Source organism: Paramisgurnus dabryanus, chromosome 14, assembly GCF_030506205.2.
Source record: "Paramisgurnus dabryanus chromosome 14, PD_genome_1.1, whole genome shotgun sequence".
NCBI classification, from domain to species: Eukaryota; Metazoa; Chordata; class Actinopteri; order Cypriniformes; family Cobitidae; genus Paramisgurnus; species Paramisgurnus dabryanus.
In genome coordinates, this window is record NC_133350.1 from 1,758,119 (window position 1) to 2,046,476 (window position 288,358).

General features: G+C 38.8%; 3 protein-coding genes and 2 long non-coding RNA genes across 7 annotated transcripts in view; 2 read left to right on the forward strand and 3 right to left on the reverse strand.

Annotated features, from left to right (window-relative positions):
- Positions 1–10,500: 10,500 nt before the first annotated feature.
- On the reverse strand, positions 10,501–21,553 carry LOC135740823 (uncharacterized). Its single transcript, XR_010529262.1, has 3 exons — positions 21,418–21,553; positions 19,495–19,630; positions 10,501–10,935 (listed from the first exon to the last, which is right to left on the reverse strand). It is a non-coding gene; the product is annotated as an uncharacterized lncRNA (long non-coding RNA).
- A 3,692-nt stretch (positions 21,554–25,245) lies between these two features.
- Positions 25,246–198,170, reverse strand: il1rapl1b (interleukin 1 receptor accessory protein-like 1b). Of its 3 annotated transcripts, none has more exons than XM_065259326.2 (12): positions 197,822–198,170; positions 189,434–189,524; positions 124,639–124,918; positions 123,050–123,236; positions 118,917–119,070; positions 95,789–95,863; positions 54,567–54,699; positions 46,174–46,319; positions 38,241–38,387; positions 30,853–30,984; positions 30,428–30,472; positions 25,246–29,258 (listed from the first exon to the last, which is right to left on the reverse strand). In XM_065259326.2, the coding sequence occupies exons 2-12, from the start codon at positions 189,513–189,515 to the stop codon at positions 28,528–28,530; spliced, it is 2,112 nt and encodes a 703-aa protein (XP_065115398.1). In that variant the 5' UTR covers positions 189,516–189,524; positions 197,822–198,170; the 3' UTR covers positions 25,246–28,527. The 3 variants fall into 3 exon arrangements, with proteins under 3 accessions (XP_065115398.1, XP_065115397.1, XP_065115396.1); XM_065259325.2 differs by having other exon boundaries at positions 30,853–31,023; positions 38,241–38,384; positions 197,822–198,169; XM_065259324.2 differs by having other exon boundaries at positions 30,853–31,023; positions 197,822–198,169.
- Positions 198,171–219,077: 20,907 nt separating this feature from the next.
- Positions 219,078–222,229, forward strand: LOC135740793 (uncharacterized). The gene is made up of 5 exons (XR_010529255.2): positions 219,078–219,387; positions 220,957–221,013; positions 221,156–221,219; positions 221,508–221,569; positions 221,729–222,229. It is a non-coding gene; the product is annotated as an uncharacterized lncRNA (long non-coding RNA).
- A 4,927-nt stretch (positions 222,230–227,156) lies between these two features.
- LOC141280739 (uncharacterized) lies at positions 227,157–231,943 on the forward strand. The gene is made up of 4 exons (XM_073811845.1): positions 227,157–228,127; positions 228,224–228,644; positions 228,816–229,038; positions 231,658–231,943. Exons 1-4 carry the CDS (start codon positions 227,636–227,638, stop codon positions 231,941–231,943), a joined length of 1,422 nt encoding a protein of 473 aa, XP_073667946.1. The 5' UTR covers positions 227,157–227,635.
- Positions 231,944–264,599: 32,656 nt separating this feature from the next.
- Positions 264,600–288,358, reverse strand: part of filip1l (filamin A interacting protein 1-like) — a 37,055-nt gene continuing 13,296 nt past the window's right edge. The window contains exons 3-7 of the mRNA XM_065259323.2: positions 286,379–286,664; positions 285,818–285,991; positions 285,556–285,734; positions 268,660–271,471; positions 264,600–265,532 (exon numbers count right to left, since the gene is read on the reverse strand). Coding sequence (XP_065115395.1) covers positions 265,356–265,532; positions 268,660–271,471; positions 285,556–285,734; positions 285,818–285,991; positions 286,379–286,654 — 3,618 coding nt within the window. The 5' untranslated portion in view covers positions 286,655–286,664 and the 3' untranslated portion in view covers positions 264,600–265,355. The remainder of the gene's footprint in view (positions 265,533–268,659; positions 271,472–285,555; positions 285,735–285,817; positions 285,992–286,378; positions 286,665–288,358) is intronic.

Below are 288,358 nucleotides of genomic sequence, written 5' to 3' on the forward strand. Positions count from 1 at the left end.
GAGTGATATGACTCTTCCTCATTTACATAAACAAAGTGATAGCGATTGGTTAGATATGACCTAAACCAGGCTAGCGCCTGACCACTGATACCAACATAGTTTTCTAGTCTATTGAGTAAGATTCTGTGATCTATTGTGTCAAAGGCTGCACTTAGGTCTAGTAATATAAGAATTGAGATTTCACCATGATCGGATGTTAATAGGAGGTCATTTGTAACTCTAAGCAACGCTGTCTCTGTGCTATGGTGGGGCCTGAATCCTGATTGGAACTTTTCATATGTACTATTATTTGTCAAGAATGTGCGTAACTGGCTTGCCACTACCTTTTCTAATATTTTCGAAAGAAAAGGGAGATTTGAGATTGGTCTAAAGTTATTAAGTTCTCCTTGGTCAAGCTGTGGTTTTTTAATCAGCGGTTTAATAACTGCTAGTTTGAAAGCTGTTGGAACGTATCCTATTTCTAGCGATGAGTTAAAGATATTTAGAACCGGGGTTGACACTACAGGGAATACTTCTTTAAGTAGTTTTGTGGGAACGGGGTCCAATATACAGGACGATGATTTGGATGATGTGACTAGTTTAGAGAGCTCATCTATTGTAGTAGGTTTAAATGAATCAAGATGTTCGTATGGTAGTCTAGTGTTAAGTGAATTAATGGGTAGAGTGGTGGCTGCCTGGGTAGCTACGATGTTTTCCCTAATAGCCGAAATTTTGTTAGAAAAGAAGTTCATGAAGTCGTTACTATTGTGTTGAAGTTTACTTTTGGTTTCTGTTTGTTCTTTGTTTCTAGTCAGTTTCGCAACTGTGCTAAAGAAGAAACGAGGGTTATTATGATTCTCATTTATAAGCTTGCTAAGATATGTAGATCTGGCGGTTTTAATAGCATGTCTGTAGTGTTTAACACTCTTTTCCATGCTGCGCGCCATACTTCTAACTTTGTGCTTCTATAATTTCTTTCCATTTTTCTAGCTGCCTTTTTAAGGGCTGCGGTGTGATGGTCATACCATGGAGCTGGCGGTTTTTCTTTGAATCTCTTTTTTCGAATGGGAGCAACGGCATCCAATGTGTTAGAACAGACATTGATTAGGTTTTCTATTTCAATATCTAGATCGTCACAGTTATCTGCTACATGTTTCATTTGGGACAGGTCTGGAAGAGTGCTAATAAAGCTATCTTTAGTGGTGGAAATTATTGTTCTGGCTAGTCGGTAGCATGTTGTGGATTGAGTGATCCTATCTAGAAGTACAGTGTATGACACAAGGTAATGGTCAGAAACTGCATCACTCTGAGGTGATATTTCGACGTCATTAATATTGAGTCCGAGTGACAGAATTAAGTCTAATGTGTGCTTACGAGTATGCGTTGGCCCTGTCACGTATTGTCTAATATTGAGAGAATTTAGAACATCTATAAACGCACGTCCTAATGCGTCTTTTGGGTTATCCACATGGACATTAAAATCACCAACAATAAGAGCTTTATCTACAGTGACTACAAGCTCAGATAGGAAATCTGCTATCTCATTAAGGAAATCTGCATGGTGGCCCGGTGGTCTATAGATTGTCGCTAAAGCAAAAGAAAGCTGTTTGTGGTTACGATCAGTTATTTCCATATTTAACAACATTACTTCAAATGATTTAAATTTTAGCTCAGATTTTTGGTTTACTTTAAAAATTGTGTTGTATATTGTAGCTACACCACCCCCTCTCCCCTTTAATCGAGGTTCGTGTTTATAATAATAGTCTTGTGGGGTGGATTCATTTAAACTAATGTAGTCGTCTGCTTTAAGCCAGGTTTCTGTTAAACAGAGTACATCTAAGTTTTGGTCTGTAATTATTTCATTGACAATAGGTTCTTTATTGGTAAGCGATCTAATGTTAAGAAGGCCGAATTTTAACATTCGAGATTCATCTGTTAATGTATTGTTTTCTAATTTTATTTTAATCAGATTTGTACCAGATGTAACAAGCGGTGCCCTGTATTTATTTGTTCGGGGAACAGATACAGTTAAAATGTGCTGATATTTCGGTAAGATTGATTCGAAGTGCTGGGATATAAGTGGTCTTGACATATCACGGCAGCTAACTGACGGACGGTTAAGCCGATCCGTCTGTTTCCTGACCTGGGCCCTGGATAGTCAGACTATATCAGAATTAAGACTATTGATCAGATTTCTAGTGAGTATAGCACTTCCTTCCGATGACGGATGAAGGCCATCTCGGGTTAGGAGGAATGGTCTTCCCCAGAAATGCTTCCAATTGTCTATAAACCCTACGTTATGCTGAGGGCACCACTTTGACATCCATCCATTGAGAGACACTAATCTACTATGTGTTTCATCTCCCCGGTAGGCGGGAAGGGGACCAGAGCATATTACATTGTCTGACATTGTTTTTGCAATTTCACACATCTCCTTAATATTATCTTTGGTGATTTCCGACTGGCGGAGCCTGGTGTCATTCGTGCCGGCGTGAATAACAATCTTAGAAAACTTCCGCTTAGCATTAGCCAGCACTTTAAGTTTGGATCTAATGTCAGACGTTCTGGCTCCTGGTATACAGTCGACTATGGTGTTTGGTTCAATGTTAGTGTTCCTGAGTATAGAATCTCCAATGACCAGGGCACTTTTAAAAGGTGTTTCAGCTGGTATACTCCTTAGGGGATCGAATCTGTTAGAAATTACCGTAACGTTATGGGTCTTAGAAGGACGCCTTATATGACTATGCCGCCTAACAGTCACCCAGTTTGACCGCCGACTTGACTCTGATGACGGAACCGAGCCATGTGTATTTTGATAAACACTATGCGCGCTCGATACAGTATTTGTAATATTTACATTAGCATCTGATGTCGGAACCGAGCCATTAGTCTTTTCGCTCGATAGATTATTTGCGACAGTAACATTAGCGGTTTTGCTATCCTCAACTAGCGTTCGGATGCGCGATTCTAGTTCAGCAACCTTCTCAGTTAACCTTAAAACTTCAATACACTTAGTGCATGTAAACCCCTCTATGCTAACAGCAGAAGCTAAACTATACATGTGGCAAGTAGTACATGTTACAATAACAAGCGGAGTCTTACCGCTTTCATGCTGGGCGATGGCGTCTTCGTTTACCCGAACGCGGTCCCCGGAGCTGCATCGCGTGGGGTGTTCGGTTGTGACACGCCTCGGTCGCCTGCGAACGTCTGGGGCCAGGGTGATGTTTGGCTTGCTGAATCTGCGAAGGCCGGGCAGCGGTTCCTCCACAGCTTCCCGATCGCTTTCATGTCGTTCACGGTCCGTGAAGCTGCATCGCGTGGAATGCTCGTTTGTAGCGCGCCTCGATCGCTTGTGGACGTCGGAAGGCAGGGTGAAGTGGGCGCTGTACTTCGCCTTGGATCTGCTAAAACCGGGAAACAACTCCTCCACAGCTTCCCGCTCAGGTGAGGACAGGTCAGAAAAGCATATATCAGATGAATCCGCCATTAGATCGGAAAATGCTAGCTTCAGCCTCCACCGTGTGGATGCTAGCGGGCTATATGCTAACACTGGGTGTTTATTAGTGATAAATAGTTTCACGTGGTAGTACTGCTCAATAATCGTCACGGTAAAGTATTCCTACGTAAAACTAATAAGTTATATTATATAAATAGGAATAAGATGGTAAAAAAAAGCTTTTAGATGATGAACTCGACGGAGCTACGATGCAAGATCTGTTCAGCGTGACGTCACAAACCGGATCAAGTGTTCTGCACTTTGTAACCCAAGCTCATTGTTGTATGTTACTCACAGCTCGAGGGAACAGGGGTCAAATCAGCCTTGTTGAGGTCTAGGGGTGACCCCGAATAGTCGAAGATTCGATGCATCGATAGGAGAAGCCTGATTCGACTACCAATCTCACAGTCGAATCGTCGCAGATGTGTTATGAAATGAGGATCCTTTAATTTTGGCCTTATATGGGTGCACAAATCTGATTTCACATATAACAGCTTTCTCCCAATATTAATATACAGCATATTATTATAATTCTGCAAATAATATGTGAAGTAGCAGCTTTCAATAAATATTTTTAAAATGCGTTAATAAATCCAGCAACCCCTGTGACCGGGCTACACGTCCATAAGAGGTTTCTATGTTAATAAACCATTGCCTCTTTGTTTCTACATTTAAAAGAAAAATCTGGCAATTCTGGCTATAATTTCATTCTTTTAATAATTTCTTTATTTTATTTTATTTATAAATCACTCAGGGTTATCTGATGTATCTATTTGGCTTGTGTTTTGTTTTCGTGCACTTGAGGCATTTTGCACATTATTTTATAAAAAAAAAATGTATTTATTACAAACGTAAATTCTGATCTAATTTAAGTCTGTACATTTTGGATTGCTTTTCGTTGTATAGTTTTGGACTATTGCGTGCTGGCTGGCTGACCATGCTTGCGCAAGCAATTTAGCCGAACGTGCTAGGTGCTCTTCGTCTCATATTTAGAAGTTCATCAAACTAAACATTAAAAAACGGATGTTTTCGACGGGTATAAGTTTTTAAAATGTATTTAAAACATATGGTTATCTTGTCAAAAGTTAAACTACAAAACAGGTAAGCCGTTTCTTAAAATTTCGGTGATGAAACGGAAAATATCTGCACCGAACCTATTTTATGCCTGACACGACTGTCTTGTGATTTAATATGGTCGGTGTTCACTTTCAAATGATAGAAAAGAGATTCCTGAAATAAATAATATCATCCGTTCTTTCTGTATCTAAAGTTAATACAGAGATGATCAAATTCAAAGCAAGCAAGCAGGTATTTCTGTGCTAAATAATAACGCGTAGTGTCTATAAAATCATTAATTTCAATGTTTTTCTTGTTATAAATTAACGTTTAATGAATCATATATAAAGATTAGTTTTTATCATTTGCAGTAACAATCACAAATTATTTGTCATTTCTTATTTGTCGTTTTTTTTGGTCATGACTGCTTTGACGCGCTCAATCTCCAAATTAAATAAAACCACTGAATTAGCCGAGGTTTCCAAGGCAGGATCACCTTTGTTATATTTTTAGGTTTAGTTATCAAAATGTTTTTTGTGTGATGTTCTGTAGATTGTGGCTTTAAAATGTTATGAGGAATAATGTTGCCTTACATTTTACCTTAAAAATATATATATAAATGCATCGTCAGTTTTGTCTTCGTTTATTACTTGAAAGACAGTTTTGGTCACTTTATCAGAAAGTTGTTTATGTGTGCTGCTTGTGAAAGAAAATAAAAGTTATCAATTTGTACGTGGTCTGACCCCCTCCCAACCCATGCACACACACACATAGATGATTTGACTATCGGTCGACTATGAAAAGATTCGACAATTCTGATTCGAATATGTAAATCCTTAGTCGAGGACAGCCCTACTGTGTTGATTGAATATTGCCCAAAATTGCCAGAGATTAATATTTTTTTATCAATTTTTTAATTTTGGTTTCAGTTTTATAAATAAGCTTAAAATGGCTAAGCTACGCAAAAACCGACTAATGTGATCCTTGTGGACAAAACATTCCCCATTGAAAACCATTATAACTAAAATTTTTGACCCCCCCATTTATCTTAACATAAACTAATGCATACCTTTATGTCAGTATATCCTTTTGAAATACTGGCCTTTCGTTTTGATTTTTATTCTTGTCCACCAGGTGACGCTATATATAATATAATGTATATAATAATATTAATAATAATGTAGATCATATTTTAGAAGTATCTTGATAAATGATGAAGAAAATTTTAAAAAAAATTATAATTAGCACACAGTTTATTGTATATCTTCTTTATATGTGTAGAAAAATAAGTATGCTATTATAATATTTTTTCTATTTTTATAATTTATAGCAACTTTTAACTTGTGACAAAAGTTAATTGACTCATTAATCTGCGTTGTTAAACTCAAACATTTTATGCAGCAAATAATTTTACCGGCATTACTGGGCGCCCTCTCAAAGTCTAGGTCCCTGGGTTTAAGCCCAAGTAGGCCCATGCTTTAATGCGAACCTGGTTGTGGTATGGGCTGGTATGGGCCGGGGTTCTTAATTATCAATTAAGTGATTTTTCCTACTCCCTCATATTTGTCCAAGTGAAATTTAAATACACATCATTAGTAGTAGACCACGAGTTCATCAGAAATGTTGGCATAAATTTATTTGAAAGCTTTCATCGTGGTGGTCTATCATAGGGGGTCACTCCTAGGCTTGTGTCTCCTAGCCAAGCAGTTATTTTGGCCCCCATTTTCAGATTTTGAGGTCAACATGTAAGGACCTATCACTCTGGTATTGTTTGCTATGACTTAGGCCTAGTCTTCTACTTAGTCCAACTCTTGCGTACCTTGATTTCCTGGTCCTATATTTCTAACCATTCATGCTACAGCTGTTGAGTACAAGCTTTTGAGGTCTGGTTAGGTTTTAGGTTTTTTTATGTATTTCATTATATACCTCACCCTCTCATAACACAGAGTTTATAAAGAAGTGAACTTGTCATGAACTCAATCATTTTACGTCTGTTAAAATCATGTTTATAGTAACAACCATTTTGACAGGTACAGTTTGATATACATAGATTAAATATAAGGGTGTGCAGGGCCAAACTAACACAGGGTTAATTGTAACACGGACTGTTTACATTGTTGCACAGGGTTGAACAATTTTTTTTAAGTATTTTTAACACACTACCAAAAGACAGTCTCCAAATTGATGGAAAGGTTTAATGTTTTTCCATAGAGTTATTGATAAAAGAGTGTTTTGGTGTTGAAGGAAAAATCCCCAAAAAATCCAATTGTCTCTTGAAACTCAGCAGCAATTAAATCCACACTTATTTCAACAAGGAGACACAAATATTCTAGAAAAAGGATTTCAAAACTCAGAAAATCCACCAGAATTACATTTGTAGCGTTGAACAGCATGCACCCTCTCTAACCATTGGCTGAATCCGAAACCGCATACCGCCATTCTATATAGTAGGCAAAAAGCAAACGAATAGTATGTCCGAAATCTCAGTATACGTAAAAGGGTAGGCAAGATATTACCAGGATTTTGGACTATTTCTCGCGAGATTCAGAGACACGTGTACTTAAGTATCATCAGAAACCACCTACTTACTAAAAATGTAGTAGGGGAAACAGTACATAAACAGAGTAGTATGTCCGAATCCTCAGTATCAATAAAATCAGTAGGCGAGAAATCTCTGAAACACAAATAAAATCATATATATGCATTAACAAAACTATGCCTTTTTAACATCAGAAAAGCAAAAGTATATGCATAATATTTTTTGTGTGCCTTAATAATGTAGCAAGGCTACAACCTTGTCTGGATGATGATTTTGTTTTTTTATAGTTTTCCCAGACTAAATGTTTTTAAGTATACCTTGGTCTCTTGGACTTTTCTCCGTCATCTTTGATTTTCCTTTTTCCCTAAATGCACCAATTAGTCTAATTCTGGTTCTCAACTCCAGTCCTTGGGCCCCAGAATGTTTTAGATGTCTCAATATATAAAACACCTGATTCAGTTCATCTGCTTGTTAGTGTGTTAATTAAGGAAACATTTCAAACATTCTGGAAGGAGCCTGATGAGTGGAATTAGGTGTTTCATATCAGGAGACATCTAAAACATTCTGGGGGGGGGAGAACTGGGGTTGAGAACCGCTGGTCTAATTAACTCACACTTTGGACAAATGTTCAAAATTGGTAACAATTCCAGTTGATGGCACTGATCGAATTTAACATTTAAGCTGAGAAAATAATTTAGCCTTAGCTTTGAATATTGCCAACTGTTCTGGCCGCCATCTTGACACGCCCCCTGCTTTGAGTTAATGCAAGACAGTAGTCAGGGGATGTGACAGGTTGAGGGGAGAAGTGCATTGTTTTAAATGTCTTTAAAAATGCCCCAACCTGTAACCTAGCAAACTGGGTTAAGCCCGGTATACATTGCACGATTATTGGCTATTCCAGACAAAAGATTGCCATCATGAAACAATCGTCGTGGTTTTTGTGATCGTTGCTGTTCATCAGTGGTACTATGTTGTACAATGAGAGAGGTTCAAAGATGGACTTTTTCTAGGTCTTGCGTCCAAAGATAGCCTAGAAAAGTTTTTTGACAGTGTCAGAAATTTGTCTGCTGCTACAACATGCGCGCTGGTATTTGTTTACCACGTGCGCATGCTGGTGATGTTGCGCTAACGTGTTATGCAGCCGCCAAGGCTTCCATGTCATCATCGCACAGTCTACATGCCTGTCGTACCCGAGTTTAAACGGTCCATGTTGCACTGTGTGATAAGATAATGTTCTGTTAGGAGGGCAAAATCCTGCAGTGTATTCCGGGCTTCAGACAAAATGACCCAAAATTGGAACAAATGAATCAACTGGCTTAACCAGGCAAGGGATAGAAAAAAAACACATTTTTGAATAAATGTACAATGCTCACGCACTGCATCAGTCTAACTTAAGGTTCGTGTTTTGTGGCTTCAGAGAAGAAAATGTTAGTTCACAATGGAGTATTTAAGGAGAACTGGCTTAACAAGCTTACGTTCCAGATTCTAGAAAATAATGTCTCATTTCAACTTTATCCCATTTCTTTAGTCAAGTATGGACTCAGTGACTTGTTCTTGTTCAACCAGGGAAAGTGGCCCTGAATCATAATCATTCTTTCATGTATTATCCTTAAAAACACATGCTGTTTTATTTAGAACTCAATACAACATTTTGAGTATAAAAGCAACAGTATTACTGGACAATTTTTTTGATCAGTTCAGACTGTCAGAAAGACAGAAATCCAAATCCATTTCTGTTTGACAGTCGTGTGTAATTTGTATTGCGATACATTTTCATTTAAATTTGAAAAAAACAATCTACTGCACTGCATTATTTTGAAAATTGGTTTGACCTAATAGGAGACTTCTTTGAACATTGGCATAACCTGACCCATTAACCTGGATTCTTTCAAACAGTAATACAATACTGATGAAATTACAATAACATGAGAAATGATAATTAAATCTGTATTTTTATTTTTTTAAATAATATCTCTTTAACATTGCAGGTACAGATTAAAAAGAGAGGGGAAAATAAAAGTAAAAAACAGAAGACAAATAGAACCGTAATCTTTAGTGTAAGTGTGTTATATATTGTTTTTATTTTGATCAGCAATGTAAGAACACATTGGTTTGTTTATGAATGTGGCTAGATTGTCTTCATCTTATTACATCAGTTTATATTTACACAACGTTTAAGCACCACCATATTTCAAGCAGCTCTGAACTTTAAACACTGGACAAGAAGTGTCTAAAGGATAAAATGCTTGTCTGATGAGAAGTGCATGACTCTGTTTTTGTCTTTTCCTCAAGTTAAACATTGTTGCACATTGCCTGTTATTTGGAGCAAAATAATAAAATGAAACACTGTGAAAATCCCATGACAGTATGAACGTGAGATTGGGATGTGATACTGAATTATGCGATTTGGTTTCCCTTTAAAAATCAAGAACAGATATTTTAGTTAGACCAGTTGCTACTTCTGTTACACCTGACATTTCACCAGTGTGTCTTATGTGCACATCAACAATTATTAACTGTCAGCTTTGATTTCATTTGAACATTGTTATTGATGTGGAACATTCACTGCATTAAAAGTGAGCCTTTGGCATGGTGTTGATTTCTAGACTGATGGAGAGCATAAAATGAAGAGGAGCTTGACACAACCCACGCTGACATGACTGGAAGCTTTTACTGCCCCCTTTAATAGATTATCAACATGGGACCAGGCCTTGAGAAAATTTTTTCACAGGGGCTGGTGTCAAACTAGTGCTCAATCTGGAACCAAGCTGCGCTTTTCCACACAAATAACCTAGATTTGTGTCCAGATCCTGGTTTCAAATTTTCCTTGAAACATTCTTGTTCTCAAACAAGGAGAACCTACAACATAAGCAGGTGGAGCTTACACTAATGATCACAGTATGAAAGGTTGCATTTTTAAAGCTGTCGGGAAAATGACATGAACACTTAAAAGTCATTACACTCAATTGTACAACTTATAGACATTGTCTACATATGTTGGCATAAATGATGAGGTACTTACTTCCCAGCAAACACACCCATTTGGGGCCCAAATGGGTTGCACCTGGGCTGATATCTGGGGCCCACCTGGGCTACCCAACTGGGACCCAGCTAATTTTGTCCTCAGTTTCCATGGAGCCCCCACATGGGTTTGCCCAGATGGGTTCATGATGGGTTCTTGGTGGGCACCTTATCGGGCCCATATGGGTAGACCAGGTAAATCCCATTTGGGACCCACATGGGTTAATGATGGGGCCCAGATAGGACTTATATAGGGCACTTATGGGTCACAACTGGTATATTTATGGGCTACACTATATTGTTTTGGGTTACCTTATTTTACAATAAACCCCTAAATACAAAAATTCCATGTAATACACTACAATAAAATCTTAAAGTTATTCAATGAACAGAAAACAGTAGTTCATGCTTTACTTTTACAATTTATTAACAATTTGATCTTGATTACATTTAAAACTTTATAAAACACAACATTAAAAATGAAAAAAAGAAAGGTTAAACTTGCAGGGTTCATCCTAAAATTATTATTTTTGTCATTAATTACTCACCCTCATGTCGTTTCAAACCCATAAGAGATTCAATCATCTTCAAAACACAAATTAAGCTCAATGATCTCATAAAAAATATCTTAATTTGTGTTTTGAAGATGAACAAAGGTCTTGCAGGTGTGGAACGACATGAGGAAAAGTAATTTATGACAATTTTTTCTTTTTTTGTGGAGCAACCCTTTAATTAACTCTTTAAAAAGTTTAATTAACTTCAACTAATTAACTGCATAGAACAATACAAACAAAACAACATTAGGGCAGCTCCTCACTCCTCTGTTGTCACTGTACCAACGGCCCTTTGAACAGAAAAAGAAAATAAATTAACCGTTGTGCCACTTTTCTTCATAAATTCCACTTTTCACAGTTCAAACAGATGTGTCAGGTTACCCTTCATGACATATCATGATTTAAAAGGGTTAGTTCACCCAAAAATGAAAATAATGTAGTTTTTTACTCCCCCTCATGTCGTTCCACACCCGTAAGACCCTCGTTAATCTTTAGAACACAAATTAAGATATGCATAGTCAGCAATGACATTTCATCTCTCAGGATCCATTAATGTACTAAACATATATTTAAAACAGTTCATGTGAGTACAGTGGTTAAATAATAATATTATAAAGCAACCAGAATATTTTTGGTGGGAAAACAAATAAAAAAACCTTATATAATGATGGCTAATTTCAAAACACTGCTTTAGGAAAAGCTTTGGAGCGTTTATGAATCAGCATGTCGAATCATAATTAAGATCGCGTGTCAAACCGCCAAACTGCTGAAATCACGCTGATTCAACACACTGATTCATAAACGCTCCTGAAACCGTGTTTTGAAATCAGCCATCAGTATACAAGTTGTTATTGTCAGGAATAATGGATGAACCCAAGTGCAAGCGATGTCGGGGGTAAACAGAGAACACTTTATAACAAACTTGAAAACAAAAGCCCACTAGGGAGCAAAACACATGAACAGGACACAATTACGAGAGACTAAACACTTAACTTGACTTAAGACTGTAGACATGAAACTAGACTGACTGGATTATACTTGACTTAATTTAAACAGCATACACAAGAACCATGCAAAACGAACGTGCAACTTGACAATAGACACGGGGGTAGGGCTGTAGTCAAACAATGAAAAGCTTAGTCGACCAAAGTCCTGTCCTGCGCAACGATTAGTCGACTAAAAAAAAGACGTGATGTTTTGCATATTTTGATTGAATAATTATTAAACAACTGTCATAGAGCATTAATAAAACGACAACGAAAAACATCAATAATACATAAAACTATAATAATAATACAATTTCTTTGAAAATTAAGTGATTTTTTAACTGCAAAGTGAGGATCTCTGTCCTAGGTCTATAGTGACAGTCACAATCGCGCACCTGACCACACCACACGCTACAAAAAAAAAAAAACCTGCTAAAATAGCCAAATAATCCTAACAAAAGCTCTCCTTTATACAGGCTGTATATTCTTCTTTACTTTCGAAGCTATGGGTTAACTTTTGTCCAGCCGATCTGGACGTTTTAAACACACACACACACACACACACACACACACACACACACACACACACACACACACACACACACACACACACACACACACACACACACACACAAAATCCCAAATAGCCTAAAAACAATCCTATTAATAATAGGCTGTATAGTAGGAAAGCCTATAGGTTTATTTTCGTTTTTTGTTACATTATTTAGGCTATTTTCAAACGTGTCAAGTGTACAAATTAAAAACATAAGATAACACATACTTTTTTTAAACCCTTACAGCGCAAACATATCACGCAAACGCAGCACCGAATCGGATGACAAATGGTTCCTTAGTTTTGAAATGGTTTGGGTAAAAGGTGATCGCGTTGAAAATAAAGGCGTTTGTCTAGCGTTAGAAGCTCATGTGAAACATTGCCGCGGCTCATTTAAGAAAATGACAGCTCCGAAGAGACGCCGCTTTAGTTTGATTTAGTTTCGCTTTAGTTTATGCTAGCAATAATAAAGAAAGAGGATGATCATCATCACCTTATCTGTTACCACTGAAATGTAGATGTAATGTATTTCCAAATCTAAGCCCATCTTATGCGGAATGTTGCCTAATAGACTGCAACAATATAAAACCAATGGATAAAACAGGCACCTTCAGAATGCATAAAAGACGCACCGGCCACGGCAAATCTAACTCACTGTGAACGAATGCAGCAAAGATGTTTAATGCTAATGTATGAGGCATATATGCCTACGCTGAGTTTTAATCATTTATGATGAGGTGTGTTCTAGTTAACAATGCAGAGCAAGTTAACGCGCCGCGCCGGCGCCTCCATGTCACGGTTATTATATTGTCTGCTATATTTGCTTTTTATTTATTAAATACATACAATTGGTTGATAAAACGTTTATTAAGATTAAGATACAATTTATACAAAACGAAATTCACTTTAAAGAAAAGCTTTCTACAAAGCAAAACTTAATTAAGTGGTAAAAGTCATTTCTGAGGATTTACAAAAACAAAACTTAATCTGCACTTTACTGTTAGCCTAAAAGACGTAAATGTTAATAATTTGGAATACAATCAGTAGAGACTTTCATTTTAATTATTTTATTGCTGTATTTTATTTACTATTCAAATGAAGGAATTTACAAAAAAAATAGGCTGTAGCGTTTACTTTTTGAAAACCTTGCGAGCGTGCAAACCGAAACGCCGTGACCTCGCGCCAAATGTTTTTATTTGTTTATTAAGTACAAACAGGTAAGTTATGAAAAATTGAGTGTGAGGGATCTGTTCACTTCACACAAAAAGATCTTGGAATGAGATGACTAACTGGTGGTTGAGGAGAATCCCCCTTTCATATGTAAAGCGCTTTGAGTGCTGCAGAAAAGCGCTATATATATATATATATATATATATATATATATATATATATATATATATATATATATATATATATATATATATATATATATATATATATATATGTAACGAATTATTATAATAATTATTATTATAACTGTAGTAGCATTTAGTCCACTGTCTATAATAGCCTAATTTAGAGATCACTTTTTTTAACCTAAAACCGACAGCTTTCACCCGTTAAGGTTTGTAAAATGCTGCCAGACAAAAGATTTAGATTTCTTGGACATTTTGCCGACTAAAGCAAAAACAAGTAGCATTCTTACTGAATGAATACAGCAAAACTACTTATATTCCTAACTGAGCGCGAAGCAGCAGTGCAGCCATGCAGCCACAGGTGCGGTTCCAGAGTGTTCTACGTGGTGCGCTAAACTGTGGAGCTGTTACAAAACAGCCTAAATTAAAGCGTTTAAAGTTGGGAATAAATATAGGCTAATTATATTTAGAATACAGTAACATATAACTGCTTATAAAGGAATAAATATCAAGGAGTAAATCAATGAAAATTTCTTTATTGGTAAAAAAAATAAATTATGCAACTGGTCGACCAATGAAAATGTCAGTCGACAAAGATGGCTTCGACCGATTAGTCGACTAAACGACTAAAGTTGACAGCCCTACACGGGGGCATTAAATAAAGTAGCAAATCAAGAGGGAAACAGGTGCTAAGGATCAAACAATAAAAACCAATGAGGATGACAAGGGAGCGGGGTAAAAGAGACGAGACAAGGAAAACACGTGGCCTGATATCAACACACCATGGCCAGGTGTTCCCACACAAAACATGGTACTGTCAGAACCCTGTCAAATTGAACTAGACATTAAAACAAGACAAGATTCTGACAGGATCCTGACAGTTATTTTGTGTTTTAGGTGCATCAAAAATGTAATTATTAATATTGAACCACTGTACACGCATGAACTGGTTTAAATGTTTTTACTACAATAATTGAACTTGACAAAGGACATGTCATTGATGTCCCTCCAGAAAAACGTGATTATGCGATTGCATGATTCAATGCCTAATCAGCCAAAGTCTGCATATTTATGTGGGGGCCGCATTTTTTTCAAATACGCCGCACTTTCTGTGTGATTGAAATTGAATTGAAAAATGTTGCACTTACTTCACACAAGCGCAGCCATGTCCCCTGTTGATATGGGAACATTATGAAGTGACGTGATTATGTGATGTGAACATCATTGAAAAGCTGCAAAAGCTGCAGTTTTTGCAAGTTCCCGCAAATTTTGCAAGTTCCCGGAATTTCATCGCATAAAATTACATAAATATCCCGCATATTCCATCGCATTTTTTAAGAAAACGTGCCGCAAGATCAAGGATTTTTGCCCGCAACAATCACAAAAAAACTGAATTTTTCTGGAAGGACTGGTCAATACAGGCCTCAGTGAGCCACTGTATTTAATCAAAAATATCTTAATTTGTGTTCTGATGATGAATGAAGGTTGGGTGTAGAATGACACGAGGGTGAGTAATTAATGACATTATTTATTATTCATTTTAGGGTGAACTAACCCTTTTAATTCACAGACAGGTCAAAATATTTAGCATGCCAAATATTACACCATTTTCTTGACAATCTTTGATAATTCACACAGTGATTGTCACTCGCAATGAGCAGCAATTTACCTATGATTTCGGGCATTTGCGACTTTGCAAAACCTGTCGGTGGGTGACAATAAGGCCTAAAATTGTCCAGTAAGAACTCGCCATTAGTGTGTAAACACTGCCTGATATGTTTGTGCCTGAGTACAAATTGCAAGACCAGAAGAAGTAGGTGTGCAGTTCTGTGGGTTCCCAGGACATGTTTGAAAAGCCATGATTCAATATCTTTTGGCTATGATAATATTAGGATCACATGTTCCCACAAGTTAAAATTAGCAAGACAAAACTAAGCTAACAGAGCATGTCTATGGAGCGAATTTTGTGCCAAAATTTTACAAACAAATTTGGCATTTTGCAAACAAACTCAATCTGCTTTGCAAAGGGAAAACTTGACTCGCAAACTAACAGAAAAAACTTTGCAAATAATAAAGGCAATTTGAGAGAAAATGCAGAGGTGTTACAAATATGTACTGTGTTTTGTAAATATGACCATGATTTTTTCACAAATGTGACCATGATTTTTTCACAAATGTGACCATGATTTTCTCACAAATGGGACCATGATTTTCTCACAAATGGGACCATGATTTTCTCACAAATGGGACCATGATTTTCTCACAAATGGGACCATGATTTTCTCACAAATGGGACCATGCAATCCAGAACAGCAGATGGCGCTGTTTCAACTTTTTCAGGCATTGGAAAAAAGCCCAGGGGAAAAGCCCTGAATTTTAACATACATATCACCCCTGACAGTGGCAGCAACTGAATAAAGACATTTCATTTGTCGGGCTTCATTCTGTTAATCTCACTGATTTTATTGTAAGTGTTAATAATAATAAATGTTTGTTAATAGTAAACAAATTCTGTGTGTCAAGACAATGAATTCAACTTACAATGCTTATCAAAAGATGCAGGATAATAAATGAAACTCTTTGGAGAAAGAGTGTGGTAGGGACATAATAAACCCAACATCGGCTGTCTGGACAGAGTGGCCAGTTCAAGCAACAGTAACCAACCAACCAGGATCATAGTCATTTGAGCACTCTGAACAAGATAAACTTCTACAAAATGTTAATCCTTTTAAAGTTGGTCTTATCTTGTCAGGCTAGGATGACCAGTTTAAACCAGCTTCTTTCACAATAGCCAAGCTGGCAAAGCTTCCAGCCTAGTCAAGCTGGTTTGGGCTGGTGTGATCAGCCTGACCAGCTACAGTATAAAAGCAAAAATCCTTCTAATACTAGCTTAAGCTAAAACCAGGCTGGAACACCATCTTAACACTCTGGGGTCGGCTGCGGCGCGGGCGCCGCAAACTCTTTATTCTTCAATCACTCCCCAAAGAGACTAAGATAACTCTGCTGATTTTGGACATACAGATATGATTTATACATCATTTAAAACGTTAAAGTGTCCAGTTTTTTTCTGTCCACTCCCAATAAAAACAGAATGTTGTGCTTTTCGCAAAATTAAGAAAATAAACATGAGTCGCGTTTTGTTCTCTCTCCCTAAGTGAAGTCCTTTCAGAAACACGTCAGAAAAATGAACTGTAACTTAACGAATACTTGTCATACAAACAAAAGATAAATGTCTACATAATGCTTCGAATGTCTGCTTTTAAATGATGTAAGTGAAATCGAAAACAAATATTGTAATTCGTTGTTAACTGTATTAGAAGAGAGAGATGTACCGTCTTTCTTCTGTTGCTTCATTATCTATAATGAGCCACGCCCCGCTCCATTGAAGAGAAGAGCAGAGATCATCCATATTCATTAGTCAACCCCACAGTCAATGGACATTCCGTCTCTGCAGCCATTCACTGCTGTGTTGAGTTTTAATCCGAGTGCTGGAAACATGACATCTACTTGTTTACTAGTGACTGTAACTAAAGTTATCTCCAGACGCGAGTGTGACTCGATCGACGTCCAAACGCACACACAAACACACAATGCCTCATATTTGAAGCGCTTTGTGGTATCATTATAAAAGATGCGATTGCACACACCACATAACTGTTTACTCGCGCCTAAATCTCCAGACAGACGCGAGTGTGTGTGCTTCGTCAGTGTGATGGGATCGATGTTCAAACTCACACACACACGATGCCTCATTTTTGACGCGCTTTGTGGTATTCTTAAGATGCAAGTGTGTGTGCTTCGTCTGTGTGACGCGATGTCCAAATGCACACACAAACACACGATGCTTCATATTTGACGCACTTTGTGGTGTTCTTATAAAAGATGCAAGTGTGTGTGCTTCGTCTGTGTGACGCGATGTCCAAACTCACACACAAACATACGATGCCTCATATTTGACGCACTTTGTGGTGTTCTTATAAAAGATGCAAGTGTGTGTGCTTCGACGGTGTGACGCGATGTACAAATGCACACACAAAGACACGATGCCTCATTTGACGCGCTTTTTGGTATTCTTATAAAAGACGATTGCAAACATCACATCTACTTGGTTACTCTCGCCTAGTAAATAAAAGTTATCTCCATGCGCTTATGTTTTCTTTGTGCTTCCGTCAGACGTGATCAACGGCCAAACGCATACACAAACACACAATCATATTCGACGCACTTTGTATTAAGAAGCATCTAAACACATCTAAAACCCAGTTTATTCGCGTATATCTCTGCACAGTAAGTTTATTTAATGCAGGATCATGCATGTGAAGGCATTTCTTTTGTCTTGCTTTCACAAACAAACACTTAACAATAATGGCATCTTCACATTCCTGCCTAAAGGCTCATTATGCAGCTCATTATGCAAGTGTATTGTTCTTCAGCAGTGTATTGTCAATCACAGATTATTCCAGAGCTTCCAGCCTCCTTGCATATTGCCTTCCTAACCAAAAAGTGACTTTGAAATTGTAAATCAATATATTGTGTTATGTGAAGGAGTAAGCAGAATGATTTTCACATCTTTTTAAAGAAAAAACTCTAGACTACTAGATCCTGATTTGAAAAGTTTTAGGAAAACATGTTTAGAATGAGTTTTGTGGACTTATATCAGTCACTTAAATTTTTTTCTTTTTCAAAAACCACGCATAAACATTTTTCTCTCAAAAATACAAACATGTACATACATGTTAATCATATAATATAGTAGCCCAGTTTGTGCTGAATGCAGTGTTATAAGACTTTTGCCATTATTATGTTTTTAAGCAACTGAAAAAAGCACAAATGTCAGTGCAGGTCAAAACTTCTCCAGGGCCCTAAAAACCCCTTAGACCCCAGAGGGTTAAACCAGTCAACCAGCATAGGCTGGTATTAGCTGTTATTTTTCTGCAGGGGATATAATACATTTTATTTATAATGCACTTTCTAAAACTCAAAGCACCATAATATATGAGATTCTCAGGAACATACACATAGAAAAGTAAACAAGTTAGTAATAATCATTTTGCAATAGTAAGCTATTTTAAAAGGATAAGTCTTTAAGGATCACTTAAAACAGTCCAGTGATGGTGAGTTTCTTATCACCAAAAGAAGAGAATTTAGAGAATCAGACGGGGTATAGGGATTGACAATTGCAAATGTATAGAATTCAGATGGAATTCAATGTCTTTACACACAGAATGTGTTTACTATTAACAGACATTAATTATTATCAACACTTTCAATAAATCCAGAGATTAACAACATGAACCACGAAAAATTAATTTAGTCTTCATTCAGTTGCTGGCACTGTCCGGGGTGATATGTAAGTTAAAATTCAGGGCTTTTCAGGGAGACTAGTTGAAAATGCCTAATAAGGTTGAAACAGCGCCATCTGCTGTTTTGGATTGCATGGTCACATTTGTGAGAAAATCATGGTCCCGTTTGTGAGAAAATCATGGTCCCGTTTGTGAGAAAATCATGGTCCCATTTGTGAGAAAATCATGGTCCCATTTGTGAGAAAATCATGGTCACATTTGTGAGAAAATCATGGTCACATTTGTGAGAAAATCATGGTCCCATTTGTGAGAAAATCATGGTCACATTTGTGAAAAAATCATGGTCATATTTACAAAACACAGTACATATTTGTAACACCTCTGCATTTTCTCTCAAATTGCCTTTATTATTTGCAAAGTTTTTTCTGTTAGTTTGCGAGTCAAGTTTTCCCTTTGCAAAGCAGATTGAGTTTGTTTGCAAAATGCCAAATTTGTTTGTAAAATTATGGCACAAAATTCGCTCCATACATGTCCCCTCCCGATCACTGTATGTAATAGCACACAAATGGTAAAACATTTTTGAATTTGCATTGATTATTCGTCTTTTTAAAGTTTGTATTTCCATTTAAAATGTAAATCTTAAGACATTTACCCATCTTGTTGTCCAACTCGTGCCCTGGCAGTGAGATAACCTCCCCTGTCCCTGGCACCGATTAGCCACTTGGACACTGCCTTCTCTGCCTCTCTTCTTGTTGTTGTATTTGTTAGGGCATTTTTTTTCAAACTTCCTGTAAAATACATAAAAAAGCATTAAAGTGAGATTAAATTTACTCTGAGCTCTTGCAAGAAAGAAACAGTTATCTCCGCGGAAACTGACTGAGATCACCTCAGATCAATATTTTGTGTTATATATTTATTTATTTATTTACGTGTCTAATTATTTACAAGTAGCCATGTAATAAGCGGGATAACATAGATCTATTCGGTTATTATCTCTGAATAAACCCCTTCAGGCATATACAAGACCCTTTCTGGGTTTATTCTGAGATAAAAACTGAATGGATGTACATAACATTTCAGGAACTACTATTAAATAACAAGAACCGATTAAAGGAATAGTCTACCCTTTTGCCATATTAAACGATGTTATTACCTCAACCTAGATGAATTAATACATACCTATCTTTTTTAAATGCGTGCACTGTACAGTGCGTCGTGAATGTGTTAGCATTTAGCCTAGCCCCATTCATTCCTACGGTACCAAAAAAAGTTTTATTTTGTGGTACCATACTTACTGGTAACAGTCTTTAAATAGAGAAAACACGGAAGTGTTTGGTGGCTTCCCTGTTTGGTATCATAGGAATGAATGGGTCTAGGCTAAATGCAAACACATTTGCGACGCACTGTACAGTGCACGCATTTAAAAAAGATAGGTATGTATTAATTCGTCTAAGTTGAGGTAATAACATAGTTTAATATGGCAAAAGGGTAGACAATTCCTTTTAACGAATTTGTAGATGTTACGAATGAAACCGCCTCTCCACGTCCTCCCAGCCGCCAGAGGGCGCCTTCACCAGAGTATTAGTCTTTTCCCCATTTCACTACATTTCCCATAATGCCTCTTACCTGGGACTGATTACGTCGCCACCTGCAACCTATCATGAACTGCCTATTTAAACCCCTGTGAGACTCTGAACTGTGCAAAGTCTTGATTTGCCCTGTGTAGTCATTTCCGAGCGGTTATCCTGTGATTGTATTTCTTGTTGTGACCTGGACTGTTATTTGGATTATTCGAGTGTTATCTGCCTGCCTTTGATTACTGCCTGTCTTTGGATTATTGATTGTTATCTGCCTGTCTCGACCCTGCCTGTCCACTGTTTATGATTCTGGTTTGCCCCTTACCTGTGATTATTAATAAAACTGCAAATGGATCCTCTGTCTCACGGCTCCTCGTTACAGTAGAAGTATAGCACTAAGTTGAATGCAGTAGTTAACTGTTAACCAATCAATGTAACCATTTTTTATTTCTCATAGAGAACTACTAAGACTTATTATATACAGGTTCACAATTTATATAATGCATGTATAATTCATTCTAAAATGAAGACCATGCTTACCTAGTGAGCATGAAAGTAATGAAAGTGTTACCAAATCAGTCAGAAGAAAATAACATTACTAATTATTATCAATATTCTAAAGTTTTAGTATTTTGAGTATCTTTTGTGCATTTGCTATTTGAATTAGCACTAAATAAGGGGATTCTTTTGAGAGGAAATAGACATTTTATAAAGATTAATGTTAAATTAAACTTCTAAGAATGCATATATTGAACTAAATGACTAAAAGTGGTCGCTGCAAGCACTGTTCTGTGATCACAAAACAAACGGGAGCAGACACAATTAAACAGTTTCGTCTCGTAATTACATTAGAAATGGCACGATCTAGGGAACTGGGATGTCAATTCTAACTTGACAAGAACACATGTTTTGTTAAACATTATGCTTTGAAAACAATTTATTCTGATTAAAATTAAAATTTTTCATTTTATCATTGTATGCAATTACTAGGTTCTTACCTTGAACACACTGACAGTGAATTGCAGCAGAATGGCAGAGTGATGGCGCACTGTGAGATTCAAGGAGGTGTGGGGGATAAGTATAGCTGAATTCAACTAAATTAATGGGGGAAAAGAGCACAGGAATACAAAGGGTTTTGTGATTCAATATATGATAAATAATATATATATATATATATATATATATATATATATATATATATATATATATATATAGAGATAGATAGATAGATAGATAGATAGATAGATAGATAGATAGATAGATAGATAGATAGATAGATAGATAGATAGATAGATGAACGCACACACGCACAGCATATACAGTGCCCTTCATCAGGAGTAGTATCAGGACAGTAAAAACCAAAAAATTCTGTTTGCTGTGGACACCAGAAATTAAAAAGATTAATATCACTATGTCACTTTTTAGTAACCTTTGTTTGTGTTTCAACAACACATGCATGCTTTATCAACAAAGAACAACAACCTTAAATGGTGACTTATATGTGTTTTACCCAAATTCAAGATTTAGGAAAAACTGATCTTACACATTGTCTGGTTTTCATGTGTGAACAATTAATGCATGAGGACACAGTTCAACACTTCTGAGCCAATGGTCTCAATATGCCCACATTAGATAAGAGTAAAATACAAATGTGTTGTTGTTCCATTGAGTTGGTATATTGTTTATGTTAATAAGTAAAAAATAAATAAATGTGACATTCTGTACGTTTCTCACGTTCATATTTTAATGTTTAGACATTTCTTGACTCCACAGCAAACAGATAAATTTTGTCTGTATTGTCCCAATACTTATGAAATGCACTATTACAGTTTGTGTGACACTTCAACATAAACAAACAATACATATTAAAGAATACTTTAGACAAACACATAATAGACAAGCATTTCTATGAAATTAACTTTAGTCTCAATGTTAATGTTTACAGCTTATAGCTGGAATATTAGACAAATAAACCTGCCGAGTTTTGCATTTACTATGGAATGCATATCAAGTAAACTCAGAGAATCTCCTAAGCTGGTCTAAGTACATTGAGGGTTTACAGTAACATGAAATTCAAACTGATTTTAGATGCTGTGAATCTCATGTCACGTGTGAGAAGCACTTACGTAAAGTATGCAGCGAATCAGACGTCAATCATTGGTGGATTTTCGTCATTCTGTGCTACAGTCAGGTGGAGGTTGCGAACGTGTGTATGACGGCAAACAGCACGCGCATATGGCGAGTACACGTGTGAAGTTTTCGCTTTTAATAGTAGATTGATATTCACGTCATCCAAAGTTCTGCGAGTTTCTTGATGAAACCGCATCAGACGATTTAGTTTCTGAAGCGATCTGAACAAATCAAACTGATTCGCGAACCAATTCAAACCATTTTTTGGCCCATTTGCTTCGTAAAGAATCGATTCAAAAGACTCATTTATTTGCAATACTTTGTAAGGAATCCACTTAAACGAGTCATTAATTCGCAAATACCCTACACGAGACTGCAATTTTAAAATAAAATACACATTTCGTCATGAACTAAAAACATTAACGAAGGAACGCCGCACAGTGTAACGTGTAACAATTTCCATTAAAAATATGCTCAATAAGGGTAAAAGTAAAAAAATATTTACTTTTCAGACCATATTTTAAAGATTTTTACAGTGATGGCGTACAGTAATTTTTATCGTTTTTAAGGCGGAAAATGGCGCGATCTTGGGAACTAGATGTCTAACTGAAATTCTCACTTGACAAGAACACATGTTTGTTAAACATTATGCTTTGAAAACAATGTATTTTAATTCAAATTAAAAAAAATATATATATTGTATGCAATTATTGGGTTCTTACCTTGAATACACTGACAGCGAAGTCTCCTCATGAAAACTTTAGCAGAATGGCAAGTAATTGAGCGCGCCCGCGAAAATCAGGGAACGGTGGGGGATGGGTATTGCTGAATAAAATCTCGCGAGATCCATCATGCAGTTTTGAAAACTCTCAAATAATTTTTTTTTTTTTCGTGTTTACGGTTTACAGTTACATGAAATTCAAACGGAGTTTGATATTTTAAATTGCACAAAATTGGGTAAAATAGCAATTGTGTATTGTGTTGACAAAACTTTGATTAGATTGTGTTAAAGTGGCAAAATAACATTTAAAGCATTTTCAAGGACCATATTTGTGTACTATCTACTTATGTAATTAAACTTTGGGATTTACAGTGTTTGCACTTGTTGTCTTGTTAAACTGAATTAGTAGCCCATTTTCAGCCCATGTACTCATTTCCCATGACTAAACCAAGTAGGTCCCACATGGTGAGCCCACCTGGGTTTGCCCATGTGGGACCCACTTAGTTGACCCCAGATGGGCCCCAGATAAGATGCCCATTTTGAGCCCATGCCCACTCTGTACCCATCTAGCCCATTTGTAACCCATATGGGCCCCACATACAAGTGTTTGCTGGGTTGAAAGACAACAAGCGATTGCAGTCACATTGTTGATGACATAGTGATTTCTGCTTCTTTTTCAGTAACATTGCAAGCTAGTTTAAGCTCTAATGCTAGCTTAAATGGAAAAGGGATGTGTAAAACAAAGTAAAAATTGACCCAGGTCTGTTTTTCCCCTAGACCAGTTGTCACCAACCTTGTTACTGGAGATCCCACCGTGCTTCATCACACTTGCCTCTAATGTTAGGGTTAGTTCAAGCAGTGCTGCAGGTTGGTGCAGCAGAAAACTGCTATATAAATGTAACGAATTATCAAATTTTCGAGTAGCCATGAAAAGTTTGATTGGCAGGTTCAGGTTTGTTTGTTTAGGGTTGGATGTTAACTCTGCAGAAAAGTAGATCTCCAGGAACAGGGTTGGTAACGCCCAAAGATGTATAGTAACGAAGTAGAACTACTTCACTACTGTACTTAAGTACTAAAACGCCGTATCTGTACTCTACTGAAGTATTATTTTTTTCTCCTACTTCCACTTTTACTTCAGTACATATTTTCGATGAGTTTAATACTTTTACTCCAATACATTTTTTATGTGCTGCATCGTTACTCATTACACTCAAATGTTACGAATCATTCCAAACCCACATTATCACTGCCGGAGCGGAAACACCCACACATCGGGGTCTTAACCAATCAGAGATAGTGAAGGGCGGTCCCCTCCCTCCCTCTCACTCATAAATATGAGCCGCGGTTGTGGACAAATGTGAAGCGAAGAGAGAGACAAAGTGAGCGAGAGAGACCGAAAGAGAGAGAGAATGTGCGAGAAAGGGCGAGTTTGTGCGAAAGAAGGAAACCTAAATACATTGAAATACCTTGTAACTTTACCTATTACCATTATATCAACTAATATTTCATTAATTCTGAATTCTCTATCGCCATATCAGTTAAATTAATCTGAACATTCCTGTCCTTGTACTCCTGGCTGCCAGCATACACAGGGCTGTTCCTCAGCAGCCTGTAATCATGCACAAACCTAGAACATCCAACAAAGTGGTCAGCTAAGTCATCAAAAGAAAACTGCAGATTTGACTTAGCTGTGTTGAGATGGCAGTAAATCTTCTGCTATACCTTTAATATAGTGTCAGATGACAGCTGTGCTAAAATACAAACTAGACAAATGCAGGTGATTTGAATACATTCATTCTCAGTTAAGCCATAATTAATGCATGAGTTAATGCAAGTTGCTTTAATTTACTGAAAACAACACGAAGCATGAATAAAAATAAATTAATTAATGAATAAAACCATCACAATAAATGAAACCGTATAGAAGTCCAGATCAAATGAAACAACTTTATTCAAATGTTGAAATGGAAAAATTATTTGGAGATACTCTCGCGGTATTGTGTTGTCATCCTCCTGTCAGTTTTTGCAGCGCAGCGCTGCATGAGCTCAAACAAACCTAATATGTCATAGGTCACATGATAACATCAACATGGAGGATGATGTCCATACTTAATGTGATCAGGCGATAATGTACATACTCGTTAAGTTGGTACTCCTTGTAATTAACTGCCTACTCAGAGACTATGCGGTTTTGGACACAGCCAATATTAGTGTGAAACATATTTTGCCAATAAGGCAGAGAGAGAGGAAGTGATGTCATGGCAGTGCCATTCAAAAATAAATGATGTGTTTGAATGCATGCAGTGCTGCACAGATCGAAAGGCATATGACATCAAAGTGCAGCAAGAGCAATTCAAAACCATACGGAGCAGTCTACTCTTGAATCTCGCATGGCACTTTGATGTCATATGTCTGTCGGACTGCGCAGCACTGCATGACGTCAAACACACCTAAACTGAGATAATTTAATTCCAATGCAGCAGCACTCTAAATCTGTAGGTGGTGTCTTGTTTTGGAGTAGCAGTAGGCACTAAAGTAGAGGTTTACAGTTTTCAATGCGCAGTAAAGACAAAATATATCATTATTTAGAGGCATGGACATGAATCGTAAGCACTTTCTTAGTTGTGAAATGCCTCTGTAAATATATTTATATTATAAATTGAACACCTATCTTGCTGCTATAGATACACTTCTTAAATATACTTCTTATTGTAATGGGGAAGATAAAAACACACCTGATTACCCATGATATGACAAAACACAAAAAAATATTTTCACTTTGTTTTAAAGGACATTATTCAAGGAGCTCAAAATGTCTCAGTCTTCAGTCTTTTAATAAGTAGCATCAATGACATGTGACTGATGCATGTCTTGCCAAGCAAATTTCTTTGTAACAAAAATATATTTTTCTTTTAAAATATGATACAGCATTATTTTCTTTATCTATCTTACTAACAGCAAAGCTGTTTATCTAGAACATCTCAAAAACTTATAAGAGAGATAAACATCTGCTTACTCATTTAATCAGGAAGAATTAGAACGTTAGGCCTCGGTAGCATTTGCATAATGACATTTTTTCTTTGTAGTGGAAAAATTTTTGATAGCAAAAAAATCATTTGTTAAACAAAATGTTGCTGTTTTAAGAAAACAATCACAAATCCTATACTGGTTTAGGAAATAAGTCTCAAGAGTGAAGTCATGGACAAACTACAATAGGTCAGTTATTAATGAGTCTTTGTTTAAATGACTCTGTCTCAGTCATTTTATAAGGGAAAAATAAATTTGATATTAACATTTGAAATTGTAAAAAAAGTATAACAATAAAGGAACAAAGTGCAATGCTACAAAGAAATTTTACATATATGTACAAGACCCTGTATTCCTGAAGTATATAAGTGCATTATGGAAACAAAACAGAATGGTCTCTCTGAGTTTTCCTATTCTTTCATTTTATCTTCCTCAAGATAAACGTATCAAGCTTATGTAGGGTGACCAGATGAGATTGGCTGAAATATGGGATGGGGCAAACATTACAGGGGGGGGGTAATCCAATAATAGTTGAATTTATTCATTTTATTTTGTAATAAAAGCTAATGAATTTTTAAACGGAACCAATCATATTAATATGTGACCCGTCACGGAAACCAGTGACACAAGTCGGCAGCACAACTTTCGAGAAAATGGGAAAGAAAGGTTATTTTCAAAATTTGTGATTTTCATTTTATTGCAGAATCTGTTAGTTGAGATCACAAAGAAGCCTCTCCATGTTTTAGATAGCAGTTTTAAGATCAAAGTTTAAGATGTTTTTACGTTAGATTTAGTCCGAGAGCTTTTGTCCCAACCATTGAACATCTATGTACGGTTTCCATGTCCAGAAAGGTAATAAAACATCATCAAAGTAGTCCATGTGACATCAGTGGGTCAGCTTGAATGTGTTGAAGCATCGAAAATACATTTTGGTCCAAAAATAGCAAGAATTATGACTTTATTCAGCATGGTCTTCTCTTTCGGTTCTATTGTGAACCATGTGAAGTCACGTGACTGTAGTGACGCTGCTGACCTGTCCCTCAGACATATTTGCTAAGTTTTTTTTTCAAACTTACAGTGTGCGTCTCCCCAGACTGTAAATGAACTCGGGCGCACAAAACAAAAGAAAAAAAAAGAATCTAGGGCGAACAAATAACAGTCAGCCGCGTCCTACGTCAGCTGCGTCACTGGCTTGCTCGACTTTATGCGGCGCTGCAGTTGGATGACGTCAAATTACCGCGAGAGCTCTTCAAGAAATACTAAGGAATAGTTTAATTTCGACTCGCTCTCCCGGTACTTTGACGTCATCTGTATGTCAGTTCTTGCAGCTCAGCATGAAGTCAAACTTAGTTACACAGAGATCATTGAATTCTTTATATAATTGGCTACATGTTTGTCTATCAATATTTTCCATGAACTCATTGGCTGATGGAGGAACGACCGAGCGATTGGTTACATCCCTAAAGGACGTCACGTTTTCGACGGCACTGTTTGGATTATCTATTATACTTCCTACCTATTTTAAATACAAGCTTTGAAGGCGGGTTCATGTGTTTAACGAAACGTAAATTACCGGAATGTAATCACATATACCCTTACATGTTACGATGTGAAATCTGATGTAAACAATAGACTATATATCTATATTTCACGGATTATACGCATTTGTTGACAAAAATGGTCATTGGATGATTCACACATCTGAAACAGACTTGATTCGACTTGTAATCAACACAAAGGTAAAAAGTCATGTTTATCTTTGCATTTTGTCATCCGGCCTCTTGTCATAAAATACTACATATGATGCTAGAACATCTTTAACTCCAAAACGGCTTTACAGGGGGTATGGCTTAGCTAAATGAGATGCAAATGAGCCCTTTTGTCTCTTCAGGCAGGGAAAAGTGCTAACTCTTCTTTCTCAATTTTCTCAGCATTCTCTTTCTTGAATGGGTTATATTCAAATGGCCACAACTTCTCCAAATCTTATCAGATTTGCATGCGTTGGAAAGCTTAGAAACTGCACTTTCAGAATATGTGATTAACTCAAAATGCCCGACTTGTGTCCCTACTTTCCGTGACTGGTCACATATAAGGACATATGCATATAAATAAATTGATATTTTATGCGATGTCTGGTCACCCTAAACTTATGCCTTCTTGTTTGAAATCAACACAAGTAGGTGTTGTGGATCATATGTTGTTTGGAATAAGTGCCTTTAACAATCTGATGTCACCAAATGACACTGGAAATGCTGGTTTCCCGGGGCAACAATGGCAACATAGCATTGTTAATATGCTGCTCCTTTATCCCCTGCTGCTGATCGTGGTGCAATTTTCCCTGCGGCCGCTGGCCGTTGAGTAGTGTCATGGGAATGTTACAGTAGGTGTGCTGGTTGCCCAGTGATGAAAGGGGTAAAAGGGTACCAGAAGAAGGAACGTCATATTCGTAAGTCCTGTAGTAATGCTTCTGCCGCAGCTGCGTGTGATACGTGCTGCTAAAAGTAGAACGCAGCTCCGGGTGTGCGGTTGCCATGGCGGTGGATGTCGCTGCAGCCATGGAGATGGCAGAGATGGTCTGCAGCTCACCGAATGGTCCTTGCTCGCTCACATCCAGCACCTGCTCATGTGACAGCCTGGGTTCGGGGCGCTTAAAGGGCATTTCATACTGAAGCTGTTTCCAGAACCTGGAGTTGAGTTTACTGCCCTTGGGTCCCGGCCACTTGATGACCGTCAGAAGTTTGATGGTATGTTTAAGAGCTTCTACTTCCTGGTAATTCATGATTCCTCGCACCTCAGCACATTCGATGAGGATGACTTTGATCTCTCCACTAACCAACATGTTGCGTAGTCGCGTCTCCAACTCAAAGATGCTCCAGCCTCGTCTGGCCACATAGTTTGCTGTCATGACTATAATGAGGCGTTTGCTCTGGTCTACACAGCGAGCCACATCTTCTATGTAGGCTGAGAGAAAAAGAGAGAGAGAGAGAGAGAGAGAGAGAGAGAGATGGACGAGAGGCAGAAAGTGAAAAAAATATTCAAGTCTTTATCTTTATATCTACAATGGTTTCTTTTTTATTTTAACTCTTAACATTTTAATAATAACACACAAATACAACAAAAAGAACAAAAAATATTGTGCTTACTTATTACTGTAGTTAAATCTTTCTCCGCCAGCATTTTTTTAAAAAGTTGCCAGCCAGCACCAGCATTTTTCATTATTTTCACAAAAGTTTAATGCCTTCCAGAAAATGTTCTTAAAATATATAAACATACGATATTTTAAATGAAAGAACAAACCCTCTGCTTTAAAAAAAAAGTTTCATCCTACCTTAATTAGTTCTTTTTTATCACCTATAAAATATGGGTAGGTTTCTTCAAAAACACAAAATTTTAAGAAAAAAGCTGAGATAATTCTATTTTTGTGAAGGACTTTTGATAGAGATCAGATTCAGAGCGATCCTCAAAACTTACACGGACTTACAGCTGTTTGCCCTTGGGAGATAGTTCCAGGTTTTGTTTAAGTTGGGGAAGAGTGCCACTTGGTGGATAATAGCGGTCTAGCAGAAAGCCGGAAATACTCGTCAATGGCAGGGAAGCGTTTTCTATTAATTGACGAGTTAACTTGTCAATGGCAGGGAAAGAGTTAAAGTACAGTCTTGTATGAAAAGGTAAACTCAAAACAACTTTATAAAGAATCACATTTTATAAAAATATCAGAATGACACAGAGAATCATGAAACACGACAAACAAAACATCAAACAGAAATTCTGCTCCTCTGAACAAAAGCCTGAGGTATTCACTTAAACTAGCAACAAAGAGACATATTAAACAGCATATTCTGGCCAAAAATGGACAAATGGCACTCTTAACTGCTGTCATTTTATTAATTCACCTGACACTATTCCAGCTCCAATACAGTATTAATATGTATAGGTATATCGTGTGTGTGAGTGAATGTGTGTATCTGCATTTCTTCCACTCTAATTACACACAGTGAAGAAATAATAAACACATCCAACCATTCATCTACCTCTTCTTTAGTTTTGAGCTCCCACTTAGTCTATGAGCTAAAGTCTATAAAGTGATGTCTGTTAAAGTTTGTACATCAAATCTGTCCAGTGCAAAATACCTCTAAGAAGTCCTGTGTCATCCTGGAAATGATCATTGCTGAAACCTAAACATAAATATTTCAATATTGAAAGTCTGTTCAGAAAATACAGGAGAAACTCATTCAGAGAACACGAGCAATGAATTTCACAAGAGAAACTGGTATATCTGTTACTTTTTGTCTTTAGATTTTCGGTTACAATCTCCAATTCATCAATCTTCATATGGAACAAAAAATGCTCATTATAGTTTTAAAAACATCACTTTGGATTTGAAAATGTGAGTAACAATGCAAGACAATTGAAAAACTTGATAGAAATATTATATGAAAATGGACTGGATGACAGATGGTGAGATACAGCATTGCAAAAACAAGAGCATGTGAAATGAGACAAACAGGTCACATTCACAAACAATCACTCACACACTACAACTAATGCAACTTACTTCCAGTTGGTATCAAGTCCCTGTCAGGAATGAAGAGTTTGTATCCATAATGCTTTTCCAAAACATCTGGCAAAATTTCCAAAGCAAAACGCTCCTCCTCTCTGGATTCCTGACACCACTGGTCTGGATCCACTTTAGTGTAGGAAACATATGCATCATAGTCTTTATTTTCTAAACACACACACACAAACACACACACACGAGACTTTTATTAAAGTTTGCATGAAAGGATCACAGTAAGACATTAATAATTCAGCCTAAACATATTCTCACATTCAAAAAACATTAAGAACTCCCACTAAAGCAGTGTTTATGATCAAGATAAAAATGTACATTATGTTATGGTAAAATATAACACAAAATATAGACAGTAAGGTGAAAAGAAGTTTACAACCACCTTAAACTTTCTGTATTTACATTTTAACTCTTTCCCCACCAGTGTTTTTAAAAATTAAGCTGCCAGCCAGTGCCAGCATTTTGTATGATTTTCACAAAAGTTTTTTCCCTTTCAAAAAATTTCTTCTTTAAATATATAAACATACAATTTATCAAATGGAAGAACAGACCCTGTGCTGTATCATCCTACCTTCATTTGTTCTCTTTTTATCACCTTTCAAACAGGGGCGAAAATTTCATTTAAATGTTGAGGGGGACATTAAACATAACATTTTTCAAGAACAATTTTTGAAGGGGACACCAATAATACAGGCAAAATTGTACTTGCAAGAAAATGTGTACAGATAGAAAACTTTCTCTTTCTCTATGAACGGACGCAAATTTAATTTTAATACACATGAATGCAGAGGTGGAAAGATAATAAAATATTCTACTTAAAGGGATACTTCACCGATTTAGCATTCAGCTTTGTATCTGTAGAAACCCGGCAGTATTACTGAATGACCATGTTTCCCTCCATCGTTTCCCCCTGAGAGGAGAGATATCTGCATTTTGGTTCTGCAAAAAAGTCCTCCGATGATGTAATATGACGATTTTTGCATCATCGGAGGACTTTTTTGCAGAACCAAAATGCAGATATCTCTCCTCTCAGAGGGAAATGATGGAGGGAAACATGGTCATTCAGTAATACTGCCGGGTTTCTACAGATACAAAGCTGAATGCTAAATCGGTGAAGTATCCCTTTAAGTAAAAGTAAAGTTACTGGTCTAAAAATCTACTCAAGTAAAAGTAAGTCATTTTAATTTTACTCAGAGTAAAAGTTACTTTTTTACAGCGGGGAGAGGTTTCAAGTATAGTTCAAAAAGGACAAGGGAATATAAATCTCAAACTAGTTGTTTTTTATTGTAGGAACATCTTAACAATTAAAGTGCAATAACAAAAAGTTAATAAAACAAAAAGCTTTTTTATAACTAAGAAACATTTATGGAATTGTTTAATGATTTTTACTGGTGAGTTATGCACTTGAAGCAAAAATAATATGAGGTCAGCAGCTAGTAAATAAAATCACTATAGTAAGGTTGTAATTGATGTACTGCTGGTAACATACATTATTTATTAAATTATATACCTAGTTTAAATGAGCATATAATGAGATGAGTGCCATATACTTTTATCCTTTACACGTTTATTGTATTCTAGCTTCCCTGACCTGTGTACCTGATGTCTTTCAATCTCTCTCTATCTCTCGCTCTCTCCCTCTCAGCAATGTCTAATGACATGCACATTCTCGAGGGCGTTCTTAAGTTGTTTGACTTGACGCGAAGCTGATAGACCTCAAAGGATAATGCACATGTATTAAAAACGCGTCGTGCAAATTAGCGGTAAAAGCCTGGCTCAATGAAACAATCGCTTCGCGTCAATGGCCAGGGGTTTCTTTCATAAGAATTGAATTGAGGGTCTGCATTAGCCCTCGCCTGTCTCGTCCCTCTCCATGGCTCTTTTTGCACGTTCCCCCGCCCATCAATCAATCATCCGTGGTGCTTCTTTATCACCTCGCTATTTTATTTTTTTACTCAGTAACGGATATGATTTAAAATGTAGCGAAGTAGCCTACAATACTTTAAACAAAACATACTCAAGTAAAAGTGAAAGTACAGATTTTAAACCTACTCAAAAAAATAAAAGTACACAAAAAAACCCTCAATTACAGCAACGTGAGTAAACGTAATTTGTTACTTTCAGCTCTGCCTCACCTCTGCATGAATGCATATAAATGTTTTCTTGTTCGTTTATCTGCTTCTGTTCTCATAAAACGAAATATGTTCATGTTTATATGTCCAAATAGTCCAGTTTTAAAACATATGAGGTTAAACTGATATGTGATGGGAAACGTTGGTAGGTATACAGCTGATTAACGCGTCGGCTCCGTACACTTCTGTAAGATTAAAAATAAATATAGGAATTTATTACTTGGTCACAACTTGTCACAGCCCCCTATGCTGATAGTGATCAAAGACTATTGTCACAACTGTTTATCCAATACAGTGGGGGTTTTAGGTGGTTTTCTGATTGGTCAGTTTGAATGTATTATGTTGGGTTTGGTCAAGTACATTGGGGGTTAAAGGTGATCTTCTGATTGGTCAATTTGAATGTTTCAAGTTAGGTTTAGTCACATGGTCAAGAGATAGAGGATAAAGGTCAATGTTTTTATGAGCTCTGGGCTTTTTGCTTTGGCTTTTTGGCTTTTGCATTGGCCTTTCCCCTTTCCTTTCTTCTTCACTGGGGTTCAGGCCATTAGGCCTAGGTTCCAGTTCCCTTACTTCTAAACTTTCTTTCTTTCTCTGTTCTCTATCTTATCAGGTAATATCTCACATACATTGGAAACAGTCAATTGTTTGTATTATGTACCATTTCATGCATTTATAGTGTAACCATTTCAACTGTAACTTTAAGTCAGTACTGTAATTAAACCTTTTCATTTACAAATCTGTTGTTTAGTTTTGATTTAGTGTTAATACTTAAACGCTCCATATTGCAATTCAATATATTCATACTCTAGCAACGCTCTCAGACATATTGTGTCCGAAACCGGGGAACGATTGCAGTTTTTATTCTCCTTCCGAAACCTGAGATCCCTTACAGTTTGGTGGCCCGTACGGGGATCCCTTGCGGTGAGTTTTCTGAGTTTTACTTTGATTGATCAACTAAATGAGGACTTTATCACAGTTAATCCTGTGAATGGGTTAAAGGCCTTCTGAACACACAGTGGGTAAGTCTGTTTTCATTGTTTCATGGCATGGTTAGTTAAATCTCCATTTGCATGAATTGTATGAAACGGAAATTAAAAGGACCTTAAATAGTCCTAACATTGTTGTACAGTTAGAGATTATTTCAGATTATCTCCTCGGGGATGGAAGGGAGTAACTCCAGTAATGATATATTGTTTGATTTATGGAGCGAGAAAGTTGAATCTACACTTTCTAAATTATATAGAAAGGGTCTGGATTACTACGCTACCACTGATGATATTCTCACATGGTGGCGCATGGTTGGTGTTGAACAAAGAAAATCCAAACATGCTGACACCATTGAGGCTTTGAATTTCATGACGTGCAAGCAGCTACGTAAAAATACTGGAATTATTAAGTCAATCCTGAATGCTAAAAGTGATGAATTGGGAACCAAAAATGCTGAATTACAAAAGTCAGAGGCAAAGATCCAAAATCTTCAAACTCAGATAGATCAACTATCATCTGAGCAGTTAGCCCTGGCTAAACAGTGTGAGAAGTATAAAGACATTATTGCAGATGTAAGGGCTAAACTAATTGTGCGAGACACTAGGTCTCCCCAAACGCTTAACAGCAATGGGACTAAAAAAGATGCTACTTGTACTAAAGAGAATGTATTTTCCAGAACCCAGAAAAGTGTTCCTATTTCAGCAATTGGGGTGATGCATCAACATGCTGGAACAGAACCGCATGATGTGAATGAAGCATTAGAGAGTCACAGACCTCCTGAAGCTCCAGTAGAACCAAGCTACAGACCCGGTGGCAAAATGAACAGGCTTTGTAGTTCCTGTCACAAAATAGGCCATACAGAGGAGAAATGCTGGTCACTGGGCAGGGGCAGACCTCCACCTTATTATTTAAAATGTAGGAAATCACTTTCTAAGGACAGATGTAAACAATCTGGTTTTGCAGGTAAAACCATTACTGAGTTAACTGCATTGTTCATGCAAGGACTCCAGCTGCTAACCTCACTTGCTAGTGGCTTAGCAGCCAGTTAGCATGTGTTTAACATTCTCATTACAACGATCCTGTTTGCATTTCCTGATTTGTAATTGTTCGTAATGCATTGTTGTTTCTATAGAACACAAATTCTAGTTGTTTGTTGTACTATATGTACACATAGGCTAATGAAGTTAATTTCTTATAACACTTGACTGTTTCCATTGTAAGTGTTGGACGAAACATTTAAGTGAGAGGTTGTTGAAGCTACATGTATTCTAGACCAGTCGTCTTGTGTTAATGGAATAACTTTTGCTCTTGAAATTGTCTATTAGTTTCAAGTTGTATGTGTTTCTATGTTGAATGATTTGTCTCCTAAGTGGTAAACTCTGCTATTCCCTGTATAGCTGCAGTCAGACCCTAAAGAGGAGCACAAAAATGCCATGTGGCTACATTGTGTTATATAATTACATTAATGAAAATGTTTTACCTCACAACAGGATCCAGTAGCACTTTTACCATGCTTAACTAAAAACATGGGTGTGAGAAGATTTACAGAGCCAGATTACAATCTCATACTTATAATATCAAAATGGCTCCCTGTTTTCAACAACAGGACTAAATTTGCATCACAATTTTATCTTCCTCACCTTTGTTGCAGCATGGTATTCACACATAGCCTTAGTTAAATTCACACATAGCAAACACAATTCGCCTCACATCAGTCATTATGTTAAAATGTCTGATGTCAAGCATCTGTTTTGGTTTCTTTTCATAAAGTTTGATAAGTTTTATGTCTCAAATACTGAAATCTTGATAAAGAGTTATTTTCTATGTGTAATAATTTCATTAATTTTGCTATTATGTTTTACATTTAATTTGCTCTTTATCCAAGACATTTAAAACTGTCATGTTCTTTGTTCTCATTTTGTTCATTTTATTTATATTGGTTATACTGGAAAATTAAGATCTTTAATATCATGTATTTGGTTACACTAAATATATTGTTGTTGTTGTTGCTCCTACTGACAAAGTGGGTTGTTAAAACTAACATTTGCTAAGTTTAAAAAGAACCATTTCATTTACATGTTTCCAAAAACAATGTAAGAGCTTTTATTATTTTTTCTTTTATTCTCACCTTGACCATGTTTTAATGTATTTGACAGGGATTTAAGGTTGAAGACCAATCTGACCATTTAAAACTTGAGTAACAAATGCCATATGCTTTGCTGTATGTTGTGCCATTTGCTTAAATCACAGGATTCCTGCTGTTTCACATTTTGGGTGTTGCCTAAAAGAGAAGGACAAAAGTGAAACCCCCTTCAGGGCCTGTTCTTGTGAAGGTGTGAAGTATCGATGGAAATCTGCATAACTATGAAAGGTGCAATTCCATTCGATGAAGCCTTTCATGCAGGGCTGTAAGGAGAAGGATGTCTTCAAGTCTCATCAACCAGCAACCAGTTTGGACAATAAGTCTGAAGATGACCACTGCACACAACTGAAAGCATAATCTTATGAACTGTGTCATCATGGATCTTTCTACGAATGGCCCATGTTGCCAAAGGGCGGATTGTAAGATTAAAAATAAATATAGGAATTTATTACTTGGTCACAACTTGTCACAGCCCCCTATGCTGATAGTGATCAAAGACTATTGTCACAACTGTTTATCCAATACAGTGGGGGTTTTAGGTGGTTTTCTGATTGGTCAGTTTGAATGTATTATGTTGGGTTTGGTCAAGTACATTGGGGGTTAAAGGTGATCTTCTGATTGGTCAATTTGAATGTTTCAAGTTAGGTTTAGTCACATGGTCAAGAGATAGAGGATAAAGGTCAATGTTTTTATGAGCTCTGGGCTTTTTGCTTTGGCTTTTTGGCTTTTGCATTGGCCTTTCCCCTTTCCTTTCTTCTTCACTGGGGTTCAGGCCATTAGGCCTAGGTTCCAGTTCCCTTACTTCTAAACTTTCTTTCTTTCTCTGTTCTCTATCTTATCAGGTAATATCTCACATACATTGGAAACAGTCAATTGTTTGTATTATGTACCATTTCATGCATTTATAGTGTAACCATTTCAACTGTAACTTTAAGTCAGTACTGTAATTAAACCTTTTCATTTACAAATCTGTTGTTTAGTTTTGATTTAGTGTTAATACTTAAACGCTCCATATTGCAATTCAATATATTCATACTCTAGCAACGCTCTCAGACATATTGTGTCCGAAACCGGGGAACGATTGCAGTTTTTATTCTCCTTCCGAAACCTGAGATCCCTTACACTTCTCAACCACCCGACTGTGTGGCGCTGGCAGTGGACCAAACCACTGTGAGGCAAGGGAGGGGGGAATCAAAATGTTTACAACGTTTTTTGTTGTTGCTCCGTTTGCATTAGTATTGTTTTACTTCTTACACAACTTTTAAGTATTATAAATCATTAAATTATTTTCATATTTTAATGATATTTTAGGGGGGGTTAACCCTCAGATGGGGGGGTCCTGTCCCCCCGACCCCCCCGGGATTTGCGCCTATGCTTTCAAATATGGGTAGGATTCTTAAAAAATAACACATTTTAAGCAAAAAGCTGAGATAACTCGATTTTTGTGAAGGACTTTTGATAGAGATCAGATTCAGAGTGATAATCAAAACATACATGGAGTTTGAACTATTTGCCCTAAGGGAATACTTTCAGTTTTTATAAGTTGGGGAAGAACACCACCTGGTGGATAATATGAGAAATACTGATTGCCAGAAAAACTCGTCATTGTCAGAGAAGCATTTTCTCTATACCAGGTGGAGAAAGAGTTAACATATTCCAAAAACTGTAGACCCTACAAAGTCAAAATAAAAAGTACACAATAAAAACCGTGGATCTCTCTGGGGTTTTTTTTTCAATATATTGACTGTCGGTTCATTGTTCATAAACAATTGTTTGCATTTGTTATAAAATGTCACATGTCATTCCAACACAGCCACTCAAAGTAATTTAACTTCCTGGGGTCCAAAAACGTGGTGATGTGTTTTGTCGTTTTTTCTCGCAACTGACAAAATAGCAAATGTAAGAGCATGTCAAAACCTCTGCCAGTGTCCCAAAACCCTCAGACCCCAGGTGGTTAAAGAAATATGAAAAAGACAGAAACAATGCTGTTTTTGTGAGTTTTAGTGAACAAACCATAACCCTTTTTTCAGGACTCCTTTAAGTGTTAATTAGTAAAATGTTAAGTGGTATAAAATATTACAGCTGTATTAAATGTTTAAAATATTGCATACCTCCATCTATATCCTCGCTTCCGAAGTGATGTCTGTAGAACAGCATCAGTTCGATTCTGTAGCACTTATATATAGACAACAGAAATATCAACATCAGCAGAATAGCTCCCAAACCCCCGGCCAACTCCACTGTATACATGAGCTCTGCTGAGAGAGAGAGAGAGAGAGAGAGAGAGAGAGAGAGAGAGAGAGAGAGAGAGAGAGAGACACACACAAAGAGAGAGAGAGATTGAGACTTGACTTTTAAAAACCCTTTTATTATACAGAAATAACAGAAAACATTAAACACGTTGTATGATGCAAGTTTTAATATTTTCCTTTGTCTTTGGCATGTTAAAAGACATGAGGGGCCATGCGGCTAGAAAATCATACTTCACTTATGAATACATATATAAAAGCATGCAAACACACAGGCTGTTTCTCAATATGCGTTCTTCAGCGATCTTGCATGCTCGTGTTCTCGCTCTACATCATCATTAACAGTCGAAGTTCATTCCAATTCTCAAGAACGCAGGTACAGAGGACGCATGAAAATACCCAGATGTGTTCTTAATATTGAGGATGCATCGAGTGCAGACTTGCGCGCTGAAATCGCGTTACGCCCCAAAAGTCATTGCGGCATTGCAGATGTTTCAGTAAATACCTGTGAAATATGTGTGCATACTTATGTGAAATTCATACCAATACATCTTAAGTTAGTAATGCATACATATACACTTGTGAATAACTTGCATAAACATGTAAACTTAATGCACACATACACCTATAAACACTTGCATATACATATAAACTTAATACACGCATACACATATAAACACTCGCATAAACATACCGTATAAACTTTTTGCACACAAACATATATAAACACTTGCACATACATTTTAACTCTGTACATGCATATACACCAGTTAAATACATGCATATACATATAAACTTGATGCATGCATCCACATAAAGAACTCGCACATACTTATAAATTAGATGCACGCATATACCTATTAACTCTTTCGCCGCCATTGACGAGATGGCTCGTCAATCAAGAGAAAACGCTTTTCATGCCAATGACGAGTATTTCCGGCTTTCCGCAATACCGCTATTATCCACCAGGTATCCATCAGGTATCCGCAACTTTTTAAACCTGGAAGTATTGCCCTATGGCAAGCAGCTGCATGTCCGTGTCTGTTTTAAAGATCGCTCTGAATGGGATCTCTATGATAAGTCCGTCACAAAAATGGAATTATCTCTGCTTTTTTTGGTGTTTTTGCAGAAACCTACCCATATTCAAAAATTGCTTACAAAAGAACTACTGAAGGTAGGATGAAACGGGTTTTATTTGTTTGAAAACAGAGGGTCTGTTCTTTCATTTGGTATATTGTAAGTTTATATATTTAAAGAAGAAGGATGGCATTAAACTTTTGTGAAAATCATGAAAAACGCTGGTGCTGGCTGGCAACTTTTTAAACACTTAAACACTCGCATATACAGCCTTGTTCAAAATAATAGCAGTACAATGTGACTAACCAGAATAATCAAGGTTTTTAGTATATTTTTTATTGCTACGTGGCAAACAAGTTACCAGTAGGTTCAGTAGATTCTCAGAAAACAAATGAGACCCAGCATTCATGATATGCACGCTCTTAAGGCTGTGCAATTGAAAACCTATAAAGAGGTGCAAAAAATGATAGGCTGTTCAGCTAAAATTATCTCCAATGCCTTAAAATGTAGAGCAAAACCAGAGAGATGTGGAAGAAAATGGAAGACAACCATCAAAATGGATAGAAGAATAACCAGAATGGCAAAGGCTCAGCCAATGATCACCTCCAGGATGGTCAAAGACAGTCTGGAGTTACCTGTAAGTACTGTGACAGTTAGAAGACGTCTGTGTGAAGCTTATCTATTTTCAAGAATCCCCCGCAAAGTCCCTCTGTTAAAAAAAGGCATGTGCAGAAGAGGTTACAATTTGCCAAAGAACACATCAACTGGCATAAAGAGAAATGGAGGAACATTTTGTGGACTGATGAGAGTAAAATTGTTCTTTTTGGGTTTAAGGGCCACAGGCAGTTTGTGAGACGACCCCCAAACTCTGAATTCAAGCCACAGTACACAGTGAAGACAGTGAAGCATGGAGGTGCAAGCATCATGATATAGGCATGTTTCTCCTACTATGGTGTTGGGCCTATTTATCGCATACCAGGGATCATGGATCAGTTTGCATATGTTAAAATACTTGAAGAGGTCATGTTGCCCTATGCTGAAGAGGACATGCCCTTGAAATGGTTGTTTCAACAAGACAATGACCCAAAACACACTAGTAAACGGGCAAAGTCTTGGTTCCAAACCAACAAAATTAATGTTATGGAGTGGCCAGCCCAATCTCCAGACCTTAATCCAATTGAGAGCTTGTGGGGTGATATCAAAAATGCTGTTTCTGAAGCAAAACCAAGAAATGTGAATGAATTGTGGAATGTTGTTAAAGAATCATGGAGTGGAATAACAGATGAGAGGTGCCACAAGTTGGTTGACTCCATGTCACACAGATGTCAAGCAGTTTTAAAAAACTGTGGTCATACAACTAAATATTAGTTTAGTGATTCACAGGATTGCTAAATCCCAGAAAAAAAATGTTTGTACAAAATAGTTTTGAGTTTGTACAGTCAAAGGTAGACACTGCTATTTTTTTGAACACACCCCTTTCAACTAATTGCCCAATTGCACAGCCTTAAGAGCGTGCATATCATGAATGCTGGGTATTGTTTGTTTTCTGAGAATCTACTGAACCTACTGGTAACTTGTTTGCCACGTAGCAATAAAAAATATACTAAAAACCTTGATTATTCTGGTTAGTCACATTGTACTGCTATTATTTTGAACAAGACTGTACATACAAACTTTCAGTTTAAAGTCATTTCAGTATAAAAGGAAGTCATTTCAGAATAAAAGGAAGTCATTTCAGAATTAAAGTCTCGATGGAGGGGAGGAGCTAAGGTGACTGCAGCTACCATGAAGCAAGCGGGTGCATCGCTAATATTTGATGTAACTTGCAGTAATAAAAAACAGCCTTCTTTGACAGCATCACTAATTGAACTATTTGCATTTGATATACAGACTGTGACAGAAATGCACTCACAAATCGCACTGTTTTTAAAAACCTTAAACTGTTTCCAGACTGAGCATGTACACAAACAAGCAGAAGACTGTTTATAAAAGCAGCTGCCTATAAGCGTGTGCGGAATCAAGTCAAAACGGTCTTGGCTTTTAGACCAGCAGTATGCTTGTGCCATTCCCCCTAACCCGCACTGCAAATGACATGTTAATATTATTCTACCTGTTACAATATATATTAACAGGTCACTCGCTGGATAGCCGTATCCACCCGCCCGCATGCAGGACTCTGCCATGGAGTATGCTGAAATAAAAAAGTCCCTGCCACCCATATGGCCAACTCTTGTAATTGCACAAAATAACAACTATTTTGTGAATCTAGAAAGACCTCGATCATGGTCTATCACATTCCATCATGTAGGTTTATTTGGAATGTGTCTGGCACACAGCTCCAGTCAGGACAGATCAGCCACCAGCAAGATAAAAAGGTGGGCTTTGTTTAAAAAAATTATGTAATGCATTTCTTTATATTACAATAAATATGAAGAACAAGTCACCCATTTATCATGCATTGATTAATTATTTCCTTTTTGATTTTTACAAAAAGTAGAATAGGCATGCATATTCTGCATTTAAACAAAATGATGGCTATGGCGTTGAAGGAACTTTCCTGTTTTAGTAAAAAATAAATATGTTCTATTGGTATTATTATGTAGCCTATATTGGTGATTTTTTAATAACAAATATGAAAGTTTTAAAGAAACTAAGTAGCCTATTTATTTTTTTTTTTGGCAAATGCAGAACAACAAGGAACAAGTAGAACAAAAGGTAGGCGACATGCCTTTCTACCTTGCAAAAAAGGATTACTCCTAGACAACTTAGGCTAAATGTAATTTTAAAATTTCGTTAATTTAAAAAAATTAAACTGAAAGAGCAGTGTTTATGCTTGTCAAATTTATGCTGACTCGGTCACAAAATTCGACAAGCATTAACAATGCGCTCTCTGTCATGGTTCTGCCATCTTGTCCTTTGTTTAATCTAGTCTTGTGGCAGAATCATGACAGACCCATGTTTTGTGTGGGTTCACGTGGTCTTAGTATTGGTTTACTGGACCACGTGTTCCCTGTGTCTTGTCCCTTTTACCCCGCTCCCTTGTCATCCTCCTCATTATTGTTTGATTCTTATCACCTGCTCCCCTCTTGATTTGTTACCCTATTTAATCCTCTTGTATTCTTTGTCCTGTGCTTGTGCATTGTTCCAAATACCTGTGAGTACGCTGTCATCGAAGTCTTGTCTAGTAGTGTTATATATATTAAGTGTTTTGTCAAGTTTATTGTTAAGTGTACCCTGTTAAGTGTAGTTATAGTCTAGTCTTGTTTAGTGTTCACTTCCTGTGGTAGTATCTTGTTTATATTGTTTTGCCCCCTCGTGGGTTTTGTTTTCTGTTTTGTTTATAATAAAAGTCTTCAGTGTTCATCCCTCTGTCTGCACTTGGGTTCGTCACACACCATCATAACACTCTCGTTTTAAAAATGATATTTAATCCTTTAATCATATAAGGGAGAAAGGCGTATAGCCTACCTTTACTTTCTCCTAATTGTTCTGCATTTGCTAATGAATAAATCAATACTTAGTTTGTTTATGTAATCTTTGTTATAAAAAATCAATGTATGCTACATAATAATAGCAATAGAACTATTTTTGCATCCACTAGTTTTCAGGAAGTTTTAAGCAATTGCATATATTGATAAAAATGGATGCAAAAATGCACTATATTTTTAAGTAAATCCAACCTTTATTTTTTTCAGTGTACACTGAAATTTTTTTTATGCTGGGTTTAATAAAAATATAAAATATAGGCCTAGTGCATAATTTTTTCATTCACTTTTTAAGTAAGTTTTACATGGAATTTTAAGCTATTAAAGCTTACATTTGTTTTAAAGCAATTACTTAAAATTCCATGTAAAATTTACTTTAAAAAGTTGATGAAAAAATGATGCACTATATTTTTAAGTAAATCCAGCTAATAATTTTCTACAGTATACAAGTCCAGTATACAAGTATACTCAAATAATTCAAGTAGTTTCAACATAAAATTATTAATTTAATTTCCTTCTTACATTTTTTACATAATAAATATTTAGTAGAATTTACTAAATAATGTGTTAATTTAGAATTACTCCCCTTTTTATGTTATTTTTACTCAAATCTGGGCTGGGTTTTCCAAAAGCATTGTAAGGCTAAGTAGATTGTAAAAACAATCGTACAAATCATCTTAGAATTACGGGCCGTTTCCCAAAAGCTTCGTAACTTAAGTAGCACTTGAAAATCATCGTAGATCTACGAGTGCTCTGGAGTATTCGTTAATTCATAAGTGCATCGTACAACAACAGAGTTACAAGGTCACCTGCAGGACAACCATCAAATTGCACTCCTGCAATTACGATAATGTAATGTTTTAAATGCATATTTATTGGTTTCTTCTTTGCTTATTTATTTAAATTACTTTAATATAATATATTTAAAATTCAAATGAGAAATCAAATTTAAATGACTAAACATTAAATAAATTAAAAAAAGAAGGAAAACATATTTGGTACAATTTTGGTAAAAGTTGGTACTAGCAAATTGATAAATGGTTCCTACCAATTACTTTTATAATTCATCTACAGAAAAAAAATAGTTTTGAAGGTAAATGGCATGTGATTAAATAAGCCAAATAAATATTTACACTACAATGCAATAATCCCTAATAATAAATAAACATAAATAATAAAAAGCAAATTATAATAATCTAAACTATAATATAAAATGCAGAAGGCATTTTGCAGTGGGATGAGTCCTGACTAAATATGGAAAAGAATATTTAATTATGCACAAATTGTTAAAACATTTTAAAAAGTCATTGAACAATAATGAAAAATATTATAAAAAATATTAGTGCACATTGGCAGAAGATCGATCATTAGTATAAGCTTTTGCTACAAATTTGAGTCATTCTATTGGTGACATTTCAGCACTTGACAAACGGATAGCGACTAGTAAGTAGCACCTAAAACCCAGCTGCGAGCAATTGTTATACGTGCATCTTTGGGAAACGCACGTAAAAGAACAACGACGGTTTCGTTAAGTAGCTCGTAGAAAGCGCTCTTAAGTGCTAAGTTTAATCGTTATCGGGAAACCCAGCCCTGGTTAAAAAAAACAGAATTTTCATAGAATTTACTAATTTAATTTAGTTAAATTTACTAAGTCACAAATGTTTTTTACAGTGTAAAATAAAAAAATGAAGTCGGTAAAACTGCTCATCCAGCTAGACACTCAAATTGAGTTTAGACCCGCAGTCTGCAATCCACCCTAACCCAGACTGCAGGTGACATCTTAATATTATTCCACCTGTTACATAAAATCAGAAGCAGTTCAAGCCTGTGTGGGTTTAGGGTTAGGGTTAACCCTAACCCTAACCCTAAACACTAAAGTCTAAACCACCATAAACCCTGAATTTTCTTACAGGGTTAATTCCTAGTCCTCCGCGCGAGTTGTTATTGATTTAGGGCCTGTAAATGTCCACTCAAAATATAGTTTAATGTATTTCATAAAATAAATTTTTTGTTGAATTATCCTTTTTTCCAAATACATATGTCATTATGAACTTTGAAAGTGAACAAAATCAATAACTTAAAAGTTTTTCTAAAAGTTTCCAGTAGTTATGAATGGCATAACTGCATATACTGTACGTTGTATATTTTGCATGTTTGTCATCCTCTTTTTTATCCTGCTCAACTGAAGGCTTGCGCTGGACCATTTCTTGTCTATAAGGTTTTTGTATACATTGGTTAGGGTAAGGCTACTGCGTTGGATGCGTTGTCCGCATATCCCAGAGAAAAAGGAGCATTGTTCTCAATTTGCTCTCGTTGTATTAGATGCAATACTGTCTGCACGCTGCATGAACTTGAATGCATCGTTTAAAGTTGAGGTGGCAGGGCGCAGACTTCTAGTTCTAAACAGGTTAACTGAAAGCACAATGACTTTGAGCGGTCGCTTATTTCGTTTTTTTTTTTCCGTTGACGCCCCCTGCCTATGCATTAAATATTAACGGTTCACTCGCTGGATACCCGCAAGTACCCGCCCGCGTGCAGGACTAAATATAAAAATCATTGCCACCTATCTAGCCAACTCGCTTGTATTGCAAAAAACCCAACAATTTATTAGATTTCTGCGTCTCTTGGAGGTCCTCTGTCAAGATCTATCACATTTCGTCCTGTACGCAGATTCGTTTGGAATGTGTCTGGCGCACAGTCAGCACATAGCTTAGCACAATCCATTAAATATGATTAGACCATTTGCATCGTGATAAAAAATAACCAAAGTTTCAATATTTTTCCTATTTAAAACTTGACTCTTTTTTGTTACATTGTGTACTAAGACCGACAGAAAACTAAAAGTTGCGATATTTTAGGCATATATGGTTAGGACTATTCTCTCATTTTGGCGTAATAATCAAGGACTTTGCTGATGTAACATGGCTGCAGCAGGTGTAGTGATATTACGCACTGCCTGAAATATAATCCCCTGCCATTGAAAGTAACGAAGGGGCAGTTGGTTGCAGTTCTGTTTAAATGTTGTTGTTTTTCCGGGTTCTTCTTATACAATGAAAATCTTGATGTATCTCTAAAACAAACTTAAGTCCCAAAATAATGAAATGAAGTAATAGCAAATGTTATATTAATTAACTTTAAAATATGCAATGCATGTGCTATCTAAATATGTGTCTTATCTGTGCTTTAGAGTGATACTGTAGTCTTTTATAGAGTAAGTTTTAGGTAAGTTTTACCCCTTTTACTGAGCTGAATGTTGGCCTGGCGTCTGCCGTGGCTGTTTTCCACAAAACAGGAATAATTCGCCAGGTCACTGTCTTCCACAGCATCTATTGTCAGTGAGATAGACACCTCCTGCTCACCCAAATGCTCCCGAACAGTCCTGGAAAAATTAAATTCAGTCAAAGAATTTGAATCAAATACTTTCTTAACTCACAGGTAAATTATCAGGTTTAACAACTAAACAGAGCTGTTCTGTGCTAACAGAGTCACTTATATTCTATGCTAACAAAGTCACTTATATTTAATAAAGATATGTAAAAACAAATGCTCTTTTGCTTCCACCATCATCCTGTCAATCACTGTGCTGTTTAACATCATCTTATCCTGACTTTAACTGTGCAGCTCGTTCTGTTGTCATGGGGCAAGTGAAGTCACAGGCCGAATTAAGTAATGATAACATTAGTTGAACACATTTTTAATTATCAATTATTATTGATTATTCGATAAGTTGTTGCAGCCATGGGTGAAAGAAAGTAGAAAGTTTGTGCAGACGTACGTACAGAGATGTATACAAATATAAACAAAGGACTACAGAGCTTAGACAATGGGAAAGGCAATGAAAGAGTAAATGTTTATTTTCTTGCCATTATGTCAGTCTGCACAAAGATAAGAATAATGATCATTCAATTCCATTGAAACTACACTATTATGCAAAAAGAGAAAGCTGACCATCTGTAAATAGATCGAATCAAACTGATCTTTCCATCATTAGATTTTTCATTTTACTGCAGTTAGACATTTAAGATGCACTGTATAATGTATCAGTCTTAGTGAGTTTTTGCTCTGTTTGTATTTTGTGATACCAAAAGAAGTGGGACAGGTAAGATGTTGCACGACTTCCATTGTACCACACTTAGGTAGCTTGATGTTAAATACATTAGGTAAGAGGTCTACACCACCCCCTCTATGTTTTGTTTTTGTAATAGCTTAGAATAGGAAAGTATACGGCGCTTGGAGCCGAAGACTTTTGTAACATCCTGACTGTATGTCCTCAAAGGGACACCGTATCCCTCAGGCAATATTCCCGGTACTCTCGTGAGACTGGGATCATGTCAAGATGGCGGATTAAACAACCAGTTCAGAATGTCTCGTGTGCGCTCCAGTTATTGAATATAAGCTAGATTAGCCAGTGTGCAAATAAATAAACACTACAACTTTCATTTCTTGTTTATTTTCTTTAGTTAGGTTAGAGGTTTAAATAGTTAGTATTGGTTTTGTTATAGGGCTGTATTGATTAATTCCGCGTCCCATTAAAAATGCCTGTCTGAAATCAATTCAGTGTGTACTACAGTGTTTTGGTCAGTAGGAAGTCCTTATCAATCTAAAATCATTATGAGTCTGAGTCGTTTATAACGTGAATTTAAAAAAGCAATACTCGTTAAACAAAAATATTCTTTATTATCATGAAAATGCCTGAAACAATTTGAAGAACAGAAATATAAATATCCTTATAGACATTTCCTGGAATAGCGTTTGTAATGCTACTTCTTTTGTTGCAAAAAGGGAGTTTCTGCACGAGAGTGCCCCCTGGCTTTGGGATGTGCCGAGATTTCACCGTTATATAGTTAAAATTCATTCATTGAGAAAATGCGCATTTGCACGATTAATCGTTACAGCCCTATTTTGTTATTTTTCTTTATTTACTTTGGCGTCACTAAAGTCTAATTTTCTCTTGTGTTTATATTTTTATATTTGATTTGTTAATTTATCTATTTTCACATCAGTACATAATAAATCTCACATTTCATAGTTTTTTGTGTCTCTGCATTCTTCTTTTTGCTCACTAGACCTACAAAAATTAGCACAGCCATAAGTGTTACTGCTGCGATGGCGTAGCTTCCGCGTCGGTTTTCATTTATACTTTTGCATCATCTTCCGCTCCGACATGCAAACATACGCGCAGACCGCTGGTAGGCAGTATCCACGGATTAAGACAAGTGCTGACAAATTGTATCCCACATGCTGTTTGAGTGACACAAGTGATTAGGTTAGATACTGGATAGTTCCCCTTCTGTCACTTAATCGACGTTGTGCGTTGAACTTGAGAGCGTTGACTGTATATCACCTTTAAGCGTTTATTGTGTCTTTCAGCACAGTTACATATGTGACCCATTCTGTCTAAATGAGTGGGAGATTTTTTCTGAAAAAATAAGAAGACATTAATCCCTCGTCTAGCGATTCAAATACTTTAGTTATGAAACATCTAAAAAGATCTTTATTTTTTACGTTTTCTGAGAGGGAAATGATTAACCTAATATAAGATGCCTGTCATGTCTGACATCTTGGTTTCGGTTTAAAAACATGCAGGTATTTTAAAATAAAATGCAGGACTTGCTTGATGTTTAAAGAGTTATTAAGATATATAAAGTTTGGGACTGATTTATGTTAAAAAGTTATTAAGATTGACAAGACTCGCGCTGACTGACAGATCCGAAACGCAACGCAAAGACATGCAAGTATGTGCACTGACAGAATAGTTAAAAAACATCTGTTTTGACAAGAATTTACGAAAGCATAATTACAACAAACTTGCTGAGCTCATTATTATCTATGTCCATATAGCGTTTGCGCAAACAGAACGAATTGTTTATCTAAATTAATAAATAATCAGATATTCGTTTAAAATTTCAAATAACAGTATGCTCTATTATTTAAAAAACAGTTTTGACTTAGTTTAAAACAAGCAAAATGATTTTAAACAATAAGGTAATTAGAAAGATTTAATTAAAATGTTTCAGTTGTTATTTACTAGGGGTTGAACCAACTAGTCGACTAGTCGACCTTAATGCAATGTCGTGACGCTTTAAGCCTGAGGTCGACTAGTCGCATTGATCACACGGACAGTGGACTAAACGCTATAGCTAGTCATCTCTTTCTTTCCAAGATCTTTTTGTGTGAAGTGAAAAAATCCCTCACACTCAGTTTTTCATAACTGGCCTGTTTGTACTTAATAAACCAATAAAAAAAAAACATTTGGCGTGAGGTCACTGTATTTGGTTTTCCACGCTCACAAGGTTTGCGAAAAGTAAATGCTACAGGCTATTTTTAAAAATAAATTAATAATAGATAAATTCCTTTATTCGAATAGTAAATAAAATACAGCAATAAAATAATTAAAATTAAAGTCTCTCCTGGTTGTGTTCCAAATTATTAACATTTATGTCTTTTAGGCTAACAGTAAAGTGCAGAGTAAGATTTGTTTCTGTAAATCCTCAGACATTATTTTTACCACTTAATTAAGTTTTGCTTTGTAGAAAGCATTTCTTTTAAGTGAATTTCGTTTTGTATAAATTGTATCTTAATTTTAATAAATGTTTCATCAACCAATTGCATGTATTTAATAAATAAAAAGCAAATATAGCAGAGAATATAATAACCGATCCGTGCATGAAGGCGCCGGCACGGCGCGTTCACTTGCATTGCATTGTTATCTAGAACGCACCTCATCATAAATGAATAAAACGTAGGCATATATGTCTCATACATTAGCATTAAATATCTTTGCTGTATTTCTAGAGCAGACAAGTGCTTTCAGACCTGCCTTAGCCGGTGCGTCTTTTACGCATTCTGAAGGTGCCCGTTTAATCGTGTTGCAGTCTATTAGGCAACTTTTCGCATAAGATGGGTTTAGATTTGGAAATACATGACATCTACATTTCAGTGGTAACAGATAAGGTGATGATGATCATCATCTGTCTTTATTATTGTTAGCAGCACTACTAAAGCACAGTCTCTTCGGAGCTGTCATTTTCTTAAATGAACCGCGGCAATTTTCAAATGAGCTTCACAAACGACCTTGTACCTAAACTATTTCGAAACTAAGCAGCCTTTTGTCCTCCGATTCGGCGCCGCGTTTGTGGGACTCATGTTCCGCGCTGTAGGGGATTTAAAAAAGTGTGTGTGTGTGAGCCGGAGGCAGAGCGCAGAGAGATGCGACAGAGTTGCGAAATGCAGGCGCGGCTCGAAATGGCTGTTGTTTCAAACAGCGTAGCATATTTTAAACCAGCTAATGAGGCTCGGTGGCCGGTCAAGAAAATTTTTAGTTTTCGCCATCCCTAGTTAACATTAAGTTGCAACATAGGAGCTGTATAATTTTAGCATTGTTATGCTGACATGCATCGATTAAAAAATGCTCTAAAACGATGATATTTTCCATTTGTGAACTGGTATTTACCAGCGTGTTGTGTTCAAGTGCATTTTCCATTTGTGAACTAGAATTTACCAGTTTGCTGCGTTCAAGTGTATTTTCCATTTGTGAACTGGTATTTTGACTGCTAGCTAGCATTTGCTCTGGGTAGGTAAAACCAAACCATAACGGTATTTTTAAAACTGACACTGAGTGTTAACCTATTATATTACAATTGTCAATGACACAACATTGTATAGGCTACAAAAAACTATCCGCTAACAGTAGCAAAAAGCGTTTAAAAGTGTACAATGCTTATCATTCACGACATTGCTGCTGGTCTCCGCCATTTTGAAAAGGTCAAAGGTAATCTCATCTCGGCAACTCGGGCATCAAAATATTTTACGAGTTGCCCAGTGGAAAATACCACATGAGGGGTGTTCATGTGCATTTTCCAAGTGGGATTTTGGTATTTACCATAATTACGATAGCACATGAAGGCAGCAAGTTGCATTGTTACGTTAAGTTGCAACATATGAGCTGTATATTTTTTTTAATTTAAGTTGCAACATAAGCTGTATAATTAGCATCTGTATTAATGTTCTGCTAATAAATTGTGGCATGTTGCAAAGCAGTCCCATCTCTTGTGTTTTGTATGATTGACATCAACGACTAGTCGACGTTGACTCGACTTTGATGTCATAACAGTCGACTTTAAATAATTTGAAGTCGTTCAACCCCTATTATTTACTTACTATATTTTTATGTTAATTGCAATTCATGTCATAGTAATCTTCAGTTTAAATTTTGCTTTTAAAATGTTACATTTTCATGTTTTTATCTATTTACTTATTTATATTTATTTATATTCACCTAGATTGACAATGAAGCTTGCTTTAACTTGAAGTAATTAAAAGATCATCTGTGACCGAAGTCACACGCAGTTATTAACGAATATTTTATTATCAGAGTGCAGCATTTTAGGTTTTCTGGTCTTGTGTTACTAAATGAAATAAAAAAACTAACAAGGGTAATTTTTACAGTTAAGTTAAAAAAGTTTGATATAAGCAGCATTTTTAAAATAATTCCAAAACAGCTTGCGTTTCTAAATAAGGGAGGGAAGTGTCATTTTATAGATTGCACTTATTCACTTCACACACATATTATACGTGCTTTAAGGGGTTTATAATTTAGCGCTGTTCCAGTAAACACGTGTTTATGTCTGGCCGAATATTTTTTTCTGTTATTCTGATGAATTCGTTATTCGTTTTAAAGCCATTATCCTATTAAAACAAATGCACTCTTTAAATTCCCCCTCCCCTCAGAGGTCTCCTGATTTTTTGAATCCAATTGTTGACAAGAATTTTTCCTGGTGATTCTCATAGTGAGTGGACACTGTCATAAAGTTAGTGGTAACAGAGCCCACCTATTTAGAGGGACAGTATAATTTGACAGTTTTCTGTCACTTGTCTCACTATTGTTTTACCAACCCAGTCTCACCCCATTTCGTCAATATTTGACGACACTTGACCATTCGTCATATGTTGACGTGAAGGGTATACCTTTCGCGTCATTTTTTGACGAACTGGGGACTTCAATACTATTACGTCCGTTGCATTCTCTTTCCTATTTTATTACCATTTGCGCGTCGGTTTAGGGTTAGATTTACATAATGACATCCCTACCCAAACCTAACTCTAACCCCAACGCCAGGTGACAACTGTTTCTAACCCCAACGCCAGGTGACAACTGTTTAATTTCGCGTACACTGTTTAATTTCGCGTACACTGTTTAATTTTGCGTAATCTAACCCTAAACCGACGCGCAAATGGTAATAAAATAGGAAAGAGAATGCAACGGACGTAATAGTATTGAAGTCCCCAGTTCGTCAAAAAATGACACGAAAGGTATACCCTTCACGTCAACATATGACGAATGGTCAAGTGTCGTCAAATATTGACGAAATGGGGTGAGACTGTGTTAGTTTTACCATTGCCTGGAACTTTGTAATTGCATAGCTGGACTAACACTCACAAAGTGCATTGGACTTCATGTGAAACTGCACAGACCAATCAGCAGGCAAGTAACGCAAGATGAAACTGCTCTGTATGCTTTAAAATTGCTCTTGCAGAACTTTGATTATTTGGCCGATCAATCTGTGCTGGGATTCTAATTAGGGAAACTGGGCATTTATTAAAAATAATATTCAAAGGTTGGTAGGTTATCTCAGAAAGCCTAGAGGACCCCACCAGATGTATCTATTTGCCATGTTTTTCAACTTTTTCAGTGGTAGAATTTCAACTTTTTTATGGTAGAATTATGTCATCACTTCCCTGTTGAGGGAGCTTCACACTGCGTCAGAGAGCTGACGCTATGGTGAATGCCTGCAGTGTGACGGCATCTGAGTATGTATATAAAATTCAACCACTGGTGTGATGTCAAGACCTGCATCCGCTGAGGTGTTTTAGTGAACTTTGAAAGTGAAGGTTTGGAATCACACATTGTGGTTACTTCCACCCCGAACGGGAGCCATATGCAATGTTCTACCTCTGAGGACTTGTTGTAAGCACAGGTAAACCATGGTTTCTTTCTGAAAAAGGTCAATATTGGGGGCATACATCTTAGACCATAGGGTTAAAATCCATATAAATCCACATGGAGCAGATGTTCTGCTGAGGCAGGCATTGAGTTCGGGGGAATGGAGACTCCACCCACACATGGTGAGGCAAATCTGGCTCAGGCCAAGCAAAAGCTGACCTGTTTGCAACTCAAGAGAACTCACATTGTCCTCTTTGGGTTTCTCTTACTTACTCAATCCCATTTGGGCTGGATGTCAGGGCCTGAGGGCCTCCATTGTGTTTTACCCCAATCGCTCAGCTCTGGGAGTTCTAGAGAGGATACGGCAGCACAGGAGCAGCTGTTGCTTGTAGGCTGGCTTGAGTATGGTTTTCAAACCTGGTCTCCCTTCTAGACGGCTTCCCATTTCAGGTGCCGATCTAGAGGGATCTGCAGGCTTAGGCAAGGCACTATGTTTCACCCCTGCCTACAGTGAATGAGTTTGTGGTTCTGGCCTCTTAGAAGGACATACTCATAAAAACAGGTCTCTCAAACGAGGTTGTGCAGACATTTTACATTCCAGAGCTCCCTCCACCAGGAAATTATAAATATTTAAATAAAAACTTTTATTACATGGTGCCAAGGTCACTTATATGACCCAGTTAACTGCCCACTAGGTTCAGCTCTGGAGTTTTTATAGGATCAGTTCGAACAGGGCTGTCTCCTTTGACAATTAAGGTTTATGTGGCAGCTATATTTGTCTTCCATACCTTAGTGGTCGGTCCCTCATTAGATAGAAACCAGCTATTCATGCATTACCTGAGTGGCACTCGAAGGCTACGGCTGTGTGTGTCCTAGAGGGCTTATCAGGGGCACCATTTGAGCCATTGGATACCAGTTCAGAAAGTTTCTTACTCTGATAATACTCTGATAGTCAACGGGCAAATACACATGCAGACTGCTGGTAGGCAGTATCCACGCAAATTTCAACCCGGGGAGGCAGCCTTCTTGGGCTTTACTTAGCACCCTCTTCTTTACGTTACATTAGCAATACGCACGCTTATAATGTTGATTCATAGCCGCAGCAAATTTAGCTGCTATCGTGTATTATGTTGTGCTATCTGTCGTTTTTCTATGCTTTCCACTGCTTCTATTATTGTAAAGCTGCTTTGAAACAATCACAAATTGTGAAAAGCGCTATATAAATAAAATTGAATTGAATTGAATTGAATGTTACCACTATAAGAATGAAGAAATAGAGCAAACCTTTGTGTGCACCCGAAAGCAGCTAACACTGAATGCATATTGAAAACTGTCAGGCATTATATATATACATATACATATACATATATATATATTATACAGAGCTCTCTGTCACACCCAAACAGTGGTCGAATTTGATATACATACTCAGACGCCGTCTCACTGTAGACAATCCCCATAGCGTCAGCTCTCTGATGCAGCGTCTTGTTCCCTTCTCAGGGAACAAGGGTTACATATGTAACCTGAGACGTTTGCATTTTATTGGTTCACTTTTAATAATGTCCCTGCAAGTGTATTTAATAGATATAAAGAAAAATTGAAAATATGTGGTCTCTCATTTTTGCTGCTATAAAAATGGGGATTTACAGATTAAAAACTGAATCATTAGATTAAGTGACTTACTTAATTTCACTTTCTCTGATCCTATTTTCATCCAGGTCCTCAATAAACTTCTCTCCCTTCATCCAGTAAATGAGAGGACTTGCATCCCCGCTGTAGCCAAAGAAAGCTCTGCAGGTCAAGTTGACAGGACTTCCTGTAAAAAAACACATTACAGAACACTAGTGTTCAAAATATTCCTCTAAAGATTAATACCATAAAAAACACCATATTTTAACACACAGAATAACTATTAAAAAAATCTGTTTATCATAGAATATATACCCGTTTCACGAGTTTACATGTGAATCAATAAACCGACTATGCAAAAAAAAATGCTTTTACACAAGATTTGGATACATAGCTGCCAACTCTCACGCATTCACCGTGAGACCCACGCAATTGACCCCATTCTCACACTCTCACACTACACATACATTTTCTCACGCAGGCTCGTGCCCACCATTGAGATTCCCATTAAGTTTAATAAAAGTCATGAAATAATTGACTATACACCCAACTGTAAATACTGTTAAACGCCTATCTCTATCTGGCGTGCCTCAATCAGCATATGCCAAATTCAAAATTATGCGAAGGCCAATCAAATCAAAGAAGGTGGAGTTATTGGTGGAGCGCCAGCTTCAAACTACAGCGCGAGTTTGCGGCTGCGCGATTGTGAAAGAGCAACGCACGATGTAAGTAGCTAAACCAGTGCTCGCAGTACTGACACTTTATATTTTAGCGTACCTTCACTCTCTTTTGCGTGCCACCACTTCTCATGTTGGTGATACTTTGCTGCAAAGAGTAAAAGAGCATTTCACTTTATGTGGCGCTGTGCATAAAGTTCCACAGCGAGGACATCAGAGTACCGCGAGAGCAATTCGAAATATTACAAAAGGGTCCTTTACATTTGCTCTCGCGTTACTCTGATGTCATATGCCAATCAGTCAGCTCCGCACCAGTCGAACACACAAAGCGTCAAGTTCTGGATGACAAGCAGAGACCTGCCCGGATTACACACACAGATACCCTCAGAAAACAGCAATTTTAATCAACCCTCACCCGCGTGTGCATGTTTGTAAGCAGTACAAGTCTGCGTGATGTTCGCTGTGACAGTTTTTAATAAAAGAGAAAAAAGTAAATTGATATTATATACGAAATATAATTATATGGTCTTGACATGCACATTATATGTTGCTTTAGTTTAATATAAAGTGCTCATTTGGTTTATTTGATTGTGACAGTCCCTCTATCACCAATCAATCACAAATCATTACTTCATGCTTCTCTTTCTTAGTGGATTAACTGAATCAAAGCTGCTGTTATCTGCAGTTATACATTTTACAGATACCAGTAGCCTATTTATTAGATTGTAAGAACATTTTTGGCACTTTTATCAGAAGGAAAGCATAATAGAAGTGTATAAAATAATAATAAAGACTCTTATCTCAGGCATTTAAACTACAACCCCAAATCAGAAAAAGTTGAACACTGTTGAAAATGTGAGTAAAAAAGTAATGGAATAATTTACAAATCTCATAAACGTATATTTTATTCACAGTAGAATATAAATAACAAATCAAATGCTGAAAGTAAGACATTTTGAAATGTCATGCCAAATATTGGCTCATTTTGGATTTCATGAGAGCTACACATTAAAAAAAAGTTGGGACAGGTAGCAATAAGAGGCCAGAAAATTTAAATGTACATATAAGGAACAGTTGAAGGACCAATTTGCAACTTATTAGGTCAATTGGCAACATGATTGGGTATAAAAAAGCCTGTCAGAGTGGCAGTGTCTCTCAGAGGTCAAGATGGGCAGAGAATCACCAATTCCCCCAATGCTGCAGCGAAAAATAGTTTTCTGAGTTTCTCAGAGAAAAATTGCAAAGAGTTTGAAGTTATCATCATCTACAGTGCATAATATCATCAAAAGATTCAGAGAATCTGGAACAATCTCTGTGCGTAAGGGTCAAGGCTGGAAAACCACACTGGATGCCTGTGATCTTCAGGCCTTTTGACGGCACTGCATCACATACAGGAATGCTACTGTAATGGACATCATAACATGGGCTCAGGAATACTTCCAGAAAACATTGTGGGTGAACACAAACCACCGTGCCATTCACAGTTGCCAGCTAAAACTCTATAGGTCAAAAAAGAAGCCATATCGAAACATGATCCAGAAGCGCAGGCGTTTTCCCTGGGCAAGGCTCATTTAAAATGGACTTTGGCAAAGTGAAAAACTGTTCTGTGGTCCAACGAATCAAAATTTAAAGTTCTTTTTGGAAAACTTGGACGCCATTTCATCTGGACTTAAGAGGACAATGACCACCCAAGTTGTTATTAGCGCTCAGTTCAAAAGCCTGCATGTCTGATGGTGTGGGGTTGCATGAGTGCATGTGGCATGGGGAGCTTACACATCTGGAAAGGCACCATCAATGCTGAAAGGTTTATCCATGTTCTAGATACATATGATCCCATTCAGGCGTCGTCTCCCATCATAAAGAGGAAGATGCCACAAAGAAGACCTAAGACAATTGAGCAACTAGAAGCCTGTTTTAGACAAAAATGGTACAACATTCCTATTCCTAAACATTGGTCCTCCTCCAGCTGTTCCTTAAATGTAAATTTAGCTTTTCTGGCCTCTTATTGCTACCTGTCCCAACTTTTTTTGGAATGTGTAGCTCTCATGAAATCCAAAATGAGCCAATATTTGGCATGACATTTCAAAATGTATCACTTTCAACATTTGATATGTTATCTATATACTATTGTGAATAAAATAAAAGTTTATGAGATTTGTAAATTATTCCATTCCTTTTTTACTCACAATTTCTACAGTGTCCCAACTTTTTCTGTTTTGGGGTTGTAAGTTAAAGCTTTTATTCCAATTTAATTTCTAAAATATGATTAAGATTTGTATTGTAAACCATTTTTATGCAGTCTTTTTCAAATATTTAACACAGAAATAGCTAAAACCCACCCTATTATCAATTGGCAAATTGTTAGGACTTACATAAAAAAATTAGGGTTAGGGTTAGGGTTAGGGTTAGCCCCCCCCCCAAAAAAAAGAAATCTCACTCAAAGCTGAACTCAGAAGTTGGCAGCTCTGGGATATGTCAGGTTTCTTACAGGCAGTGATGTCACCGTCTATATTACATTTAGTCATGAACTGCAGACACACACACTAGGGTTGCCAACAGTCCCGTATAAGCTGCATCCCATTTTTTGACGACTACGCTGATCTAACCAGTGACTGATACAACAGGCTTGTTCATCAACATCAAAATCCCGTGCCACAAGCAGCAACAGCAGCAGTGCTGATCACGACACTTGAGAATGATCTCTGACACGTTTCCTTCAATCACAGACCCCCTCAAGCACAATCAGTAAACATTTAAGAGGGTCAAATAATACGATTTCATGATTTCTTTTTAAATTATTTAGCTGTTTGTGCATGTATAGACGGTTTCATCGGACGTACGAGATACACAGCTGGATCCGAACTTTACTTCCGGTTTCGTTTTTTTAATGGTCTGACTAGTTGCTAAACTGATCTATTGAACAAATGCCTCGTCGAAAATAACAAATGTTTTGGTTTCCAATGTAATCTATGTGTTGTTTTTTTGCTTGTTATATAAATAAACTACGTTTAAAGAACTTTGATGTTATTTATTCTTAGCGGAGTTTACCGGAAGTTACGTGCGGACCGCAACAGCCGCTTGTTTATGTTGTTACTGCTGAAACAGTCTATAATATCTGCATAGTTACAAAGTTCTCAATTCTGAAGAGTTCGCCAGTCCTGACCTGATTAAAACGCCCCAAGGCATTTCCAACTTTACCAGGAAATTCTTGCGCTTTTAATTTACAGACTGTAAGTGTGTTTTAATTAAAGTATTAAATGTTGACTCTAAAAAAACTACAGCTCACATAATCTATGTTAGTTTTAGTTTGTCACACGTAAGATTAACATGAAGATGATAACAGTTTTAACCTTAGTGCATGAGTCACTAAGTGTTTTGTTTTACACAGACAGTAAAGGTAATGGTTCAATTAAAGGACTGTGTTAAAAGTACCTAGTGTAAATTAACAAACTATTAATAAACCTGTTGCCAAGGCATAAGAGTTATAAATTAATATTTCATTAGGAGATAGCTTTAATTTTGACAAATGGCTTAAATAAAGTGTGTACACAAAAACAAATCAGACTCATATCTCAGTGACATGGAAGAATAATGTAATTTCAACTCCCGGCCACTGGAGGTCACAACAGTACCATCATCACTCACATGTTAACGTCAGGTCAGAAATAACATAACATGAAAAAATGACACTGCATGTGATACACAACAGGTCATCAACCAAAGAGAGACAGTGACTTTTCCTAGCACATTACTTATAATTGAGAGAGAGAGACTCACAGAGAGAGAGAGAGAGAGAAAGAGAGAGAGAGAGAGAAAGAAAGAGAGAGAGAGAGAGAAAGAGAGAGAGAGCGAGAGAGAGAGAGAAAGAGAGAGAGAGACCCACAACGCTGGACCATTTATTAGGAGAGTATGTGTGAGTTAGTCTTTGTTTGTTCACTGTATTTTGGCTTCTTCATTTTTGGCAGAGCGAATAATGCACAGGCCTCACTGTGGCTCTGCTCATTAAAACACTGTTGGTAGTAAACGGAATGTTCTAGGTTTAAATGCTTTTTTATCTTTTTATCAAAATAACAAACAGTATATGGAATGTGAAAATGTTATTAGGATTGAGGATATCTAGTATCTATAGCCATGACCCTGATACATTTTATTCCATTACACATTCAAGAATTTTAATTGTACAACTTTATGCAAATGATGAGCGAGGAGTTCATGTCATCCAGCAGGCGTCACATAGCAAGAAAGTCGTTGGCAGTGTGAACGAGAGGTAAAACCAAGCTGAAAACGCGACCACACCACTTTCCTCTGTCTGTTCAAAGTGCTTGGGCACTTCCATAGCATCTGCCGTCATTTAGTCTTGCGTAGTCAGACCTTACTGAAGGTCTGGGAACCATGGCAGCTTTGAATGGCCAAGGACCGCCCAAGAGTGAAATGTAAAGCAACCAATTACGTTTCGCTTTGTGCTGCATCATGATAAGCGGCTTGGAGATGTCACCACAATAACAGTTAACCAGTAACAGTTAATAATAATAACCAGTGTGCAACCATCATTCACAAACATCTCAAAAGTTTATAACAACAATAGCAAACATGTTCAAATACATTGCATACTTTCAAACATGCACCATTTATTCAATCTTGATTAAATATATTGTCACAGATGTAAACACACAAGCTTTCTTCTTCAATCAGACAGCTTTGTGTTGTTTCCGGGGGGACAGTTATTTTTATATAAAGTTGTAACATGTATAAGGTCTACATTAAATTGTCCATCTTACTGTGGTTTTTTGGTTAGCTAGCTTATTGACGTATTGAAGGTTTCCTAAAGAGAAATATACAAGGAAGCATTAAGAGGTTTCTGAAAGAAGAGAAGGGTTTTTCTCAAATAAATCTTCAAATTATCTTTATGTTGTTAAACATTGTTTTATAGCTAGCTAGCAAGATTGTCACTATTTGATTTGGATTTTCTGATTTTGCTGAAAACACAAGAAAACTAAAAAGTTCTATATTCACAATGGAAAAGAATATAATCTCGTGTACATTAAGTTATATTACACTAGGGATGCCTCTGCAAGCCAAATTAATACAAGCATATGCCATAATGATTCCTTTAAAAAATAGGTCTTTACAATCAAGTTTCTAAGCAACTGTGGACTACACAGTGATGTACTCTACACAGATCAAACATCATTTAAATTGGTTGAGAAATGTAAAAGTTATTGTGTTTATATCTAAAAAAGTCACAGGTCACCCATTTACTCGCATTTGCAGGGTACTTTTACCACTGCTGATATGGCAGCACTACTGACCTATCGCAACAGCAGAATAAAACATTGGTAACACTTTACAATAAGGTTCATTAGTTAACATTAGTTGATGTATTAACTAACATGAACAAACCATGAGCAATACATCTGTTACAGTATTTATTAATCTTTGTTAATGTTAGTTAATAGAAATAAAGCTTTTAATTGTTTGTTCATGTTAGTTCACAGTGCATTAACTAACGTTAACAAGATTTTAATAAAGTATTAGTAATTGTTGAAATTAACATTAACAAAGATTAATAAATGCTGTGTAAGTGCAGTTCATTATTAGTTCATGTTAACTAATGTAGTTAACTAATGAACCTTATTGTAAAGTGTTACCAAAACATTCAACACACAATCTAGTTATTTCTTTATGTTTAAGTCCTATAATTGGGTCCCCATTGCATCTATCAAACTAGGAAATGTGAAAAAGATCAACCCAATAACCTAGTTTTGGTAAACCATTATCTGCAAGCATGTGAAAAAGTAGGTAACTGAAATTTGGTTCCCCTTGTGATGTTAGAAGGGGATAATACCACCCCTTAATCTGCACTATCCAACCACAGCACTGCCATTTAGTACAGAGATCAGCTAATTTGCATTAAAAAACAGACCCAAAAACTGAAAAAAATTCTCACGCTCACAAAGTGGCAATGTTAACATCCTACAATAAATTATCTATATGATATTTTAAGACAAAACTTCACATACGTACTCTGGGGACACTAAAGATTTATTTCACATCTCAAAAAAGTCTTGTGAAATGTCCCCTTTAATGTATATGCATCAGATGTTCAGCCAACAGTCCATAGGCGTGATATCAGAGGCTGGGACTAACCATCATTAAGCAATCTAAGTGTTATGTGAAGTTGTGCAAAGCACATACTGGTGGAAAAATAAATAAATGCCTGTAACAATGGAATTCAACAGTGTTGATGTGTGTTGATTATTTTTTTTTGCTGTCACTACAGCTAAAACATCCATCTGTACCACCAAGGCAACTAATGCACCCAACACAAGACAGCTGTTCAAAACTTTCAAATCTTTCCTCTGTCCCCCCCACCCACCTCTGCTTTGTCAGCTGATTATTTGCAAACTTTTTCACCAACAAAACTTCATCCATCAGTAATCAATTCTCTTCAACACATACCTCAGAATACACTACACTTACATCTGACTTCCATTTCTCCTTTTTCTCTCCACTGACTGACACAGAAGTAATTAAACTTTTCTCCACCAACCCCACCACATGCCCCCTTGACCCAATCCCCTCCCATTTATTACAGGCCATTTCATATACGCTCACACCAGCACTCACACATATAATTAAGGCTGCACAATTAATTGCATGCGATTGTCACGCGTATCTCGTCAGTAGAGTTGGTTCCTTGATTAGTAATAAATCGCCATCAGCTGATTTCAGATGGAGCAGCATTTACTACACAGAGCTGTACTGTAGGTCACTGACAAGAGGGGAAATATCGCATTCATAATCGCAGGCGATTCATCCGCAATTATGAATGCGATTTTTCCCCTCTTGTCAGTGAACTACATCTTTATGTGGTAAATGCTGCTTCATCTGAAAGAAGCTGATGGCAATTTATTACTAATCAAGGAACTGGCTTTAATGACAAGATGTGCATGAGAATAACATGCAATGTATTGTGCAGCCCTATTATCAACACCTCCCTTCTCAATGGCACATTTCCATCCACTTTCAAGCAGGCACTGGTCACGCCACTCCTTAAAAAGCCACGCTGAACCCCTCTCTCACCGACAGTTACAGACCATTCTCTTTTTTTCCATTCATTGCGAAAACACTTGAGAGATCTGTTTTAACCAGGTATCCTCCTTTCTATCTCAGAACAATCACTAGATGACAAGCAGTCAGGCTTCAAATGCAACCACTCCAGCGAAACAGCACTCTTAGTGGTCAGGGAAGCATAACGGCTAGCTAAGGCAGAAACCAAATCCTCAGTTCTGATTTTATTAGACCTATTGACAGCCTTTGACACAGTCAATCTTCAAATTTTATTTGCCACTCTATCATCGTTTGGGACACAAACATGAACTCCCTTTAAATGGTTCAAATTTTATCTCTCAGAAGGATCCTTTAGGGTGTTGTGGAAGGGTGTGCAGTCCACAGGATCCCACCCTCAGGGATTAGTGCTTGGTCCACAGCTTTTCTCCATCTTCAGTTGGTTCAGAACATAGCAGCGTATAAGGTACAATTCGCTACTACTCACTTACAGAACTTTCACTTGGACCGCACCAGCATACTTCACACCCTTATGGCGCTTTTCCATTGCATAGTACCCCACGGTTTAGTTTAGTTTGGGTCGGGTCAGCTCTCCTCTCCTCACTTTGGCGTGGTTAGCTTTTCCTTTGAGTTTAATATCACTTCACAGTGGGAGGGATTGTAGGCGTGTCGTTATATTTGCGCTGCCTACAGGTGTGACATCATACAAGTGAGGTTAGGGTTAGGTTGTATATTCCCATACGTTTATTTATTTCTCAGTCTGCTACAAAATTAAAATTGGCCACCACAAATAGATGTTTGCACATCGCGTTTATCAATACATCTGTATCACACAACAGTTTCTGTTGTTAAAACACCCCAGGCGTCAGCCGACGGCGCTCCGATGAGCCTCACTGAAGTTGCATTTAAGCATATAATGCTGACGTGCTCGTCGCGAATGTTCCGCCACAAACTGCAAGTCTGGAAAAAACTGTTATGGTGTTCCTGATTCTCAACATGTGAATGTTTTTCATCGCTAAAAGGGAGTTTGGGAACTTATAGCAGAGCACAGATGACAACATGTTTGCTCGAGCACAGGTAAAGCTAATCTACATTTTAGCGATGACGCTGTTAGTGACGTTTCTTTCAGACCAATCAATGATCTACTGTGTTTTTGCGTCATGTTTGGTATCAGCTCAGGTCGCTTGGAACCTCAACCAAGGTGGTACGAAAAAAAGTATTGGGTACCTCGTACTGCACCTAATGGAAAAGCTCCCAAAAGTAAGCTGACCCGACCCAAACTAAACTAAACCGTGGGGTACTATGCAATGGAAAAGCTCCCAAAAGTAAGCTGACCTGACCCAAACTAAACCAAACCGTGGGGTACTATGCAATGGAAAAGCGCCATTATACATTCCACAGTGCTTCATGTCTGTTATAGGCAGAAGTTTAGAAATTTGTACTTTTAAAAAAAAATAGTTTGCCTTAAAAACATGTGCACTCAGGCTCAGCTCAATCCATTTAATTAAAACAATACTATAAATTACAAGCAAAGAAGGTAATCAGAGGAGAAGTTAAATTTGATGTGCTTTAGGAACAGTCTTAACCCTTCTACATAAATCCCTGACAGAAAACCCTGACACATCCATTAATGTCTGGATGTCCATTCCCCAGAATGCCGGACACAGAGATGTTCCATGGTTGAGAGTATTGCCTAAAATGTTTAATGACTTACACATCCCATGAACAGCTCAAGCTAAGTGGCCATTCATTTGAATCAGACAGACAAAGGTCACATTACTCAGTCCCCATAACCTGCTTAAAAATCACACAACTGCTTCATTCTTTTTACTCACACATAGATTTAAGTTATCTGAATGGGTACATATTATAGAATATATTACTTTAAATATACAGCCTATTATAATAACTATAGACCAACCTAAACAGAAAACATTTAGCAATTTAACATAAGAACAATAAGAAGATTCCATATGTCCCTAAATGATTGTCATATTTCATTCAAAAATTCCTAAGAGAGGAGAGGTTGATCTTATCTGAAAGGCGCAGCACTGAAAGCCCAAAGAAAGATCAGTTCTATCTGAAGGCCGCAGTACTAACCATCTGAAGAGAGATCTGTCACATCTGACCAGTCTAATACTGAAGGAATGTAGAGACCAGAATAAATATTCCTGCCACAACAACTTAGGATTCTAGACATGACTGCCTTCCACTCTGACAAATGGAAAACCTTCTTGTAAGCTTGTAAAATGGGATCCTGGCACCACTTTGGCATAAATTGTGCTAATTAAGAATAGCAAAATGTTATAGCCCATTTTTGCTGGAGACATTGACAAGTGAGATAAAAAAAAAATTGTCCGTCTGTACTTTCCACCGGCAGAAATTTTGGAAGTAGTGCACACACAGATAGATATTAAAGACCCTTTTCGCGTGAATTCGCGTCCCTCCGAAGAGAAGTCACCGGCCGCCACTGATAGTGACACATAGTACTAAAGTGTTTTACACACACACACACACACACACACACACACACACACACACACACACACACACACACACACACACACACACACACACACACACGTCTTTTATATAAACCCTTTTGACCCTTTTCGCGTGTATTCGTATGTATTACCTGCTAAAACACATAAAAAAATTTTAAAAACACTTCAAATGCGTGTTAGGACTATACTGCCCTCCAAAGCCTAAGTGCAGTATCTACGCAAACACTGAAACTGAGAAAAATGGCTTTAAAGTTTTTACACTAGCCAGCCAAACATGTTGTAGGTAGATTCGTGGTAATGCATTCATGTAATGCCTTGTTAGGAAGAAATTTTTTAAAGATAAAAACCATAACCACCGATGTGACCTTTGACTCCCAAAATGCAGATACTGCACTCTGCCTTTGAAAGACCTTACACAACTAAAACGCTATTGCAAAAGCAAAGTGCAGTATCTACGAACTAAATGTGTTCATTCAACTTTTTCTCATGCTTCTTAATACATTTTGATTGTTTTTAATAACTGTAATAGTTTTATTTATGTTTTTGAATGCTAAAAATGCTCCTTTTACCACAAAGAGAGTATTTAACTCACTTTATTAATTTTTATTTATTAAAAAAATTACATTAGACGAGGTTTACTTTAAAACAGTAGTTAAAAATTAACATAATTTAAAAATAGAAGAACATGTTTGTCCCGAAGACATTATTGTTTCAAATGTACTATAAGTGGTAACTAACAGTATGTACATTTTAGTTAATTTTCATCTCAAAGTAGCACAGTTATGTAAACTTAGATATTTTTAAGATTAGCTTTAGAAGTACTAAACTAAATGTTTTAATATTAAGTAGCCTACAAAATTAGTTCGTGGAGAAAGAGCACTTATTATGGAAGTGTACTTTTTCACATAGTGTGCTTTCTGCTGGCCCGGCTGCGCTCGTCAGTTTGACTGGGCTCCGCTATCTTTGCCTAACAATAAAACTTTACCAGACTCTTATCAAACTTTTGAAGGAGTAACCCCTGTCAATACAATTTGATTAGCTGCCTAAAAAGTGGAGAGATTTTCGAATCAACAAACACCAATGCGCTTGAATCGAATTATATCATTATTGTCAGAGGATATTGCCTTCAATGGACGAGCACAGGTAGGTCAAAACTTGCTAGCAGCTGGCTAGTCAATGTTAACTACTTATAAAGCTGTAATTTGCCTTAGCATGAGTTATTATTTAGCTATCTTCCTTACCAGTATTTGTTTTTTTGCGTTTTAACGCGAGTTCAACCATCATTTGGCCGCGGGATTGTGCCATGGTTTGTTGTTTCTGTGTGTTACGATCGGGGGAAACCGCAGTATCTGCTGTATCAAAGCCGGAAAAACAAAGCCAGAACGCAGTAACATCACTTACTGCGGTTTGCCTTGGTATTAGCATGGATTTTGTAGTTACTGCAATTTTGACACCCTCATTTCTCTGAAACGGAACAAAATTGAACCAGGAGACTTTGTCACAAGACAGAATAGATGTCATAAAGCTCATTTCAAGCCTTAACTCAATTTCGACCAAGTGTGTAGTTACTGCGCTTTCGCTTTGGACGGCAGTATACTGCTTTCTACATTGAATTTAGGGCTGCCACCATTACTCAAATTTTTTGAGTACTTAACTCTTTTCCCATCACCTCTTCAATTAAGAAAAAAAACTTTCCCTGCCAATGACACGTTTTTACGGTAATCAATAATTTTGCTATTCTCCACTGGCTGGTGCTCTAACCTAACTTATAAAAATTTGAAGCATCAAAACTAATGAAAAACATACAAAACTCTGTGCATGTTTTGATCAAGTGTCAACTTTGGTAAGTGCCAGTAGTAGCAGGACACATTATAATATAAAACACAATCTAAAAATAAATAAAACTTGTGTGAAAATTAACGTAATGCAGAAATACTGTTAGAGAGATACACGCAAACACACACACACGCAAACACACACACAGTTTTAAAGCAATAAATATTTATCCAACCCCATTTAAAAACAGTCTGTGGGTGTCATCTTTTTGGACATCCATCGTATTGCATTGGTTTTAATTTCTTTCATTGACTTGTTGTATATGACAAGTTGTAGTGAGCTCACATTTTCTGCTAGAATGAAGACTAAGGCATTGAATTAAACGGGAAAATTTCAGGCATGCATTGCTACTACTCTAAAGCGAGGGGCGAATGGCCGGATGATGGGCTTATTTGGGAGAAAGTCCAGGGCTGTTTTTTAGCCCCAGTCCGTCCCTGATTGTGTGTGTTATGATATCCATTGTGTCTCCCTTTGTTGGTATTCAGTGTCTCCGCTGCCCTCAGAACTTCAATTCCCATCATCCACAACTCATTGTCACACCTGTTTCCAGTTCACTCATTATCTAACCAATTTATACCCTGTTAATTCATTCACTCACTGCGAAGTCTTGTTATTCTGTAAGTTTGCATTTCTGAGCATTATTTCTATTTTCTACATTGTCTGGTCTTGATCATCCCTGTATCTTGTTTGTTCAGTCACCATTGTTGGATTGCTCACCTGTGTATGACCATGCCTGTCTCTGGATTAATGTTTATAAAAGTTCCCTATAATAAACTGCAAATGTAAAAATGACCTGGTAAATACACAGAACAAGGGGGTAACAAAGCACCACTTTAATTTAAAGCCCGCAAACATAAGAGTCACCTGGTAACTCCTACATATACCTAAATTTTCAGATCAAAGAGATACAAGTTGCTATTTTTATTGTACTTGCCTTAAAACACAGATAATTAAATTAAATTAGCTGCACTTTTGCAGTCTATATTAAAATAAAAGTGATATGTTTGTTATATTTTATATGCCGACGTGGCTCGTAGACATCGACTATACACTTTCATCAGGTAAGTAGCGAATATGAAAAAAAAAATCAATAGCCCATATTGCCCATAGACACAAGTCATACATACCACATAATATTTCAACAGGTACCCTGTAGTTATAAAATACTTGGAGTATAAATATTTTTTTCATTTTCCATATTCTACCCCAAACCTAACATATTGTTCCTTTATACCTACAAGTACGTATATATACTCTGTTGTTACAAATAGGTATGCTGTAAATTCTGGTTAATTACGTAGTACATTGTGGGTCGTAATCTAAAGAGTTATTTCACAAGCATAAAGATAAATTATTTTATGCAGAACAACAGACACATGAATCAACACTGAATGTCCATATTGGAACTAGTCGTGGCCTAATGGTTAATGGTCTTGTGACCCGAAGGTCCCCGGTTTGATTGTCGCGGCTGGCAGGTTGCAACTGAGGTGCCCTTGAGCCAAGTGATTACTGGGTGCTGCAGTGTGTGTGTGTTAGTGTGTGCGTGCACGCGTGCGTATTCACAACTCACTGGGTTAAATGCAGAGGTCCCATTTCGAGTATGGGCTACCATACTTGACTTGACAATCATATCACTTTCACTTCATTTCAAGATGTCAAATAGACGTTTTGCTCTTCACCTCTCTATCATTAAATATTAGGGTTTTTACAGACTTTAGGTTGCTGAGCACTAAAATTCAAATTCAGTCCACCTTTACTGAATGTGTAACTATCAAAGTCAATAATAGGAATAGAACTGTATACTGTATGTTCCATGTCAGGAAAAAAGAGCAGGCACAAACATAAGGCACCTCTATCACCCCATGCACTGTTCGTTAACACTGTTCAAGACACAGGCTGTTTATCAAATGGAAAGCTGCATCCTCTGGAGGTCACATATGCAGGCTGCATACATCATCAAGCCTGGTTCATTTCAGTTCACTGAGCATTACACAGCAAGTCATAAGCATATTACAACAATTTATGATTATCTACTGTAAGTAACAGTAAACTTTTTAGTTGTTAATATTCTAAAATAAGACGGTCCTTATGAGGTATGCAGCCTTCAAATGCATCCTCCGAAGGATCGCATTTGAGCCCAGAGTACCACAATAGGAGCAATCACAAATTTATTTGTTGTCATTTATGGCAAAAACATTTGATGTGGTACTTACATGCTTGTTTGGGTTTGTTCCATTGTCTTACAATCTGTCTTTCCTGTAAAGCCCAGAATATAGTCTGTTTTTTACGTGTACATGACATACATGCATGGCCTTGCAAAGTATAGGTTATTTGACTTGTACAGACAGACATCTAACGCATGCGCATTGCGACAAAATGCTAAATGCAATGCATCTGCTGGGCTACATACTACATTCTCATGAAGGCGCATGCGCAACCTACGCGTACGATGTACACAGGGTATAAAAATTTGATGAAGAAAATTGCATCACACGTACTTTAGGCGGACCCTTGCATAGTTTGATGCGTCAACATAGAAACTGAAATATTAAATATTGCAACTCAAGCAGGACATTGTATACACAACCATGAAATACAGCAGAGGGAGGCATAAACAAATCATTAATTACGCGTAATGTATGTGTATTTTTTAAAATATTATTTTCGGAATTGAGAGGGACAAAGATCGACCTGTAGATTGCGATCAACGGTTGGCAACCACTGTTGACTGATAAAAGAGGTGAATTTGTCGATTTTATTGTTTTATACTGTTGTCTGAGGTCTACTTATGATGTTCGCGTGGTTTTTACATTTAAAAACATCAAAACCAATAAGTAATAGGTTATTTTGTAACATGGATTAATGGCTCTCTAGAGAAATTATTCATTTGAAGGGGCGGGCCACTGCTATGATTGGATAGCTTTATTCCCCGTCATTACACGTGCAAACACATATATGTTTGAGCCACAAAAGATTCTGGGTGCTAATGATGATACACATAAATGACAATACGTAAAGTAAAGTAGAAACAAAACTTTAAACTCGACGTAACTAAATTACCGTATACAACACAGTAAGCGTGCATCAGAATCTAAACCGCTGCTGATAAGTCCTTATCAATAACTTTGTATATTTCTATTGTGCTTGTGAGGTTGCTCCTACCTACACTACGTTTCTATGGTTACTCATAACAGATCACCGCGTCAAAATAAAAGTCTCTCAAAATTATTTAGAAGTCATTTTGGTTACATTTGGCAATCTTTAAAGAAATGCTTACTGATTGTTGAGACACTGCATGGTTAGCTTTGCCCCTGGCCCACACGTGTATCACGCGAAGCTGTGGACAGGGCTACAAAATTACTTGTTGTATTTGGGTTTGGGGAGGTGTTTTAATTCTACTCTGACGAGATATCTCGGCACATTCCTGACTCGACCATTTTCCTGGCTTGGTCCCAAAAACTGTTATATTTCAGTAGCACGGACGTTGTCAGTTTTGAAACTTGCAGGATGTTTATTTAAGTATGATGACCTCTTATATAACAAATTATAAAGTTAAAATTAATTGTTTGATTCACCGCTCCGTTAAAACCTTACTATTTCACTTTTAAATTTTCACTACATTCACTTTACCCCTTTTTCTTTTTATCTGCACAATTTTCCAACAGCTATACATACACAGCAATATAAATATATAGTTTTGAGAGAGAGAGAGAGAGAGAGAGAGAGAGAGAGAGAGAGAGAGAGAGAGAGAGAATTTGAATTTCAAAAAACCTTTATTACAAATCAATACAATTTCATAACCTCAAATCAGAAACAACAAAGGAAAAGAAAAAAAATTATATAATAATAGTAACAGAAAAAACAAAAAAATTAAGCCAACATAGGAGCAAAGACCAAATCGTCTTCAATAACCATACACAGAGCTCCTCCATAACACCAAATCAACTCAAAAGAAAGAAGATCATTCATTGCTTTGAAATATCTAAAGTCAATAAGGATCCTAGATTTAACTGAGTTGAAAAAAACTGCTAATATATCATAACTCATATCTCGCTCAATTTTGTGCTTCCTGATATTATAAACAGCCATTTTAGCCTGACCTAATAAAAAGTTCACAAGTTGACATTTAAAACGCTTTTGCCGCACATATCTGAAACCACAAATAAAAATCCTATTAGAAAAAGTCTCACCAAAACACAGAAATAAATTCTGTAAAACAGTAAACAAAGGCTCAAGTCTAAAACATTGCAAGAATGCATGAAAAACAGTTTCTCTCTGCCGACAAAATGGACAATCGTGACTAACATCAGGGTTTAAAATAGAAATAAAAGCATTTACTGCAATTGCACCCTGTAAAATTCTCCACTGTAAATCTCCAAGCTTCTTAATTAATGGTGACTTGTACAACGCTCTCCATTCAGGGTTTTCACCCTCTTTTAAATTTAAAACAATTCGCCAAGGAGTATCCACTTTATTATTTAAAAACATTCTGTTCAGAGATTTGACACAACTTTTATACAATTCTTTTATTTCCCAGAATCTGGCTTCGACCCAATTAACATCACATCCTTACAGTACAAAAACACACCTTTACAATCCTCTAACTTTGGAAATAATTGTAAATCAGGAAAAGGATCATGGCAGTTTGGAGTAATTAACCCCTTAAAAAAGTCCTTAAAAATTAACAAGTGTCCAGGTGATGACAATATAGAACAGACACAAAACATGACACGGATCACCGTGACATAACCCCTCCCTCTACGAGTGGCTACCAGACACTCACATAAACACAAAACAAAAACAAAGTCTGGTAGCGAGAGTCCAAGGGAGGGGTGGAGGGCTTGGGGACCCTGGCGAAGCTGGCAAATTGAAGCCGAAAAGCTGCAACCCTACTCTGCAAATGCCATGTCCATGACCACCCTCCTCCTTGGGTAAATACAAAACTGCTTTTTGAACCCAATGCATTTTATCCCAAAAAAAATCAACCAAAATTGACTGAATCTTAAACAAAAAATTTGGTGGAGGATCCACACACACCAATCGATGCCAGAGAGAGGACGCTAGCAAATTATTAATAATTAAAATGCGTCCCCTATAAGACATTTTTGAGAGAAAATTTCCATTTATCCATACGACCTTTAATTCTTTCAACAGCCCCTTCAAAATTCTTCTGTACAATCGTTTCATTACCTAAAAATACTCCAAGAGATTTAAAACCATCCCTAGTCCATGTTAACCCATCTGGAAGAACTGGTTCTCCATTTAACCATCTCCCAAGCAAAAGGGCTTCACTTTTAAACCAATTTACTTTAGTAGAAGAACACACTTTGAAATCTCTTAACAATTTTAAAAGCAAATCAACATCTTTCTGACAACTAATAAAAATAACAACATCATCAGCATATGCCGATATTTTAAACACATTTAAACATTGTGGAATATGCAAACCACGCAAATCAGTTCTTACCTTATTTAAAAATGGCTCAATTGCTAGGGCATACAGCATACCTGACAAGGCACACCCCTGCCTAACACCTCTAAAAACCTTAAAAGGAGCGCATAAGTCACCATTAATTTTTAAAATACTCTCGACGTCACTGTATAAAACCTTGATCATAGAAATAAACTTAGAACTGAAGCCAAATGCCTCTAACACATCCCATAAATAATTATGCTTGACTTGATCAAAAGCCTTTTCTTGGTCAAGTGACAATAAACCAATATCTAAATCGAGACTTTTACCAAAATCTAAAACATCCCTAATAAAAGATATGTTATCAAAAATTCGTCTACCAGGTACACAATAGGTCTGGTCAGGATGGATCACCTGCTCCAAAACTTCTCCGAGTCTATTAGCCAGAGCCTTAGAGAGCAACTTGTAGTCATTACACAACAAACTGACTGGTCTCCAATTCTTAATGTCATTTAAATCTCCCTTCTTTGGCAGCAAGGTGAGAATCGCTCTACGGCAACTTGTGGGTAGCCGCCCCCTGGCTAGGCTTTCCTTGAGCACCTCTAATAAATCGGGCCCGACTTCCAGCCAAAAAGACTTGTAAAAGTCGATTGACAACCCGTCGATTCCCGGTGCTTTCCCACATTCCATGCCTCCAAGAGCTTTTTCCAACTCCTCCAGAGTTAAGGCTTTGCTGAGAGCAGCATTAGCTTCTTCAGATAGCTGAGGCAAGTTTTCAAGGAAGACATTATCAGTTTGTTCGTGCATGAGCTCATTTTTATACAGTTCCTCATAGAAACTGACTGCTCTTTTCCGAATATCAGAGGGGTTTGACAACAGAACTCCCTCATCAGAACGTAGGGCGTGTATAAACCTCTTTTGCCCATTTTTTTTCTCCAAATTAAAGAAAAATTTAGACAGTGCATCCATCAATTCAGCACTCTGGAAGCGTGATCTAACCAGAGCTCCTTGTGCAACTGTATCTAGCAATTTTCCTAGAACATTTTTCTTTTTATTAAAAGAGTCAATATAAGTCAAATTACCTGTACTATCAGCAAGCATCTGAAGCTCTACTAGTTCTTTCTCAACTGTTTTCATTGAACGGGTTATGTCTCTGGGGACGTTGAGAGTATATTGTTGGCACAACTGTTTAATTTGCACCTTTGCAACATCCCACCACTGCTGTAAACACTGAAATGAAGATTTTGTGGCTCTAAATTGTTTCCAAAATTCTTTAAACACATCTTTGAAATGCTTATCACATAATAAATTACTATTAAAATGCCAGTAGGCGCTCTTTGGCTTTAGAGAACTCAGTGATACAGCACACTGTAACAAACTATGATCAGAGAAAAACACTGGACAAATTGAACAATTCCTAAAAAGATTAAGCTGGTGCTTAAAAACATAAAACCTATCCAACCTTGCCAGTGAAATTAAACCATCATACGCATGAGCCCAAGTATATTGCCTTTGAAAACCATGAAAATTTCTCCAAACATCAACAATCTCATGAGTTTTTACTAATTGAATAAGACGTTTCTGTGAGGCCATGTGTGGTTCAACATGATTCCTATCAAGGATACTCTCTGTACAATTAAAATCCCCCCTTAAAATAAATAATACTCAGGATCACAATTACATAACACACTACTCAAAGTATCTAGAAAAATCATTCTTTCCAGAGCATTGACTGGGACATACACACAAATAAAAATAAAAGAATAATTTTCATACTGAGCAACAACTTTCAAGAGCCTGCCGTTTACAATCTCATCAACCTGATAAGAACAGGGAAAAAAACTCTTAGAAAATAAAATGGCAACCCCACCACTGGTTGAAGTCAAGTGGCTTAAAATAGATAACCCATCAAATTCTCTAGCCCAGTCAGTACTATTCACTACATCACTGTGTGTTTCTTGAGCAAACAGTACATCAATTCTCTTTTGTTTCATTAACTCGTATAACTGAAATCTTTTATCAATATCTCTGGCCCCATTCACATTTAAAGAAGCCACATGAAATTCTCCCATAAAGAAAAAAAATTAAAAACAAAAAAACAAAACAAAGACAACCAAAAAAAAAAGAAAAAGGGAGATTAAATCTATGTTCTGTCATTACTAGCATTGAGCCTTGATTGAGAGTTAAGTTTGGCAAGAATTTTCTTTAGCCGAAACACTTCCTGTTTAGTAAAAACACCATCACTCTTAAAAACTTTTGCCTTTTCAATAAACTGCAAAACATCAGGGAAATATTCCTCAATTCGAACTTTCCTGGCGTTTTTTGTCACCTTAAGAAAGGATTTTATATCCTCCACAGTATAAGTTCGACTTGAAAAACCACCCGGAGGTAAACTACAAGAAATACTGCACTCAGAAGCATCACTCTCACTCCCTGTGTCAGAGTGACTCACGTCACAATTATCTGATTTTTTTAGCTTGTTTACCAACATTTTGCTGTTTTAATCTTCTCTTTTGTGATGCTTTAAAAGCAACATCATCTGAATCCATCATAGAAAACTGATCTTCCCCTATATAAGAAGGAATTTGCTCTCCAGCTATGACAGGATTACCATGGTTTTGCGCTTCATTCATCTGAGCCGGCACTGACAAATCAGTCTCCTCAGAATCTCCGTCTATCTTTGCGTCAACCGCAGCCTCCTTTCCCTCATCATTAGACATTTCAGTTGACATTGCGACTGTTACAGGTGCTTTTGGTAGCGCTTTATGATGTGAACTTGTGCTTGGAGCCTCGGCAGTAGTATTAACATTCTGCCTCTCGTCATCGCGCGCAACGTTGACATCTTCGCCATTAACCGGTAACCGGTTTTTATCCGGTTGATTTACTCTATCCGGACAAGCGCGGATCAAATGACCCGATTCCCCACAACCAAAGCATTTCATGTTATTTGTGGTAACAAAGATAACATAATTGAATTCGTCCTGACGAAAATTTAAAGCCAGGTCAAGTTCATCCAAGTTGTCTTGCAAAATCATATAAACATATCGCCTGAATGACACAACATGTTTCAACAGCGGAGACTTACAACCGATTGGAATCATTTTTATCGGAGAAACAAGTTTGCCATAGCGAGAGAGCATTCCAGATAGAACTTCATTTGGTGTGAAAGGTGGAGAGAGTTGGAGAGAGTTACTTTTTTCGAGGGAGTAGAGAGAGGGAGCACTGGGGTAAAAATACCACTAATCACTACACCATTTTCTACTATCTGATTCACTAAATCAACAGTTTTTAAAAACAGCACAACCGCACTGTTCATACGGGATGCAGACAGGATATTTTCAGTACCAATCACTTCACCTACAGCCAGACTACATTCTTCCACACCCACACCTGTGTCTATTTTAACACCATGACGCCGTGTCAGGAAACCAAAGTTTCCGCTATCTGGGGCAGCCATGCTCCTGATACGGAACCCGGAGCAAACGCTCCGATCAGTTATACACTTTTAATCCTCCCAATCTAAATGAACATAAACAATATTCAAGAATAGGAAAGAAAAGATAGAAAAGGTAGCACTCACGCCTGCACCGCAAACACCAAACGCTCACTCAACGCTCCGCCCACTTAACGCATACGCACAGAGAGAGAGAGAGAGAGAGAGAGAGAGAGAGAGAGAGAGAGAGAGAGAGAGAGAGAGAGCGCTGCTAGATTAGGCCTGCTTTGCTCTGGGGTAATGATCAATTTTCTGAACCACCTGTTTTCATGTCTGTGCTGGTCTATGGAGCTGCAGTTGCCCCGATGAACTGCAGAAGTTAAATACTGAACTAGCATTGTGTGCACTAAAAGGTTTTCAGAGCAAATATTAAACAATTTTCTAATGAGTCAAATGGCTTAACAGGTTTAAATCCCAATTTGGCTTCCCACAAAGCTTTTCCTACAAGCAAGTAATTGGTCATTGACATGGACTTTCTTCCCCTCCAATGACATATCAACACCCAGAGCCTACAACTGTGGTGCTTGAGTCAGCACAAATGAAATTTTGAAATTGTGCAGGAAACAAGTTTCATGTGTGAAGAAATGTCAACTTGCAAGCCCAGCAGAAAAAGCAAAGTTAGTGAGAGAGACAGAGAGAGAGAGAGAGAGAGAGAGAGAAGAGAAAGGAAGAGAGAGAGAGAGAAAGAGAGAGAGAGAGAGAGAGAGAGAGAGAGAAAGAGAGAGAGAGAGAGAGAGAGGGAAAGAGAGTTTTAAGCATATTTAAATATACTTTCTTTAGACAATCCAAAATCTGTGCAGTTAAAATTAAGTGCCATTCTCCAGAGCTCGGTTATAGCGTAAAGCAAGATCCATGGGTACACAGACAAAATGCTTTATATCACAGTCTCCTGCTAGAAACATCTCAATGCTTTCTTACACGCACACTGACCCGTTCATTCACATTCAAATTAGATCAGAAACAGAATGGATAAACTTTGCACAAGCTGTCTCTTTGGATAAAACCATAAAACATTGAATTTATACATGATTATGGCTAAACTCCCTTTACAGAACACCTCAAACCCGTTTATAGTCAGATAGACAGCACAACAGCAACCAAAGAAAAGAACTGCACTTAAGTGTTTCACCTCATTTGGCATCGCATAAGGTCATGTTTGGCTCTTATTAGAGAGATGGCCATGTTGTGTCAAAGTAACTGATGGTTCACACAGGTACATCAAGAAAACCCTTGATCTTACAAAGCATCATTAAATAAGACCTTGCACACTTCGGTGCGAAAATAAAGCCTCATCGGTTCTTTGAATGTAATTCTGTGCTGGCAGCTATATAAGGTAGATATACTGATTACATATGCTACAAATGATCAGCAAGATGGTCTGATTAAATGTTTCTCTACAGTAAACACACATCACCAGAATCCAGACTGTAGCCCAAACACGTCTTCTCGCTAGCGGCTAGTCCATTGGTACTACTGTCGTATCTCTGTAAAAAAATTTAAACATCTACTGTAACAGTCATAATAATGAGCTGCAAAGAACTTTGCTCTGGGAAGCTGAACCGAAGATAAAAGAACAGGACAGAAGCAGATCAACATTGAGCAGAAGCAGAAGTCTAAAGTTCAACCTGCTACAGTTCCTCCTGGGACAGTTCTTCTCTGTCATAATCGAACTTGTCCTGCGCTCATCCATGGGTGCAGGTTGAGCCCTTCAAATGCTCATTTTCAGACTCCTCTAATGGACATTAAAAGGACCCAAAAGTGAACAATAATCAGACCACCTTGCCTTTGGGTCCTTTAATATGGAGCGAGATATGCGTCTTTATTACATGCAATAAATTAAAAGATCTGAGAGAAATAAAACTATTTGAAAGAAAAAGTTATCACACTGATAGCAAAGAAGCATTTCATGAGAAAAAAAATGAATATTTGAGAGAAAAAGTTTTCATACCTGTAACAGGCTTAGTCCTGCTACTATGGTTTTTTTTAGGAAATACCACTACCCACCATTAGGGGCACTATGGTGCTCTAGTGTCTATTTGTATTTATGCTAGGTGGTAGTAGAGTAAGTCAGATTTGTGGATCAGAAGCAGCATGGCTGTTGTGCTACTGCAAACCATTTTGAGTCCTGATTGGGAAACGTTGGGGTTTTAAGCTCAATCAAAGTAAGGAGTGTTTCCTTTTTCTTCCTTTATTCTAGGCATTTAGTTTTGTATGGATTCATGTTTAATACATGTATGTGTTTTTTTTTGGGTGTGTTAATGTTAAGTTTATATCTTCAATTTTAGAAGGACTCTTTGTTGCCACTAGCACATATACATGCAGTGTGTGGAGAGAAAAAGGAGGACTTCTTTGAATCCCTTTTATACACTTTGGCATGTGGAGCTCAGGGGCTACAGAACAATAATTATGAGGATATGACTTTTTCTTGTATGGATTAATTACATGTTGGACTGCCTAGCACTTGCTTTGGGTCTGGTTAAGATCTTCAGCATTACATGACTGCATTGCTCTTCATTGGTCTTCAGATAAGACTTTCATTCATGTCATATCATCTTCAACAGACCAAGTTGTGTGAATTATAGTTGAGTCAGGTCCTGTGTACTTTGTTGTTTTTTTTGTATATACTTTTGTTGTTCTTTCTTTATTCAATCTTGGGGTATAATGTATGTTTGAGTTTTTGTTGTTTATATAAAAATCACAACGCCTACTTTATTGTCTATCATTTTCATGGGATTTGGGGCTGATTAATTAATGTTTATGTAAGTATAAGTTGTTGGATCCCTCCCTAAATCTTATTTATAGCTGCTTTATACTGAAAGAGGTTAAGGAAGTTATATAGTGGCGCCCGAACAGGGACCTAAAAACTTATATGGTTGCATATGTAAATCAGTGTTTATTTCATGTAATTCAATATGGCAGACAGTAATACTCTGGAGGGAGATGGTTTAACACCCAGACCTGATTTCTCATCTGGGCCATTTACTACACAGAGAGAACCACTTAAGGAGCTAATCAACACTTTCAGTGAACTGTACATTGACTCGGAAGAAGAGGAGGACAATATTCCTGATGATGATGATGATCTACCACCTCCACCTCCGGAAACTGAGGAATTGCCAGATCAAAATCAATTTACTTCAGTTACATCATTAATAGATCAACTGACTGAAAGAATTGCTTCATTGGAAGGCCGTCTAGAAGAATGTAGCCAGGAGGTGAGGGAATGTGTCTCTTATGCTGATTTTGAGTCTAAGTGTAAAGCCAGTGAAGAAAGAACAAATTATCGCATGACACGTGAATGTGACAGAACCAAGAAGCAGTTGGAGCTCACCATTCAAGATTTAGGCCAGTCCATGATTGATTGTTTGAAGAGACGAGACGTACAAATTGATCAAAAACTTACTTTACTCATTTCATCCAGGTCTACTCCAGGTCACCATAACTCAAACCCTCCTGTACCCTATCATGCTTCCACCCCCAGAGACAAAACTTACAGCGTACCGTATACCCACTTGTCTGTCCCAGAAAGTCAGATCGCAATGCAACACAATCCACCTGTGAAGCTTGACTTTCCTATTTTTAGTAATAGTCAGGATGAAGATCCAATTGTGTTTATTGAGAGATGTGAGGAGTATTTTGCTGTTCGTCCCCTTAGCCAGAGTGACATAATGGCATCACTTACTGCTGTATTAAAAGGTACTGCAAAAGACTGGTGGCATGCAGAGCGGAGAAACATCCAAAATTGGAAGCAGTTTAAAGAAGCTTTCTTGGTGTCATTCTTAAGTGAAGATTATAATGAGGTAGCTTCAAGGAAACTACTTGAGAGGAAGCAAGGCCCAAAAGAGAGCATCAGGGATTTTGCTTTTCAATACAGAGCCTTATGTTTGAGGTGGAAGAGTGACATGCCTGAAAAAGAAGTTATCCAGGCTATTCTACGAAACTGCAATCCACGACTTGCAAGTTTGCTGAGAGGAACTGTCAAAGAAGTTGGAGAGTTGGTTAGAGTAGGGACACAGATAGAAAGAGATTTTGACGAGTCCAAGAGATACTGGAACCAGGTCAATGCCGACGATCAAAAGAAGAAATCTCACTCTTCTCAAGATTCACAACGCAAACCTCAGAATGCTAATACTAGGGTAGTCCAATCTAGTAATAACACTATACAATCTGATTTAAAGACAGTCACCATCCCCATCATCCTTCAAGGCAGATATTTCAAAGCTATGATTGATACTGGTAGCACTTTGTCACTTATTCAAAAATCTTGCTGGAAGCTGCTATGCAATGCAGAACAATTTCAATCGAGTAATGGCCAGTCATTCTTGCTTGCCAATGGACAGCAACAAACCGCTATTGGAAAGGTGGAATGGACATGTGAGTTTCAGGGACATCCTATGAATCTGACTCTGTTTATCTTGAATGATACTGACTTAACTGTACCAATCATTCTGGGTATGGATTTTCTGCTTGCTTCTGGAATAAAGATGGATTTTCAAAAAGCACAGTATAGCTTACCATCAAAGGAAGATGCTCCTGAAGAGAATACCTTTCCTTTTCTATCTGATAAAGGCTTCCCAACTGTGAACTTTTATTTTGCCTTACCTATCCCGACCATGTCTAATGAAGCCCTAAATTCTATCCATCAACTTGTACAGCAAGCTCACACCAGTGAACAGTTTCAGGCTCAGTTAGAAAATTTAATGATAGAGTGGCCAACGGTGTGCACACATGAGATTGGACGGTCGAGTCTGGTAAAACACTGCATCATCACCACAGATCAGGTACCGGTGAGAAAACGATTGTACAAGGCTTCTGTTGATAAGCAAAGGTTTATTGAAACAGAAGTAAAAGACTTGTTAGCCAAAGGGATCATACAACCATCCATTTCCCCTTGGGCTTCTCCAGTAGTGGTAGTCCCAAAAAAGGATGGAGGGTCAAGACTTTGTGTGGACTACAGAGGTCTTAATGCTAAGACATACCTTGATGCATACCCAATGCCACAGATACAGGATATCTTGGAGTCACTACATGGGGCAACTGTGTTTAGTACTCTTGATTTGAAGAGCGGATATTGGCAGGTGGAAATGGAGAAGGACAGTATCCAAAAAACAGCATTTGTCACATCGGAAGGATTATTTGAATTTTTACGTCTTCCTTTTGGCCTAAAAAATGCAGCTGCATCCTTTCAGAGATTAATGGAGCATGTGTTAAGAGAGGTCAAAGGCAAGTGCTGTTTAGTATACATTGATGATGTGGTGGTGTTTTCCCAGAATGAGAAGGAACATCTTCAACACCTCAGACAAGTTTTCCGTTGCTTTCATGATGCAGGACTCACCCTTAATCTCAAAAAATGTAATCTCATTCAAAGATCCCTCTCATTTTTAGGACACATTGTTTCTGGTGAGGGTATAAAAACTGACCCATCCAAAGTAGCTGCAGTTAAATTGTTCCCAACACCTCAATCAATCAAAGAGGTACCATGTTTCTTAGGGTTAGCAGGATGGTACCATCGTTTTATTCCCAATTTCTCTGAAAAAGCTGCACCTTTACATGCAATGAAACAGAAAAATGCCACCTGGTCTTGGACTGAACAATGCCAACATGCCTTTGACATCATCAAACAAGATCTGACGCAAGCACCTGTCTTGTTACCACCTGACTTTAAGAAACCTTTCAAAGTCCAAACTGATGCCAGTGAGCTTGGTTTGGGCGCTGTGCTTACACAAGATTCAGGAGGAGAGGAACATGTGATAGCATACGCCTCCAGACTTCTACGAGGACCAGAGAAGGCTTACTCTGTTTCAGAAAAGGAATGTTTGGCCGTTGTATGGGCTGTCGAGAAGTGGAGGCCATACCTCGAAGGTCATCAGTTCGAAGTGATAACAGATCATGCAGCTCTCACCTGGGTTTTTCAACATCCAAAACCATCTTCACGACTTACACGCTGGACTATCCGCTTGCAAGAGTTCCATTTTACCGTCAAATACCGAAAAGGACAATGTAATGTTGTACCAGATGTGCTATCCAGAACCCAAGAGAATCTCACCTCACCTAATATAATTGCCGTAGTTAAGGCCACAAAGACCACAACTCTACCCACTGACATCCCGGTAGACCTCACTCAAATTGCCACATCTCAACAGGAGGATGTGGAACTTCAAGAATTAATTAGTAAGGCACAGTCACAGACCATTCATGATACTTCCCGAGTTCACTATGTTTTACAAAATGGATTTTTGTTTCGTAGTGTACCTGATGGTAAAAAAGGACAGAAGTTGCAAATAGTCATTCCAGCAAGGTATCGTGAAGAATTTTTACGCTACGCGCATGACAATCCACTCAGTGGTCATTTGGGAAGGTTAAAGACTCTTCTACGACTCCTAGAGTTAGGGTATTGGCCCAGTTTGAGAATGGATGTATGGAAATATTGTAAAGAGTGTCCAACCTGTCAAAAGTACAAGCCCTCGATCACAAAACTATCTGGTCATTTGCAATCCATCCCTGTCATAGAACCAGGACATATGCTTGGTGTTGACTTGATGGGACCATTCCCTAAAAGTACAAAACAACATGAACATCTCCTTGTCATTGTCGACTATTGTTCCAAGTGGGTGGAGTTGTTTCCTTTAAGAGCAGCGAGAGCACCACAAATAGCAAAGGTTCTTGTTGAGGAAATATTCACAAGATGGGGTACTCCAGCTTATCTAGTGTCTGATCGTGGGGCACAATTCACTTCTCATCTCATCAATCTAGTATGTAAACAGTGGGGTGTAATACAAAAGTTGACCACAGCCTATCATCCACAAACAAACCTGACTGAACGGGTGAACCGTAATCTAAAAACAATGATTGCATCATATGTAGGGGACCAACATCGTCATTGGGATAGGTGGTTACCTGAGTTTCGATTCGCTGTTAATACAGCGTGGCATGAGAGCACAGGCTATACCCCAGCAGAAGTGGCTTTGGGACGCAAGTTGAAAGGACCCTTGGAAAGAGCCTTACACCGACCACCTGACCCCGATAACCCTGCTTATCCCACTCTTGAAAGACAACAAAACCTCATCAGTTTGGTAAAGAAAAACATTGAACGAGCCCAAGACAAACAGAAACGCTACTACAATCAACATCGCAAACAAACCCACTTTCAGGTTGGAGATGTGGTTTGGGTGCGAACCCATCCTCTTTCCAGAGCAGATGAAGGGTTTATGTCAAAACTTTCAGCAAAATGGAAAGGTCCAGCCAAGGTTGTTAAATGCCTTGGACCTGTAAATTATTCAATTTCTTTTCTTGACAATGTCCAAAATGTTGACACCTACCATGTGCAAAATTTAAAGATGTGTTATGGTTATAGTAAGCATCTTTCTGAGGGGGAGGGTATGTAACAGGCTTAGTCCTGCTACTATGGTTTTTTTTAGGAAATACCACTACCCACCATTAGGGGCACTATGGTGCTCTAGTGTCTATTTGTATTTATGCTAGGTGGTAGTAGAGTAAGTCAGATTTGTGGATCAGAAGCAGCATGGCTGTTGTGCTACTGCAAACCATTTTGAGTCCTGATTGGGAAACGTTGGGGTTTTAAGCTCAATCAAAGTAAGGAGTGTTTCCTTTTTCTTCCTTTATTCTAGGCATTTAGTTTTGTATGGATTCATGTTTAATACATGTATGTGTTTTTTTTTGGGTGTGTTAATGTTAAGTTTATATCTTCAATTTTAGAAGGACTCTTTGTTGCCACTAGCACATATACATGCAGTGTGTGGAGAGAAAAAGGAGGACTTCTTTGAATCCCTTTTATACACTTTGGCATGTGGAGCTCAGGGGCTACAGAACAATAATTATGAGGATATGACTTTTTCTTGTATGGATTAATTACATGTTGGACTGCCTAGCACTTGCTTTGGGTCTGGTTAAGATCTTCAGCATTACATGACTGCATTGCTCTTCATTGGTCTTCAGATAAGACTTTCATTCATGTCATATCATCTTCAACAGACCAAGTTGTGTGAATTATAGTTGAGTCAGGTCCTGTGTACTTTGTTGTTTTTTTTGTATATACTTTTGTTGTTCTTTCTTTATTCAATCTTGGGGTATAATGTATGTTTGAGTTTTTGTTGTTTATATAAAAATCACAACGCCTACTTTATTGTCTATCATTTTCATGGGATTTGGGGCTGATTAATTAATGTTTATGTAAGTATAAGTTGTTGGATCCCTCCCTAAATCTTATTTATAGCTGCTTTATACTGAAAGAGGTTAAGGAAGTTATAACCAATAGCAAAAAATAATAATATTTGAGACTAAAAAAAGTTTTGAGAGAAAGTATTTTCTCATGATAGAACATAAAAAATATAAATTAGAAATTTTTAAAATTATTTCTGAGAAAAAAAATCTCTCAAGTATATGTTTTTTGCTATTAGTGTGAAAACATTTTCTCTTAAAAAAAAGTGTTTCTATCAAAACGCTTTTCTTTGCTCTCGATGCACACTGTAAAAAATCCAATTAATGAAATGTTGGAAGGGCAAAAATATATAAGTTAAACCAATTTTCTTGTTTGGGCTTAGTTGAGTGGACATATTATTTTAAGTCTAGATAAATCTGTGTTTAAAACATTAAGTGAATGATTATTTCCAAATTCAGTCAACATCAAGAATGGCTAATGTTGACTGAACTAATTAAGACAAATCTGGTCAATATGTAGACTTATGACAGCTATGTTTCCTGACAACAAAATGCTCACAATATTACTGTTATTTGGTAACAAAATGTAATTTTAAGAGTTGTTCAGGCGTGAATGTATGTGCTTTAAGTTTAAATATGCGGTCGGTTAATATAGATAGCGTCTATTTAAAAATGTGCTCGGACACTTTCGGACGGAGAAGAGCTCCAGCTGAGCTCCAGAAAATCACAGACACTTAAGCGCTCACACCCCGCCCAGCGCAGCCTCGCCTCGGCAAGCCCATCAGAAACCGACTGCTGGCTCTGATATCTCTGTGGCGTTTAAACATGCGATTTAATTCATTTTAATTTCTTATACTTCATAATAAAAGGTTTACCGGTATGTTTTAAATCATATGTTAGGATTGCACTTAAATGATATCGCTGTTGAATGATATTTCATATCTTTCACATTTGTTATAACTGGGCTGCGTACTGCCTGCGATTTTGAACTTCAGAGCTGAAGGTGCGAGTGGAGAAATAGTCCCAATATCATAACAATCTTAAAACTTCTAAATATACCCGTGTGTGTACCCGTGTGCGCGCGCGCGTGCTCGCGCGTGTGCATGTATGTATGTATGTGCGTGCGTCTGTGTATTTTGAAATTAAAATGTTTTAACTCGGAAGGATCTGGATCACAGGTCATTTCATCTGAGATCAATCCGCACGCAACAGCTGGAATCACTCACTGATTCACACAAGGGAGGACACAAGTCAGCCGTTTCCGCAAGTTCACGTCAGGTAAGTGTTTGTAATTAAATGTTAATTTTAGAATATGTTAATTGGCAAAGACGCAAATACTCGACGTTTTTGTAATTATATTTTTGTAAAGATATATTAGAAGTGTGTTATGTTACGTGACCGAAGTAAAGTGGAGCTATTTTAGTTAAGATAAAAAGCCTGGATATAGGGTTGGTTTACCGGACAAAATTTAGAACTCGGTCTTTATTATAATTGGGACATTTTTACAAACAAACCTTATATAATACAATACTGGCGTGCATTTTGAGACAAAACAATAGCACTCATATGTTAAGAGATGTCAGTAAGTTATTTCAGTCAGTGAAAAGCCCTGTCCGAGAAAACCGCCCAATAGTGTTTAATTATGTGTGATGTCTGAGGGAAATTTGGCCTAACATTAACATTATTTAGGGAATAAAGTCTTTCACCGTCAAACTTTATTATATTAAACATGTTATTTATGTATGTTTGTGTGTGTTTATATTCCTCTGTTTATCAAACCAGAGCGGAGATGATGTGAGGGGCGGACCAGAAGGATAGCGAGACAGTCTCCGCTTGGACTGGCTGAAGAAAGTCTCCTAAATGGCCCTGGTGATGTTCTGACTGACTTTGGAGGCTTTTTGGACTGTTTTATGCCCTCTATTTAAAGAAGACTTAATTCTGTATGTTCAGTCTGTATGATAAGTGAATAAAAATCTTTTGTTTTTATGTGACTGAAGTTAATTATTTTGTTTACAACACCAGCATGAATTATTTGATAAATAATTTAAAAATGTTATAAAAAAAATCCCAAATAATAAATATTAATTGAAGTAACACATAAAACATTGAGTGTATACTTAAATTTTAATTGACAGAGTCTTTGCTGTAAGTTTTTAAAGATTCAACTGATTAAAACATTTTAGTTGAATGAACTATAAAGCTAATTGAGCCGACATACTTTTTTATATTTGAGTCAAATTTGGGCCAACTAAAAAACATCAATCCAGGTAACACTTTGGAGACAGAAATTGAGTGAACGTAAAATTTCTGTGGAACTAGTTACTAAAAAATAATTCATTGAGCCAACAATTTATTTTTTACAGTGCAATTTCTTGCTCTCGTGTCAGGATTTTGCTTTCTCTGTGAAAATTGTGTCATGGGCGGGGCCACGTTCCTATTGGCCAGTCGGGTAAGCATCGTCTTGTCTTGGGAATCAAACTGAATCATTATACCGTTGTTCAGTTCACCTAGATAGATGCCGTCTCTGCTTTTAGTTGAGCACGGACATTCTTATGATTGAGTAAGATGATGACACACAACTCGATGGATAGCTGGCTGAGCAAGTTCACAACACTGAAGATTAAACATTAAAAAATTCAATGGAACTCTTATTCATGAATGAATGTGTATTATATTATTAGCTTGCTAATCGCTAATTAGCGATCATGCTAGGTAAACTTGCAAATGCCAAATGAATGTTTTGATTCACTCTTTATTTAGTGAGTAGTGATCTAGTTTCTACCTTTGCACTTGCTAGCCTCAAAGCACCTGAAGAGTAACTGCTTGTTCATCATATACAACCTCCTGTATAACTTTCAACCAACGTTAGTGTGCATGGAAGGTGGCAATGCCACCCGTCCCGTGAAACATGGGAATCGCCCCGTATTTACAGGCAAAATTACGCGTATCAAATCAATACGGGACGCGATTTGTCCCGTATTTTACATACACTCTTAAAACGAATGTGTTAAATTGAGACATATTTCTTATAAGGACAACACATCTAGTGTTTTATTTACATGAACTCAAAATCAATACGAAATAACACATAATGTGTTGAATAGTTTAACACAAAACAATGTGTTAAAATTAACACACCCAGTGTTGTTACAAACATAACACATTATTGATGTGTTAAATTGTGACAAGTGACAAGAATTACACTTATAAAAAAAGTATGTCTGACATGCTCCAATAGTCATCTCTAGTCCTTTCATTCATTTCAGAAAGCCTCTATAGTCTATTTTCCTTATAGTTTCAGGTAAGCTTAAGCTTCTTATTGCAAAGCAGTTGGGGAGTTTTTGAATAAATCAAGTCCAAGTGAATGACATCAGAGGAGCGCAAGAAAAATTCGAGACAGCTATGAACTTGACAGAGAACCTTCCTGCGCCTCGTCCATTAATTGTATATAGCAGGAAAAGTTAAGTCTTCTCAGCGTGAGAAATACAAGGTGTGGTGTGTGACCATGTGAACTGACTGAAATGCGTGAGACTCGAGTATTTTTTCCCCAATACTATTTTGAGTATCAAACCATATGTTTAATCTATAATTACTAAGTTATGGATCTGTTAATTTAATAAGTTAATAAAAATATGGTTCACATCTCACAAGTTCCTCCAAAGCTTATTTTTTGTGGTGGTGGTTGAGGAGATTCTCCCTTTTATATGTAAAGCGCTTTGAGTGTTGCAGAAAAGCGCTAAATAAGTGTAACTTCTATTCTTAACTATCTTATTATAATGGTATCAATGTTAATATTTTTATGAAAACAAAAAAACACATTTAAGTTATGATATACCACCACTGGCACGTACGACATCGGGACTGTGGTAACCTTAGCCCTGACGTGTGTGGCCCCCCGCGCTGCGGCAGCTAGGCGTGTACTTCCTCCATGCACACTAACGTTGGTTGAAAGTTATACAGGAGGTTGTATACGATGAACAAGCAATTACTCTTCAGGTGCTTTGAGGCTAGCAAGTGCAAAGGTAGAAACTAGATCACTACTCACTAAATAAGGAGTGAATCAAAACATTCATTTGGCATTTGCAAGTTTACCTAGCATGATGGCTAATTAGGGATTAGCAAGCTAATAATATAATACACATTCATTCATGAATAAGAGTTCCATTTAATTTTTTAATGTTTAATCTTCAGTGCTGTGAACTTGCTCAGCCAGCTATCCATCGAGTTGTGTGTCATCATCTTACTCAAACATTAGAGTGTCCGTGCTCAACTAAAAGCAGAGACGGCATTTATCTAGGTGAACCGAACAACGGTGTAATGATTCAGTTCGATTCCCAAGACAAGACGATGCTTACCCGACTGGCCAGTAGGAACGTGGCCCCGCCCATGACACAATTTTCACAGAGAAAGCAAAATCCTGTCACGAGAGCAAGAAATTGCATCGAGAGCAAAGAAAAGCGTTTTGATAGAAACACTTTTTTTTAAGAGAAATTTTTTTTCACACTAATAGCAAAAAACATATACTTGAGAGATTTTTTTTCTCAGAAATAATTTTAAAAATTTCAAATTTATATTTTTTATGTTCTATCATGAGAAAATACTTTCTCTCAAAACTTTTTTTAGTCTCAAATATTATTATTTTTTGCTATTGGTATGAAAACTTTTTCTCTCAAATATTCTTTTTTTCTCTCATGAAATGCTTCTTTTCTATCAGTGTGATAACTTTTTCTTTCAAATAGTTTTATTTCTCTCAGATCATTTAATTTATCGCATGTAATAAAGACGCATATTTCGCTCCATACTTTAATAGTTAGATTTCTTTGCAAAAGCAATGAGGTCATTGGGCCGGATTTACAAAACTTAACTCAACTCCCTGGGGTCGACAGAGGTGCGAGCGCCGCAACTTCTTCTTTTTTTAAATTACTGCGCAAAGTGAGTTAGACTACTCTGTTGATTTTGGACATACAGATATGATTTATACAACATTTGAAACGTTAAAGTGTCCACTCCCAATAAAAACTAAATGCAAAACATCTTTACCTTGGAACAATTTACAAAACATTATAGAGCTGACCATGCTTTCCTCATGAAATGAGTTTAAGTTACTTTTAACACATTTAAAACTAAAATCTACAATTTACAATTAAGTAACAATTTAATTTAAGCAAGTTTTGTCCTCTGAAAAGTTGTTGTAGTGATTTTTGATTTGTGTTTTTGTAATCCTTGATCTGTGTTTTTGTGTCTGTTATAAATTTGTACATTTGTTTCCTTAATCCTAGCCTGGTTAAATAAAGAACAAATAAAGAACCATTTAAACAATATTTAGCAGTTTCTTCAGGTTTAGAGCAAACAGTTAGGTCTTTGAACCCGATTTTTTTCCCAATTGGTTCGTTTCGAACAGAAACTGTATTTTAACGTTTCCGGTTCTCGGTTCAGCCCTAAAATTGACGTTGCTGAACCGGTTAGAACAAAAAAATTAAGTTCCCGAACAGGTTAATAACGTTCCATGTCAGCTGTGGGACATACAAATAAGTAGGCTGATTATTAGGACATTAAACTTAAATTATTAGTAGAGCTTGACCGATACTAATTTTTTTAAACCGATAACAAATATTTGGATGCTTTTGTGCCTGATAACCGATATGCTGAACCGATTTTTAGTTAGAGTTAGAGTATACTTTATTGTCCTTTACAGGAAATTTGTTTTGGACTCACAGCTGCAGTAGTATACAAACATACACACAGAACACAATAGACAATAATCACAATATAGGAATAAATAAATACAAAAAATAATTAATAAAAATAGAAAAAATAACTACATTTTATCATTTAAAATATTAATAGATACCGGTAAAAGTGACTTTTTAAAACGGTTGCTCTTACATAGTGGGACTCTATAACGTTTCCCTGATGGCAGAAGTTGGTACATTGGGAATAAAGCATGATTAGGATCATTCACTATAGATTGTGCATTCTTGAGAACTAATGATTCATAAATCATTTGAAGTGATGTATACTCTCGAACACCAATGATTTTCATTGCAGTTTTAACAAGACGAGCAAGCTGTGACTTCAATTGGACTGAGAGATTACCATACCACGCTTGCATCCCATAATTTAAAAGACTACCCAAGACTGTATAATAAAATAATTGCATAATTCTCTGATTAACACCAAACAACCTAAGTCTTCTCAAAAAATACAGACGTTGCTGGAACTTAGAGCAGAGATAAGTAATGTGGGCTTTCCAAGTAAATGCAGAAACAACAACCACGCCTAGATACTTATAGGTATCCACTTGTTCGATGATATTATCATAAATGATTACTGGACTGTAATCACCTATTCTCTTAGGGTCCACAATAATCTCTTTCGTTTTTGAAGCATTAATGAGAAGATGATTTGCATTACACCACTGCACAAAGTTTTCTATTTCAGACTGATAACCTAATAAGTCCTGATCTTTTACCAACAAACTTAAAATTACAGTATCATCCGAATATTTAATGATGTAATTATTCTCGTTTTTACTGGAGCAATCATTGGTAAATAAAGTAAATAAAATAGGAGAGCAAACACAGCCTTGAGGGACCCCAATACTAGTAGATTTAACGTCAGAAAGTGTATTATTCACTTTTACACATTGAGTACGATTTGTTAAAAAGGAAAAAAGCCACTTGACAATAAAATGGTTAACATTACAGTTTACGAGCTTTGTTAAGAGTAACTGTGGCTGAAGCGTATTAAAAGCTGAGCTAAAATCAACAAAAAGTAGACGTGCATATGCATTGGAGGTTTCTAAATGTTGAAGAGTCAAATGTGTAACAGTGTTAACAGCATCCACAGTCCCTCTCCCCTCCTTATAAGCAAACTGTAATGGATCCAGCAATGAATTAACATTACTTTTCAGTCTAGACACCACATATTTCTCCAAACATTTCATAATAACAGAAGTTATAGCAATTGGTCTAAAGTCATTATTGTCAACGGCGCCAGATTTTTTAGGGACAGGTGTGATGATAGATATTTACTGTTATACTTCTGTTTTTGACATAATTACTACAACACTACTGAACTGAACAAACCCTTATAATAATAAATCACAACCACTCCCTCTTTGCATACAAAGTAATAAATAGAGGGGTCTGAAAGAGTGAAGAATAATATTAATTTAATGAAGAAACTATATTCCCAAAACATGGACCATTCCAAACACCCCTATCATTTAGTCAGAAATGGACTGATCCAAAGTTTGCGCTAAGGTTGCCAGGTAACGGAGCGGGAGAGAGAACAGAGTAGTTGGCTGCATGTTGTACATAGTTTATAAAGTTAAACAGGTGGATTAAGTGCCTTTTTTGAGATATCTTTGTCTTGACCAGCAACCTGTAGCCCTCAGCAATCCAACCAATAGTTAGCAAAGAGATTTTACAAATAATATCACTGACTGGAATACTACATTCAGGAAAGTAACAAACAAAACGGCTTATATAACATTGAATTTCTTAACCGGTAACGTTATTTGATGTCAAAATAATTAATATTTTGTTGTTATAGCTTAAGAAAGGGCTGTTGACAGCGCTGTTTATCTATTCATTTACTCACGCATGAACTGTATCAAACTGTGACCGCTTGCGGAGGTCATAAATAATTATTTAATATCCACAGACATTTATTTAGATATTTTAGCAAAATGAAGTTTATCTGGTAAATGTTATTATAACTTAGGGTAAATCTTGTTAAAAGTTAGCTACATGTGATGGCTGTGCTTCAGCCTTCAACCCCGGTAAGTGAACAGCAATAGGAACGTGATTTTACGAGGCTACTGATAAGCATAAATAACAGAAAAACTAACTTAATTTAGCATTTTTAATTCCACAAAGCATTCATTCATGGCTGTTTTATTCATGCAAAGCTACGTCATTTTTGGGACCGGATTGGATGGATCAGCGTGACTTTGTGAGTTTGTCTCTATTCTTAGACAAGCTGCATACATTGCTTTAATTAATCAACTTATTTAACATAACATACATTAATGCACAAATAAGATGTGTTATAAATGCCTCATATACAAAGTAAGTATACTCAAAGTCCTTTTAATGAAGTTGCGTCACTCCACCATCATACTGGCTGTGCACACTGCTACTGCTTCTGCTGCTGTTAGCTCCTCTCCTCAGATGCGTCCAACGCAATTCTCAAGTTTATCAGTCAATCCGATATTAAAAAAACAATATTTTTTTCAACGATCTTTTCATCAAACATTAAAAAGGTTACATTATGTAAGTGACATAACTGTAATTCTGACATGCCTACATTTATTTCACCATTACACATGGATAATTTCTGCCATGTCGTTTATTGGCAAACAACTTAAACAAATGTTTTTATTAGAAAAAGAATGCTGTGGTTCGCTTGCTATTTGGAACGCGTCTCTCAGTGTATGCACTTTTAAATGCATTTAAACATACGCAGAATTACAGTTATGCAGCTTACATAATGTAGCCTTTTTTATTGTTTGATGACAAGATAGAGACTTAAGAAAAATTATGTAGACTAATCATTTGGGTTTAATGTCCTAATGATCAGCCTACTGATTTGTCCCACAGCTGACATGGAACGTTATTAACCGGTTCGGGAACGTTATTTTTTGTTCTAACCGGTTCAGGAACGTCAATTTTAGGGTTGAACCGAAACCTGGTTCAAAGCCCTGTAGGTCCCACACACCCTCTGAGCCCCTATTCAGCAGCACTAAACCTACAATTATTGCCATCCACTTTTGATTTCTCAGTGTAATTTGGCTCTGAGTCATCACACAGCTGGTTCTGTCATTGTTTCTACCACAGATAAGGATTTGTGCTTTTGTTTTTTAAATTTGCTCATTTGCCTCATCTGCACGATGTTCTGGGGCTCGTTTCAATAAGGAGGTTCAACCAACTCTTAAGTTTAAACTGGAACTCTGAGTAGACTTACTCTGAGATGGGAAACTCTGATATTTCGCTTACAGAACAGCTGAAATGAGATAGTTTAATCGACTCTGAGTAGGTTAACTGATAAGTGGATTTATAAGAAATATAAAGTCAACTGTTCAGATGTAAGAGAATGGCCACAAAGGCTGATATTAGTCACATAAGGATATGTATATATTTAAAATGACTGTAAACAAAAATCTTCTCGTGACATAAATGTTACTCCCTACAAATCAATGCAACATCATCATTTACAGGATCCTCTATAAAAGCACATGACATTTTAGTCACTTAGACGTTCTCTGCACTTAAGTTTATTATATTAGCTTTACAAGTCATTTCAATTTACTGTTTTAATTTTTGGGTTGAATGTTTAGTGTAATATATAAAATATTTCAGACTTAAAATATGATATTCCAAAAAAGGCCCAAAACTAACCTTAAAATATGAATTTAACAACATGACCTTAGAATACAACAAGAAGCAGAGCTTTTTACATGATTAAGAAAAACATTTAGCAAAACTTGTGTTGCTAAAAATAATGTAAAAACCATACAGTGTATGTGTCTTTTTGATAAAAAAAAACAACAAAGAGGATTAAATCAGGGGTTCAATGCAGCAGGCTAAAGTGAATTGGAATTGACTCGTGCAGACTGGTGCTCTTAAGGAATCTGATTTGATTCTGATTTCTGCATTGACCATTATGTTATAGGATTTCTGAAAAATGACAAGTACAAATAAACAGTTCATTCAATATAAATAGTATATAAATTTCATCTAACAGTGGGGGGGCAAGAAGCATAAAATTGACAAAAAACAGACAAACTTGTTCTTGTAAAAGTCTTTTCACACTGATTCAACAGCAACAAACAACTCCAACAAACCCCAACATTCTAAAGTCTCATTTACTTTGACCCAACAACTGCCAACAGGGGTTTCATATTGACCCAACAAACTCCAACAAACGCATTTCTTCTCTTTATATGTTTTTTTATTAATAACTTTATTATATCTAATATAATCTAATATATAGTTCTATAATTCTTAGGAAGCAAGAATAATAAGCGATGTTTGTAAAAAGCGATGTCAGTATTCCCATAATTCCTCTGGTTTGAATAATGAATACAGACTGCTGCCACCTGCTGGTGTGTGACTGTTATTTCTTTCACAAAGGAACAGAATGCATAAGCACTTTAGCCACTGGCTATAGTCTTTGCACTGTGTTCAAACTTTTTGCCCCAACTAAAAAGTAAATCATCCAGTGATTTTGTTAAAAAATATATATATAAATTTGCTGTCATGTTATCGTCTTATTGGAGCAAACATGTTGAAGCTTCAGTCCAAAGGAGTATTAATCCATCATTAAAGTAATCCAAATGACTCCAGCAGGTTAATATATGTCATCTGAAGCTAAACTATATGTTTGTGAGGAAAAACACAATTAATATTTGGACTTCTTTAGTCAAATTCAAATATAAACAAACTAATCCAATCAAGGTTTAGGAGTTATCTTCTCTTGGATCAAAAGTCTCAAGTGAATTTTATGCAAGATACTTTAGTTAAAATGCTGGGAAAAATCACATGAATTCAAATAGAATACAATTCTAATACAATCTAATGAGTCTTCGCTCACTTTTAGTTTACATAACTGGAATATGATATAAATATATACTAAACCATAAACAAGGACCAATAAAATCTTAATCAATAAAAGCTTTTCAACGTGGGCCACTTTCTCAAAGTGAGCAATCTTATGTCATTAGGTGTGTTCGAGATCATCTGGCCCTGCGCAGACCGATCGGCGAGGTTTGCCGCTTGCAGTCAAGGGAGGATCTGAAGACTGTCAATCCGGAAATGTGCTGCTTGCCATAGTGACGTGTGTGCCGTGATTCCTTTTTTTATCTCAAATGAGGTGAATTAGATAATGCATTTGATAAAAAAAAAAAACTTTTAATAAAAAGTCAGAAACATTTTATATAGAATATTTTAATTGCTGCTTATACTGTATGCCCGAAAATAACGGGAAACAAGCCTACATTATTAAAATACCATAAAAAAATAGTTTGGTATTTTAATTTATATTTTATTACAAGACACAATATTACATAATTATGCATATTAACGTGTTTTTCCTGTTATAAAAACATGAATTTATAATGTTTATTAGTGGAACAGAAGGTTGGATTAAACTTGTAACGCACTTGATCGTTGTCTTCAGTGAGGCGACCAATCACGAAGAGCTGTGTCGTCATCACAACTCCAAGAGGCTGCACCGGCTGAGCTAGCCGGCTACTCTCAAAACTCTCTCGCAGGACTTTAAAACCATATGACAACAGTCACGTGCCTTCAGGGCCAGCTCAAGTCGGACAAAATTTTGCTAACACTTTATTTCGATAGTCCACTTTAGACATTTTACTAATTATAAGTAACTTTGCAACCACTTATCAACTACCAATCTTTAGAGAATTTGTTGTTTGTCTGCTTAATATCTACTAACACTTTATTGTGATGATATCTCAACAGACATTCAACTGACTATAAGTATCTTTGCAGGTGCATGTCAATTTATTCCACTAACCCAAACCTCTTCCCTAACCCCAACCCTTACAGTCTATAAATACTCTAATCACAGTTAGTTGACGTATAGTTGCATATTATTGAAAGTTAGTTGACTTGTAGTTGCAAAGTTATTTATAGTTAGTAGAATGTATAAAAAGTGGAGTATCAAAATAAAATGTAACCAAAATTACTAACCGGCATGCACTGCTTCAAGTCAGCTGTCGATTGGTCTGCGCAGTGCCGCATGAAGTCGAACACACCTATTCCTTATTCTTAATTGTTTAGTTCAGTGAGCTTCGTTGTCACAGTCCTTGAACTGCATAACATACTGTTAAAGCTCAAGTGTCTTTCTAAAACATTAAACAGGTATTCAATGTCACATCCAGAACTTACCCACACCTTACATCGACACATCATATACATACATCATATACACAACTTGTAATACACAGAAGAAATACAAAAAATACACAGATTCACACATTTTCACTGTTATTACTTTTTAGTCATTATAACATTTCAAAAAATGAACCACTGTAGTAAATCCAGCCCTTATTGTGAAGAAAAGCCCAGCGTTCTTACCTAACTGCATCTCCACAATGTTCATTTGATTTTCAGTAGGGTACAGGATTTTAGGTGGTCTGTCAGTCAACGGTGCTGGATGGAAAAACAACAACAAAATCAAGAAAAAAGTAACTATTTGTGTGTCCATCTGTCTACGAAAGCAGTAAAAAATGGTTATCATCACTAAACCACTGCAGATTTATATTATGAGAGAGAGAGAGAGAGAGAGAGGGAGAGAGAGAGAGAGAGAGAGAGAGAGAGAGCTTGACTGTAATGCTTTTTCAGAGGAAGGGAGAGAGGGAGAGAGAGAGAGAGAGAGAGAGAGAGAGAGAGAGAGAGAGAGAGAGAGAGAGAGACTTTATAATCTCTTTATTTATAAACAGTATTAGAAAAAACATCAAACTCTAATCAAAACACAGCATTTAAAAAGGAGGAAGATAGGGAAAAGAAAAAAAAGAAAAAGAAAAAACAAACAGAGAAAAAAAAAATATACCCACCTCTTAAGAAAAAAGATTAAAATACATGCATCACTTTAAACATTAATATGTAAGCAGCCATCAGAGTCAATTTCACAAACACATTGATTTATATATTAATAGGCATACTCTATATTGATACGAGATTTCAATAATCCCCTAAAGATCTGAATAATATCAGTTAATCCTGTGCCAAGGAGTTTTCTTTTCCGAGATACCCAAATTGCCATTTTTGCCTGACCAAACACAAAGTTGATTACAACGTGAACTGGCATGCTGCTTCTTTTGTACTTGGGACAATAGATAAAACATGTAGGAGTAAAAACCTCCCCCAGAGACTGACAATACTGTTCTAATAAATAAAACAGTGGCTGGAGTCTCAAACAGTTAAGAAACAAATGAAAAATTGTTTCTTGTAGCCCACAAAAAGAACACTCTTCCCCTACTAGTGGATCCAGGTGTGCTCTGTGTCTGTTTGTAGCTAATATACCATGCACTATCCTCCATTGAAGGTCTCCAGACCTTTTCTCAATAGGGGGTTTGTACAAGGTCCTCCAGCAGCCTTTAGGGGAGGCGCCAATTCCAAAAATCTCCTGCCATTTAGACTCCTTCACGTTTCCAAGAGTGTGAAAATGTGTCACCTTAACACACAGCACATAAAGAGCCTTCTTTCCTACGTCACCAAAACAGTTCAGTTCAGGGGTTCTAAAAGAGAGTAATTTACCCTCCATTTCCTGCCATTCTCCAGTGTCAAAACAAAAACGTATTTCTGGGAAAGGAGAACTGTCCACATCAGATGTTTCCAGAGAAAGTCTAAAATCCAGTGGTAAGGACTTACGTACTTGAGTTAGCAGTTTCTCTGCCACTCGAACTGACCTTATACCCAGTTTATGGGCCAAGGTTTCTGCAGATATCCATCCTTCTTCGCCGATTAAGTGTCCAACTTTGGTGATCTTAGCAGACCACAAGGCTTTAATGAATGATTCAGACTTGAGGATATCTAAGTCCATTGTGGAGTTAAAGGCAGAGGTTCTTCCCTTAGCCAAAGCCTCTGTGTGCTATTAAAATTTCTGGAAATCTTGAAAGGGGACCAAGCTCTTAGTAATGTCCTGTAGAAAGGCGTTATTCCAGTCAGATTCATCTTGTTAGAATCCATGAGAAAAAGGTGACGGTCTAATCCCATGTTACCAGTTCTCCTCAGAAGGGCACAGGCTACTTCAGCCCAGGATACATCCTCCCCGTATAAAAGTCTCTGAACAGTCTGGAGTCTGAAGGCTTTAATTCTGGAATTAATGTCTACAAGTCCTTGTCCCCCTTCCTGAGTAGGCAGGTACAGGACAGGTGCCTTAAGCCAGAAGAAGTCCACCAATTGCTGTTGAATTTTCCTCACCAGGTCTTCGGGAGGCTCTAAAATCGTCATTTTGTGCCAGAAAGATGAGGCTACCAGGTTATTGCAGATTAAGACTCTCCCCCTGTAGGACAGCTGGGGTAGCAACCATTTCCAGTGAGACAACCTCGCACACACTTTCTCCACTAGTCCCACCCAGTTTTGTCTCCTATAATCTTCTGTGCCTAAAAACACCCCTAGATATTTAAAACCCGCTTTGCCCCATTGTAGACCACCTGGAAGTGAAGGACCATGGCAAATCTGACCACACCATAAAGCATTGCCATAACACACCAAAGCCTCTTCTAAAAGATGGACATCATTTTGATTTTTTATTAAAACGGTGACATCATCAGCATATGCTGAAAGCTTAATTGGTTCTTGAAACTCCAGTTCACTAACCCTTAAGCCTGTTAGGTGCTTTCTAAACTTGCAAAGCAGAGGCTCTATGACTATGCTGTAAAGTTGACCAGATAAAGGGCAACCCTGTCGTATACCTCTGTTAACCTTAACAGGGACACTTAGGCCACCAGCAATTTTAATCATACACGTGGCGTCATTGTACAGCAGTCTTATCAAAGAAATAAACTTGTCTCCAAAACCAAAAGCCTTAAAAGTTTCAAAAAGAAAAACATGGTCGACACGATCAAACGCCTTTTCTTGGTCTAATGATAAAAAACCCAGGCTAATGTTGTTATTGAAAGCAAAATCAAAAATATCCCGAACTAAATGTAAATTATCTAAAATACATCTCTCTTTCACACAATAAGACTGGTCTTTATGAATGATTGTATGCAGTACATTATTCAATCTATTCGCCAAACATTTTTACAAAACTTTGTATTCAAAACACAAAATTGCGATGGGCCTCCAGTTTTTTAAAAGGGTTAAATCACCTTTTTTTGGTAAAAGTGTTAAAACAGCCCGTTGACAACTTAAAGGAAGAGACATCTCATCAATACATTGCTTAAGTACTTCAAAATAGTCAGGTCCTATTAAAAACCAAAACTTTTTATAAAACTCAGCAGTTAACCCATCCAGCCCTGGTACTTTTCCTGAAGAAAGACCCCTTACAGCAGCAGTGACTTCCTCAAATGTTAAATCAGTCTCCAAAAATTGTTTTTGTTTCAAAGTTAAAACAGGGAGGTCCTGTAACAGTTCATCCTTAGATTGTTCATCTATGGCTTCAGCAGCAAATAGATCAGAATAAAAATCAACAGCAAGTCTGCGCATTACCACAGGATCTGACGTTTCTTGTCCATCACTGTTTTTTAAACAGTGCATTTGTTTCTCCTGTCCTGCTTTGCGTTCCAAATTTAAAAAGAAAGAAGTTGGGCCATCCATGTCTTTAATGTTTAAGAAGCGGCTCCTTACAAGAGCTCCTTTAACTTTTTCATTCAAGATGGAGCTGAGCTGGTTCTTTTTTTTAGTCCAAAGTTCATGCAACTGTCCCGCATCATTTACAAACATACTTTTTTTCAATATCAAGGATTTCCTTTTCCAGCAGCTCTACTGTATTTTTTAAAACCAAGGAGGAATAAGCTTTATACTGTTGGCAATAAGTCTTTATGTGCACTTTACCGATTTCCCACCATTGAATAATATTTTCGTAAAGGCACTTTTCACTTTTCCAAGTTTCCCAAAAAGACTTAAAATTTTCACAAAAGTATTTGTCTTCCAACAGCTTATTATTAAAATGCCAGTAATAGCTTTTATGGGTTCTGTTCACCAATGCACATTCAAACGTGATAAATTTATGATCGGAAAAAGATGCAGGAAAGATAGATGCATTGACCACTCTATTTCTCATGTTTTGAGATGTATAAAACCTATCCAAACGTGCCCCAAAGATCCTATCATTGCTCATTTGGACCCAGGTATACTGCTTTGTAGAAGGATTAATCTCTCTCCATATATCTGAGAGATTAAAACTTTTTATGACTCTGGTCAGACAAGAAGCTGACTGCATATGAGGCTCATCACCATTTCTGTCTTGTACAAAATCAAGAGTGCAATTCCAGTCTCCTCCTAATATAATAAAATCACCAGCTTGCTGTAACTTTAAAAACTGTTCTAGTTTGGCAAAGAGCTGTAGTCTGTCTGCTCCAATATTAGGGGCGTATATGTTGATAAACACAAAAGAGAAATTATTGATTTCAGCTCTAACAGCCATCAGCCTCCCAGGATCTATTTCACTTTTTTTTAAGATTTTAACTTTTATATTAGGAGAAAAGAGTACAGCCACACCAGCACTGACATTAGTTCCATGACTAAGCACTCTCTCCCCTTTCCACAATAAACCCCAATCAGCTTCATTATCATAATTGCTGTGGGTCTCTTGTAAAAAGACAACATTCGGGCCCTTTAATTGTATGAAATCTAACAATAAGCCTCTTTTTTTTCCACCCTTAATCCATTAATATTTAAGGATCCCACCCTCAATACTTCCATAAGGGGGAGAGAGAGAAAGAGAAAACAGTACAGAAAAAAAGAGAAAAACATCCATCTTAATTATTTGGTCTTTCCCCTTGCTTTTGCTAGTTTTCTTCCAGCTCTAATAACAGTTAAATGCTTTTTGAGGCGAAAACGCTTTTGTTGTGAAAGCTCATCATAACTACTCATTTTCCTAGCCATCATAACAGAGGAGACAAACTTTTCCACATCAGGAAAATAATCACAAACATCAACACCAGCTCTACCTTTAGTTTTATCAAGGAATGAATTGATTTGCTCAAGAGTGTACAAATCATCATCCACTTTTGAAACATCAGACCATTGCTCATCGTCTCTTAAACCATCATCAGTGTACTGTGATAACCCTTCCATCTCATCAGCCATGTTCTCCTCTTAAACACCTGCCTGCCCTGTGACACTATCCTCACACACATCTTCAACATCACTTTGAATATCATTCTGTTCACTATCATCACACTCGTTCACATCCTTATTTATAACAGTAGGCCTGCTACATTCAGCTTCCTCCACACTGCCAAGAGTATCAATGGTTTCACTAACCTCCTGTTGCACATTCACATCATTTGAAGCTCTTTCAGCCTGCTGCTCTGACCTCTGTGCCTTTGTGTGATTCGTATCCGCACCAGATGTGGGTGCGCGTTGTTCATCCTTATGCGGGCATGTAAAACGTCACCGCATTCGAAACATCTCATGCTATCGGTACTGGCATAAATCATGAATGAGCTCTCTTCATAAGTGACACGGAAAGAGACATCCAAAGTCCGCTCAGGGGAGTTTAAAAACATAAATACCTGGCGTCTAAAGGAAAGAACGTGCTTTAACGCAGCGTTTTTACATCGCAGGGGAACCGCTTTAACAGGACTTGCGATCTTGCCGAATCTCTTAAGTTCATTTAAAATGGCCTCATTGCATATAAATGGTGGGACATTAGAAATCGTGACTTTAGTTGCTGGTGCAGAAAGCGGGGTTACCGGAACATAGGTTTCTTTCACCCACACACCGCTCACAGTCACCTCATTCACCGATGCTTCTGATTTTAAAAACACGACCACGGCTATATATGGATCTCACAATTTTGCTCTAACAACCATAGTCCCTTTTACACATGCAGTCTTGACTGATAAATTAAAATTAAACACAAACTGAAGCAGTACAAAAAATTGCCACTCACCAATCTCATAATCCACCTTGCTTCCATAAAAATAAACTGAAAACACTTATTTTTTGCTTAAATTGTGACAGCTAAACTTGTTGAAATAGCAATCACATTTTCTAAGCTTGACAAAGGGACTCGTGTGCAGAGTAAATTTATACACATGCATTTGGTAAATGCTTTCATCCAAAATGACAGTGCATTCAGCCTATAGATTTAATTGGTATGGGTGATCCATGGGAAAAGAACCTACAACCTCTTGCACTGTTAATTAATGCTGTACTCTACCTGTTAAACTACAGCCGTGGTTCTCACCACTGGATTGTGGTAGGTGTACTAGTTCATGCTAAATGTTCTAATGTGTGTTCTAGATGTGAACCATCTGCATACATGTATGTACACACAGAGTCAGTTGCTTTTCTCTGTTTGACATGCAAGTTCTCAACCAAGAGAACGTCATTACTGAAGTTTTTATGAGTCTTTCACTATGAAATAATTTATGATTCATGAAAACATGAAAAGCTTGTAAACACGAGGGTTTGATCAGCAGATTAATGGATATGTACCAGCATTCTTAAGGACATGGATAATTTTTGTTGAGGACAAGGTACAATTTTGTTTGTCACCACCACCTGCACGTAGCAGAAAAACTCAGATGACATACTGTTTATATACGATTTAGTGCTAGTGTCCACTGTCTCTTTGCATCTACTCAGCTGTTTTCAAACAGGTTCTCTCCATCTGTTTCTTTCTGAACACTTTGTTCATTGTGAACATGGCAGCTGTGTGCTTCAAAGGCCGTTAAGATGGAGTCAGTTTGATGAAATATGCATGTAGGGCTGCATAACGATTAATCGCGATTAATCGTTTGCAGAATAAAAGTTTTTGTTTACATCATATATGCGTGTGTACTGTGTATAATAATTATGCATAAATAAATACACTTGCATGTAGGTATTTAAGGCGTATTTACATGTGTATATAAATTTTTATATTTATATATAATTTATATTATATATAAATATTTAATCTATAAATATTTTTTTCTTAAAATTATACATGCATGTGTGTATATTTATTTATACATAATTATTATACACAGTACACACACATATATGATGTAAACAAAACCTTTTATTCTGCAAACGATTAATCGCGATTAATCGTTATGCAGCCCTATATGCATGTGCTTGTTTTGGTAAGTTTCAGAAAACTAGATGGGGTAAAAATTAGAGGGGCCATTGTAGCCTAGTGGTTATACCGTCGAGCTTATAACCCGAGAGTTGCCAGTTCGAGGCTACAATTGTGGTGCCCTTGGGGTGCTGAGATAGGCGCCCACTGCTCCGGGTGTGTGTGTGTTCACGACTTGCAGTGTGTGTGTTTACTACTCACTAAGGATGGATTAAATGCAGAGGTCACATTTCAAGTATGCATTGCATGCTTGTCACTTCATTTCTAGATAGTTTAGAATTTTACACTAGTGTGAATTTTACACTTGTGTGAAGGGAAATGCTTTCTGTATGATTGCCAAACTTCGCAGGCTTCCACAACCCTTATTAAGGCATTAAGCACATGCGTGTGGCCGGATGCTTTATTCCAGGTAACTGGGAGAGGGGCTACTTCTGGTTCTGTGAGATAGCAAAGAGCCATGTCAAGAAAAAGTTCTGAAAGCAAGAGGATGTGATACATTTTTGTCGTTTTTCCTGTTTGTTTTAAACTTTGATTTGATGCATTTTCAAGCGAGTTTCAAATACCCAATTGCTATCATTACGAAAATAAACCCCAAGTCCCAAAATCAAAAAAAAAAAATCTTTAAATTATGTGGACATCTGCAAACCAATGCATGGTCAACGAAGACACCAGAACAAAAATCAGACTGGATTCAGATGTGGATGGATTTTACAAACTTATAATTAAGCAGATGTGCAGGGAACGATCATTAATTCTGATTACTTTAATTACACATTGTTTTCACAGTAATGAGGGTGATACTGTGTCAGAGTCACGCCAATCTCACAGCCTGCTGCAGCAGATATTAAAAAGTTAGGAGATGGAATAGGTTTAAATGTGGCTTTTTGTGTCTGAAAAACACCCATAAAACAGGCTGAAAACAAACAAGAAAGTGATATTAGAAATAAGTTGTGAGGATTTGGGGGCAGATGAACCCAAACGCAGATGGGGGATGATAAAAAAACAGGAATTTTATTAAGAAAAAGGGAAAACAAAACCCACGAGGGGGCAAAACAAAACAGGATCAACACTAAACTTGACATTAAACAAATATGACCTTACAAATAACAATAACAGACTAGACTAGGAGTACGCTGGACTAACAACTAACAGCAAGATGTACAACGGGCATAGACACAAGTCATGGACACAATATAACAAAATGAACGTGCAGCAAACACAAGGACTTTAAATGGGAGAACTAATGAGGGGAACAGGTGAAAATTAAAAACAGGTAAGGGATCGGGTAAAAAGTGACGGGACAAGGAAAACACGTGGCCTGATAATAAATAATCCATAGCCACGTGTTCCCACACAAAACATGGTACTGTCAGAACCCTGTCACAATGAACTAGATGTAATACAAGACAAGATCCTGACAGGATCCTGACATAAGTATTACCTCCAACACCAAAATGGCCAAAAGAGGACAGTATTTATTCATAAATGACAACATACTGCACGTGTAAAAAACATGACTTTTTCTTTGTATTTAGTAGAGATGTAACGGTATCAACAATTCACGGTACGGTAGTATTTCGGTAGGATGCCCACGGTACGGTAATTATTGAAACATTTACAGGAAGGAAAAAACAAATGAAGACTTGGAAAAACTGCCATACATGTTTATTAACAAGACTGAACATTACAATGTACAAAGTTTAGTGTAGTGTAGTGTTTACAATTTTCATAAAAAGGACAAAAATAATTAGACCATGTAATAAAATACAAAATAAAGTTTCAGTTTAGTTTGTCAACTTTAAACAACTCCCAATCAGTCAGGTTTTAAGAATTGAGTCACTCCCTCAATTGACCTAGTTTTTATTATTATTATTATTATTATTATTATTAATGCTAATGCTTGATACTCCTATGAAAGCAACAGTTGTGATTGAAGAATCAAGAAAAGATGATGGGTTTTAAGCGGGTCAATTCCTGAAAACAAAAACAACCCAGTAAATAGCAGCTTACTTATTGTAGCTGGACCTAGAGCTGAGGTCAGCTCACTCAATGCAGGGGTGCGTTTCCCAATCGGAAGTCTGCAGCCTCCATAGGTCGCATTTGTAGGCTGCATACGTCATGAAGTCCGTCTTATTTCAGAATATTAACATTTTTCAAGTTGATAATTATTCCTATTTAATCGTATATTGTTGTAACACGCTTATGACTTGCAAATGTAATACTCAGTTAACTTAAATACACCAGGCGTGTAATGGCGGATGCAGCTTGCATATGCGACTTAAGGAGGCTGCTTTCTAATTGAGAAACGGCACACACACTCTCCTAATTCACGGATTTACTCACACTCGTTTTTTGTATGGCCATCACATTTTGTCCTTTCTCGTTTCTTGTCACAGCGAACGCAAACTTTTTCCACACATCAGATTTAAAATCTGCGTTTCTTTTGCTTCCATCATTGTCGCTCCACTTGTAGAGAGGCATCAGAGTGGCACGCATGGGATTATGGGAATTGTAGTTCCCGCGTCCCTCCACTCGCTGCACTTGGCCGGAAAAAAACTACACGTGTTGCCCGGAAGACCTAATGTTTTATGGAATCACATGACCACGGTTTTACCAGGAAAATTTTATACCGCAATACAACGAAATTTATAATACCGTTACATCCCTAGTATTTAGTCTTTTTTTCGAGTACAAATATAAAAAGTCTTGAATCAAGACACGTTTAACTGACAAGCTAAATTAACCAAAATATTACGCTGAGTTTATGCTTTAAACAAGAAAATATATTTCCAAGTGTGTTAAGAAAAATAATTAGTTAAGGTTACTAAATTAAGTATATTTAAAGACAAGGCTTACACGGAAAGAATTTCCTTAATTCAAAATAATTCCTTAATTCTAAAATAACAACAAAGTAACTGAGCACGTATTATACCCCTGTAGGTGTGGTCAATGCAGAAGGGCATGTTTCTTGTTTTTTTTTTACATTTTTTTAAAGACTTTGAGATCTAGTTTATTAGTGACTTGCAAGTATTGGCCTTTGTATACTGCGGTGTCCAGAAAGTCTATTGATTGGTGGTTGGTTACTGATTTAATCTTTATAGATTTATGGTGAGTGTTTCAAATCTGAATTCCTCAAATTCCTGCTTGTTATGTTGGTGGTTCAATCCCCGGTTCCACCGGACCAAGTGTCGAGGTGTCCTTGAGCAAGACACCTAACCCCAGCTGCTCCCGACGAGCTAGCTGGCGCCTTGCATGGCTGATACCGCCATCGGTGTATGAATGTGTGAGTGAATGGGTGAATGAGAGGCTAAACTTGTAAAGCGCTTTAGATGGCCATAGGTCTGTTAAAAGGGCTATATAAATGCAGTCCATTTACCATATATTGTCTAGGTATCGTAAGTAGCAGTAGGAAGTAATTTTGCATTTGGGGAATACTGCCTCTTTTCATTGTGCCATGTAAAGCGTACGCTGGGAATTTTTTTTGCCCATGCCTGTTCCCTTGATCTGTAAGAAATGGTTTCCCCCCCAATTCAAAATCACTTCTGTTTAGACTAAGTTTCAGAAGTTCTAAAAGTGCGTCATCCGGCCTAGTCTCATCGCGATATCTTACGAATTGCCTTTAGCCCCAAGGGGGTTTCTATGTTTGTATTCAAACTGTCTACATCCAAAGAAAAGATAATTGTTTTTTGTGGTACTGTTAGGGATTTTACTTTTTCTACAAATTCATAAGTGTCTTTAAAGAGCACCTATTTCTTTGCTGAAAACAACGTTATTTTGTGAATTTGGTATAATACAATGTAAATACGGGTTTTGTGGTTAAAAAACACATTATTTTCCACATACAGTACCGTACATTTTAGTTGTTCCAGATTTCCTTGTCTTCCTGAAATGCACAGATTTTGTACAAAACTGTCCCTGATTGACCAGCTAACCTGTACGATGTGATTGCCCTGAATAACTCAGCCGGAAATGTGGATAGGAGTTAACTTACAGGCTGAGACGAAAACTTGCATCATCGTTTACTTTGGGATTTGTACCTTTTGCATATCGTTAATATGAACTAATACACACTTACACACAAAAGGAAATGTAAAATCGTAAATCGGACTATTGGTGCTCTTTAATATAACTCACTTCCGGAGTGGACATCTGTATTTTATGAATTGTTAACTGGATTTTATCTGTCTTGGTGCTATTTTAACTATTTAAACTACTACTTATTATTATTAGTTCAGTTCACCTGGCATTCTATAACACGCTGTGGCATTAACTTTGCTCATTTGAAATCCAAGGCTGTGCTCTTCCAGAGATGGCGTTTCTGTACGCTTGTTGAGGATGAGGCTTAAAGAACTTCCACTACGGCTCGTGTTTGTTTGGATTAAAATCAGCGCTGTTTTACACCCTGTGTCTTCAGCCTTTCAATACTTGGCAGTGGACTTACTTCAGCGAAGGTTAAATTTTTCTGAACTGCCCCCGGCCCTGCATCTCCATCAAGACATTATTTATCAGCCATGACGCAAGTATATACATCGGGGATCTCGACAAAGCACCAATACTGATCTCACAAATGGAATAAAATCTATTTGGTCCACTGGTCGTCGTTCCATGAGGAGACCACTCCGGACGGTTAATCCTACGCTGTTAAGAAAGTTACCAAAATCTACGGGTACATCTGCTGGTAAGACTGTTCTTAATTTTGGGTTATGGAATACTCGTTCTCTTTCCAATAAAGAAAAGTGTATGACTTACTCTCAGATCTTAAATTAGATTTCTTCTGTTTGACTAAGACATGGCAACAAAAAAATGACTTCTCAACTCTTAATGACTCTGTTCCCCCGGCTATGTTTACAATTGTAAACCCCGTGTTACTGCCCGTGAAGGTGGTCTTGCTATACTTTATAAAGAGAAGTGGAAAGTCTTATGTTTAACTCCATAACATTCTTGTGTTGCTATAATTGCTTCAATTGTTTACCTTGCAAGTCGCTTTGGACAAAAGCGTCTGCTAAATGACTAAATGTAAAACTCTAGCTGAATATACCTCTTTTGAGGTACTTGCCATGCAAATTTAAGGGCACATTTCATTGATTCTTGTGACTGTATATCGCCCTCCTGAGTTTTTATACTCTCTTAACACATCTCTGCTCATTGTCAATCTTATTTTAGTAGGTGATTTTAATATTCATGTTGATCACATAACCAGTAAAACTGCGCAGGATTTTCTGCTTTGTCTCGACAGTTTCGGCATTAAGCAATTTATTGATGTTCCAACTCATATAAAAGGTTCGATCTTGTGTGTTGTTCAGGCTAAATACCCTGTAATTGTATAGTTACCAATATGACTCTGTCGGACCATATGCTTATATCTTTTAAAGCTCAGGTACCAGTCTCTAAGTGTAACTCTCCCCGTCATATTGCTTTCCAGGATATAAAAAACATAGACATAACAAATTTGAATGCAGTAGGAACTTTATCTGGCTTTGTTTGTGATTTGACTGCTGACAACTTAGTCTTGCAAAATAATTCTGGTCTTCTGAGGATCTTAGACTGCCTTGCTCCACTTTGAACTAGGACTGAAAAAAGAAAAAAACATCCATCAGCAGATTGGCACTGCAGTTGCATGGTCTTTTACCTCTGCAGTGAGTTTCAGAGTTTCAGTCTGGCTTTCCCCTCTCTTCACAATGTTGAGACTGCACTAGTTAAAATCTCTAATGACTTGCTGGTTGCGGCGGATGCAGGGCTTCTATCTATACTTATCTTACTTGATTTGACAGACTATTGGAATCACAGGCACCGCTCTGTCATGGTTCCGCTCATATTTAACTGAACATACTCAATTTGTATAAATAAAACAATATACCTCGAAGTCCTGTTGTGTTGCTACTGGGGTTCCTCAGGGTTTAGTCCTTGATCCTATTTTATTTATTATATATCTCTTGCCTCTTGGTAACATCTTTGGGAAATATGGAATTAAGTTTCACTGTTTATGCTGATGACCCCCAGCTTTATTTTTCCTCTCAAAGTAATTCCAACTTTCCCACAGCTACAATCTCACATTGTATCACTGAGATTAAATGGTGGTTTACTTCTATCTTTTTAAACTTATTAAACCGTGACAAAACAGAAATTCTTCTAACTGGCTCAAAAGCTAACCTGGCAAAGAACAAATGCAACTCATTGACTTTTGATGGCTCACTGGTTCCGGTTTCTGTGCGATTCAAAACATTAGGTGTCATTTTTGATAGTACTCTGTCCTTTGAGGCTCACATAAACAATATGGTCCGCTCGGCATATTTTCATCTCCGTAATATTAATTGTCTTCGTCCTGCTCTCTCGGTGGAGAGTACAGTGACTTTGATCCATGCCTTAGTCACCTGACGACTCAACTTTTGTAATTCATTATTACATGGTCTACCTGCGAAACTTACAAATAAACTCCAACTGTTTCAGAACACAGCCGCGCGTATTATCAATAGATCCTCTTTAACTGATCACATTACCCCTGTATTAAAAAAAAACTACAGTGGCTCCCGATAAAATACTGTGTTGAGTTTAAACTACTTGTCCTCACCTTCAAATCACTTAATTATCTTGCACCTTCCTATCTATCAGATATTATTCTATTGTATAAATGTTTCAATGATTGTAATTTGATGTACTTATTTTCTATTGTACAGTGTCCTTGATTGTCTTGAAAGGCGCCATTAAATAAAATGCATAATAATAATATAACTGGGGTGTCTAGTAGAGAGGTTGTTTAGGTAAAAGTCAATTAATTCTACTATTCTGTAATTCTCGCTTCCGCAATCTGAAACAATTGGTTGGTCTGGGGGCATTATTGGGGTGGGCCACTTTTCTTTCGGTTTGTGGATTAAATCTAAGATTAAATCTTCTGGGTCTTGGGGTGTGTTCCCTTGTGAGATATTTGGCTTGTTTTTGAAAAAAAAAATCCACCCTTGTATTCATTTGTGGAATTGGGTGAGATCTGCCAACAAGCCTTTCTGATTGTGTGGTTTTATTAAATGGGATGGAATGAATGACAGGCCTCTATTTAGGAGTTTGTGTTGTTCCGAGGATAGTGTAAATGTTTGTGAGAGGTTTACCATCAATTGGTGGATGATTGGTCCCTGAACTGAGGGTGTAATTTTGGGCTAAAAAAGTAAGTCAGTGATTTTTCATAGCCTGTGCTGTTTTCTGGGACCAATGGGTATTGTCCAGTCAGGATTAGGGTTAGGGCCATGTTGTTATGTTTAAATAGTCAGTGACAGGTTTTGGGAAACGCTATTTGCACTCATTTATTGACAGATGTGGTACAGTGAATTAAATGTGCTGTTTCTCTACTAATCTTTAGTGCTGTTGCTCTCAGATTCGTCTTGTCAAATTTATATGTAGCTATTCTGCATTATAGACCGGATGCTGCAGTTCTCAAAGTAGCCCCTACAGAGCGGTTCCACGCCGGAACACACACAAACCAATATTTACTTTACACAATTCCACCTGATTTCCACAATGCCTTCTGTGTAACTAAACACAGTAATAATGTGATTTTTAATGTTTAGGGCACCATATAATTAAAAATTAGAAGGGTTTATGTAATCTCACATGATTCCCAAGAGATGATAAAAACGTTTTTGTAAACTCATTAACACAGTTAAACACTCTAAACGCATACACAATAAGTGAGTGATAATTTGGCAAAGAGAGGCATTACTTGATAATGTGTGATCAACAGCAGAGACCCTGAAGGTAAAAATTCATGAGACAACCAGTTGACACAAGAGTGTGTGTGTGTGTGTGTGTGTGTGTGTGTGTGTGTGTGTGTGTGTGTGTGTGTGTGTGTGTGTGTGTGTGTGTACCTGGTAATTATCATGTTGTGGGGACCAATTGTCCCCACAAAGATAGGAATACCAGTATTTTTGTGACCTTGTGGGGACATTTTGATGTCCCCATGAGGAAACAAGCTAATAAATCAAACAGAATGATGTTTCTTGAAAATCTAAGGTATCAGACAGTTTCCTGTGATGGTTGGGGTTAGGGAATGGGGCAGGTAAGGGGAATAGAATATACAGTTTGTACAGAATAAAATGCATTACGTCTATGGAATGTCCCCAAAAAACATGGAAACCAGAACGTGTGTGTGTGTGTGTGTGTGTGTGTGTGTGTGTGTGTGTGTGTGTGTGTGTGTGTGTGTGTGTGTGTGTGTGTGTGTGTGTGTGTGTGTGTGTGTGTGTGTGTGTGTGCGTGTGTGTGTGTGTGTGTGCGTGTGTGTGTGTGTGTGTGTGTGTGTGTGTGTGAAAGAGAGAGAGAGAGAGAGAGAGAGAGCACCTCAGCTTAATTCCACTTTAATGTTTGTTCCTATTGTGTTATTGTATGTTTCTTCTTTTATGTATAATGCTTTGGCAATATTGTAAACCCATGTTATAGCCGTGCGTAAGGTCTATGTCGTTGCTACGAAGTAGGTTATCCATAGCCTGAGCATGGTTCTGCGTACCCTAAAGTGCACCCGGCCAAATTTTTAACAGTGCGTCCTTTCTACACAGAATGCAAGTGCTGTGATTGGTCCAGTAGAACACCTCCCGTCAAGTTTATATAAAAACTGCGGTTACACCGTGAGACCTACTCACAACTATAATGAGCCTAAATGAATGACTGATTGACAGACCTCTCATGAGTTCAGTGTTGCATAGATCAGTCGTTCATTAAAATAAATCGCTTCAATTTAGTCATTAGTTCATGAATCAGACATTAGAGGAAATAGATGCGCTCTGTGTGCTAATCCCATCTGGGCATCGCAAAACATTTGTGTAAACAGCACGAAAACCTTTCCTCGCTGGATTGGATTTGTTCTTTTGACTTTTACCATTCTGTATATGTTTTATGAATACGCACAAGTTTGACACCACTGCCTTAACTACTTCCCCTAACAGTCTGCAAATTTACTATTATTAGTAATTAGTTAACATATAGTTGAAAGTAAGGGTGCATTAGTTTGTGTCTGCCCTGCAAAGGCGAAAGGCATAACTAAATTTTTGGTAGAACAAAAGTTATTTATATTTTGTTACATTCAAGACCTCTTTGTCATGTGAATAATTATCTCGAGTCCAAAAAGTTTTATATTTGTTATATGTCAGTATTGTGTCTAAGGGCTCTATCTTACACCCGGCGCAATGCAGCGCAATGCGCGACGCAAGTGTCTTTCGCTAGTTTCCACCCTAATTTTCACGTTTAGCGCCGCGTTGTTTAAATAACAAATGCATTTGCGCCCCCTTTTGCGCCCATGGGCGTTCTGGTCTGAAAACGAGGTGTGTTCAGGCGCATTGTTGGCGCGTTGCTATTTTGAGGCAACTAAAATACACTACGCCATTGACCAACAAAAACCTGGTCTAAAGTCTAAAGTCAATGGTGCAATATGTTTTATGTTATTTAAAGAGCGCATTAGAAAAATGCGCATATACACGAGAGGACAACGCGGGTTTGCTTATCACAAGGTACATGAATGCGCAGCAGCACAAAAATGCTTTTAAATATGAAAGATTAAAGGATTGAATGTAAAAGATTATTATTGAGTCTCTTGGACATAAATGAGGACTAATTATGAGACGTTAGAAGGCACAAAGAGCTGATTCACCTGCAGCCTGGTAAGTAAATAAATGCTTTGCTTTGAACAAATGCGTCTGTTTTTAAATGTTTTTTTTTATGCTACCTCACGGATTTTTTGTATATGATTACTCTGTACCTGTGGATATGGTGAGATGAGAAACATTTTTAAGTAATGCTTAAAAAAACTCTTTGCTAAAAAAAACACTGTCCAAAGTGCTGAAACGTGAGGAGAGCCGTTTGTAAATTCTTTATCTCCTGTTTGGTACAAATAAAGTATTTTTAGAGTACAAACCTTATCTTACATACTTGTAAATAATTTTTTGGTGATATTGGATAGCCATACATTTAAAGCAATTAAAAGCCTGCTTTTTTACTTCCATGACTAAAAGAAAACTGGTTTTAAAGGTTTTAATAAAAAATAACAATTTCAATAAAAGTGGAAAAACAACATAATTATTTAACATTAATCTTAAACTGGGGATCTTCTTCCTCCGCTTAGTTTTTCATTTTACAAAGTCCGTCATCTAAATAGGGATTAGACATAGCGCAGAGCAACTGGCTTTTAAAGGGGATGAGAGCTGAGACTCTCATTGGTTTACTGCACGTTACGCCCAAAATACTCCCATTACAATAGGACCTACCCTTTTCGACCATGCGCTCGGCGCAAAAAACATTTTTCCCGTCGTTAAATTAGCAAAAGTGGATTCGGACACGCCCATTTAGACGTTGCGCTGTGCGCTTTAGACAATGCGCATAGATCGTTAAAATAGGGCCCTAAGTCTCTCAACAAGTCAGGGGTGCGTTCTCCGATAACGTTCTCTCTTAGCGCGCTACGAAGACTCAAAAGGTACACCTTAACTACAGGTATACCTTTCCTACGTGTGTTCTCCGAACTATACCTTAGGATGTTGCTTAAGGTAAACCTTCTTAAGTTCGACCTTAGCGGGTACTGTCCATGGTGGAGGTGCTGAATTTGATATCGATTGCTCGACAATCAGTTATTCACTTTATGTAATAGGTTTCGCTGCGTTATGAGATAGCGGTGTTCTTTATTAAAGAAACATTTTAGAAATAGTTCAAGTTAAATTTATTAGGAATATCTGTTAAAAATATTTCAAATTGAAAAACAACTAAATTCAACCTTCTATAATTTATATCAAACCCGTGCAAAACCCGCAACTTTATTTCCAAACGTATCATGTTTAAACTGCTCTAATTCATCCGCTATGCCTTCACTTGAAAGGATAAATTATATTAGGGGTTCCCAATAAGAGCGTAGCCCAGGGGAATAAAGTGGGTCGTGCAAGTAATTAGTTGTGCATTACACTTAAAATATATAAAAACAATCTGTTGTTGTTCATTAGTTCACGCGTTTATTGTGCTTGGACACTGGATGCGCAAGCAGCCTCGTTACAATGCGGATAAAGCTTAATGGACGCATTTCTGGAGCCTGTCTGTCTACCTCAAATATAACATATAATATATATAAATAAATATATATTATGATTACTTTAGATTTTAGCTTTGATTAGTTTTAATGTGGAAATTGTGTTGACCTTAGGAGACTATAAGCAAGTGCGCAGTTTGTTTTGAATGTTTATAAAGAATATGGCATGCAGTTGCCTCAAAGTTATAAAACATTAAAAATAACATGAACAATCCTAATTAGTTTCTTATTTTTTATTTTACCCGATTTATTTATGCAGCTAAAATACTTGCCGGTAGACTAAGATTTAACGGATATGAAATGCACAAATGAAATAGGATTCGCTGTATAGCTGCCAGTTTCACCAACTCCATCACCCAAAATATATTTTTTAAATAGTTTCTTAATCCTGTAGCCAGCCCCGCCGCTCCCATAACGCGCATCACGCGCTGTGCGTAGGGCATCACGTGCTGAGGGGGCACCAAAAATAATAGCCTAATGAAAAAAAATTATAATGCTGAAATTATTTCATTAGTCTATAGAAATATTATTAGGCCCTTTATATCCAGGTATATGTTAAAAAAGGGGGAACGAGATAATTTAATGGCTCTAGTCTAGAAAGTATGCCCCCCAGCCTTTGATGGTCCGTGCCGGTTGATCGCGCGGGCGCCTGACGAAGTTTGACAGATGCCGTTTCTCAATCCGAAGGCTGCAGCCTACAGAGGTCGCATTTACAGGCTGCATACGTCATCAAAACTTTCTTATTTCGTAATATTAACGATTATAAAGTTAACTATTATTCTTAGTTAATCGTAAATTGTTGTAATATGCTTATGACTTGCTAATGTAATGTTCAGTTAACTGAAATAAACCAGGCTTGATGACGTATGCAGCCTGCATATGCGACCTCGCGCAGGCTGCAGCTTTCGGATTGAGAAACGGACAGTCAAAAGGCAACTTTTGGAAATGGTCCCGAAAAGACAGCAGGAGTCAGGATCGGAAAAAAGAAAAAGGAAGAAACTGCGGGATGATGCCCGTGCATCACTTGCAGGTAAGTCCATCATGTTTAATCACTCTTAAATAAGGGGCTGCAGCTGCTGCTAATCGTAATGCGCCTCGAACTTGCTGTGCTGATATTAATGTTTAGCAAACTATGTTGTTATAATTTATAACTTCAGTCCAAGCTAAATTGAGAAACATTACTGTAAAACATTACCTATGCATATGCATTTTACAAATAACTGACGCAGCTGTTACTTTCTTTACTACGTTTCTTTAGATATTGAGCAGCAGTTTATTTTGTGGTTTATTTTGACGTGCCGGTGGTTAATACTTTCTCAGTAAAAGTTAACGTTAGCAGTCAGTGCACATGTTACAATTCATCACTTTAAATATATATAAATATAAAACGTCATGATATGAAGCAAACATTACTGTGACACTTAGTTCTCTGAATCTTTGTTTTATTTAAGAATATTGAGTATTTTTGTTTACTTATTGATGTTTATTTAATGTAATTTATTTAAAGTGACATTGTACTTGGGAAAAACATGTCTGGATTATTTTGATAATTTAAGTTTGGTAATTTTCTGTTTTGCTATTCTATAAAAGTTTGCACTTTCAAATGTGTAGTGTGTGTTGGCTAAAGCTGTGAAGAATTTACTTTCTGCTATTAAGTTATATGTTTGGCAATAAAAAATTAAACTGGCAAAAACAAACGTTGTTTTTCTCAGGGTCGGGGTGGGGGGCATTATAAAGGAATTATGCTTAGGGCACCAAAATGGCTAGCAGCGGCACTGCCTGTAGCATTTAATAGTTCACAGTTGATGTCCCTTTGGAAAACATAATTAAAAATCTAACAACCATCAATGTAATGATGTCTAATTATGTGAATGGTTTATTCTTTAAATATAAAAATATTTGCCTAATTAAACAGTGTTTTTTTTTTTTTTTTTTTACAAATATTTAGTTATATAGACTGCAATGTAAGCTTTTATGAAGCCCCTAGTGGAGTCATGTGGGAAAAGGTATAGCTAAGAGTGCTCCAGACCAACCTTCCGAACGAACGACTTACAGAAGTGATACGTAACTAAGAACGTTTCGGAAAACACGTATTAGCGATAAGGTACAGCTTAAGGTACAACTTTAGAACGACGTAGCGTTAAGGTAGTTTCGGAGAATGCAGCCCTGACCTGAATATGGATTTTCAATGGAATCTCATCTCTTTTCCTCCATCAAGATGTGTGTGTAATTAATAAAGAAGACTTTCAATTCATTTGGCCATGCCTTGCTAATGACTTCTAAATATAACTACATTCCCTCACAGGCTACATTAGACATTCATTCTGATGCTCCTCTCTGTTCATTTATTTAAGAAAATATAGGATGCATCTGAATTCATAAAAATATTTAATACTACCAGAACATGGATATGTAATTCAAGTGAAACTGATAAAACTGTTAAAAATCATTTAATTTCCTTCCTTTGATGTTAGAACTGACCAAGTAACCCATTTTACATAAACCTCATTGAATCTGTAACTGATCAAGATGAGAATCTTCTGAAGTTCCAGAAGGAGTTTATCAAGAAACTTACATCTCATTAGAGAAAGGAAAATATATCCATTCAACTTCAATTTTCTCCCGTTCTGAAAAATGCTTTAAATGTTCTGAGAAATGCAACAGCAAAATCCATGACACAAATTCTATAACTCTAATCTTTTGTTTTCATTAGCAGGGCAGTCACAGCAGAACAAAAGTCCTGTCCTAAAGAAGTCAGATAAATATTCATGAGCTGATTTTGGCCATTTGGACTTGAATGCAGCCACGAGCTAAAAGCAATACACACGATCTGGTGGCGATTCACAGGACATACATATTAACATACTAAGGGACAGATTTACTAACAGCTTGCGTCAGTGCAAACCATAATTTTGGAGTTAAATAACGACTGTCTGTATTACTAAAGACACGCAATGGATAATTAGATGTGGAATACTTATTTTTGTGACCGAACTAATTGCATATTACTAGAAGTTTCCCATTCAGAGGATTTATTAACACATAATAGTTTATTTGTAATGTCAGAGGAACATATTATTCAAAAATATTGTTTGCCAAGACATTATATTTTTTATTTGCTGGAGGAAATAAAAGAGGAGTCACTAGAAGTCACACAAAACCAGGTTTTTCAAAACTTATTGTAACCCATCCTACAGTTCTTTTCAGTGAACTATGGCTTTGTTAGCTGGGATTTCACAACTCAAATTTTAGCTGCTATGTCCGTGGTGCTGAACTCAGGAGTAGTAGATCACCCGCACCCGAATCAGCATCAGCTCTGCTTATTTGCCTGAACTAATTTGTGCTGCTCTTAGTAGATTGCGTTGGCCATTATGGAATTCAGCTGTTGCGCGTGTGTTATTTAATTTGTGCCTTTTAGTTAATAACCCACAGATATTTCCAATCCCATTGGCGCTTTTTGGAATTGCGTTCTCGCACTAATATGCCCTGTTTAATAAATCTGGCCCTTACTGTGCATTCAAGGTTTACTTTTTGCTTCTCAGTGTGCGCGTTCCCAAGATTAAAAAGCCATAACCTTTGTGCTGCTGTTACAAAGCTCTACGAATTAAGCTGCAGAAACAAATACTGATGTCTATGTGTTGTGGTCCTGATCTTGTAGCCGCCTCAGATGGCGCTCTCCATGGTGCTGAAGGTGGCTGTGCTCCTTTGTGCAACTACGCTGACCCCCCACAATGTAGAAAGCATGTGTTCATTTTTTGCACATCTTTTTGTGTTAAGCTTTTAACACATTATGGGCCCTATTTTAACGATCTGAAACGCAAGTGCGAAGGCGCAACGCGCAAGTGACTTTGTGGGCGGATCTTGGGCGCTGTTGCTATTTTCCCGGCGTGAGAAATAACTCTTGCGCCGGGCGCAAATCAATAAGGGGTTGGTCTGAAGTAGGTTCATTATTCATAGGTGTGGTTTGGGCGTAACGTCAAATAAACCAATCAGAACGCTAGCCAACATTCCCTTTAAACGCAAGGGCGCAAGTTCCATGGCGGGTTGCTATTATTATGACGGATTTACCAGGCGCACGCCAGGAGCGGTTCACAGCCGAGGAGACCGACGTCCTTGTACGGGGGAATCCCTCGCTTGCCAGCATAAATCGGGCACGCCGTGTAACGGGAGGTGGATCTGCCTCAGGACTTGACGCCAGCAGAGGACATCGCTGCGTCCACCCTCACCGCTGAAAGGGTTTGGGGGCTTTGAAATCGGACCCAAGAAACGCAAGCAAGGTCCAACCCCAAAGTACTCTTACAAATCAAGTTCATATACATTAAGGTTTCTTATGAAAACATTTTAATTATTATTTACATAAAATAAACGTAATACAGCCACACAACAAACTTATGAAAATATTTTAATCGTTATTTGCATGAGAATAAATAAAAACTATCACCACAATGCTCACCACTATGATTCCCCTTATCTCGTGTATTAATATTTTTAAGTGTAACAATTTATGATTTGCAAAAATAACTGTTGCATCTGTGTAGATTAGATAAGCAAAGTGTATGCGCGTTGTGCACGCTATACATTATGGTCAAGCATGCGCCCTTAAAATAGCATAATGAACCACGCGCAACGCGCCACTGACTTTAAACTTTTTCTGGTCAGTGGCGCAATTGTTTTTTGAAACTGCAAAATAGCATCAGGGATGGTTTGCGCTGGAACACGCCTCTTTTTTTGCGCTGAACCACCCAGGGAGCGCAAGTTCATTCCCTAGTTTGCCGACGTGCTTCTGTGACGGGAAAAACCCGCTGTGCGCCGGGGCAAAATACGAATGATACATGCGTCACGGACAAAGTCAATTGCGCTGGGTGCAAGATAGAGCCCTATGTGTCATTTTCTGTTGATTTTGTGTTAAAATAAAACACAAGTTGTGTTAAAAATTGAACACAAAATGTGCTGTTTCAATAATAACACGGAGATGGGTGGATTCTGGGACAATGCGTTTAATGTTTTTAACGCATCTGTTCTAAGAGTGAAGGGTCTCTGTCCATTACAATGTCTCTACCCTCTGACTCTTACTGGATTTAACTATGAATTAAACTGTAGCAGGAACAATAGATACACCATCGAGCTTTAGCTCCTGTCAATTAGCTGAGGATAGAGCCGCTCCCACAAAATCTCTGATGCGCCAGCAGCATAAAGCGTTGATGACGTGTCACTGAATGCATCTCTACAGCATGTGTCATCATACTCATGATCATGATCCTCATGATGACATTATGATTTTTGAAAACAAGCCAAACTCATACTCGAAATATCAATATAAATCAGATCTAAATCCACAAATTGGAGACACAAATTAAAAAATTCATAATTCAAATTCAGGAAGATAATGAAGGAAAGGTTGTTTAAAGAGCTCATCTTACCGGTGACGGAAAGTTCAGTGGTCCTTCTCACCACAAAACTTCCAAACTGTAATTCACAAGTGTAATTCCCAATGTCGTCCTCTCGCACATCTTTAATGGACAGAACGTCCGCCTTCTTGGTGACAGTTTGCCTCCAGTGTTTTGGTCGGCATTCCTACGCATATAAACAGAGCTGATGCTTAGTTTAGATGTTAAGAAGACTGCTGAATTTACACTTGACATTGTTGAGACAATGGCAGTAATTGTATCTATCAATTGTGCCATGGCAAGGCCTGCAGAAACTGCTTGTCAGTCAAATATTTAGCACACGAATTGTGTCAGACCTGTTACATGAGCAGCTTACAGAGGAAAAAGGAATTATTTCTCTATCATAATCTATGCAAAAGTTATTATATTCCACCTGAAGGGAGGAATAATACCCTTTTGTATTCAATTTCCACCTTAAAATATTTGAAGTGTCCCCATAACCACATACAGTGGAATAAATGCAATATCTTTATATCATTTTACAGAAAACCCTTACATATAGTTACATAAAAAGCTGCTGTTTGTGACAAATATTGTTATTTATGTTGTTTTTCATATGATGAAACAAAAATGTTTTGTGTGTGTTCTAAACACTGTATTTGAAAGTGGATAACTCTGGTTCTGTGTGCTCTAGCAGACTGCGACAGTTTAAAAAAAAGAATTATATCTCTTTAGCATGTCGAATTCAAAAGTTATTCTTATTTCACTGAAGGGAGTGAAAATAAATTTTTCATAAAAAAAAAACTTTGTTTTGTTTTGCACGTCCAATAAATAGCAAGGGATTATTCATGCACACAACCAAAGAAATTGCTGTGAATGGACTCATTTTTTTAGAGCAGGACCTTAGAGAAAAGATGGGTTAGCATTTGTGGCTACCTGTGGCAGTTCACACTCAAGTTTCACATACGTTTACAAAAGACGATTTTTTTATTTGACGATTGTTGAATATGTGATGATAATGTAGCCGTATTCCTGAGAGTGAGAGCTTTCATTTGATTTAAGACTTGCCCATGTTTGTCATATTTGAAAAATATGAAATATGTGAATATTAAATCATATAAAAAATTGGGGAGGGTTATAGTGTAAATTAAGTGTAAATAACTTTCTTACAGTAAAATATATCTCAAAGTGATGCATATCTGCAGAAAATAGAGATTGTAAGCTTTCAAACAGTAGCTCATATGTGGTACTGGGTCCATGACAGACCAATAAAAATTAAAGGAATATTTTATATTAAGTCATAACAAGTAATTTTAGACCCTTTACAAGGTGTTCTCCCATGGGCGTTCTGGTCTGAAAACGAGGTGTGTTCAGGCGCATTGCTATTATGAGGCAACTAAAATAGACTATGCTATTGACCAACAAAAACCTGCTCTAAAGTCTTAAGTTAATGGTGCAATAATGTTTTTGTTATTAAATGAGCGTGTTAGTACTATGCACCTATGAACAGGAGGACAATGCGTGTTTGCTTATTACATGGATGCGCAGCAGCACATAAATGATTTTAAATACACAAAAAAATGTAAGGATTAAAATGTAAAAGATTATTATTGAGTCTCTTGGACATAAATGAGGACCAATTATGAGACTTAGAAGGCATAAAGAGCAGGTTCACCTCTAGCCTGGTAAGTAATTATATTGCAAATATTGCATCTATTTTTAAATATTTTTTGCTACCCCACGGATTTATTTTATATGATGACTTTGTACCTGTGGATATGGTGTGATGAGAACTGTTTTTAAGTAATGCTTTTCAAAGCACTCCCAGTGCTGTCCAAGTGCTGAAGGCTCTCCACATGTTTGTAAATTCTTTATCTCCAGTTTGTTACAAATAAAGTATTTTTAGAGTACAAACCTTTTCTTGCATATTTGTAAAATATTCTTTGAGATATACACTGATCATGTAGTCTATCCATACATTTACAGAAATTAAAAGCCTGCTAATTTTACTCACATGACTTAAAAAAAACTACTATAAGGTTTTAATACAAAAAAGAACAGTTTCAATACCATTGAAAACAACACAATTTTTTAATATCACTCTTAAACTGGTGGTCTTCTTCCTACGCTTATTTTTTCAGTTTACAAATTCTGCTTTATAAATAGGGAATCAGCAACTGGCTTTTAAATGGGATAAGAGCTGAGACTCTCATTGGTTTATTGTTACGCCCAAAACATATTAAATTTTGTTAAATTAACAAAAGTGGATTCGGACATGCCTGTTTAGACTGTGCACCGTGCACATTAGATGGTATATATGGCAAATATATTATAATAAGGGGTGCTCAAACTTTTTCAATTTGTGACCCACCTAGACAGGTAGTCTATCATCTATAGACGTTTCATTGGATGCACGTGCAATGACACAAGTACGCATTTGGTCGGAACTTTACTTCCGGTTTCTGTTTGTTTAATGGTCTGAATAGTTGCTAAACTGAACATTTGAAGTAATACGTTGTCAATAATAACAAATGTTTTGGCTTTCTAAGGTAATCTACGTGTAAACTACTTTAAAATGACTTTGTTATTATTTATTCTTAGGAGTTCACCGGAAGTTACGTGTTTTCCACGGAGCCAGATACCTGGCTATTACAAATTAAAAAATGTTTTAATTTATTCAAAAAATATTATGATTTAAATGTATAGAGTTATCTCGTGTTTGTTTATTGTCTGGACTAACCTGTGAATTAACTTGCTCCTCCTCTTTGACGCGTCACTAAGGCGCGTAAGGGCAAGTGTTAATGGTCAGACCAGCTGGTGTTGTTTGTTAGACGCAGGTTAGAGGTTGGAGAGTAAAAATTTCTTGAATGGCAGGGTTACACCACCTTAAGTTTGTTTTTTCAGATATTTTGTTTTGTATTTTTGATTGAAAAGTAAACCGTAGATTGTAAGCGAATAAATAATTTCATTATAGTTACGATTGCATCTCTGAGCGTGCTTTATGGAAAGGACATGCGCATATTAAGATACTCCACGCATTTCAAAGGGCTAAAACAAATTTGTTAAAGATTAGCCTTTACACCGTCTATAGCACCTACGTTTTTAAATGGGAATAAAAAGAAAACACATTCATTTCTTTTTACAGTAGAATTTTTTTCTTGTCATGAATGTAGTTTAATTACAACACATGTTATAATATGGATACCCGATTATTGCAAAATCATAACTGTTGATTCCCTTAATTACAAATATTAATGTTAATAAATGTTAATTTTACATCAAATTTTTTTAATGTTTTATAACTTTGACTGAGGCAACTGCACGCCATATTCTTCATAAACATATAAGAAACTGCTCCACTAGATAACTGCTTAGTCTCCCAAAGTCAACATAATTTCTCCAGATTAACACTAATCAAAGCTGAAATCTAAAAAAACAATCAAAACTGTAGACAGACAGGGTCGACTCTAGAAACGCAGACATTAAACAGTATATGCTTTATACGCAGTGTAAATGCGCTGCTGGCACATCCAGGGTCCAAGCACAATAGACACTTGAACTAATGGACAAAATTTGGTTTTGATATATTTTAAGTGTAATGGACAAGCCAGATGCCTTACATGACCTACCTTATTTTCCCGTGCGCCGCCTTTATTAGGAACTCCTAATATAAATTAACCTTTCAAGTGAAGGCATATGGAACAGTTTATGTTTGGGCATAAAGTTGCGGGTTTTGCTAAGGTTTGATATAAAATTCCATTTAGTTGTTTGCATTTGTTTGCATTTGTTTGCAATTAGTAATTTGAAATATTTTTCTAGATTATAGTCCTAATAATTGACATAAAAATCTCTTAAATGCTTCTTTAGAACACCCCTATCTCATAATGCAGTGAAGTACCTATTGCATAAAGTAAACAATTGATTGTCGAGCGATCGATATCAACCTATTCAGCACCATCGCCATGGACAGCACCTGGTAATGTTGTGCTTAAGAATGTATACCGTAAGAAACCCCCTAAGGTACAGTTCGGGAAACACACCTAGAAAAGGTATATATGTAGTTAAGGTTTAACTTAAGAGTCTTGATAGCGCACTAAGAGACAACATTATCGGGAAACACAGCCCAGGTGTTTTCCACACAGAACACAGAGCATGAGTTACTTTACCTTGTACCAGGTTATCGCTGTCTGTTTTCCAGGCTGCATGTAGTCATCAATGTTGGGACAGATGATGTCTTTACCTTTACTTAGCTCAGCCTTCTCAAAATATCTCATTTTGGAGTTGTAACAGAGACCAGCGTCGTTCTTGGCCACTGCGAGCACCATCGATACTTTCATACAGTAAGTAGAATTCCTGCAAAACACGCAAAGACTGGTGTTAAAACAGGTCCTGGGATTTATCTTTAAATTCACTATCTATATATATATATATAAAAAAATGGTTTTCAGACTTCTGTGTTTGAAATCAGCAGACATTTGAAAAGAGGCCGATGACCTATTTCTCTGGTTTGTCAGAATGCCGCATCGTACAGCTGAATCTTTATTGGAAAACAACTTGCACAAAAGGAACTACAACAATCAGGTGAACATTGATTTAGAGAAGAATGAAAGAAAAAGCACTGAAATCCCTCTATAACACAGTTATCTGCCGGAAATGATCAACTCGTATTTACATAAAAGACAACAATAGTCAGAGAACCGGATATACAGTACTGTGCAAACGGTTTGATGTTTTTGCAATGTTATAGTGATCATATATAATTATTTATCAATCTCTTTAATAGAATACATCCAGAAAATGCAGGAAATGAGTATGTAGTATTAAAAACTGAATAAAAATTTTAACTGATGTGTCTTTAGGGTAAGTTTTTTTGATAAGTTTTTAGGGTAAATTCCCCTTCCACTTGAGCAACAGAAGGAAAAACTGTAGGATCTCTTTAACCTAAATAAAATTAAATCCTTATTTCTTATTTTAAAGAAATAAGTATTTTTACATTATTCTGCTCAAAACGCCCAAGATGTGTTTAGTGCCAAGAGAGGTCACACTAAACACAGACGATTGTCTAAAGAAGACTTTTAGTCCTGAATTTTTTTTTACATATTTCCTGTATTTTCTGTCTGTATCTTAATAAAATGGGTTGAAAAATAAATATGGATGGACATTAAAACTTCTCAAACAACAAGTCTGGTAGTGGTGGCCTAAGACTTTTGCATAGTACTGTATATGCTATGGCATGCTGCTGTTTATCAGTGTAATGATGTAGACTTATATCCAAAACCATCAGAACTTCAAAAACCTAAATAGAAACCATCAAAACATCCAAAACCTCTATATAAACCATCGAAAAATCAAAACCCTGAATTGAAACGATCAGAACATCAAAACCCTCAATACAAACAATCAAAACATCCAAAACCTCAGTAGAAACCATCAGAACATCCAAAACCTCTATATAAACCATCGGGACATCAAAACCCTGAATAGAAACCATCTCAAGCCCAGATAAAAACTATCCAAACCATCTGAACCTTTTTATGTAACCTAACCCTCTCTCAGGTCCAGTTTTGATGTTTTTTTTTTGGCATTACAAATACTTGCACTTTTTATTTACATCAGAGATGCAGTGTAGATTCATCTGTTTCAAACACACACACGTTTACTGTCATGTCCCTGTTTTTGTGGGCGAGATCAACTTCAACTAAACATTAACATGTGATCACGCACACACACACATACAGGAGTAAGCAGCTTGTACCTCAACACGCATGAATAATGTCCCACGTCCTGTAACTCAGCCGGTCTGAACCAGATAGAGTCCTCCTCCTTACTCATACGGCTCCCGTCAAATGAAATGGGCTCCTCAAAGTCTCCGTGGCCTGCGCTCTTGTACCACATTAGACTGAGTCCTGTGCTCTGTGCATGTGTGTAGTTTGCACGGATGTAGCCATAAAATAAAGCACATTTAATCCTGACGGGCTCCCCGAACAGAACTTTATATTTCAGGTAGTCCACAGACCAGTCAGTACATCCGTCCACTGCAGAGAGAGAGAGAGAGAGAGAGAACATTAATTGATGAATCACAGTAACAATCTGACACAATGCAATACTACAGAACTGGTCCAGCATTAAATAAAGACTTCATATATGAAAAAATATATCTGGAGATGACATGTTGACCTGCAACATTACAGATTATATGGGAAATTCTTTCTGTTTTAGTCACATTATGGGGCTCACAGTACCAGAAATGAAATGTGCAATGTTCATGATCATCTATCATCTGTGACACTCGCACACAACAAACACACATGTGCACTGTTAAAAAAAGCCACCCAACTTGAATGTGTCATACATGACTGACAGAATCTTTTACTGACCTGGTGTCTCTGAACTTCTATTAAGCATTTTACATTTTAAAATATGTCTGCAAGCAGTGACGACAGGTTCAAGAACTGGTACCTCTTCCACACCAGTGGTTTTAGAAAAGGTGTGCACAGTGAGCAAAATGCATTAAAAGCGGGTAAATAAAGCTCACAGAAAACAATGCATGGTGGTAACTGCCATTTACTGTATGACTGTGACTCACAGTAGCCATATAAATGTTATCAGATCCTATGACCAAATAAACACCCCAAAATAGGATTTACAGATAGTATTACAGTGCCACGCCCTGTTCCAGTCTTTGCCTGGCGGACAATTCTAATTTGTGTGCCAATTTTTTAAAGTATTTTAGCATGAAAATACTCCAAGGGCCCACATGATCAATTAAGTGACGTGACTCCAGTTCACCTGTATTTCTTTTATGTAATTTGTTGCAAATGTTTAGGATGTTCCCAGCGGCCTCCATCCTAGAGTCTGACACCTCTGTACTCCTTGTCTTTTATTATCTTGCATTTTGTATCTTTCAAACAGCTGCTACAAACAGATGCTGAGAGCCAGACATGCTCGGCTAATTGTCAATGGGTTATTAACTAAAGAAACAGTGCAGCAGTTAATTAACACTGAAATTACATGTCACATTATTTATCCATCACATTCTTTCCATCAAAGTGCAAAATCTCTGAAATAAAACTTCATTTACAGAAAGTCAAATCAAATATCTGCAGAATCAGTTAGTGAAATAAAGTACTGTATTTATGTCAACCAACGCCCAATTATCTGTCAGAAAGAACCACAGGTGCTGAAAGAGATTAAAGCCTTTTAAATGAGTTTTATACAATGAGTATTTATAAGTTGAGGCTTATAAAAGCCAAAAGCTGAATCACTTTGCAAAATGGTGTCGGTCTGCTCCAGTCCAAGTTCCTATACAACGAAACTCGCGTGCTAACGCCACAAGCCCTGCTATTATTCATTCAATCAACTCAAACTCAGCAGGTTTTTCTACTTGTGCTATTAATATAGCGGACTCTTGTATTCCTCTGTTACTGGACACAGGGGCTAAAGTCTCCCTACTCAATATGGCCACTTATGAACGTTTCCTTTCACACTTGCACCTCCAACCGCCTTCTTTGAATTTGTTCGGATATGGAAGTTCTACAATTGAGGTTATTGGTCTCATACATGCACCTGTCCAGTATGGCAACAAGGGTCTGGTTAACTTCCCATTTCACATTACACGTCATGGCAGCAATATCCTTGGACTGGACCTTTTTATGAGTCTGGATTTTTCTCTATTGGACATTGAGGGAACTCAAATTCTGACAGTTAGTTGTCCCTGGCAGCAAGAATGGCCAACACTGTTTGAAGGCCTTGGGTGCTTAACAGCATTCACACACCAGCCTCTCTTGGATCCTATAGTAAAACCAGTCATTCAGCCACTTCGCCGCATTCCACTGGCATTGCGTGAGGACGTCACAGCAGAACTTCTAAAACTACAAGCAGAGGGCATTATCGAACCTGTCGACGCCTCCCCATGGGTATCAAATTTGACTGTGGCTAAGAAAAAATCTGGTGGTTTGAGAGTTTGCGTGGATTTAAGGGCCGTTAACAAAGCAATTATTCCTGACCGCTACCCTCTGCCCTCCATCGAAGAGTTGACCACACACTTTCACGGCTCAACAATCTTTTCCAAACTCGACCTCCGCCAAGGCTACCTCCAGGTTCCCCTCCACCCAGACAGCAGAAATCTCACAGCGTTTGTTACGCATACTGGAGTTTTCCGTTACACTAGGATGCCATTTGGACTTAGTTCGGCCCCTAGCTGTTTCCAAAAAATCATGTCCACTATTCTGGCCGGTGTCCCTGGCATTGCTATATACCTTGACGATATCATTGTCCATGCCCCAAACGCAGTGATTCACGAACAGCGCTTAAGGGACACTTTTGCTGCACTCAGTCAACATAATCTGACACTTAATGTAGAGAAATGTTTATTTGCAGTACAGGAAGTTGACTTTGTCGGCTTTCATGTTTCAGCTGAGGGCCTTTCACCATTACACTCCAATGTTGAGGCTATACATCAAGTGCCAGAGCCTTCGTCCGCAGCGCAAGTTGCATCATTTCTGGGGATGACAACATACTATATGCGGTTCCTACCTCAGTATTCCACTATCACCTACCCTCTCCGCCAACTGTTGAAAAAGGATGCATGTTGGACTTGGTCTACAGCCTGTTCTGACGCTGTGCGCACGCTCAAAGAACTGTTGACGAGCCCCCCTGTCCTAGCCCACTTTAGTCTTGACTGTCCCACACTAGTCACTTGTGATGCTTCAGCCACTGCTGCTGGCGCTGTTCTTTCACAACTTCAAAATGGCATTGAACGTCCCGTGGCTTTTGCCTCTCGTGCATTTAACCTGACAGAACAAAAGTACTCAGTTGGAGAGAGGGAGGCACTGGCATGTGTATGGGCCTGCGAGCGTTGGCATGTTTACCTTTACGGCCGAAAATTCACCCTTCGAACTGACCACCAAGCCCTCAGCGCACTTATGTCTCCTTCTGGGTCTGGCCACAAACCCCTGCGCATGTACTGCTGGACTGACCGTCTCCAGCAGTATGACTTTACAATACAGTACACGTCAGGCAGGGACAACGTAGTGGCCGATTTGCTGTCCCGCTCCCTATCATCACCTACTACCTCCTGTAATGCGACTGAGGACATGGACCTCATTCAACTGGTACATGCACCTCTTACAGCTTTTGTGTCTTTGGAGGAACTCACAGCAGAGTCTGCTGCTGATCTCACCCTCTCTGTTGTCCGTGAGTATGCCCTCAATGGCTGGCCAGCTCAAGTTACCCCCGACGTCCAGCCGTATGCTCGAGTGAAACATGAATTGTCATGCTGGAACGATACATGCTTGGCTCGCGGACACTGTGCTGTTATCCCTGCTAAACTCAGGGGGCGAGTGCTGGCTATGGCGCATGAGGGCCATCTTGGCATAGTTAAACTGAAACAGCGCTGTAGGGATCTTGTATGGTGGCCAGGGTTGGACAAAGACATTGAACAGCTTGTTCGGGACTGTACTCCATGTCTTATAAGCGGAAAAACTGGCTCACCACCGCCACCACCACTGGGGTCCCTGCCTTGGCCAACTAAACCTTGGGACCACATTCAGTTGGATATCTGTGGCGAACTCCATGATGTGCCCCATCATTTACGTTTCCTTGTAGTCTGTTATGATCTTCACTCAAAGTGGCCAGAGGTTGCACCTGTGGGCACTGTCACCTCCGGTTCCATCATTGACTTCCTGGAGTTACTCTTTGCCCGTTGGGGTTTGCCTAGGACTTTGACAACAGACAATGGCCCTCAACTAGTGTCTGCTGAGTTCACTAGTTACATTCGAAGCAAAGGAATCAAACACATCCGAACATCTTACTATCATCCGCAGTCGAATGGGGGGGTAGAAAGATTTAACCAGTCACTGAAGAATGGGTTGAGAGCCCACTTAGCGCAAGGTTGCTCTTTTAATGAGGCTTTGTCTCAGACTCTTTTGCATTACAGAGCAGCTCAGCATGCCACCACTGGGATATCACCAGCAAAACTGATGCTGGGACGAGAGCTGGACTTACCCCTACACAGGCTTCGCCCTCCTACTTCTCAGGATGGATATTCTATGGTGGAAGCTAGGGTGTGTGGACAACCACGCAAAGCACAGGACAGATATAATGTTAAGAAAAAGGCCCGGATTCCAACAATCTCTCCTTTGGACTGGGTGCGAGTCCAGCGGCCATATCGGAAAAGTAAGCTCCACACTTTCTGGTCACAGCCTCAGCAAGTACAAAAGCAGCTAGGTCCAGGTACATTCCAGTTAGTTGACGGTTCTCGTTGGCATGCCAGTCGGCTTAGGAAAGTACTGTGTCCTTCTGTGGTGGATCACACTCAGGATGCTGTGCTCCCCTGCTCTCTGCTCAGCTCTTCGTGCCCTCTACCTCCAGCACTAAATCCAGTGACTCAGCAGGCAACAGTCCAACCACGACCTGCAGTATCACAAGCCAAACCTACCAGATCGCACACTAGGCCTGTGCGCTTCCAGGATTACTTAACTTCTTTTCACACTTAGTTCACCGGGTGGGGAGGGGAAATGTTATGTGTTCAGTAATAATAATAATATGATGTTTAGCTGATCTAATGTGTTTGTTACATTAATGAGACAAACTCACTTTAAGAGGTTAAAAACGGAAGTGACGTTGGGTGTTTTGGTTTTGAGTTCAGTGATGTGAAGCAAGCTGACAACAACAATAGAGTTTAAGTTGAACTACAGTACGAGTCGTCTTTACAGACATAACAATAAGTAGTGCTTGTCACGTTCATGTCTGTTTTCCATTTCATGTTTTAAGTCACAGTTACACACACACAATTGTTATAAATGTTTAGTCTCCCTTTTCTCCACTTTTTTTGGGCTCTCCATGTGTTTTGAAAGAAACCCTTTTACATTAAGAACACCCTTAGTAACAACCTCCTCAAATCTACAAAAGTTTTCTTCAAGGTGCCATAGAATATAAAACTGTATTTATGTAGTCATAGATGAATACAAAGAGTTGTGAAAATGGTAATGACATATCATGAGCCTCAAACACGATTGTTTCCTCCTTCTTATATAAACCTTGTGCAAGAAAAAGACTGCTGGAAAACAAACCAATCTCAACAAAACACCAACTTGTTATGATATGTAAGAGTCGGAAGCAAGCGCAGGTGAAATACAAACAATGTTTATTCAATTTAAACAAAGAGAGAGAACACAGAGTCAAATGCGGAAGTAATCCAATCCGGTGTTGTGGTGGACAATGGTGACGATGACTACGGTGGCAGTTGGTGATAGTGTTCGGCGTTGGTGGAGTGAAGATCAGTGGTGAAATCCAGGCTGAAACAGGAACACCCACACGAAGACGACGACGACGACGACAATAAACATCCAACTGAGACACGTAATCCAAAGTACACGAGACAACCAAGCAACACGGACGCAGAGCAAACAATAGGATCTGGCAGGGAACAGAAATTCAGGTGAGTATATATGGAGATGATGTAATGATGAACAGCTGGAGCGAGACAATCGACACACAGGTGAATGGGATCGCTCTAATGAGCACATGGAAGGGGTGAGTAAACAAACACACACATACAGTGGATTTCCTACCGTGACACAACTGGGACGTTATGGTCAAGATGTATGCCCCAACATTAAATTAAGTACAATGTTGTTACAATGCTAAATAATATGCTAGTTTATGCTATATTCTACCGTTTAGGCTGACGTTCAACTATTGACGTTGCAGGTCCATACTGAAAAAACATAAACTTACCACCCAAAAACGTCTATTAATAATCTCCAAACAATTAGTTGTTCCTTGAAATTTGAATTTAAACTGATACAGGCTCAATGAAATAAGGTCTGTTTACTAATGTGAACTACTGGCATGAGCCTTATAAGCCTCAGAGCAGAGCAGAGCAATCAGAGTAGAGCTTCACATTAAGCCCGATTTACACACAGGACTGTTCCTCAGCACCCAGACTTCACGCACAGACCCAGGATATAACACAATTAAAGTGCTCAGCTGATTCATGAAAATAAAGCTGTAGAATTGTCACAGCTGTGTTGAGCTGACAGTAAATATGTGATGGTTTGTTAGAAAAATACATTTGAATAAAGTTTTGTTTCATATGGGATTCACTTCTATATGTTTTCATTTATTGTGATGGTTTTATTCATTCATTTTTTTATTCATGTTTCCTGTTGTTTTAAGTAAATACAAGAGATTGCTTCACTAAAATGTATATAATCACATTGCCTGCATTGTCTAGTTTGTATTCAAGCACAACTGTCATCTGACAATAGATATTCAATTACAATCTGCTCATTTTACTTATTTTGTCCGCTACAAAATAATGTGTAATATATCTGTAACACTGTTACAGATCAAGTTACTGATGCAATCAGGTGTTAGTGCACCTGTCCCTCATACACACGTATGTTTTCATGTCTGTTATTAGGTATGTTCGAGTTTATGCACCGCTGTAAGAACCAACAGCTGGATGACATCAAAGTACCGTGAGAGCGATTCCAGAAATCACACGGAGAAGTCTGATTTCGAGTCGCTCTCGCGGTATTGTGATGTCAATCTCCTGTCGGTTCTTGTGGTTCCGCATGAACTTGAACAAGTCTACTACGTCATATGTCACATGATAAAGTCAACATGGCGAATGCTGTCCATACTTAATGCGAACGTACATACTGCCTTAGCGCACGTTAAGTAGGTACCCAGTGAAATTCAGTACCTACACAGTAAGTATGCTATTTCGGATTCAGCCTTCTTTAACTGAGGAATTTGTAATGCCTTTATTTGTTCTTGGGCTATACTGGGCTAATGATAATTTGTCTTCCCCAAACCTAACCTAACTTTTAGGGGGAAAAAAATACACATACACTCAACGCACACAATGGAAAAACACGTGTGACACACATGCACGCACACTCACACACACAACTACACAAACCACTCTGTCAGCAAATGAAACCTTTAACACAAATTGAGTTTACAATAAATCTACCTGGGGCAAAAAGACGGATGGAAATTGCTCTCCTGGCAATAGTTACTAACATTTGCATATAAACGTATATCATTTATTCTATCTTAAGAGAGAGAGAAAGAAGATGTGAGTGAAAGAGAATTGAAGAAGAGTGCAGGTGAGAATCAGAAGTTCTCATTATTGCAGAATTAAATTAGATAAGAAACACTGATCAGAACAAACACACAATTCAATATCTGGCTGCAGTGCAGATGAGCATAGCATAAATTGTAATCCTTAGGAAATTAGTGCAGAACATATTGATGTTTGTTCATGACACAAGCTCTATAAAAAACACACTCCACACTGAAAAACAAACACTGTATAATAAACAAACTCCACACTGTCAAACACACACTTTGTAATAAAAACACACTGTACAACACACACTCTATAATAAACACACAATTTAAAACACACACTTTATAATAAAAACACACTGTAAAACACACACTTTATAATAAACACACACTGTCAAACACACACTCTTTAATAAACACACACTGTAAAACACACACTTTGTAATAAAAACACACTGTAAAACACACACTCTATAATAAACACACACTGTCAAACACACACTCTTTAATAAACACACACTGTAAAACACACACTTTATAATAAAAACACACACTGTAAAACACACACTCTATAATAAACACACACTGTCAAACACACACTCTTTAATAAACACACACTGTAAAACACACACTTTATAATAAACACACACTGTAAAACACACACTTTATAATAAAAACACACTGTAAAACACACACTTTATAATAAAAACACACTGTAAAACACACACTCTTTAATAAAAACACACTGTAAAACACACACTCTATAATAAACACACACTGTCAAACACACACTCTTTAATAAACACACACTGTAAAACACACACTTTATAATAAACACACACTGTAAAACACACACTTTATAATAAAAACACACTGTAAAACACACACTTTATAATAAACACACACTGTAAAACACACACTCTTTAATAAACACACACTGTAAAACACACACTTTATAATAAACACACACTGTAAAACACACACTTTATAATAAAAACACACTGTCAAACACACACTCTTTAATAAACACACACTGTAAAACACACACTGTATAATAAACACACACTGTAAAACACACACTTTATAATAAAAACACACTGTCAAACACACACTCTTTAATAAACACACACTGTAAAACACACACTTTATAATAAACACACACTGTAAAACACACACTTTATAATAAAAACACACTGTAAAACACACACTTTATAATAAACACACACTGTAAAACACACACTCTTTAATAAACACACACTGTAAAACACACACTTTATAATAAACACACACTGTAAAACACACACTTTATAATAAAAACACACTGTCAAACACACACTCTTTAATAAACACACACTGTAAAACACACACTGTATAATAAACACACACTGTAAAACACACACTTTATAATAAAAACACACTGTCAAACACACACTCTTTAATAAACACACACTGTAAAACACACACTTTATAATAAACACACACTGTAAAACACACACTTTATAATAAACACACACTGTAAAACACACACTTTATAATAAACACACACTGTCAAACACACACTCTTTAATAAACACACACTGTAAAACACACACTTTGTAATAAAAACACACTGTAAAACACACACTCTATAATAAACACACACTGTCAAACACACACTCTTTAATAAACACACACTGTAAAACACACACTTTATAATAAAAACACACACTGTCGAACACACACTTTATAATAAACACACACTGTCAAACACACACTCTATAATAAACACACACTGTCAAACACACACTCTTTAATAAACACACACTGTAAAACACACACTTTATAATAAACACACACTGTGAAAAAAACACACACTTTCTAATAAACACACACTGTAAAACACACACTTTCTAATAAACACACACTGTAAAACACACACTTTGTAATAAAAACACACTGTAAAACACACACTCTATAATAAACACACACTGTCAAACACACACTCTTTAATAAACACACACTGTAAAACACACACTTTATAATAAACACACACTGTAAAACACACACTTTATAATAAAAACACACTGTAAAACACACACTTTATAATAAACACACACTGTAAAACACACACTCTTTAATAAACACACACTGTAAAACACACACTTTATAATAAACACACACTGTAAAACACACACTTTATAATAAAAACACACTGTCAAACACACTCAAAAGTGTAGCATTTTTCCAAAAAGCCAGCACTCAGCCAACAAAAGTTGACTAAAGGTTTAGGGCGTGTGCACGGCCCCAAAAACACATTTAAAATTTGTGTAAAATGTACACAAAAATTGTAATGTCTAACTCATTCCTCATAGTCTGTCTGGGCTTTTTTGCAAAATATAAAGGAGTGTTGAACTTCTATTTCAAAGAAACAGAAACAGTAAATCCACATAAAATACTGCCAGAGTGAGATTAACGATCAACGAGGTTCTAGTGCAACATACAGCAATAAATTACAGAAAATCAAATTGCATCAATGGTATTTCTCACTAGATGAATGATCTCTGTCCAGGACTCAATATCAGGAGTGCTGTCTTGCTGTCAGCAATGCTTTATCTCCCTGTCACTTCTACAGATATATTTTAAAGAAGACAAGTTTTCCTCTCTTTCTCACTTTTAGAGCTTGGACTTTTATTTTGGCTCCAAACATCTTTACTGGTTTCATCTTTACTGGCTGAACTCATGAACTGTCATCATTTTGGGTTTCTAAGAGAAAATTTGTTCTGGAAAAGCAGCATATGTTGCACATGTGTCAAAATGTCTTGATAAAGCTTATAAGAAAGTTTATATTACTCTAATATAGCACATACTGTATAACACAGGCAAATGGAGCAAATAATATATGATATGGACATTTCAGCTGTAAAATGATGCACCTGTGACTGTTAATACAGATCAAACAGAGCAAAACATTAAACATTGACCCCTACCCCAACCCATACACTTAAACAATATGCAACATATATTTTATGTTACTTTGAGTTAAAAAAAAATTAAGTTAAACAATTTCAATTTGATTTTACAAGTTATGTCAACTTATCACAAGCCAAAACTTATAGTAAATAGTAGGTTGAATTGACTTGCAAGTTGTTTTAACTTCATGCTGCATTTTTTTTACAGTACCTTGTAAACCTACCCCTCAAACACAACAATTCCAGGATAGCAGAACCTCAGAGGATAAAATGTCAGTCTAATAAATCTTAAACTGAAAGACTCAGAAAAGAGGCCACAGAGGTGGCACAGTATTATATAATGTTATATAAAATTCACACAGAGAGAGAGAGAGAGAGAGAGAGAGAGAGAGAGAGAGAGAGAGAGACTCTTATTACTTTTATTAGAAAGAGATTACAAACTTACTAACAATACAGCTTTACATTAAATTTCACAAAAAAAGAGAAAAAAATTAATTCACCCTCAAAAACAGAGCACAGAGCTTCAATGCTACACCACAACCATTCAAAAGTAACAAAGATCATCAATGGAGATATTCCGAAGACAAGGAGAATTGGCGACACAGATGGTGAATTTAAGTGAGATTGAAGAAAGAAAATGTCAGACTAATGATTATAAGTATAGATGCCACACACACACACACACACACACACACACACACACACACACACATATAATTTTACTCTATAGCATACGTTAGATCCACGTCATCACGAAGATTAAATCCAGCCGTGTTGTTTGTGCTTGTAATGAGTGATAATTGTTTTATATAGGCCTACATCTTTTAAAATCTTAAATCAAAAATTGTGAGGATTTAACAAGAAATGAACCCAAATGCAGACGTTGACACAAAATGAATAATTTATTGTACAAAACAGGGGAAAACAAAACCCACGAGGGGGCAAAACAAGACGGGGCAAACACAACACTAGACTGATACTAAACTTAACAAGACATATAACAAACTAGACTAATGACTCTCAAAAACTCACAGATACTGACACAGGAACCGACAAGAAGCAACAAGACGCACGAGCGCAGAACAGCAAACACAAGGACAATAAATAGGGCCAAAATAAATTACATACAGCTGGAAATCATTACAAGTAAGGGATCGGGGAAAAAGAGACGAGACCCAGGAAATGCGTGGTCAGAATAAACCAATACTAAAACCACGCATCTCCCACATAGAACATATGTACTGTCAGAACCCCGTTCACATAGACTAGATATAATTTAACACATGATTCAGATGGGTCCTGACAAAAAATAAGTTTTAATAATTAATCAGCACTGTCTCACCGTCACATTACGGGAGGGCAGGAGGAGAAGATGGCCCGATTGCATTGAATACGACATAGCATCAAATACCCTTCCATTAGATAGGCAGAACACAGTGTAATTAACAATATATTTACCTTAATTAATAATTCTTTTATCATCAAATCTCAACTTGTGGATATACAGCCAGTCAACTCTAAAAAACGCTAGGCTACTATCTGTCACCTGTCTTAGAAATTGTAAATCAATATATTGTTACATGTGAATGAGTATAGGCAGAATGGTTTTCACATCATTTTAAAAGGCATGTTTTTCGTTGATTGTTTACTATTTGTGTTACCATATGTTTGCTATACTATGGTTACCATTATAAGGATATCAGATATATTTTCTATATAATCTTAACAGTACATGCAGTAATACCTAGGTCTCACTTGTAAAAGAGGTTACAACCTCAATGTGACTTTCCTAGTTAAATAAAGGTTATATATAATACATCACTGCATTTTACATTTAACTGGATTTTTTCTCGTGTTTATTTCCTGATGTGCAAACGTTTGTAGTATTAAAATAAATGGTTGTGTTTTATATCAAGATTCATTTTGTAATAAATACATTAAAGCTAATCAGCATATTCACATGTTGCCTTAACCACATATTCATATTTTCAAAACAAAAACATTCATGGTTTTTAAATTTTATATATTTGGTAAAAAATGCATTAAAATAAGAATAGCTAGGGCTGCTCGTATTGGTTAGTCTGAATGACCTCAAGTACTCTGCTGTTCTATTTCCAGTATAACCGGACTCACATCCTTCCGTCCTCGGGAGTTCGTTCTTCCGGGTGTGAACTTGCAAGTCCGAACTACAAAGGCAAAATAAAATCAATGTATGTATGGCATTTCTACCCAGGATGGTTGATGAATCTATTTGTTCCAGTAGTCTCTCAATGACTCTCTAGTGATCCAGTGAGAACAAGTCTGCTATTACCTTTTGATAATATAAACTGTCTTGTATTTGTTTACGGTAGTAAACGTGTTAATTCAGTGCTAGTTATTTATCCTATATTAGTTATTGTTTAGTTTTGCATGAAATATTAAACTTCTCAGTTGTTCTCTGGGAAGTATGAAGAAATAGTAGTTATTGATTAGTTAATGGTGAACTACCATGTCCATCAGAGTTTCTTGTTAGTTAACAGTAGTTACTAAATCTTCTACTTTAATGAATGGCATTAATTAATGATTATGTTTATAAAAATATACTTTGATATAAAATAATGATTCTTTTGTATTATGCCGATTTTCCATTGCATAGTACCCCACGGTTTGGTTTGGTTTAGTTTGGGTCGGGTCAGCTTACTTTTGAGAGTTTTTCCATTGGGTGCAGTCCGTAGTACCCGATACTTTTTTCGTACCACCTCGGTTGGGGTTCCAAGCGACCCGAGCTGATACCAAACGTGACGCAAAAACACAGTAGATCACTGATTGGTCTCAGAGAATCGTCACTACAGCGTCATCGCTATAATGTAAAGATTAGCTTTACCTCGGTGCTAGCTTGTGCTCGAGCAAACATGTTGTCATCTGTGCTCTGCTATAAGTTCCCAAACTCAATTTTAGCGACGAAAAACATCCACAGTTTGAGAATCAGGGACACCATAACAGTTTCTTTCCAAACTTGCAGTTCTCTTTCATCATCTCGTGTTCGAGATCCACCTATGGGAAGGGCATCCGTACCTGACCTCTACAGAAGCATCCAATTGCACCAAGTCTGGCTAGACAGACAGAAGCGCGCAGCCAATGCCAGGTAAGACCACACCCTCTTACCTGCTAGCATATAAGACCACTGCGCGCTGCTCCTCCTCAGTTGACATTCGCTTCTCGCGATCTCTGCACGGATTCAGTTCGGTTGGATTTTTCGCTGTTCACTTTGTGTCTCCAGGAGGAATTATCGTCAGATCAGCCTCCGCCTGACGTGACAGTCGTTAATCTAACCAGGTTAGCTGTCTCTGTTTTTTAGCATCATCGAGCCGCCCACGCTCGTGTTTTTCTTTCACCTTTCCCTTATCCACGGCTGCCCGCCACGGATTTCTCCGAATTTTTCGCTGGTATGTCGCTTTCTAAAACTGCCGCTACTCCCAGGAAGTCTTCATCACGGGCCTGCCCGGCCGCGTGTGGAGCTTTGATCGCTGCTAAGGATTCGCACGAGTTTTGCGTGGTATGTTTGGGTCTCAAACACGCAGAGGAAGCCTTGCAAAACCCGGATAACTGCAGCCATTGCCTTGCGCTGCCAAAAAAGCTTTTGCGGCGTCGCCTTAAAGTTGCTGCGACCCAGTGTGGCGACGATGGGCTTTCGGATTCGGATGAGGGGCTTGGTGGAGGGGATGCGCAACCGGAGACATCCAGGGGCGCGACTTCCCTCAGCTGGGCCGACATGCCCAATCCCGCATTTCCAGAGGATAACATCTTCGAGGAAATTGCGGCGTTAGCCGGCGAACCGGTCGATTTCGGTGACGCTGACGACGCGGACCTTCTTGGGACCTCAGAGGACGAGGAGGCCATCCCGCCCTCATGTGCTTCCCAGGTCAACCCCCCCGCGGCTTTGCCTCAGTCCATTCTCCTCGACGTATGCGAGCGCGCGGCCGCGCGGCTCAAAATCGAGTGGCCGGCTCCACAGAGCGCCAACGATCAGGAGAGAGACATTTATGACGGGAAAGTGCTGGGACCCCCTCCCGGCCCGAGGAAACAACTCTTTCCAGTTCTTCCTGCGTGCGCCAAGCACATGAGGCATTATTGGAAGGACCCGCTCGACCTTAAACATGGTCTCGCCGGCCTCGAGGTAAAGGACATGGCGGCTCTCGGCTTGGGCGACCCGCCCGCGGTCGGGCCGTCGATCGCTAGACACCTCAACCCCGTCCAGGGTGGGCTGCTCGCCCCCCCCGAAGCCGGTCTTACCTAACAAGATGGACCGTTTTTCTGCCTCGGTTCTACAGGCCTCATATAAGTCCTCGGCTTTGGCAGTAAGGGCTCTTAATGTTTCCTCGCTCCTTTCCGCCTACCAGGCGGAGAATTTGGACGACTTGGGAGCTCAGCTGGACAAAGGGGCACCATCGCCGACTTTGTGGAAAGAGATCCTGACGGTAAACGACCTGGTTCTCCGTTACGCTCGGCAGGCAGTCCAGGCTTGCGGCCGTTCGATGGCGCTTTCTGTGGCGGGGGAGCGTGCCCTCTGGCTCAACCTGTCGGGCCTTCCCGACAGCGAGAAGAGACGAATCGCTGGTGCCCCGGTTGAGCCTGGCCAGGCTCTTTTCGGTCCCGCTGTGGCTTTGATGCAGCAACGGTGTGACGATAAAAAGAAAGAGGACGAGGCTTTCAAGCTCTGCCTTCCCAGGAAGGCAAACCCACGTCAGGTGACCCCTGTTCGTGTGCCTAACCCCCCCGGCCACGGGTCGGAACCCGCATCACAGCAAGGAGAGACCCCGCCACAAACCCTCTCCACGGCAGGTTAACCCACCGCCTGCTAAACCCTAGGGGAAACCACCCCCCGCCGCGGCTGCGGCTGGGAAACCCCTTAACCCGACCCCCAATATCCCGAAACGTAAGCGGCCGGCCTGATGTTCGACTGTTGGGGACGCAGGGTCCTTGTTCACAGGCCACAAGCCCATTGGACTCTCTTTTCTCCCCAGAGCTCCCGTCCAAGAGACGGAGGTTTTCTCACGGAGGGGTCGACCACCCCCCTCAAGAGGCTGCCCAGCCCGTGTGTTCGGTGGATGTGTTTTGTCCCCCCACGTTCAGGGGGTTGGTTGTGAGGAAATGTACACCAAGCATTTACACGGTTCCCCTCACTCAACAAATAAAGGCTTCGGCCCAAGTGTTTCCCAACACAAAACATACAAAAAACACACAAAACACAATAAAACAAACGAATCAAATGAATTCGTTTCAGAGAGAGCACATCTCTCTGCAGAGAATAACCCCCTCTCTGAACCCACGCATGTCGCCCCTTGTTTGTCCACTAGAGGGCGCCATTGTATCACAGATGAGTCTACCGAGCGCTCACGAGTTCAGCTGCGCGCCCTCCACGCTGGCGGGCACTCTAGCGAGTTACGAGCCAGCCTGGCGGGCGGTAGCAGCGCCCGAATGGGTTATGCGAACAGTTACGCAGGGCTACAGACTACAGTTTGTCAGGAAACCCCCGCTTTTCAACGGCATTCTCTTCTCTCACACGGAAGAGAATTCCGCTCACATTCTGAAAGAGGAAATCTCCTCTCTTCTCATAAAGGGAGCGATTCAGGTGGTGCCCCCCGATCTGATAAATCAGGGTTTTTATTCTCGTTATTTCCTGGTTCCAAAGAAGGACGGCTCTCTCCGCCCTATCTTAGACCTCCGAGTGTTGAACAAACATTTAAGGAAATACAATTTCAGAATGTTAACCCACGGTTCTCTGGCCCGAGCCATAAAACAGAACGACTGGTTCACCTCAGTCGATCTGAAGGATGCTTTTTTCCACATAAGCATTTATCCGCCTCACAGGAAGTTTCTGCGTTTCGCATATCAGAACATATGTTACGAATTCACAGTTCTTCCTTTCGGTCTCTCTCTCAGCCCTCGGACGTTCTGTCTGTGCACGGAGGTGGCTCTCGCCCCTCTAAGAATGTCAGGTCTACGGATTTTGACATACATAGACGATTGGCTCATCATAGCCGAGTCGGAAGAGAAAGTGCTGCGGGTAACCCACCGTGTGCTCTCTCATATCACGTCCCTGGGTTTCAGAGTGAATGTGAACAGAAGCAATTTCACACCCAGTCAGAGTGTGATTTTTCTGGGGTTGGAACTGAACTCGGTCTCCATGCGAGCGCATCTTTCTCAGGAGCGCATCCGCGCTTTAATGAACTGTGTTTCACAGTTCAGAGAGGGGGAGAGAGTGCAGTATCGTTCATGCCTCAGACTACAGGGTCTTATGGCTTCAGCTATTCAGGTTTTGCCCCTGGGTCTCCTGAGAATGAGACCGTTCATGAAATGGGTTTTATCACTACATTTCAGCCCGTTACGCGATCTCTGTCGCGTGGTAACGGTGACGCGCATCTGTTCGGCAGCTCTGCGCCACTGGAGGAACGCAGACTTTTACGCACAAGGCACCCCCTTGGGGACAGTTATGTTGCGGAAAGTCGTGACGACAGATGCGTCCTTAACGGGCTGGGGTGCAACCCAGGAGGGCAGAACGGTGAACGGCTGTGGCCGAGCAGTCTCCATTCAGCACACATAAATTATTTAGAGCTCCTCACCATATGGAAAGCTCTGAATCATTTTCTGCCGCGCCTGCGGGGACATCATGTTCTCGTACGCTGCCACAATACCACAGCGGTGGCATACATCAATCGCCAGGGCGGTATGCGCTCCTTAAAAAGGCGATTCGGACGGGCAACCGTAGATCTGTTCGCCTCGCACGAAAATGCCCATTGTCCTATGTTCTTCTCGCTAAAGGACTTGGACGCGCCCCTCGGGGTGGACGCACTGGCCCACCCATGGCCCAAGGTGTTGCTGTATGCTTTCCCCCCTCTGTGCCTCATAATTCCCACGCTGGCCAGAGTGAGGGAGGAGAGCTTGTCTCTCCTTCTGATAGCGCCCAGATGGCCCAAAGCCCCGTGGTTGGCAGAAATAATTCCTCTGCTATATGCCCAGCCGTGGCCCCTCCCCCTCCGCACAAGCGAACAGGGAAATTTATCACCCACACCCGGACAGGGTGGCTCTCTGGGTTTGGCCCGTGAGAGGACAAACTTAAACGCGCTGGGGTTACACCCGCGCGTAATTGCTACTATTCAAAATGCCAGAGCCGTTTCTACACGGTCCTTATATGGTTGTAAGTGGCAAGTGTTTGAAGGGTGGTGTAATGAGCACGATCTCATATCTTATCAGTGCTCAGTCCCTGAGATTTTGCGTTTCTTACAAAACCTTATGGATAAAGGCAGGTCTTTTTCCACAATTAAGGTTTACCTGGCGGCTATTTCTGCTTGTCACGTAGGGTTTGATGGCTCTACTGTCGGGCAGCACCCTTTAATCTGCAGATTTATGAAGGGTGCCCGTCGCTCTTTGCCAGTCATCAGGAAGTGTGTCCCTGAATGGGACCTCTCCATGGTGATGGACGCCCTGTCTCAATACCCCTTTGAGCCCCTGGGTGTTATTTCCTTGAAGCTGCTGTCTTTTAAGGTAGCTCTGCTCTTGGCTCTAACATCAGCAAAACGTGTTAGCGAACTGCATGCATTTTCTGTACACCCTTCATGCACTAAATTCTCTCTGAATGGAGAAAAGGTTTTTCTTAAACCTAACCCGGCATTTATGCCTAAGTGCTTCCCTGCGTTCACATCGGAGGTGCTGGAGCTGTCCGCTTTTCACCCTCCACCTTTTTCCTCTACGGAGGATCAGAGGCTTAATGCTCTATGTCCTGTTCGTGCATTACAGACGTATATCGACAGGACTAGGGTTTTCCGGAAGAGTGACCAGCTCTTTATCTCATGGACGCCGCCTCACAGAGGGAATCCCGTGTCTAAGCAACGTCTTTCACATTGGCTTGTGGACGCGATTGCCTTGGCATACGAATCGAAGGGAGTGCAACCACCTGGGAATATCAGAGCTCATTCTACGAGGGGCGTGGCCACCTCTTGGGCTTTGTTTAGGGGAGTGTCACTGCAGGACATCTGTTCTGCTGCGAGCTGGGCTTCTCCCCACACATTCGTGCGTTATTATCGGTTGGATGTTACTAAAACCTCAGTAGCACATTCCGTTTTAGGTGTAGGGTCATCATAGCCCTTCACTGCTGCACACCTTTTTCCTACTGTTGTCTTTATAGTAGGAACAAGCGCATACGGCTTTTGAGCTCGTTCATGTTACCAAGCATGCATTCACATCTCTGCCCTACTTTGTTTTTTGCATTTATGGGTTTCCCCAGGGTGTGCTTTTTACATAATTTCTGCCCTGCATGCGCACCACAGCCACTTGTGTGTGTGCGTGGGGCACATTTTTATGGGACGTGTCGGGCACCCCCCCTCCTCCGGGGGTGACCGTTCCATTTTTTATACTGGCTGTCATACCTCACTGCGAGTGTGTTGGGCAATCGGGGAGCTGTCCATGTCTCTCCCATAGGTGGATCTCGAACACGAGATGATGAAAGAGAACAATAGGTTACTTTCGTAACCCCGGTTCTCTGAAACATCGAGTGGAGAGATCCACCAGCTTTGCCCCGCTTGCCGCACGAGAAGCGAATACACTTACTGAGGAGGAGCAGCGCGCAGTGGTCTTAGCAGGTAAGAGGGTGTGGTCTTACCTGGCATTGGCTGCGCGCTTCTGTCTGTCTAGCCAGACTTGGTGCAATTGGATGCTTCTGTAGAGGTCAGGTACGGATGCCCTTCCCATAGGTGGATCTCTCCACTCGATGTTTCAGAGAACCGGGGTTACGAAAGTAACCTATTGTTTGTGGCGGAACATTTGTGACGAGCATGTCAACATTATATATGCTTAAACGCAACTTTAATGAGGCTCAGCAGAGTGTGTCAACTACTGACGCCACGGGTGTTTGTACAGAAACTGTCATGTGAGACAGAGGAAGTAATAAATGCGATCAGCAAACATCTATTTGTGGTGGCCAATTTTAATGTTGTGGCGGACTGAGAAATAAATAAATGGGAATTTACAACGACGTTCTCATTTGTATGATGCAAATATAACAAATCCCTCCCACTACGAAGTGATACCAAACTCGATGGAAAAGCTACCCACGCCAAAGTGAGGTGAGCTGACCCGACCCAAACTAAACTAAACCGTGGGGTACTATGCAATGGAATAGCGCCTTTAGTGTGGGTAAGGGGAGGCACGGGAGGCCATGCCATTATTTGTAAATGTATTCACAATCCAGCACAGCCTCTCCTGCCTTATAAGAAAGTTATTATATTTAGGTGGGGTCAGAGATTTTTCTTTGGACCAGATGAAAGGTTTAGACTAAACACATGAAGGTAAATGGAGTGCTTTTTGATTTCATGTCGAGTGTCAGCTGTGTTCTGAGAGTCAATCTCAGCCTAATGATCACAGATTGTCAGGGGGAAGATTTGACTCATTATAAGGTTCCTTGATGTGTTTAACGCGACAGGCTGTTTGTTGCTCCCATGAGACATCAGACATCAGCCCTGCCGGTGGATTCATCTGCTGCCGCACAAACAAACAATCTTATCTATCAAAAACAGAAGACAAACCATGTTAAGATGCCAAATCGAAAACGGTATCATTTATTGCTGGATTTGTGCACATTCTGGCCTTTTGTTATGTCTCGCTCCAAGTTTTGGTTACAAGTGCTTCAGTACACAACCATAGGATGAGAATTCACTTCTCAAAAATTCATATTCATTTGAACTTTTACTCGTTTTGCTCATTACAAAATGTTGTAAATGTTGCATGCGCCATGACCTGCTGAAGTGTTTGCCAGCGTAGACAAAGAATAATTTGGCAACCATAGCCACGGTTTAAAGCCGAAGATATACTAGGGACGGCCGGGTCCTATTTACTTCCCATTGTGGCAACAATGGTATGAAAATATGAAAAAGCAGTTGAATAATCAATCTGTGAGAATGCCACGGAAAAAGAAAGTCTGTGGCAGGGCCACGGAAAAATGCAGAGATCCGTGAGAATGCCACAGAAAAATGTGAGAAAAATGCCACGGAACTTTGTGAGATCATGTTGCATAGTTATGTGTGAACACTCAGAGCTTATGATTACGTAAAAGGTAAAAACATCTAAAATATTTAACTGCTGCACAGCGACAGCACAAAAACCAGAGTCTTACCTTATGATCATGGATGGGTTATTGGTCTGACAAGGCTGATGATGCTGAGCGGACTGAGCCAGTGCGAGCGAGGGCTAAAGCCTCCAACTGTGAGCTTCGAGGCCCATAACCAATCGGCGTAAACTGATATTTATTATTATTTCAAATAGAAGTACACACGTTGAATCGCATCTGCTCCATTGACCGGAAAAGGATTGGCAGTTCATTAATCAACAAATTACTTAATATCATAGACCCAAGTTCACACTACATTCTGTTTTTTGCTCCATCAAAAATATAGAACAGCAGAATGCATCTCCGGGCAACCAGACCGCGTATTCGAACGAATGAGATCCAACGAGTGATCCAATTAAGCTATGCCCGTTCATACTATCTGGTGTGACTCGCTTGTTTGGTAAAGTGGATTGTGATTTTGAATGAATCGGTTGAATAAAGGATTATATTGGATTTTATTGATAGGCTACTGATTTCATTATATTATTATATTAAATTATCTCTCTCTCTCTCTCTCTCTCTCTCTCTCTCTCTCTCTCTCTCTCTCTCTCTCTCTCTCTCTCTCTCTCTCAATAGTAACAAACATTAAGTTGCAATTAAGCTAAGGTGCTGGGTGATGGATGAAGTACTACTGCAAAACAGAGGCGGCCTTAGCTATGTTTCAATCGTTTCAATTGAAACGGGCCCCGCCCTAAAGGAGGGCCCCAGCCCGGCGCAAGAATGTTTGAACGTGGGGCTATGATTCCTGCACGGGGGAGCTCACATTGTCAGTGCCTGTGGATGTTAAGCAATCACATATCTTTCATTTTAAATCAATTAATTTCTGCTCTTTATTTTCTCTCGGACGTTCATACGCGCTTTAGCCTGTAGAAATCGGATAATTAATATGAAATGAATGTATTTTATAAAAAAAATATAGAACTGCATTAATATTTATTATATGTCTTTTAAATTATTTTTAAAAGTAATTTCTTTCATTTTTATAAATCAATGTAGAATCGTTTACAGCAGCATCACAGTGCTTCATAAAAACTCTAAGAAAACGTGCACATGTGGATAATTCTAGAGGTTTAATTATTCTTTAGCATCGGGATCACTAGACGAGAGCTTAATAGCCTTATTTTTGTGAAAACCGACATTTCTTAAATGTGTTACCTGTCGTATTCATTCCGACAAATTTTCCGTCACAAATGGAGAGAATATCAATTTGAAGTACTCATCGCTATATGCCCTATTTATTCCCTTCAAATATCAGAGCTGTGCAGAGAGTTGCGCAATTGTGTCTCATTGCGTGACTGTGACCGCTAAAATACACTTGGAGAATAGAGCAATGAAAGCAACGTCATTTTCATTTTATCTGGAGTGAAAGTTTAAGCGGCTCCCTTCCCGAAGTGCCCTTCAAGGGCGCAAAAACGCAGTTTTGAATTCGACCATGCTCTCTCTCATCAGGCTTGTCTGTGCAAGTGCGATTCCAGGTTTTTAATAATACATTATTTTAGGGACTGATTTCAATGGTTTTTTTTTTAAATAATATTATTGGATTTTATACTAACCTTAATGCAGTATTTAATTGTATTTAAAATATGTGTATAACATCTGTGTGCATTTACTGACTGCCTTTAATATATTTTGTGCATGACGGCATTTTCCTCTAACGCAACATCCACACAATGTTCCATTAAATGAACATAATGACCAAGAACTTTAGATAAATGAGGGGTGATTTTTTTTTACAGTGGCTTGGAAATCGTCTATTTTTGTTTTGCTCCCGCATAACAATGTAAACTGTTTTTATAATAGCCTATTGAACATAGATGCCGTCAGCTCTCATTCAGATTTTTATTGAGCACGAGGTGACAAAATCGCTGGACAAAGATAAACTTATCAGGGAATTCTCAGCACCCAAACACAGAAAGGTGGATTTCTAATAAGGTTAAGGTGAAATCTACGCTCGCCGCCAGGTGAGCTGTCTACGGTGCTGAAAAAACGCGGAGCCCATCCTTATTTATAAGTTCGGTTCAGTGTCAGTCAGACACTTGTCTTGTTTGCTTTTGTTAAATAATTCAAGTTGAGGGGATGTTTGAGATGTTTTTTTTTTAAAGTCAGCCCAGACAGCTGAAAATATACTGCGCAAATCAATTAAGCAGAGAATTTAGCGTCCATGAAAGGGCGAGGCAACTATAATTGTATAGTTGTAATTAAATACGTGTAAATGACCACCAGCAGTGTTTTATTATGATTATTTTGTTTCATACTTTTATTTCATGTGACTTTTATTTTGACATCATGCTTTATGCAGGAGGGGTTAATATCTCCACTCACACTCTTACGCTCGCGCTCTACCTAGTTCAATAGAGAGCACGTGAAGTCATGTTACCAGACGATGCATGTTTAGAGCCAGAGCTTGTAAAAATATTGCTGTAACTTTCAACTAAATATGTTTTTTGAAGTGTTATACCTCAGTGCTTGATTCGTTTGGCAGGAGTAATTTAAGAATAATTTGTGAAGTTTCTAGCTAGCTCCAATGTCTAAGTTAAGTTAATGGCTAGCTCTCAAGTGTCTAATTTAAGTTAATGGCGGCAACTTTCCCTGGATTACCACTTTTAGCACCCTTTGATATGCGGAGCGAGGTATGTGGTTCATGTGTTATTTCATGTTAATTAATTTCATTTTGTTGTTATGTTCATGTGATGATAACGATACCAATTTCATATAATGGCTGTCACCTGCTATGCTGTAATTAATGTGATGGTAACGTGCATTTGTAAAGGTATTATGTGATGCTAAAGTGCATTTGTAAAGGGATGATTTTATATCTGGCTAAATTGCCTTTGTTATTTCCCTTTTTAAGTTTTCACGGTGTTGGTGCTATGCACACTCGTCTGAATTAAAGTACACCCGTCTGGAAACACTCCCAAGCCTGTTTATTCCAAGTTGAAGGGCTGCTACAGTGAAAACTCGTCGCTCGATGTGGAGTGAAACGAAACGAAACTCAACTCGACGTTAGAAGGACTGCCATCTGCTATTCTGTGTACAAGACTGCCACCTGCTGTTCAAACACCCTCACTTCACCAGCACTCAGGCAAGATCAGTCTATTGCGGTTATGCTGATTGCTGCATAAAATCACGGGACTCTTTGATTGCAAACTCTGAACTTAAGTCACCTTTATAAACAATATACTGTACATGTTTGATGCTCTAAATTAATCATACATCTGAAAGGTGAATTTAAAGATACAGAAGGGTGATAAAAAATATATCTATTGAACAAATTGAACCTGTTAATGTAAATTCAGTCGCGGGTAAATCTGTATTATAGCATTCATTGCTAAGCTGTTTGTGTGTTATCCTACATTTTGTTGATGATAATTGCCCTCAGTGCATGTTTGGTATTAAGTGTATGTTGAGTTATTTGGCTATATTTCAGTAATTAAACTATAGTTTAGTAGTTCAATATAACCAAACAGCAACACAACTTCAAAAATGTCACTCAGTGGAGAAGCAGCAGCTGACACACACAACCCACTCACAAAAACAGATAACCCACAGCCAGTCAGGTCTAGTTCCCGTGAAAGAACATTTACAGAAAAGGGATACAAGATGCACAAACAGGAAGCAATTAAACACAAGAAAGAATTCATGAGAGCTTATGGCTACTGGAAAGAGGTGGCAGGAAGGATTAGGACCGCACTAAAATCATTCAGTTCTCAAGATGAACTAAATAAATTCAGAGAAGAAATCCAAAGTCGACACAGTGCAGTAAGTGAATGTTATGAGCCCATCCAACGTAACCACAATGCTACCCCAGACATTGTACCAAAAATGGATGCTTGTATAGCACTCACTGAAGAGATCAGTGAAATAATAAGGCAGCGGCTAGAAACTGTAGATGAGGCTTTCAATCCAGAACTTGAGAAACTACGAGTGAGGATGGCACTTAAGAAGGATGAGTATGGATCTATCTTCGGACACACAAAGACAGATACTGTACTTTCTCAATCAGAAAATTCCATCCACTCACAGGCCTCAAGCAAACATGTAGATGCAGGAGCAGAACTCGCAGCTCAACAAGAAAGGATTAAAGCAGTATATCAAATTCAAGCTCAAGAAGAAGTGCTTAGCAAGTTAGAAGAAGAGAAGCAGCTAGTTCTTAAAAGGTTAGAAGAAGAAAGGCAAGTAGCTCTTAAAAGGATAGAGGCAAATATGCGTCAGGAAAAGAAAAGACTACAGCAAATTCAAGCCTTAAAGGTCCTAGAAGAAAGGTACGGAAACCACTTCATTGTGCAAAGGGCCTTTAGAGACAAGCTCATGAAATGGCCCAAGATTGGTACCAGTGATCCCGCTGCACTTCGAGAGTTTGCTGACTTCCTGCAAGGATGCGTTGAAGCGATGCCTCATGTGAAGGGATTGGCCATCTTAGACGACTGTGAAGAGAACCACAAGTTGCTGAAGAAATTACCTGACTGGATCACACGCAGATGGAGCAGAGTCGTCACGGAAAGGTTGGACGAATCCGGGGATTACCCAAGCTTTTCCTGTTTCACAAGGTTCATCCAGAAGGAGGCTCGGATAGCCTGTAACCCTGTCGCCTCTCCACTTCTGATCAAGAACACAGATGACAGGCAGTCCAAAAGAGCTAGAGCACTTCACACAAACACTAAAAGGAACAACCCCACGGAAAGGGTTGAGAAAGTGTTCAATACCAAGTCAAGGCCACCTTGTCCTATCTGCCAAGATGAGATGCACGGCGTAGTGAAGTGCCCCACCTTTGCAGCAAAGTCTCTAGAAGACAAGAAAGCCAGCATACGGGAAAACAATTTGTGCTACGGATGTTTGAGAAAGGGACATAACAGTAAGGATTGCAAAACACGACACACTTGTGTCATCTGCGGCAGATGTCACCCCACCTGTCTACACGAAGAGAGAGAGAACCGATCTGTGGAATCAAAAGAGAGACAGTCCACTTCCACAGACAAAGGCACTAGTCAGGAGGAGATTAAAGTGACGTCCCATGCAGTGACGCAGCGCGTCTTCGCAACCTCAAGCATCGTCCCTGTTTTCATGTCATCTGCAAATGAACCAGAGAAAGAAGTTGTAACGTATGCTCTTCTAGACACGCAGAGTGACTCGACATTCGTCTTGGAAGACTTACTCGAAGACCTGAACGTGGAGACTAAACCAGTACAGCTCAAACTAAGCACCATGACATCTGTTGACACACCCATAGCCAGCCAAAGTGTCTACGGTCTACGAGTACGAGGACTACAGTCTGAAAAACATATTCAGCTACGCCAAGCCTACACTCGTGGCTTCATCCCGGTTGACAAGTCCTACATTCCAACTTCCAAAACAGCGCTGCTCTGGCCTCACTTAAAGCATCTAGCCAACAAGCTTCCGCTGCTGCAGGACTGTGAGGTGGGACTGTTAATTGGAAGTGATTGCCCGTTGGCGTTAGCCCCCCAGGAAGTCATCACAGGAGGCGAAAATAATCCATTCGCCCAGAGAACGGAACTTGGCTGGAGTATAGTTGGCTCATCCAATCCACACCTGGATCGCCAGGGAAACCAGAGATTCGTCCATCGAGTGACAGTAAAGGAAATACCTGCGCCATCAACCAACGACGTGCTGAAGGTCTTGGAATCAGACTTCAATGAAAGGAAGTATGCAGACAAAGACAAGTATGTGTCTCAAGACGACGTTCGCTTCATTCAGCTTCTGAGTGACAACATAGTTCAAAGGAAAGATGGACACTATGAAATGCCCCTTCCCTTCAAGAGCACAGAGCCTCCTCTGCTACCAGACAACAAGAAGCTGGCAACAGTTCGACTGCAGCACTTGAAGAAAAGATTGAAAAATAACGAGCGATATAAAGAACAGTACAAGGCCTTCATGGAGGATATGATGAAGAAAGGTGACGCAGAGCCAGCCTCTCCTGCGACAGGACAGCAAACTACATGGTACATACCACACCATGGGGTGTTCCACCCCAAGAAGCCAGAGAAGCTAAGGGTCGTCTTTGACTGTTCAGCGAAGTTCCGTGGCGTCTCAGTAAATGATACGTTGCTAACAGGTCCTGATCTGATCAACTCTCTCCTTGGAGTGCTTTGTCGTTTTAGGAAAGAGGCTGTAGCCATCATATGTGACATCGAGAAAATGTTCCACCAGTTTTACGTTTCTCCTGAACTGCGGAACTACTTGCGGTTTCTCTGGTGGGAAGATGGAGACCTCGAAGCAGAGCCTCAAGAGTATCAAATGGCTGTCCACCTATTCGGCGCCACTTCGTCACCCGGATGTGCCAACTTTGGTCTGAAGTACTTGGCACGTCAACACAAGGAAGAGTATCCATTAGCTTCAGCCTTTGTTGAAAGGAACTTCTACGTCGATGATGGGCTTATCAGCGTCCCCTCTGTAGAAGAAGCAAAGGAGTTGATTGCTGAAGCACAAGAGTTGTGCAAGAGAGGAGGTTTGCATCTACACAAGTTCAACTCAAATGAAAGAGCAGTTCTGGACTCTGTGGACCCAACTGAAAGAGCAGTCACATCTGAACCCCTCAATCTGGACCTAAATGCAGCTCCTACAGAACGCGCTCTTGGTATTCAGTGGTCCCTTGAACAAGACACCTTCAGCTTTAATGTAAACCCTCAGATCAGGCCCTCCACACGTCGCGGCATCCTATCCATCATTGCCTCCTTGTACGATCCAGTCGGATTCGTGGCTCCATTTATCTTAACTGGAAAGTGCATCCTCCAGGAGTTGTGCCGTCGAGGCATTGGCTGGGATGACCCACTTCCCGAAGACTTAAGTCCACGGTGGGAGAGATGGAAGAGTGACCTACAACTGCTGAAGGAAGTCTCAATACCGAGATGTTACCAACCACAAGGCTTCTGTAAAATTGTCACAAGGGAACTCCACCACTTCTCGGATGCCAGCAATATAGGATATGGCTCGTGTTCCTATTTGAGAAGCAAGAATGAAGATGGTGAAGTTTACTGCAGCCTCGTGATGGCAAAGGCTAGAGTTGCGCCAACAAAACTCACAAGCATTCCAAGATTGGAACTTTCAGCAGCAGTGGTTGCTGCAAGATCAAGTGTCATGCTGAGAAACGAGCTTGAAATGCCGATCCAAGCAGAATTTTTCTGGACTGACTCCCAAGTTGTCCTGGCTTATATCAATAATGAAGCAAGAAGGTTTCATGTCTTCGTTGCCAATCGTGTGCAAATGATCAAGGAACACACCAGCCCCAGCCAGTGGCACTACATAGACACAACAGAAAACCCTGCTGACCATGCGTCGAGAGGTCTAAATGCAGCAGACATCTCCTCATCAAACTGGCTATCAGGTCCCAAGTTCCTGTGGGAACAAGAAATATATCCAGAGTCTTACCTAACCCCTGAGTTGCTCATTGGTGATCCTGAGGTCAGGTCAATGCAGGTGTTCACAACTAAAGTTGAACCTTCAAAGTCAGACCTTCTTACCCGTCTAGATCGATTCTCCTCCTGGTCAAAACTCCTGAAAGTCATTGCAAGAATCAAAAGGGCTAAATTCAAAGCAAACTCATCTTGGCAAACTTGTGAGTGTGGAAGAACGCGAGAGAGCTGCCGAATCAGTAGTGAAGATTGCACAAGAAGCAGCATTCTCCCAAGAGATGAAGATACTTCAAAGGGGAAAAGGTCTTCAAAACTCCAGCCCTCTGTTTCGCTTGGATCCCATCTTAGAAAGAGGAGCACTTCCTGTTGGTGGGAGACTGGATCAGTCATCCTTAAGTCTAGAGGTCAGACACCCTTTGATTTTACCCAAAGGAGGACATATTACCAAGTTGATCTTGACCCACTGTCATGAGAGGATCTGTCACCAAGGACGGAATCAAACTCTAACAGAACTTCGAGCCAATGGGTTTTGGGTCATCGGGGGAAGTAAGTCGGTTGCTAAGCTAATACACAGATGTGTGAAGTGCAGAAGACTCAGACGGCCTGCAGAAGAGCAACGCATGGCAGAGTTGCCTAAGGAGCGTGTAGAAGTCTCTGCCCCCTTCACATACTGCGGTATCGACTGCTTCGGCCCATTCATTACCAAGAAAGCCCGTAAAGAGCAAAAGCGATACGGCTTAATCTTCACTTGCCTAGCCTCTCGAGCTGTTCACATTGAGATGCTTGAGGACTTATCCACAGATGCATTTATCAATGCTTTAAGATGCTTCATCAGTCTCAGAGGAGCCGTTCGGCAACTCCATTGCGATCAAGGGACAAATTTTGTAGGAGCTAAAAATGAGTTCAAAGAAGCATTGAAGCAATGTGACACCAGAACGATCGAGAGCTTCCTCGCAGAAAGGCAATGTGAGTTTATATTCAATGCTCCCTCATCAAGTCATGCTGGCGGCGTCTGGGAGCGCCAGATTCGGACTGTCCGCAATGTCCTAAATGCCACACTCTGTCAATACTTAGGCAGACTTGACGACTCTTCCCTTCGAACCCTGTTCTATGAGGCAATGGCCATTGTGAACAGCCGTCCGTTAACTGTAAACGGAGTAAATGATCCTACCTCACTCGAGCCATTAACTCCAAATCATCTCTTACTAATGAAGTCCAAAATTGCCCTTCCACCGCCTGGAAAATTTGAAAAGGAGGATGTCTATGCAACTAAAAGGTGGCGAAGAGTCCAGTACTTCGTCGAACAGTTCTGGAGCCGGTGGAAGAGAGAGTATCTCATGAACATTTCCACTCGCCAAAAGTGGCATACGACTCGACGCAACCTTAAGGTAGATGACTTAGTCATTATAAAGAAAGACACCCCTAGAAATCAGTGGCGTTTGGGAAGAGTGGTTGAAACCACAAAGGAGAGCGATGGACTAGTGTGTCGCGTCAAGGTGTTAGTAGGAGAAAGATCATCAGCAAAACAAGATCGCCCTACCAAACCTTTGATTATAGAAAGGCCCATTCAGAAACTAGTTCTCCTCCTCGAGAGTGAGTGATCAGTCTAGTTGTCTACACCTTTAACCCCCCCTTATGACATAGTCTACACTCTTTAGTCATTAAGTAATACTCACCTGCACATATCTAGAAACACTGATACAGACATAGGACTCAAGTATGAGCCGTTCAGCCAGGTTGATCCTTGTCTTCACTCTTCATAATGTGAGTGGTGGGAGTGTAAATGACCACCAGCAGTGTTTTATTATGATTATTTTGTTTCATACTTTTATTTCATGTGACTTTTATTTTGACATCATGCTTTATGCAGGAGGGGTTAATATCTCCACTCACACTCTTACGCTCGCGCTCTACCTAGTTCAATAGAGAGCACGTGAAGTCATGTTACCAGACGATGCATGTTTAGAGCCAGAGCTTGTAAAAATATTGCTGTAACTTTCAACTAAATATGTTTTTTGAAGTGTTATACCTCAGTGCTTGATTCATTTGGCAGGAGTAATTTAAGAATAATTTGTGAAGTTTCTAGCTAGCTCCAATGTCTAAGTTAAGTTAATGGCTAGCTCTCAAGTGTCTAATTTAAGTTAATGGCGGCAACTTTCCCTGGATTACCACTTTTAGCACCCTTTGATATGCGGAGCGAGGTATGTGGTTCATGTTTTATTTCATGTTAATTAATTTCATTTTGTTGTTATGTTCATGTGATGATAACGATACCAATTTCATATAATGGCTGTCACCTGCTATGCTGTAATTAATGTGATGCTAACGTGCATTTGTAAAGGTATTATGTGATGCTAAAGTGCATTTGTAAAGGGATGATTTTATATCTGGCTAAATTGCCTTTGTTATTTCCCTTTTTAAGTTTTCAGGGTGTTGGTGCTATGCACACTCGTCTGAATTAAAGTACACCCGTCTGGAAACACTCCCAAGCCTGTTTATTCCAAGTTGAAGGGCTGCTACAATAAGGTTGGATCATTTCTTTTGAGCTGCCTAAGCTAAAAGTGCACGTAATAAAATAATATACCATTGATGCAAACCAACAGGAATCCTTGCTTTTTGCTCTATTATGCTTATGTTTTATGTGGGTAGGGCCTCCTATTAGTTATTGAAACGGGCCACCAGATGCTTAAGGCCGGCTCTGCTGCAAAATAAAATAGAATCAGAGGATATTTACAATATAAAGTTGACTTTGAAATATAAACATATGAAGTATACAAATGTACATTTATGGAGGCACATGAGAGGTAAAATAAAAGTACTGTACAAGATCAGGGCTGTAGATTATTTCTGATGGTGTGTAACTGATAAATGAATTTAGCAGCAACTGATGGGTGTCTGTCTTCCCCCAGTAACATCTTCTTTTGATCTGAATCTGAAGAGCTATGAAACTCTGGTATGAGCTTTGAGAAGTGTTTTTCTCTAAGCTCTTTATATTTACCACAGTAAAGGAGAAAGTGTGTCTCTGTCTCGATCTCGTCACTGTCACAATGGACACAGATTCGCTCTTCTTTTGGGAGCCATGTTTGTCTATGTCGGCCTTTCTCTATTGCCAGACTGTGATCACTGAGTCTGTATTTAGTGAGGATTCGTCTCTGCTTTACATCTCTAACTGTGGAGAGATATTCTGACAGACTGTATTTTCTGTTTAGTGCCCGATAACATTCTAGTTTACTTTGGTTTTTACTTTCATTATCCCAATGATCCAAATATAAAGTTTGACTTTCTTTAATGATTTGGTTTATTGTGGTTTGTTTGCATTCATTAGTGCTGGTCTGGAGTTTTAGAGCCAGTTGACAGATGGGACTGGTTTTAGGTCTCTTCTCTTGGGTTTTAAGGGCTTCATATTGAAGTGTGTTCGGGGGACTTGAGTTTAAGTGTGACCAGAATTTAAGGGAGCGTTTTTGGATGTGTATTATTAGGGGGTATCTGCCTAATTCAGCCCTGCATGCATTAGTAGGTGTTCTTCTCTGAACTCTTAAAATATTTCTACAGAATTCAGTATGCAGGGATTCCATTGGATGTTCGTCCCATTTGGAGTAATCTGTTAGGCATTGTGGACCCCAAACCTCACAACCATATAGAGCTATGGGCATTATTACACTATCAAATATTTTACACCAAACTGTAGCAGGAATGTCTGTTTGTTTAAATTTGCCTTTGATGGCATAGAATGCTCGTCTAGCTTTCTCTTTAAGTGCATTTACCGCAAGACCAAAACCACCTGATGCGCTGATTTTTAACCCAAGATAGTCATAGTGTAAGGTGTGTTCTAGTGCAGTGTTTCCTAGAGTAATGTGTATCTGTTTTCCTGTAATCTAGCTTTTTTCTGGAAAATCATAATTTTAGTTTTTTTCAGATTGACTGTCAGGGCCCAGTTTTGACAGTATTTCTCCAGCAGGTCCAGGTGTTGCTGTAAACATTGTGCAGTGTCTGACAATAGCACCAGATCATCTGCATACAGAAGAGCTTTAATCTCTGAGTTGTTTAGGATGAGACTGGGTGTGCTGGATTGTTCCAGTAACACTGCTAACTCATTAATATATAAGTTAAACAGAGTTGGACTCAAGTTACAGCCCTGTCTCACCCCACGCCCTTGACTGAAAAATTCTGTTCTTTTGTCACCGATTTTAACTCCGCACTTGTTTTCTGAGTACATGGATTTAATGATGTCATATACTTTTCCTCCTATGCCTGATTGTAGAATTTTATAGTATAAGCCGTCGTGCCATATCGAGTCGAATGCTTTTTTTTAAGTCAACGAAACATGCATAAACTTTGCCTTTGTTTTTTGATGAACGTGTTGATTGACTAGCGTCTGTAGTGTGTAAATGTGGTCAGTGGTGCGGTGGTTTGGTAAAAATCCAATCTGACTTTTACTTAAGACGTTGTGTTTGGTAAGGAAGGCCTGAATCCGAGCATTTAAGATACCACAGAAAGTCTTCCCTAGATTACTATTTACACAAATGCCTCTGTAGTTATTGGGGTCAAATTTGTCTCCGCTTTTATATAGCGGGTGTATTAAACCTGTACTCCAGGTTTCAGGAAAGTGTCCAGTTTGTAGGATTAAATTAAACTCTCTCTCTCTGTGAGTTACTATCAGAGTACAAAATTCTGGTATCTTAATAATTTTCTAAAGGTGGTAAATGCTTTTCCTATCTAGCCGCTAAGCTGTGCAACGACCTTCCCAGCAATATTCAGGATTTAGAGACACATTGTAACATATCTTTTAAACTTCAGTTTAAAAAAAGACACAATAAAAATATGGGATACAATCCATTGAGTTTTTTGATGCCAATATATTAAAGTATCAAAGTGTACAAGAAAGCAACCTCCCCACATGCACAACAATTTCACCCCTTCACCATATTATGTACAAAGCTGTCACTATACAAAACAGTCTATGCAATGCATTCCCCAAAAACCTGTGTTTCCAGCGTTGTTTGGCCGTTGCCTACAATTCTGTCACAAATGTTCCAATCTTGGCGATGGTCCAATGAATTAGTCAATGAATATTCCACAGTCTGTCTGTAGGTAATCCAATGGCTTTTCCCACACGCATTTAGCGGTTGAACATATCATATAAAGTCTAACGGAGTAACTTGACTCAAGACCTTTTTGACATATATTAACATGAAGCTCAAAGATTCAATAAAAGAAATATCTTCCCATCTCTGGCCTAACAAAGGATACAAACAGTCAGTCACATTTCAAACATCCTGCCTGTGTCTTAAAAAACTCCTTCTTTCCTTTCTTATATTGGAGCTCTCACCATAATACTGGAGGACATAGCCCCCTAGTGTTGAGGAGAAGAACTACAGTAACAGTGAATTCAACATAGAACTGTTACAACATGGTCAGTTTAAGTATAAAATAAAGACTCATCTCTTTAACCAAACATTCACCTGCTCTTAAACATACTTATGCCGTAATAGTTAGCTGGAGCGGAAACAAACACACACACATATCCATTCATTACACTGTATGACTGTATGCCTTTAACATTACATGTGAGCATGTGAGAGATACAGGCTGTGCTGCAATCAGTTTGGATATGTCCATGAATTCATTTAATCTTCATTTAAAGATAGAAGTTTCCTGCTATGATGCGGCAATAAACAGAAAGAGGTGATGGGTGGCATTTCCTTTACTGTGGGGCTATCGGACAAAATCCAAACCCCACACAAGACGTCTTTCATTTACGCTCTCCAGCAGCGAGTCATATTAATCTTGTGTGGCAGAGTCATTTATAATTTCTGACATGTAAAGTAGGAAATGTGAGGATCGGACGCTCTAAAGTTTGTGGTTGCCAGCGTATCTGAGCAACTTCAGGGACAATTATATTCTAATAAAGTGTCATAAAAGCTTTGGAGGCCAAATTTACTTTCGTTTTCTTTCATTAAACTCCAGCTTGCTGTCGATCAAGTCAATGCCTTTTATTCAAACATTATAAGTAGATCTCATGAGAGAAGCAGTGGTACCAGAGGCCACTGTAATCCCAAAGGACTCCAGAGTTTTTGAGTTTGTCCGAATTAAAGACGCTATCTATTGGATCTGGTATGTTTTCTAATGTCAGACTAACTGTATATATGTGAAATACGGATTGTAACGAATGCTCTCAGCATGTACTATAAATTCATCAAATACTTTTGCTTCAAATCTGCTTAATCCTGCCCTCGGCAATTCAGAAAAATCGAGAGCCACAGAAAAGACGTTCAGTATTGAAACTCTCATCGTGCAGTCACCAAATTCTTGCATGGATCTTGTGAAAATATGTATATCAGGGTTAGCCCTGCATAGACTATAGTTTGGGGTTTCAGTCTACATAGGAGTGTTTTTGTGTTGTTAACAGAGATGTTTCGAACAGCTGGTGATTTAGCAGCAAATATTGTCATCACACCTCGTCAGTTTGTAACCGTGGTAATGTCAATCAAAGCCAAACAGTCCACAGAAAGACAAATACTATGCCAGTGATTCCCAACCGGGGGTACGCGTACCCCAGGGGGTACGTGAAGAGTTTCCAGGGGGTACGCGAAAAGATTTACATTTTGCTTTGATCTCATTTACTTTTAATAAAAATGTCTTTCGTTTGTTCAGTCATTTACATAAGATAGATTTTTGTGAGGAAAGCATTGTAAAAAGGACAACTTTGTAATTTTAATCTTATCATTAATATTATTAGCTGTCAAGAGTAATGCGCTGCATGATCCAAAACGCAATAGCGATGTCCAACTTGAGCGATCTGACTATTTTCAATGAACCTGAATAGTTTCTAAAGACACAAAGTTTATCAACTATAAATAATGTTCAAATAATGTTATAATATTCATTCCCGCTGCCATTGCATTTTCAAATCATGCAAAAAAAACTTTTGCATTGTTTTTGGCTAACATATTTTGTCCCGTATAATGTATTTTGTATTTATAGAGAATGTCTTAACGCATTTTGTTTCTCTTTATATTTGAACAGAATAATTTAACTTATTTGCACACTTTAATTATCAGTAACTTAAATTGAGATTTTAGTAAATTTAGGGCATTTACCAAAAAGGACGTGAGAGCTCAATTCCAAATAAGCGCCGGGGTGGAAAATTTGCGTGTGATTTACCACAAAGGCGCAAATAAAATACACAGGCACAATAATGACATATGCACATTTCTATAATGACCATTGCAATCTACTAAGAGCAGCGCAAATTAGTACAGGGTCGCAAATAAGAGACATTGGCAGGACATCGCAATGAAAATGCGGACTGCGGAGTGTGAAATTCCTGCTAAGTAAAAGTACACTAAGAACTGGAGGATGAAAGATGAAGGGTCAAAGAAGTTTTAAAATACCTGATTTGACTTCTCCTCCTCTTTTCTCCAGCAAATTAAACATAGCATGGCTTGGCACACTATATATTTTTTTTTTAAAGTATGTTCCTCTGGCAAAATGTAATACTCTCATCGCATTAATGTTGCTTCTAAAAGGAAAACTTCCACAAATGAATATGCAATAAGGTCGCAAAAATAACACCTTTTCAGAGCTAAATATCTACTGCGTGTCTTAAGTAAGTTCAGTCGTTATTTAACGCCTAAATGATGGTTTGCGCATAATGCGCAAGCTGTTAGTAAATCTGGCCCTTAAAGGGGTAATATGATGACATTTTTTTAATTTGTAAAATAAGTCTTTGGCGTATCCAGAGTCCATATGTGAAGTTTTATTTAATAACACCCTACAGATAATTAATTATAGCATGTCAAAATTGCCATTTTGTAGGCCTGAGCAAAATGTGCCGTTTTTGAGTGTGTCTTTTAAAATGCAAATGAGCTGATAAAATGCAAACAATAACAGTGGTTTGTTGAAAAAAAAAACATGCTTCATCAGTCAGTGCTTTTTACTTTAATGTTTAATTCTGATTATTACTAATTATTTGTCTTTAAAACACAACTTTGGTTTAGTTTCGATGAAGGGGTACTTGAGCCTTACTGATAGGGCTGTGGGGGTACTTGGGGCTTAAAAGGTTGGGAACCACTGTACTATGCAACCCCTTCCAGCATACGATGAAATCATTATGTAAAATTTACATTCGTTAATATTTTCTTAATAGTTGTTTTTAACAATTTTAACTGCTGCACGTCGAAATAAACACTTCGATTAACAGGAAATGAAATATTGGAGGGAGTGAAAGTAGCGCAATTAATTTTGACACCCCTCCGCCACTTATTAAAGTATTCCACTGTATTGCATAGATGGGCTAAACGCGCCGAAAGTCGCAGACTGCTGTGATATCATTGGTGAAAGTCTGCCCTGCTGCCATATTATATGAAAATTAAAGGGGACTGAAGCGATCACAAATCCGTGCACAGTTTATGGAGCTAATGTAGCAAAATGTTTAAGGGGACTGAGAAGAATTTTGGTTAAATATCCCTAAAAATGGCCTTACAATGCCCATGGCTAAAAGCCATGTCATACTATTGTCATGGTCTTGTCAGACATCTGTGCTGGATTTAGGTCTGAGTGCATCTGACAGGACCATGACAGTATTATGTTCTGTGTGGGGACATGTGGAATCACATTGTGTGTGTGGCTTCTGTAACACTTTCCAATGTATAAATGATAATTCACAGTGGGGGTTGCATATTTATTGTATTTTCTTTTAAATCTGTAACACAGATAAACACAACCATCAATGGCAGTCGCACATGTGACTGTGAAAATCACTCACAGAAGGTCTCATTTCACAAATCACGTTATATGAAATACATTTATGCATACAACTAAGTCACCCAATCTATTTGATCAAATATTCAAACACATCAAAATCAGACAAGATACTATTTACTTGCTGCATAGCAATATGATAGGATTGTTTAACTTTCACATGAACTCCCATTAAACTCATCCAACTTTGGATTGCAACACCATTGTTCAACTATGTGCATTTAATTTATCTCTCTCAAAGTTACTTTAATATATGACACAATACAATCAACAGAACGATTAAAACATTAGAATAAACTTCCATCAGCTTACCTGTAACACAGATAAACACAACCATCAATGGCAGTCGCACATGTGACTGTGAAAATCACTCACAGAAGGTCTCATTTCACAAATCACGTGAGACCTCGCGAGAGTGCGGTTTCACGACAGACACAGCGCTGCTGCCATCTACTGGCAAACACTTCAAACTGCAGCCCTTTAACATTATGCTCCAATATGCTATATCAAACACTTTTATTCTTCTATTAATTACCAATGTATGTAGTGCAAATACTGAACACATTTATTGCGCTACACTTCCACATGTTCCCGTTGTCTTGTTGCTGTCGTGATCTTGCCAGACCTTAGTATAGGTTCAGGTCTGTGTTCTGAGGGCAAGGTCATGGCAGCATTGTGGTCTGTGTGGGAACACGTGTTTTTTCACATCATGTATCTGTGTCACGTGTTCCCAATGTGTCGTCACTTTTACCTTGCTCCCTTATGTACTCGTGTCTTACGTAATTAATTATGTTCACCTGTTCCCCATTGATGTGGTGTCTTTATATTCCCCTCTCGTTCTCTGTCGTGTGCGCGTTCGTTGTTGAAACTCAGTGTTATGTGCTTCGTGTTGAGATCTGTTTCCGTTGTTCCTGTGTTTGTGTTCCACCACAGAGTTATTATTTCATCCTCTGTTTTACCCCCACGTGGGTTTGTTTTGTTCTGTTTTATTAAATACATAGTTTATTTTTACACATCTCTTGCGTTTGGGCTCATCTTTAGTTTTCTCTTTTTCGGTGTTAAACACACCGTGACAACTATTTGATCTCAGCTGTCACACATCAACAATAAAGACTTATAATGGAATAAACCAGACTCGCACAGGAAGGAGTTTTGCCTTGTAGTCACACTGCAGGTCTGCATCTCAAAACTTTTGACACTGCCAGGATTTTATCAGAGGTAAAATCTAAACACAGTTCACTAATTCAGCACTCACAAAAACTAACCATGGTTACAGTTGTAAATTAAAGGGAGGGTGCATGATCTCTGAAAGCCAATGTTGACATTTAAAATCACCTAAACAAACCCGTCCTTACCCCAATAGAATCTGGGCCTTCTTTTAATAGACCCCCCCCCACACACACACACACACATATGCAACCCAGGCAACAATGTTGTTTAGTAGACACGCCCCTTACAGGGTTCCCACACCTTAGTTAACTTCAAATTCAAGGACCTTCCAAGGACACATTTCAAGTAAGAGCAGGGTTACATCGTGTTACCTTATAAGATACATTGTTTCAGTTCCCTTTTGAGGGAACTCGTTCTGCATCACTGTGGTGACACTTTGGGGACGCCTCCAGGGGTAAGTGCATCTGAATGTGTATATCAAATTCAACCATTGGTGAGGCTAAATGACAAAGACAGCGTGACGCGGGAGTCAGGAAGTATATTGCTATCTGAAATATTGCCAAAGACGGCGTTACAGGGACGCAGGAAGTATGGCAAGGAAGACATAGTATCTTGTTCCCTTCTCAGGGAACAACAGTTACATACTTAACCCTAGACGTTTTCATGTGTCAAACACAACTATGCAAAAAAGCATTTTTTACCAGAAAACTTCTTGCACAAAAATAGATTCAAGCACTTTCAATGACCTGTATGTTTATTTTCAAAAACTTGAAATTTTTCTCAGATTCACAAACTTTCAAGGATTTCGAGGACCCGTGGGAACCCTGCAAGTTAATTTACCACAAAAATTACCACATCCATACCTTAAGATCACTGGTAAAACTAATAATAGTAAGTCAAAAACAATGCCAACATATGTTAAAAAAAAAAATTTTCTTTTATTGATTGACATTGCTTAGTTTATTTTGACAGCCCTAGTATAAATACATACAGTTTTAGTTTTTTAATGATTGTAACAGTGAACAGATATATATATATATATATATCTTTAATGTTGTTATCCTGCGCTCAATGGCAAGGTGGTGCAGTATTTCGGTTTACCCCTGTGATTTATAGGCAATAGCTTCAATGTTCTTTTATTTTCATTTTCAGTTACACTCACATCCTGAATATATCCCTCAAATGCAAATTGCAAATATTTCTGTCTGCTTCTGTCTGAAATCAGCATGTCATTTTTTTCAGAAATTAGTCACTTTTTCCCGGGGAGTGCACAAAGTGATGCTGAGAGCGCCATTGCTGATACCGTTAGGTTTTCAGACATAGAAGAGGGGCGGGGCTTTGCCAAAGGGTCCATTAAAGAGAATGAGTGTGTAAAGAAACTCTGCTGTATTGTGGGTTTGTAAAAAACAAGTATTATCTGTTCCAAACAGACACTGTGCACCTTGTCAAGAGCCTGAAATTGATCCTCCCACTAAATATTTATTTAACTGCTACTTTATTACAACAACAACACTTACAGACCAACACACACACACCATTTCCATTTTTTATGGGGGCTTTTCATAGACCTAATGGTTTTTATACTGTTCAAACTGTATATTCTATCCACTTACACATGGACACAAACGCACACACAAGAAATCTACTAAGTGATGTAAAATACATGCAATTCTAAAGCAACAATTTCATAAGGATTTATTTACAATAAGGCCAGAAGCATTAAGAAGGTAAATCGTGTGGCCTTTGTTGACTAAGTATGCTGATATAAATGCATCTCTGTCAGATGTTAACCTTCTTCGACGTTCTGTAGGACATTTCTCTTTAAAGTCACTGAAAAGCATAATGCAGAAGACACTAGAACAGAGCTCAGTTAAACCAATAACACTGGTCTACAAGGAGAAATCCTCAGAAGTGAAAGTAGCTCAATTTGACCAGATTTGGGTCAGTAATGAAGGTAAATTAATTCTTGAGTGTTAACTGGCTTCAATTTCCAAGATACAGCTTTGGGTCAAAATTGCATCATCAATTTTTGCTAAAATAATGGTCCATACTTAATAGGTAGTTACACAGGAACTAATGCAGAACAAATGATTAGTGCTGCATTACAATGAAATCACTACTGATAACTAAGGGTGCTTTCACACATACACTGTTTAGGTCAGCCCAAATGACATGTCGGCCCAAATATGGTTTGTTTAGGTCAGTGTGAACACAACAGCCGCACTCTGGTGTGCACTAAACGGCCGTTCTGAGACCACTCTAAACGGGTGGTCTCGGAGCGACTGTCGTCGAACTCTGGTGCAACCCATCTGTGGTGTGAACTCTTCTGAACCTCGGGCCGAACCAAATACAAGAAGTTCTCCACACGTTTGAGCCACTGACCTTAAAAAAAAAATGCTGGGCTATTTTCAACCCAGCTTTGTTGGGGCAAAATGGGACAAACCCAAATTGCTCGGTTTGTACAGTAGATGTTAACCGATCAGTGAGATTGTTTTAAGCTTTATTACCATGTATAATTGAATGGGTTTTTCTTACTTAGGCTTACTCAGTCTTACTTTAAGTCTTACTTAATCATCATACCAAGTTAACCCATTTGCGCCTGATGCTGCGCTTATTTGTTTAACTTAGCGTTATTACATTATGCACTTTCGCTTGCCATTGAGACTAAAGGATGCAGAATCATTACCGTGTTTTGGTGATTGTTATTGGAGTTTTAATCTAACTTTACTTTTCCCTGATAAGCAGACAAGTGTTGATGTAGAGCCCTGCGACGTGTTTTTAGACTGCTTGAGTATAGGCAAGGTCCAATCTTTACAACTCCTCTGTTGTGTTGCGTATGTCAGTTCTTCCTCGTTTTTTGTTGATATAATGAATTGCAGTTAGGTTGATCTCAGTTGTGCCCCCTGAAAAAATGAAATGCCTGTCCGTGAATTTGTGTCTGGCGTCGGGTCTGCTCATTAGGTAAGTTATATACATACAGATAGGCACGTGCACGTTTCACCTGGCTCACTCCACTCTGACGGCTTTCGGCCCCGCCGTGCTTCATGCTACTAGGGGGGGGGGGGGGGGGTTGAGTGTGGGTCACATAATTTTTATTTTTTTAAATAAGGGTCACTCCTAAAAAAGTTTGAAAACCACTGGTGTAGAAAACAGTTCAGCTAATCTCCATTACAGTACATTTAAGTACGACTAGCATTTGTTTTGAATCAATGTTTACAAAAGTATCTGTCCATCTGTCTGTCTGTCTCTCTGACTGTCTATCTGTCTGTCTGTCTGTCTGTCTGTCTGTCTGTCTGTCTGTCTGTCTGTCTGTCTGTCTGTCTGAGCACATTCAGCATTTCTTAAGACCTATTTGGATGGGATTCGTTTTACGGTTGTAGATGGCGTAATGTAATTTTACCACAGGATGTCTGTAATATTGATGGTTAATTCACAAGGGATTAGAAATCTCAGTAATACCTTCAGAAGTGGGAGGGGTAACTCGATTACGCAGCGCGTCACCTCTCGTCATCACGTGCACATTACCTTGCTTCCTGATATCACATGTGCAAACAACATGACACAGACAAGGAAATTTGAAACACTAAAACATCAGTTTTAGAAACAGTTCTGTGCATCTGAGAAGTGATTTTGACTTTTTTGTCATGGTATTCAGGAACTGACTTGCCACCGATTTGTTTTTCCACCTAGAACGCAAGTAAATGCTTCTTTAAGCGCTTTTAAAATAACATGAAATGAGGAAATGTTAAGTGTATATTTACAGCTGGTCTATTCGCACCAGATTAGTATAACCTGAGATAATTTCTATGGGACTTTTTACAGAAGGTCAATGTTACCGTAATCTTTATTGACATTGTCCGTAAAAATTTCTGACATGGAGCATTTGGACGGACTAAAATCACTGAGAAGCTCTGATTAAAATTGCTTTACCCCACCTCCCTATGTAAAACTAATCCTGTCCAAATAGTACTTTAGTCTTTCTGTAGCAGGTTCACACAGATCCTTTTATTATTGTAAGAATATGAAACACAAACACACACAGTGAGTACAGATCAGTGCGTGTAGCTGAAATAATCTGCCCATATGTCTCATCTACACACTGTATGAGAATCGGTCAATTACATTCTACATCAACAAATACAATTATTCAAGAACCTATTAGCCCACAATGGACAAACATAATTAACAACATCACAGCTGTAATCCTTGTTGTTTTCAAGTGCAAACATATCAGACTTCTGTTTTTACTGAAGCTTAAACAAAAGACTGCAGTAAACATCTCAAGGAGCAAATCTGTAAAACATGTAGGAGATTACCTAAAAACCCCACCAGATTCAGATTAAAGAACAATAAACAATATGTCTAAGTACAAACAGGTACAAACACACATAGTCATAGAGAGAGAGAGAGAGAGAGAGAGAGAGAGAGAGAGAGAGAGAGAGAGAGAGAGAGAGAGAGAGAGGGAGAGAGAGGGAGAGAGAGAGATTTAGTGTTATGTGGTAGCTCTTAAGGTAAGAGTGCACACACACACACACACATATGCGCGCACACACAGGCTGTTATCAGCTAAAGTGGTTGTCAGATCAAGAAGACAATTACAAAGCACAGATGACAGAAGACAAAGTGTCCCAGACTTAGAGTCACAGTACATCACCAACAAAACAGAGAAAGATAGACACTGACCAAAGGAAGACAGACAAATCTACAGACATACAGTCACTGACTAATGGCAGACAGACAGACAGACAGACACTATCTATGTTTACTTAATTGTATTTCACTGTAAAGCTACTCTGCAATGACTTAAAATTGGGAGAAGTGCTAAAGACATGAACCTGTTAGTAAGATGAAGTTCCTCATCTCATTATCTGACAGATGAGAGGAGTTTCACATCTGCAGACGTCACTCTTTCACTAAGTTGCTGATAAACTCGCTTCTGTATGATTTATCAGACGTGCTTTCCAAACTCAAAATCTCAGCCGCCTTCCACCCTTTTTACCAAATTGTCAAATCATCTGGCTAGGCATTGGCTAAGCAATTTATCAATGCAGCTGCTGGAAGAAACTTCAGGTCTTCAGCGGTTTTCTTTGTGTGCGCAGCTTTCTTGACATCCACAAAATAAACCAGAAATTGGCCATCTATTCTCAGACATTAGGGCTGGATTCACACTGAATTGATGCATTATATATGTTTACTGTTTCTCTCAGCATGAAATGATTTTGACAGCAGTTCAGAAACTGTCGGCCTGATCTCTTTCTCTATGTCTTTCACACATATCACTGCTGTAATACAACCCTTTGTAAAACCGAAATTTACAGAGATGCAAACTTATCAGGGGTGTAAACGGTGACAAAGACAAAATATATATATATAAACATATAAAAGCAGTGATCACAGATTTTATAAAGCAGAAAATATTGATGCAGTAGATGAGAAATCTCTGTTCTGAACAGAAATCAGAAATCAATATATATATAGTAACTGCTAGTGAATTGACGCAGAGGAAAATTGAATTATAAATTAATTTGTGAAATAGATTCCCTGCTTTCTAATGCCGTCCACACAAATTGTATTTGTTCCAAATGTTTCACCATATGCAAGCAGCTTCCATGCCTCACCGACACGTGTACACAGATTCATCTTCTCTACCCAAAAGGGCTCAACCATTATCTGCATCCTTAACCTGAAACAAGTCCAAAGCATATAAAGGATCTTACCACTTTTACTAACTAGCTAATTCTCTCTTGCTCTCGCACTCTCTCTCGCACACTCTCTCTCTCGCACACTCTCTCTCTCTCTCTCTCTCTCTCTCTCTCTCTCTCTCTCTCTCTCTCTCTCTCTCTCTCTCTCTCTCTCTCTCTCTCTCTCTCTCTCATCCTTTAATATCAATTATAAAGTGAACTGAAGAGCTCAAACTGAATTTGACATTTCCCGTGTAAAATCCCAATTCTTTTCCAAGTAATTTTTTGTGTCATTGGTGACTCATTCAGGTCAACAGTGAAATCCATTTTAACACACGTATTGATCCTGAAACTCTGAAACTCTGAAATGGCAACATAACTATACAATATCAGAAAGATCAGGCATTATTTAACTGCATGCAGCACAACTTACCACACTTTTCGTACTATAAACCGCACCGGAGTATAAGCCGCATCATGCAAAAATGCGTCATTAAGATGAAATAACATATATAAGTCACAGTGGACTATACGTCGCATTTATCTAGAAAATTATTTCACAAAATCCAAGCCGAAGAACTAGTGTTGTAGTCAAGACCACCTAATCCGAGACCAAGTCATGACCAAGACCAAGACAGGCCAAGACCAAGGCATAGACCAAGATCAGTGCAAGTCACTGCATTAAAACACTTATGATAAAATGTGGAATATGCATCTGATTAGACACTTCTTGTTTGTGTGTGTGTGTGTGTGTGTGTGTGCGTGTGTGTGTGTGTGTGTGTGTGTGCGTGTGTGTGTGTGTGTGTGTGTGTGTGTGTGTGTGTGTGTGTGTGTGTGTGTGTGTGTGTGTGTGTGTGTGTGTGTGTGTGTGTGTGTGTGTGTGTGTGTGTGTGTGTGTGTGTGTGTGTGTGTGTGTGTGTGTGTGGCCGGGTAATTATCACGTTGGGGGGACCAATTGTCCCCACAAAGATAGGAATACCAGTATTTTTGTGACCTTGTGGGGACATTTTGATGTCCCCATGAGGAAACAAGCTTATAAATCAAACAAGATGATGTTTCTTGAAAATCTAAGGTATCAGACAGTTTCCTGTGATGGTTGGGGTTAGGGAATGGGGCAGGTAAGGGGAATAGAATATACAGTTTGTACAGAATAAAATGCATTATGTCTATGGAATGTCCCCAAAAAACATGGAAACCAGAATGTGTGTGTGTGTGTGTGTGTGTGTGTGCGTGCGTGCGTGCGTGCGTGCGTGCGTGTGTGTGCGCCATCAGAGAAGTTGATAAAATAATCAAAGACAATGCAGATATGTGGGAATTTAACTTGGTCTATAAGCAAATAAAAGTGAACAAACACTAATGAGCTGAAATCAACTTTTTATTCTGAACTGTCTTTCCATGGCTTGCCATCCACTTAACACAATGCAGGTGTTTTTAGTAATAAAATTAGAAAAATTGTCATTGGGAGAAACTTAAACAATGCTTAAACAATGCCAACATCATATGCCAAACCTGAATAAACTGCATAAAATTAATGATAAAAAATAAATTTGTGATGTGCCATCAGTTGTGGTCTTGACCGGTCTTGAAATAAAATTCCGAGTCCTCTTTGTCTGAGACCGAGACGAGACCGAGTAAAAATGTGGTCAATTCCAAGACGAGACCAAGATCTTTAAAAAGTGGTCTTGAGACTGTTCTCAAGACCGAACTACAACACTACGAAGAACAGACATTTAATCTGGAAAGGCAAGTTATTCAACTAAACAACAGCAGATAGAACAGCAGGCTGAATAGATGTCTGTACGTTAAAGTAATATTATCAGTTATTTAAACAATAAACCATAGCATACCGAACTTACCTGGAAGGTTAAATAGGTTAAATTAATCGAACAAGACAACTAGCGTGAAGTTCGCATACTTGTCATTCCACATTACAGAATCCATTGAATTACATAAATATAGAAGCAGCATATGGCGGACTCTCTATAGCAGCTGTAGACGGTAATGTTGTCTCTTGCTTAATAAATGTCAAAATTAATTCATGCTGACTTACAAGGCACACCTGACTAATGCTGAGTTTACACCAAACGCGTTTTGGGCGTCAAAATCCCGTCTACCGCGCGTGGTTTGCCGCTTGAACAATTTGGATGCATTCGCGCGTGTAGAGCGGAGTAGACGCGCGGAAAAAGCAAGCATTTGATGCGCGTCAGAGGCAAACTCCGCTTCTTGTGGGAGGGGCAAGTGCTATGCAGTTGTCTGTTTGCAAAATGACTGATTTTGATTGTGCATTTATCGAGAGAGTTACCAGTTTGTATTTGGTAACCTTACTATGGGGAAAATAAACGACACGGGTCGATAAACGTCACGTGACTCAAAAGTGAAGTGTGTATTACAATTACCAGGTTGCCCAATGTCCTCACTGACACTCTTCCAAGCGAGGTCCTTTTTATTCCTGTCTCCTCTATAAAAATAAGAACTTCTGTCGTATAGCTCCGGGTGTCTGCTTATAGACAATATCAAGCCTTGGTTGAATGAGTGACTCCGGGCGGGGCTGCCACCACAGCAGCAAGCAGGCTCCTGATTGGTTAACGCGGCGCGAAATTCCGCCAAAGTTCAAATTTTTCAACTCGGGCGTCAGCCGCAAATTCGTGTGAACCGCAAGATGCACAAAAAGCACCATTTGCGTGCGTACCGCACACAATGCTCAATTCGCGCCTTTTGGCCCGAGCTTCACGCGCGAAAGAGGCGGAAACGCGTCTGCCGCGCCGCGCCGAACGCCCTTCCGCGCCGCGAGACCTCCTGACGCACGCCAACGCGTCTTCACATTGACTTAACATTGAAATCACTTGCGCTTCACCGGCCCTCCAGGAGCAGGAGTGGACACCCCTGTTCTATTGGTTACCAGTCACTGCCTGCACACAAGTTTACACGGGTGGTAAACTGGATGTTTTTGTGTGTTCATGCATCGGTTTTGTAGTTTATCAGAGGCAATTTCTGTTAAAGAAAATATCTCCCTTTGCATTGAACTTTGAGATGTTGCATTGTAATGTAGATGTTTTTATTCTCAAGCAGCAGCTTTGCACACTAACTGAAGTTTAAAAAGTGAAATCATAATCAAGGACCTCTTTAAGTCACTGCTACTCGCATTCAGATCGTTCACTGGCTCTCCAATCTCTCGGACACATCTGCACTGAATGATAAAAGTCTTGTGGTGCCTTCGCTAAAGGGTACAAAATCACTCTCCCAATCAATCACTCATTCACCTTAATCGTTTCTTACTGGTGAAATGATCTCCTAAATTCTCAACATCCAAAACACATTAAAAAAACTCTCTTCTGCAGAGGCTTAGCAATGGGGCAGGCAATTGACTCACCAATGTCAGTTCTAGAACAGTGGGCCAATCAGAAGAGTTTTTGTTTAGAGTAGCAAATTGACATGCCAACTGTTTATTAGACGGCAGCATGGCAGAGGCACAAGCGTGCTTTTTTCTCACGTTTCATTCTGTATGCAGCCCCAGACTTTGTCTCTTGTCCACAAATCAGTACCTATTTGCAATATATTATAGTTAACATTAACTTAGAATGTTCACTATAATATGCTATGCCTTTGTTCTTCTTTAAAAAGTTATAAAAGATGTATAAAAAATCATTATATTGCTGCTTTGTAACTGTGCTTTTATTCATATATTTATTTGTTTATTTAGACCTAGTTTCGTTTTGGAGGCTTTAAATAAGCCCTTTGGGTTTTTTGCCTCTCCCTGCACAATATATTGATTTTATTTTTGTTTTTTATTGTATGTATTTTTAGTTGTGCAAATAAACCACTAATAAAAAATCAATTCAAAAGAATGACAATACAACCACCTGCAAGGGGCATCATTTTTGGATCCGATTTGAGCTTTGGATGCATAAAAAAACCTACACCGCATTAGACACACTGACCAGAAGTGATGTATTTCTGTGTGTTCCAATCAAAACACTGTGTGGGCGGTGTGCTTATTAATTATTAATCCTTTTTTGTTTAACTTTATTTGTAACACTTGGCATATATGCATACCTTAGCTGTTTATCGTTTCATTAATTTGCATTCATTTATTTATTCCACTGTGGTGAATATTCATAGATTGAAAGCTCTTGTGCTAGAATGAGCTTCTCTCCAATGTTGGCACATATTTAGGGTTAACCCTCTGGGGTCTAAGGGGTTTTAGGGCCCTGGGGAAGTTTTGACATGCACTGACATTTGTGTATTTTTCAGTTGCTTAAAAACATAATAATGGCAAAAGTCTTACAACACTGCATTCAGCACAAACTGGGCAACTATATTATATGATTAACATGTATGTACATGTTTGTATTTTTGAGAGAAAAATGTTTATGGGTGGTTTTTAAAAAAGCAAAATTTTTAAGTGACTGATATAAGTCCACAAAACCCATACTAAACATGTTTTCCCAAGACTTTTCAAAACAGGATCTAGTAGTCTAGAGTTTTTTCTTTAAAATGATGTGAAAAAACAATATACTGATTTACAATTTCAAAGTCACTTTTTGGTTAGGAAGGCAATATGCAAGGAGGCTGGAAGCTCTTGAATAATGTGTGATTGACAGCTGAAGAACAAAACACTTGCATAATGAGCTGCATAATGAGGCTTTAGGCAGTAAGACGACAACATTATTGTTACGCGTTTTTTTGTGAAAGCAACACAAAAGAAATGCCTTCCCATGCGTGATCTTGCGTATAATAAACGTACCGTGCAGAGATATACGCGAATAAACAGGGTTTTAGATGTGTTTAATGTGTTAGATGCGTCTTAATACAATGTGCGTCAAATATGAGGCATTGTGCGTTTGGCCTGTCGATCGCGTCTGACGGAAGCACAAAGAAAACATTAGCGTCTGGAGATAACTTTATTTATAGGTGAGTGTAAACAAGTAGATGTGATGTTTGCAATCGCATCTTTTATAATGATACCACAAAGCGTGTCAAATTTGAGGCATCGTGTGTTTATGTGTGCATTTCGACGTCGATCGCATACTGTTTGATGAAGCACACACACTTGCGTCTGGAGATAACTTTAGTTACATTCGCGAGTAAACAAGTAGATGTCATGTTACCAGCACCCGGATTAAAACTCAACATAGCACTGAATGGCTGCAGAGACGGAGTCTACATTGACTGTGGGTTTGACTAATGAATATGGATGATCTCTGCTCGTCTCTTCAATGGAGCGGGGCGTGGATCATTATAGATAATGCAGTAACAGGAGAAAGACGGTACATCTCCCTCTTCTAATACAGTTAACAACGAATTACAATATTTGTTTTCGATTTCATTTACATCAGTTAAAAGCAGACATTCCAAGCATTATGTAGACATGTATTTTTTGTTTCTATGACAAGTATGCGTTAAGTTACAGTTAATTTTTCTGACGCGTTTCTGAAAGGACTTCACTGAGGGAGAGAGAACAAAACGCGCATCATGTTTATTTTCTGAATTTTGCAAAAAGCACAACATTATGTTTTTATTGGGAGTGGAAAGAAAAAACTAGACACTTTAACGTTTTAAATGATGTATAAATCATATCTGTATGTCCAAAATCAGCAGAGTTTTCTAAGTCTCTTTGCGGAGTGACTGAAAAATAGAGAGTTTGCAGCGCCGCAGTCGACCCCAGAGTGTTAAACTGAAATTTCATTACAACTGCCACAAAAGTAATCATCAGCATCGCCAAGAATTGTGGAAAGTTATTGTCAAGTTTCATACCAGAAGACCCGGCTGATGATGATGAAACAGTTATAAACAAAAGAAGTTTAAGAGCTCTGCATTACAGTGCTGGCAAACGTCTCGGTTACGTATGTAACCCTCGTTCCCTGAAGGAAGGGAACGGAGACGTCACGTCGTGACCGACGAATTGGGAACCGCTCCGCGGGTGACCTATCTACTTCGAGAACTATAAGAAACGCCAATGAACTTGGCATGCAGGTATTTGCATAATGCCGGCGCCGCCCCGCCAGGTGCGTATATAAGCCGCAGGTGCACAATACCAAATTAGCTATATTATTGCTGAGAAGCCGAGCAGCAGTGCCCGGCCTGAAAACAGCAATGGAACAGCAAACTGTGGCGACGGGACGTGACGTCTCCGTTCCCTTCCTTCAGGGAACGAGGGTTACATACGTAACCGAGACGTTCCCTTTCAGTCGGTCACTACGACGTCACGTCGTGACCGACGAATTGGGAATCCCTACCAAAACGCCACTGCAGCTGAACCCTTCCAGTGTCTGTAAAAGCCCTCCGCCCTCCACATAGGGGGCGGAACCTAAGGCGAAATGCAGAAGGCCGGTCACTACCTGTTCCTTAACCCACGATAGTGAAGCAGCGAACTGGGGAAGCGTCTAAACTGAGCGGAGCTAGAACACTGCGGAAGCCATCCCCTAAGAAGGTTGAATGGATGACATAAAAATATGAAACAACCGAAGGTTGCTCATAAAAGTCTCTGAACAAAACATAGTATGCAGAGAGATGCAGAGCAGGCTCTGCTAAGGAAAACGTGGAGGATTAGTACCCCACGGAGTATACACACAAATGAACCCCACGTAGGGGACAAATGTGGACGCCTAGCCTACACAGGTTTACAGAGAATACATCAGTGATAGGTTGACAGCGGATGCTCCGCAACACCAGCTATCAGGGCGGTGGAGGAGAGGCAAAAACAGTTTTTTAGACGTTTTTGCCCCGATGGCCTTCCATATTGGTGCAGATGTGCAGCACCAAAATAGAGGCTCCAAGCCGACACACGAGCCGACCCTCGGCATTCTTAACTAGTTAGTAGAAAGAACCCGAGTGGAAACCGGTTCGACACGAACACTATAGAATCTTGTGAACGTATTAGGTGTCGCCCAGCCTGCAGCTCTACAAATATCTGTTAGCGAGGAACCGCGAGCCAGTGCCCAAGATGATGCCACACTGCGTGTAGAGTGGGCACGTAAATTAAACGGACAAGGCACATTCTGCTTTTGATATGCAAGGGCTATAGTATCCACAATCCAATGGGACATCCTCTGCTTGGTGACAGCTTTCCCTTTCTGCTGACCACCGAAACAAATAAAGAGCTGGTCTGAGGTCCTAAAGCTTTGCGTCCTGTCTATATACACACGTAGTGCACGAACAGGGCATAACAAAGCCGTGGCTGGGTCTGCCTCCTCCAAAGGCAGCGCTTGGAGGTTCACCACTTGATCTCTGAAAGGAGTGGTGGGAACTTTGGGCACAAAGCCGGGCCGGGGTCTCAGTGTTACGCTGGATGCAGCCGGCCCGAACTGAAGGCACGATTCGTCGACCGAAAATGCATGAATATCCCCTATCCTCTTAACAGAAGCCAAAGCAAGGAGAGTTAATGTTTTCATAGTAAGAAATTTAACACTCACACTATGCAGAGGCTCAAATGGGGCTTCCTGGAGTGATTTCAGCACCAAGGACAGGTCCCAAGGAGGAATAGAGGGAGGACGCGAAGGATTCAGTCTTCGAGCGCCTCTGAGAAATCTAATGACCAGGTCGTGCTGACCCACTGTTCTACCGTTTACGGGTGAATGGTGAGCTGATATCGCAGCGATATCGACTTTAATAGTGGATGGTGACAGCCTATTCTCCAAACGGCGCTGGAGATATAAAAGCACAACACTAATCGGGCATTCTCGGGGGTTTTCACTTTGGGAAGAACACCAGTCGACAAACAGGTTCCATTTAAGCGCGTAAGCCTGTCTCGTAGACGGCGCTCGCGCTGCAGCAATAGTGTTAGATACCTCTTGCGGTAAATCACTCAAATCCTCCGTGCCCCGTCCAGAGACCACACATGGAGGTTCCACAGGTCGGGGCGCGGGTGCCATAATGTGCCCTCTTGTTGAGAAAGAAGGTCCTTCCTCAGGGGAATCTTCCAAGGAGGGGCTGTCGCGAGGAGAGAGAGTTCTGGAAACCAACTCCTGGTTGTCCAATACGGTGCCACCAACAGCACGCTCTCCTCGTCCTCCCGGACTTTGCATAGGGTTTGCGCAATGAGGCTCACCGGAGGGAACGCGTATTTGCGCATGTTTCGCGGCCAGCTGTGTGCCAATGCATCCACGCCGAGCGAGTCGTCGGCTAGTGAATAGAACAGGCGACAATGGGTCGTCTCTGGGGAAGCAAACAGATCTATCTGCGCTTTGCCGAAACGTCTCCAAATCTGCTGAACCGCAATGGGGTGGAGTCGCCATTCGCCGGGACGCGCAGCCCGAGAGAGCGCATCCGCCTCTACATTGAGCGTGCCCGGGATGTAAATGGCACGAAGAGACCTCAAATTCTTCTGACTCCAAGTGAGGAGATGACGGGCGAGATGCGACAGGTGACGCGAGCGTAAACCGCCTTGACGATTGATGTACGCCACGGTCGCAGTGTTGTCTGTGCGAACTAATACATCTTTGCCCTGTAACTCGTTGCTGAAACGGACGAGCGCAAGATATACAGCCCACATTTCTCGGCAATTTATGTGCCAATGCAGCTGGGGTGCCGTCCAGACCCCCGAAGCCGCAAGCCCATCGTACGTGGCCCCCCACCCCGTGTCCGAAGCATCTGTGCATACTATTGCATGCCTGGAGACCTGTCTCAGAGGCACACCGGCTCGGAGAAACGCACGGTCTGACCACGGAGTGAAAGTGCGACGACACGCAGGTGTAATGATAACACGGTGAATGCCGCGCAGCCACGCTCTCCTCGGGACTCGATCGTGAAGCCAATGCTGAAGCGGTCGCATATGGAGCAGTCCGAGCGGAGTTACAGCTGCGGCTGCTGCCATATGCCCCAAAAGCTTCTGAAATTGTTTCAGCGGGACCGCGCTCTTGCTCTTGAATGTATTCAGGCAAGTCAGAATCGACTGTACACGCGCTTCTGTTAGACGAGCTGTCAAATCGATCGAGTCCAGTTCCATACCGAGAAAAGAGATTCTCTGCACGGGGCAAAGCTTGCTCTTTTCCCAGTTGACCCGAAGACCCAAACGAGCGAGGTGTTTTAAAGTTAAATCTCTGTGATCGCACAGCGTCTGACGTGTTTGAGCTATTATTAGCCAATCGTCCAGATACGCGAGAATGCGCACACCTCTCTCTCTCAGGGGTTTTAAAGCCCCCTCCACTACTTTGGTGAATACACGGGGCGACAGAGAGAGCCCGAATGGGAGGACTTTGTACTGGTATGCTCGCCCCTCGAACGCAAAGCGGAGAAACGGCCTGTGCCGGGGGAGAATCGATACATGAAAGTACGCGTCCTTCAGGTCGATAGATGCAAACCAATCGTTTGGACGAATGCATGGAAATATGCGTTTGGGCGTCAGCATCTTGAACGGCATTCTGTGAAGTGCACGGTTCAGCGAACGCAGGTCCAGGATCGGTCGCAAGCCGCCGCTTTTCTTGGGTACAATAAAGTAAGGGCTGTAAAACCCCGACCTCATCTCGGCTGGAGGGACCGGCTGGATCGCGTCTTTCGCCAATAAGACAGCGATCTCCGCACGGAGGACGTGCGCATCGGCAGCTCTCACCGTAGTGAAACGAACGCCGGAGAATTTGGGGGGACGCCGGGCAAATTGGATCGCGTAGCCGAGACGAATCGTGCGTAAAAGCCAACGCGACGGGCTGGGAAGCTGTTCCCACGCCCCCAGACACCGTGCGAGAGGAACTAAAGGCACGATCGGTGTACCCGCGGCGGGCGCAACGGAGGTGATCGCCGGTGTGTGCGTATTGGCCGCACCGACAGTAGTGTTGTGCATGATAACACTCACCTGAGTCCGCTGCTGGGTGGGTGAGTAAGGGAGGCTCTGCTGAAGACACCTCACGCCACTCGATGCACCCTCTGGCGAAGGGGGAGGAAGACGATGGGTTATGAGCCCGTGATGGTCTTCTCTCCCCTGAGAAGTCAGAGAGCGCGAAGGGGTTATGAGCCCGTGCGTTGCTCTCGAACTCCTCTGATGAGTCGGAGAACGAGGGGGGGTTATGAGCCCGCTCGTGTCTCCGGCGCTCATCTGAAGACCTAGAGATGGAAGTGGAATTCGCTCTTTTTGTGGAATTGTGGGTGCCGACTGAAAAGTCGGCGGAACAGAAAAATGAAACAAAAGATTCCCCAACCGGCCCTCCTCCGGTGGGGGGAGTGGTGCCTTCACCATCTCCCGAAGAGCGATCCCCTCCATCTCTAGGTCGCCCGTCTCAGGGCCGCTTCGATCTCCTCTTTCCACCCTTCGGAGCGGGCTGAGCGGGCGGGGCGGGCTGCTGGCGACCGGTTCCTCGCTTCTTAGAAGAGCCCCGGGGAGGAACGGAGGCGGCCGCCGCAGGACGCCCTCGGCGAGGAGCAGGCTGAGGCGCCGACGTGGACGGGGCAGGCGCAGGACGCTTCCGACGCGGCATGATTTGAGCTATGGCCTCAGTCTGCTTCTTGGCCGCGGAGAATTGCTGGGCAAACTCCTCGACCGTCTCGCCGAACAGGCCGGTCTGGGAAACCGGAGCATTCAGGAGCCGGGTTTTATCAGCATCCTTCATGTCCGCCAGACACAGCCAGAGATGGCGTTCCTGGACTACCAGGGTAGACATCGCACGCCCGACGGCGCGTGCGGTGACCTTGGTCGCACGAAGCGCCAGATCAGTGGCCGCACGCAGTTCAGAGAACTCCGCCGAGTCGTGACCTCCCGCGTGCAGGTCCCTCAGAGCCTTAGCCTGATGAACCTGCAGCAATGCCATGGCATGCAGGGCTGAAGCTGCCTCCCCACAAGCTTTGTAAGCAGCACCGGTCAGCGCCGAAGACTGCTTACAAGCCCGTGAGGGGAGAGTAGGCTGGTCCCGCCAGGAGGAAGCGACACCGGCCGGACACAACTGCATCGCGACCGGCCGCTCCACTGACGGGATACCAGTATACCCCCTGGCATCTCCACCCTCGAGAGAGGTGAGGGGTGAAGGCTGAAACGGCCGGTTCCGGGCGGAAAACGGGGTTTTCCACGACCGCGTCAGCTCTTCATGCACCTCGGGGAAGAAGGGCACCGGGGGCGAGGACTGAGAAGCCCTGGCACCCCCGAAGTACCAATCATCGAGGCGGGACGGTTCAGGTGGGGGAGGTTCAGTCCACTCCAAGCCGACCGCCGCCGCCGCCCGAGCGAGCATGGCTGCCATCTCGGGGTCGAACGCAGGACCCGCAACCCGACCCGAAGGCGGGAGCGGATCTGGATCGACGTCCGAGGCTGACAACCCCCCCTCCGACGTTACGGTGGACATCGCGTCCGGTGGAGGCTCGACAGAGCGCGAGGACACCGTAGAACACGGGCCGCTCGTCTCCATCGGGACCTCCGCTGGCAACGGATCAGGGCGCTGGGAGCTGCTGGACGAACCAGCAGACCGACCCAGCACCGTTATACGGAGGTCATCCTTCGCAAGTTTGGTAGCTGCGCCCTTAGCAGCACCAGACTTGGAAGGCGGGTGCCGTTCCCGGAGAAACGACACCCGTCTCCGCAAATCCGCCATAGTCATGCCCTCACAAGTGGAGCATGAACTATCACGCAACGCTGCCTCTGCGTGCTGGAGCCCCAGACACGAAACACAGCGCTCGTGGCCATCCCGGGGAGCGATGAACACACCGCATCCAGAAACGGAACACGGGCGGAATGCCATCTTTAAAAAGACGCACCCGACCGTGACACGAATGAGTGACTGTCTTTAAAAAGACACAAAGCTCAAACGTGCTGCTCTTTTAGGGAAATCACTCTTTTTGTGCGAGCTGGTGAAACACACAGGGAGAGGCAAACGCACTCACTCAACTCAAGTCTTAAAAGGGACAGAGAGAGAGAGAGAGAAAGGGTGGAGAAAACACTGCGAGCCTCCGCTGAGGTGTCTTTGCCCAACCAACTTCAGCAAGCTGAGATCTTTTTCCTCCAAGAACAGGGATCTACGAAGATCAGTATACGCTTCTCGAGAGCAGATGTCTGCCGGCTTCGAAGCAAAAAGCTAATTTGGTATTGTGCACCTGCGGCTTATATACGCACCTGGCGGGGCGGCGCCGGCATTATGCAAATACCTGCATGCCAAGTTCATTGGCGTTTCTTATAGTTCTCGAAGTAGATAGGTCACCCGCGGAGCGGTTCCCAATTCGTCGGTCACGACGTGACGTCGTAGTGACAGACTGAAAGGGAACTGGAACTTCAGAACCATGTGTCCTGGCCACTCTGACGAATCACATCAAATTGATGATGCCAGGAAGAGAGCCATTTTCAATCATGAGCTGAAATGACTGGACATCGACATTGCTGCCCTACAGGAGACTAGACTCCCCTCCAACGGCAGCCTCAGAGAACAGGACTATACGTTCTTTTGGCAGGGAAAGGAGCCTGAGAAGCCTCAAATTCACAGCGTTGGATTTGCAGTGAGGAACTCTATGCTGTCCTCAATTGAGCTGCCTTCTGGAGGTTCGCCCAGAATCCTCTCTCTCCGCCTGCTACCTCTTCAGGCCGGTTTAATATCTTGTGCATCTATGCTTCTACACTCTGATCCACAGCTGAGACAAGGGCAAAATTTATAAAGAGCTTGAGATCACCTGTTCCTACTTGGTTACTCCAACGGCTGGATCGGGGCCAACCATAATTCCTGGCCCCGTTGCATTGGCCACTTCGGCATTGGCAAGCTTACCGAAAATGGGGAGAGACTGTTGGAACTTTGTTTGTACCATGACTTGTGTATTTCAAACTCGTTTTCCTCAACCAAACCATGCCACCGAGTGTCCTGGCACCACCCCAGATCCCGTCACTGACACCAGCTGGACCTTGTCATTACTAGAAGATCTCTGTTATACTGCATTCTCACAACCCGCAGCTGTCGATTGTGACACTGACCACTCACTGATTGAGAGCAAGGTACGGCTTTACCTCAAGCAGATCCACAATTCCAAGCTGAAAGGACGGCCACATATCAACACAGCCCTGATATCAGTCCCAGACGTTTGTACACGTTTTACTAGTGCCATTAAAGTGGCCCTTTACGGACTGCCCAGACAGCGGTGCTGAAGAGATATGGAGCCACATCAATAACGCCATCTATAACTCGACTATGGCAATATTCGGCAAGCTGGAGAAGTAAAATCCTGACCTGTTTGATGCAGAAATAACCAAACTTGAGCCTGTCATCACAGCTAAACAAACAGCTCTGTTAGATTTCAAGCTTGAGCCTTCAGAGAAAGCCTTAACTGACACTCCCGAAGGCCAGAAACAATGCTCAGCGGATTGCTAATTGGAGAACACCTTTTCAACCTTGCACGTCTATGCGCAAAGACCAAGATGCGCAGGATCCTGATTAGAGAGATGCTATCTGCTGACCATGCCAGCACTACAGCGTCTCATCAGCAGCTGAGTTTGGGCTGACCATCAGCCTAAAGAAAACAAATGTAATGGCCAGGACGTCAGCAGCATTTCCTGCTTCTCAATTTGCGATTACACCCTTGAGGTAGTGGAGGACTTTACATATCTTGGCTCCACTATCTCCAGCAACCTCTCTCTGGACAACGAGCTGAATACAAAGATTGGCAGGGCATCAATAGCAATGACTCGCCTGACCAAGAGAGTGTGGAACAATGTTCACCATCAACACTAAGATAAAAGTGTACCAGGTCATTGTCCTCAGCTCTCTTATTTAGGGCAGTGAGATGTGGACTATGTATACCTGGTAATAACGCAGACTCAACTCTTTCCATCTGCGCTGCCTCAGGAGCATCCTGGCAGGACCGTGTCCCAATTACTGAAGTGCTGGCTCAGGCAAAGACATTCAGCATGCACGCACTCCTCTCACAAAGATGCCGGATTCCTAAGGACATCATTTATGGTGAGCTCGCCTCTGGCACTAGACCAACAGGCAGACCAGTGCTTCCATACAAAGACGTCTTAAAGTGTGACCTGAAAGCCAGCAGCCTAAATTCTTCAGACTTGGAGGCTGCCACTGCAAACCGTGTCAGCCGGCGGCTCGCCGTAAGGACCAGTATGGAGCTGAGCGATGGAACAGCTGAGCGATGGAACAGCTGAGCGAGAGGAACAGCAGGAAGAGAAGAGGCAGCGTACATGGCAGAGAACAGTCACAGGCTTTACCTGCAGCAACTGCCGCTCTTGTATTGGACTGTTCAGCCACAGCAGGCACTGCAAATCAACGACAGACTGACTTGGGCGCAACTAATCCATTGTCTCCAGAGACGGAAGGATGCCAGAGAGATTACAGTGCTATACAAATATACACTTGTTGGTTGATTAATTATTCTTATTTACTTTTTTGCAATGTTCATAGTTGAACTATTGATATTTAGCTCTTATTAAACTGCATTTGTTTTTAAAATATTAAAAAGAAAATATAAGCATTCAGTAATTAAAATACTAAAGTGTGCATCTTTTTTGTTTATAAGTGTTTTTTAATATATGACCCATAACAAAAAGTATCAAAAATAACCTAGCCTATAATATATAATAGGTAAAAGTAAAAAAAATATAAAAGGTAAAAATAGGGGTAAAAGTTTGGCCCGGGTCATATGTATTCTGGCCCTCGAAGAAGAGTACTTGAAGATGCCTGTTATACAGAGAGCACTTCTATAAAACACTGACTAGTAAAGTAGAAAATTGTAAAACCAACACTAACTAAACCTTTCTCTACGTGGGAGCATTGCTTAAGCATAGCTTCACAGTACTTATAATGTACAGTAAATATTTGAAAAAAAATTAAGAATATTGAAGATTTTGTTGTTTTAAAAATAAAAACATTTGTTCTGTAAAAGTAAACACTTCTGTTAGATGTGTTTTAACTAGGGCTGTCAAAATTAACGTGTTAATAACGGGTTAACGCAAATTAATTTTAACGCCACTAATTTTATTAACGGCTATTAACGCAATGCACTTTTTCTATTTAAACCTTGGTCTAGCCAAGTTGAATGAATTGAGACGCAGCCTGTGACCAGTGCTGGAGGTTTTCAGAGAAATAAGAACATTAAGCTCTTGTCTGGCAAAACCAATGTTCTAAATGCTCATTGGACATCTGAAATAGACTTTATTTGTAAGTTTTCTAAGAGGTAAAACGTTACCGTCCAAATGCTTAATCTAATACAAAGATGCGTCTCCTTTAATTTTGGTTTGCTTTTAAAGTGCATTAACCCCCCAGGGGTCCAAAAACGCATGGACGCGTTTTGACGTGTTTTCTCCTTATCATAGCAGAATCAACTTAAAATACTCCATCATTAATAATCATACACTTACGTGTTTGACATCATTTGAAACTGTGAAGGGTCCTCTTTAATTAGTGTACATTCACAATAACAATAGATCTTTGTGTTTTTGTCAAAAAAGAAAATAAACAGGGTGCGCATTCAGACATTTCTGTCTCCGTCAGCTGTCTCTCAAATCACATTACAAAAATCAATTTTAACTCCGCGAATACCCGTCACACAAACATGATACACATATTCAAAGAAAGCCTGAAATGTCTACTTTTAAACAAGCTAATTATAATCAAAAACAAATAATGCCTGTTTATATAATCTGCATTGAAGTAAAGAGAGTCCCGTTTTTCCTGGCTGACTTCATTATCTTTAATGCGGTCACGCCCACAGGCGGTACACGCTGTTGACATGGTAATGAAGAGACGAGCAGTTCCAACAATAATAACAAAGCGTAAAGTTTGATCAGATTTAAAGACTTTACCGCATGTTTGGATTATAAACTTTATACACACACGTGAGGAATATCTTCATTTATGTCTAGGTATTGAGGAAGAGAAGCGTTTATCTTTAACGTTACCTAAGAAGAAGAACAATGGAAGACGCACTGGAGGAGGATTTTTAGTAACAGATAATTTATACCATTTATATTTGCTATCATGTAATACGGCTTGTGCAGTTCAGCCTACATAAGCAGCCTCAGCAGACTGCACGCTTCTGATTGAAAAACGTTAGCATTGTTTACAAACGAGGACGCGTGATTTCACGTATAATGGTGGATTTCATTGTTACATGCTGTACAGTGTTAGACACAGTTATTTACTTTCGTATCCTTCATGGCAACTTTGAGTAATGCTGCACTGCTGTATCTTTTAAGTGTGTGCTGTAACATGATTCCATGTTTACATGCTTATTTACAAATGAGTTCGCGTGACCTCCCGTAATGGCGAATATCTGTTACATGCTGTACAGTGTTAGACACAGTTATTCACTTTCGTATCCTTCATGGCAACTTTGAGTAATGCTGCACTGCGGGATCTGCTGTAATATGATTCCATATTGTTTATATGCCAAGCAATTCCATACATTGCGCTTTACACGCGACACCGTTTTTTTATGAGCGCCGTGTTGTTTGCACGGAGACGCAGCTCGTGCACATGGACGCCATATGCGATGTGTTTTTAAAGTTCATACGCGCTTACAGAAACGCGTTTAAAACAGAAGCTAGACGATAAGGGGACTGGCATCTGAAAACATTCATCTGAAAACAGCTTTTTATATAACTAATTACTGCAGATGTTTATCTGAGATGTTCTAAATTTAGTTAATGTACATGATAGCTTATCTGAATATAGTGCTATCATTTACCCATCAGTATGTAAAGGTATTTCTGTGGACAATTTATGCTAACAGCTGTTCATAACTCTCTTACAGGTCTGCATCCCTCTCATCAGTACAAAACTATGAAGTGGAAAAACATATTCACACTTTTTGGACATAAAGTTATATGGTAACATGAGCCACATGAAATTTGCAGCTCTGTTGTCTATCAGTTTCTTATACAAGTTAAGTTTTTGAATAGAGTTTGTTTCCAAATAAACTGAAAATGTCCTACTGACCATTTCTATTTTGATTATATTGTTAACTTCTTAATAAACCTCAAACAAACATGTATTTATTTGTCCTCACATTCTTTACTGTAGTTCCCTCTCACATTACTGCGTCATTATGCAGCTCATTATGCAGCTCATTGTTTGCTAGCTGTCAAACAATCCTTCTTGCATGCGGCCCCTCTAAACAAAAACTTACAATTTCTAAATCAATATATTGGTTTATGTGAATGAGTAGGCAGGATGATTTTCACATCATTTTAAAGAAAAAACTCTAGACTACTAGATTCTGTTTAGAAAAGTCTTGTTAAAACATGTTTAGTATGGGTTTTGTGGACTTATATCAGTGACTTAAAAATTTAGCTTTTTTAAAAACCACGCATAAACATTTTTTCTCTCAAAAATACAAACATGTACATACATGTAGCTCATATAATATTTTAGCCCAGTTTGTGCTGAACGCAGTGTTATGAGACACTTGCCATTAATATGTTTAAAGCAACTGAAAAAAGTTTAAATGTAAGAGCATGTCAGAACCTCTGACAGTGTCCCAAAATTGTCAGACCCCAGAGGGTTAATAAAAAAATAGAGTGCAGGACTTGCTTGATGTTAAAATTATTATTAAGAGATATAAAGTTTGGGACCTGATTAATGATAAAGAGTTATTAAGAGCAGCACGACTCAAAAGCGATCTTCCTCACACTGACTGACATCTGAAGCGCGTGCACACAGACGTGCAAGTGCGACCCCGATATATAGACTACACAAAATTACAGTTTTAAAATTATCTGTTTTGACAAGAATTCACACAGGTAGGATCTATAATCTGTTATGGCTTAAGTACATTTTTGGTTAACCGTTGGGTAAAAATATCTGACTATCAGAAATAAATGTACAAAAGTCAAAAAGGTACACCTCTGTACTCAAAAAGTGCCAAAATTAGTACCTCAAAGATACATATTGGCAGTTCAAAGATTGATATTTGTAGCCAAATGGTACATTTTACGACCTTTTTTTAAAGGGTACTGCCACAGTGACAGCTTTGTCCCTTTATTTTTGACAGTGTAACACTATATTAGATCCTTTATATAGTAGATCTCTATCTGTCTCAATGTCAATCAAACAATAAAAGTTTAACATATATGATGTTTTTGCTTTGTGTGTGCTAAATCTATTAGTTTTACCAGTGATTTTAAGGTATGGATGTGGTACTGTCATTTAAGGTATGGATGTGGTAATTTTTGTGGTAATTTATTTCTGACTCTGTCAACTTCAAACAGGTGTAGTTCTGTCATGCTGCATGTTTTGCATGCATTGTTCTGAGAATGTCAATGCTAATTCCGACTCAACGTGCCAGCACGGGTCACAAATGATGCAGCAGCAAACAGAAATGGAGAAAGAAAAGGGTCTTTTGAAAGGAAAATTCATATACAAAACAATGGCTTGATGGTTCTGTTAAAAAAGTAAACAGGTTGTTGTTAACATACATTTGATTAAACATCTATATGTATATATGATTAGAGTATTAAAAACCTGAAAAGTGTTAAATTAGGGTAAATTTAGAACAAATAAAAATGTGAGATTCATTTGCAATTAATCGAGAGTTAAATCATGAAATCATGTGATTAATCTAGATTAAGGGCCCTATCTTGCACCCAGCGCAAATGACTTTGAGGGTGAGGGTTTTTCCCTCCACAGACGCACATCGGCAAACTATGGAATGAACTTGCGCTCCCTGGGCGGTTCAGCGCAAAAAAGGAGGCGTGTTCCGGCGCAAACCATCCCTGATGCTATTTTGCAGTTTCAAAAAACAATTGCGCCACTGACCAGAAAAAAAGTCTAAAGTCAGTGGCGCAATGCGCGTTGTTCATTATGCTATTTTAAGGGCGCATGATTGACCATAATGTATAGCGTGCACACACGTTGCTTATCTAATCTACACAGATGCAACAGTTATTTTTGCAAATCATAAATTGTTAAAATAAAAATTATTAACACATGAAATAAGGGAAATCACGTTTATTTTATGTAAATAATAATAAAAATGTTTTCATAAGAAACCTTAATGTATGTGAACTTGATTTGTAAGTGTACTTTGGGGTTGGACTGCTTGCGTTTCTTGGCTTTCAGCGGTCAGGTCCTGTGTAGAGGCAGATCCACGTCCCGTTACACGTCGTGCCTGATTTATGCTGGCAAGCTTGGGATTCCCCCTCCTGACATCATTGTAGCGCTTGCGGCGCAACGTCCTGGGGATGCCAGCTGATGAGACAATTGTGGCTATTTCCTCCCACGCCTGTTTAACCGACGCTGATTTGGGCGGGTTTCTCCCATCCCCATACAAAACAACTTCTCTGCCTTTGACTGCTCTTACAAGAACGTCGGTCTCCTCGGCTGTGAAACGCTCCTGGCGTGCGCCTGGTAAATCCGTCATAATAATAGCAACCCGCCATGGAACTTGCGCACTTGCGTTTAAAGGGAATGTTGAATGACGTTCTGATTGGTTTATTTGACGTTACGCCCAAACCACACCTATGAATAATGAACCTACTTCAGACCAACCCCTTATTGATTTGCGCCTGGAGCAAGAGTTATTTCTCCCGCCAGGAAAATTAGCAACAGCGCCCAAGATCCGCCCACAAAGTCACTTGCGCTTCGTACTTGCGTTTCAGATCGTTAAAATAGGGCCCTAAATATTTTAATCTATTGACAGCCCTAGTTTAGACTATTTAAACAATTGTACTTTTATGAAAACAAATATATATCAATAAAAATGTAAAAATATCTGTCAAAAGGGCCCCACTGATTAATTTTGCCTTGGGCCCCCACCAGTGGCGGCTCGTGACTGCTCTTCCGAGAGGCGCTAATTCAAAATGTTTGTTCAGAGTGTCATGTGTGTTGCCCATGTTTTCAAAATACACGCAAGACACTCCCTTAACAGTAAACTCTTATTACGCATGAGATTATGAGAGATTATGTTACCGTCTCTTTTATCATAAACCATCTAGACGCATCTGCAGCAGGCACTTATTTTGACAAGACATGTGATGCACACAGGTTCACTCGACGCGCCGAACACACATTATGAAATTACAAACCACACACATGAAGGGCTCATACATGATGTGACAAACTTCGCATCGAGCGCCCTAGAAAAAAGAAGTCACCAGCCGCCACTGGCCCCCACACTTCTGCTCTTCTGTGAACTCTTGACAGGAACCATATGTTAAAAAACAAACTAATCTTCTCTCTCTCTCTCTCGATGCAGATTGTGTGCCTAATGATCAGCAAAAATGTTTTAATCTGAAATTGACTTTGCAAGGCAATTCATATGTTATTGCTTTCCAATGACTGATCACTTTGCTGTTTTACTCAAGTCGCTTTAAATAAAAGTGTCTGCTATATACCACACTGTAAACAATCATCAACTTAATTTGTGTTATTCGCTCAAGTGCTTCATTAACATTAGTGTTTTAACCGAGAGAAACCTGAACATTTCTCTCACATGCTGAGATGCGTAAAGAACATTCAAAGCAAATCTATTACAGATCTGAAAAGATCGACACTGCAGAAAAACATTCATGTAAACATTTCAACAGTTCTGCTAAAAGAAATCAAAAGCAGCATATAAACATGCGAAAAATCTGTTCGAGCACATAAACACACCGCTGGTCCTAGGAGAACCTTTCAACGGTACGCTGTAGTATCACACTAAATAGACACGTTCTTGTTGTTTTTAATTTATCTACACACTTACTGTATGCTGTCGAACTGTTGTAAAGAAAAATATCGCTCTCGTAGTCTTGTAGCTGTATGTACCGTTTTCCTGCTTTTTATGGTAAATTGACTGCGAGGGAAGGAGACAGATATTCATATTGTCATCATAACATGTTGACCTACAATGGATGCGGCTTAGGATTCTTGGGGTTGAATAATTCTGTGGCTTTTTAACAGTATATTGGGATATGTAAGAAGTGCTACATGCTTCATATTCCCATGGGTCTCCGTGAAATATTCCTCAGGGATCTTATTCATCGTGTTAGTCAAACCCGCCCCCCTCGCCAGGTGCCACCTTCAATACGTTCCCGTAAGACGATTCCAATACGGACCGCCGTCACACCCCGCTGCTTCCGATTAGTCCAGATAATGGGAGAGGAGTCGCGTCCCACCACGCAACACCAAATCAGCCATCTGGACCTCAGCATGCGGCGACACACCTCTCTATGGCCCGTCGCACACACATGCATGCAAACGAATACACGTGCACACACTTTTGAAGCAAATACACAGGAAATTAATTCCCCCTCATTTACAGCCAGCCAATAAGAAAATTGCAAGAAGACAAGAGCACAACACTTGATCATTCAAACACGGATCATTCCCAAAAAATCCCATGCTGGAGCAAAACTAAAAGTACAAGAATCATTAACTGATTTCTCAATTAAATAATAACATTTTTAATTTGAATCATTCAGCTCATGAAAACAACACAGCACTTGATTCAGATGTCACACACACACACACACAGTCGAGTGTGTAAACGTGATATAAGCACAATGTTATCTTACCCGAGTTTCGTTTAGAAACCGCTTTTAGACTTCTGATGACTGTGGCGTACAGCAGAATCTGCAGAGGAACCTGAGGTTTCATTTTCAGTTTCTGAAACGAAAACACAAAGCAACAGCGTCATGAAGAAACTGAGAGAGGTGTCTGATCATGCATCATTGAGAAATACAGATTTCAGTGTTGCGCTTCCTTCTTTCAATGATGTAAAAAGCATCATTTTGCATCATTGAAAGAAGGTCCAATATCTTTGTTGAGGGAGTGAGACTACAAACACCCCTTTTCTCGGTCAAACAGGCACCAAATTCTAAATGTATGCTTAATTTCACCTACAAATATAACACACTTTCAATAAAGATTAATGTTTTACGGGTGAAATGCTCCTTAAAGCATTTTTATAGTAACCCAGAGATAAACATTGCACATGTCGAACATTGCACATGATTTATGAAACAAAGGAGCTGGATCTGCAGCGAACAGTGATGTCATTGCATGTCGATTATTTAATGCTAAACTTTCACAAAATTGCCCAATTGCAGTGGAGTAAAGTTTTGTTCTCATCCAGTACAAAATGGGCAGTTTCTAGAGGGGCTGTGTTAAAAATATCCAATTCTGTTGGATCTCTGTTGATGATTTCTTCTTTCTTTTTACCCGTCTTTAGATTGGTAAGTCAATTTCATAGTGCATTTTACTTCCGGGGATGTGAAAAGTATCTGTATTACAGAAAAACCACATGAACATTACCAGTGCAAAAAACCATGTGATGTGATGTACACTTTTGAACCACTTTGTGCAAATCCCATGTAAATTTCCATACCGTAGGTTTTTACTGTGATATTGTTAAGAGTTTCAGCATTTGATTATGTGGTGATTTGTGATTGACTCTTTGTTGCACAATGGTAAAATGTGCATTTTTGATTCCACCTGCTTTTTGAGCAGAATGTTTATATGCAAAGTAAAATGTGTTTAGACAAAAAAAAACTATATGCGGGTGCACAGTCTGCAGTCATCAGTCAAATACTGTCGCTAGAGATGATAATCTAATCTAATGCATAAGAGCCATGGAGCACATTAACATGGATTACAGGCTTAGAGATTTAACAGAATGTACAATTCAACAATATGACATTTTCATTTTGAACACACGCAGCCTTCGCAAATGCACAACTTCATTCTGTTGTTTCCAAGGAAACCGCTCTCACTTGTAATTGTTGCATCGGGGCTGCAACTGGCATGTTAGCGCGTAGCCGTCTCTCCTGCACAAAGTCCTTCATGTGCTTCAGGAGGCAGATTTTTAACCAATAACACACGCCAAAGGGACGGTTCCATTCAAGCCAAACACGAGTTTCTAAAAATGTCAGAATGTTAAACTAGACAAAACATTGTTAGTGGGGAATAAGAGTCAGCGATGAGGAATTAAAGCAGAAGCGCTTGCCTAGCTTTCTGTCTGTATAACAAGGAAAAACACAACCTTGAATTGTATTATTTTATTATTCTATTGTTTCATAAAGGGCAGTTGTAGCCTAGTGGTTAGAGTGTCGGGCTTGTAACCCGAGCGTTGCCGGTTCGAGGCTCACGACCGGCGGGTTGCGACTGTGGTGCCCTTGAGCAAGGCACCTTAACCCTAATTGCTCCCCGGGCGCTGCAGGGATAGCTGCCCACTGCTCCGGGTGTTTGTGTGTTCACGACTTGCAGTGCGTGTGTTCACTATTCACTGGATGGGTTAAATGCAGAGGTCACATTCCAAGTATGGGTTACCATACATTGGCAAATACTCACGTCACTGTCACTTTCACTTTCATTTGGCAACACTTTTTCCTTCCGTGTGTGTGTACATATGTATTGACCTTTTGGTAATACTGCATGTAAAAAAATTATGCCAACAAAAATATCTTCAATCTGTGAAACACTAAACGATCAACGAGTTAGAGAGAAATCAACCCTTAACATAAAACTAATTAAAAATAAACTATGGTCCCCTTATACACCATTGCTCTCTCTCTCTCTCTCTCTCTCTCTCTCTCTCTCTCTCTCTCTCTCTCTCTCTCTCTCTCTCTCTCTCTCTCTCTCTCTCTCTCTCTCTCAGAAATCGATGTGCCAGCTGGCCTTGCCGGTCATTAACATTTCTATTTGAGAGAAACTGTAGCAAACACCTCCATCTCTAGGATCTGCCCACCCACGCAAAACGCAAAAAATCTGTTTCACATTATATACTAGTGCATCTCAGCCATACTGTAGAGGTGAGAGAGAGAAACTTGAGGGATTTCTGTCTTGCTGGGTCTGATTTCTCTTGCCTGTATTTATACACTTACTGTAGAAAACACTAACATTTTGTAATAATCATGTCTTAATTACATGTCCTAATGTCCACATTAACAGCAAAAAAGACGTTTTTACTTAATAAATACTACATTAATGAGACTTTAGTACATCAATAGAATGTTCAGTGATATTGATCATTTTTTTATCCGATGATAAATCTTTCTGTTCCTTAACTTAGCTCTTCCCAATGAAAAGACACTCAGATAAGACACAAAAAGCCAACATCTGACAGACGATAAAATGAAATCATCATTCACTTTGTAATGTTACGTTAGGTTGTGTTTCATACAGCAACACTCTGATGTGTATGTGTCTTTATGATACAAACAGACAGCTAAAACATTTTACCTTACCTAACAGACATATCATATGACTGTGGTTTGAATTTCTATTACATTATGCACAAAAAAAATATTTATTTATTGTTCTTTTTTATTATTTTTTGTACTAATATTTAAAACATATTTTTCAAGTGGGGAAGAGCAGGGGTGAAAGTATTTTTTTTTTTCAGAAAAACTTTTTAAACATAATGTTTTAGACAGAGATATATTTTTGCTGTGGTCAGTAACTCACAAGTGTGGTCAATCAATAACAGGTGGAATTTTGATCAAATGTCTAACGACTTCAGTATAATTTCACTGTGAACATAAGTAGTGAAATGTTACTGTTGACCCTGATAGCTGTGATGCAAGTAACACACAGGTGGGTCAAAAGTAACACAACAGAACAAGATAGATTTTTGTGTTACACTTGTTTTTTAGTAAACATAAATGACTATGACCTTAATTATGACCTATGTAACTGCAAACATATTTTGTTGTTTATGTTTGCAAAAAAAATATGAAATTACATTTTCATTTTAAATTTCAGTTTCAACAAATGTTTCAAAAGCAACCCGACAGCACAAACTTGAATTGTTGCGAATAAATCATTTTACAACAGTATGAACACTATGAAAATTAAATCAAATTAGAATAATATAAATTCTCCACATAATGCAACAGTATAAGCAAGTGTTACTTTCATCCCGACAGGAACTTAAAACCTGATTTACTTTTATTTTGTGAAACTTCAGGATGTGTTAGAGCACTAAATAACCTGTAGATTGATCTGTACTCTTACACATAAAACCATTTTTTTTTGTAAGAAAAAATGACTGCTTTAGGAATTTACTTATTATGGTTGAAAACAGCTTTCTGGACCTACACACACAAAACGGTAACAAAATAACGCAATATTTGTCAGCTCTGTCAAGGGTTGTGTGCTAAATATGCTGTCACAGTTTCTCCCCTACTTAAGAGGATATATTTGTAATAATTATGCACAAGACATGTTCAATTAGTTGAATTATTCAGTTGAATTATTAAGTTGATTAAATAATTGTAATTACATTGTTCTGTAAATACATTAGTGAAATATTGGAATCCTATCAGCCAATCAACCATATTGCCTTTTTAATATCGGCATCGGCAAAAAAAAACATATTGCTTGATAACTCATAAAGTTCATGGATTTCTTTCAAATTATTTCATGATTGTTGTGCCAATAAGAAACAAAAAACACAAGCCCACACGCGTGAGTTTGTAAGTGCGTGTGTGCGTGCGTGCGTGCGTGTGTGTGTGTGTGTTTGTGTGTCAGTCCATGGCTGTGAGTTTGGAGAAAAACAGGTTTTATTGAGGTTGAGCGATGCATGTGACTGGACTCTTGTTCACTTTCTTACAGCGGTCAGCACTAATGACTGGTGGTCTCCGAGCGTCCAGCGCTCGCCCTCTCCCATGTGCTGCACTTTATTCTGATAAATGACCTGCAGACTCCCCCCCCCCAGCTCACCTCTTTAACTGCCCGTTTAGACAGGGTCTCCTGCCCTACAAATAAATGATAAAAGACAGCGCAAAAGAAAGTCTCAGTGGAAATACAGAGGATACAAACTCTCTTAAACAGTTATTCTACCAAATACAACCCATTTATTATAACACAACTGGGCAGATCCTTTACTATATGTAATGTTGTTGTTTTTTTAATTTTCATTTACAAAAGCATTTTAACCTCATCTAAAATAATACATCAATTTCCTCCTCATTACCTGTACATCATTTGGCAGACAGTCTCATTCAAAGCGTCTTGCTGTACCGGGCATAGCGGTGTACATTTATTATGCCCATTCACAGAGAATCATACTTGAGACCTTAGGGTTGCGAGCACAATGCTCCATCAGAAACACGTGATACTGGCCTGTGTTTCACACATTTAAACCCAAAACACACGGATGCCACACAATCTTATGTAGAAGCACAATAGGAACAGTACAGATATACAACCATCCCTAACTTCAATATTCAGGATTCTTTCAAGATTCAAAGCCTTTATAGTCACATGCACAATTCCCTGTACTATGAAATTTAAGGCTAAACTAAGCATACTGACCGGACTTACATCAGATGTACAAATGTCCGTGGTGAAACTGGCGTTGTCCAGTGTTGTCAAAATTATGAATGTGTGTGGCCACAAACTTGTACAAAGCAGGGATGAAAACATCAGAGAAGAAAACTCGGATCCTCTACCATGGAGAAAGGTTGGTCTTTGATGACTATAAATTCGATCACTTTCTCATTTATAGCATTAGCCTTTTGCTGTCTTTGGAAAACTTAGCATTCTCAAATACTTGCTGAATGTTAACAAGTTAAAGCATGTACACCGCACATTGTTTATGGTTTAAATGGTCATGGATTGACGTGAAAAAAAATATTTTACCATAAAATCATGAATGTGATGCCAAGTGTGTTTTAAACAGTCTTGACTTTGAGCAATTTAACAGAAAGCAATAAAATATTTAAAAGCACACTGTTGCCAGAAGACTGCGCTGTCATTCACTTTCTGCCCAGCACCAAATGAATCCTCATCTATCATAATAATCTTCAGAGAAACATATACATGTATAAATATAAATCTTATGCTTAAACTGTTGAAACACGATCGATTGCATCATGCTGTCAATCACTGAGTGATATTTTTATTTTACCATAAAACTTCAAAATGTGCCATAGGGTTTTTAATTGTATATTTTGTCTATATCTTTCATTACACGGACCAGAACAGCACGAAATTAATGTGGATTAAACAAATCAGTTATATAAATTACACTGACCATCAAAAGGCGTCTTGAAGAGGTTTTGCTCATAAATAAGAACTTGAGATATTTATATACTAGGGTTAGGGTTAGGTTATTAAACTGCACAGTATGCGCTGCTCACGCTTGTGGTGTGAAACCGATGTAGGCTTTGTGCTAGTAACCGCGACTTCTTCATATTCACATCTTCGCAGCGATGAAGACCTCTCAAGTGAGATGAGATTGTTTGTATTAACTTGATGCCTTTTTCCTCCTCTCAGAATCCATGCTGCACATGTACAGCAAAAGCATTGTCATCCGCTGCCACAGAGAAAAACTTCCAGACCAGAGAAAGTTTGTTTAAAGATGATGACGTAATGAGCGCCACCATTTAAGCTGCAGTCACTTCTACTCGGAAAGTGGATCAGACTGATTTATTGTTTTACCAGCACATGTACATTATCGGATGTAGTTATCGGATTACAGATATTTATCGGATCGATAAAAATGACATCATTTTACCCATATCAGCCGATAAATTATCTGTGCGATAAATATTGCGCATCCCTGGAAATAATTCTTACTTGTCTTTTCTCAATGCGTGCACCTAATTGTTGCACAGCACTTCGATCTTAGGCTCAGTAACATCACCGAGGTCAAAGTGCTGCAAACTAGGTGCTCTTCCGCCATACAATATAGTTCTCATTTTATATCCGCTTAAAAAATTGCCACGTTTTATTTTGTGCCCCTATACTTTAAACAGGAAACACATTAAAGTGTTTGGTGGCTTCTAAATTCATCCCTGTTTGGATCCTAAGGAATGAATGGGGCTAGTCTTTAAATGGATGCAATGCACAACGATTAAGTGCATGCATTGAGAAAAGAGAGGTATGTATTAATTTGTCCTAGTTGAGGGAAGAACATATTAACATTTTGAAAAATTGTGGTGTTTTCCTTTAAGCTCACAATGACAACCTTTAAGGTAGAAATTACAGCATAGGACGCTCCGACTTATAGGTATAAGTAGATAGACTATACTCTAGGGTTTTGTGACATCAGCTTGAATCCAGCTGAAGTAAATAAATATTAAATTAAAGTCATATTAAATTGCTCTTTGTAGAATGAACATTTGTTGTGCTTATTTAATTGCTCCTTTTTTAAAACAGTTATATACCTGATAACTGCAAGTGAGGGGAGGATGAAACCTACGTCTTGCATGCAAACTCTACGTTTTGCATGAAAAAAATCCAAAATGCGTCCTTCTGCTCAGAGCAAGCAGACCCTGCTGCAGCTACACAGGCACATATTCATGTAAAAGAGAGTAAAAGTGTGCAGCTCTCAGCATCTACATAGTAAAATTCTGGTTTGTAAACAATTGTGAATCATCCAGTTATATAAGAAAAGCCTACAGTATGTAATTCATCAAAAGAATGAGTTTTCCACAGGGCCACAAATTTACAGCCAAGAACTTAAGAACCTTCTCTAAAATAGGAAGGAAACTTAAAATGTCACTCACTACATACAACATATGGTCTTTCTGAGTGACGACTGGTAAAACTAGTTAGCCAATTAATTAAAAGCACATGCAGGTAAAGAAAAAAAGCTTTTCTGCACAACATTGTCCAAGTAAGTTAGTGGTTGTCCCTGAGGATCATCATACCTCTGTTTCCAGCTACAGGACAGAACCTTACATAACCTTACAACCTAGACACAAGCGTCTGCTAAACGCCTAAATGTAAATGTAAGATGCTTCGACCTTCAGCTGATACCCTAATAAATCCTAGCAATCGCTCCCAATGGAGCTGGACTGTGAAAGAAAGATTTTACACTGTGAACATAACGACTAAAAATTCTCTCATCAGCAGAGTAAAAAAGTGCTTTCATTAAACCACTTACATCAGTTAAAAATAAAAATGATTCACAATTCAATGGACACTGCATTACAATGCCCAGTATCTTGATATCAATGAGAGATTACAGAATCTGACGACTGACGAATCCCCTGACCTCTGGAAAATCATTTCATTGGCATCTAATTGAGTTCCCTGATTACTTCACAGCAAGAAAATATTATGGGTCGTCTCGAACGTATTCGTTTTTAAAAGCCTTAGAAATGTATAATATATCCATATAATATAAAGTATAATAATCTGTAAAGGGGATTTATTACTTCATTTATTACTTTTCTTTATTAATTATTACTTTATGTATTCATCACTGTGAACAAATGGCCTAGTGGATGGTGACATAAATATTTTTTATTAGTAAACTAAATCAATTAAACAAAATACAACGCAAAAAAACACGCTAAAGTAAACAACAGGTTGATTTCATGTGACGTGTTTTGCGGCAGACTTTTATTATTGCCACTGTTTTCTGTGAACATCTGTTCTGTACAGTATTCTCTCTCTCTCTCTCTCTCTCTCTCTCTCTCTCTCTCTCTCTCTCTCTCTCTCTCTCTCTCTCTCTCTCTCTCTCTCTCTCTCATATCGCGCGGGTCGTTTCTAAGATGCTGCAAACGCGTTTGTCAGAATGAAATAAATCATTTTGCGTGAACGATCGCGACCCAGCCAGAGACACGAAATAAAGCAGTGAAATGATTTACCAGTGCGACATCTGGTTCATATTTGAATCAAGATCAAGATGAAGGGCGCATTTGACTGAAGTCACTGCGGTGTAAAGCGACAGAAATACGCCATATTACTCACGGCACACAAAACAATTTCAATAAATAAATAAATAACTGGAATGATTTAAAACATCAGCAGAGTCACTAATGGCTATAATCGATCTGCAGCAATATTTCTCTTTCTGTAAGTCTCTCTTAATACATAACACACAAAATGTATTTGATTGATTACTTCTGCATATCATTTCACTTTAATTATTTAAAGTCAAAGAAAAAATAAGTGGGAACAATTCTGTCATATAAAAGAATAAAAGTGACTTATGAAATAATTCCTACCCAATGTGAGGATCCTGGTCATCAGATCACGAGGAAACTGATCTGCTTCTCTCCCAAACCAATGAAAAATAAACAAATCCAGCTTTAAATCTCATGAGATCTAATAAATCCTCTTCATGTCGATCGCATTCAAATTTAGACTGAAACTGGGGAGAAATAATGTTGAAGATGATGCATCAGTTATGAGTTGTGTGTTTTCTGCTAATCTTCAGCGCACATGGATGGGTCGTCATCATCATCACAGTGATGCTGATGCTGAGAAACACCGGTGGATTATTGAGCATCATCCTCCAGCCCGCAGTGCGCCTGACATCCACTGAGATTCAGAGCAGACACACCGCTGAATGTCTGAATGCTGCGAACATCTATCCCTACAGCAGCACAACGAGAGAGAGAGAGAGGGAGAGAAAGAGAGAGAGAGAGGGAGAGAAAGAGAGAGAGAGAGAGAGAGAGAGAGAGAGAGAGAGAGAGAGAGAGAGGGAGAGAGAGAGAGAGAGAGAGAGAGAGAGAGAGAGAGAGAGAGAGAGAGAGAGATGCACTGCCACCTCATGGAGAAGATCTTTTGATTCCAGCAGCAGCCATATTGCAGGTGAGAAAGCCAAACACATAAACACTATAATGTCTCTAATCTGAGTTTGCTGTGCTCTTTTAGTTTTGCATTAACAGCAGAATTGTTCACTGCAGTCTATAATATCATTTATTGTTAAATACTGACGGCAGAACTGAATGATTTTCTATTTCTTGCTAACACTTTATAGAAATGTTTAGTAATAATCCTCTACAGATTATAACTGTAGCATATTGAAATACATTTTGTATGTTACTTATATATCTATCTATGAATGTAATTTTTTTTCCATAGAAATGCATTTAAATGCTGGCAAGTGGAATTACTCCCTATAATACTGTTAACATTTTTGGAAAAATTCTTCCACTTTGCTGTTGATGACTTGTGAATGGACATCCTCAGTGTGTGTGGAATGTGAGAGCTCTTGTTTGATTTCTTCAGGACAACATTGGCCCCTGCGGACCACTCTGTGAGGGGAATTTCGATGAAGGGTTTCAGCACTAAAGAAAAGACCCCTCAGAGACTCTCTGTGTCTTCTGTGTCAAAGCCGAGGGACAAACAGGACCTGTAAGAAATGTAAAAAGGAGACAACTGTGCCTTTGATTTCAAATAAATCAAGTTAGACCTGATCGGCTGTCAGCAGATGTCTCTATTTCATCACAATTTAAGTGAAATATAACATTTGTGCTTTTCATTCACACATCTTTGCAACAGTTAAACCAGCAAGACTTGGTAAAGAAAAAAATCACCCATATTTATCTACTTGTGAGGCACACAAAAAAAGTATGCAGAGCACAAGTGAGTACAAAAGCATGAATTCAGTCAGAACGCCAATATTGTGACTCACTAACACGTAAAAAAAATGATGTCAGATGACTTTGCTTAAACTCAGTGTCACGTATGCAAGCTCTCCAGGTTTGGGCAGAGGGATTGGCTATCATGTATGGATGCAACAGCTCTTCTTGAAATGCCTCCAGCTTTATCCTCACGCCTCCTAAATGCACACTGAGGGCATTTTATAAGCGTCTAACAGTCAGTTCAGCAATACTGCACAAACCATCATACACATACATTTTTCTTTTCCTACACAATAATGTCTTCCTTAAATAACTATTTTGTACTTGCAGATGAGCGAAACCGGTCTGTACTGACACCGCAGTATCTGTTTAAGTGTATTACTACATCACACAGTCACCAGCAGTCTAGCTCACACGAGCCTCTCTCTTCAGTCTCTTGGAAATGTGTGTGTTATTTGCCTGTGTCGCTGCCTTTGTGTTTTAAGTGTTGATCGGTCATTTGTATCTACACTGTGGCATATTTAGTTTATTTTCCACCAGACAGGGATGAGCTTGATTTGAAAAAATACTCCAGAACTGCAGATATCAGTATAGAGCTGCTGTCCCATCGTGAAGAGATGAGTGAGACCCAGCGGCTCGAGATAGAAGCTTTTCTTGCACTTTCCTTCCTGAAGGCTTGATTAGCAGAATCGGTTGTGAAGTTTCTGAGTTAGCTCCAAGTAGACAGCTCAAAAGCAAAAGTGGAATATTCCAAAGGTGCAGGTGAAGTGGACTTCTTGACACCCCATGTACAAGTAGAACATCATTAACATTATTTCACAGCTTGACTTTCAAGAATGAAGCATAAATTCTCTTGAGAGCTGAATATCAGCTTAACATAACTCTCTGAGGTGAATCTTCTTTCCATGAAACTCTAACATCGTGCCATCAAACTGACATGAAATAACACTATATCAACATAAAATGAAATGAGAACCCTACCAGTAGGTGGTTTTAGGGTGAGGCATAATCCAATGGTGGGGACCAAAATATATGCAAATTCAAAGCAAATTATAGTGCTATACTTGGGGGAGTCATGGCAGATTTTTCTGCATTCCAGGTACGCTATAGTCCTGCAGCAAGAACAAACGTGTAAATGTTAAATCACTCAGCTCAGGACATTTATTCGATTTTCAGTGCAGGCCTAGAGACTCAAGTTAACAGAAGCACTTTCATAAGAGGTCTTCATTAACCCTTTCACCGCCAGCGTTTTTAAAAAAAGTTGCCAGCCAGCCAGCGCCAGCGTTTTTCATGATTTTCACCAAAGTTTAATGCCTTCCAGAAAATGTTCTTCTTTAAATGTATAAACATAAAATATACCAAATGAAAGAACAGACCCTCTGCTTTCAAACAAAAAAAAAAACGTTTCATCCGACCTTCAGTGGTTCTTTTGTAATCAGCTTTTGAATATGGGTAGGTTTCTGCAAAAACACCACATTTTGAGCAAAAAGCAGAGATAATTCCATTTTCATAGAGATCCCATTCAGAGCGATCTTTAAAACAGAGACGGACATGCAGCCGCTTGCCATAGGGCAATACTTCCGGGTTTAAAAAGTTGCGGAAGATATCTCGTCAATGGCGGTGAAAGATTTAATTAGATTGTGAGATTATGAGTCTTCACATAAACACCTTGATTTACTTTTTAATCTGACTCTTTATTTACACTAAATACAAAATCTGGGTACAGTATGAGAAGCCTTCAGCTGAAGCTACTGCAAGTATAATCCTGAGTCAGTAGTACATGGTTTCCTCACACTTCCAAAAATATGAAGAGTTTGGTCAAAGAGTAGAACAAGAGATGAAACTCTGATGCGTTTTTGGAAATAACCTCTAGGTGGCGCCTCAGTAGCATGGCCGCCATTTTGGATTGAGAATGCCCTTTTCTGGAATTACCAAAGAGTTACTGAACAAAAGCTGTACAGCACAGATAACAGTTAATTTCTTAAATTAGGCCATCAGTAAATTTTGTTTACTTGCTACACCTACAGTTAATGCTGTATTATCTTGTATTGGTTGTGCTGTTGTTGTTATCAGTTGGGATATCCAATCATTAAATAGATAAACATTTGAGGTAGTTTTTTTCTTGCTTTATTGAGTAATTTAATCTTATGCTACTTTACTCATTTACTACTATTATTAGTTACCAACTCCACTAGGTATGAAATACATTATGTACATATTAATCCCCTGGATCCCACTGCAAACATGATAATCTTATAGACCATGATGCATTGCTCTGTCTGTTATCCTATAATTGCCACTTTTGGACAGTGCCTATGTTTTTTTGTTTAACTTAATCCATTTCGAGCAATTCTGATGTATATGTGTGTATGTATATGGAGCCTATATATTATGTGCGGATATATAAGTTTATATGTCGGTATGTAGGTATATATGTATGTGGGAGATGTGTTCTATGTTTTTATATGATGTTGTATTAACAAAGTTCGGGAGGAACACGTTCAAATAATCAACCTAATTACCTTGTAACTATGACCAGCTGTCAACAGTGTCCACCTGATCGGCATCAACATTAACTTATATAAACTGGAAATCAACTCACTCTTATTCCTCAATAGTTTCAGCATGAATTGGACAATGCTTAAACCTAAGACAAACATCAACCAACGCCGACATCTTCTCTAAGAAGTTCCACAAGCTTCACATCTTTCTCCAACCAACTCTTCCATTTACAAAGTCCACACTCCACTGCAAAAGCCACAAACAACACAAGAAAAGATCATAAAGCTACATCTCTACTTAGCAAAAGGTTTCGTCAGGCCGCACTAGCAGGCCTTCAGCCAGTCCAGGTTGTGTTCCCGATTCCGCCACCAAGCCTCAATCATCTTTTCGCTCCGAAGATCGCCGCAAAGCAGCCTGCCATGCACCGCACAATGCAACATATCCCAGTGATACAGGTGTCCCATCCAGCTCAAGGATGTTTCCACCAGCGGTGTTATAGCCCTGCCTCCACAAACAGGGTTTTCCACAGCACTTTCAGTTCGGGTGGCCCCCCTAAGCTGTATCATAACGCATACGCCCCGCCCCTTTAAATTGCCACACCCAATCCTACCACCTTAACTAACAAATTTTCTGTGGGAAACCCTGACCAGAAGTCTTTCTGTCTAATTTCTAACCCTTTCCCCTGTCTGTGGTCTGCGGCTCAACCATCTGGCTCGAGCACAAGGCTTCCAACGCTAGCAGCGCATGCCCAGACGCCCCTACCTTTCCCCCTTGTTCTTCAGATAATTATAAATCAAACTGGTATGAGATACATACACAGCACACATTCATTTGTACAATATGTTGCCAGTTGTGCAAGAAATAACATCAAAGCCACACGCACACTGGTAGTGGAAGTAGTTCCCATTATCCAACAGCTACATTAATTGAATTCCATACTGAGAAACGTGATCCGTTTTACTTAAGGAATGCAACCCAAGCCTATATTGATTCCTGCCCCGCATCCACGGGTGACACGTTGATGTTGTTCCGCCGGGCCGCATACGGGTTATGCAGGACCCTGCTCAGGGGTGCTTTTCCCAAGCAACGACATAACGCGCTGCTGAACCACCATACAAAACATAGCAACTTTGTCGCACATCCGTCGCTTGAACTATGTTGGTTCAACAAATAAAGTCGATGATGTCAAGACAAATTAATCCATTCAGATCGATTTAATTTCATCTTATTGCCGTAAATAACATACATCGCATCTAAAGACTGCTCTTGTTGGCATGTTTTAGTTCTCTGTTGTTTAAATCCAAGAATTATCATTTATTCACAAGTTTCCTTCTACGTCACTCATTCCGGGAAATCCCCTGGGTCTTAAAGCTCATAGCTCTGCGCAGTTTTCCAAAAACAGCGCTTCTGTTTACAACCTAAAGACATGAAATAGACTTTGTATATTTAGATTACAGATATAAAAGGCACTGCATGTGGCTTTCTTATATTGTTTAAAAGCAATATCCACTCAAATCTACATGTTATACTAACTAGGAACTATGCTTCTAACCACATCCATCCAACTAATATTTAGACATTTAATGCGGCTGATAAATACCATCACTGAGTCTGACTAAATTTGAGAGCACTATGAGATCTTTTAAATAAAAGATCATGTCATTTAATTCTACGTGGATGAAAGTGCAATGTTAAATCATTTATTTATTGATAAATAATGTTTTTATTAAAGAAAGCGGATTTTGTTTGTAGCCTATTGCCATCAATTATAGGTCTTAGAAATAAAATCGGAATCGGCTTAAATCTGTATCGGCATGTCATAATTACAGGAAAATCGAAATTCTGAATCGGCCAAGGAAATTGGAATCGTTGCATCTTCACTTGAAATCCCTTCTCAATGCCACTCTAGATACCATCCTCCAAGCCATATCCCCCAGAACCCCACAATCCTTCCTAAACTGCTTGGAAGAGACTCAAGATCTTCTACTCTTCTTACAACCTGTTTCTCCATACTCACCATTATCTCATTCATATCCTACCTCAATCACCACAAGAACCTTCAAGCCTGCTCTATTAAAGGATACCTAATTGGAATCCAAATTTTTCCACCAACTTATTTTTTCGGCTCACCCTCCCCAGTAATAGCTAGCACCCAGACATCCATGCTCATTTAGAGTATCCAAAGAACCAACCCTACCTGTTCCGTATGCAAGACAACCAATAACCTTAAAAATACTCACCAAATGCATCACCAAATGCATCACCACCCTCCGTTGAGGCTACCGCTCTACTAACACCGCCCACACAATCAACATCATGTTTATTCTAGCCTTCTTCGGGTTTCTCAGATGCACTTTTTATAGATGACTCAAATTACCCGGTTACACGCTTTTGGTTCCAAAAACACCTTAAATACATCCTACTCCTCTCTGGAATCCCAGCAGACCCATTCTCCAGCCATTCCTTCCACATAGGCACTGCAACCACAGCCGCCCAAAAAGATCTTTCACTACACAAGCACAAGGACGCTGGTCATCAGAAGGTTTCAAAACCTACATTCGATTAAACCACTCCCACATCAGAGAAGCCCAACGAACCCTTATCAGCGGATCCCACCCAGCTCCAGCCTGCTCCAGGACAACACAAACTAAACTATAAGACTCTAAGCACTGTCACAGCAGTGATGTTTCCTCTGCTCCCACAGTAGTCCCCCCCTTTTCACAAATTCTCCACTGCCACAGCAGTGATTTTCCCTCTGCTCCCGGAGGAGCCAGCTTTTACAAAAATCCACTGCCGCAGTAGTGGTGTTTTTCCCATCTCCCGCAGGAGATTTGTTTTCCATTGCTGAAGCAGTGTCGTTTTCCCTGTTTCGACAGGTGCCCTACTTTTAATAATCCACACTGCAATAGCAGTGATGTTTCCCCTGCTCCCATAGGAGCCCTACTCCCCACTCACGCAGCAGTGACGTGTCCTCTGCTCCCGCCGGGGCCCTGTTTTCAACAACCACAGTGGTGTTGTTTCTACTGCTCCTGCAGGAGCCCTGCTTTCACAAACCTCCACTGCCATCACAGTGATGTTTCCCTCTGCTCCCGCAGGAGCACGGTTTCCACTGCCGCAGCAGTGATGTTTCCCTTGACTCCTGCAGATTCCTGTCTCTCTACCGCCACAGCAATGTTTTTTCCTTTGCTCATATTTTGCCTAATAATTTAAGCTATATGTTCTACTTTGTAGTGGACTATAGCAACTACACGAAAAAGGACTTCTTTTATCTTTACCTGTCTCCATCTTTCATGAAGGTTTTTAGTCTATAGTATACAGAATTCGTACAAACCTATACAGCTTACATCATATTATACAAAGGTATATGAATGAGAAAAGGAACAACAACAATTTATGTCAGGGGAAAAACAAAAGTGCCCTCATAAGTCTTTATTGATCTCCCGTTAGTCTGCGATAGTGACATCACATGAAGGGGTGGGGCCACGTGTAAAATCATCGGATGCTTTTCTGTCCGAGACCATTTTGTCCGATGCCTTGTTGTGCGAGACCTGATGCCGTTTTTGTCTGATGCAGAGGTGTGAGGATGTCCTAAAATGTACACTGTACAAGGCATGTGTGTTATAAATGCTTTTTAAAAGAACAGCACACAGCTTTCATTTGGTAGATAGCAGTAGAACAGATGTTTCTCCATTATGCTAACAGTGAGGAGAAGCTTATTTACACCAATTTGATCATGTTTTCTACTTATTCTTACACTTTCATTAAGTTTTAATCAAGCTCTGATTGAACCCTATAAGACATTGTTATAGTTAAATATCATTTTGATTGCATTCATAAAACAACAAAACTCTGAAAGGTTGCGATGACCTTGTTGGTATTTAATTGCAACGGCAGCAGCTGTGATACTAAATCATAATCTCTCTCTCTCTCTCTCAATTATATTCAGATGAGAGTCTGATAAATCAGTATAAACACACATTGTGTAGACAGCACAAGTGATTCAGTTTGAACCTGGCGCAATTTTTATTTTCACATTTGGCGCCATTTTGTTTAAATAGCAAATGCATTTGCACCCAATTTTGCGCCTATTGGCGTTTTGGTCTAAAAATGAGGTGTGTTCAGGCGCAATGTTGTCGTGTTTTGAGGCAACTAAAATAGACTACACCATTGACCAACTAAAACCTGCTCTAAACTCTCAAAGTCAATTGCGCAATATTGTTTTGTTATTTAATGAGCGCAATATGCGCCTACAAACGGGATGACAACGCGTGTTTGCTTATCACATAGACAACGAATCTCTTGGACACCTGTTTGTTTCATATTGAGTATACTATGGGGCGGTTTCCCGGACAGGGATTAGACTAGTCCTAGACTAAAACATTTTGAAGAGCTGTCCAAACTGAAAAAAACTTGCACTGTCATATCCTAAAATACATCAGGGCCCTTTGTTTTGCCTCAAAATGCACACAGGTAATATTTTTAGTAAGGCATGTTTGTTAAAACTAGTTATATTTCCTAATTAAACTAAGGCCTAGTCCTGGATTAAGCTTATCCCTGTCCGGAAAACCGCCCCTAAGAGTACATACCTTTTCTTGCATATTTGTAAATTGTATTTACCAATGTTTGTAGACTATCCTTCAAATTTACAGCAATTAAGAGCCTGCTTATTTTACTTCCATGACTGAAAGAAAACAACTTTTAATACCAAATAATAACAATTTCAATACAAATGAAAACAACACAAATTTTTTACATTAATCTTAAACTGGTGGTTTTCTTCCTCCGCTTAGTTTTTCAGTTTATAAATTCCGCTTTCTAAATAGGGAATCGGCATGGCCCCAGCGCAACTTGCTTTTAAAGGGGATGAGAGCTGATACTCTCATTGGTTTATTGCACATTACGCCTAAAACACACCCATTACTCATTATGAGAATAGGAACAACCCTTTTAGACCATGCCCTTGAACCACAAATCATTTTTCCCGTCATTAAATTAGCAAAAGTGGAATCAGACACACCAGTTTAGACCGTGCACTGTGTGCTTTAGACAATGCGCTTAGATCATTCAAATAGGGCCCAAAGTCTTTGAGGGAGGTAGATCATAAATAGATGCTTGATTGACAGAGGCCTGGATTGAAAGTCATCTTCAGACTTTCACCAGGATCTCTGTCAGCCCATTTCCACTGTGCGTTGCTCTATAAACTGTGTCAGTTTGTCCCAAGACTGTTTGGCAAAGCGAAGGAGCTTTTTCTACCCCAAACCATTCTCCTGCTTGTTTTTCCTTTCATACACAAATACAGTGTGCCAAGTTCTGTCTGTACTGTCAGTGGGCTTTGTTTTGCTGCAGGTCTTTCCCCATGGCAGCCCTCATATCCCATCAGGCATGAAGACAGACAGACAGAAAGACCTAAAAGGGAAACCATGAACAAGAGAGAGAGAGAGAGAGAGAGAGAGAGAGAGAGAGAGAGCGTTATGTGTGGATTTAGGTCAGCATGTTCTGGTTGGTTACCGCATTCTGTTCTCTGAGAGACTACTAGAGTGTCAACCTGTTTTTGACTTGGACAGACAAAAAACTATACACAGAGATGCTATTCCACTGAGCTATACAGGAGCACGTGCAATAAACATTTATCTTTCTATATTTCTCATTTAAATGCCTTCATTGTACTTATAGCAGTTACTGTAAAGATTAGGGTCCTAACCCTCTAGGCGCCACGGTCGACTTTTGTCGACAAGATGCGTCACTGAATGTAACTGCCGATTTTGTCACATAGGGTGTCAAATTTCGTTCATCCGCCCCCTCCACTAGATGGCAGACATGTCATACTTTATACCGGACTCAGAAAAACAGCATGCTTTTATACAAACTCTTAGAGCAAGAGCGCATTGAAGTGCGCAACAGCATAGCTAGTGTGCAAGTGAGTCATTTTATCAGAGCGATAACCTCAGCGAGTTTTTTCAATACATGATCATATAAATGGCATCAAAAAAGCTTACCTGCAATGAAGTGTTGGGTCTTATATTCGCTGACAATGATTCTGAAGGGGAATATCTGCCTTCAGAAGATGCTGGTGATTCATTTAGTGACCACGATTCAGACGCGCCCCTGCTTTGCAATCATGCAGCTGGCAAAGTGAAAGTGTAGCTATACACCAAGCACAAATGATAAATCCTTTGCCCAATGTCAGTGGTGGGAATGTTACACGGGGTCGGAGAATTCATCGGGTTAGCAAGCGTGTTACAGGTGTGGGGAATGAGGCTGGAGGTAATATGCGCGTCCAGTCTTTTTACCGTGCAAGCAATGTAGAGCGAGCTGCGTCTTCCCGAGCGGGCCCTGGGAGTCTGTCGGGCGAGCGGCCGACTTCCAGTGCTCCGTCCCATGTACCTCATCACAATCACGGCGACAGTAAAGGCAATAGTCCCAGCTGTGCAAATTCTCTCCACTCGGGGCGCATGCGAGGCAGATCTGGCCATGCGGCTCGTAGCAGGAGCAGAGGCGGTGTTACACGGGGCAGAGGAGGAGCCATTATGCATAACGTTAGTCTATCAACGCGCAGATCAGTTTGTTTACTACTTAGTATTTACCTGAGCATTCAGTATTGTGCAATATAGCATACAGAAGGTTAGGGACATTTTTGGGGGGAAGAAGTGGTGCATTTTATCATTCAAACATGTGACTTTTCATAAAAATTCAAGATGGCTGCCACATATGACGTCATAATATGCAAATTTAATGGGACATTTTATTCCCCTCCATAAAGTGTGTCATCCTTAATATTTCTCTAATTTACATAAAGTCTCTATCTCTTATCACGTTTAAGATATAGCCTTTTGAAAGTAACATGTCAAAATTAAACGTTTTAGGAAAAAACCTCTGGCGCCTAAAGGGTTAATGGAGCAAATATCATTTCTATGGCTTTTGTCCTGTCACTGTACAATTCAATATGTAAAACTTAATTGTTATATTACCAGGGCATGAGGTTCAGAATAATTTTCTTAGAGTTAAAGCCGGTCAGGAGGATCTGTGATATCAAAAGGGTGAAAAAGGAACCTTGACACCTGGAGGTCTTTGTGTGATGGTCTGAAGCGATTCTAATGACTGGAACAGATGGAGAACAGAGATATAAAACTGTCAGGACAGCAAATTAAGCTTTGGAGGTGAGGCTTTACACTGAATCTTCATAACAAATCATTTCATTATTCAGTATAGATTTACTTTGCCATCATCTTTTACAATGAACACAGTATGTCACGCTGAAATGGATGTGCAGAGTTACTGTAATTCACCTTTAACTCTTTCCCCCCATTGAGGAGTTATCCCATTAATTAAGAAAAAACGCTTCCCTGCCAATGACAAGTTTTCCCTAGTAATACATATTTCCGCTATTATTCACCAGGTGGCACTCTTACACAACTTATAAAATACGGAACTATCCCCTTAGGCCAAACAGTTCAAACTCTGTGTATGTTTTGACCACCGCTCTTAATCTAATTTCTATCAAAAATCCTGCAACAAAAACGCAATTATCTCAGCTTTTTGCTCAACATTTAGTATTTTTGAACAAACCTACCCATATTTGAGATGTAATAAAAAGATAAGGTAGGGTTTGTTCCTTTTGCAGCAATGTTACATCAGCAAAGTCCTTGATTATTACGCCAATTTGAAAGTATAGCTCCTGGCCATATCTGCCTAGAAAATCACAACTTTTAATTTTCATGTAACTACAGAAGAGTCAAGTTTTAAATAGGAAAAATATCGAAACTCTTTGGTTATTTTTTAACGCGATACTAATGGTCTAATCAGATTCACTGGATTATACTAAGCTATGCTAAAAGTGTTGGCACCAGACCCGGAGATCAGCTGAATCGATTTCAAAACAGTAAAAATCAAATGTTTAACTCTGAAGGAGCTAGGAAATGAGCATATTTTTTTAAAAAAATGGGGTGTCCCTTTAAAAGTTCCTGAAATAGGGCCAAGGAACACATACAAGTAATTTCATGATATCAATAATATAGCAACGCGATGACGTATGGCACATTCACTTTCCTAACGCGCACAGCAACAACACCTGAAATCAAGAGCAGCATGTCAGCAACACCAAAAAATCCCAGCTGTAAAGGGAAAAACCATATCGTTGGAGGGAAGTATTGAAATCGTTACATGAGAACCTGACTGCTGTGTGCATTCTTTATATTGTGGAGCGAGCTCAGCTGTCCGCCCTACCATCCAGATCTCTGCCCTGTCGGTAGAAGGAAGGGGAGCGGGCGTGTCAGTGTGAAACTCCGCATTACGGGTTGTGGATTTGAGGTCAGACCCAACAAAGTAAGGACTGCAACATCTTTGATGAGTAGATTCCTGAAATCAGCACTGAACTGCCGCACTGAAGCAGTCACTTGTGTTAAAAAAAACAGCAAACCTCCTACTGTAGTTCCTTCAGATAGGGTACAGTGTCTACTTTCCTCTGGAAGAACGTCATGTAGCAAAGATGTCAGAACGTCATCGTAGTACATTTATGATGGAGAATTTACAGCTTTCATCAACGCTTCCTAAAACACAAAGAAACGAAGTGCAGCTGGATTCAGGTGCAGTTAAAGAATAAGAAAGTTCAGCTGATACCAAGTATCTCATCTTATCAGCATCTTCAGCCACGTCCCATAATCCATGTGGACATCTATCTGATTCTGTTTGGGTTGAATATCCTGTTTCACACAGAAATCAATACAAATCAAAAGAGCTTCATACAGGACATTAAGTCGCTGCTCATCTCAACAACAACAGATCAAATGTGTGTTTTAGGCAATAGAGAACTTTATTCTGCAGTGAGAGCTTAAAAACGAGAAATATTTCTTTTTAGTTTCAACTTCTTTATAAATTGAGATTACAGCATAAAGTAAAAATGATCGATTATTATACAACAGTTCTTTCTGGTTCTCGAATCTGATTGTCTAAGAGCAGTTGTGTAGTCTAGATTTTTGTGGTGAGTATACTGTGATTTTTCGATCTCACGCAAAAGCGCTGTTTGGAACTGCAGGTAAGAATACTGGCTCATTATACATTGGTACACTTGATGACTATTAAAACACGTTGTCCCACTGATATTTATAAGCAGCACGCGGAAACAACTCTCTGACTTATAAAAAAAAAATTGTTACAATATTAAACACTTAATTATTCTGTTTTATGTATTACTGACAAGAAAAAAGTCCAGTAATAAAGCGAGTGCTCGTACCACGTTAAGATTAAATACAAAATCAATAGTATATAAATATAGTTTTAACTTTTACCTCAGCTAAAAAAAGACACCAAATATGAATAAGAGAGACAAGTAATAGATTCATGAGACCAAATACTGCGTTTATATTTGTGAACATCAAGTGGCTTCTGTATCTGGATGTGTGATCAGATCACGTGTGGTGAGACGCGCTGAATGAATAGCTGTCAATCAAAAATGGCTGTAACATGATTTATGGCTGTATTATACAGTGCTACTTAGAAGCAAACAGCAAAAATAACTAGCAACCCTAACAACCGTGAAGTTCAAAATTTAAGATTTATATTTTTAGCCATAAAGGCTTTATCTTTGTTTATCTGCAGCGTCTCAGGCATGGTGTAATGTTACCTGAACTTGACTTTCACCTGCATGCTACCAAATCTGTGTGAAACATTTGAATGACCATCCCGACTTCACTCTTTTAGTCTGCCTTAAAAATGGGCTCTTTGCTCTGCCTGAAATTAAATGTTTTTGTTCTGTAGCCTACGTTTTTACTTACATATTTCTACATTTACATTTATTCATTAGCTGACACTTTTATCCAAATTGACTTCCAATTGATATATGTCAGAGGTCACACGCCTCTGGAGCAACTAGGGGTTAAGTGTCTTGCTCAGGGACACAATGGTGTGTCACAGTGTGTCCACTGCGCCATCACCACCCCTAAATCACTATTTTTATATCAACCCTAAACTGTTGTTAGTTGATGTTTATTACAATTTTTAATGTTTCCTGGTAATTTTTATTATGATTTAAGTAAAATAACAAATAATTTCCCACATTTCCTGTTCATGTCTCCTTCCCTCATGTGCGTAAAAAGTGAAGTAATGTTATTTACGAAAACATTTATAAGTATTTTCCATAAAAATAAAAAAACCAACAATGAATAAATGTATTTGGTTAATAATGTTATTATGGTTTGTACATGTCTTTAAGTAACTTAAAATGTGTTAAATGAGACAGAAACTGCCGACTGACCAGAAAGAAGCAAAACATTCACTTAATGACCTCGGAATGTCGCCATGGAAACTCAAACATTATAACAATCCATTAAATTATGCCATTAAATATTAAATCTCTAAATCTCTTAGCTAGCATTGCTCTCATCTGCGCTCCATGACCTAATGTCCTTTATTTTTTACAGCTGTCAGTGAGAGGAGATGATAGTGGGTGGGGTTTTAACCGAAAGTCTTACCTGTCATTCTGGCCTTCAGATCTGTCGCAGAAGAAAGTAGTTCCCTAACTAAGAGGCTTTAAAAAATCACTCTTTTGTTGTTTGCCAGTTTTCTTCCTTCAAACTTGTGCCATTGAACTGTTGTATAAAAGCAATATCGCTCTCGGGGTCATGTGATATCGCTCTATATCATCACGAATGTGAATGCCTTCTCTACTCGTGCCTCTGGCCTAATCACAGCCGTGATGATATAGAGATATAGCGAACTCCTACTCCAGCCATATTGCTTCATTAGAAGATTCACACGTCCAAAAGATTCAAAACAGCAAAGTTTCGATGCATGTCGATTTCAAGAAAATTGAGTACAGAAAATAGAAAAAAATATTTAAGAAGAATTAAGATTGAAGAAGTTAATTTGAATTAGATAATATATTATGTAAGCAATAAGGTACGAGAGGCTGTGCTGTATCGTGAATAAGTAACGGCTGAAGCGGAGTCAATGCAACCCCTTCAGCCATTACTTATTCACGATACAGCTCTTGCCTCGGGTACCTTATTGCTTTTATAAAACGGTTACCACACAATATTAAAGTTAAAAAATTTGGGTAAAATGGTCTTAGCAGTGTTTTATTGTGAATAAAGCACAGCTATTGACCAACTAACCGATTGGAACTAACCGTTTTATAAAATATATATATAATACTTTCTCTCTCTCTCTCTCTCTCTCTCTCTCTCTCTCTCTCTCTCTCTCTCTCTCTCTCTCTCTCTGCTGTAAGAATCATTTGACCTTACACAGATGGCAGTGTGACAAACGCATATAAAATCATCTGTTCAGCTGGACAAATATGCAGATTCAGTGTCACATTATTCGCTGTATTAGTACACAGTGTTTGTGATTCACATTAAACAGGAAGACAAACTGAAGCACGTGAATTTGTTTCCACCACAGTTTCAAGGGCACAAACAGGTCAGAGGCATCAAACCTATTCTCATATATGGCATAATGTCGCTCTCGCTGTACTTGTGAGTTTTCAAATCTTTAGTATAAATATCTCCTGACAGATAAACAACCGGCCACCATACAGATCTGATGTGACAGCTTTTTGTATACTGACATATCAAGGGTTTAAACCAGAGAGTGACGTGACTTTTCCTCATTTACATAAACAAAGTGTTAGCGATTGGTTAAATATAATCAAAACCAGGCTATGACCACTGATGCCAACATAGTTTTCTAGTCTATTGAGTAAGATAGTGAGATCTAATGTGTCAAATGCTGCATTAAAAGATTTCACCATGATTGGATGTTAAAAGGAGGCCAATTCACATGGGATTCTCACAAAAAGTTCCAAAAAACATTTCACATTAAACTGACGAAAACATGTGAAATTCATGTGGGGGTTTTTAAGGGCTGTCTGAGAAACTACCTGATAAGATTTACACAATGATGCTGGCCTTGCATGGCTGACAAAGAGACAATGTAGTATTTTTGTGTGTGTGTGTGTGTGTGTGTGTGTGTGTGTGTGTGTGTGTGTGTGTGTGTGTGTGTGTGTGTGTGTGTGTGTGTGTGTGTGTGCGTGCGTGAGTATGCTGGAGGGTGAATCTGACACCAAATTTAATAAATGAAAATTCAGCATATATAGTCATCAAAACCATGTTTCCTCTTATGTTTGTACTGCATACGGTCAATAACAATGAGAAAAAACAGAAAAATCTAAGAGAGAAAACTTTCCATTAATCAGCAAATGATGTGTTTATTAGATTATCATGTGAACTTTCTCTTGAATCCTGCCAAATCACTGACAGCTGCTCCCCTCTAACCCTCAGTAAACCCTCGTCCAGGGGAGACCAGGGGGCTTTGGCAGAGACCCGCACCTGCCGGAGGGGCTTACAGTAAACTTTCATGGGTCACATCAACTGGGCCATCTGCAGCCCGAAATTAATGCCAGCAAACTGAAATGGACTTCTGCCCCTTTGTTAATGCAACAATACAAAACAATAATACTTAAGATATCAGAGCACTGACAGGTTAATAGACATCAGTTATCATCATTAACAGTGTCTGAAATCATAAGAGGATGATTACCAAACAGACCAAAACATATTTTAAAAAACAAATCTGATGTCGTCATATAAAATATGGAGCAACAGATCATCTTCAAACTTTAATTTGGAACAAACATTTGTGACCCTGTTGATGAAATCCAGTCTAAATTCTCATAATCTAATGATGATATTTGATGTTTGATTTTTACTCATTGATCTTTGACATATTAAAGATATCAAGAATATTATTCCAGTCTCTGCCTGCATCACCTTTGTCTTGTCTTGTACTCTGATTTTGAAAGTCTAGTTCTGTTTTTTATGTTGCTGTTTTTCCTACTTGTTTGTTGCCTTGTACATTAAGACTACACTTATCTCCGCGGCTCCTTGCTCTCTGATCCACTCATCTCCTGGTCCTCCACAGACTTAGCCCCCGTCTCTCCCTCTTTTCCATCTCTCACCTAGACTTGTTTATCTGTCGATGAGCATCTGGAAGACTCCATAGGATGCCGTCTGTCAACCTTGTCGCTTGTCATTAACTCTTATTTTGGTAACTGTTCTGTGTTCATACTGTATGTTGCTGTGTTCTGTCCTCTTGTTTTTTACATAGTAAGTCAATGACCACACCCTCTTGTTATCTTGTTAGGGTTGTTTGCACCATCTGACTAAGTAAAAGTTTGTGGGCTATCTTTATTTTCTTGGTCCGTTTCCTATTCCATGCCCTGGTTTATCACATTTCTTCTTGTTTAATGTGTCTTTGTTTATCAGTTTACTGTATGTATTTTGTGAATTATTACAATAAACCTTAGACTGCATCTGGATCTGCTCCTCTGCCTGCTGTTTTTTTGTTACAGTTCTTAGTTAATTTAGGATGATTTAAGAAACAGTAAATGACAAATCGACTTTAGCGAGGTCTTCAGGCAGGGTCACATTTACTTAAACTCAAATCAGAAATAGAAACTTTTTGGCAACATCACAAGATAAGTCCACACAGACCATCTGACCTGATCTTATTTGCTGTTACAAGGACAGGTGAGACGCAGACCGGAAGCAGGTGACAAAGGCCATCTGTTGCTGCGCTACAGCTGTGCTCTAAACTGCATTACTCAGAGCACTGAAAAGAATTAACACACAAACAGAGTTTAAAAGAGAGAGAGAGAGAGAGAGAGAGAGAGAGAGAGAGAGAGAGAAATGCTAATGTCGTTCCTCAAACAATCTATTCAGCACAAAATGCTGTTACACATCAGTGCAAGAAAGTTTGAGCAAGTTTAAAGGTGAATAACACATTGTGACAATAGCCTGGTTAGACGATTTTCAAATTCTCTTTAAGAAACTTGACGGCATTTCTATTAACAGATGTCATTCAACTAAAACGTCATTTTGTTCTCTCACGATAAGTCAACAACCATGGTGACGGCTGTTTCGACTAAATACGGCATCATGCAGACCGACATACGGATGACATCAAAATCCCACAAGAGAGATTAGAAAGCATAGAGAGCAGTAGATCTCTCATGTGGTATTTTGATGTCATGCCCTTGTCGGTTCTTGTGCCCCTGCATTTATATGTTGCATTGTTTGTTTAAACCTAAGACATCATTTTACTACCACCATTTAGTCGTTTGTTGTTATCGTGATGTTGTGGTTTTAATATCAGTGTGGCATTTCCAATGCTTAAAGGACACATATTATGCAAAATGTACACTGTAAAAAAATTCCATAGAAATTACAATGTTATTGCAGCTGGGTTGCCGGTAACTAACCGTAGATTTAAATTTATGTTATTTACTGGCAAGAGTTTATTCAAAGTTAAATACATTTTAAATATTAACAAGTCTTTATCTTTACAGAATAAAACTATACAATAACAGCCTCATGCAAAGCATTCTGGGAACCAGAAATCATCATCAGCTTTTTCTGTTTTTGCTTCAGATTTTGTTTCCCAGAATGTTTTGCTTGATGCTGTTTTTTTGTTTTACTCTGTAAAGACAAAGACTTGTAAATGTTAAATGTTCATTTAACTTTGAAAAAAATGTTGCCAGTAAATAATATAAATTTAAATCTACGGTAAGTTACCGGCAACCCAGCTGCCATTTCTACTGATTTTTTTACAGTGCACTTTTTCACATTTTTTGGACAATGGACAGAAATGTGTGTTGGCAGTGTGAACATAACAACTCTATACTGAAAAAAAACTCATTTTTTAATCCCCATTAAACCAAAGTGCTCTCATTAGAAATGCCTTTTTGATTCTCTTGTTAATATGATGTCACACTGATACATCCCACCATCATAGTCTCCATAATACAGCGGGGACACTTTCATCACATCAGAGAAAGAGATGAGCCATTTTCCAAGCCCGTGGAAATGTGATCATCTGCAGAGACCTGAATGCTATCAATTATATCTGACTAACACATACAGTATGATCACACTAAAGACGACGTCAATCTTGCTGTAAAAGATATAAAGTATATAAAAAGACATACAGTACATAAAGCTTTTAGATGGAGAGCAATTGCTCCAACTTCAACCTGTGGGAAAAACTATTTAAAAGAAGCCCAATTCCACAAATAAAACTTAGCAACCCTCAAGTCTGGATATAATGTAGACACAGTTGTAATGATCTTCTCCATCATTTGATGAATCATTTCGCCAGCCACTTTTCCGCAACAGCTTTTAACAGAAGAGCTTAACATTAAGCACTTGTAAACTGAGATGAAGAAACAAAACCTTTGAAGATGCAGATGCAGATGTAGATGAAGCAGATGAGAGCCCTAGAGACTCCAGAGTCACATGCAAACTTATTTGAGACCTGTGAGGCGTAACCGCTGCTCATATGGTGCTGAATTAAAACAAATATCGGGCGAAGACTAAAGGACAGACACAGCCCTGAGCCGCCACACCTCAACAGTTTCATTAGTGTTTGAAACTTCATGCATTTCAAAGGCAACAGATTGTCGTAGTCGACAGCGTGTTGTTGTCCTGAGGCAAAATGTCACTTCAGTATGAGCAAACACGAACCCTTCAGGATGTCTGATTCGCACCAAAAACCTGACAAAACAACATCAGCCCAAACTACTCCAACCTAATACTAAACACATCGAGAGATGGCACTCTACCTCTTCAAGTGATTTACTGTCCCATGATATTTAGTCGCTATTAAAAGCTAATATTTAGTGTATACTAGTAGATTAAAATAAAGGTCCTGATGATCAACTATGCAAATTTGAAATTAATTTGACCGATCAATACATCATGATCTAAAACAACAAAATGAATACGAGGAAAGTCTGAAAATCACAAGACAACGAATTTCTAATATTCTGGCTGTGTCTGTGTGTGCCCTTACAAAAAAAAGTATACTCAAAGTGTATTTTATTAATTATTCTTAATTAACTTTATGCAGTAAGCAGGGCCGTACGCAGGATTTTATAGCATGTGTATTTATTCCAGGGCATGAAACCCAGGAAATTTATCTGGCTATTCCATCAAAAGAGCAATAACATTACTGTAGTAAGTCATTTCACATTCTCTAAAACTTTCAACAAATGTTAACTTTGCCACTGTATGAACCTCATTGATAATGCTTTAAAACATTTAAAAATAACTTCCAACAAACTCATAAAGGCTGTTTATGGGTATTTACAATGAAAGTGAGATTTAGTCTTCCTGAAGTGACGTATGATGGCAACTCCACCCCCAGACGGTCCACCTGATTTGAAGTCGGGTTGGGTAGACCTGTTTGCGTCTCCGGAGACCACTCACTGCCAGCTGTTTTACTCCCTGACCGATTTGTCTTTTAGTTCTTAATGCATTCTTGCTATGTTATTTTTAAGCTCCTTTGAAACGTTTAAGAATAAAGGAATAAAACTAAACTATATTTAATTGGCATACATTAGAGTACAGTACATTAGTATATCTACTCCTGGGCTTGTTATCAGTGCTGAACTGTATGTGATAAACCATATATTTCACCAGCAGCCGGTTCTTGGTGTCGGGAAAATTTCATCAATTCGTTCAGTATTTTTTACTGCACACATAAATTTACCGCAGTGTTGAATTAAAGAAGATATCTCTGAACAGCAGTACGTCTGGTTAAATTACATGGACACAGTCTTAATCGCATTTTAAGAGACACAGTAGACACAGATATTAGACTAAAGTGTTCAAAAAGATCTTTAAAAACTCTAGAAAACTTTCCATGTAATTACGGTGGAAGAAGATGAGCAGCCAGTGACCATGTCAAGTTCATCTGATATAGCAGCTGTTATAATTCAAGAGACCAGCTACATGATTCTGGAAACAGAGGCTGGATTTCAAAGATTCAAAATCAATTTCATTTCAATTTTATTGATATAGTGCTTTTCACAATTCTTCATCAATCCGAAACAAAGAAAACGCGGAAAAGCAAAATACAACAAAAACATTGCAGTTTGTAAATATAGTTTATGTACATGGAGTTACACAGAATTCAAATGGATTTCCTTATTTTAAACAAAAATGATATAAGTGGTACTCCATTTCAAACTATATCTTTGAATCTTGCACAAAAGTACATGGAGGTATTCAAAATTATTTCCTTATAGAACAATGTATATAATAACAATAATAATAATAATAGTAATTAGTAAAGTAGCAAATACTGCGAGTTTGTAAAAGGACCAAAATAATGAAAAGCAGTATTAACAGAGTCCTGTACTAAGCAAACACACTAGCCCAGCAGGCAAGGGATAAAAACTCTTTTGGGGAGACAGAAAAAACCCTGGGAGTAAACCAGGCTTAGCCGAGAGGGTCGGTTCTCATCTGACACGTTACAGCTGCAATCCATAACAGAGGATAGAGACACAGAGTTATGAAGTGCAGCTACAACACATTGCTGTTACAGTAATATATTATATACTACACTGTTAGATGTCGCTGTAGATTTAGCAGTACATTACTGTAAAAATCCACAGTACTATACTGTATGTGTACATTACAGTACAGTACTGCAGTTCATAATGCATTCTGGGTAAATTTGTTTGAGCGGGAACATTTTACAGTATCTTTTGGTCTTGATGTAACCTTGCTGTAGCCATTGCTGTAATGTGCCAGGTGTACTTGCAATAATCAGAGAAAGTGCGCCAACGTCAAATCACACAGACAGAGGGAGAGAGAGCACAACTCCTGGCTGCAGCTGAAGGAGGACGATTGATTTCTGGCAGTTCGGTAAGTTTGAAATATTTCTGTTTCATGAAAACTTAATTTTTAGTTTAAGAATGTTGTCAATAGTTTGTCACAATATTGTTTTAAACGTGCAATGAGAGAGAAAAACGGTCGCCAACAAAGTTTCAATCTCCCTCAGAAAGTAAGCTAACGTTACACACAGATGTCTACCGCTGCTTTAACTCGCTTTACACCTTTATTAATGAATATAGGGTTGTTTTAACTAAATTATGAGGGTTTTGGTGAGTTTATATTGTGTTGAAAGTGTGGTGACAATGAAACTATTTTTAACGAAATGGACAAAGACCACCCGGCAGCGCGGTCTTGCGGTCCCAGCATAATGGTCGTTTATCTCGGCGTTTCATCCGTTCAGTTAGCGTCAGAGAAAAGTATTAAGTTCGACTGTTTGGCAAGGCTGACTCGTGGTTGTAAACAGTCAGGACTTGTCACACCGTACACAGCATACTGTAGTACCGAACTCCTCCACAGAAGTGAAAACAAGAAACCTCATATTTAACTGGATACATGCATCGAACTCATCGCAGCTTTAACTTCGACCAAATATAATTCAGACCTGGGCTCATCTTAATATCAGATGAACGAAAGGGATTGCCGCGCTTATTGTTGTTGTTATTATATTACGGTATATCCGCAAAAGCAGAGAATATCTTCTCTTAAGCGTTTTACACGTCCAGTAAGTTGTCCAATACATTTTTATGGCATATTGTTTCCACCACTTCAGATGCATTACATGCAGTATATATAAGTTTCCAAAACGCATCAAATCAATGCTCGAAAAGAGAATGGGCTCCGCATTTACGTACCTTTGTCTTCTCGTCTCTGTCATCTGATCCTTCATCTCTGGATTTAAAATAGTCCAATATAACATCGTGTAGGAAACTGGCATCACCAGGATTGCTCAGATTTAGGCGATCATGTTTATCTTTAAAGTGAGCAGCCAGCTAGCTACTAACTTAGTTAAAAAACTTTGCGTGAAATAGCGTGTTACACCGCAGCCGGTCCGGGTTAAACATTAGGGGCAGTCTTTTTACCTTGTCACTATAAATCGCTATTTTCTGCACTAAACGAGACATTTTCAGAGATTTTCTGTAGACAAGATGTTATAGAATAATAATAAAAAAAGACTTATTTAGATATTTATATGTAATATATAATATAACAACTAATATATATATATATATATATATATATATATATATATATATATATATATATATATATATATATATATATATATATATATAATTGTTTTACAACTGACTAAACACTTACAGAAATGTTTTATTTGTTAGCATAGCATGATATTAGATTTAAACACTTAATACATTTTTAAATCAATCACTTTGTCTCTGCACAATGAACATTATCAAATATTATTAATGTTGTAAAATATATTGTTCATTGTTAGTTTATATTAGCTAAGGCATTACCAAATGTTAAGGAATAAACTATTGTAGTAAAGTGTTACTAAATTTTTTTTTTACCATTTCCTTCACAATGTCTACTTATTTCTATGGCTAACAGATTTTGTAACATTTGTATTTTTTACAGTCTTACCATTGCTTGTAAGCTGGATTGGGTAAGATGGATCATCTTTAAAGGAACCAGGCAAGTACATGATGTACAGTTACAAGTCATGTATTTTTTTGACTGCAATATTAAATGCTTTCACGTCACATGTAAAAGTACACAGGAATGTGGCTAATCACTTTTTATTTGTAGTTTACATGAGTGTCATTGCACTTTTCAGGAGTTAAGGCAGATGTGGAGGCACAACGGGTGATACCAGACACACACCAAGCACATTATGTTCGGTAAGTTTGTACTTTACCACTACAGTTTCTTTAAATACCCATGTATACACTCATTCACAATTCCCACACACAACACTGTAACACGACCATACACAACATGTACACAATTGTCTTAGTTTGCCATGTAGAAATATACAAACAGAAATATTCAGACTTTGGTTTTTAAGAAATTTTATTTAATAATTGTATTTATTTAGCAGAGGTGTCCCTGGACTTTATTGACAAAAGATTTTGTTTTCAGAATAAAAAGTTGTGTCCAAATCAGTAACAATTGCACTTTCTGTTCAGGACATTCAATCATGACAGGATCCAGGTGGATGCTGTCCATTGAGGAAAGAGTTTGTTCCGAGGTAAGTGAATCTTCTGTATTTTAATGTAATTAGGTGTGGAACAGTAGAATAAGAGCAAAAGGTTTCAGAATAGGAGTAAATTCAAGGCTGAGTTTAGTTTTTTAAGAATCTTTTTCTATCTTATATTTGTTGACTTAATGTTTATGATATTTCTAACAGGTTTCTGGATAGAATTAATTCCAAAGATGGGAAAAAGTGCACATCCAGACAAGGAGCAAGCAAAAAGACAAGGAACTTGGTGCAGAGAAAAGCTGTGGCCATTAACCCCTGTGAACAGCTTCATGCAGTCCCTGATTGAGTTCGAATGGACGACTTCAAAGTAAAGGCCACTGTGGTCTGTCTGCCACAGTTTAATGCATTTATTTTTAGTGTTAAATGAAATTCAAGTAGAATATTTAAAACTATGGGCCAGTGTTCTTTTTACCACAGTGAAATGTTACCTTTTAGTCGATGATGGACTTTAAACTGAAAACTTCAAACTATGGAACAGTGTTCTATTTGCCAGAGTTAAATATGTTACAGCAGGGGTCTCCAAACTTGTTTATACTTGTTGATTTTATTTTATTTAACTTGTTTATATGTTTATTATTGTTTAAAATCTTGTTTTAAATATGTTTTGTTTCAATTAAATGTTTTTTTTAAATAAAATTTTGATACATACATTGCTTGGATTGCCTTTTAATTCATTATGTTTTAATGTAGCATTTTTACCATATTAATAACTATAGATTTAAACCTAAATATCTAGCTATTATATATAATATTATTGTATTAACTGTAATAAGTAATAAATAGTATTTATGGGTCAATATAGACATTACAGTAAATTACTGTAAAAATAGACTACTGTAATAAAATATTGTAAAATTACAGTACAGTACTGCTTTGTAACTATACAGTACTAGTTTGTGTACTGTAAAATGGTATTACAGTACAGTACTGTAAAACCAAAATACAGTAACTTACTGGCAACCGTGCTGCCAGTACCGTACTGTAAAAATACAGGGAAATCGTTAACAGTGTATACTGACCATAATGTTCTATATAGAATATAATGAATACTATGTAATAGAGTTTAACATCGCTGCAAGAGCAAGAGGAAGGGGTCAGCTGTCACTGGCCAGTCATGAATTTAGCAGCATAAAGATGGGCATCATGCCGATCACTGGTGGGGTGGGGTGGGCATCACACCGAATTGGAATTAAACCTAAGACAAAAGGCAGTATAATAAATATGTGTGTGTTTGGTTCCGGTCAAGCTAACTAGTACAGCATAAGTATGTTTAAGAGCTGGGTAAATGCTTAGTGTGTACAGATGGATATAAATGCCACGTCCATGTCATAATCTGAATGAGTAATTCTTACTCATAATTACTATTTTAAATGATGCAGAAGTGTTTAATGCTGAAAGATTAAATTTAATCACATTAAGTTAATTATTGAATAATAATGAGTTCTCAATCTATTCCAAAACTGTGTAATTAAAGTGAATTAATTATTATATTAATTGATTTTTTAATTAATTCTAAATCCAGTGAAAGATTTGTGTCTTGATACGTGGAGAAACAGCTTGTGGCATCATGTGACCCTTTGCTGTATATGTAAGGAATAATTGACTTCGGTCCTTTGACTTATTTAAAATAATGCACACTCAAGGTGGTAATGTGGCACGACATGAAGTGGACTTACACCACAGGTGTGCATTATTTTCAAATAATTCAAAGGACCGGAGTCAATTATTCATCTTATTTCATAGTTACCACAAACATTGCCCTGATGGATATTTTAAGACATTTGACAGGCCAGGTGTGCGGTTTACAGAAAAATATGCATTCAACAGACCCATGGTGTAATACGAAGTCATATAAAGAACTTTACATCTGTCACCTGTTCGATTCTATAGAGATATGTGTGATATACTGTGTATCAAATTTACTTGTGTTTAACTTAACCTGCAGTCATGAATCTCTCAGTGAAACACGCGGTTATAGGACAACACCAAAAGTTATAATCGCACGTCTCATTGAGATCACCACTGAAGTACTTTTGTGGCTTTGTTACTACAGACAGTTTCAGCAGAAACATCATAAACAAACGGCTTAAGGACCAAACTTAACTTCTGCTAGAGTAGATTATTTGCTCCAGTTATAGCTGCCCACTGCTCCCAGTGTGTGTGCGCGTGCGTGCGTGTGTGTGTGTGTGCGTATGCTGAATATTTATGGGGATACAAGATGAGGTCACAATTCGTGAATTATGGGCTACCATACTTGACAATCACTTTCACTTTTTTGTTATAGCTTAGTTGTGTGTATTGTTCCTGTATATTTATTTAACTGGATGTATGGAGTGTAATATTTTAAATGTGCCAGGACTGATAGGACTGGTCTAATTTCGCTGTACTTCGTATAGTTACAATTAGGGCTGGGCCAATACCACTTTTTCCATGTCTGATACCGATGTCGATACCACAACCTTTAGCATTTGTCGATACCGATCCAATACATCTTTTCAATCTCTATCGCCCTTTTAATCAATTAAGCTGAAAATAACACATTTGTTAGCCATAAAAATGTAAATGTGTGAAGTAAACCATAACTTAAGTATGATAAACATTAAAAATGACCTCCGGACAGGTCTCATCTATTGCTTATGCTTAGCTACGGTTTCTTTACAGCAGGTTGCTCATGTCACGCTTTTACGTCTCTTTTACGCTTTTTTTATGTTGCTAAGTTAGTCGCCTTTACGCCAGGTCGCCATGACAGTTAAGGTCCGTATTGATTTCGGATCGGATTTTATTGCCCGACTTTTACGATATTTGATCCAGACATTTTCGCCAATATCGGTGTAATATCAATACAGAATATCGGATCGGCCCACCCCTAGTGACAATAAAGAACCTTGAATCTGAAATGTCAGTCTGTTTCTCATTGTTGACTCCAAAAAACTCCTTAAATTAAGAAAACCCTTAGTGACAACTTTTATCATTCTAGTTAAGTGTTTTCTTAACTTAAGGGTTTCTTGCTAACAGTTGATAGTCTCTGTATCAGAACAGACTGTTGCTAAGCAACAAAAAGATGCGGCTGCTGTGATGCTTTGCAGTCATACATGGTGCAGAGGTCCTGCTGTTTCATGAAGTGTATTTCATACTGGATATTGTTTGAAATCATGCTATGCATTTGGTCAGTGAGTTAGTAACATATTCGACTCTGGAATAGAAAAAAAAAGTCCACACCAAGCTTCTGAGATCAAAACTTCAGTCTGTTGTCCTGGAAATGTTGAAAATCATGCAGGTCAGTTTCCTGAGGTCTGTTGGCGAGCATCAGTGTGTAAGGGTGGATTCACTGCAGTGGTTTCAGGATGTAGTAATGCCGAAATAAATGAAACATTTTAACAGCGAAATGGTGTAAAACTTTTTAAAACTAATTACCAGTCTTCTGCCACTTAAACCAATGACAGAAAAAAGCACAGTTGCAATAGCAAAACATGTGGGAGAGCATTGCTAGAATATAAGAATTGATTGTATTGAAACAGGCAGTGCTATTAATTAAATCAATTAAGATTTATAAATGAAAATGATTACTAACAGTACTGACTGGCACTATTGAGAACTGGAAGATTGAAACCCAGAGCTCAGGTAAAGAAGAAGAAAAGCAGATAAGAAGCCAAAAAACATATCCAACATAACCTTTACAGTATATCCCTTCCTTGACCATGTGACCAAAACCAACCTGATACAATCAAACAGACCAATCAGAAGACCACCTTTAACCTCCGCTGTACTGGACAAACAACTTTGATCACCTCAGTATGCACAGGAATGCAGATCGTAGAGAAAGTGAATGGGAGTGTGACAGAGTAATACATTTCTAAATGAGTTCAGAGAGACAAAAGCAGATCTTTAGTAGGATTTTAAGTGTTGGACAACACGCATCATCCATCAGCTCACATCCCTCAATAACAGCCCAAAGATGAATGTCAGGTCAGGACCTTCCGAACATGGGGAAGGGGCGCGGATCTCATTACGGCTGAAGCCTCGGGGATATCAAAGCAATTTGGCTCGCCCTCTGTTCCCGGGAAGCAATTAAAATATTAACTGGAGTTGTAATGGCATTCACACATATTGATATATAGGAGGAGCGCTACGCATGAAATATTGACAAGTTCTGGCGAAACTTTGATAATGAGACCCAAGGCTACCACAGCCAATTTACTGAGTGCAATGACTCCATAAGCTCTTAAGTTACAGGAGCGGACGATAAACTGCATGTGTGAAATGTCTGCTCGGCCGAGCTCTCACTATAAGATTCTGCTTTAATGCATCTGTGTCACTTACAGCTCTCTCTGACCCAAATCTGCTTTCTCATTGACTGGTATTCCCGGTATTTCCCACGGTATTTAAGCTTTTCCCATTATCGGATATTGGTTTTGTAATATTGAATTGACCGATAAACGCAGACATCTGGTGGCCGTTCTGAGAATTGCATGCTGGACACCATTTCTTAACAGCATCTGAGGAGAGGAGCGAACAACAGCAGCAGCAGCAAGCGCACACAGCAAATATGATGGCGGAGTGACGTGACTTCATTAAAAGGACTTTGAGTATACCTACTTTGCTTTAATTGATCAACTTATTTAACATAACAGACATTAATGCACAGATGAGATGTGTTATAAATGCCCGATGTGCAATGTATGAAGCTTGGCTAAGAAATAGAGACAAACTCACATCTGTCAGTGAAGTTAAACTGATCCATCAAATCATGTCCCAATAACAACATAGCTTTACCTGAATAAAACACTCATGAGTGAATGAGTGAAAATTAGTTTTTTTGTTATTTGTGCTTATTTGTAGCGTCGTAAAATCACGTTCATATTGCTGTTCACTGAACAGGTTAAAGGCTGAAGCACAGCCATCACATGTAGCTAACTTTTGACAAGATGTACCCTAAGTTATATTAACATTTACCCGATAAACATTATTTTGCTAAAAACATCTAATTAAAAGTCTGTGGATATTAATTAATTATTTATTACCTCCGCGAGCTGTCGCAGTTTAATACAGTGAGTAAAAGCATAGATAAACAGTGCTTTGTCAACAGCCATTTCATAAACTATAACAACAAAATATTCATTATTCTGACATAAAATACCAGTTAAGAAATTCAATGACATGTAAGCTGTTTTGTTTGTTACTTTCCTGCCAATGTATTATTCCTGTGATATTATTCATTAAATTAATATTACCAAGCAATCCATTATTCTTCATTCTTTCAGACGCCTCTATTTATTACATTGTATACAAAGCAAGGGTGATTGTTATTATTGTAATTGAGTCAAAAAACAGAAGTATAACAGTAAATAAAAATCGCTTCAGCATATTGGTTATCAGGCACATAAGCAATCAAATATTTGGTATCGCAATCGGTTTAAACAAATCAGTATTGGTTGATCACTAATAATGATGTCGAAGACATGTAGGTCAAGATTCACACTAACCTGCCACATTTTATATTTGTGAATTTGAATAAAGTGGCTATTCACCAAAATCCAGAATGACATTTATCTACACTATTCAGTGTATTTATGTAACGTGTTCCCTGTGTCCCTGTGTTTTGTGATACTTGTGTTTTGATTTATACTCATGTCTCTGTGTACCTGTGTTTACTTGTGTGCATGTATACCCTTGTTCCTAGTGTAGCTCCCTGTGTTAATTAGTGTCTCCGCCCCCTTGTTTGTAACCATGGATATTCATTGTGATCATGCTTCTCCCCTTGTGTGTTGTCCTAGTTACTGATTGTTTCTGCTCTGTCATTGGTCTTGGTCATTCATATATACCCTGCTTGTTCATTCTGTGTTTGTGGTTTGTTGTTAGATGTCGCAGTCCCTTGTGTCCCATGGTTTTTGTTTTTCACTTTATTTGGAATAAACTGCACTTGGATCCGTACCTTTTGCCTCATCCTGTTTCACCCGGTCTCACCCGTGACAGAACAAACCACCACTCAGGATCCAGCAGCAATTCCTTGTTCCTGTGTTTTTCCAAGTTTCCTGGTGTGTTCCCTGTGTCCTCATGCTCCGTGTCGGCGATATCCGAGTGCAAGTTTCACCCCCCACCACGGAGGAAGAATGGTGGAACGCAATCGCCGACCTGACTTCCCTCCGGCAACAGGGGAAACCTGTGCGCTGTTTTGCCCGGACTTTCTGGTCTTTTTCGCTGGGCCTGGACCTCAGTGACTCGGAACTTAAAAATTATTTTAATGAATGTCTCGATGAACCCGTGCCGCAGCAAGAGGTGGACGGGTTGCAAATACTCGATTTCTGGGGCTTCGTGGGATATATGCATAACCGTGGCCGATGGAATTTATGGGAGTTCCCCGCCGAGAGACCCGCGGAGACTGCCACACCCACACCACTTCACCAACTTGCATCGATGAACCCTCCAGCATTGTCTAAATTCCGACATTTAATCACCAATCTGATGGATGTACCATTGGTATCTGTACGGATGGCTGGGGTGCCCCGTTCTGTGGTTTCCAGCTCCGTGGTGCCTACTAAGTCTGAGGTATGTTCTCTGCACTCAGTAATTTCCATATTTGGCATGGCTCTGTGGAGTGTGTGGTCCGCGTACTGCTCTTCTGTCTCCTATGATGCTTTCCAGGAACCCATTGAGTCATCTGAATCCTCTGAGCCGAGTGAATCTCCCGAGTCCTCCGAGCCGAGTGAATCTCCCGAGTCCTCCGAGCCGAGTGAATCTCCCGAGTCCTCCGAGCCGAGTGAATCTCCCGAGTCCTCCGAGCCGAGTGAATCTCCCGAGTCCTCCGAGCCGAGTGAATCTCCCGAGTCCTCCGAGCCGAGTGAATCTCCTGAGTCCTCCGAGCCGAGTGAATCTCCTGAGTCCTCCGAGCCGAGTGAATCTCCTGAGTTCCCCGATTCCCATGAATCTTCTGAGTTCCCCGAGTCTTCTGTTCCTCCTGAGCTGAGTGAGTGTCCTGTGTCTGTTAAGTCTTCTGGTTCCCCTGAGTCTTCTGGTTCCCCTGAGTCTTCTGGTTCCCCTGAGTCTTCTAGTTCCCCTGAGCCGAGTGAGTCTTCTGGTTCCCCTGAGCCGAGTGAGTCTTCTGGTTCCCCTGTGCCGAGTGAGTCATCTGTGCCGAGTGAGTCATCTGTGCCGAGTGAGTCATCTGTGCCGAGTGAGTCATCTGTGCCGAGTGAGTCATCTGTGCCGAGTGAGTCATCTGAGCCCCATTGGTCAGCTAGTGTGGCCACCGCGATGCTCCAGAGACTTATTGTCACTAAAACTATGGCCACTTTCAACCTCTCTGCCTGTTACAAGATGGCTGTCCCCAAGTTTCCGGCTCTCATTACCTGGTCCGAGACGGCCAAATTTGAACTCTCTGCCCTGTCTAACCTGGCCCAGAGGGCCTCTTTCTGTTGTTTCCCTGTACCCAGGTTCATGATACCACCAGCACCACCCTGGTATCCAGTCCCTCTCTGGTCTCTGGCTCCACCCTGGCTTCCTGCCCTGCCGGCTCCGCCCTGGGTTCCTGCTCTGCCGGCTCCGCCCTGGGTTCCTGCTCTGCCGGCTCCGCCCTGGGTTCCTGCTCTGCCGGCTCCGCCCTGGGTTCCTGCTCCGCCCGCGGCTCCACCCTGGTCCCAGTCTTCGCCCTGGCTGCCTGCTCCGCCCGCGGTCCCGCCCTGGTCCCTGTCTCCGCCCGCGGCTCCACCTTGGTCCCTGTCTCCGCCCGCGGCTCCGCCTTGGTCCCTGTCTCCGCCCGCGGCTCCGCCTTGGTCCCTGTCTCCGCCCGCGGCTCCGCCTTGGTCCCTGCCTCCGCCCGCGGCTCCGCCGTGGTCCCTGCCTCCGCCCGCGGCTCCGCCGTGGTCCCTGCTTCCGCCTGCGGCTCCGCCCTGGCCCTTGGACTTTCATGGCCTTGGCCCACCATCCCTCCCCCGGGTCCACCTCCATACCACCGCCCACCTGGACTTATGTACTTTGGGGGGTTTTCTTTCTGGTGGGCGTCTGGAAGCCGCCCTTTAGAGGGGGGGCTATGTAACGTGTTCCCTGTGTCCCTGTGTTTTGTGATACTTGTGTTTTGATTTATACTCATGTCTCTGTGTACCTGTGTTTACTTGTGTGCATGTATACCCTTGTTCCTAGTGTAGCTCCCTGTGTTAATTAGTGTCTCCGCCCCCTTGTTTGTAACCATGGATATTCATTGTGATCATGCTTCTCCCCTTGTGTGTTGTCCTAGTTACTGATTGTTTCTGCTCTGTCATTGGTCTTGGTCATTCATATATACCCTGCTTGTTCATTCTGTGTTTGTGGTTTGTTGTTAGATGTCGCAGTCCCTTGTGTCCCATGGTTTTTGTTTTTCACTTTATTTGGAATAAACTGCACTTGGATCCGTACCTTTTGCCTCATCCTGTTTCACCCGGTCTCACCCGTGACAATTATGGCATGTCAATGAATAAAACTTATTGTATTCGGAGCACACAGCAAATGTTTTAGTTTTAGTTTTAGTTTGTGGGAGGGGTAAAAATACATCCACACTGTCATGTACCTGTTGAGGGTAAAATTAAATTTGTAAACTTACTGACTGTATTGGGGAAAAAAATATCATGTGCATAATAATTTGGAACGCTGTGTATGACTAGAACAGGTCCTGGTTTTATGAATCTGAATCTTCTCATATCGGTCTGTGATGAGTTTACAGTGAACTTTTTAAAAGACAAAATGAAAGAGGATCAGATGTTATAGAAAGCAATTGAACAATTCTTGATGAAGTTCATTCTTATCAAAGGAAACCCTACCTGTTAACAAACGTAAGAACAAATGCAATGAAATGCTAAAAAACGACTCTATATTTATAACACACATGTAAGAATATCTCTGTCTGAAACCCAAGCTGATCTCATCCACCTCACTATTGGATGTTAATGCTCTTCTGCGACAGGTAGTTAATATCATGTTTATAATCGTGAACTAATTGTCTCCTATAATGAACGCGATATGGCCCCACTTGTCAGTAAACTACGGCTTTGTTTAGTAAATGCTGCTCCTAAACGTAAGTGCTGGCGATTTACTACTAATCACAGAACCAGATTTACTGATGAGATGCGTGTGATAATGTCATGTAAATCATATCCCATATCTACGAACGCTCAATCTGCTCTTAATGTTTCCCAATTCTTTTCAAGATTTCAGAGGTTCTTCTTCTCATTATATCTCCACACACTTGGAGACACATTATCAGAGGTGTCCTATTTTTATATTCACATGCTTGGCCTGATTATACATCTCTGATGTTTTTAGCATTAAAGCCTAGAGAGCAACTGTGTAATCTGGTTCAGGATCAAAGCAATGGTTGATAACATTATATATATATATATATATTATATTATATTATATAGATATTACAAATGAATAGACTGAAATAGATATTACATATAGTAGGGGAGAGCAGGGGCGAAATTACCATTTTTTAGAAAAACAACATTTTTTAACATAATGTTTTAGACAGAGATATATTTTTGCTGTGGTCAATAACTCACAAGTGTGCTCTATCAATACCAGGTGGAATTTTGAATGTAAAACGACTTGAGTATAATTTAACTTCGAACATAAATAGTGAATTGTTACGTTTGACCCTGTCAGCTGGCACGAAAGTAACACAACAAAACAAGATATGTTTTTGTGTTACACTTGTTTTGATGACCTAATATGTAACTGCAAACCTATTTTGTCATTTATCTTTGTAATAAATGTTGAAATTAGATTTTTATTTTAAATTTCAGTTTTATCAAATGTTTCGAAAGCAACTTTTTTTTACATTTACAGGTAACCTGATGTGCATAAAAGTCACATGTACTGTACATTCTTTAAATATGGGGTGGTATATTTATCAACAGAAGAGGTGTGTTTAACTTCAGGCGATGTCGCAAGAACTGACAAGCTTTGTGATTGTCTGTCCCACAGAGTTAAAGAGACAGATGGACATCACACTGAGATCCAGAGCCTCTTTCAGACCACTTAGTTTATATTGATGGGTTCTGGGGCGATTAGCTGATAACTAAATGTTCCCAAGTACCCTTTTTCAGTTTGCATGTGCACATCCAGTCAGGACTTGGAAGTGACGTACCGTTCGTACTGATGGCTGATCTGAGATCAACGCAAATGGCGGCAGATTTCACGGGTGATGGGCGATACAGAAAGCATGCAGACAGCAATCTGCCCCAAACAAAAAGCTTTGATCCTATAATGCACATTTGCAAATACCAGCTTACTGTTCCCACATCATCATGTAAATGGTCACGACAGAAAGACGGCGCTGGACAAAATGTGCCAGAGGAGGACTCGACACAAAATATCAACATAAGCTGTTAAAGACTAAACTTATCAGCTGTTTGTGACATTTGAATAATCTGTACGTGTGAGAATTTTACATGTAAAACTTTATCAGAGTATAGGACATAATAGTTCCTAAACAAGATTGTCTTGGTACTAAAATGATCCCCAGCTCCTGTGGTGCAAACACACCAAAAAGCAGGTATAGCCCCACAAATATTTGAAAAGGTTCCTGGCGAGTGAATTGGGAAAATAGTGATATGTAAGAATGGTGTTCTCATGATGAAAAAAGAGTATTTTAAAGCCTGACACTTTCTACACGCACACACAATACACACACGTGTGTGTGTGTGTGTGCGTGTGCGTGTGCGTGTGCGTGTGCGTGTGCGTGTGCGTGTGCGTGCGCGCGCGCGCGTGCGTGCGTGCGTGCGTGCGTGCGTGTGTGTGTGTGTGTGCGTGCGCGTGCGTGTGCGCGTGTGCGCGTGCGTGCGTGTGTGTGTGTGTGTACCTGGTAATTATCACGTTGTGGGGACCAATTGTCCCCACAAAGATAGGAATACCAGTGTTTTTGTGACCTTGTGGGGACATTTTGATGTCCCCATGAGGAAACAAGCTTATAAATCAAACAGAATGATGTTTATTGAAAATCTAAGGTAGCAGAAAGGTTTCTGTGATGGTTGGGGTTAGGGAATGGGGCAGGTAAGGGGAATAGAATATACAGTTTGTATGGTATAAAAAGCATTACGTCTATGGAATGTCCCCACAAAACATGGAAACCAGAATGTGTGTGTGTGTGTGTGTGTGTGTGTGTGTGTGTGTGTGTGTGTGTGTGTAATAAATATCTCCACAATCAGCCAGATATTCTTGATGAAGTTTCAAGGTTTATTCCACAGACCAGATTCAGCTCAATATCAAATAAAAACTTTATGTGACACATGATAAAAGTTCTTCAAATGAAGAAAGTTAACAGGACACACTGCGCTTCACTTTCTTTATAATCTATTTTGTTAACAGTGGGACAAATAAATAAAGGTCTGATTTCAGCGAATTAATATGCAATAACTCAATTTGACTCCGAGGTCACAGAAAGCCAGATGCTCATGAATAAACAAAGAACTAAAGATGCATGAACTTATTAATTACAAGTTTCAAATCCTTTTCTGCTTTACAAGGTTAGGGTTTGTTTGTGTTTTCCACTCGGACAGAGCTGTCATCACTGAGATGTGTTTGCCCTCCAGGTGCTTAAAGAGCACACACACACACACACACACACACACACACACACACACACACACACACACACACACTCACATACACACACACACACAACACACACTCCTCTGGATCTGATGTGTAACTTGTGCAATTGCATCTTAAAATGTTAAAGTTTCATCAGCTCAAGCTCAAAGAAACACAAATCCAGCAGTTGACACAAGACAACATCACTGAACCGTCACTTACAGAAACATAATACTTCATTAACAAATGTTGCTCTGAAAGTTTCCTGCAAACAGTTTAAATAAAGATACAAAATGATATGTAGGGACTGGGGTGCTGTTAACTGGTTGCTAAGGATGTCAGAACGGTTGTTAGGGGGGTGTTAAGCAGTTACTAGATACAGTAGATGGACAGACAGAAAAGTTGAAAGGATTTTGTGTGTTTACATTTAAAATAATTGAATGATATTTCTTCACACATATTTCAATTAAATACGTCAAAACAGTGAGCTTTTACAACTCTATACAGATACACTCCCTGATAAAAGTCTTGTCCCTTATCTATTTTGTAGAAACATCTGCTATAACCTGACTTTTAATTAATCAATTGGTGTTAGAAATAGCTTATATGAAAAGCTAAAACCCTCCCAAATGAGGATTAATGCACTGAAATGAATTAGTTTCACTGGAAAAAGATTTATCATTTAATCAAGACAGAGAGTTCAAATTTTGGCAAGACAAAAGTTTTGTCGCCTATACAGAAATTGAACAAATTTACTGCAAATACAAAAATATGTCAGAAAATTAAATAGTGGTGCTGTGAGATCCAAATTTTATATCTTGTATGACTTCCATGAGCTTAAAGGACTGCATCCATGTGATTTGGCAAGGATTCATACGATGTATTGATGAAGTCATCAGGAATAGCAAAGAAAGCAGTCTTGCATGCCTCCCAGAGTTCACCAATATTCTTTGGTTTCATCTTCCATGCTTCCTCTTTCATCCTACCCCACATATGCTCAATTATGTTCATGTCTGGCCAGTCCTGGAGCATCTTGATCTTCTTTGCCTTGAGGAACTTTGATGTGGAGATGGAAGTATGCGATGGAGCACCATCCTGCTGCAGAATTTGGCCTCTTTTATGGTTGGGAATATAAGAGGTAGCTAAGATTTCTTGGTATTTTGGACTATAGATGTTGCCTTCCACCCTGCATATCACTCACAGACCCCCATACTGGATGTAACCAGACCAGTTTACTGGGGATCTTTTTATACTGTGGTATAATAAAGAAATTATGCAGTTTATCAGAGGAATATAAGCTGATGTCGTCGTTCACAATCTATGTATGCATATTAAAGACACAAAAGAGTTTAGGACTCACCTCACCTCTGATAAAAGTTTGATAAAGTCACTTTATGAAGAAAGAATTTCTTTAGTCTTTCTATTTTGTCTTTTATTTATAACATGTTCAACTGGGAATAGTTTGAATCGGTCATCAGTTTTTCTGCGTCATTCTTTAGCCGTATTTAACATCACTTGAATGAATGCACACTTTTATATGACTCAAACCTCACCAAAATAAGCTTACAAGAATTTTCTCAACTTATAGACTCAAGAGACCAAACGACATCCTCTCCTAAAAAGTGACATCGTTGGTAAAGAAATTGGAGCAATGATGCTCAATTTAAAACATTCAGTCAAAAAATATCTCCTCTAAAAGACTTTACATGGGTGCCACCCTGTGACAGATTTGAGAACAGCAGATACTAAGTAATATGTCAGATTACAAATTGCACATAGATGGCTGTACTGTGGTGCCATCTTCCACGGTTAGGAACTTAGGTGTGATGTTCGACAGCAACTTATCCTTTGATAGTCATATCGCCAACGTCTGCCGCACAGCATTCTTCCATCTTAGAAATATCTCAAAAATACGCCATATACTGTCTACATCTGACGCAGAGAAGCTTATTCATGCTTTTATGACCTCTAGAATAGACTATTGTAACTCGCTACTCGGGGGATGCCATTCAAATCAGGTCAACAAGCTTCAGCTAGTTCAAAACGCTTCTGCAAGGGTACTTACTCGATCTAAGAAGTATGACCACATAAGCCCAATTCTGGCATCTTTACACTGGCTACCAGTTAAATATCGCATCCAATTTAAAATATCACTAATCACCTACAAAGCTTTAAATGGCTTAGCACCCTCATATCTTAGAGAATTACTATCAGAATACAATCCATCACGCACACTACGGTCGCAAAATTCTGGCCTATTGATTATCCCTAGACTATCAAAAGTGTCTAAAAGTGGAAGATCCTTTTCCTACTTAGCCCCTAAGCTCTGGAATGATTTACCAACCGATGTCCGAGAATCAGACACAGTCGATCATTTTAAATCTAGACGTAAAACTTTTCTCTTCAACAAAGCATTCGCATAATTTGTCTAGTAAAGGTTCTTAACTCGCAATAGTTATTTTCACGGAACTGAGCACTCACGGTCATAACACAGACCAACCAAATAAATAAATAAAAACCTTTTCTGCATGAACACTTAAAATGAATTGCATTAAATAGTTTGCCACCGTTTGCCACTGAACCTGCATTAACGACGACAGTGGGGCCTCCAGCCTTAGTCAAACGGGTTGGTATGTATGGTCGGGTTGCGATTTTGGTGCTTTCGTGTGTCTTGTGAATAGTATGCCATACAGACCCGTTTGCCACTGAACCTGCATTAACGACGACAGTGGGGCCTCCAGCCTTAGTCAAACGGGTTGGTATGTATGGTCGGGTTGCGTTTTTCGCGCTTTCGTGTGTCTTGTGAATAGTATGCCATACATACCCGTTTGCCACTGAACCTGCATTAACGACGACAGTGGGGCCTCCAGCCTTAGTCAAACGGGTTGGTATGTATGGTCGGGTTGCGTTTTTCGCGCTTTCGTGTGTCTTGTGAATAGTATGACATACAGACCCGTTTGCCACTGAACCTGCATTAACGACGACAGTGGGGCCTCCAGCCTTAGTCAAACGGGTTGGTATGTATGGTCGGGTTGCGTTTTTCGCGCTTTCGTGTGTCTTGTGAATAGTATGACATACAGACCCGTTTGCCACTGAACCTGCATTAACGACGACAGTGGGGCCTCCAGCCTTAGTCAAACGGGTTGGTATGTATGGTCGGGTTGCGTTTTTCGCGCTTTCGTGTGTCTTGTGAATAGTATGACATACAGACCCGTTTGCCACTGAACCTGCATTAACGACGACAGTGGGGCCTCCAGCCTTAGTCAAACGGGTTGGTATGTATGGTCGGGTTGCGTTTTTCGCGCTTTCGTGTGTCTTGTGAATAGTATGACATACAGACCCGTTTGCCACTGAACCTGCATTAACGATGACAGTGGGGCTTTAGGCCTTAGTCAAACGGGTCGTCAGGTTTCATTTTCTCTTAAAGATCGGAAGGTGACCCTTATTTACCATATATACCCTCGCATTGGGCCCCCAATTTGCTAAATCCGCAACTGTGGATAACATAATTATGCCGCAATAGTTAGTCTGTCTGGAACTAAGCTGAGTTAAACCACATCACTGTGTGACACTTCAATACATATGAACGGCCGCTACGCTAATACGATTTTGTTTTTCTCTCCCTGTCTCGTCCTCGTTCCGAGGACAATGAGACAAACAGACCCAGTCCCGGTAGATGTGAAAGTCGGCACACCTCTGATCTACTGGCCGTCCTTCAACGTTATGCCCAGCTGATGCCTGACCAACGATCACCGGCAGAACCGCTTAATCTCCGCTAAATCTCATTATCCGTTCTCCCAAGGGTTTTTCCCTCCTAGGACTTATTTTTCCTCGGATAAAAGCACGGGGTTTTTTTTCTCCTAGGGGGTTTTTCACCCCGGGGAGGCAGCCTTTTTGGGCTTTACCTAGCTTCCTCTTCTATACGTTGCTTTAGTAATACGTGCACTTATAATATTGAGTCATAGCCGCAGCAAATTTAACTGCTCATGCTATCATGTATTTTGTTGTGCTATCTGTCGTTTTTCTGTGCTTTTCACTGCTTCTATTTATTTAAAGCTGCTTTGAAACAATTGACTTTTGTGAAAAGCGCTATATAAATAAAATTGAATTGAATTGAATTGAACTAAGCTAAATAGCGTGATGGTTTTTGAATGTAAAACACTAAAATGTTCAAAATGAGGTTTCGTAAAAAAACCTCTTTATATAAAACACTTGACACAGATACCATACAGTGACCCTAATGGGACAGATATGACAAAGGTTACGGTCACTTTTATGACACAATTGATGAATGTGACGGCATTACATTACTAGACTTTCATTAGGTGTCATTCAACAGATACCTTGATCAGAAGTCAGGGCACTGGTCAGGGAGTCGACCATTTTAGGGACAGTCTCAATTGCAAAATCCTTGAATCAGATTTAAAAACCTGATTAGACAAATTGCTGTACAACAGCACTGTCTTTTTTTACTGTACATGTCTGTACTGTTTAAGGCAGAATCATTAAAGGTCTGTGCACGGTTGCATGAAATCCTGAAATGAGGGTTTCCCTGAGGTAGAAAAAACCCTGAGATAAGGGATTTCTTTAAGAGCGTTGAAACAAAGGTCTTAACTGTGACCCTTACCTAAGTGTTTATACTAAAGCAATAAACCCCGAGAAGCAGTGGGTTACCACTGCATTTTATAACAGCTAAGGGGCGTTGTTAGGCACGACGCGAAGCGGAGTGCCTAAACCCCCTTAGCTGTTATAAAATGCACTGGTAACCCAACGCTTCGAGGGGTTTATTGCGTTTATAAAACGGTTACATCATATGCATAACGTTAGCGGGATTTTATAAAATAAAACCCAAAAAAGTTGTAATTATATTAGTACAAATATTACTCTTCCGCCAAACAAAGTAGTTCCTCAGAATCAAGTGTGACTGAAACAGAGCGCAGTTCCCAACCAACACAGACACAGCAAAGACACAATGAAAATATGATTTAAGACTGTGGTGTTTATTTTATAAATCACCATTCATCTAATTTATACATTAACATTTATATCGTGCAACTGTTGAAGTGATGATCAAATATGCTTGGAAGCATGCTGAACTCTTTCCCCGTCAGCGTTTTTTTTTTTTAAGTTGCCACCCAGTTTTAGTTTAATGCCTTCCAGAAAATTATCTTCTTTATATAAACATAAAATATCAAATGAAAGAACAGACCATCCGCTTTGAAACAAAAACAAACAAAAAAACATTTCATCCTACCTTCATTTGATCTCTTATCACCTCTCAAATTTTTTTATTAAAAGCGGAGATAATTCCATTTTTGTGAAGAACTTTAGTAAGAGATCAGATTCAGACGGAGCCATGAACAGTACTACACGGTGTTTTCAGTGAATGCGTCAGTGTTTAAGTTGGGTAAGATCGCCACCCAGTGGATAATAGCGGCCGTATGAACTTGAGTTATATAAATCCTATTTATTGACATTCATCTGGATATCGCCATTAATTGTGCAATTGTAGACAAATTAAAAATATGATTTAAGACTGTGGTGTTTATTTTCATAAATCAATACGCAGTAACAGTGGCGCAGTGATACTTATGTAATGTGGTCTGAACCGTGAGGTTACCGGTGTATTTTATCACGGCTTAGAACGCGTTTCAACCAATCAGAATGAAGAACCAGAACTGCCCGTTTTATAATAAAGCAATAAGCCAGAAGAAGCAGTGGTGTTACAGTGCATTTTATAACAGCTAAGGGGTGTTGTTAGGCACGACGCAAAGTGGAGTTGCCTTCCAGGAAAATCTTCTTCTCTAAATAAACATAAATTATAACAAACGAAAGAACAGACCCTCCGCTTTCAAACAAACAAACAAACAAAAAAAAAACATTTCATCTTACCTTCATTTGTTCTCTTATCACCTCTCAACTTTTGAGATAATTCAATTTTTGTGAATAAGTTTTGTTAGAGATCAGATTCAGAGCCTGATCAAAACTTACACTGTGTTTTAGTGATGAGTGAATGTGTCAGTGTTTGTAAGATCGCCATCTAGTGGATAATAGCGGAAAAATATGAATTTGATGTTAAAGAACAATAAAGAGAAGGGTTTTCTCTTTATTGACGAGATGACTCAACAATATTTATTGACATTTATCTGGATATCACCATTAATTGTGCAATTGTAGAAAAAATGAAAAATATGATTAAAGACTGTGGTGTTTATTTTCATAAATCAGTACGCAGCAACAGTGCATGGGGCAGTGTACTTATGTAATGCAGTCTGAACCGTGGGGTTACCGGGGTATTTTATCACGGCTTAGAACGCATTTCAACCAATCAGAATGAAGGATGAGAAGAATGGGACGTTTTATAATGCTCTTTATACAACAGTTCTTTCTGGTTCTTGAATCTGATTGGCTAAGAGCTCTTCCCAGGCATGCAATATTGTACTGATATCATAACAGTAAATGCTTCACCATTATTAGTATCATTCCGCCACCTACTGGTCATTTTAGTATTAGTGAATGGGGCCTATTTTTAACGCGCAGTCTCAGTATAAGTACAATATTGCATGCCTGGGAAGAGCTCTTAGCCAATCAGATTCAAGAACCAGAAAGAACTGTTAATAAAATAATACCATAAATGTAAAGTTATTTGTTTCGTTATGCCAACACAGGACTATTCAAACAAATGATAAATCTGCAGAAACATCTTCTGTAACACTATATAGAGATGTTTATTCGTACAGTATATAGACTTTAAAACTGAGTTATATGACAGCATAAACAGTTCAAATACAGGCATTACAATACCAACAGCTAATCTGATTTCTAAATATTTAGATCAGCCATTAATAAAGTCTGTCAGAGCTCTAGTTTATAATGGAGTCTGATCTCACTGGTAAACAAACTCAATCACATACATTCACTGTTTCTTACCTTAAAAGACATTAAGTGAGGCCGAGCTTTCCGGTTACAGTGAGCATAGCGGTTGGAACCGAAGTGTGAATAGGGAATGGATCTGTACACACCGGTATTCCTCTGGTGGAGCTGGACATCATCCGAACAGACTGACGTGGCCAGGTAACGTTTTAATAATATCAGAGCAGATGTATGACACAAGTTACTCTTCAGTTCAGTATGCAGTATACAGTGTGTAGTATGGATTTGAAGCACATGACAGACATCTCACCTGTTCAGCAAGCATCAGACTGTGGAGCAGCCTATTGGAGGCCGACTTCTGACACTCGAGAAAATCGGATCTCCTGCGGCTCCTGAGTTTCCGAGAACATCCATCCACTTGACAAAAAACACAAGATAGAGCATCAGTGCTGATGTCACGAGATGGACAGAGACAAAAGAACAGCGTTCAGAACTCACACGCTCGTCTTGGACCAGCAACAGAGTCGAGGTTCCTTCTTCTCACACGAGCAACCAAAAGAAAACCCGTGTTGGATCTTCTTAGACGTCCTGCCGACAAAAAAATCTTACAGGTTAAGGTTTTTGGTCCGGATGGGATTTAACGTGTGACACTTTGGAGAACATTAAAGATCTTTTAAACATCATCATCACGTGTTAGTGATCCAGTCCACTGTGTCACACACATCTAGTAATGTAATCAATGTACTGCATGTCTTGTTTCATGTTAATGTTAGTTTGTGTCATAATTACATATAAGATCAAATATCATTAAAGAAATCATACAGGAGACATTGGGCTTTTTACTGACTTTTGTTTTTATGAATGCTCATCATGCACATTAGACAGGATTAATACATGATGATGAGGAGGAGGATGATGATGAGGATGATGATGAAATCAATCAGTTGTAATACATTTTGTTGTGATTATGTGTGCATGTGATTTTGTATGCATGATCTCAATGATATGTGATTTTGATCTACAACCCCAAAACAGAAAAAGTTGGGACACTGTAAAAATTGTGAGTAAAAAAGGAATGGAATAATTTACAAATCTCATATAAACTTTTATTTTATTCACAATAGAATATAAATAACAAATCAAATGTTGAAAGTGATACATTTTGAAATGTCATGCCAAATATTGGCTCATTTTGGATTTCATGAGAGCTACACATTCCAAAAAAAGTTGGGACAGGTAGCAATAAGAGGCCAGAAGAGTTAAATGTGCATATAAGGAACAGCTGGAGGAGGACCAATGTTTAGGAAAAAGGAATGTTGTCCCATTCTTGTCTAAAACAGGCTTCTAGTTGCTCAACTGTCGTAGGTCTTCTTTGTTGCATCTTCCTCTTTATGATGCACCAAATCTTTTCTTTGGGTGAAAGATCTGGACTGCAGGTTGGCCGTTTCAGTACCCGGATCCTTCTTCTACGCAGTCTTGACATTGTAATTGATGCAGTATGTGGTCTGGCATTGTCATGTTGGAAAATGCAAGGTCTTCCCTGAAAGAGACGACGTCTGAATGGGATCATATGGATCTAGAACTTGTATAAACCTTTCAGCATTGATGGTGCCTTTCCAGATGTGTAAGCTGCCCATGCCACACGCACTTATGCAACCCCAAACCATCAGAGATGCAGGCTTCTGAAATGACCGCTAATAACAACTTGGGTTGTCCTTGTCCTCTTTAGTCGGATGAAATGGCGTCCCAGTTTTCCAAAAAGAACTTCTAATTTTGATTCGTTGGACCACTGAACAGTTTTTCACTTTGCCAAAGTCCATTTTAAATGATCCTTGCCCAGGGAAAACGCCTGCACTTCTGGGTCATGTTTAGATATGGCTTCTTGTTTGACCTATAGAGTCTTAGCTGGCAGCCGCGAATGACACGGTGGATTGTGTTCACTGACAATGTTTTCAGGAAGTATTCCTGAGCCCACATTGTGATTTCCATTACAGTAGCATTCCTGTATGTGATGCAGTGCTGTCAAAGGGCCTGAAGATCACAGGCATCCAGTGTGGTTTTCCAGCCTTGACCCTTACGCACAGAGATTGTTCCAGATTCTCTGAATCTTTGGATGATATTATGCACTGTAGATGATGATAACTTCAATCTCTTTGCATTTTTTCTCTGAGAAACTCAGAAAACTATTTTTCGCTGCAGCATTGGGGGAATTGGTGATTCTCTGCCCATCTTGACCTCTGAGAGACACTGCCACTCTGACAGGCTTTTTTATACCCAATCATGTTGCCAATTGACCTAATAAGTTGCAAATTGGTCCTTAAGCTGTTCCTTATATGTACATTTAAATTTTCTGGCCTCTTATTGCTACCTGTCCCAAATTTTTTTGGAATGTGTAGCTCTCATGAAATCCAAAATGAGCCAATATTTGGCATGACATTTCAAAATATCTTACTTTCAACATTTGATATGTTATCTATATTCTACTGTGAATAAAATATAAGTTTATGAGATTTAAAAATTATTCCATTACTGTTTTACTCACAATTTCTACAGTGTCCCAACTTTTTCTGTTTTGGGGTTGTATAAATATAAGTTATTCTCATCTGTGATTTTGGCCTGTTGTTCTGGGATCTCCACCAACACTGATCTGTGATCATCCACACTTGCCATTTTAAAAACACAATCTTTTCCTTAGGTAATTGTCAACTTTTTAAAGTTAAGCTAAAATAAACCTCGGTACTGCGTCATAAGCTACTAAGACACACGATAAAAATAATAAACAAACACCACTGAAAATCTGTAAACATTACTAAAAAGAGAAAGAAGTTTCCTCACAGACAGAAAGAGAGTGCGCGCTCTCGGCGTCATTCATCTTAACACCTGACGCGCAGGCGGAGCTTCAGTTTACTTCCCTTTGATTGGTGCACAACAGTGAGGAGGCTCTTTTGATTTTGATTTCTTTTGATTGTTATAAACGGTCAGTGTTGGGGATAACGCATTACAAGTAACGCGCATAACGTAATAATATTACTTTTCTGAAGTAACGAGTAAAGTAACGCATTACTTTATAAATGTATACATTAATATTTTAGTTACTTTTTTTAAAGTTATGCGAGGTACTTTTCAGTTAAATTAATTCAATTTAAAAATAAAAAATGTACTGAATTAAACTGAACATATTAACGTAGAATTACGCTCTCTGTGCGTCTGAGCGGGAACAGTTTGAGTCAGAAACGGAGATGGCATTTCTGCGATCATAAAAACACCTGCAAGCCCTGAAAGAGATCAAGCCTCAGCCAAATAAGCAAACATATCCTAAAATTAACTTAAGCATTACATTCCATGAAAATAACTAAGTAACGCAATTAGTTACTTTTTTGGGGGAGTAACTTAATAATGTAATGCTTTACTTATTAAGGTAACTTTCACCAACACTGTAAACGGTAAGGATCGACTCTGTGAGGCCCTGCAGATAATTTACTTGCAAGTTTTTAAGTTAGAGACACAACCATAGGGAGAGACCAGACGTAGAGGATTTCTTTTTTTAGACCATTCTACATGTTTCTATAAAAAGTCAAAAGTATTTAAGCAATTAAATGTTTTTAGGTGTTTCTTTTATTTTAAGAGGGATGAAGCAAACTGGACAGATTTAGGAAGAAGACCTTCCGACGAACTGTGATTTTAACGGTGCTGTTTAGTGAAGAAATCACAAGATGTCGTTTATTCACTTACCACAGGGTTCTTCTGGATGAGGTGTAGATGTGTAAGGGAGATAGAGAGAGATTTGAAGATATAAACGTGAATAGTTGTGGCCGATTTGCAGGGGCGGGTCTAGAGAATTTTTCATGGGGGGGCCGGACTGGGGCACAGACTTAGAGAGGGGTGGCACATTTAAATACATATAAACAGTGAATTAGTGTAACTTGCCCTACATTAAAGTTAATAATACTGTATACTGTATCCTGATACATTCAGTACATTTAAACCTCCTGATGTGTTTTTGTTTTAACCTCCCTCTGGTCTCTGCATGTAATACACATACCTTGGTTTGCAGAAAAGTCAGTGGACTACTGCTGCGTCTTCCTCTCTTCCCTCTCCTCATGCCTTTCTGCTTCTATCTCTCTTTTTTTCTTCAAAATGAAGAAATTCTGAATTTTTTGAGACCTTTTCATTGGTCCTATTGCCTGTATCTGACTGTCTGTCTGTCCCTAAAGAAATAATAATGCATTTTTCTCAGTTACTTTGTCAAGTCATAAACTAATTTATTTCCTAAAGTTGAATGTTGTCCGCATATCATCTTAATAAAGATATTACATTTGGTAGGGATGTTAACCGATGACCGTTTGACCGATGGTTGACCGTATCAACGTTAACCGGTCAAAGTTGTCGGTTGTCGGTTAAAAAAAGGGATCTGTAAATTAGGCTATTATAGACAGTGGACTAAACCCTACTACAGTTAGTCATCTCTTTCTTTCCAAGATCATTTTGTGTGAAGTGAACAAATCCCTCACACTCAGTTTTTCATAACTGGTCTGTTTGTACTTTATAAACCAATAAAAAAACATTTGGCGCGAGGTCACTGCTTTTGGTTTCGCATGTTCACAAGGTTTGCGAAAAGTAAATGCTACAGGCTATTTTTTGATAAATTCCTTTATTCGAATAGTAAATAAAATACAGTAATACAATAATTAAAATTAAAGTCTCTCCTGGTTGTGTTCCAAATTATTAACATTTATGTCTTTTAGGCTAACAGTAAAGTGCAGAGTAAGTTTTGTTTCTGTAAATCCTCAGCCATGATTTTTACCACTTTATTAAGTTTTGCTTTGTAGAAAGCATTTCTTTGAAGTGAATTTCGTTTTGTATAAATTGTATCTTAATTTTAATAAATGTTTAATCAACCAAATGCATGTATTTATTAAATAAAAAGCAAATATAGCAGAGTATATAATTACCGGTCCGTGCATGAAGGCGCCGGCACTGCGCGTTCACTTGCATTGCATTGTTAATTAGAACGCACCTCATCATAAATAAAAAAAACTCAGCGTAGGCCTATATGCCTCATACATTAGCATTAAATATCTTTGCTGCATTTGTTCTAGAACAAAAACAGTGCGAGACCTGCTTTGGCCGGTGCGTCTTTTACACATTCTGAAGGTGCCCGTTTAATTCATTGGTTTTATCGTGTTGCAGTCTATTAGGCAACATTCTGCATAAGATGGGTTTAGATTTGGAAATATATTACATCTATATTTCAGTGGTAACAGAAAAGGTGATGATGATCATCCTATGTCTTTAATATTACTACCCCAAACTAAAGCGCAGTCTCTGAGCTGTCATTTTATTTAATGAGCCGCGGCAATTTTCAAATGAGCTTCACAAACGCCTTTATTTTCAAGTTCAACGCGATCACCTAGTACCTAAACTATTTCGAAACTAAGCACGGCGCCGTTTGCGGGACTCATGTTTCGCGCTGTAGGGAATTTAAAAAGTATTGTGAGGTCTGTGTGTGTGTGAGCCGGAGGCAGAGCGCAGAGAGATGCGAGTTGCGAAATTGCAGGCACGGCTCAAAATGGCTGTTTATTTTAAATAGCATAGCATATTTTAAACTAATAGGCCTATCAGTTAACCGGTTTCAACCGGCCTAACATTTGGTTGTATTAAATGGCATATTGCACAGAGCCCCAGTGAGTTAATGTATAGAAAAAAATAATGTTTATGTTGTTTTCTTTAAATATGCTTCTGAGGGTGTGGTCTGTTGCATGAAGCTATTTGAACAACAAACTCTTAATTTTCAAAATTCAGAGTAAGTTTGGAGTCGACAAATCCAGATAAATCCAAACTGGTTTAGATCAGGATCAGATGTTGGACAATGCTTGGTTTAAACTTTGTGTTTTATCTAGAGCTTGCAAAGCCTGTGGACCTGAAAGTGAAACCTGCTTCATGCAACAGAAAATGTACTTAACAAAAGGAAAACAGTTAATAGCAATGAAAGTTTAGAGGCTGAGGAAATTCTAGACGTTTATTCATAGTCGTATGACATGTTAATGTTTTTGCATGCGCCGAATCAACGCAAAGCTCTCTCCGTGTGTCGACTATTGAGGGCACTTGTCGTCTTAAATAAACCCATGCACACACAGACGGCGCAGCTTAAACAGTCACTCCACATAAAAACGTTACGTTGTTTTTCATTGATCTATTCCATACACTATGAGATACAATAGCGCAACTCATTTACACATCAATATTTGAAGGATATAGGGAGGATTACGTCTGATTGGAACGGGACCGGACACATTCAACCTGTCTTTGCATACAGCTACTCACTTAGTGCCTTTTAAGTGTTAAATTGCTTAAAAGCACTTGAAGGTTAACATTTTAAAACACGTGTAAATTATAAACTATCCCTGTTTAATCCGCGATCGAATCGCATGCGGGTTGAAACGTGGGTTCTGATCCGTATGGATAAACTGCGATCTAACACACGACTATTTATTACAAACGCAAAGGCAAACGTGACTTTATATATTCTTTTAATGTACCGTTAGGTTGTCTTCAACTTTAGTAATGAGCATTCTCGACAGTAACAGAGAGGAGCTAGCTCTAACTTACTAATCGCAGGTTTCCACATTTAAGGAAACATATCAAAACTCAGCTCACTCACCTATGACTTTGTTGTCCTTTTTCACTATCTGCATAAAACTCCTTTCTCCGTCCTCTGTGTTTTTCCTTGCTTTTCCTTGCTTTTTATTGGTGCCACCATAGATATGTATATAAAGGCTAGATGGCTCAAGGCGGAGTCAGCTGTGTCGTCACTTGGCGGTAGGGGTGTAACGATTCATTCGTTTTCTCGATGCATCGATTACAAATCCTGCCGATGCATATGCATCGATCTTGAAACCTGGATTTTTGAATCGTGAATCGTTTGTTTCGATTTTATATTTAACAATCGAATGAATCGTGATTATATAACGAATATGATGGATAATAAAAAATATATAAATAAATTTTAAATTAGTTACATCTGCGCCGTAAAATGAGCAGTGAATTACGTCACTCTTCAATTTGCGGCGCGCCTGTTTGCTGTCATTTGAATAAACACAGCAGACAGTGCACAAATGGAGGGACACGAAGGAGAACAACGCCCAGCCAACATGAGATCAAAGGTTTGGGATTACTTCAGTTTTCACGAAGTAAATTGAAAGACTGTCCGAAGTCCGTTGCAGTTTGCAGACATTGTAAATCTGAGTTAAAATACATTGGAAATACAACGAACCTTATTAGCAACCATCTCCGCAGATGCCATGCCATTAAGATAGACATACCTGCACTTAAAGCAGCTAGTATTTTAGGGTCAGACGTGAGAAGTGCTACTCCTTTACACACTTTGCTGTATTTACACACTTTGCTGTATTTCCTAAATGTTCAGGAAATGTATGCAATGTTTACAATAAACGTTTATGGTGCATTGAATATGTAGAAGTAGTATTATTTTTCTTGGTTTACTTGCTTTAATGTATTTTGAGTCCTAAGAAGTTAAGCTATTAAACTAAAGTCCTGAATCTAGTTAATGAAAATCTATTAAATGGTCATGAATTTCCCAAATATTTCTTTTATTTGCTCAGATGCAGATGTATACTAATTTATAGAACAGAATCGTTAATATTCGAATCAAATCAAATTTTATTGCTAATCGAATCGAATTGAATCGTTCTGGTTAGCAAAAATCGTTTTTGAATCGAATCGGAAACCTTTGAATCGTGAATCGAATCGATTCGCAGTCTACCCAAAGATTCACAGCCCTACTTGGCGGCCATCTTAGGTCAGTGCTGCCATAGTGCTGCTCCCTGCTGCTGTGGACGGAAGGTGAGTGACATACGCCAACTAAAATGCTCGTAACTTGCTGAATTCTTGACGGATTTACAAACGGTTTGGTTTTTTACAAACGTTATTAACGTGGCTATAATTATGGATGCTTTAACATGTTTCATGAATTTTTTATTTATTTTTAGTATACGTATTCAGTGTCATAGGTACATCTTTGACGTTTATAACAAACCAATCCGTTTGAAAATCGGTAAAAAATTAAGCAAGTTATGGTCATTTAAAAGTACCTGCATCATTAAAACTCAATGCTACGAGTGAGCGAGCGCCCTGTCCTAAGATGGCCGCCAAAATGCGGACGTTCAACTCAATTGGCCATCAGCGCGGACGAGCCATCTAGCCTTTATATACATATCTATGGGTGCCACCACCGTTCGTTACTATAAGTGTGCGCCTACTAATTGACTCCGATAACAACATGTCACGGTAGAGTGGTTCCTCGGGTCTAGACAATTTTTCATAGGCGGAGCCTCCACAAAAATTTATATTTTAATATTTTAAGCTAATAAAAAAAAAATGTAATATAAATAAATCAAAGCCCTGTAAAATATGAAGTTTTATTTTAAGAAAAGCAAAACCACTAGTACATAATTAATACTGACGAGACTGATGGTGTGGGAGGGGGGGCACTTGGGGTGGCCAATCAAATTGTGGGGGTGGCCCGTGCCCCCCCTCCCCCCCCTGGCCCCGCCCCTGCCGATTTGATTTGTACCACACTAGCAGCAACAGCTTACAGATATCTGTCCTCTGCTGTCTCGTGTCACAGTAAGATTGATTTAAAGGAAAACTGCACCATTATTCAATAATTTACTATGTTCTTACCTCAACTTAGATTAATTAATACATCTCTATCTTTTTTCAATGTGTGCACTTAATCTTTGTACAGTGCATGGTGAATGTGTTAGCATTTAGGCTAGCCCCATTCAATCCTTAGGATCCAAACAGGGAAGAATTTAGAAGCCACCAAACACTTCCATGTTTTCTCTGTTTAAAGACTCTTACATGAGGAGTTACACCAGTAACAGTCCTTTCAGAAAAATGCTTTGCAGGCAAAAATCCTTGATCTTGCGGCACGTTTTCTTTAAAAATTTGATGGAATATGCAGGATATTTATGCAATTTTATGCCAAGAAATTGCAGGAACTTGCAAAAACTGTTTGCAGCTTTTCAATGATGTTCATGTCACATAGTTACGTCACTTAACCTTCCCATGGGAACAGGGGACATGGCTGCGCTTGTGTGAAGTAAATGCAACATTTTTCAACTTTCTGCTCAGATATATGGGATTTTTGCTACGAAAATGCAGGGATTATGAAATCATGCAAGCCCCGCATATTTTGTGCACGGAAATCTGCAATTTATGCTGCGAAAGTGCGGCGTATTTGAAAAAATGCGGCTCCCACATAAATATGCGGACTTTGGCTGATTATGCGTTGAATCATACGATCGCATAATCACATTTTTCTGGAGGGAATGATATGGTAGCACAAAATAAAACGTGGCGATTTTCTAAGCAGATAAAAAATGACCATACTTGTGCAACTCCTCATGTAAGAGTCTTTACATAGAGAAAACATGGAAGTGCTTGGTGGCTAGTAGTTATAACGGACCTGCATGTGTCAAAATATGATTTACGACCTCTTGATTTACGACCTCTTTGACAGGGGGCGGGACAATCAATCAAACGGTGTACAAGCTCTCTATTTTTGACAGTGAGTGTCCGGACAGTGTGTGTTTAATGACATGTCATTTAGCGGGTTGTTTTTCCTGTGTGTGTTTTATGTCAAGCGTATGCTGTCATGTTTATTGACAGGTTGTGTTTTGACAGCTAGTGTTTATTGACAGCTCGTGTTTGACAGCTGCCGCCAGCGTCTCTCTCACCCATCCTCCCTCCTTTCTGGCCCGTGCGCATCTCACCACTGGGTGTCTCAGAGCGGGTTCTTGTTGTAAACGAGTAAGGATTTCTAAAACTCAATGTTGGTAAAATAATTCTATATGGGGAGGCTGCAGACCTGGAGCCGGTAGATCTACGCCCCTGACAGTTTTACGCCCCTGGCAGTTTTGCGCCCCTGTTGCTTCTCATGCGTTCATAGGGGGAGAGGGAAATACAACTACGATACTAGCCTATTTAAACAACCGTTTATGAGAACTATTGATTAATTTTACACATTTAAACGAAAATTGTATAAACTTACAGTGTACACTGCAGTCTGCACACTACGGAAAAATCCATATAGTCCAGGTCTGGTCATCTTGGTTTTTATTATTGGAGATAAAAATAAGGATCATGGTTTAAATAATTTTGCATCATGATACGAGTGTATATTAGCGTGTTTTCCTGTGGCATTTGAAATCGATTGAACCCGGAAGCGGCGCATGATGACGTCACACTTAACTATTTATATTTATTTATAAACTGTTTTTATATACAAGAGACTGGCTGATATGATGTTGTGATTTTATATTAAGTTACATTTAGATATTAACCATATTTAGGCCATTAGACATAAAGTACTGTAATCATATGGATCCTAAATGCTGTACAATTCACAATAGGTCGTCATACAGCTACAAAACATGTCCTACATAGCATTTTATGAAGACAAACACAATAACTTTTCTAAAATTCCAAGGGTCATTTAAAAGAAAGAGACAATATTGTGGTTCACAAATTTTTTTATTAACACCATGACTTGGTTATTTCTTAATGACTCCTAGATGACTCTCCTATGGTTTGCCACTATTTTAATGTTTTTTTATCCTGCTATCAAAGTGCTCTCGCTCACTAATAAAAATAAATAAAGCAAAGGTTGAATAGTGTTAGAAACAATGGTTACTTATAATTAATGGCAGTATATCGCATCAATCGTTTATAAATAATAAATGTATCATTATAATACAATCAACAACAATAACTTTAGCAGATTATTTAACATACCTCAATTCGTATCGCTTCAAGAAGGTCTGCTGCTATCATACGGTCTGCTGTTTTGATATATGACTAGGCTCATATACTAATATACAGCCTCCCCCTACTGGACGCACGAGGAACAACAGGGGCGTAAAACTGTCAGGGGCGTAAAACTGTCAGGGGCGTAGATCTACCGGCTCCAGGTCTGCAGCCTCCCCCTACTCAAATAATTCACCATTACGCTGACAAAAAAGTAAATGCTTATTTTAGATTTAGACAAATCATGAACAAGGCTTTGATTAAAACTTTTGGTTGTAACATCACAAGTTATTTAATTAAATATTCCGTATACGTGTATAGTTTAAGCAATGACATAAGCTTCGGCGCCGTCAATACTACAATCTTTAGACGAAAGTCTAAACTAAATAAAATTTTAAACGGTTCATGAGTTCCGTGAATCTTTTCATGACCTGCTCTATAGACCTTTCTCACAGTAACCGGAAATACGTAATCGTCGTGTAAGCGGAGTTCCTGTCAAGCGTCAACACACTAGAAAAACATAAACCCGGGCAAGTTTAAAATGGATCAAAAAGTCTACACAACTTCGTTAACGGATTTGCCAAATATTACATTTGCTGATGTGACACGACTAATGGAGGAAAACTTTTTCCATGAAGAATTTGTCCATAAATTTCTAGATAAGTAGAGAGCGAGTCTAACTGTTACTGAACTGTTAACTAAAACGACACATTATAAGTCTCGCCGAATAGCCTGAATCCACTTCTGTCTAACTTCACCATCAACAGAGAATTGATGGAACAGATACGGCTTTTTACATTGCCTTGACTGCGGAGGAAGTAAATTTCCGCGACGATTGCGTATTTCCGGTCATAAATACGGAAGTTGTGAGAAAGGTCTATAGTTTCATGCGTATTAAAGATCCGGCGGTGCCTGACAAAGCGCCGGGTGCAGTGTTCATATCTGCCGTTTTAAAATAATCTTAATAAATGTAATTCTGTCCACTATGACAAAATAGGGGTTTATTTTAGATTTAGGGGATTCTTTAACCAAGTCTCTGATTAAGACATGCACCGATGGTGACAGAGAACTTATATCTGACGTTAATAAACTTTTAAATGTTTTTATTTTAAATTAAATGATTCTTAAAACCATGTGTGAAAATGTGTGTATTATACAAAGAGTCTTATATTGACTGCTCTGACAAAAATAAAGTATTATTTTAGATTTTAGGTGAAGTGCCACCGTGTATGACAAATATAGTGTGATATTAACATTTGTTTTGTCAAAAGTTTCTTATAGACATTCAAGAAACAAATATTTTAGTTGTATCTGGTTAAACTTAATTCTGATATTTTCTATTGAACTAGTCTATTTTTCTGATCAGACACAAAGTTTCTGATGCTGATCTTATGACAGTGTGTGATAGATAATTCACAGCAGGGGTGGTTTGTAGAGTCTTTTAAAACTGTAGTGGTAAAATGTAATATGGTAACTCTGACAAAAAAGTAAAAGGTTTATTTTAGATCACAACCTATTTTATGGCAAACAATGCAGTATCTAAAAGTTTGTAACAACACAATTTTATTTAATGAAATACTCAGTACGTGTATAGCAATGAACTGTGCCAAAATCACCGGGGTCCCATCAATACTATATTCTTTAGACTAAAGGGTATTTATTTTAATCTAAATAAAATCTTAATCTTTTCATGCACAATATTCTGTTCACGCCATTAGATTGCGTTCCTGCGTTTACAATAGAGAACATACGCGGATGCGTGTTCATATCCACCGTTAAGAAACTTTTTTAAACGATTAAAGACATTTTCAATTCATCTTCTGGGGTTTGTTTTAAAATAATGACACCTTAAAATCAACTGTGAATATGTGTTTATTACACAATAAAATGTAATTCTGTCCGCTCCGGTATAATAAGGGTTTTATTTTAGGTTTGCACCAACGTTGTCAGAAAACGTAGGCTGATGCGATCTTATATATGGTGTTAAGAACCTTTTAAACGTTTTAAGACATTTAACCCCATCTTCTGGGTTGAATTCATTAATGTCATCTAATATCCACGTGTGTACATGTGTATTTACGATAAATGTAGCACGGTACGCATTGTCAAAATAAAAGTGTCTTGAACATGTTATTCCATTACGTGTTTTTTTCGGCATATTTATTGATGTGGAAAAAAGTTTGTTGTTTTGGACGTTCAGTTTCAGTCTCTCTCTAGCACCATCCGTTATCACCCAACAGACCCCCCCAGCTGTCTGGACAGCGGTGGTGTTCAGCAGACCGTACTGTTTCTAAAACTCTGTGTTGGTAAAATAAAAGAAATTCAGCCCCCATTGCCAAAAAGTAAAAGGCTTATTTTAGATTTCAGGCTTCATTACTCAGATACAGATTAAAGCATGTTATCTCTTATTTGTAATTTAAAGAAACTTAGAAGTTTTAAGACATTTCATCACACATCCTATGACGACTTAAACCCTTCTGTTAGCCCCTTAGAGGACAATAAAACGGGTGCAAATATTATTTATCAAAGTTTGATGTTGTTATAATCCAGGTTGTCACATACGTGACAACAACCATTTCTTTAAAGACAAAACATTTAACAAATTTGACATGGCACACATAGACTTTTTGTATGATTTTTGTTAAACATGGTTGTGTGCATCCATAAAGCTAACTATACACACAACAACAGATAGGACATGGTTCTACATAACATTAAAATCACGTACTTACGTTAAATAGGTAAACCTTAATTTTTACTAAATAAAATAAAAATATACTATTTGAACATCTTAACTGATATTAGGTTAGGTTTAAGATGAATCAGTGTCTATAGCTTTACGATTTACAGCGCAAAACCCCCAGAGGATATGGTGTGTGTGTGTGTGTGTGTGTGTGTGTGTGTGCGTGCGTGCGTGCGTGCGTGCGTGGATTGGCAGTTATCACGTGGTAGGGACCAAACGACCAACGCCACGGGGGTTGTGAAGCGAAGAATGAGGCCTGTATAGATGAGAAGCTTTCCTTCTGAACACAGAACCTTTACCAAAAACTTAACCCCGGATTAACACATCACAGAACAATTTTGAACAACCGTGCCGGATTCGCACACCCCAGAGGTCTGTTTTATGTTTTGCAGAAACTGTGGAACCTTTTGATGCTGCGAAGGTGTCCGAATTCACAAACAAACTATCAAACGCTGTGCGGCAGAAACTGTGGACACGATCCTTTTGTTGCTGATAAGGTGTTTGAACTCAGAAACAAACAAGCAAGCAAAGTTGTCTACGACACTACGGATTCTTGAAAAAGATGGCACAAAGATCATTCGAACGACTTCGCAATGGTCAGATGGGGTATGTGTACGGTACCGACATTTTTAAAGATATGCTTAAAAAGAAGTACAAGCGGGAGATGATCAATCTACTATGTACTGTGATATACAAAGATGCCAATGTGTGCATGCCTCCAAATTATTGCGAAGCTAACGCCGAGCGTGTAACCAGACTCAAGGAAAAAACAGATGGTGTGAAAAGTATAGATGACACGCTCAAAAACATGGTACAGACGGTGGTCCAAGCCCAAGAGGAACCCAGTGTGATTATTAGAAAGGCCCTAGAGATATTTTATGAATGTGACGAGGTCGAGTTCTACATCATCAATTTCATACTTATGTCGGCCTTTGTAATTGATGTATGCATTGATATGCTTGTAAAGAAACGAGAAATTAATGTGTGTGAAATCATAGAAAATGCCGTAGATTTCATGTTTGAAAAGGTCTTGGTTCATGCATGCACTTTCTATGGTATCTAGACAATATCATAACGTTTAATGATGATGATGATTAAAAACCAATCGTGTGAGCCAGTGACATATCTTACGATAGTTTTTACAGTTGTTTTTTAGTTTTCTAAAAGTTTCATTCTGTTTTATTTTCTACTCAACATTATGGTTGGCAATCCATGCCCGTCAACAATTGTATACTTTAACAAAAACTACGTTCTAGTAGTTTCAATGTGTGGTCACTGTGATTATCTACATTGAATTTGTTTACTACTTATGCCTCTTGTATGTTTTGCTGTACCGATTTAATAAAAACAAAAAATATACAAGGATTTTTGGTCTTAATGTCTGTGTTGTTACCATTAGATACAATCATTAGAACATTTAGACATCTTGTTCAGACAACGTGTGACATTGCTCATTCTTCATATGTTTTTGCAACTCCACACAGAGAAACGTGAAAGATTAATAGAAATTACATGTGGCTACATCACATGTCTTTCAGAGACGTAAAAATAAAGTCAACAGTGTTAGTATGGGAAGCTAAAACAGCACAGGCACAATCTGATCCTAATTTTGTTACCTGACGTCTGTCACATAGTCAAAGATCATCTACTTCATGTCTCTACGAATCCTGACAGAGTTTTGGTTTCATATACACAACACATCAAATGTAAACCACGGTAAACTAAATACATTTGACAGCCAAGATCTCTAATTTTCTGACAAGCCCAAAAAAAAGATGAGGGGGTCATCATCAAACATCACTCACTTTTTTAGGTACCGAAAGGTTTTTTGTTTATTTTAGTTTAACTCAACACTGAAATTTTAGTTTAAGCACACAGAAATGCTCAGATTTTACGTTTTCAGTGTTCATGTGCACATCACATTGCGATTACAGTCTCAACTAGATCGATGATCTATCAATATTAGCTACAAATGTTGTTTGTATGCTTGCTCTGATTTCACAAAACAACCATTTACATTCAAAACCTATGGATTCATTGCCTTAAAGTCGTCAATTTTATTTCGTACACATCAACCGCACCAAAATTTTTAGATTGTGCAAACTGTTTTACTTTGTTTTAAACATGTTTGTGTGGTTTCGGTCTAGATTTACAGTTTACAGTTTCAAACATTTTTTGCTATATTCGCTGTGAAAGATTTAGTAAATAAATCTAAAACATAAACAGTGTTGAAGCGTTCCCTTAATCTTCTAGCAAGAATTTTCAAGAGATTACCAACATGTTTGATGTACTAACTGTCAGGGGATCTGTGATATTATTTTCTGAAGTAATTAACTATCTAATGGCTACTGCACAATAACTTAAGCGATAAAGAGTTTGACAAATGTTACATTAACTATAGAAACGAAACAAGATCAATTACAAAGTCACTGGCATGAGGTTTACACTTAAACAAATCACGCAGATGTTTTAAGTGAAGTTGTTACGCTCAGAGAGGAGTGTCCCTAACTCCAGGACTCCTATCTCCACTATAACCATTACAGTCAATAAACCGGTGCCAGTATGATTCATTCAAACACATTCGCCTAACAAGTTTCAAGAAACTATGGACTCCTACTGCTACACCAACACATTCGCGCTACCCACCCCAGAACAGTATGAAGATGAGAGAACCTACAGTTGGACTTGCGCACTCAATAAGTCCTCCACAGTATCTGATGGGGGACCATCAACCTACAACAACCCCACCCTTTGTACGGCTCAAGTAATGTCTGATGATGTTCCAATGGACCTGTGCCCCCAAGAAGGATACGACAATGCCTGATGAATCAATACACATTGCGTGTATCGATTCCACAGACTGTTTGGTTTCAAGATCATGAAACAGGCTTCGTGATACATCTGTTACAAACTTGATGACAAAAACCTAATGGCGCTCTGTAGAATCTATAGAGACTCTTACTGTGTGTTTGTGTTGTTTACAATATCAAATAATGATCAAATTGCTGTTTGTGAAATTATTGAACCAATCGTGAAAAACGTTGTGATATTTCTACACTACAATGATAACATATGATGTATTTCTTTTACTTGATGAGAAATAAAAAATATGTACCACTTTAAACATCTGCGTGATTTGTTTAAGGTTAAACCTCATGCCAGTGACTTTGTAATTGATCTTGTTTCGTTTCTATAGGTTATGTAACATTTGTCAAACTCTTTATCGCTTAAGTTATTGTGCAGTAGCCATTAGATAGTTAATTACTTCAGAAAATAATATCACAGACCCCCTGACAGTTAGTACATCATACATGATGGTAATCTCTTGAAAATTGTTGCTAGAAGATTAAGGGAACGCTTCAACACTGTTTATGTTTTAGATTTATTTACTAAATCTTTCACAGCGAATATAGCAAAAATGTTTGAAACTGTAAACTTGTAAAATCATCAGCACCAACATAATACAGAATGCTTAGGTTTTTATTTAGTAAGCCTTTTACCATAAACTAGAGAGTCTGTTGTATGCAACAGCAATGCGATGAAACACACCTTGACAAACAGTAATGTGTGTGTTAAAACCTTGTAAATTAAGTCACAACCAACTACAACTTGGTAATGTTTGAAATAGTTTGGTCACATTTAAAACCGGTACCATTACATTGAAAACATCTATATGGTGGTGAAGGTTGTTTTGCAATTACTTAGATTTAACATTTCGGCATCGATCCTTAGTGTCAGTTCAGGCAGAACAACTTTTGTCATACATTTGTTTAAAGATTAAAATAAATACCTTGTGTCTAAAATACGCCAACAATCCCATGCATACACGACATGTCGTATATACATCCTATGAAATCAGTATTGTGTGAGATCTACAAAAAAGGTTTTTATGTTATTAAACATTCAGATTTGTGATGTGATTAGTTCTGTGTGTAAGAAACATTGCAGCTTACTGTTTTTAAAAATCAGGACCCATATAAAATTATGTTAAAGTTCAAAACTTTTGCGTTGTTTCTCTGCATTCATATAATTTCCAAACAATCAAAAGTATTTGTCACACCAACACATACCCCTGGGAGACACTTAAAAGTAAAATGTTTCATAATTTTGTAAATGTTAAAACGCCGTCATGTTCTGAAGTTTTCTATAAAAATCTATACCGAAACCACACAAACATGTTTAAAACGAAGTAAAACAGTTTGCACAATCTAAAATTTTTTGGTGCTGTTGATGTGTACGAAATAAAATTGACGACTTTAAGGCAATGAATCCATAGGTTTTGAATGTAAATGGTTGTTTTGTGAAATCAGAGCAAGCATACAAACAACATTTGTAGCTAATATTGATAGATCATCGATCTAGTTGAGACTGTAATCGCAATGTGATGTGCACATGAACACTGAAAACGTAAAATCTGAGCATTTCTGTGTGCTTAAACTAAAATTTCAGTGTTGAGTTAAACTAAAATAAACAAAAAACCTTTCGGTACCTAAAAAAGTGAGTGATGTTTGATGATGACCCCCTCATCTTTTTTTTGGGCTTGTCAGAAAATTAGAGATCTTGGCTGTCAAATGTATTTAGTTTACCATAGTTTACATTTGATGTGTTGTGTATATGAAACCAAAACTCTGTCAGGATTCGTAGAGACATGAAGTAGATGATCTTTGACTATGTGACAGACGTCAGGTAACAAAATTAGGATCAGCTCGTGCCTGTGCTGTTTTAGTTTCCCATACTAACACTGTTGACTTTATTTTTACGTCTCTGAAAGACATGTGATGTAGCCACATGTAATTTCTATTAATCTTTCACGTTTCTCTGTGTGGAGTTGCAAAAACATATGAAGAATGAGCAATGTCACACGTTGTCTGAACAAGATGTCTAAATGTTCTAATGATTGTATCTAATGGTAACAACACAGACATTAAGACCAAAAATCCTTGTATATTTTTTGTTTTTATTAAATCGGTACAGCAAAACATACAAGAGGCATAAGTAGTAAACAAATTCAATGTAGATAATCACAGTGACCACACATTGAAACTACTAGAACGTAGTTTTTGTTAAAGTATACAATTGTTGACGGGCATGGATTGCCAACCATAATGTTGAGTAGAAAATAAAACAGAATGAAACTTTTAGAAAACTAAAAAACAACTGTAAAAACTATCGTAAGATATGTCACTGGCTCACACGATTGGTTTTTAATCATCATCATCATTAAACGTTATGATATTGTCTAGATACCATAGAAAGTGCATGCATGAACCAAGACCTTTTCAAACATGAAATCTACGGCATTTTCTATGATTTCACACACATTAATTTCTCGTTTCTTTACAAGCATATCAATGCATACATCAATTACAAAGGCCGACATAAGTATGAAATTGATGATGTAGAACTCGACCTCGTCACATTCATAAAATATCTCTAGGGCCTTTCTAATAATCACACTGGGTTCCTCTTGGGCTTGGACCACCGTCTGTACCATGTTTTTGAGCGTGTCATCTATACTTTTCACACCATCTGTTTTTTCCTTGAGTCTGGTTACACGCTCGGCGTTAGCTTCGCAATAATTTGGAGGCATGCACACATTGGCATCTTTGTATATCACAGTACATAGTAGATTGATCATCTCCCGCTTGTACTTCTTTTTAAGCATATCTTTAAAAATGTCGGTACCGTACACATACCCCATCTGACCATTGCGAAGTCGTTCGAATGATCTTTGTGCCATCTTTTTCAAGAATCCGTAGTGTCGTAGACAACTTTGCTTGCTTGTTTGTTTCTGAGTTCAAACACCTTATCAGCAACAAAAGGATCGTGTCCACAGTTTCTGCCGCACAGCGTTTGATAGTTTGTTTGTGAATTCGGACACCTTCGCAGCATCAAAAGGTTCCACAGTTTCTGCAAAACATAAAACAGACCTCTGGGGTGTGCGAATCCGGCACGGTTGTTCAAAATTGTTCTGTGATGTGTTAATCCGGGGTTAAGTTTTTGGTAAAGGTTCTGTGTTCAGAAGGAAAGCTTCTCATCTATACAGGCCTCATTCTTCGCTTCACAACCCCCGTGGCGTTGGTCGTTTGGTCCCTACCACGTGATAACTGCCAATCCACACACACACACACACACACACACACACACACACACACACACACACACACACACACACACACACACACACACACACACACACACACACACACACACCATATCCCCTGGGGGTTTTGCGCTGTAAATCGTAAAGCTATAGACACTGATTCATCTTAAACCTAACCTAATATCAGTTAAGATGTTCAAATAGTATATTTTTATTTTATTTAGTAAAAATTAAGGTTTACCTATTTAACGTAAGTACGTGATTTTAATGTTATGTAGAACCATGTCCTATCTGTTGTTGTGTGTATAGTTAGCTTTATGGATGCACACAACCATGTTTAACAAAAATCATACAAAAAGTCTATGTGTGCCATGTCAAATTTGTTAAATGTTTTGTCTTTAAAGAAATGGTTGTTGTCACGTATGTGACAACCTGGATTATAACAACATCAAACTTTGATAAATAATATTTGCACCCGTTTTATTGTCCTCTAAGGGGCTAACAGAAGGGTTTAAGTCGTCATAGGATGTGTGATGAAATGTCTTAAAACTTCTAAGTTTCTTTAAATTACAAATAAGAGATAACATGCTTTAATCTGTATCTGAGTAATGAAGCCTGAAATCTAAAATAAGCCTTTTACTTTTTGGCAATGGGGGCTGAATTTCTTTTATTTTACCAACACAGAGTTTTAGAAACAGTACGGTCTGCTGAACACCACCGCTGTCCAGACAGCTGGGGGGGTCTGTTGGGTGATAACGGATGGTGCTAGAGAGAGACTGAAACTGAACGTCCAAAACAACAAACTTTTTTCCACATCAATAAATATGCCGAAAAAAACACGTAATGGAATAACATGTTCAAGACACTTTTATTTTGACAATGCGTACCGTGCTACATTTATCGTAAATACACATGTACACACGTGGATATTAGATGACATTAATGAATTCAACCCAGAAGATGGGGTTAAATGTCTTAAAACGTTTAAAAGGTTCTTAACACCATATATAAGATCGCATCAGCCTACGTTTTCTGACAACGTTGGTGCAAACCTAAAATAAAACCCTTATTATACCGGAGCGGACAGAATTACATTTTATTGTGTAATAAACACATATTCACAGTTGATTTTAAGGTGTCATTATTTTAAAACAAACCCCAGAAGATGAATTGAAAATGTCTTTAATCGTTTAAAAAAGTTTCTTAACGGTGGATATGAACACGCATCCGCGTATGTTCTCTATTGTAAACGCAGGAACGCAATCTAATGGCGTGAACAGAATATTGTGCATGAAAAGATTAAGATTTTATTTAGATTAAAATAAATACCCTTTAGTCTAAAGAATATAGTATTGATGGGACCCCGGTGATTTTGGCACAGTTCATTGCTATACACGTACTGAGTATTTCATTAAATAAAATTGTGTTGTTACAAACTTTTAGATACTGCATTGTTTGCCATAAAATAGGTTGTGATCTAAAATAAACCTTTTACTTTTTTGTCAGAGTTACCATATTACATTTTACCACTACAGTTTTAAAAGACTCTACAAACCACCCCTGCTGTGAATTATCTATCACACACTGTCATAAGATCAGCATCAGAAACTTTGTGTCTGATCAGAAAAATAGACTAGTTCAATAGAAAATATCAGAATTAAGTTTAACCAGATACAACTAAAATATTTGTTTCTTGAATGTCTATAAGAAACTTTTGACAAAACAAATGTTAATATCACACTATATTTGTCATACACGGTGGCACTTCACCTAAAATCTAAAATAATACTTTATTTTTGTCAGAGCAGTCAATATAAGACTCTTTGTTTATACCATGGTCTGTTTAAATACTCGATTCTGATTGGCTGGAAGGTGTGCATTAAAACCGTTTAACGCACAGGTAGTTCCAGTCAGTTTGATTAAAGTTAGAAATTAATCCACTACTATAAACATTGGTAACCATAGTAACACTTACACTTGCAGAGAGAGCGAGAGAGAGATTTCCAACTGTTTGATTTTTGTTTTCATTTAATTTAATCCATTTCAATAAATGTAATGTGTCCTTATATAGTAATTGTGGTTAGAGACGTCGGTTTTATTTCACACTTTACATAATTCATTTAAATAAATGATTAGTTCAAATAAAGATTGCCTTGTCACTGTCAGTGTTGGCTGTCATTCATAAATTATTTAATGAATTTAAATAAATATGATAATTCATTTAAATAAATGCAATACAATGGCACTACTTTATTTAAAACGGACGGAGTGCGAGCCTTAATTTAAGAAGATGACCGTCATTTTTTACCTGTCGGTTAAAATTACACAGTAAACATTAATTACAGCTTTAACTTGGCATATAACCAAGGTATAAGCGGGATAATCCACGGCTAGCCATGCATTAAAGCAGGGGTGTCAAACTCAAGGCCCGCGGGCCAAATCCGGCCCGCCCCCTCATTTCATCTGGCCCGCGAGAGTTTACAAATTATGTTAATTATGTGGCCCGCGAGAGTTTAAAGATTATTTTATTGTTATTATAATTTTTTTTTGCAGGTTATTTCCTACATTTATTTTTTTAGCAGCCATCAAAACTAATTTTTGTCCCGCCAAAGTCTTTTTGTAATGTAATTAGTGATAATGTTGATGATTGCATGAGAAAGAACGAGCAGTGCCCAGCACGCGCACACTACTAGAGTGGGCGTGTCTGAATGCGAACGCTGCAGCCTTCGGAGATCGCATTTCCAGGCTGCATACGTCATCAAGACTGTCTTGTTTCAGAATATTAACAGTTATAAAGTTAAATATTATTCTTTGTTTATAGTAAATAGTTGTAATATGCGTATGACTTGCGAATGTAATGGTCAGTTAACTTAAATAAACCAGGCTTGATGACGCTGCCTATGCGACCTCCGCATAATGGAAACGGACAGTATCTGCTCGTTCTTTCTCTCCCTCTCTCGCGCCCGCTCACGCGCATCCAGCGAGAAAATGTTTTCCGACTCGTGTACAGAAATGTTTCGCGATGTCCAGCTGGGATTAGTTTACAACGCGTCTATTCCCGCTAAATACGCGAACTAATGACTCATCTGAACTGATTACTTTTAATAAACAATTGAAACTATTCATCTGTAGCCTTCAACACTGAACTCATGAGACGTCAGTCAATCAGACACTCAAAGCCAGGTAAAAAAAATCACAGCTTTTTTGTAAAAAGGGGAAAGAAATGACAAGTGAGTGTCTAAAAAATTCATATTGTGGTGGAGTTTGTAAAACTCTTTATTAGTATCTTATAATGCCTCTCGTTTTCTGACCTGCACAATGAAGGATAACAGAACATTTTGAGTGTACTGTACTCACATACAACATGTGTTTTTGTCACCACAATTATTTTTAAAATAATCTGTAGAATAGTTGTACTCTATACACTTTTTCATTATTTGCCTGGGCTTCTACTTTCAAAGCTAGGTATTAATTGAGTTATTAACAAAACCAATAGTAAGCAAATGCAGAGAAATTATGCAATGTACAGTAATAAAAGAGTTGATACATTCACACAGTCATTCAAATACAACCGGCCCTTTGAGATTAACCGTAATGCTGATGTGGCCCGGGATGAAATTGAGTTTGACACCCCTGCATTAAAGGGTTTTAATGCACTTCGCAGAGGCAACCACCCTCCGCTACGCGTCGGGTGGTTCTTCGCCTCTACGTCGTGCATTAAAACCCTTTAATGCATGGCTGGCCGTGGATTATCCCTTACATAATACACACATTTTCACACATGGTTTTAAGAATCATTTAATTAAAAATAAAAACATTTAAAAGTTTATTAACGTCAGATATAAGTTCTCTGTCACCATCGGTGCATGTCTTAATCAGAGACTTGGTTAAAGAATCCCTAATAAACTAATAAATCTAAAATAAACCCCTATTTTGTCATAGTGGACAGAATTACATTTATTAAGATTATTTTAAAACGGCAGATATGAACACTCACCCGGCGCTTTGTCAGGCACCGCCGGATCTTTAATACGCGTGAAACTATAGAGCAGGTCATGAAAAGATTCACGGACCTCATGAACCGTTTAAAATTTTATTTAGTTTAGACTTTCGTCTAAAGATTGTAGTATTGACGCCGCCGAAGCTTATGTCATTGCTTAAACTATACACGTATACGGAATATTTAATTAAATAACTTGTGATGTTAAAACCAAAAGTTTTAATCAGAGCCTTGTTCATGATTTGTCTAAATCTAAAATAAGCATTTACTTTTTTGTCAGCGTAATGGTGAATTATTTTACCAACATTGAGTTTTAGAAATCCTTACTCGTTTACAACACGCACCCGCTGTGAGACACGCAGTGGTGAGACGCGCACGGGCGAGAAAGGAGGGAGGATGGGTGAGAGAGACGCTGGCGGCAGCTGTCAAACACGAGCTGTCAATAAACACTAGCTGTCAAAACACAACCTGTCAATAAACATGACAGCATACGCTTGACATAAAACACACACAGGAAAAACAACCCGCTAAATGACATGTCATTAAACACACACGGTCCGGACACTCACTGTCAAAAATAGAGAGCTTGTACACCGTTTGATTGATTGTCCCGCCCCCTGTCAAAGAGGTCGTAAATCAAGAGGTCGTAAATCATATTTTGACACATGCAGGTCCGTTATAACTACTGTGGCTTCTAAATTCTTCCCTGTTTGGAGGGCTAGGCTAAATGCTTACACATTCACAACGCCCTGTACAAAGATTAAGTGCATGCATTAAAAAAAAGATAGGTATGTATTCATTCGTCTAAGTTGAGGTAAGAACATAGTTAAATATTGTGAGTTTGTTGTTCTTATGAAGTCACTTTCTGTTTCATTTAGTGACAGACAGAAATGATAAAGAAAGAGAGTGCATGTATGTAGTATTTATTATCATTATCAATAGTCAGTAACGATTGATTTTCCTCAGGAAATAAAAAATACATTTACAAATCTACATTAATTTATGATTAAATTACTCAAGTGATTGTCTCTAACCCCCACAAACAAACAAAGCACAAATAAATAAATGATAAATGCATTCATTATGCCTCTCATACACGTCATTATCTTGTTTTATCTCTCTGTATTTAATGTTTTTAACATTTAAGCATCTGCGTGTTTTCTTGATTTACTACATTACAACTAATAATTTTTAACTGATGCTCCTTAATAATCTAGAATAAAAATAATTATAATAATAATAATGGTTATACAATCAGAACTGTGAAAGGGTTTTTTCTCACCCTTGACAAAAGAGTTTTAACTTTGTTAACTTCTGCGACTCAGACTAAAACCTCTTCTGACTGAGACATTACAGTAAGAATGTACTCGAGCACTAAAGCTAATAATCATAAATGAAATGTTTTACTCAACAGTCCTGTTTGATAACAGTAAGTAAATATAAAGCCTTCATCAGTGCATCCTTGCTATATAACTAATAAACATGTTGATAATAATAAAGTTTGAAACAATTACATGAGAGAAAAACAGCTAGATTCAGCACCATAAAGATAATGGTCAGGATTTATAAAGTTTTCACAATAAAATTATATAAAATCTCATTACAGCACCAACAACAACAAAAAAAAAGATAAAATCAGGACAATAAGTCTTTTTCCTTCCTGTTAAACTGATTTGGTGATCACAAGTTGGTGGCTTGGTTCACATGGTTGAGGTTGTTGGACACATTTCCCATGATTCAGTGCACTTTGAGCTGCACTGTTTGAGCACTTTGCTGCATTGTGACCCTTGGGTTTGGGAATTCTGGTCGGTCCAGGACGTCGGAATGATTCCAGAGGAACCTGTCAGGGAGAAATGGAGAAAATCAATGCTGTTTTTTTTTCAAAATCCTCATACTGTTGACATGTCTCTGGTTTACACACATTTACATGAATGCAGCTTCATGAGCACAGGATGGCGCTGTTACTTTCATGACACAATTAATTTGTTTTATACAAACCATCATAGACACAACCAGCGATCAATGTGTAGTATAAGTGTTTTTCTAATGTGTAGATGAAAACCTAATACTGTTTATTCATTTCTTTCATATGCTTTGTTTTTATCTCTGCTTTAAATTGTTGGTGATGGTTTACTGTATTGACAGAAACCAGACATCAACCTAATGCATGTAAAGAAAATGACTCTTTTAAACCTTTTTAATTATATTTTTACATTTACACATGCATGTGTGGTCCTGATATGCTGTAGATTTGATGTTTGTCATTTAATGAATTGATATTTTAGCCCTTGAACATGGGAAGCCAAAGAAAAAAAGAAAAGAGGGCTGTAATTCTGTAGTCATCCTGAGTTTGTGTGAATGATTTGTGCGTTACTGACATCAAACTGTGACGTCAACTCGTCATAAATAAATACTCAGGCCTGGTTTAACAGACAAGGCTTAGCTAAAGTCTAAAGAATAGGCCTCATCATTTACTCCCTCTCATGTTGTTACAAACCCGCATAAAAGTCTTTGTTCTAATAAACACAAAGGAAGATATTTTGAGAAATGTTTGTAACCAAACTGTTTGTAGACCCCATTTACAAGAAGCAATGGGTTACAGTGCATTTTATAACAGCTAAGGGGGCGTTGTTACGAGTTTTCTTTTTATCAGCTCTCAAATTTTGACCAAAAAACTGAGATAATTCCATTTCTGTGGAGATCAGATTCAGATCAATCATCAAAACATAACGTTACACAGAGTTTGAACTGAGTGAATGCTTCAGTGTTTAACTTGTATAAAAGCGCCATCTAGTGGATAATAGCAGATTGGGTTAATACTCCTCAGGTAACTCAACAATGTTTCAGAATGAAGAACCAGAACTGCCCGTTTTATAATCTTCGTTTGTGTTCATCAGAACAAAGAAATGTATACAGGTTTGTAACAACATGAGAGGGAGTAAATGATGACAGAATTTTCATTTTTGGGTAAACTACACCTTTAAATTGAGGTATTTAAGCTTCTTTGATAAACAAGCCTTTAGAAAAAGAGGTTACTGGTGTGTATATTGAGTCAAATCAATGGCACTGGCTTATTTTAAGATTCATCAGTGCAAGTTATGTTTAGTTGAGACAGCTGAAACATGTGTTTTAGTCTAGGACTATCTTAAAACATTGTCAATGCAACATTAATTACACAAATCTGGTTAAAAAGAACTAAAAAGGAAATTATTATATAGACATTTTTGTTTCTCAAGAATTTGCTCTAAAGGATGTTGATAATGAAATCAAGACAAATATCTACAAAGAGAATATGATTTTGCATTGCTGCATGTTTTATTAACTGTAGTATCCCTGAGAAGCGGAGCTTTCTGATTTAAACCAGACGTGAAAAACATTCAAATCTGGGTCATAGCTACAGAACTGCTGGCACAGAACATGGATCAGGAGTCAGAAAGGCACTTGCATGAACAATGACCATGAATTAAAAAAGTCCAAACGCTTCCTGTGCCAGAGACAAACCATCGCCTCTACGGCAGCAATGAAACTCCTGTTACCATAGAAACAAAACAAGAGTTCTGTTTGGAGGCCTCAGAGAGAGAGAGAGAGAGAGAAAGAGAAAGAGAGAGAGAGAGAGAGAGAGAGAGAGAGAGAGAGAGAGAGAGAGAGAGAGAGAGAGAGAGAGAGAGAGAGATCTTAGTGTTTAACTATATATTAACTGTGGCTGTTTACTGAATTCACTGCTGCTTTTAGACAGCTCAGATTTGATGTATGGGTTATTTGTGTGCATTTCATACGGTGTAATTACCATAGAATACTGCTCAAACCAAAAGATGAACAATTGTGTGTGTGTGTGTGTGTGTGTGTGTGTGTGTGTGTGTGTGTGTGTGTGTGTGTGTGTGTGTCATCATCTCAGGTTCAGAATCACAGCTGTTCTCTGGTCCTCAATGAACAGCAGTGTGTTGAATCAGACAACCAGACGACACAAATTCCTGCATGAATCAATTTATCGCTGGATCACGTACATAAAAATATATGTGTGCGAGCTTCTTCATTAAAACCTACATTATCTTATACCATGCTTTGTGTGCAGGCATAGATTTAGTTGTTAAAACATGACTGTCCCACAGAACGTCAAACTTTGGAAAAAATACATGCAAACTCATGTAACCTTCAAAACTTTGCAAACTTATGTTGTGGGGCTTTTTGTTTTTTGAAGGGAAATCTCAGGCAGTAAAGAGAACGAGCGTGCAGACGGTGTGAGCCACAGGGCTTGTTTTCCATTATATCACTACAGAAGACTTTCACAGTGTGAGCAAAACCTAAAGACATCATTCAATGAATTTAACTTGTGCATGCAGAGATGTTTTTAGCCTGATCAACTTATAGTCCTGCTTAGGATGATTTAGATGATCTCACACAGAAATGAGAGGTAAATATTGGTTATTGGTTTTTTTTGGGGGGGGGCTTCCTCGGTTTTATCAGTGGTTAAAGGTTTTCTGTTAAACAAATGATGTCATGCACCATTAGATCATGAAAAACTGTTCTCATCAGAATGTAATGTGTCATCATCTCAACTAAAATGTTTCATAAATGAAGCTTCTGTTAACATTTTAAAAACCTCCTGAATATTAAAAACTGAAACACAAAATGTAAATCACATGGAAAATGAAATATCAACCAAAAATTGAAAGCGTACATCAGTTGGTGAATTTTAATGAAACATAATTATTTGCTATTAGCAAACACATTAAGTGCACTTGACCTTAGAGCCTCATTCTGTCTTTTCTTATCATGCACATAAACATTGCATTATTAAGCAAACAGTAACCAACAAACAAAACCACTACATTTGCTTGGGTTAGCTACTAGTGCACGACGGATCTGGAGAATCAGTAGATCACAGTGCCAAAGGGTCGACAGCTGATGGGATCACAGGAGCAAAGGACAAATGATTTTAAAGTCTGTCAGTCACAGATGTTACTTACTGTAATCTGTGAAGGCCGTGATATCGGACTGGATGTGGGTTTTATTACGATGCTGCTCGTAATTTTGTTGTTGCCTTTGGCCGCAGAGCCATTGGTTAATACTGGAATCCTCTGCTCTGGCCCGAGCGAGTAATAGGGGCTGACGGTTTTGGCCGCGGTGTTCACGGTTTGAACGTAGGGGCTTCCTAAGTGAATATGGATTTTGTTATCGTCAGTGGTAATAACATTTGGACCTGAGCTGTTGGACCTCTGCAGCTGCCAGCTCTTCTGCCTCTCGGGGCTCACACGAAACACGGTATGAGCTCCCACCAGCTCCAGCGACTCTACGGACTGCGAGCCGTCGGGGGCCCCGGTAGTAACGGACACTATCTGAACAGGCGACATGGCTCGGTCTGGGCTAACTGACTCGCGGGAGCCGGAGGTCAACGTTCGGGAATAGGCGGCCACGGTGAGCGGTGACATGGAGCGATCGAGTGCGATGGGGCTACAGGGACTCTCGGGTGGAGGTGAACTCTTGGACTTGTTCGAAGGTGAGCTGGATGAATTCTGTACGATGGTGATTCTCTGTTTAGGAGCGCCGCTGCTCGTGGGGATAACCGCAGTGCTGGTAAAGGACTGACCGTTCTCCACGGTGGGACTGGTTATCTCGAGAGTGGCCGTGTTGTGCCCAAGGTCAGGGGTCACTTTGATGTGCAGAGGTTGACCTGGAGTGTGCGTAAGGACCACGTCACCTTGCTGCTGAACGTGATTACCGTTATGTCTCGGCTGCACCTTGCCTTTTACTGTATAATTTTCTTTAGCTTTTAGAAAGGGTCCTCTAACTCTTCTCATATTGTTGTTGAGATTGTTGACATTGTTGATGAGCGACGGTGTGCAGTTTGTCAGGTTTATCTCATTGTAATTGGCTTCATCATCTGGATCGCTCTCCACATACATCTTGCCATTGACCAGAGCGCAGTCCAGCTGTGCGAGGTTTTTGTTTGGGGACAGATCGTCTGTTGGGTCGGTCTGCACCTCCTTCGAGGACAACTGGAGATCCGAGAAACGTCTTCCAGTCATGCCTGGCCGTAGGCTTTTACTGAAACGCCTGTATCTCTCGAGCTCTCGCGTAAGGGACTCTAGCTCTCTGGCCAGCTCTCTGTTTCTGACCTCTTGCTGGTTGAGTTTTCTCTGTAGGGCAGCGTGGTCGGTTTTCATGCGGCAGATGGATTCTTCTGTGCCCATGTAGTCGTGGATCTTCTCTTTCAATGCTTCTACCTCTCGAGTCAGATGACTAGATTTGGCCTCTTCCTCTTTCAGACGCTTATACAGGACGTGCTCTTGATTGGATTCTTCTTTCTCAGCCAACTGGTATTTGGAAAGTTCCTTCCTAGACATCTCCAGCTCATCCATTAGAGCTTTGGCTCGCTCCTGTTCATTGGAATATCTCTTTTCCAGCGATTCATACTCGTCCTCCGTCTTCAAAAGGTCACCTTCGACCGACTTCATGTCCTTTAGCTTTCTGCGAAGGCGTTCTACTTCCTGGGTTAAATCTTTTACTTTGTTGTCTTCCTGTTGGTAGCGGTAAGGAACTGGGTTCTTTGTGTTTTCCTCCTTGGATTTGTTCCTCATGAATTCCCTCTCCACAGCCTCAAGTGACTGAAGCCTCTTCTTCATCAAGCTAACTTTGGACTGAAGGTCACAGTTTTTCTCCTCCTCGGCTTTGAGCTCGGCTTTTAGCTCATCCCTCTCCCTAGTGGCGGCACACATTTTCTCCTCCAGGTCAGCCTTTGACCTCAAAGCCTTCTTACTCTCGTCAATCAACTTTTCAGTGACGACGTTCACCTTGTCTTGTTCGGCCTGCAGTTTTCCGGTGCTGTTTTGTACTTTTTCCTCCATCAGCTTAAGTTTTTCTGACATTGCTTTCCTCTCATCCACCAGCATGACTGTGAGCGTTTTCAGTTTGGTCAGATCCTCTTTCAGCGTCAGTTCAGTCTTCCCCAAATGGACCTCGGCAGCCTCAAGCTCTTTGATTCGGACTCTTAACACATCTAGCTCGTTGGACATGTGTTTCGTTGTAGTGCGCTCTTTCTCCAGGTTGCTTTTCAATGAATGGCACTCCTGCTTACTCTTGCCAAAAGCATCCTCTAACTTCTCCAGCTCCATGATCCTGTGATTCAGCTTGTCCACCTCTGCTTTTAAGCTCCGGCTCTGGTCGGACTCTTTCTCTAGCTTCCTGTTCAGGTCCCTGCATGTGTCCTCCATCTTGATCAGCTCCTCATCTTTCCCCTCCATTTCCAACACTCGTTTCCTCAACTCTTCAACTTCCGACACCAGGCTGGAGTTGCCACACTCGCCACGGCTCATTTTGTCCCTCAGCTCTTGAAGTTCCTCCTCCGCCCTGCGCAATGTCTTATTGGTTTCTTCCAGATCATCTAACTGTCGACTCAGTGAGGAGAGCTTCTGCCGCAGCTGTCTGTTTTGGGCATCTTCATTGTTCAGTTTGGCCGTCATTGCTTCTTGCTCCTGGTGGAAACGACAGGCCTGGTTGCGTGACTCCTCCTCCAATCGGAGGACTTTGCTCTCCTCTTCCTGTAGCCGAGTTAGGGCCGAGTTCAGTTCTTCTTGGGCCTGAGCAGTAGCGTTCTGGAGTTCCTGGACCTTAGTTGTCTGCTGGGTCAGCTGCTCCGTTACACGATGCTGTTCGTCGACAACCAACAGGGCAAAAGACTTCAGCTTGGTCAGCTCGTCCTTCAGATTTGTGACTTTCCTGCTGCTCTCCTCTTCTTTTTTCTCCTGGTTAGCTTTTTCTTGATCGATGAGCAGCTTCAATCTGAAAAAAACAGAGCGAAACAAAAGAGTCAAAGCTAATAAAGATGAAATTATACATTTGATTGTAAAGTACAGTCTGAACTTTCTAGTGAGTTCTCTGGCTGGTCATTTGTTTTGCTTGTAATGTGCAATGTGACACAAAGATGATATTATAACTAAAATTACATCTGGCCAGCCTGCAGGAGGATATATTCAGCTAGAACTCTAAACATTACAAAGTAAAAGTAGGCCAGTGTGTGTTCCAGAAGTGAGGGAAAGTGGGATCGAGGTGCCGCCGGCACAAATTTCTCCATGACCCAAGTATACCCAAGATGCAGTATGCAGCTGCCAACCTGCACTACAGACTGGAAGTGGAAAAAGTTAAACTCTTAATAAGGGGGTTCCTCTCCCCCACCCAGTGAACACCACCATCATCCTTCTGTGGTATATTTTTCAAGGAATTCCCCATCCTCCAAAGGTCATTACCGCCTACATAAACAAAACCTATTTGAAAGGCTGTGCTGAACAAGGATGATGTCAGTTTGCTTGCATGCTTCCATGCGTGTCACTCATATGTGGCTGTGGCCATTTAAAGCTAATGGAAAAGCAGTTTTTGGTCAAGAACATCAAATAATTCATTAACAATGTTTTTACAATTTTTACTATGGATTTGAGAAAACAACTTTCATAGTGAAAAAAGTATTTTTTATATTCTAGTGAACATTGAATCTGTCTATGAGACTGGAGTGAAACTGTGTTTTTCTGTTAAAGATGCTGAAGGTCCTATGACAGTAAACATATTTCACTACAACCGACTCAGGATTACACAGACACACTACATACTGTAAATGTGGAAATTCCAGAGAATTTCATGGATTTGTCACGCTGTCCTGAGACAGATTCATCGAGGTCTGAAGTCATCAATGCAGCACACATTAGGCCTTAAAGCAGCTCAGGAAGTCAAACGCATGTCGTAAAGGATAAAGATCTTTAACTTCAAATAACAAGATACTCAACGTGCCTTTGTTTTAACCTTGGAGTGCCTGATTGACTTGGATTTGTTCCCAAGAGCCCAGATTTTTACTGGTAAAAAGGGAAAATCTTTGCCATGGAAAGAAGACTAATACAAACTTGGAAAAGCCTGTGAGAAGGTTTAATGTTTGTCATGAATAAGAGTTTGTAACATCTGACCAAACCTGCGTTTCCTTTTGAAATGTGCTTTGCTTCGACTGAACTAAAACATTGAACACAAGGTCACATGCATGTCTGCTTTGAACGTCTTTTAATGCTCATTATTTAGGGCTAAGGGCTGCTTTTTGAAGAATATTTTGAACTATTATTAGATATAAAACACAACTCTTCCCATCAAAGTGAAATGTTTGACATTTATTCTGTAACAATTTGATGTGCAGATGGCAGAATACAGTGAAAGAGACGAACAGATCCTTCAGACATTATTAAAGCCCATGCCGTTTGAAATGGCTTCAGTGAACATCTATTAAAATGACTTAATGTTTAACCTTTACAAACTAAAAAAAAGTCCAAGACCACTTCAATGACACAAGAAGATAACTACCAATGATATCAAATTTAAATGTTTAGAAAGGACTTTTGTAGAAACAATGAAACTGTAACAGTGTGTTAATGACAGTATGTGATGCTACTCCTGTTTAGAGGTCTTAAGGGATTTTCTGAGAAAAAAGACCAAGCTAAAACTGTTCCAAACATTCGAAGTCTTCATATTTCACAAGTGATTATCTCTTCTTTCTTGCTTTATACAGTACATATGAGGAGCTAAACGCCACCTCTGTCAAATAATGAGACAATCATATTACCTGATTGCTCTTGGCAAAATCAAATATTTTCTCTTCAAATCTGCTAAATTTAAGGTTTGTTGTGTGTGTGCGCACATGCTTGTGTAACAGAATAAAACATGTTTAGAAATTCAGAATTTAACTACAAATTAACCAGCAGATGAAACAAACATTACCACCACCATTATCATCACCATCACAACCATCATCTCAACAGGAAACAAGCAGTCATGTTGCAGTTTTTTAACTCTTACAGCAGCTTGATTTATGAACCAACATTTTTAAATAATCTCTTTAAAGAACATCGATTCGTTTAAAGAGCGTCAGATTTCCTCTTACAGTAAATGTTTCTCAACTTCAAGACTTTCTAGCATCTCACCCAACATCAGCATTGAGAAAAGAAACTCAAGCAAGCACAAAAGTCAAACATCTAAAATAAAAGTGTTTAATCAAACAACAACTGAAAATAATCATGTGTGTGTTTGTGTGTGTCATACCTGATGTGTGCTGTTAGTCGATGTCGAGTGTGCGTCCACGTTCAGCAGCTCTGATCTGAACATTCCAGCACTGAAACTCAACAATGAGACGCTCTGAAGAGTATGACATCATCAACACACCCTTATATGGAGCCTCTCACTGCCATGAGCTCATGTGTGTGTGTGTGTGTGTGTGTGTGTGTGTGTGTGTGTGTGTGTGTGTGTGTGTGTGTGTGTGTGTGTGTGTGTGTGTGTGTGTGTGTGTGTGTGTGTGTGTGTGTGTGTGTATTACAACATTTTCTTCTGGCTTTTCTCACTTGAAACCATTAATTCACTCAAAGGGAGACAAATGTACTTAATGTTTATAAAACACAGACGAAATGCATTTACATGTGCAGGAGACACAGACAAAGTTTGTTGAGTGAGAAACAAAGCAAAGTTTGCATCAACCTTCAATTATGAATCTTTGCCTGTAAGGAATCAAACAACTATGACCGAATCTGGAGTCAGTCTGAAACACATTCAGCTCATGTTTCAATGAAGTGACAACAAGGTTTCCTAGTGCTTCAGTGTTTCTCAATGTGTGTTTTTGTAATTCACTTATCAAATGAATAAAAAAACACACACAAATATAGCACAGTACCTTTCCAGTAAAAGCATGTTTTTCCCTTAACAAATAACCCTTCTGCGCACACACACACACACACGAGCGAGCGGGCGAGCGAGTTTTGCTTGAGGACACGACTGCAGTCAATTCTCTAAACTACTGTGTACACATTTCCAGTAATGACTAAACAACAACCGTTCAAACACGCTGATTAAACTCTTCATCATTATTTAGCTATGAGAGAAACAAACAACAGAATGAATTATTTCTACAGCACTACGAGTTCACATGGTTTCAAACACCACAATAAAAAAAATGTTGGCTTATTTTCAACTCAACTTTGGGTCAAAATAAGCGATTAATCCCACCCTGTTGGGTTGTAATTTAACCTGTGCTGGGTTGGTTTAACCCATTGTTGAGTCAAATATAAACATTTTTCTGGGTTAATTTAACCCAACGATGGGTTAAAAAAACAAAACATTTAACGTGCAATAACTGTGAAAAGATCATTATAATAAATCTCAGGTTCACCTCTTCTGAAGCTGTACGAAAGTGATGAACAGATTCACTCTTTGATTTTTGGAGTTGTGATATTTTTGCATATGTGTGTGTGTGTGTGTGTGTGTGTTTTAAGAAACAGCCAGATGTTTATGTGATTCGCTTTGCCTGTGGCTGATTATCTGACAAGAATGACATCATAACCAAACCCATATGAACACATGATCTCACCGTTCAGGAGTGTGTGTGTGTGTGTGTGTGTGTGTGTGTGTGTGTGTGTGTGTGTGTGTGTGTGTGTGTGTGTGTGTGTGTGTGTGTGTGTGTGTGTGTGTGTGCGTGTGTGTGTGCGTGTGCGTGTGTGCGTGTGTGTGTGTGTGTGTAATAACTCTGATAGTTGTTGTGAGTGATGTCTAATAAAGACTAAAGTCTTAACAATAAGAATGTTTTACTCAAACTAGGTAAGTTTAACTACTCATTTTACCCGCATGATTAACATCTCTTTTCACAATACTGGGTTCAGGTTTTTCCTCAAACTGTAGCTAAGCAAACAGACACTGCTGCACTTCTGACACATTTGGCAGATGCTCTTATCCAAAGAAACTTCAAGCTCCAAAGTTTATAATCTTTGTTTTCTGGAATTGAACCCATAACTTTTTGTGCTACTAATGAAGTGCTGTCTGTCTGTCTGTCTGTCTCTCTATGTGTGTGTGTGTGTGTGTGTGTGTGTGTGTGTGTGTGTGTGTGTGTGTGTGTGTGTGTGTGTGTGTGTGTGTGTGTGTGTGTGTGTGTGTGTGTGTGTGTGTGTGTGTGTGTGTGTGTGTGTGTGTGTGTGTGTGCGTGCGTGCGTGCGTGTGTGCGTGTGTGTGTGTAAACATCACTGTAAATGAATGAATGTTTGTTTGATGACATCACCATTTAATCCTGAATCACCTCTAATCTGAGCAAGAGCTACACACAGTGAAAAGAGAGCGTCTGAGCTATAAGCCATAACCAACTGTTTGTGTGTTTGTGTGAAATGAAGTCAGTTATTTATATATCAAGGTGAAGTGGCCTGAGATCAGCTGAGCTGATATTTGTGAGGTTTTTGTTAGATTCTTCAGTGAAACACCATGATACCACCTAAGATTTCATATTGACCTGAGAGAGACAGAGAAAGAGATGTACACATATGAATTTGTACACACATGCATGCATGCACACACACACACACACACACACACAAACACACACGCACACACAAGCACACTCGCACGCATGCACGCACACACAAACACACACTGTGTGTGATCCAGACCAGCTGTCAGGTAAGCATTTTCATCTTTTCATTTCCGTCTTAACATCTTATCTTGGATAAAGACCCAGACAAAGAGGCAAGAGATGTTCTGTAAGCAGTAATTGTTGAGTCAGTTAATAACCAGTGACACAATGTATTTGTAACAAACATCTTTGGGTTCATCTACACTACACCAAGCGTTTCCTTATGGCTCCCTAAAAAATTCTTTGTGTTGGGAATGTTTTTGGAAAACAAAAAAGACAACCGTTAAAACAACAGTGATGTGGTCACTCATTAATGTAATGACTGAGCCAGATTAAACACACAATAACTAGTCATATTTTATAAACATAACCACAGTACCCTTACCCAGCAAGTAAGCTAGACACCAGGGTCTATGAAACTACCCCCAAACTTCTATTAACCCCCACATGCAGAACCAGGTCTCTGGTGATCATGACAACCCTTCAAGATTAGAGGTTTACAACCTCACAAGAATGTGGGAAGATTCACTGGATCTTCATCTACTTTAGGACAGACAAAGTAAAGTTTATTAAGTCATGCACTTATTAATGTTTAAAGGAAATGTCTTCATCACATATTTCAAATTTTCTAATGTATTATGTTCTTGGTATTTATTTTATATTTACTTAAACTTGAACGCATTGTGTTCAACCAGCTCTCCACTTTCTTCACACAAAATAACCTCCTGGATAGCAATCAGTCTGGATTCAAAAGTGGTCACTCCACTGAGACTGCGCTGCTCTCAGTCATTGAGGCCCTAAGGCAGGCAAGGGCAGCCTCCAAATCATCTGTGCTGATCTTACTGGATCTATCTGCAGCTTTTGACACGGTCAATCACCGCATCCTCCTGTCGACTCTCATGTCTATGGGTGTCACTGACACAGCGCTTCTATGGTTCAAGTCGTACCTCTCAGATAGGTCATTTCGGGTATCCTGGAGAGGTGACGTCTCCGAACCCCAACGTCTAGATACCGGGGTCCCTCAAGGCTCTGTGCTTGGACCGCTGCTCTTTTCGATATACATGACATCCCTGGGCTCTGTCATTCGGAAACATGGCTTTTCCTACCACTGCTATGCAGACGACACTCAACTCCACTTGTCGTTCCACCCTGATGATCCTACGTTTTCTGCCCGCATCTCGGCATGCCTGAGGGACATCTCACTCTGGATGAAGGATCACCATCTCCAGCTTAACCTTGCGAAGACAGAACTGCTTGTCATATCATCCGAACCAAAGATTCAGCACAACTTTTCCATTCAGCTAGGTTCCTCGACCATCACGCCTTCCAAGACGGCCAAAAACCTGGGAGTGGTCATTGATGATCGGCTTAGCTTCACGGAGCATGTTGCCAGCACCGCTCGCTCTTGTAGATTCATCCTCTACAATATTAGGAAAATTAGACCTTTCCTAGATGAGCATGCTACGCAGGTCCTGGTCCAAGCTCTTGTCCTGTCCAGGCTGGACTACTGCAATGCGCTACTGGCAGGACTTCCAGCCTGCACGACCAAACCCTTACAGATGATTCAGAAGAACGCAGCGGCAAGAGTGGTCTTCAATGAGCCAAAGAGGGCGCACGTCACTCCTCTCTTTGTCAAGTTACACTGGCTTCCTATAGCAGCCCGCATCAAATTTAAGGCTCTGCTCCTGGCCTTTAAAACCACCACTGGGTCAGCACCCCCTTACCTTCGCTTGCTTATAGAGCCTTATGTACCCTCTCGATCACTGCGCTCTGCCACCGAGCGACGACTTGTGGTACCATCTCAAAAAGGGAAGAAAACCCTAACGTGTACCTTCTCAGGAACTGTCCCACAACTGTGGAATGATTTGCCGGTCGTGACACGATCAGCTGACACTGTAGCTGTCTTTAAGACTCGGCTAAAAACCCATCTCTTCCACCATTACCTAACTTCCTAATTACAGATTTACTATCTTTATTTAGTTACCCTTCTCTTTATCTCTTTCTCTATCTACCTTCCTCTTTATTTAAAAAAAAAAAAAAAAAAAAAAAAACACAACCTACTAACATACCCTATGTATATTGTGTTGGACTTGATGAGACTATTTCCAGTGCACTTATGTATTGCTGTTCTTATGTTGCCATAATTGCTTCTATTGTTTACCTCACTTGTAAGTCGCTTTGGACAAAAGCGTCTGCTAAATGACTAAATGTAAATGATGTAAATGTAAACTAGTTCAAATGAATGTTTTAAGATTATATGTAGACATGTTTGGTATCTTTGAGTGGCATTTTTTATTTCCTGAATGATAAAATACATTATGTTTTAGTAACTCTTCTTCATTTTCATTTTATAAAACTTTTGAAGTTTTTATCTAAACATCCAATCAAATTCCATTTGCAAAACAGCATGTTAGAATGCAAAGAGAGTTAACTTTCCCTCAGAAACAATGACCTCTCATTGGATCAACCGCGTCTTTAGGGTGTGATATCCTCACAGTTTAAAGACCACTGCCTAAGAGCAAACATTTCAATAGGAGTTTTTTTTAGCTCAGTCTTTACATCTCAGCCTCTACATCTCAGTCTTTCTGGATATTTTCAAGTCCTTTGTGGATGAATTAGACATCAATGCTAAATTAGAAGTTTTCAACCGAGCTCTTAGTTTTTGTGCCAGGCTGTGGCCTTGTTTTTCTTTTTATCAAAGATCGTCTGCATCAAGCTGCTTTTCCCAATCATTGACTTCCAACCAAGATCAACTGCACCCTCATTAAACTGCATCAGGACACTTTCTGTAAATGGGAAAGACATGGAAGTATTATACTAAGGGCCAGATTAACTAAAAGCTTGCACCAGCGCAAACCATCATTTTGTCACTAACTAACAACTGTCGTGATTTACTAAAGATGTGCAGAGAATAATTAGCACTGTAAAGGTGTGCTCTAGTTATTTTTGTGACTGATCCTATTGCATATGCATCTCTAGGAGTTTCTCTTTCAGATGCAAAATATTGAGGGGTGATTATTTAAATGAAAATGTAATAATTAAGGGACCTTAAAGGGACCTTAGGGACCACAATGGAAATAAGTCTTAGGGCTTTATTGTGTTATCCCTGACTATTTATGTATTTTAATGTATGACTCAGACTACTGTTTCATATTTTTATATTTAAGTGTTCAAATAAAATCAATCAATCAATCAATCAATCAAAGCTTGTCCGTGTGATATTAATGGTATTGGCGAGTTTATTTAATGCCAAAAAGCATGTCTTAAATTACTTTGCACTTGAAATGGATGCGTCACAGAGAAAGCGTGATACAATGCAGAGGATTGTTTTACATTTAACCGTTTATTTGGAATGCCAGAGGAAAATATTATTTAAAAATATTGTTTGCCATCCATGTTATTTATTATTTGCTGAAGTAAATAAAATAGGAGTCACTGGGAGAAGTCACACAATAGCAGGTGTTTCAAAACTTATTTTAAACCTTCATTTTTCTGTGTCCAGTGGCTTCATAAGTTGTGATTTCTGTGGTGCTGAACTCAAGCACATCATCACGCGTTAACTCATCAGTTTGCTTATTTGTGACCCTTTACTAATTTGCGCTGCTCTTAGTAGATTGCTTGGTCATTACAGAAATCAGCTGTTGCACCTGTGTTATGTCATTCACACTTTTTTCTAATCAGTCCGCAGATATAACCACTCCCATCGGCACATTTCTGGGATTGCCCTTGCACGCTAATTTGCCTCATTTAGTAAATCTGGCCTTTAGTCACATAGACATTTATTGTGGTGTGTGTGTTCACAATCCATTATACGAACTTCACTTTTGGCCTTTAGGGATACAATGCAATTTGTCACAGAACAACAACAAACTGTGCTTGAGAAAAATAATTCATAAACTTTATAATGGACAGCAGGCCGCACTGATACAAGCGAATCATCTGCTCTGAGAAACAGCACAACTTGCTCACATTCATAAACTCTTACAACTATTCATTTGGCAGACACTTATAAATGAGGCAACATTTTTGTCAAAAGATTTTGCCATTTAAAACATCTACTGTCAGCTCAGAAACACTTCAATCAAATATTCATAACATGAATGAGGTCCTCCACACTTTCTCATACAGCATTACAAATCTGAAAAGTGCTTCTATTGAATTACTCAAACTGACAAAAAAACTTTGTTAGATTTTGCCCTTTGTCTGTGAAAATGAGCTGTCATGTGCGGACAGATAACAGTGAATGCCAGCGGTCTAATAAACTATTAAGTCTGTGTGGTGCTTAAACATCTTCATTAGATTTTAAACCGTGTACTTGAGTCTGATTGTGAAACATATGGTCATCATGTTGAGGGTCAGTGTGAGCTGGCTCATGACCACTACTGTTATTATCAGATGGTTTCCTTCAACTGCCTGCTGTTTATATCCAGACCACATACAGTATATACACTTATATAGACCACATCATCATTCTGTTTCAAATCATCACCATCTGTAGACTGATCCCAGTACAGCACAGTACATACTGCTGTGTGTTTGCTCTCATTACTGTGAAGCTCCTCCATCTGTACTCTCACTGAGTCTTAAAACCAAACACATCCATCAATGGTAACTGCTATCAGAAATATTTTCACGCTTTCAATTTTATTTTATGATTATTATATATAAATCTATGACACTTATTGTCTTCTTGCTACATCTAAAACAGTGTCAAAGCAAGGTCGTTTATCAATCACACATGTGTGTTAATACCATCAGAAACTCATTAAAACATAATCAAATCAGGGATTATCATGGGCAGATGTCAGGTTTGAGGAAACACGGGGCATTGCAGGAGACATCGCATAGCGGAAGAGCGGAGAAGAAGGAACAGAAAATCAAAATCAGTACACAGACAAAATTAGAGGAGGAGGTTGAGGAATGAAACATTTCAGAAAAAAAGAGAAAGAAATATTTGTTTTTCAATGACATATCAACTTATTTAAAGCTTGAATAAAACTTCATAAACAATAAGATATAATAATCACTGTTTGTTGTGTTTGTTTTCATAAAGTAATTAATTGATTGAATGTATTTGATAGTTGAAATGACGACGACACTATCAGATGAATATTTCATTATGATATTTTATATTTGTTTAGGAATTGATGGTCACATGTGAAAACATAATCTGTCTGTAAAAATGAGAATGTGATTGCACTACTTTTTATTGAACCAAATCGCTCCAAACTAAATTTGTCTGATTACAAGTTGCCCATAGACGGCTGCACTGTGGTGCAATCTTCCACAGTCAAGAACCTAGGTGTAATGTTCGACAGCAATTTATCTTTCGATAGTCATATCTCCAATGTCTGCCGCACAGCATTTTTTTTCATTTTAAATATCTCGAAAATACGCCATATGCTGTCTGCATCAAGTGCAGAGAAGCTTATCCACGCTTTTAGAACCTCTAGAATAGACTATTGTACATTTTTACTTGGGGGGTGTCATGCAAATCAGGTAAAGGCAGCTACACGAGTGCTTACTCGATCTAAGAAGTATGATCACATAAGCCCAATTTTGGCATTTCGTTTACATTTTAAAATATGGCTAATCACCTACAAAGCCTTAAATTGCCTAACACCTTCATATCTTAGAGAATCACTATCGGAATACAATCCATCTCGTACACTGCAGTCGCAAAATTCTGGCTATTTAATTATCTCTAGAGTATAAAAAGTATCTAAAGGTTTTCCTACTTAGCCCCTAAGCTCTGGAAGGATTTACCAAAAAATGTTCTGGAATCAGACACAGTTGATCAATTTAAGTCTAAAATAAAGTTATTTCAACTTAACAACGCATTCACATAATTTGCCGGGTAACTGTATTTAACAATAGTTAGCTAGTCCAGAACAAAGCATTTACGTAACTAGTCTGGGTAATATACTTATGCCGCAATAGTTAGCCTGTCTGGAACCGAGCAGATATTAAACCACATTGCTGTATGACACTTGCATTACATGCGAATGATCCCTACACTAATACTGTAGTATTTAGTTTCTCTTTCCCTGTCTCGTCCTCGAACAAGAGGACTCTGAGACTTACAGACCCAGTTCCTGCTGCCATGAAAGTCATCACACTACTGATCTTCTATACGTTACATTACATACTTTGAAACAATTAAACAATTGTGAAAAGTGCTATATAAATAAAATTGAATTGAACTGAATTGTATATATATACTCACACATATTGAAATACAAAATATATACATCATTTGTGCTTTTAGTGTCAACATTTTTACACAAAATAAGTGATGGTTTAGTAAAAAGAAAAAAATTGGGAGGCTGTATCAAAGCATAGCTCAGTAGGGTTAGTACACGTAAGATAGATAAATCTAGTTTAGCTGAACCCACTTCTCAAAAATCAGTGCTGTATAAAGCGCTAACGTAAATAAAGGCTTCTTGACTCCCTGTTTAGTGTTATGCTGCTGACATCATTTTATTACTATCAGTTTGACCTGGACGTGATCTAATAATGCTCAGTAGGTTTGTTGTGACCTAACGCATCACAGGCTCTGGCCTGCTAGAGAACGGCGACTCGCTTCAGTTCCAACGTTAGAAATAAATAAACAACAGGTGAAAACAATAAAAGTTTATAACTTTATAAATAATGCAAATGTTTACCCTGACATCTGAATGGCTGTAACAAACTTGCGACAAGCGTTTCTTAATAAACAAGAACAGAGTGAGCAGAAATGATGAATGCCAATTGAATCATAATTTGATGAACTCTCCTTAAAGCTCTTGAAGTCACAATTAAGAGAAAACCTCTGATTCTTTCATCTGAACGACTCAACAAATGCATTGCAACATCCGTGACACTAACTGGATTTGGTGACGTTGAACTTCGTCTTCTGACACACCATCTGCAGAACGTCTGTCCGAGCTGGCGGAGAACTAAAAGGGCAGATTCCTCTTTAATCCTCGGCTATTCCTTACAAGGCAATCGCAGCTTTCCATAGAGAAGAAAATGAGTTAGCGAGGGGGAGAAGAAAAGCACTTCCCAGACAGCTCATGTATTCGTATGTGCGCTGTGGTTTAGGACGTTCGTTCTATCGCACGTATGTAATCGCATTACCACATGCAGTGAAAAGGCCCGGGGCCAAATGACCTCACATTAACAGAACGACTGGAACCATGTTCATACTGTTTGATTTGGCATTGATCTACGCTCGAGATAAAGGCTTTGGTTTATTTAAATCTCCACTGCTTGACCAAAGACCAACAGCTGCATGAACTCACCAGCTTCAGTATAAAGAATCTGGAGTCTATCTGAGCAGCTAACCAGCTGGATGACTAACTTCACCAGTCACACAACCTTCCTGGATGGCCGACCAACCGACATGACCGGCAACACTTGGCAACCAGCAGATATATTTTAAGAGCACAGTGATCTACAGTACAATGACCGAGAAATTAAGATCAATCCAATATATCAACGTGCATAAGAAGAGAAGACTATAAGAGGTCTTGCATTCATGGGTTCATTGTGATTGAGAAACTCAAGTTGTCCTTGACTGAAGAGATGAACTCACGTGAACTTTCATCTGAAGTAAACCAAACGGACACACGGAGAGAAACACAGTAAGCATCGGCTCGTCTCGCTTTATTTAACTCGGTCATTTTAGAAAGAGCTGTGAACTCTTCTGGATATTTTTACACAAACCCCGTCATGGCAACATCCATGAGATACCGCCTCTATTTTTGTTCAGGTGTACACTATCAGGCCCAGCATATTTATAATCCTCAAGACTTATTTTTAAGAGCCTTGTAAGGCAATGAAAGTGGAAACGTCATTAACAGAAGACTTCTTTTGGCACAAATATAAACATTTCTTTTTCTCAACCAATTTTTGCCAAATTAAGAAGGGTCAGTTTTCCTGGTTCAAAGCCGTAACACAATATAATACAGACATTCCAGCTTTTATCATTCAGTTTCCTAGAAAAGCAAAGGGATTATTAAAAACACACACTGTGATTTAACTCTGGCCACAGTATTTGTTTTATAGTTTTCAAGCTTTATTATGTAGCCACATAAATGCCATTCACAACCCATGTGACAGTTTTCTGGGGGAAACGGGATATTGTTCTGTGGGACGGGATTTAATTATTAGCATCAAAAATAATCAGAAGATTAAAATGTCTACTTGATGACTGCGGCTGAAGTATAAAAAGCATATTAGCTGCAATTACAAATTCATAGATGATTAAAAATACATTTGACCTAGAAGGGTTAATTGTAAGGCCATGAATGTTTATTAGAAAGTAGACAGAGTAGATTCATATAGAGTTTAATATAACAAGAGGCTTTAGTGAAGTTTAACACTGACACACGCACAGACAAATTGAGAAAAGAGAGAAGGACAGACAGACAAAGGAATAGACAGAGACAGACAGAAAGCTAGACAGGTGGACTTGTTATGTAGTGATGATAGGTTCAGCTCCACATATTCCTCTGTGTGTGTGTGTGTGTGTGTAATCTATTCTAGGAGACAGGAAATGATGTCATCTTGCAACAATGTATTAACAAGCATGAAAATCTGCTGCACTTCAAACAGATGACATGACCTCATGCTGTGATAACACAATCACTCTCTCGTCCAAACCTTCATGGGCTTAAAATGATACGTACAGAGGACAGTGTTGTATGTTTAAGAAGGCAGAAGAGAAGAAAAACAGCATTTAATGACTGAAGTATTGAAGTGTCATTTCCATCTTCTGTATCATCTGTCAAACACCAAAGCTCTTCATCAGACTAACACTATTGGTCAATGTTGAACGGGTCAGAACCTTTTTAATGTTTTTAAGCATTCTTTACGAGATTTACATTTGCTAGAGATAAAGATAAGTCAATAGAGCTGTGCATCACTTTCATGATGTGTTATGATTATTAATCTACCGATTCAGACGCAGAAGATTTCATTCAGACGGTAAACAATAACTTCCAGAAAGACCAAAGAAATTTCATACAGATACAAAGACACAGTATACAGAGAGACTCATTACATCGAGGTCCACAGAAAAGTTCAGAGAAAATGGCAAAATAAAAATAGTAGTAAGATTTACTGTGTAGCCACTTATTTATGTTTGGAAGCAATATACTGTTTTATTATATCACACTTACTATTTATCTAACAACGCTTAAATGTTTATTCATACACATATATATACACTGTATATAAATGGATATATTTATTTTAACAAGCGGGTCTGTCGCAAAAGATTTATCATATTTAGGGCCATCATAGAGTTTGAAAAAACCTGCTTTACAGCATACTGTACAACAAATTTTTCATAAATAATATCTGTAGAACAAAACAAATAATTGATAATTATGCTTCAGTACATTAACAGCACAACACAAATCAAACGCATCAGTTCATAACATAGAGATGTTTTCACACACACACTGACCTCTCTCTCTCCTGCTCCAGCAGGCTGGTGAATTCGTCGCTCTTCTTCATGAAGTCGTTATGGTTCCTCTTCTCGTTCTCCAGTCTGTGGAGCGTCTGTCTGTGGGATTGTTCCACCATCAGGAGCTGTTCAAGCATCCGCCTGTACGTTTCACGCTGCTTCTCCACCAGCCTGTCCAGCTGTCACAGAGGAACACGTTCAGAACACGCAGCACGTCGTCAGACCGTAAGGATGTTCTGCCCTCAAGTTAAACCCGTAATACCTCTGTAATGGGTTTCTCATAGATGTCCTCCTGCCAGCCGGCGCTTTTGCCCTGGATGGAGTCTCTCTGCAGTGCTTTCAGCACCTTCTGAGGAGTTACAAAGCCATACGTGGCCTCCAGTAGAGCCAGATCGATTTTATCTGCTCTCAGAACATTAATCACTTCATCTCGAGCCTGTGGGTAATGTCAGAAGTGTGTCATGTTAAACTCTTTCCACCACATATGTGACAAAAAGGACAGTTTCTGCACAAAATTATTTCCATTGCATGCTTACAGTAACTGAATTAAAGTTGCGGTCTATGAGCTCACTATGAGGTCTATGAGGTTTGCTTTAAAAGCAGAAATCTGTGTTACCGTTAGAGATTGCAAACTTTTCCCACAGTATAAATGTGTGTCATGTCTATTTGACTTCTGGTTGAGTGTTACTGGTGTAGTGGAAGGTAAGAGACATGGCAGCCTGAGTTAAGGTGTTGCACACATGAACCACACGAGCAGCATGCCCACTAACTGATGCACACTAAACATGAAAATGACAAAACACATGTGAGCTGCTTAAGTGACCTGTAGTTCTCCTTCTAGCATGCTGAGGAGGAAGAGGAGGTCATCTCGTGACAGATCTCTGCTCTTTCGTGCCGACGACGCTCCTGAGGTTCTCTCTCTTTGCGGTCTGTGTCGGCCATCCGTGTGGTTCCTCTGACCGGTGCCCGTTTCGTCTGGAGTGCGTCTCGTCCCGTGGCACGCCTCCTCGTGCTCTGACGTTTGCAGTCGTGATCTTCCTCTCGAAGGAGACGGCTTCGTCTTTGCCGTGTCCTCCAGACTGTTGCTACGGGAACGCATGATCCTTTACCTGTGGGTGGAAAGCAGAGAGGATTGTGGGTATACATGTGAAGAGAAACTGTTACAAAGTGTGTTTTAAACTAACTCAGATAATAAACACTGCGCATGCGTATGTGTGTGTGTGTGTGTGTGTGTGTGTGTGTGTGTGTGTGTGTGTGTGTGTGTGTGTGTGTGTGTGTACACAGTGTGTTCAAAGGAAAGTGATATGATTTGTCAAGTATAATAGTACATGCTCAAAATGTGACCTGTGCATTTACCCCATCCCAGTGAGTAGTAAACAGACATCCTAACACCCTGAGCAGTACTCACAGCACAGTGTCCAGGGAGGAATAGGATACAGGTGCTTTGCTCAAGGGCACTTCAGACAGATTAACACTGATTCAACAATAACACAGTTTTCATTGAATATTTTAACCATGGAACTACTATTCTGCTGTCTTGGCCAGGACTCCCCTTAAAAAAGAGATTTTGAATCTTAATGGGATTCTTTTCCAGGTAAAATAAAGGTTAATAATAAGTAAAAAATGTAAAGTCATGTGAGACGTAATGGTGTAATTCACCATGATTACAACCCTAACAACACAAACACGTGAACAAAGCCGTTTTAGTGAGCATTCACAGATTGAGTGCGTTTTACAAGATAATGATATTCATGGTATAATATACCATATAAATAATTATTATGATTTGAGATTTTCTAAATGTAAACCCTCAAAGAAACCTGTTGACAATATCAATTTTACATTCATGAGCTTTTCTTACACTTGTGCTTCTGAATAATCAATAACCCAGACAAACTGATCAGACCACTGACTAAAGATTATCCATTATGTTAGAAGATAAAAGGCTCAAGTGAGCGAGATTTTCATTACAATATATCCAATCCAACATAAGTTTACTATACAGTGACCATTACATATCTGACTGTGACAGACAAAAGCTTTTAGACAAGAGATATTGTTTATAAGACTGATCTCAGAACTGTTTAACAGAAGGCTCCGATCTATCAGAAATATCTTCAGTGATAACACATACAATAATTCCTGAACTCACAAACATGACAAATGATGGATTTATTCAACATGAGCTGAATTTCTTTGTTCTCTTACAGGACTCAAGAGCACACAGTGAACCCTAATGAGTGACTGAGCGGCAGTGCATCATCTCTCATATTACACATGCAAAATCATGCAGATAAATACAAACATAACTTTAACATGAGTTCTGTGATTGCTATGAGCAGCTGGAAGTCATTCACACAACACAACATTCATTCAAACTACATTTAAATTCTGTTTGGGTTTAATGAGTCCATCAACATCATTACTCATCATGTGCACACAAAAATCACTTGTGAATCATTTCAAGATTCTTGATTCTTAATAAAAGATTCATTTCCTTCAACATCATAATGGGTAAAAACCTTCAGCAGAACATGTTTGAAAACACACACACACACACACACACATAATTTGTGTCTCTCTGCCAGTGAATGAGCTCATGAGAAAGAAAGAGTTCAGTTTGTTTGTAAAGATCTTTTGTAATATGCACGCACATGCCTGAGCAATACACACACACACACACACACACACACACACACAAGTGCATGCATAAAGGCACAAATTCTCAACACATGTACACACCTCACAACCTGACAGTTTAAATGTGTGACATCTACAGTAAGAGAAGAGAAACATCCCGTAT

What these genes read in the sequence shown, in the direction of transcription:
- il1rapl1b (XM_065259324.2), bottom strand. Translation starts at nt 189,515, where the DNA reads ATGAAACCTCAGGTTCCTCTGCAGATTCTGCTGTACGCCACAGTCATC. An exon ending in CATTATTCATGCGTGTTGAG is followed by an intron (nt 123,237 to 124,638) that starts GTACAAGCTGCT and finishes CGTGTTTTGCAG; the next exon opens with GAATTCTACTTACTGTATGA. An exon ending in CAGCGATAACCTGGTACAAG is followed by an intron (nt 119,071 to 123,049) that starts GTAAAGTAACTC and finishes TTATATGCGTAG; the next exon opens with GAATGCCGACCAAAACACTG.
- LOC141280739 (XM_073811845.1), top strand. Translation starts at nt 227,636, where the DNA reads ATGCTCCGTGTCGGCGATATCCGAGTGCAAGTTTCACCCCCCACCACG. An exon ending in TTCTAGTTCCCCTGAGCCGA is followed by an intron (nt 228,645 to 228,815) that starts GTGAGTCTTCTG and finishes CCCATTGGTCAG; the next exon opens with CTAGTGTGGCCACCGCGATG. An exon ending in ATACCACCAGCACCACCCTG is followed by an intron (nt 229,039 to 231,657) that starts GTATCCAGTCCC and finishes ACCCTTTTTCAG; the next exon opens with TTTGCATGTGCACATCCAGT.